Source organism: Stenella coeruleoalba (genome assembly GCF_951394435.1).
Source record: "Stenella coeruleoalba genome assembly, chromosome: 5".
NCBI lineage: Eukaryota > Metazoa > Chordata > Mammalia > Artiodactyla > Delphinidae > Stenella > Stenella coeruleoalba.
The window spans coordinates 92,255,889-92,487,545 of record NC_137150.1 but is presented as its reverse complement, the minus strand read 5'-3'; the positions used below and the strand labels follow the sequence as shown (position 1 = coordinate 92,487,545).

The window sequence follows — 231,657 nt, the reverse complement described above, 5'->3', positions numbered from 1 at the left end:
AGAAAAAAATCACCTCAACTCTTCAAATGCTCACATGCCCCACCTAGCTATATTGTCACATACTGATGAAGTAGTACAGATGGGGCAAAGGTTCCTGGCCTGAGCCTCTGGAATCCTGAGATCTGACCTCAACAGATTCTAAGCAGGAAAGCTGCCTACTGTGCTGTCACTGCTTTGAGCATACTGTCCTGACTGATGATGAATTCTTTTATACTGGAGACGCAAAATGCTTCTCATGTTTCAGGTAACAAGAAGTACGTTTTCCTCTGGCTGAACATTATTCATTTTATTCCTTGCAATAAGCAGTCCCCATTATGATGCTCTGAGGCATGATTAAACTGGTAAATATCATTGGAATACTATGTTTTCTTGGTTGTAACAAAAGCACTTGTGGTCCAGATGCAGCTGGAAAAGCTCTTCCTGTTAAGAACTAGGTCAGGTGGATCCAACCCCCCATTCCCCAAATCTTGACAGACAAATACTCTCTCTACTACATTATTTTGTGGAGCTTACATCTCAAGTTTATTTCCAATTCTGAGCTCTTACTTATGCTAAATTACTAGAAATGGTCTTGTCATCTCATATGCACTGTATCTGTCTCATGCAGATAGGGTGCACTGCCTTATTAATTTCCTCAAGGACAATGTATTTGAGAGTAGGAGGCTTTATTAATGTTTTAGGAATTTATGTTTCAATCAAGCCCCCCTCAACCAAAAAGAAAGTCATAAATTTATTTTTGCACATATCTGATAAGTGAAGTGGATAGTGATGAGTAAGTAGATAGAAATGAAGCTCTAATATCAAAGTGCCTTTGGTAGAATGGTGGCATTACTATTACTATGAATCACGAATCACTGTGTGAACTTGGAAAAGTTACTTCATATCTCTGGGCTTCAGTTTCTTCATGAGTAAAATGAAGATAACATTAACATCTCCCTCGCAGGATTTTTTTCGAGGGGGAATTATTCCACTAGTTCATATAAATTGCTTAGAATAACCTAATATATAGTAAGTGTTCAATAGCTGCCATTAACTAATTATTTATATTTAAAGGTATTCCACCATTTCAATTTATAATTGTATGGCTTAGTCTTTGTCCCTTCTTCTTTTCTCAGCATCCCTGTCTTCACTCCCCTGCCAAATTCTTATTTTTATTATTTTGTAATTCCTCATTTTATTTTTATTATGTTAGTTAATATAGAGTAGTTTCACCATCACTTTGTGGCCTTAGCTATATAAGACTAATAGCTTTTGAAGTTACTGCTCCAAGCGGCTTGTTAAGGCATTTTCCTACACTAGGACAAATTCCTCTCTAAAAGGAATTCTGGACCAACTGACTGTACTACATACAATCATACTTGTCATAAATGTGGGTAAGTATAATATACTTAATTTATAGAATGTATTTTGATCCTACTTAGCTGCTCACCTTTGAAGTTGGTACTCTGATGTGTCATCATACTTATCATACTTTGATTATAAGAGACTGACTTTTGCTCAAGGTCACTTGCTTGTGCAGAACAGGGGCTTTACCTAGGCTCTGATTGCTCCCCAAAGCCCACACTCCTTCTACTGTATCTAGCCAGTTATTTGTGTGATCTCATTTAATCATCACAAAAATCTCAAAAGGCTAGCACTATTGTTATCACTTTTTACAAGTAAGGAAACTGAGGCTTAGAGGGGTTGAGTTCACCAAGATCATGCCCCTGGGAATGTCAAAGCCCAAATCAGACAGTCTGCCTTTGCAGATCAACTTTTTAACAATTAAGCTGTATTAACTCCCACCCCAAAATAAAGGGGGTCAGATAGACAGAGGGTGGGTTGGGAGGGATCCAGGTTAAATATATAGTTAGGATGATTTTTTCGAGTAAGAGCTACTTAGAGCTGCTGTTAAAGGGGAAACAATTCCCTAAAGGAATTCTACAGGATCCCATGGGAATGCTAGCAATTCAGCCATACTTAGCTCATGGAATACTGAATTAAAAGGCATCTGCCTCATACCATTAGCCTTCTTGTAGGTTCATAAGATGCAAATGAAATGCTAATGTTAAAACCAAAAGGGAGAAACTACTTATTCTGAGAGGAAAAATATAAGAGCTCTACTCGAGAATACTGCGAATGTAATGTAAGGAGAACCGAGAGGACAAGACTGGCAGGCTTTCGATAAAAATCACAGCGGAAGATGGAACTTAATAGTTTGGAGCAGGAAAAGAGAAAGAATTCAAAGGCGTGTGTGGGCGCGCGCGCGCACTCCCGCTTGTTTTATTATTTCTCCTGCCACCAACTTCCCTCATCCCCATCTAGCTGGTGACTCAAGTCTTCTGATGAAAGCGCAGTATGTGACGATTACTAGTTGGCATTCTCTGCTGGAGACTAGTCTCACACAGGGGTGTCCCTGTGATGCACGGAAGGCTATTTAATGCCCCGGCGAAGTGGTTCTGGGACCAAGATTTTATTATGCTTCGTGGATGAGACTTGTGATCCCACATCCCTGATTTAGAGCCACTTAGGGCTCCGACAGCTCCACCCCGGTGTTCTAGAGGGAAAAATTCCTTCATGCTCTCTGCCTGATCTGAAAGCGACACAGCTTCCTGACGTTCCGCCTGGGAGGTGGTTCAATCTTTAGAAATTGCCAGAGAAGCCTGTCCATCTGCTGGGATGACTGGCTTTCTGGAACGGACAAGGAGAAGCTTGGCTTTTAATCTGAGTAATTTGAGGATTTCTGTTTGCAACTTAAAATCGCCGCTTCATTCAAAATAAGAGACACTTGCTCTGGCTTTTGTAGACATTGGGAAAATCCGTGTAACGAAGTATGATCTAGAAATTCCTGATTTAATTTCCCCCGGGAAAGAGTGAATATTTTCTATTTGCTAGTGGGCAGTCGACTCAAGTAATCTGCCTGCAAAACAAGGTGCGTGCGAGAAGGGCACGTGGCGAGAGTAGGGCGGGGGAATCAGCCTAGTGAGTTACCCCCCCCCCCCCCGCCCCGCCAACCAGTAGCTGTTCCTGTTAACTCCCAGGAGGCAAGTTCCCCGATTTGCCACCTCCTCTAGCCCCTTCCTCCCTCCTTCGCTATCATCCTTGGACCCGAAGTGCGAGTCCCCGGGGAGGTCCCGACCCCCACGTCCCTGCCCCACTACTCTCCTTATAGGAGAAGGAGGCTGAGATATCACGGCCGAAAAGTCCCTGAGGAGTGAGCCAGTGGATAGGCGCCTGGGGGCAAGAAAAGGGCAATTTGAACCGTGGCGAAGCTGCGTGGGCAGCGTGAAGTGAGAATCCCTAGGACGATGGCAAAGATAACGCCACAGGGAAGTGACAGTACTGGGGGCCCACCCAGGAGCGCGCAGCTCTTGGGCGGGCTCCCTATTGGCGGGCGTGCCCCCGGGGCGGAGCCACTAGAAAGCCCCGCCCACTTGGTCTCCGGGACTCGGTGAGCATGACAGCCCAGTGGAGTTCCTGAGGCGGACTTCGTCTCGGACTCGGTCCTGCAGCGCCTCTAGGCTGCAGATCCAGCTCCTACCACCTGCGCTAGGCTCCACGTCCCGCGAAGCTGGGAGGAGAGAGGAGAGAGGGAGGAGGCGAAGGGAGGAGGCAAGCGGCAGCTTACACACGCCTTCCAGTCCCTCCACTCAGAGCAGCCCAGAGACCGCTGCTGGCGCCGCTGCTATCGCTGCCACCGCCGCTACCACCTGAGGAGACCGCCTGGACCTGTCGCCCCACTGTTGCCCCTCCCGGCAATTCTTTCCTAGCACCAGGCTTTTTATGCGCACTGCCACTACCATTATTATTATTATTCCAAGAGAAGGAAAATAACAGACCAGCTAAAAAGAACCACGTATACCTTTCCGAATTACTCAAGTGTCTCCCGGGAAGAGAGGGTCGCCGGTCCCGGGAGGAGCAGCCGAAGGGGCCAAGGGCGGGTGTTGACGGGGAGACAGGAGGAGTTGGGGCACTGCGTGGTGGAAAGTTGCGAGCAGCGGACACCCGAAGGTGCAGCGCCACAGCCCAGGGGGCGGTGTGTCTGGGACAAGCCGCTGCCCGCTGCGTCCGGACCCGCGAGCGCGCGGGCAGCGCGGAGCCGGGGAGGACGCCCGCTCCTGCGGCGCGGACTCTGTCGGTGGTCCCCGAGGAGGAGGAGGAATATGGCATCGAAGGCGGCCTCCTCCTGCCGTCTGGTCTTCTGCCTCTTGATCTCCGCTGCTGTCCTTCGGCCAGGTAAGAGCAGGGGCCTCAGAGCAGCCCCAGGCCAACCTGGGCCGGGGGGGTTCTTTTCTAGGTGCCCGGCCCGGGCCTCGCACCCCCGGAGAGGTGCGCCGGGGCGCATGGGGGAGGTAAGGGGACGGCGGTGCGGGCACAGAGCTGGCCCTGTGTACCTTCACCTGTGCCGCATATTTGGGCTCGACCGGTTGGCTGAAGTTGGGGCAGCGACTGGGGGGACTTGATAAATCTCCAGGAAGTTTGGGTGCGGCCGGGGCCGGGGCTCCGCGGGGCCCACGGGCAAGATTCATCTGGCTCTCTCCCCTTCCCCCCTGCGGCTCCAGCCTGGGCGGCGAGCTCTCGCCCTCTGACCACCCCTCCAGTCTCTGGATATCAAAGTCCACGTCACTGCGCTCTGGGCAGTCTTCCTTTCGCTTAGCTCTTGGAGGCAATAGCTCGCACTTTTTCGTGATAAATCCCCTGGTAACTTCCCGTGGTGAGAGGCGAAGGGAGGGGGAGGGGTAGAGGAGGAAGGGAGGACTTTCAATCACTCCCTTTTAAAACCTCCTAAAGCTCCGACCTTGGTTTGGACGTCGTCTCCCCCATTGTCTGGGTGGGTGGTGAGAGTAGGGGTGATGGCGGGCAAAGAACGCAGCCTGGACTGGAATTCGCAGCCAGGTTTGTGAGCCCTTAGTGAGGGGGTTGTGGATTGTTCAGGACCTGTGACCTAACCTCAGTTCTCAGTTCTGTATTGAGCCTCATAAGAAAAAAAAAAAAAAAAAAGAAAAAGCAAAAGCCCCAACTACGAATATATCTCTCCTGGAAATCTCTTTCCTTGCCCTTAGGGACGTCCCCTGGCACTGTCATCCTGAGACCCGCCGGGTGGCTGAAGTGAGTTGACCCTAACAGGAAATTCTGTGTGCTCGCCGTCGCTTGACAGAGCAGCAGGTTAATTTTTCGCTAGAAATGAAGATTTGGGGGGAATTTTTTTTCTCCCTTTGAAGTTTTGATCTCTAGCCCCTCGTAGACAATTGCAAAAAAACCCTCCTACTTCTTGTTATTTCGGCTTCTGTTTGTACTCTTGCCCCTTTCTTTAGTTTTTATCAAAGAAAAACTCACTTCCTCTTCGCGTCTTTAATTTCTGCACATCCCTTCAGTTGTTGGCATGCTGAGGTCAAAGAAGGGGTTTGAAAGCCTCTGGAGCTCTCCCAGAAAAGAGAGGAGAGTGGGGCTCGGGGTTAGAGTCTGCAGATCCCTAGTGTTTGTGAACTGCCGCCGCGGTGTGTGTTAGTGGTGGTGTACGCGCGAGGTGCGTGCCCCCTCCCGTTCTGCTCTCATTTTTAAAGTTACATTTCGAGTCGAGGTAATGAGCTCACCTGCTGTTTTGAGGCTAGAGCAAGAGGCGTCTGTGACGGATCGCCGGCTCTGGGGCTGGGACTGTGAATCGAGAGTCGAACAGGATTTAAAAGCAGGTGGAGTGGGGTGAGAACCCCCCGGGAGGTGGGAAGGAGAGACCCCCTTGGCTTTGGTACTGTACGGATTTCACTTTTTCCTGATCCCAGTGGCTGGTGTGGGAAGGAGGGGCACTCTCTCTGGAGCCGAGGGGAGAGAGGAGGGAGGATGAGGGTTCTGTAGTTTGTTCAGTGCGAAGATCCACACGCCCACAGTCCCACAGCTGGTTTTCGGTTTAACCCCCTCGCCGCTTGGAGAGCGTAGTCTCACCTACACCACTACGCTCGGACTACAGGCACACGCCCAGTTTCCTTTTCCGTGCCGGAATTTATTTTCAGTTGGGCCACCTCAGAGGACAGGTTTTCCGCACATGTAACTGCTAAAAAGGGAGAGGTTCCTCTTTCTGATCTTCGCGGGGATTCTTTTGACGCAGCAAGCTCGCGCGTTTCTCGCCGGAACCCAGCTGCGCGCTTTCAGCTAGCGGGGCGGGCTCTCTCACCGCCGCCTACCCTCTGCTGATCTGCGGGTCAGGAGACTGAGACCCTCAGATCAGCGCTTTCCTTGAAATTACCCGACTGGCAAATGCGCCAGATTTTCGGTGCGGCGTCAGTGTGTTTTAAAAGAGAGAATTACGGCACTAAAAGCGCCACGTCCAGATTCAGGGTGCAAGTCCTGGACGGCAAGTGCCCCTCCTCCAGAGCCTTCTGCACCGCTGAGCCCGGGGGTGATGCAGCACCAATAGCTGGCTTAGGCAAAGGGACTGAATGAAGGGACTGGCCCGCCTGCAGCCCTTCATTTCCGGAGCGGTTTTGATAGTGTGTCCAGACCTAGAGAACAAAAACTAGAGTTTGTGAAACTGCCTCTGCAGGTCTGTCGGTCTGTAGTCGCTACGTAGCCATGGATATATTTTAGGCATGGCATGTTACCTGTTTTGAAGGCAGGAGGATAATTATCTATGAACCACGGAAACTGAATTCGGAGATGAAGGCAATGAAGTATGAGCTCAGCATCCGAGGGAGCAAGAATTTTATTATTCTCGTAGAAAGAGCGTCAGCCTGTGGTAACATTTTGTATTGCTTTAAAAAAAAGAAAAAAAAAAGGCTTTCCTTGATTATTTACAACAAGGAGATGGGCCCTGAACTGTTTCTTCTCTTGGGTCATCTGTGTGCACCCCCTCTGGAATGTTTCTTAATTGCTCACTGATAAAAAGTTCATTCCAAGACGTAAGCACACTTAAAGCTTTTTTTCCAGTGGGTTATCATGTTTGGAATGTATCCGTTTATCTCAGTAGGCCTTGGGAAGAGCATCAATTCAAATAATGTCCTTTCAGACTAACTGATGTGGGACTATTAAAATTTATAATTTCAAAACTGCAAACTGCTTAGTAGGCAGTAATACTGCTTTTTCTTTGATTTATTTAATCCAATAGCAATTTATGATTTAATGGGGCACTATTTTCAGTAGACTGCTTTCCTAGGTTTGTTTTGGGACCACTTACCTTCAGGCACTTGAGCAAGTCATTTCACCATTTTGGGTTTCAGTATTCTCATGTGTAAGGAAAAGGGTGGACTAAGGCTCTGCTCTCTGAGAGCTCTGCCAGCTCAACCGTTTGTTTCTAATGACCTAGGGTAAAAAGCCCATTTAGGCAAGTCAGAGTCATTTTCCAACTGTATTTTTCTAATGCTTTCAAACAGCCTGGACAGACACGATTCATATAAGTTGTATTACTAGAAAAATGTCAGTGGCTCCCAATTGCTAGCTTTCTGTCTTTTTTCCTACTTTTATAAACTCGTATCTTGTGATTACTCCTCCAAGCCTGAATAAGGCTATTAAAAAAATTTATACTGGAGAGAATTAGTCTCCCATTCTCCTGGGAAAAGAGACCCCAACAGTCAGAAAGGGCTTTAGGTCATAAAAAGAAATATATATATGCAACCCATCCCTTCTGGAAGACTGGCTCTATTTAAACTTCATATATAGTTCCTAGAATAAAATGTTAAGTGATGGTTGATGCTAATATGTTTATGTGACAAAGCCTTATATGTACACCCTAAAAAGGCTCCTAAACAAGGAAGTTGATTTGCTCCATGGTTGTAAGTACAATATAGAAGGAAATAGAAAATAATAATGCTTTCCCATTGTTTTCAAATCTATAGAAATCTAAAATATTTTCATGACTAGATTCCAAACTTTTTCTGACTTTTTAGAAAATTCAAACTAGCATATCTTTTAAAATAGAAATTTAGAAGAAAATGCTTGTCTACTGTGGACTTATTAAAAAGAAGAAAATCAATAAAAACCTACTTTAAGACTCCTAAGTGTCAACAAAAAATTCTTTATAATGGAGTCAGTACTCATGTGTTCAGTTTTTAGCTGTGCTGCTTAAGAATGTTGTAAACTTGGGGGAAGTTATTTTTATACTCCTTTTTATTTCCCATCTGTAAAATTATCTCCCTATGTAGTACATTGTTCTGATTTTGGTGAGATTACTAACTCCCTTGCTCAGCATTTTGAATTTTTCAAGTAAAACATGCTATATTAAGACTTTTTATTATATTCTTAATAGAATAACACTCTTTAATTTATTCCACTTAATTATCACTTTGACCATTTTATTAAAAGCAGGCAAAAATGTTTCTTTTCTTTTTTTTCTCCCTCAAGTTTTCATGGCACTAAATATAGGCCTTTGTAAAACTGAGCACTAAGTTGTCAGCATTACTTAGTGTAAGATGGCAGCTTTTTGTCATATAGTATTTTAAATGCTTTATAATCACCTTGTTTTATATTCCCAAACACACCTCTTTTTGTTCTGGCCATCTATTTCACATAAAACATCATCAAAGAGTTCTAGCTCTCTGACACATGCAACATGTTATCCCAAATACGCAGGAGAGCAGCATAGGTACAGATATGATAAAAGAGTGTGTATACATGGAAACTTAAATTTAGTTCTTCTCAAAGTGTTAATTTTATTCTTCACTGTTAGGTTTTCAAAAGGCCCATTTTATTTCTCACACATGAGTGTATGTGGCATATTAAGATGAGCTAACTCACTGGAATACTAAAGAAAAATTTCTTGGGAGTGCTGCATGATGAATTAATATTTATTTAGTTATTACTTTTGGATATCAGCTCCTTTTTATTTTCAATAAAATGTCCAGAAAAATGTCCATTTATATTTCTCATTGCTTTTTTTTATTAGGGCAGAAGTTTCCTTTCCCTGTGGAGAACAAAGCCAAGACTAAAATATATCTTCTATGTTTAAGAAGAGGATATTATAGGCTCTTTGATAAGGTTAAATCCTACAATTATTACAAGTATCCCTATACTGTACAAAATGTTATCGTATATTTGGAGTTACTGATATTTTCATCCAGCTAATTTCTCTGTTTAAATAATAAAATTTATGTTCTTTTCCCCCAACCTTATTAGACAGAATAACATATATATTTCAGCTAGGACTAGTTACAATTGTGCTATGATATTCAGTAATTGTTTTATGGTAACCTATTATCATAGCCCATTATTGTAGTATATGTTCCAAGAATGAAATTAGCTTTGACTGCTTCCTCTCTTATTTATCCAGTCAGTTTTCAATTATCCATTCCATTCAAGGGGCAATCAGAGTTGTGCAAAATCCAAAATAGTTTCTAATCAAAGGATTACATAATTCAACTTTGAGTTGAGGTACTTCAATGAACATGACTGTGTCTGATCTTCTAGCATTGCAATAAAATGAAACAAAATTGTGGGAGAATAGACTAATCAGAAATTAGACAGCTGTCCAGTTTCCCTGGCTTTCTTCCTTGCCTTTTTTCCCCTAAAGTTCTGTTCTCTATCACTCCATGATCCATACATCCTGGTATATCCAAGACACTCCTGGTTTATGCCTGGTTTATTCGATTATTAATGGTACCCTTTTTACTCTCAAAAGTGCAGTTTGGATGGCAAATTAGATGATCACAATAATTGTTAATGACTTGACTATGTGTCTGTCATAGAATACTTAACTATAAGACATTCCTCAACCTGACAAACTGAATATTTCTAACCTTTTTTATTTAAGTATCAGCAATAGTGAAGTATCAATAAGGGGTTATATGCCTCTTTAATGTCAAGTATAAGAGAGATATAAGGTTATGGCTGGAACCCCAGAATATTGTAGTACGTGTGGAACATTAAGGATTCCGTGGATTGGAGTGGAAACCGAATCGACCTGAGATGCCAAGAGAATAAGGATGTTTGAAATTCACCTGGGAGCTATACTTAGCCATGCAGTTATCTAGGGAAGGCCTGTTTCAATTTGATACTGAAATCCTTTCTTAGCCAACTGCACAATTCCCATTCTGTTCTTCTGTGAGGTTTCTCAGTAGCTCCACTATCAATTTAGATCTAAGAATAAATTACCAAAGATGTCTATAAAATTGAAGGAGGGTCTCAAGTCTCTTTGTACATGTGAACTACAGTTGTATCAGTTAGGTATGGTGACCTGACTTGGGACAGCCAACATTATAGCCAGAACAGTTGGTGCCAAGACTGACTATTCCTAATTGATCACCCACATGTTATTTGGTTCAAATATCTCTGAGTGTCCCAGATATTCAGAAAACTCCAAAAGCAAATGGAGGTAGGAATGGTGAGAGGGTATTTTCTAAGCACACGGGTAAAGGATGCCATAGATTTGTCCTTAATAAGACGGATTGAAGGGAGCGGGCATTGGACACTGTGGCTAAAACTCTTGTCAGCATATTCCCCAGTACTTTCCCTAATAGTAGGGAGGTTTCTGGCTATAAAATTTGCCTAGCTCCAAATCAAGCAAAAAACAGAAAAATAAGTCTTGCTACTCTTATTAAAATTTTGAACCACAGTGTATCAGTTAACTATGCCACATAATAAAGTACTCCAAAATAAAGTGGTTTAAAACAGCAACCATTTTATGTAGTTCATTATTTTGCAGTTTGGCAATTTAAGCTGGACAGTTGGGTGCTTTTCTGATTTTAGCTCCATGTCATTCTACTGTAGGCTGCTGTGTGAGTCAACCTATGAAGCTTTGCTTCTGGGATTTGGCTGGTTGTTGTTCAGGAAAAATTAATTCTTCTCCATGGTCTTTCATTTTCTAATAGGCTTCCCTAGGCTAGTTCTCTTGATGGAAGTCTACCTCTCAAGATAGTAGTGAGGGGTGTGGCAACAGCAGGGATCCTTACTGCAGATCCTCAGCCCCATATTCACAGTCTACACCCTCTTCTTTCAGATTATTGGGCAAGAAATATTATAGAGGCTCATATATTATAGAGCAGTGTCCAGTAAGAGTACTGTTTCCTACTGCTCAAACTTTATCTTCCTCAGGAATAAAATTATGGAAAGTGTATGTGTGTGTGTGTGTGTGTGTGTGTGTGTGTGTGTGTGTGTTTATGTGTGTGTGTGTGTGGAGGGAGAGAGAGAGAGAGAGAAATTGAAGGGTTAAAGGCATGCAATTCATGATCAGAAGCTAAAATGTGGTAGAAGAGGGGTCATTGGAAAAATGAGAAGGTGCCTTAGATGTCTATCTTGTTCAGTTCTCTTATTTGACAGCTGAGCTAGATGAAGATACAGGTAAAGAGATTACCTAAAATTCAGTAGAAGATTAACCGCCATTTTTAGAGACAACAATGTTCTTAGTTTGATGTATGTTTAGACCCATAGGTTCAAGGTTTTGGAGCTATGAAGAGCCTTAAAATTACTTAGCTACTTCCCTAAGGTCATATTGTTAACCAATCCAAAATTAAAACTCTTGTCAATTAACCATTCAACGTTTAATAATAGCATTCAATAAATATTTATTGTGCTCAATTTGTGCAAAGCATTGGGCTTGGTGCTGGGGATACTGCTATGAACTAGTTACTAAATAGCCAAGGTCCACTGTCTCTCCAAGAAATTATGTCCTCTCTGGGAAACAGACATCAGTCAACTAATTATATAATTATTTGCTAGAACTTTTGCTAAGTACGGCAAGGGCACATAAAGAGCATTTTACATCAGTGTGGCCAAATTTGGTCTGGAGTTTAGGAAAAACTCAGAAAAGTTCTTTCAGGAAGTGATATCTGAAGTACGAGATGAGAAATAATCAAACAAAAGATATGGGCTGAGAGAATGGAATGAGTGAAGACACTAAGGAGGAACATGGCTCTAACTCCTGGAGGTGACCAGGAATTCCTTGAAGTTGTTCAAATACTTGTTTTTTAATTTCCCTAATTTACTTACCAGTTACGGGGTTCAGAAGAGGATCTCTTTGATTTTATTCAAATGCTTATATACTAGCACATATTTGCATATAAACTTCCCACCCTTTAAACATATGTAGTGAGAACGTACTGTACCTTTCCTTTTTCACTTTGCACTACATGTTGGAGATTAAGAGAATATCTAATATCAGCACATATAGCTCTACATCATTTTTTAACATGGTGTATTGGAGTTTATTGTACACACCATAATTAACCATTTCCCCAGCTCTTGGAAATGTAGATTGTTTCTAATCTATTTGTTACAAACAATACGGCAGTGGACATCTTAATACTTGTTCTTGTCCGTATGAGCAATTATGTTGGCAGGAAAATGTCTTAGAAGTGAAATTGCTGAGTCAAAGAATATGTGTATTTTTTGGTTAGAAAGAAATTCTAAAATTACGGTTCAAAGAGTATATACTATATTGTATACTTGAAAGTTGCTGAGAAAGTAGATCTTAAAAGTTCTCATCACAAGAAATGATTGTAACTATGTGTGGTGATGAATGTTAACTAAACTTATTGTGGTGATCATTTTTGCAATATATACATCTATCAAATCATTATACTGTACACCTAAAACAAATATATGTCAAATATATCTCTATTTAAAAAAGAGTATCTTTAGTCCAAGCTAAAGTATATGGGGATGTACCTTCCCCATACTTCCTCCATAACTCTGTACTGTTACTATAACTTCTTAAAAACCAGGATATGTTGGTTCTTATTTATTTAAAGTTTATGGAAAAAATGAGAATTATAGGAGTAATAGGCACACACACTCATATGTAAGGCAAAAACTATAGACAGATTTGTGCCTAAATTTTTATACATGAGATGGAACCACAAATGCAGGAAAGAAGTGCATTTATTATGAATTATTATCATTGCTCTTTCCATATAAGATGGGTAACTTTTAGAACATAAACCATGTAATTGTAAGCCATATTTTCTTCCATTTTAGAAGATTCATACTCTGTGATATGAGATTAACTGAAGCAGTGGATTAACAGGCAACAAGATGTGAACCTTAAGAGCAGTTGATAATGTTTTTCATTACACAAATGGTTTCCAAATATTCGTGTTTGTTCATTGTAGATGCAATATACGTCTAACTAATGCCATTTTGTAAACCCAGTTTAATAGTTTGACTAAACAGACTTCAGTTATTTTTAAGTAAATCATATTTTGAACATTTCTTCCAACAAGTTTGTTTTAACAGACTTGTCAAAATTGTTTATGAGCTGATAAAAATACCATCTTCTGTAAATTTATTTTAAAAATCAGTGCTACTAAATGTTTCACCTTGTAATTTTTGGACCTATTGTGAAAAGGAGTAAAATATATTTTTATAGTTACTTTTATTTAAAAAAACATAAAATATGTACATGAAGAGTTTTCAACAAGCATATGCTGAAGATATATTTTTAAAACAAGGCAACAAACACTCATAATGGACTTAATATTAGTATGTACATACTGTAATTTTATGAAACTAAAGCAGTTTCTGCTTAGCATTTAGTTTTAAATGTCCAGACTTGTGGCATTTATACTTCATTCTGCAACCATTTTCTCTATGTGGTGATAGGTATGACACTTCCCAAGAGAAGTGTTTATGTTGGTCATAAGGCATAGGTTTTATATTTTTGCAGAAATGAGCATGGCTCTAAATATGAATAATGCTTTTGATATCAGATCTAAGAGTAAAATGCAATACATATTTGGATTTACCCTGTTGGATTAATCCCCTACTCAACCCAACCCCAGTATATGGTAATTTAGTTCTCAAATAGAAATTTTCCTTTAGAAATGATTTATTAGCATATGATAAAATTGCTTTTCTTATCATAGTAGAATGGCAAATAAGTATCTGTTTATTAAAACAAAACCTGCATCTGCTCAGCTTTTTTTCTCTTTGCTGATAAGAAGTATGTCTTCTTTCTAAAATAAATGATAAAACAGTAAAAAGAATAGAGTTTCCAGGTATAGTTTAGAGGTGATCATTTTTTTAGAATTGATCCTAAATGTTCAGCTAGAAAGGATTTGAACTACCTGAGTAGTGAGTTTTTGTGTACAGTGTGGCTATACCTCAGTGGTATTAAAAACTAATTGCTTAATTTTTATAGACTGTCAAGGCTTACAGATTTCACAGACTGTCAATACATAGCATATATTCCATTGCACAAGAGCTCAAGAGCTTGGGCTCTGTATCAGAGCATTAGTTTGATTACTGTCTCTTGTCTTTTTTTCTGTTTTGTAAAATGAGGATTACAGTACTATGAAGTTCATTGGATATGAATATTCAAAAAGATAATGAGTGTATGGCACATGTCTCAGTGCCTGGCACACAGTGGACTCTCAACCAATAATAATCATTATGAATCACATTTTTAAGTAATCACAATATTATAATAAATGCCAGTTTATTCATATCAGAAAAATATGTGAAATACCGCATTTTACTGGTTGGAAGATATATTTAGTTCCATTAAACTACATTTTTGAGTTTCCATAACAAAATTTGAATCCATATTCTTATTAGGATGTATCATAGTCCCAGTATCTGTCAAATAACTTTTTAGTTTTACCAACTCAAGGAAAACAAAAGAAAAACGCAAATTGAAAATTGCAGCCTTAAAATGTAATTTCCTGCAAACAAAAACCGTGAAAGAGAAAGAACACATTCTAAAATTATAAAGACATATGTAATTTACAATATTATTCTTAGAAATTGATATTGCATATGTGCTTCTAAAATTTGAAAGGTACTAGAGCTTAGAAAGAGAAAAAATTTACAATTATTATAATAGAATTGTTTTGAAGATAAAATTGTGATTTTAAATACAAGGCCTATTTTCTCAACCATAATTCAATAGAGGGAGCTCCACTACTTTTTTTTTGTGAGCACTGGAGGGTGCTTTATTAATTATGATTTTCTGGTGACCTCTAATTTAATGGTGAAATTATTAAAAATCTGTAATTTTAATATTAATGTTTTTTTGAAATTGAGTAATATCTTCCTCTTGTTAATGGAATTCAAAAATGCTTCTACAAATAATTGTTTTAAAACCCTAGTTCTTAGTTCCCTATACCCTTTGGATAATAAATCACTAGAAGAAATTAAAGTAGGTGTACTCTTGAGAAGCATACTTTAATATAGGAAAGCATCAAAGGAGAACAAAGTTTATTTCCAGTAAAATAATGAATATTTTGATAATACTTTTGTGGTATCTATTAAGTGAAAACAGTTATATATTAGAATAGGAGAAGAAAAATAGTATTTTTCTCACTCTGCCTAGATTTTTAATCAAGTGATTATAGATTTCTATGTGGAAATGGCCTATACTCATATCTTTCCCTCTTTTTTATTTTCCCCAATATCCCCTTGATTTAGATAACTCCAACTATACTTTCAATACTAAGTTGATATCCATCACCTGTGTGACCCTGACAATTCATTTACCCTTTATGAGGTTCACTTTTGTCAAGGAAGTATTGTCTCATATGATTTCTAAGATCTTTGCAGCTTAAAAATTCTAAGATTCAAAATTATACATTGATTTAGAATATTTTATATAGGTTCGAATCAATGGTAAGCAATAATTTTTACTGGAGGTCCAATTAAGGAAAAAAAGGTTTTAAATGACGATCCCCATTTACTCTTTATTCAAAATGGAAATTATTTTTTTGAGTTCTGCAGAAAATTGCATAATCTCACACATAGACCTCCTAATTTATTTCAAAAATGCCATCAGTTAAAGAAACAGCCCAGTTGTCTGGTACATGTAAGAATCTCCAAAACAGAGACAGATTTTAAACATTTCATATTAAAATTAGATATGTGCTCTTGTGGCGGTGCTGGTAGGGAAGCCTGGGATTGAGGCCTGTAGTTTATGCATTAAGGTTTTAAGCGTTCTTTCAAGTAAGTGCTGGTTTTATTTAGTTTTCTTTCTGTGATAGATTAGAGTTTGAGAATGTGGCTTCTGGAGCCAGACTGTGTGGTTCTGAGACCTGTATCTCCATCCTCCACCCTCCCAGCCGGGTGACACTGGACAAATTGCTTAACCCGTCTTCTGTCCTAATTTGTGCAGTAGGGACAAACTCATCCAATCGTATGACTGTCAAATAATACGCTCTCAATAAATTGTTAGTATTATTGAAATATTTAATTTCAGTTAATCTTTCCACCTTCCCGCAAATACAAATATAAACCCAGCTTACTCGGAGGAGTACATAAAGAAGAGAGGTCTCAGGTTGTTCAAAATCATAAAATTGATAGCTGTAGCTCCTCCCCACTCCACCTTTTTTTCCTACTCAAGAAGTGGAATATTAATGAGAGTGATGTCATATTATTTATTGGGCATAACCTTGAATCTATTCACTATATAAAATAAATAAATCATTCACAAATGCCTAGACTTTATCCATTAATTATTAGTATCATATTCATGATGACACAATTCTTATCATCTGATAATAAATCATCATTGCATTGTGATCCTGTGGTTGAAATCTAAACTTAGAGGTAAAATTAAGGCTAAAAAAGAGACACCTTGCAGATTGTAGTTCACAATGTCTGAGAACATATTGCTGTTTTAGGTCATTTCTGTAAGTTGGCCAGAGGTAACTTAGGAGTAAGAAAATGTGTGTGTGCTTATAACAGATTTATGTAGACTCTAGATTCTGAGTAAAATAGAGTAGTGATCATAAGAAGTTTTAAGGAAGTGAACAAAATAAACAGTCTAAAGTTTTCCCTAACTTCAGTCTAGCTCCCCTCCAATCTCTTCTCCCCTCTGCCATTAAAATGAGTAAGATATGAATAGAATCTTGTAACTGCTCTGCTTAAAATACTTCAATGGCTCCCTGTTGCAGTAAGGATAAACTGCAAACTTATTAGCATAGCATTTAAGGTCCTTCATGCATTTCTCAACACAGTCTTTCTTGGAAGTCCATGCTCCAGCCATACTTCTAAGTGTGCCATGGCCTTCTTGTTTCCTGTGTTGTTATTCATGTCACTGTCTTCTTCCAGAACTCTCTCTGCACCCTCCCCCATCACCCTCCCTTTGTCTGAAAAATAGCTAGCATCTCCATCCTTCAGAACACAGTTTAGATTCCATCTTCTCCAGAAATTCTTCGTTGATCGTCCTAAAGTGTCCGTTCGGCGTAGTTCCAGAGCTAATTTCACTTATTGCCTATTGCCTGTTTATTCATTTCTCTCTACTTTAGAATATTTTTGTGTTCTAGAGGCAGGGCCTATGTCTTAGTCTTTTTTCTGCTCAGTGTCTACTGATATACAGTATATCCCCAGTACATATATGATGATTGAATAAACACATTAGTCAAAATTAGAAATATCGATTATTAATAAAGCCTACGTATATTCACATATGAATTAGAAATATCTGTACTGAGACAATTTTTCAATTGCTTTTAAAAATTTAGTTAGAGAATGACTAATATCCTGAATTATGGTTCTTTAAAAAAATAAACAAAACAGTATTTGCCATATTCTACCCAAGCTATGCAATGAAGTATAAAAAGAAATGAAATAAAGTTAGACGAATTTTTCTTCCAGGTGTCAATCCAGATTAACATAAAATAAAAACCTTAATAACTGTCTTCTTTGAGTTTTCATAGACATTGAACATTAAATGTAAGATCATCCGGAGAAATACAAAAATTTATTTAAACTGATTTATTTAACTAAGTTTTTCTAGGATAATTCTAGGAACACATTCTCAGTGGCAGTAAACGACTGGTAATATTTTTATTTCTCCTGTTTTTAATTCTTAGATTAAACCTTTGGATCAGGGCATTTTCCTGAATATGGCAAAAATAGTATAGAAAAGATTTCATGAGAAGTTGATCAATCACACAGGCAATATTGAATATATTTGTACCACAGAAAATATGTGTGTATTGTGGACCATGCCTTGAATGCCGTTAGCAGTAAAATATCAGAGATAATTCAGAGAAAATCTGGTGTTACTTTTGCAGAAGGATTTTTTTATTGACGAATTAAAAGAATTCAGACACAAACCTAAATAAAAATTGAAAGATTTTGTTTTTACTGAAAAATAAACCTTGTGCTCTTGAAACTGACATCTTTTCTCTGGGCAAAATAATCTAAATCCTTATAATCTTTTTAATTAAAGTCTTTTTTTTAATAAGCCTTTATTTTATTTTATTTTTACTTTACTTTGGATCCTTCCCAGTTGTTCTGAATTTTAACTTCCCTATGGTTTTATTCCCCATAGAAAACATTGTTAGTAAAGTTTTACTTCTATGGTCTGATAGTCAAGTCCTGAATTCCCACAGAGAAATTCTAATATTTTTCTAATATGTTATAAAAGTTACTTGTCCAGATAAACCAATATAAATGCAACATGTTGTCACTGATAGCTCCCATGTATTGTATACCTGCTGTGCTCCATGCACAGTAGTACTTTACAAAAGAATGACCAATATATTTGTATAATCAATTTTAAATGTAAAAACTGTACTTTTTATTTTATTTTTTGAATTACAAAATACTCTCACTTTCAGCCTTTACAATATAAGACTTTGAATGCAGTATAGCATATGTATCAAAAAGTAATCAGAGCAAAGTTATTATCAAATAAAGCCAAGTAAATGAGACTTTCTCTTTCTTTAAATATATAAAACTGGTTGGGCCATACCAATGACCTGTTAAGAGTCTGGATTAATCAAGTAGTCTACATGAAAATTATTATTTTTTATCTCTTCTACTTGAAAAAATGTTACCCATTTCTATGACAAATATTGCATGGATTCTTGGGTTCTAATATAGATTTCACATTAATGTTATTGTGATCCAACAAAATAATCTTCCCACAGACATGTCAGACAATATAAAAATAATAGAGATTTCACTTTTCCATGGAAGCAGAATCGAAGGTTAATACAATGAAATAATTTTCCTCATCAACGAGTCTTATTTTATTCTGTGTGAATAGGTTTAAAAAGTTAAATTTTACTATAATGGGTGTAATTACAGGAAACGTTGAGTGTTCTGTATATGCTGTAGAGGACATGTGATACTTAAGTGGGCAGCTTGTACTACTGAGGAAGGTACAGGAGGGAATGAGTGGACCTCTCTACAGAGAGAAAAGAGAGACAAAACCTGAATGCTAGCATGAAAGAGAAATTGCTGTTTAAAAAGAGATAACCACAGATTGCTTACGTGGACCAGTAACATCATACTATAAAATAATTTTTATTTTCGGCTCTGCATGGAGTTGATAATACACTCTAATAATTCCAAATTTGAATCTCTCTTCTCAATAACTAAAAATCACTTGATTTTTTTATCTTGGAGAGGGGAGAACAATGGCTGGAAAGAAACTTCTTACAGAGAAATTTTGATGTAAATCTCTATTGAAATCCAGATACTTATTGACCAAATTTAGCAGTGCTTATCAAATTCTACAATAGCAGAATGTGAATTCATGGTTCTTTATCAAAGTTGAGTAATTCTGAACAGTCTAAGGCATATCATTTAATAGTGAAATTATATAAATATACAATACATCTGTCAGTTTCCAACTGAGCGTATTTGTGTATACTCAGATCTTTGGTGAGTGCTAAAGGCTTATCTGTACAGATTCAGTTCCCTGAACCAGTGAGAATCTAGTAAGACAGTGTTTTTGAAACTACTCCCCCCAAGAGATGGATGGAACATATACTATTAATATAGTATTGAATGATCTGCTCTAAATCTAGAGATCAGTGGGCCTGAGATAAGACTTGAGCATTGGGATTTTATTTCAAAGAGTGGGGCTGGGCTGGAATAAAGAGTTTACTTCCCAAGTGTGCAGAGGAAGTTAAAATTAGAGAAATGAGTATAACAGAGAGATGAGTGGGTGACTAGTCAAGTTCTGGACAGGTAAGTCTGATAGGTGAACAAATCTGAAGGAAGAAGAAATGGATTTTAGAAAATCAGAGTTAGGAAGCCAAAACTGAACCAGTGAAACGTGTTTGGTTAGAACAGGTGCCTCTACATCTGTTTGGAATCAACTACGCAATGGTTCATGCATGGGCCAACTGAATAGAAATATTCAAGGTCATAATAAACTGCAAATTTGGTTCTACTTACAGCTTCCCTCTCTTGGTTTATTCATAAAGAGAGAGCCCAAACAAATCCATTCTCATTGGCTAGGGACATTATTACCCATGCTTAGATTTTGCACGACTTTTTCCCTACATCCTACCTTCCTACCCCTTTTCCCTGTGACCTTTACCCCTAGACATCAGACCCCACTTCCTGAGAGCCTAAACTTGGCCTATCATCATATTAAAGTAAATATATATGTTTAGTTGCTTTCTTAGTGAGTTGTGGATTTTTTAAATTAAAATTATGTGGAAGGTGTTTATTATTTCCTATCGAGTTAGGCATATTTATGAGAAGCATACCTGTTGGGACACAAAGCCCAATTCAGGAACTACCAAATAACTGGTATCACTGTATGCCTTTTACAAGCACGGTCTACAATGTTTAAAATGCTATCCTCTGAGCTTAATCCTTTAACATGAAAACAAATATCAAAGGTAGTATGAAGATGTTATCTAATAAACATTATTTTCCCAGTAGTTTTAATCTCACTCTGGTTAATATCATATTAAGTGTTAATGATATTTCAAATTGATAAGTTTTGAGTTTCATCTTCTTTTTTCACCTCAGATCATTTTCTAGATAGAAATTTAGAGATTTCTCCATAAGAGAAATAGAATAGCTGAGGAGTAATTACATTTTCCACAGCAGTATTTAGTAGTCAGACAGGCTGAGCTTCCAAATGAGTTTGCTATAGGAATGGTAGGAGGAAATAAAAATAATAAACGATCCTCCCCACCTCCCGCAAAAAACCCTAAGAAACCGTCAAACAAAGCCCAGAAACGCTTCAAACATAAGATCATCCTTTACTTTTTTGTTGATTATTTACTTTGCCCTCTGGAAATATTGCACAACCTGTTAGCTTTTTCTCTTTAGATGTTTGCAGGATACGGAATGTACTACTAAGTTTAAAAAAAATAACATTGATTCTCACAGCAGAACCAGTGTGTACTTGTTAACCACATAAGTACACTGTTAAACATAGTTGCTTCACAAATAATAAAATAAAATGAAAAAGAAGAAAACAGGCCCCATGCAAACAGTTCATACACTCCACTAACTTTATTATTTAGTAATTAAACTAGAAAACATTTAATAGTGAGTGTTGGTTTATCATTGTTGAATCAATAACAGTAACCAGGATCATTGTGGCATTAATAACAGTGACCAGGAGCTTTCCTACTCTGTGGGGCTTGACTGCCGATGGTCAATGGCAGAGTGATGTAGAAGATTGGAGAGGGAATATGAGCCCCAGGTTTCGGTTCTGCCTTTGTCAGCAGCCCTGGGATTTTGCTTAGTCACTTCATATATTTGTTCTTTATTTCTTTGCTTGTTCAATGATGATATTAGGCCAGAACTGGGTGGATTTCCTTCCATGTGATTATGTGTTGTGTGATTTAATTCCATTGCCGAATAAAAAGGATCTTTGCATTGTATCTTTTGGTATTATTTGTTCTTCTTTTGTTCTCACCAGCATGCTCAATTAAGGGCTAGACATGTAACATTTTGCAGATTGAGATTCCCAGTCACAGTGGACCATAAATAAAATAATAAGTCATAGAAATAAAGAATACAGTACAGACAAGCATTAACAGTGTGTGAAATTATGATAGACAAGGAGGGATACAACTTCTCCCCTGTTCAACACTGAACATACTTCATGAGAATACACTATTATATTTCAATATTTTAAATAAAGATTTAGAGAAATTGGATTTGGTTCAGAGAAAAACAATAAACTTGATTAAACCTTATACAATACAGGTTCTGTGAGGAAGAGTTAACGTCTGGAGAAGGAAGGTGTAAACTGTGAATTAATAGCTGTTGTGAAAACACTGATCCATGATTTCCTGTCTTCACAGACAGCTGTCCCACACCAATAATCACAAAACAGGATTCAGCAGCTGAAAGAAAAAGCTAGTTCCTTGACTTTGAATTTGCTGCTTTTGAGAACGACTGAGAGACTGCTATCGCTGATAGTGTTAGAAAATGTTATAGCCAATTGTCTGTCTGGAATGTTTTATATGTATTCCATACTCAAGGCAGAGATGTTTCTGATATCTCTTTCAATGTAGACATCACTATGAAAGGATAATAAATTTGGTGATAAATACTTCATTTTTCTTATCTGTAAAGTGATAGAAACTGTAATTTAAGATCCCTTCTGGTTCAAATTGTCTATGATTTTTGAGTGTTGGGATGTTGGATCTACACCTTAGCTTAATATTTGATTGTAGAAATATCCTTCTAGGAAACTTAGTTTAAGAGACCAGACTTTTCTTTCTTTTTCTTTTAAAAGATAAAATGGGTAGATTTTGAACTTAATAATTATTGCAATAGATTCCAAATGAGTCTAGCCACACCCTGTGGATCTTTTAGCTCTTGGAGGCTCAAAATCCTGACACTTTACAATCAAGATATAAAGACTATAAATTGAATGGTTATATTAAGGATTTTGTGAAAGAAAAGAGAAAGAATGAATAACTGAAACAAGCTACTTAAGTGGGCAAGTTATGTAATGTCTCTAGGTCAGTTTACTTATCTGTAAAGTGAAAGGAATAATAATAATTATATCAGAGTTTTGTTGAAAGAACTAAATGAGATAATCTTTGTAAAGTAATTAGCAAATTGAATGGCAAGGAGTACAGGCTTCAGAAATGTTAGCTATTACTGTTAATACTGCCATTATTATCAACATCTTAAATAATGTTTTAATATACTGTACTTTCCATGAAAAAGTTTAAATTTGACACATATTCAAATATAATAGATAAGAGGAAAAAATTTTCATGTAAAGTGGAAAATTATCCCACTATAATTTTCTTTATCCTTTTTTATTAAAAATATAAGGATAGTAAGAAAAATGTGGTGACAGAACAATGTATATGATATGCTCATTTGCATGAAAGTGGAATATGTCTTTAAACAGACAAAAATTTAACATGCCTGTATACACATAGCAATTTTTTTCTGAAAAATATACAAGAACATTTAGTAATGACTGTCTCTGAAAGAGAGGGCTGGGGATATGAGATAGAAGGGAAGCCATTTTTTTTTAAGTGCATATTCTTTTATGTGATTTGAATATTTATAATTTGTGTATTATTTTTAAATAAACTACTAGCACAAAGATCATTATAACAATAGTGCTACTACCAAAACTGTAGAAGAGATACATCTACTCAAGTAGTAATGTATTTATTTTGAATTGAGAAATTAGAACATTTCATTGCATATAGTGCTATCCATGATTATAAAATTTTAGAATAACAGTTATACTCATTTTTGCATGTTTCTCGCTTCTCTTTCTCTTCTTTAGGCCCATGAAAGTTTTCTGATTTATTACAGTAAACCTACAAATATATTGGAATTAAAATGACCCTTCATTTTTATTCACATTTTACAAAATAGTAGTCCACATTTAAGTTTAAATCAATTTAAGACAAGATTGCAGTTTGCTTGTTGACTGGCATTTTGAAGTGATTTGCAAATACAAATGTAAACCTAAATGATGCCTACTAAAAGATTGTTCAGACATATAGTTAACGAATTCACACCTGTGTAGACAAGAAAGTAAGCATGAGAAGAACACATACAAGAAGAATTTAAATTTTGTATCAGTAATAATTTTCTGACACCAAAGTTGTTGAACCATGTTTTATGAAATGGATAACTTTAGAAGCTTGTGGCATCGTAGTCCTGGAGAAATGTTTCTCAGACTCTTATGATGCCAATAATTAGGCCATGACTAAATTCATTTGTGAAATGGTGCACATTTATACGCACTCTTAAAATTCAGAATATGAATAAACTTAGCTAATGCCTGATGTAAAGAAATTTGTTTAACATTGTTTAATCTGGTGTGTGACTTTACACTTGAAGAAGCAGTGCTTAGGAAACATTACTTTAATCACATTTATAAATAAAATATATTACATTAAATATATTATGCAAATGAAACATATTTTCCAAATTTAGGATTATTTGATTTCTGGTATCATCTAGAACTATATTTCTGCATTAAAAATAAAAATACAACAACAGAAGAGCAAAACAGCCTGCAAAGGAAGCCTACAGTTCATTTCTTTGAAGCTGCATATAAGATTTCTTCATAATTTGGAATTTATATCATCCAGTTTTTAATTTTAAGCTTACTTAAATTATTACTAATTTTAAATTTGGAGAAGTAGCCAATTATAATTGTATTTTTTTATTATTTTTTGCCTGGTATGCTGAATACTTAGCATCTCATAAATGGAAGCTAGAGGCCTCAGGGATTATCAAAGATATAACTTTACTACACAGAATAGAGAGAATTTGTATTGCCAAACTAATTTTATCAATGGTAGAAAATTTCGAAGCATAAATATCTGCAAGTAAAACATTTTTGTTATTCTAATTTAAGGACTACTTAGAGGAATGGAAGAATATTAAATCTTATCTCTTCATTGGAGGAATTTAGCAGGGCTAAATTCTGTGAGGTAGAGTTAACCCTCCTAGCAATCTTTGCAACAATAAAGGATGATTCTTTTCAAGTATAGATTAATACAAAACATGTTTATAACTCACTTGAATCAAAGAGACACCACTTGGCCACAATCTCCCTATAGCTGTTATCTCTGGCATTTTTCAGAAACATCACTCATAAAATGATTCTTTTCCATACTGGCAGTCTAATGGTGTTTTACTTTTAGATTGTATTCTGGTATTTAGAAATCCAAATTGGTCTGATTTCTAGGCCCTCCTTTGTATCTGACATTTATTTCACAGCTAGTCAAGAGCTAATTCAAAAGAGATTAGACTTTAAAACGCATGTAAACGTGTTTTAAAAGAAACAACTGAAAGAATAAGATACTAAAATTAAGACAGGTAGTAAAAGGTTCTTGTTTTTTTAATTGAAAAATATAATGAACACCTGCCTGTAGGTAATCAACAATTCCAGACTACTATAACTGCTCACTTGTCAAGTATTGAAGCCAGGCTGATTTAAGTAAAAGTGCTTTCAATTTATGAGCTGGGATGAATAGTATATGAAAGGCATTATGAATCCCCTCAAATTGCCATAGTAATCCCATAGCTACAGGAACAAACAAAAAGGCTTTGTGTGTTTTTAAAATATAGTTCTAGTCTATTTCCTCAAGAATGCCACATCAGTAGCCAGAGTCCTACAGCACTTTCACTGAGTATGGTAACAGCGTGTAAAACACCTAAAGCTGAAAGAATTAAAATTAATTCTTAGATCACTGAACCACTAAGAAAGTACAGAATAGTTTGGGGCAGTGGGTTGAGTGTATTTAGTTCCTCTTTTCCTTTTCCGTGTAGTCCAACACCTGACTCACTGCCTGTGTGCATCTGTCTGAGGTGACAGTACCTAAATTGGACATATGAGCAAGGAGGGAAACACAGGCATCTTGAGACATTTCCAGTTGGCTGCTGTAGACACCACAGGCCTGGCCAGCCAGCTACCACTCTCACTCCCAGATGCCTGGGCTTTTCCATCTTGAAGAGGCACATGGCCTCTCAATCAACGTTTCTTTGCTTCGTTGCTACCATTTACATTTACTAAGGCCTCAAAGGTTTCCATTAACTCCTTCAACCTAGGCTGACTTTGTAAAACAGACCTTTGCCCCAGAGGATTTTTACTAAGTTATCACTGTTTTTTAAGAAAATGCAAGATATGAAGCATATTCCACAAAGTACTCCAGAAAATTATTATTTTCCTTATTTCAGAGTTACATTGTGTACACTTAGAACTACGCAGCTCTATGGGTCTCATGAATTTATTGTCATGAGCAAACTTATTTAGTCTGGAAAATGATTTCTTTTTCATTTTAAGATTAACTACAGCGATACAGAAAGTGTGGCAGGTCAATAACTATATTTTGGAAAATTCTTTAATAATTCAGTAACTTACAGAGATTGCCTTTACTTTTTCTGAATCCATCATAGTGACCTTATAAGGTTTTGCTTTATGTTGTTATCCTTTCCATTAATACGGAAAGTAGGAGTAGTTTTATAATTGGTGAAACAAATGCAGGGTAGGTAATAATAACCAGGTTCATATAGAGTTTTTCATAAGGTTATAAACTGGAAGTGTGGTAAATAAAGCATTCATCTCATGCCACAGAATTGCACCTAAAGCTTATCATAAGTTAACAATCAGTATCTGTGATTTAAATTTTAATCAAGTGACCTTCCTGCCAACTTACTGACAAGGGATTTGTGCTATTGACATTTTTTAACAATTACTTTGGACTCTTTTATAGCTCTCCATTAAAAAGAAATATTTAGTGACCACAACAGAGTACGCTTTTACATTTTATGTTGAATCATATTCAATGGAACTTTTTCATAGTGATGTTCCACGTATTGTCACCTTCATCCTGTATAGTAAAATAGGTACCTAGAGCTTTTTGTCCTTGGAGAAAATACAGAAATGTAGAAATCCAAAACAACAAATAGACTCCTACTTCTCACATGTAGATGTTTTTTCTTACTTTCTTACTCTGTATACTCATGTTATATATTCTATCTGATTTCAAGTGACTTTTCCACATTGGATTTCTATTTTAGATTATTTACCCTGAAAATATGCTTTCTCTTATTAAGTCAAAAGTAATTAACTAAATATGACCCATGATTCTGGTACCTGTGTTGCTTAGGATCTTTTATGGCAGTGACAGTGGTCTACTTGATCTAGCTTAAAGCAAAAAAGGGAATTTACAATGAGGGTACAAAAAAAAAAAAACCTATAACAAAGGGAGATGATACAACTAGGACTTAGAACTTGGGAACTAAATAGAATCAAGGGCATGCACGCTGTCAGTTCTCGGTCTTCATTTCTCAGTTCTTGTTTATCTTTGTGTGCCTTCTCTCTTTCTACAGACTATCCTGTTTTGATTCTAATGCTGAAGGCTAGTCTATCTCCTGGATTTAGTTCTCCTCCACTCAATAAACTAACCATCATGGTTTGCCTAGTTTCAGTTCCAAATTAGCATGGAAAGGATTCTTTTTGGCTCAGCTTGGATCAGATACTGACTTTGGATCAGTCAACTAAGGTTGGAGGAGGGGAAGTTGACAGGTTTCTGTGCAGTTTCGTGAAAACTGGGCGTGTGGTAACAGAAGGGACTGGGCAGGCAAAATAATACTTGCTTACTACAACACTTTTAATTTAATTTAACGAACCTAATGTTTATTGGACATCCATTATGAGCATGCCATTGCATATAGCTATTGTGTTGAATAAAGATGAATAAGATACAGTTTCTGTATCAAAAGATGTAACAGGACAGAGCAGCTACACAAATCATTGGAGTACAATGCAGACAGAGAATGGAGAGAAATAGGAGGTCAAGGAGATAAGAGGTTTGATCCTCTTGAGAATATTTGGAAAAGAAGAGATCTAAATATGTATGTGGGTCAACAGAAAAGAAGGAGCAAGCCAAAGGGGCAGAACTAAACTGGGAAGCAAATGGGGATTGATTGAGCAAACTGTTAAAGTTGGAGGAGGAGAAGCCAAGAAATGGGAGAAGAGTGCTTAGGAACTTGGGCTTCTTCCTCAAAGGTGAAAACAAAATATGGATAAAGGCGTTAATACCAGTTGAATTTTAAAAGTAGATCTGTAGTGGACTTAATAAAGTTTTTGACATTCTACAGTGATATCTACTCCCTAGGAGTTAAAATATGATAGAACCATTGCTTTCTTCACTGCCTGGTCCTCTGTTTCTTTTGTTCTTTTCCCCTGTCCTGGATGCTCCTGTTGTCAGCAGTTATTGGCATAGCTAACCCCTCAGAAGAAATTCAGGAGAAGAGGTTGTTCCCTTACAGGTTATCATTCCTTCCCAAAGGTCATGGCCTCTGGATTCATTTCGTAACAGTTCTATAGTTCTCTTGTTATACACCAGCATGTGAAATAGTAATTTTTATAAAAAGGGAATGTATATCTTTAGGCATTAAATTGTTTGTTGACTTTCTATTTGTTGGCTTTCAGCAAGTTTTCAGATCATGGTGACAGGTTTCCTATTGCAGATGGATTGAATTAATTTTTTGAAGTAACATATTTTTGTGAGGCTATATCAAATGGTGTGCTAGAGTTAAAATGTATTACTTTGCCCAATTTCCCACTTTCTAGTAAAGCTTATAATTCAAACAAAAATACAATAAAAATGCCTCCTAAAATTGTACTTTGTGAAATGATGATGGCCATTATTCTGCCCCTTGAGGCTCATAAATTATCCTCTTGGTATCTGTTCCCTTATTTAACTGGCAATATAAGTTTAGAGTTTACAGATGCAATCCTTACTATTATTTTCAAGTTTTTATTTTTGTTCATTCTCTGTAAACACTAATTTGAAAAATAAAGGATAATTTTTGCAAATTTTGCACATGTATATATGAATTGAACCTATCCAAAGTGCTAGAGTTATTTTGTGACACAAAATTTAATGAATATATTGTTATGTTGAGTAACAAGAAGTGATAGCTAAAAGTTTAAATGGATGACTAAATTTAAAAAATAATTTTTGCCAGTTATGGAGAATAATAGGTAATAGATTTTATTTTTCAAGACCAATCTCTCCTCAAATAATCCTCCCCCCTACAACACCAACAAAAAAACCAACTAACTACCCATTCACAAATTCAAAGCTATTTATGTAATGATTGTCACAATAACTTTTTAAAGAACATTTTGTTTTTCAACTGCTATTGACTATATTTGAATAAGAATGTGTCCATTTTAATGAAGCTTTTAAAAAAGCTTAACTTCTGTTCTATAAATGAAATTATGTATTCGCTAGCACTAGAAATACCTAAAATGATAGTTTGGGATATCTTTTAAAATCTACTTTCTTTCAGAAAAAAGGTTTCTATTTTTAATGAATTCAATCAACAAACATTTGAGTGCCGGCCATGGGCTAGCCATTGTGCTAGATTGGGCAGTGGGGATACAGCAGCAAACACAATATGGTCCCATGGAGCTTTCATTTCATTGGAACTGTGGTTCTCAAACTTGGACATGCATCAGAGTGACCTGGTTAGCTTGCTAAAACATAGATTGTTGGGTCCAGTGCCTAGAGTTTCCAATTCAGCACTTCTGATGTGGGGTCCAGAATTTGCATTTCTAAGTTCCCTTATGTTGCTGATGCTGCTGGTCCTGGAACCACATTTTGAGAACAGCTGTGCCAGAGGAAGGGAATGTTGTCTATCTACCCAGTCTCCAATTAGCCTACCTTCTGCTGACCCACGCCCACTGCAGGACCCCCTTTGTAGTTATTTTCAGTAGTAAATATGCTTTCTGTAAGTGCAGTCTGGTGTTTGGATAGCCCACAGATTGTATAGTTGCTTATCAAATAATCAAGAAATTTACAAGGTCAGATAGATACAGTTTTCAAAGACAAAGCTACCTAGTTTATCCCAATAAAAATGTATCATCAGCATTATGGCTTGATTTCCAATTTAATCATCACTTTATTTTAACATAAAGCTTTTCTGTCTGATTTTTTGGTAAGCTTCCAGATTTCCATAGTCATTTAAAAGTGATGGCCAGCGGTTCATTTATTGCAATAATTAAGATGGATAGCAGCATGCCAGCTGGAATGACTACACTTGTGTTTGTTGTATAAATTATTTTCCTAGTATGAAAGCCTCTTTTATGGCTTTTGCTTTGGTCATACTTTTGTATCCTAAACCATTAAATATAGCATGTTTAGGAGAGATATTTATAAAGAAACTGGTAGTATTTACCAATTTTTAATCACCATTAATTCATGTCTGCATTTTTCTTAGCACTGAAGATTGCCTTTCACTTTGTTCCTTCTGCCAAGAGCAGCAAAAGAAAAGGGCCTCTAGCCCTCATAAGCCTTTTTTTTTGATTACCTTTACACTTCCTTTATTTTGTTCTGAGTCTCAGCCCTTTCCCTTGGGAATCTTAAGTGATTTGGGGCAGTTTACCCAAAGTACATAGAAGCACAGCCCCAAATGTGAATTTCTTATAAGGTATATTTGAAACTACCTTAAAATACAGATAGCAATAAACTTTTATATTTTAAAAATGCTACTTGAATTTGGTGGTCTTTTCCATTTCAAAAATAAATGCACCTCAGATTTTATAGGCATTATTCAGATAAAGTGTGGATACTGGTCGCCTTATTTCTGTATCCATTATAGTGCCTAATACATTTTAGTAAATATTTGCTAAACTGACTATTTTTGTTTTATACATTTTAACTTCAGAGGAAATTGCATGTCTGTTATTTTTCTGAGGCTTAGGATAGTCGCTGCTACATTTACAAGACTCATCTTCCCTTTTAAATTTTATAAATTTGAAAAGATAACTAATATATAACACTGTGTAAGAATATTAATTTAGTTATTATCCATGTGCCAATAACTAGTTAAAACAATTCAGAATATCTAACAAGAAATAATTAGCTATATTTTAAATATTCAGCTCAATAAACATAGTGTTGTACATATATACACATATTAGACCTAAGTAGAATTATTGTCTGCAACTCTTTAGATTTCCTTATCAAATTTCAATATAACGAAAAACAGTGAATGAAATAAGCAAAAGGCTATGCCTAGTCATTGTTATTAATGTTAATGTCTCTATCTCATAATTGTTTAAGGTTCTATCTATCATGATAGTTTTGTGTTTTTCGGTCCAGTCTTGCAGGTTGGAATTTTCTGACCACCAAAACTGTGAACACCTGCCCTCCCTGGAAAATCCAAAAGAGCTGGTCAGTTCACACAAAGACAACAAGGGTCACTCTGTTTGGAAAACTTTGGCTCTCTTTCAGCAGAGTTGCCATTGGCCTGAGAATACAGAGTATTTTTACCCGCTGGCTAAAATTAACTTGTTTAGTAGACAGCCTGCATCTCTTTGTATAAAAACTGTTCTTAAAAAGTAGCAAACATTGTTTTAAATTCCTTTACTGCATCCCTCACTACCATCGCCTACCTTCTGTCTCTGACTTATTAACAAACACCTTTATTCTTATATACAAATTTTATATGTTGTCACTACTTCTGTTTTCAAACAATTGAAGTTAAAAGCATAATAGCTGTCTCCCTGGAATTTATATCTTGTATTTGATGGAGCGCCATTGAGACATATAAACCCTGCTGAGTTCTATATACAGCTACTTGAGAAGCTTCTTAAGGAACTGTGATGCAGGAGCAACACAGTAGAGGAGCTAGACAGAATCTTCCAGAGATCATATTCAGAGAATTTTGTCATAAGAAATATGTTTTCCTTCCCAATAAATTCATGGTTTTATCAGTATGGTTGTTTGTTCATTCATTTATTCAGTAAGTTTTTATCAAGTGTTTATTATGTTATTAATAAGGAACTACACCTGTAAATACAGTAGTAGCCGAGATAGATATAGTCCCTGCTTTCATAGAACTTAAAGTGTGTCTAAAAAACTAATAATTTCAATTCTTTCACAGGGTACTATGTAGAAGAAATTATGTAAAGTTGCCATTCCCATACTATTATACTTTCAGTGACCCCTGCCTTTAATCATTATTAGATAATGATTCGATGCTCTGAAACAAAGTAAATGCACCAAGATCGGTGGTTTTCAACCCTGACTGCACCATAGGATCATCTTGGGAGTTTAAAAAAATACCAATAACTGAGTCTCACCACAGGCAATTAAGTAAAAAAACTTTGGAATTGATTCTAATGTGCAGCCATGATTGAGAACCACTGCTTGCGAGAGAAAAACAGAGAAGAGAAACAGCAACGACTATGTAATTTTGGGATAATGAATAATGACAAACACCAAGCAAAGAGAATAATAAAATTAATATTTCTGAAGTACTTAAATAATACTTCAAGTATATGGCTTATACAGAAAACAAGTGAAACAATTTACTCTTAGATAATCTAGTGTTTTCATTTATACTCAGTGGAAATTTCTGTCAAGAAATGTGCCAATTCTAGACACTTTGTCATAGTAATAGGAATTTCTTGTCCCCAAAATAAATGGTTTACTGTGCTATACCTTGCCAACAGGAGCTATATGATTACAATGAATATAGGCCAGGTTGGTCTATATTTAATATAATAACACCTACATGAATTTGAATTTGCTACTTGTAACTTTAAACTACTGGCTTTATTTTATCCTCACAGTCACCTTTGATGCTATAACAGGGCCATCTGAACAACCATCCATTTGCAGTTTCAGTCTCCAAGATCACCAATCTGGGTCACCCAGAATTAGCACAATGGGAAAGTCAGGTTGGACAGGCTGCGTTAGAAGTCACAAAGACAAGTTGTCTTACGTTGGAGGGAAGGAGGTAGTGTCTGCTGTGATGGCTTCCTTAAATCTGTCAGAGAATTAGAGTGGGTTTAAAGCAAATCAGGGCAGAGGAGTTAATGTCCATTTCTTCTTTGTGTGTGTATGTGTGTCTGTGTGTTGTTTATGGTGTGTATGTGTTTGTGTACCCCAATCTTATTTTTAACTCCGTGGAAATAGGCTTCATTTACTTGGTTGATGATCTTTGTTGGTTTACTTGCAAATCTAAATGCTAACTCATTTATTCTGTTACCTTTCTGAGGCATGCTGTGCTTCAATAGACTTAACAGCATGCTAGCAACTCAGAGATTGTGAAATCTAATCACATTTTGATGCATCCTTAAATGGCTTCATATCCACAGTTTAGACTCTTCATCTGTGAAAATATGTTTGATGATGCCATACTAATGATTGTGTGGCATTTTGAAAATACAAATTGTTTTGAAAAAATTATTTTTAATGATTTTCAAAATTCCCTTTGACATCAACTTATGAGAAGAAGTAATATTTCCCATTATAGATCTTTTGAAGAAATTTAATTTTTGGTTTATCCTTATAATTTTCTACATACTCGCGTGCAAAACGTCATAACCCATTAATGGAGTTGATAAACATCATATAATATTGAAAGATATTTCTGTTAGGCAAACTTTCAGTTATTCATGTTAATAGAAGAACATTAATGCAGATCTTACAAGATGACAGACTTTCAGAAAGCTCTCAGGAAGGATGAAGGGCCAGAAAACCTAGAGGCCCTGATCTCTATAAATTTGCTGTAGTGTCTTTGTCACCTGTGGATAATAATTGTGTTAGAAGCCATGTGATCAGGGAGAGCCCAGCTCAACTGTACAATTAAGAGGAGCTGGGAGTTGGGAGGAGGTGATGTCTAGCCTCCTAAAGCTCACTCTGGATGCCCCACATGGTAGAAGAAAGCGCATCTGTCAGGGTATAATAGCAGTAGAAGCAGTATCAAAGAAGTAATAGTAGTAGCAATAGTAGTAGTAGTAAAAGAGTAATAGTATTATTACTTAGTAATAATTATTAGTATAATTATAATAATAGTAGCGGTAGCAGTAGTAGTAGTAGTAGCAACAGCAGCAATAGTAAGTAATAGGAGTAATTAAAACAGTATCAATGGTATCAGGAGCAACAACTGACATTTATTAACTATGTGCCAAGCACTGTTCTAAGCTCTTCATGTATTTTAACTCATTTAATTCTCAAAATAGCCCTTAAAACATGAGCTATTCCCATTTTACAGGATATTATCTATGAGAACATTATTCATCAAAATCAGCAAAGGGACTAAGGGCAAATTGGTATGCAGTGTTCAAAGCTTAGAGATGCTGGTTATCATCTGAACAGAGCTGAACAGGGGCTTCTTAGCAATGCTGCCTTTAAAGCAACAGAAGTCCTCAGGTGACTACTGACATGGACAGCTTCTGATGCTAAAGAGCAGAATATATAGAAAGCTCCACAGTCCTATGTGCTTGGGGTCTCAGAACGTAGGAGTGAAATATAACTTAAAGTGAAGCAGCAGAATGTGTTTATCCTAAAGATGAAAAGTATAAGAAATGATTTAATCGCATATAAAAATTTATATTGTAAATTGGAAAAAGGGGAAGAAAATCTCTTAGTGGTTAGGGCATTTTATGACCTGAAGCAAATTGCTGAAGGAGGAAATGAAATCTTTTCCCTTGGAGATATTTAATGTCAGGACTAATAGCATAAGTATAGAATGACATGAATAAAACCTGGAGAAAGAAGGGATAAACTTCTAGAGTCCTTTTCAGACCTCTGATTTTATAAAGTAATTCTTAAATTTTGGGTATCTCAGAATAGTACTCATAAGGGGAGAAAGAGATCAATGTGTCCAAATAATTGACATCAGTTTTCTTCAGCATTTCCACTTTAACAACCTTGAAGAATGTGGTTAAAAAAAAAAAGGTCAAAAAGCATTAGAAACAATTATGCTTTATTCTCGTTGTTAACTGAAATGGTAGATGATGTTTAGATTGTATAGTTATAATTAATTTGTAATGTGGTACACAAAATTTAAACAAATATATCCCTCTCACAGTAACACTGTTAGAGGTAAAACAAAGTAGAGTGATTTTGTACTTAAAAGCAGTAAAATTAGTGATCCATAGACACTTCTTTTCATGAAAGTTATTAATCTTGTATTGCACTTTTGTGTTTGGGAAATGCTCAAATTTTAATTCAGAATCATATATTTTTTAATTGCCGTACTGTTTCTTTTACACATGAGATGATTTACAATCGAAGTGCTATGTTCTTCAGAAGAAAAATAACTTAGATATAGCACCACAAGTCAACATGAACAGAAAACAAATGATGGTTTTGTCTAGTTTAAGAAAAAATTTCCCTGGCCTACTAATTTTGGAAAATACTACAAGAACATGTGAATAAAAATATGAAATATAAGTTAATGTTGATCCACTGTTTGATATTTTATATTAAATACTCAATAAGAACCAAGGGGTGTATTAACTAGGATATTAATTAGAATTTCTCCAAGGAAACATTTTGAGGTAAATGATCATAAATCTCATGCATGTAAACTCCTTATCATATGATAAACGATAATGAAAAGTTTATCTAAATTTAACATTTTCAGAGGCCTAAGTTTTGCCTGGATTATATAAACTTGTGCATATAGTTAGGAAATACATTTTGCTATTCCAGCAGGTCTGGTTCTAAATCAATGTCCTACCACTAGCTAGCACTGTGACCTTGGGTAGATTAATACCACCTCCGAGTTTCTGTTTCTTCATCTGTAAGATGTGTATAATGATAGTATTTACCTTAGTGTTCTTGTGAAGATTAAATTAATTAGTGAATTAAATGCATGGTACAGTAACTGGTATTTAATATGTCCATGAAGATTATATTTTTAAATTATCATATGATTTAAAATATATCTGATAATAACACCATATATTTTAGGTTAAGTATTACAGGTTGGACATTTAGAGAAAAGGTATATTTGCTTAGTAGTTCTTTCTGGTGTTGAATTTCTGTATAAACTTGCTGTACAAACCAGGATGAAAAATAGTTTCTCCATCTCCACTATACATGTTTGCACATAATTTCAATCTTGTAGACGTGGGAATTTGTACTGTAGCCTAGAACATGTCTAGACTCTATAGTAAAATATACCTGACTTCTATTTCCTGCTCTGGAACCTAATGGCTAGGCACAGGATAAGTCACCTATTCCATCTCTGACCTTCTCATATGTAAAATGGAGGACTGATATAAGTTATTTGGAATTATTGATATAACCATGTCAAGAATCTCTATGTTTTATATACAGCAGGCTTAATACTGGATGAGTAATGTGTCCACAGCTCCTTTTTAGTGCAACATGTGTTTGATCATTGTAGGCTTCCTTTTAGTTACAATCTCTTTTTATTAAAGAAACACAAATGAAAAGTAATTAGAAATAGAATGTGGAATATTTTGAATGAAGTTTTGCACTCACTGAATGGAAGAAAATGGTTTAGAACATAGTTTTCTTTACTTAGGCCTAAAATGGACATGTGCTATGATGTCATTTATCAAACATAATTCAGTTCAGTTAGCAAATGCAATGCCCACTATATGTAAAACATCATGCCCGATGCTGATAGCGGGGAATACCTGTAAGTAGCTAGATAAAGCTCTGCTATTTAGTGATTTAAAATCCAGTGATGCACAAAAATGCAGAGTTTAAGATAAGCAGTGAAAGTGTTTGAAGAGATGCACTTTCAGAGTACTATGAATTTGGAAGAGAAATATAGATTTGTTCAAACTGGGATGAATTGGGTATCTTCTTTATGTAGCTGACCTACAAAGTGGGGGGAAGGCTGCTATGAAGTCTGAGTCTTTTGAAAACAGCTTGAGCAAAGAAACTCAAATTTGAGGAAGCTCAGAGCATGTTCAGGGAATATAGGGTGAGCGTGTGTGTGTGTGTGTGTGTGTGTGTATGTGTGTGTGTGTGTGTGTGTGTGTGTTTATTTGTAAGACATGGACTAAGAGTCAGAGTGTAATGGGAGATAAAGTTCAAAAACTAAAGTTGTAATTAAACTGAAGAAGGATTTGAATTCTAAGCTAAGGGTTGTGGAGCTTATTTTGTAAACACATTAAAAGCTTTTTTGACTGGGGGAATGAAAAGACCCAATTTGTATTTGAGAAAGGCAAGTCTGATGATAGCATTTAAGATATGTTTGCAGAGAGAGAGAGTTTGAAGAGGGAGAGCATTTAGGAAGCTATGATGCAGGTAAGAGCAAGAGACAAACTGGATCTGATCCACAGCAGTAAGAGCAGAACTGGTATAGCTGACTCAAGAGATATATTAGACAAAGCACAAGCAAGATCCATGCCAGCTTAGAAAGTTTTGGCTTCCCTGTAGAGTACTGTTTTGCATGCACTGTCAGGCTAGTAGCCTGAAAATGTTGCAGAGTCCTCTTTAGAGAGTATGTCGGAATAGTTGATGGATGCCCATTTACTCTGGGCAAGATGCCTACATTTGCTATTTCTCAGTAAACATGAATTACTTGCCTTCATCACTTTAGTCTCAGAGAGGTTTTAAGGACTGATTAGTTGAGATAAAGTTCTTTAGAAAGAAGAACTAGGGAACATATGGTTTTCCCGAAACAAATAAATCTTATAGGTGTCTCTAGGTCTATGCTTTCGAAGTACATTTTTAAAAGGCAGAAATTTTGTAAAGTGAAAGATTAGTAGAAATCTCCAAATAAGTGATCACCCAAGACCAGCTTTTGCAAGGAAGTGAACATTTCTGCCCACCAACGTATGACAGTTTATAGATAGTCCCTTCAGAAAACAGCCTGCCGATCAGCCCCACGGCCACATAAATGCCAACCATGGAAACATTTATTGGTTCTCTTCTGGAAACCACATGAATGAGCGAGTATGTTGAATCAAAGTGGCCATATATAAATTACTTTTACTTGAATGTCAAACCTTTTAGTTATTACTGATAGGGTTATGTGTTGTATTTTTTCCACCAAGATTTTTGTCTTTGCTCTCTTTCTTCTTAAATCATCCCTACAATTTTATGTCAAAAGATGTAGCTTCATTATACTTTTACCAATGGCTTTTCCTTGATGCCACCATAAATGAACATCAGAGAACATTCATTCCGTAGGTTTTACCGTTTTTCGGTAGGTTGTATAGTTAGAATATAGTGAAAATTACTCAGATTTGGGGGCCTAAAGTAAGTATATTTTATTTTGTTTTTAGTATATTTTCCTATTGATTTTTTTTTTTTTCTTTTTTTTTGTGGTACGCGGGCCTCTCACTGTTGTGGCCTCTCCCGTTGCGGAGCACAGGCTCCGGACGCGCAGGCTCAGCGGCCATGGCTCACGGGCCCAGCCGCTCTGCGGCATGTGGGATCTTCCCGGACCGGGGCACGAACCCGCGTCTCCTGCATCGGCAAGTGGACTCTCAACCACTGCGCCACCAGGAGAGCCCTCCTATTGATATCCTTTATTGCATCTCTGTGACAACCAGGCACTCTCATGCACTATCTTCCTGCCAACAGACAAGGCAGATGTGCTGGGTAACGCTATTTGGGGTAGTCTCCCAACAATCCTGCTTGTTTCCAAATTTGGCCCTTTCTATTAGCTTCTATGTGGCTCCTGATTCTTTGCTCCATCTGTCATTCTCAACTTGACCTTGCTCTCTCTCTTTCAAGCATGTAGTATAGACTTTTCTGACCAATGATTTCCATTGGAGAATAAATTCATTAGGACATCCCCTTAGGACATTTAGACAACTAAGAGGAGACTTCAACAATGTCTTAAGCTATCTTTTTCCAAACATAGCATTTAATCCCTCTTTTTTTCTTACACCCTATCCAGTTGGCATTGTTGCATACTCACTGGGTAAGTTACCAAACTTTTTAGTTCTTAATTTTTTCACTTATAAAATTGAGATAATAAGAATAACAACTTCAGGGGCAGAGTTGGAGAAAATAGAAAATACATATAAAGCACTTAGCACAGTTTCTGCTGCGCAGTTAAAAGTTCAACGATTGGTTATCATCATTCCTATTATTGATATAGTAACAATGTTATTTTTATGAAATTGCTCCTTATTGCCCCTTGTTCTGTGTTCCCAGTCTTGATAAGCGGCACCACCATTCAACCAATTTTTAGACCAGTATTCTGAATTATCTTTGACACCTCTCCATCTGTCATATGCCACAGTCAATCAACAAATTCTGTTGATTTTACTTCTAGATATCTGTCTCAATAAATTTTCTCCACTTCTATAAGAAAGAAATTTTTTATTCGTAGTTCATTTCTTCCTTGAGCTACAATAGCTTTCTAACTAATTTCCCCACATTCCTTTTGTAAACTCTACAGTCTATTCTCATATTACAGCTGGAGAGATTTTTAGAAAATCCAAATCTGATCGTGTCATCCCCTGCTTAAAATATTTCAGTGGCACCTTATAACCTCTTATAAAAGATCCAAAATCCTTGATATGAACTATGGGGAAAGTACAACACAATGGGCTAGTGACATTGATCTCCTCTGTCCCCAAGCTTCAGCTTTACTGAACTTCTTTTATTCTCCAACAGTTCCCCTGCCTTACTCCCACCCAAGGCCTTTACACACACCACTTCCTCTGCATCTAAAGCTCCTGCTTCTCCTGCTTAACGCTTACCCTTTAGTTCTAGGAACTTTTCCCCAAAGCTTTCCTGATGTTTCCCTCCCTCTCCACTCCACCCCCTGCTGATCTATTATTAAATCCTCTAGATTTTACACTACATTCATTGCATTGTGTTTACTCATTCCAGGCAAGGTGTTCTCCAGCTGATTCTTAAGCTCCTTGAGGACCATGACAATTCCATTTTTTCACTATTTTGGCCCAAGTACATAACATAGATGAATAGATATTTAGTGAATACTTGAAAGAAATGAACTATAGTGAGAAGATAATAGTCTTTTGCTAACCATTCAGACTTGGACTCAAATCCCAGCTTGACCACTTGCTGACTCTATTACCTTGAACAAATTGTTTAGTCTCAGGTTTTGTGGGGTTTTTTGTTTGTTTTAAATCAGGAAGTTGGGAGATAATTATACTCTCCTCATGACGATTAGGAAAGTTAAATAAGGTAACATATGTAAAGCACTTAATATAGTGTATTTTCTATAAATGTTACTTCTTTTTTTCCATTTATGTTTAGAGGTTTTTCTTTTTCTTTTCTTTTTGAAGTAGTAGCAGTAATTTTGATTAGTGTGAAGCATTCATGCCCTTTTATTGTATATTCTCCTAGGACATGCAGAGCAAAATTCGTTCCTTCTTTTTGTCAGTATTCTTTAAATGATTGATGATGAGCCATTTTTGTGTCTTTGGGAATGGAGGAATTATTATTCCCCCTTTTTTTCTTCAGGAGTGAGTATTATTTTCTTTGCTGTAAGTTGAGGACGTGATGCTATGGTTAGAACTACCAGAAGAAAAGGAATTGTCCTTTTGCTGATTAATTTGAGTGGTCTGATTATGTGGTGCATTGGTGCTGACTCACCCTGAGTGAATAAATGTATTTCATTTTCATTTCCTCCTATGATATATGGCTGGGCTCATTCTTCTTACAGAGGTCTTTAAATTCTTCAAGTATAAGCTTTAATGCAAATCTTGTGTGTTTTGAAAATGTCTCTTACTTGGTTTTTAAAGGTAAAACAGAATAAAGGGGTTGAAGAAGTGACTCCTTCAGTTTTAAGAACATTAAAATACAATCTTCACCAGCTGTCCATGGGTCACTGTGTGTGTTGGTTATCTTTAGAGCCAGAGTTTAAATGCTCAAAAAGCTTTGAAGCTAATTCTCCACTAAGAAACATCTGAGAGGTTGAGTATGACACCGTTTCTCCTTGATTCTGCAGTCAAGCAAATGTGCTTCATTAAATCAGTCTGCACTACGATGAGATTTAAAACAGTAATGACAGTTCAGATTCACTTCATAGAGTAAACTTTTCTAAAACCATGGATTGTGATGGTTGAGAACTGGATTGTTTTTCTTCTGACATATGTGTGTTTTTTGTTGTTTGGTTGGTTGGTTGGTTTGGTCTGGTTTTGCTACTAAGTTAATTTGATGTATTAAGGTTCATCTGCCTCAGAATTTGGAGGGTTTTAGCATTAAAAAGCTATAACCAAAATACAAACAAGGAGTGCAGTGTTATAAAAAGTGCATTTAGGACAAAAGCTAGCGTTTGATATTTTAGGTATTCGATTATATCTTTAGCTTCTTGAGTCTCCCAAATATTCACTCCAGAAAAAAAGTGCAACTTGTTACAAATGGAATTTTTCCTGAGTTCTGTTTTTTTATACCAAATCCTAAAACATTTCCATTCCTTTCTTATGTATCATCGTCTACCTGCTCATTAATACCATCTTCTTGCCTGCTTACAAATAAAATTCCTTATCAATTTCCATTTCTGTGTTTCCTTGAACAGTTGATACATTCTGCTTTATTTTAAGATCATTTCTCTTTCCCCCCAATTCCAGTGCATCTACAGGACCTCTGATTTTTATAGTCCTCTAAAAGAGGATGCTATAAGGTAGAAAATCATTATATACTTCTTATACATACAGAATAGTAAATTGTCCTCCTTTTTCTCAATAATGTAAAAGAATTAATTACGTTACAAAATCACATTTTGAATTGTCATTTACTTCCTTAGTGAGGCCAAAGAAACTTAACTTAGGGAAGAAATTTACTTCCTTAGTGAGGCCAAAGAAACTTAACTTAGGGAAGAAATCTGGAAAGTGTTTAAGTTCAGGAGGCAACTTGATTTCTGAGTCACATTCAGATTGGTACCACTTCTTTTCATTGCTGCATTTGAGAAAGTAGTGTCAAACAGTTAAGTTTGGACTATTAAAGACAAAACTAATAAAAATGAAAACAAAAAACAGGAGTCAGGGAAAATACTAATGGTTCTAGAGCACTAATGGAAAAATGAGGTAATAAGTCAAGAGAGCTATATTACATTCTCTTTGAGAAATGATACAAGTGGTGCCCCAAACCACGTCACAGTGAATGTAGTAACTCTGTGATGTTTTAAAGGTCATTTTGACAGGGAGAGTCCAGAGATAAAGAATGAAAATGAATATAAAGTGCCAAATTTTGTTAGGCCTTAAAGTAGATGGTAATAAAATTTCCTATAGGGAATGTCTTAAAATGTAGCATACTAGAAATTATGAGTGGTCCCAAAGGAGTCTTATTTTTCCAGTTGAAGTATCTGCTGCTGATCTGAGATTTAACAGTATGTGGTGGTCCACATAAACAGGTGGTTATGAAAAATTTAATTTCCCTGCAGAATGAATAAATAATAATGACATGCAAGTAAATGTAGTATCACATAGTTCACATTGTGATGGTCACATAGTGAAGGTAGAATTCAACTTTATTTCCCAAAATGAGCATTTGTTGCATGCCTACTGTGTGGCTGGCACAGCTATAGGTTTACTGTTTTAGCCATCTGAATATGTATATGGAAGGTGGATGGGGCTTACATATATAAGCACAAATACAAAATTTCTTTTGGAATTTTTGAAGAATCACAAATATTACTTCATACTTTAAAGTGAGAAAGATTAGCAAATATTAACTACTTTAAAAAATTCCCTAAAGTGTATGTGCTCCAATTTTACCATAGACAGTTGACTTACCTAACATTGTAGAGTCACTGTTAGATGTTCTCCTCTCTTACTCTCTTCTTCTTCATACACACACGCACGCACACACACACACACACACACACACACAATCTTCAAGTTGTCATTTTTATATTGGTTCTCAATAATAAAAGTTCAGAACAATTCCTTGACATGTAACTCAATTTAAGTCATGCTTGTGGACGCCTAAACTGATATGATGCATACATGTTGTTCTGGTGATAATGACTCAACATAAGTACAGGGGTTCTTGATGTGGATTCCACAGACAGGCTGCAGTATCTGCTCACTTGCATTCTTCTGAGGAGAATTTTCATTGCTTTTCTTGGTTTCTCAAAAAGGCATTTACCTCTGAAAGGATGAAAACCAGTATAATAGAGAGAAAGCCTAAAAAGCCAAGAGAAAGGGAGAGTTCACACATCTCTGTGGTAGCCTCTCCCAAATTCCAGACCTCTGAATTGTACTTTAGGAAGAACTGGATAGGAGTCGATTCAGGGTTGTGCTTGGTAAGAGTCCCTGAAGCTCCTTCATTCCACAAGTAGCACACAGCCTAGAAAATAGTTACAAGGAGCGAAGATACTCAGGACCCGAATGTGAAAAATGAGAAGCCCGCCCTTTTTTTGCTCGAGAAGGAGCAGCTTTCTCCTTTCCAACTTGCCATATATAGAACACTTGCAGCAGCTTAGACAAAACTTGCTTTTCTTAAAAAAAAAAAAAAGGTGCTCCAAAAGTGTTCAGTGCCTAGACATGTGATGCCCTTTATTATAGTCTCAGAGTTCTATATTGCAAAACATTGAGAAGACCATTTTAACTTAGCAAAATTCAAGGACAGTTTCCACACACTGCTCTCCACTATAAGAGAATCCAAATTTGGCTCTAAGAATGTTTGCTTTGAAGAAATATTGCAGCTAAACATCAGCCAAAATCAACTAACTAGAGACTGAACTTTCAGGGAGCTGAATGAATTGATTTGATAGATGAGAGTATTTGGAATTATATATTTGACTTTTAAAACTTATGTGTCCCATCAAATAATAATTTTAGTACTATCTTCCTTAGCTCATAGAGTATTTATTTCTTAATGCTGCTCCTGGGCCATTCAGTTCAGCGATCATGTTCCAGCAGGTACCAGGTACTTTCCCTAGATGTACTCACAGTGCAGCCAAAATGACAAACATATTCACAGCTAGCTATAATGCACTGGGATAGGGACTGTACTGGAGATATTGCTATGGGAACATAAATGAGTGAGCAATATATTTTGGTGGAGGTGTGGAAGGTGTCTGTGCAGAAGAGAGGAAGGAAAAAGGACAGAGATTTGTCATCTCTGTGGGAGTATGGAGTAAAAGATTCAGGGGTTTCATACACAATTTGGTTGCATTTTAAGCTAGGAAATGAATGATGAATTAGTAGTAACTTTAATCTGGAGCAATTTTTTCAGGATTGGCAACCTGTGAGCAAATGATTTAGTAAACCTTTGTTTATAATCCTCAGACTCAATTTAAAACATTTTTAGATAAGAGGTGTTCTGCTTATAGTATCTCCCTTAATAGTAGCAATAACCCTCTGAGGTGAGTTGTTAGCTTTATTTCAGAGAGGAAGAAATAGCTTCAGAGAGAGTGAGCAAATGGCTCTGTTTACACAGTTACGAATCACTGCTAACGTTCTAGCTGATTGAATTAAATGTAAGAGGAGAATCTATGATGAGGAAACAAATTATGGAATTGATAGAAAAAAAGAATAATATCTGTGCTATGTTTCTTTTTCAGGTCCGTAAAAATTAAGTCTCTGTGTTGAGTATAACATTGAAAATATCAGATCTCAATAATAAACTTTTATCATAAGAAGCCAATCAAATTGGTAACTTGAAGAATTACTTCTCACTATTTTTAAAATAGAAAAACAAATAGATCACTTTTAATAGTATCTGTTCTTTTCCTTAGCCTCCTCTATCCTAATGAAGGATCAAGAAGGAGATGGTTTCTGACAGAAAAGTGCCACCCTAAAACATGGATTAAGACTTGTCATCGATAGAAATCCTAGGTTCACAACTTTGCCCAATCCGTGGCAATTAATTAGAGCTCCAAAGAAGTGATCTAGTTGAAAAAATTCCTAGGAGATCTTTGTTCACTCTTGAGTCAAAACCTTCATGAAGTTAAAAACATTTTACTCCACTTCTACTTAGTTTTGAATAATTTTGGCCTCTCCAAGGTGACAGTACTTTAAGAAAACTAGTAATTCTGTGATTTTTTCAGTGGTACTTGTAATACACTCTGGCAGAAAATTTGTTGACTTTCCTCGTTTCATTTGAATCAATGCACTTTATGGACACCAATTAATGAATTAATGTTTCTAAAATTTTGCATTGCCTCTGAGATTTTTGTAGCATTGGGCAAAACATGTGCTCTTCCAGACCACAAGTTATAAATGGAGAAAATAGTGCCTTTTTTTCCAGTATCGTTGCACACTGCGGCAGTCACTTAATGTGTGCAACATGCTGGGTGTTATCATCATGATACAGTATTGGATTTCTTTGGTATATTATAGAGCAGCATATTGAACAATAATAAGATAGAACAGTTTTTCAAACAACCAGTGTTAGTCATTGATAATTATGAAATTTTGCCAGGTAAACTTTTTTTTTCTCTAGCCACTTCGTAAAGAGTCAGTGGGAAACAAAATGCTCAAGTGCGGAAAGCACTAATAGAAAGAGCAAGTGTAGTCATGACTCTAGGGAATGACATAGTTCAACAACTGAACATACTTTTCAGAAATTATTAGACTCATAACTAACAGTTTTACTAGTTTTGTTTGAAAATATGGTAGCCATCCTATTTTGGAACATAGGATATAAGTAAGTCATATAATTTTACTGTAATCTTCCAATGTAAGTTTGTACTGTTAGCAATGAAACAACTGGCCACTAGTGCATTTTTGATAAAGCTAGATAAAATGGAAATTTTGTACAAGACCTTCATTTCTGTATTATAGACAGTGAATCAGAAAGTCTTTAGAGTAACAACTTTATTGCAATAATGTGTTACAAACATTGTAATATCCTCAGTTCTTTAATATCCTTGGTTCTTTACTAAATCTACCCTCTCCCCACTATGCAATAAAAATATGTGATGTACTTTCTTCAGGGCCTATAAAAAAATAAATATTGCAACAAGTAGCTGTTAGCATTGTTTGTGGAGTCTCACTTGCGTACAGATTCTTTCAGGGGAGGACAAACAGGACTAAAGATTTAATAAAGACATTAAGCTGAATCAGTTATCCTAGGATTTCAATATGGAATTATTTTTGTAGGTGTGGGTGATAATCACATTTGCTGGGCATTTTTTTACATCTTTTCTTTCAGAAGAAAAAAAAACAGCAACATACAATCAGGTATTCTTAAGTTCTGTACTAATTCTAATGCTTTCCACGACTATGCTTGTTTCTCTAATGACTAAGATTTGTATTAGTTCTGTATTAGCCAAATTAGTTGGTAGTAGTATTTTCACACATTTAACTAGAAAATTATATACACACGTCATTTTATTCTATAAATTAATACTGTTCTAATTGTATAATATAAAGAAAAAGTCTCTTAGTATTTAAGTCTAAAGCAATCAACACGTTAATAAACCTTGATCTTATAGGTAAGAGTTCATGCACTTTTCATAGAGGAAAAATAGAGCTTATAAGGGTCTAATTATATATACAGTAACTTTGATTCATGGCAACTATTTTATCTTGAGTCAAATAAGCTACCCTTATTTGAATAGTTTGGGGGAAATACAACTAGTATTTTTCAAAGAAATACATTTTTACTAAAATTTCAGATTATTCATTTACTAACATTTTTGGTGCATATACCAGGTACACTACTACTCTGGATACACATGTTTTTTAGAAGTTAAGCATGCCAGCTCAGAAGCCACACATTCTTTACTAGAAAATTGTTTTGGTTTTCCACACTACAATTTCCTTATGTATGAGAAATAGTGTCTTATCTACTTCATAGGGTTATTGCAAGTATCAAATGCATAAATACATGTAAAAGGTATAGAATGGGGCATGAACCACAGTATGATCTCAATAAATGATATCTATTATTAGCTATTATTATCTCATTTAATCCTCACAAAAGCCTATTGAGTACTTATTCCCATTTTACAAGGAACCATCTAGTTAAGTATCAGAATTCACATTAACACTTAGAATTTTTTGAATCCAAAAATCATGTTATTTTTACTATGCTGAGGATGAGAGGGAATTTCAGAGCAGGACATGTTGGTACAGGAATGAGAATTTTTATATTATGCTGAAGAATTAACTTTGCTTATTTTAGAGTTATGGGTAAATAATATTAAATAATAATATTAAATAGTTGTAAGGCCAGTTTAGAGAATATCTTAAATGAGAGCCATTGTAATTTGGGATTTTTTTAAAGGCAGGTATTTAAAGGCACTGAGAACATTTGGAAACATCTATAGGTGACAGAAAAGACAAATTTCTTTGGAAAAGGACAAGATTAGCAAGAGAAGTGAGGATGACCTTACAGGAATCTTGATGTGAAGTCCCAGCCAGACTAAAGTGACATCAAAACAATGAAATCATGTTCAGAACACTATAGTTATTTCAAAGAAACAAATGCTTTGTGATAGACTGACCATGATAGGTGAAGAAGAGGAAAAAGCAGCTTACTTTCTAACCTGGGAGTCTGGCTTCATCCACTTAGGATGAACAAATCAAAACTGAGCACCTGCTACGTATCTTCCATGGTGTTAAGTACCATGAAGTAAAGTGGAAGAACTAGAACTTGAACTCGGGTGTTTCACATGGTCTTTACTCTTAATTTCACTGTACTGCCTCCAACCTGCGGGTGGCACCATGTTCAGCTATTTTGAGTCTCATTCTAGAGATAGGGAGAATGGGACTCAAAGATGCCTCAAGTTATTTTAACCATAAATAGAAGAATGAGTGCTAAAATTCAGAACCTTTGCAGTCTTGTTCTGTGCTTCATGATTATTAAATACTTCTATAATTTTTTCAGTGTAAGTGCTAATCTCTCTGGAAAGATTACTGTCTACTTGCGTAAAGGCTGTGCTGTATGTTTGGTGACACAATTATTCCATTTGCTTTGCCTTTTTTTTTTTTCCTGGTATATAATTATCTAGCTAGGCTTGAGGAATTTTCTCTTCTTCCAGAGGCGACCCTCTCAAGTTGTCAAAGGAGGAGTCTCCTTTAGAGGAATCTTGTTCTTTTAGGGCTTCTGCTGAACACTTTTTATTCTAGAGAACTGATCTTTGTTCTCCAGAAATGATTTAAAGAATAATTTATCATAAAAATTAAATAGATTACACTGTAAAAATCACAAATTATTCCTGTAAAACTATAGAGGAAAGCAAGCACAGAAAATTATAGTGTAAAGTTTTTAATTAGCTTCTGATTAGCTGTAAGCTTATGTTTTAAATGTACCATTCAGTACCTTATAATTAGGCGTAAATTAAACAGCCACTGGTAGGTACATGGTAAAAAGATTAATACTGCAACTAGTAGGCATTTTTGCTGTCATAGCTTTGATACTTTTTACTGTAACGTAGGGTGGATTCTGTAGAGTGGGAGTATCCATCACATGATTATTGGAGTGGCAAAATATTCTTTCAGAACGTGAGCAATAGACTTTACCTAGTTGCTACGTGGTTGCCGATTTGTTCATTTCTTAGAAAATGAGAAGTCTCTCTTTCAAAAATGAGATCCTTGGAAGATTTCACTTATTTATTTTCATAGGAGACCTATTCCTCCAGTAGAAGGGAATGTTGGCCTTAGGATCATAGCAAAACTAAACTCTACTTTGCTATTTTTGTAGGAGCTTTCTTGCTTATTTTAGGTTACACACTTGTTCCTCATTTTAGGGTTGGTGTCAAATCAAAATAATATTTCTATATCCGTTCTAATTTTGAAGGTTCTTGGCACCTAAGTTCTTTCAATATTATCTTAGAAGTCAAAAATACTTAAAAGTATTTTTTAAAAAGCAGCCCCTCAGTATTCTGACATGAAGAAGAAGGTTCAGTTTGCTTTCCAGTTATGCAGATTGTTACTGCTTAAGCAACTAGGATTCTTCTGAATTAGACTTTGGATCTCATTGGGCAAAATACCATAAAATTCTTAAGCCTACCCAGAATGCAGTAAGACTTAGATTCAATCCCCAGACATCTCTGCTGGGATGATGATGATGATTTCTATCCTTTTGGTTACTTTTAGGATTAACACAAAATGGAGGAAAGACTATAACAAAGTTATAGTTTGGCAAACAAAGTTTAAGAGTGTATAAGCATTGTCTGTTTTTGAAAAGGGTTTCCCTCAAGAATATAGCTGACCTTTGATATGTTAAAGGAGGTCTAACCAATGTAGAATTACTACTTGCTTCAAATGCAAAATGTAAATTTGCATATAAATGTATTCTTCCTGGATATTATAAACATGGCTAGAATTTACAACAAAAAAGAATCACTAGAAAGACTTTTGTAAACTTATTTTTTTTAATGTTTCCATTATTGATTTAAACAAATCACAATTTAGCAATATGGGTAGTTTTGTATTTATATACTATTGAGATATTTGTCTTACATTTGAACAATCATTCCTTCTGGAGAGACATGGAGATTCTGCTGCCTTCCTCAATGCCAGGCGGGATTGTCCTGTCTTAGAAGAAATCCTTAAGGAGTGGGAAAGGAAGGAGAAAAAAAGGAAATCATTCTCTTTCCTTCACCACTGCCCATACTTTCCAAAAGAACCATCTCTAGTTCTTAGTAGTTCCTTATACAGTATGGAAATGGAAAGAAAGCAAACACAGGAGGGATAGAATATGTGGAGAGAGGGGAGCCAGGGTAACTAGGAGAGCAGAATGGCTGGCCAAGGTAATCTTTCTCACTCTTTTACCAGAGGACTCCCATTGGTTATGCTTCTCCTTTTCCTGATAAACCTCCACTGCCCTTGTTGTTATTGTGTCTTTCTTTCATCTGTAATAAAGAGCTAGAGGAGAAGGGAGAGGAAAAGCTGGGAGGCAGAGAAAAAAAAAGAGGGTGTGCGGGGAGAAGGGCAAACTCAAATTTAGATTGCCTTAAAACTTCCATTGCTGCCACTTCTTGCCCTCTGTCCCTACTGTTTCATCATCGTAGGCTGAAGATTGCCTTTAAGTGGTGAAGGAAAGAAAGAGGAACCTGGAGATAAGAAAACTGGTCTCCCTCAGTATCCACCATTCTTCTTCTGTTTCCCTGCCTTGTCTGACACCTTACTTAGAGCAAAACCTCTTAAATCCTAAGCTTCTGGGAAGGAGGGTCCTTAAATGAGCTTCACAATGTTCTTTACTCCATGAAATTATTAGTTTGGGGTGTCTTTGAGGGTTTGGACAGAGAGAGTGCATAGAATTGACTAGATGCTTAGATATAGCCTGGACTTCAATTTGGTTCAGTGTAACCTAACTCACGTGTGCTTTTTAACTCTTTTCCTTGTCTTCTCTCCAGCTCTTTGTCAACCCTTATTTTGCTTCTGTGGGTTCTCCTGAAAATTTAACCACCATGTGTACAAAGTTCTTTCCTTTGGAAAATGTTTACAAATGATAAACAAAGGAAGTTTCCAGACAAAGAATTTTAAGATTAGAGACAAACTATAATATTTATTAAAATAAAATGATAGGCAAATCAAAAGCTGGATTGAGGTAAGATATATTTTATCCCCCTGCCTCATACACAAAAGAATTTTGAAAAAGAAAGGAAAATATTTTTAAATCCTTCATTTGTAATCTTGAGGCATCTGAACTAAATATTTGAATGCCTAGAAAGGCCATGGGTTGCTATGTGCTCTTGGGATCACTCTACTCATATCTTTTGTAAACTCCCCATGACTGTATAAATATTATCAGACAACCTTAGAATTAGATGCTTAACTTTTTTGACCAAAAGATTTCCAGGGCTAAAAGGCCCTTTTCACACAATGTTTCTCTTAAGGTTTAATGAACCTGGAAACAATAAACTCTAAAAAGAAAACCAGGGACATCAGAGAGTATTTTTCTATCGATTTTTCACCCTTATATTCTTGAGCCACTTTCTTTTCTTGATTTGAAAGGAAAAAATTTCTCTAAAGGTTCTTCTTTCCAAAATACTGTGATATTCATGTTTTCTGGCACTGGAAGAGATTGAGTACTCTACACATAATTTTTGGAATACTACATACAATGCATGTATTATAAATACTAGGAATGTATATACAAACACCATTTAAAATTTTCTGCTAATCTCATTAATGATGGAATTGGATATTGAGCAAATTACAAGGAGTAGATATTACAGTCCTGACTTTTAATAAATATTTCAGAATTGCTACTTTTAAAAGGTAATTCATAAAACACTGCATTTATATATCTCTTAATAATTCCACTATTTATCTCTCCTGTGGAGACATGGTAGTTGTTGTGTGGACCATTATACAAAGCAAAGGTAGATTAATACTATTAGTTTCTGAAACAGTTAACCAAAAGTATTTATTAAAACTAGAAAGTGTGTTTGTGAGGGCATGCAAGAAAACAAGCCAGTGCCAGAGTGCTCTGGAGTTGGCCTCCAGAAGGGAATTGGCATGACCAGACCCTTAAGAAAGGAAGAAATGAATCTTTAATCTTTATGACTTAGTGACTTACATTTCTCCATTTATCCTCAATATAACCTTCATACTGGACAAAAACGAAACATTCTCAATGAATTTATGTTGACATTTTTAGTTACAGAAAAAAATCAAACATAATATGATTGCATTCTAACCTTTGGTTGGAATCTGAATCTATGCTTCCATTTCATGCCCAACTTCAGATAATAAACATTAAACCAACATCTTGGGACTTCCCTGGCGGTCCAGTGGTTAAGACTCCTTGCTTCCAATGCAGGGAGCGCGAATTCTATCCCTGGTCAGGGAACTGAGGTGCCCCATGTGGCATAGCCAAAAAAAACCAACATCTTAAATTGTTTCACACTATAATCCTGTCTGCAAAAAGTCTATTTTGCTCTTTAAAACTTAATATTAGATGTCAACCATTCTTCCCACCATCCTTCCCTTGGTTGCCATGTCAGTAGATGAAAAGAAGAAAAGCATCTGCCTGAAGCAAATACACTGCAGTTCACTGTCAAACAGAGATTCCCAAGAAACCAAACAGAAAACGAATAAAAATGAGAGGCATGTTTTATTAAATGTCTTCTACACTTCCTTTATCTTTTAGACCTGTTTACCAAAGCCCATTGGATATCCTTCATTTCTTTAAAGCCACCAAAGATATGAGCTAGTCGTTATTTTTGTCACTGCACTGGACATTTGTCTCATACCATTAAATTATTAAGGATAATGGCCTAGCATTAAAAAATAGTAATGTTCCATATATGTAGGGGATCTCCATGAAAGTTCTCCAGTTGAAAAAAGGTTATAGTTGCTAAGCAGGTTGGTTACTTATTAAGCTAGCACTGTAAATAAAAAGAATATTTAAACAGCTGGTATCTCTGTGATCCTACCATTAATCGTCTCCAGAAAGACTGTGACAAGAAGTGATATTTGACAAGAATTTTAGAAAATGATAGTGAAAATTAATTGATTATGCAATTTACATTTAACTTTCAAAATTATGTTAAAATAATGTGCAATCTGTTCATTTAAATTCATTTTGGAATTAAAATTATTTTAACTTACAAAATTTATCTTTCAGAATGAGATACTATTTGTTTACTAATAATTTATAGTAAATTAGCAATCTGTTAAAATTCATATCTCTATAGCACTGTTTGGGAAATTACAATTTTTCAGATTTTTTAAAGAAACTATGCCTGAAATTTTGACAGAACCTAACTAGGTAATAAAAGAGAAAACAAATCAGTAATACATAAGTAAAAACATTGTATATAATCAATCAAAACTTTCAGTCTGTACAGTAGAGTAGTGAATGATTCATTAAAAATAAAAAACATACTGGGCTTCCCTGGTGACGCAGTGGTTGAGAGTCCGCCTGCCGATGCAGGGGACATGGGTTCGTGTCCCGGTCCGGGAAGATCCCACATGCCGCGGAGCGGCTAGGCCTGTGAGCCATGGCCGCTGAGCCTGTGCGTCCGGAGCCTGTGCTCCACAACGGGAGAGGCCACAACAGTGAGAGGCCCGCGTACCGCAAAAATAAATAAATAAATAAAAAATAAAAAAACATACTAATTGTTACATGTTTTCAGGGACTGTATAGTTTTAATAAAAGTTTAATTTCAGACTATTTTGGATTTATAGAAAAGTTGTGAAAATAGCACAGAGTTCCCATATACTTCATAGCCAGTTTCCCCTATTTTTTTTTTTTTTTTTTTTTGCAGTACGCGGGCCTCTCAGTGTTGTGGCCTCTCCCGTTGTGGAGCACAGACTCAGGACGCGCAGGCTCAGCGGCCATGGCTCACGGGCCCAGCCGCTCCGCGGCATGTGGGATCTTCCCGGACCGGGGCATGAACCCGTGTCCCCTGCATCGGCAGGCGGACTCTCAACCACTGTGCCACCAGGGAAGCCCCCAGGGAAGCCCCCAGTTTCCCCTATTCTTAACATCTTACCAATAGTATGGTACATTTGTCACAATTAAACCAATAATAATTATCAATTAAAATTCATACTTTATTCAGTATTTCTTAGTTTTTACCTAATATTATTAGAATACCACCCTCCATTCAGTCATCATGCCTCTTTAAGGTCTTCTAGACTATGACAGTTGCTCAGATCCCACCCTCTCCTTTGATTCATCTTGACAGTTTTGAAGAGTACTGGTCAGGTATTTAGTAGAATATTCCTTATTGGGATTTGTCTGATGTTTTTCTTATGATAATTTTGGGATTGGAGTATTAGGCTCTGAGGAGGGAAACCACAGAGGCAAAATGCAATTCTCATCCCATCATATCAGAGGTCCATACTATCAACGTGATTAACAACTGCTGTCATTAATCTTGAACACCTGGCTGAGTTGGTATTTGTCAGGTTTCTGCCCAGTAAAGTTACTCTTTTTCCCTCTTTCTATACCATTGCTTTTGGAACGAAGTCACTGTGCAGGCCTCACTTAAGGAGTGGGTATTTATGCTCTGCCTCCTTAAGGGTGAAGTATCTACCTAAATAACTTGGAATTATTCTGCATGGGATATTTATCTATTCTCCCTTATTTATTTATTTAATCATTTATATCAGTATGTGCTCATGGATATTTATTTTATGCTTTCAATTATATTCCTTTACTACTTTGCTTATTTTGTTGCTCTAACAGTTCCAGACATATCTTTTGAACTATTTATTTATATTTGGAGTTCTTAGCACAGTGCCAGAAACATAGTAGATACTCAATGAATGGTAATTTAATGCAAATCTAAATGTAGAAATATGCTCATGGGCTATTTCCTGATTAAGAAATAGAAAATGTACTTTATTAAGGTAAACTTAATCCTTAATTGCAGCTACCCACTTATACCCTTAGAAAGAAAAAAAAATGAGAGTAGACAGAGTATATAATTTAGATATTGCTGCAGTAATGTGGCATTATAAACAACCACCAAAACTTAGCCGCAGACAACAATAAAACATTTATATAGTTTGTGAGTCTGTGGGGTTCACCCTATCTGGGCTGAGTTTGGCTGATTTTGGCTGGGTTCTCTGTTACACGTATTTGTAGGTGTCAGAGGGTGGGAGAGTGGTCAAGGGGAATCAGCTGGCGCTAGTTATGCCTCAGGTAGCATAACTGGGGCAAATTAGCTCCAGTCCAAGATCGTCTCTCTTCATGAAGGAGGCCAGCCTGAGCATGTTCTGGGCAAGAGTGAGCAGAAATGTGTAAGTACTTTTCTGAAGACTCTGCTTGCATCACATTTGCTATCATTATGGTGGCCAAATCAAGACACAAGGTGACCCCAAATTTAAGAAGAGGGGAAAGAGGTTGTGCTTCCTTAGCAAGAGGAACTAAACAGTCACATGGCAAATGTGGCATATACAAGAAGGGGTAAAGAATAGGGCCATTAAAGCAATCAATCTACCATGCCTAACTATGTAAGGGAAAGTGTCTAAGCTCTCCCGGCTGTGTGTTGATTGTTTTTGAAATAAGTTTCCACCCTGTTTTTGTTACGAATTATGACAGTAAATGGAAGTGCAGCATTATCATGAACTGTCATATTTCAAAAGTTGTTCTTTCCAAACTGAGGACCAAATCATTTAAAAGTATAAGATAGTAATTTACTTTTCAATTCTGCACACATCTTGGATTATAATAAAATCTTACTGAACAAAAGCTTTTTAATAGGGGTGTATTTTCAATATGAATGAGAAGTTCATGCGGCAAAATTTGAAGTGTAATAATGAACAGGTCTGCAAAATGAAAGAATTAGCTAAGCCTATAAATCTCCTCCATATATATTGATGCTAGAATTAGACATATGAATAATCTATTCTTAGTGAATATTCAGGAAAGGATAAACTCATACTTCTAAAGAGGTCTCCATGGAAATGCTCTTTCAAATAGAGTTACTGACAACTGCAAAATATATAACTTGAATATTTGTTGTTTTAGGGTTTGTTTGAAATAAAATATGCCTTTAAGAATTCATGCATATCAAATCCTATTTTTTTCTGTAGGAAAATTGAAACAAACTGAAATAAGTATCTTTTTTCTCAGAACATGTGAAAATAATGTGTGAGATGTAATTAAACATAAACTTTTATGTTTACATCTTATATGCTAAAGACAATCCTAAAAGAAGCAGTTTCTATTACACTTCCCTTAGAAAGCTGCTTATGTTTGAGGTAGCCCTTTGTAGTGAAAAAGATAAAAGTTTCAGATCCAAGGAGATCTGCATTGAAATCTTGATTTTTTGTTTTGAAAAATTGGTTTAGCTGGGTTTTTTAACCTCTGTGAGCCTCAGTTTCCTTATTTGTAAAAAGGAAGTATAGTGTCTATCTCATGTTTTTCAATGAAAATTTAATGATATATAAAATGTCAAACAGTACAGTGCTTTACACATAAGATCATTAGTAATATTTGGATATCACTGGTATACACTCTTACATTTATTTAATACCTTACTTCCCAATACTACCTTTAAAAAAAGTTTTCAGTCACTTGCCAGGGTACATGCATTTACTTTTCTCAGGTTTAGGTTATCTGCCATGTACCAAACCTGGTTCAAAAGTAGGCATTGGAAAATGCATGCTAGAAAGAAAATCCTCCTGCAGAGTCTGAGCAAAACAAATCAATGGTATAAACCAGTATGTTACAAGGTTTTATATATACACTCTCATTCTAATCACATTCTCTGAAACTTAACAGGAACATGTGCATTAACCAGTTTAATGTAACCAATTTGCCCCACTAATACACACACACACACACATAAATTAAACTGGAGAACTTTGTTCAGAACACTTTGAGCTTTGAGAAATGGCCATATAGGAAAGTAAACAGGATTGTAAATATTAAACTTCAGTTTAAGTATCACTTTTTCCTCCATCCAGAGACAATGAAAACTCTTGCTTATAGCTATAATAATCAGGCTAGTATTTTAGATACATTTCTAAGAACTGTTCTTAGTTTGATTCTTCTGCTATTGCCAGATGCTTGTCATAGGATATCCTAGTTGATGCCAGGTCCTCAATGCCAGTGTCAGTGAAGGATACAGGTTCAGTCAATAAATAGATGTTCAATGTGCAGTTTTCAAATCAGAGCTTCCCCTGGTTCAATGAAACATTCTGATGTTCCAGCAAAGCAGTTTTTCACTGCAAGATCCTGAATGTTGTTTTGCATAGAATCCGTGAATAAGTTATGTCTAAGCTACCAAATTCCTCCTCTACCTTCTTTGGAGGGTGCTGAGGAGGTTTCTAAACAGAGCTTATTACTTCCATCACAGTAAGAAATATATGCACACTCTCAGACAAGCTGACACCCTGTAACTGGATTATAGACAGTGTCTTTAAGTTTCGTGATAGACATATGATGAGATGGTCAGAGTGAATCTACCAATTACTCTTTATCCCACTGCAGAAAAGTGCTCCTGGGGCTGTTGCTGGGAAGAAGACTGGGTGATTAATTAAGAGCGATAGAGGTGTTTCTTTGTACTCATATTTCCTTCCCCCATAGTCACTTACTTCATTGTCCCACCAACGGGGATATATGGAGGGTCTCAATAATTATCAATCAACTGATCTTAAAATATAAGACTAAGGTGCTGTTGATATTAAGAATTCCTTATGATTCATATCAACTTCAAAATCTATTTCCCTGTGAAATGACTTTCTCTTTTAAATTCTTTGGTATTTATGGGATTAATAATGTGTTGCATTAACACAGAGCCTTTCATCCAGGAACTTCAAAGCACTTTTTATTTGTCACATACTATGGTTAATTTTATATGACTATAAATTGCTTTCATGATTGATATTGAAGTGAGAAAACGTTAAGAAAAACAGTACGATTTTGGGAAAAATTTCAAATGCATAAGATTTTATCTTAACCAATTGTCTTAGTTTTCTATAGTTCATGGTAAATGAGACTGAAATGTGGAAAGTTAGCTTTGTTAATAACTTTATTTTATTTGTTTATTTTTTAAAATTTTATACTGGAGTATAGTTAACAATGTTGTGTTAGTTTCAAGTGTACAGCAAAGTGATTCAATTGTACATATACATGTATCTATTCTTTTTCAAATTCTTTTCCCATTTAGGATGTTACATGAAGGATCTATTTATTTTAAATTGGATTTTAATTTTAAATGGTTTGTCCTTATTTTGAAAATATAATATGGAGAATATTTTGTCTCAGATTTTGAGTTTCTTTCACGAAAAAATTTCATATCTTAATATATGTAAACATATTCTACGTTGGCCTTTTTATCCTCTTGGGCAATTACTAAAGTAATTCATAGACCTGTTCTTATTGGTAAATAGAGATAAATTAAATTTGTCAGGACACTAAAGTAGCATTAGGTAAATTAAGATCCATTGACCTATAAGATAACTAATTCTCTAGAAATGAAACTGTTTATTTCTTAACTCATATAAGTTTGTATTGGAATTTTGAGGGTGCTAATGAAATTACTGTTTAATGAGCTCTTATTTAGTAGTGTACAGTATGAAATTCTGCCCAATGATAATACATGTATGTAGAAATTGTGAACAAGTTTTCTACATGTGAATAGAATTCTAAGCCTAACTAAATATTTTAAACTCTTTATGTTTTGTGATTTAAAAGCAAGTCTCTGGAAAGAAATTACAGTGTGAAAATAAGTAAAATCCTAGTATGGTTTGCTGTGTTATAGTTTTTGCCTCTGCTACAAGGCAATGATACGACATTAGGCCAACCCCTTTCTTCAACTGTGAAATGAGGGCATGTATGTTGATCCCTCAAGCCATTTTAGGCCTCTATATGATTTAGTAAATTGTAACTCCTTCTAAAATATGGACTGTTTTTTCTCTGTTTTTAAGCCATGCTTATGGTTGTGTGCTATCGACAAAAAAAAATGATTAATTATCTTACTTCAGTTCTGTAGTCAGCAGAGCTGAAGCAACCAGTGGCAAGTCACACAAGGAAAAACACACCATCTAGAGCTGTTGATGGAAAAATAAATGCTATTCTTTCTCCTTCCAAAATTTAATATGAGTAAATTAAAAAGACAACACAAGCACTGCTAGACATTTCTAAGAATACACCGTATGACTATCACTATTTTCCTCCCATGGTTATTATATGATCTAGCATCAGCATGGTGCTGTTCATTTCTTCCATGTATAAAGCTTTAAGTAATTAATACAATGGTATTGGAGGTTATGACTCTTTCAGTAGCAAGTAGGAATCTATCTCAAACTACATTTATAAAAATGAAATTTACTGGGTCACATAACTTCAAAATAGTGGGATAGTACTGGCTTCAGGCCTAGAATCCAGAGCTTGTATGAGCCAACATACACATCTTACCATCTCTTGGCATGGTTTTCTTTTGTCTTGACTTCATTTGAACAACTTCTTGCCATGGTGTGTGTGGTTAGAATGGCCAGTATCACAATTCTTCCACTCAGCAACTTCAGTGTAAAAAGCTTCTCTTCCTTAATTGTCCCAGTAAAAGTTCTTCACCTGAGTTACCTTGGCCTGAGTCACCACCTAGAGGTCACATGCCATCTGAACCATGCATTTGGCTCAAGGGGATGGACTCTTCCTATTGTCCAAATTAAGTGTGTTCTCATACCTGGAACCTGCCAGGGGTGGAGGTGGGAACAATGTCAACCTGCCTGAATTGCATAGGCTAGGATCTGGGGAGGAGTGATGATGTAATAGCAATCAGGGTGCTGTTCTCAGAAGAGAGAATGACTGCTGGGCAGGCTCAAGCAATAGATAGCCACTCCAATAAGGAATCAGAAAGGAAGAAAAGTCAGAAAGTAAAGTACCACTCTTTCAACAACTATATTTTGAGTGTTGCTAAGTGTCCCATATACTTAGAACACAGAAATGGACAAAACAAACAAATATCCTTATTTACTCTGGTGGGAGAGACAGAATATGTGTTGACCTCTAGCAAAATATTGTGTTTCGGTCTGTTCCGGCTCCTATAACAGAATAACATAGGCTGGGTGGCTTAAAAACAATAGAAATATATTACTCATAGTTCTGGAGACTGGGAAGTCCTAGATCAAGGCACCAGCAGGTTTAGTGTCAGATGAGAGCCCACTTCCTGGTTTATAAATGGTCATTTTCTCAGGTCCTCACATGGTGGAAGGGACAAGGGAATTCTCTGGGGTTTCTTTTATAAGGACACTAATCTCATTCATGAGTGCTCTACCCTCATGACCTAATCACCTCCCAAAGGCCCCACCTCCTAATACCATCATATTGGGGTTAGGACTTCAACATGTAAATTCAGAACATAAACATTCAGTCCATAGTAACTGGTGCAGTATACTTCATGATATGGGAACTATTTGGATTCATGTTTGGTTCAAGACGGGGTTTGCATGATTAATTCACTTCTCACTTCCACCCACTGTAATTTTGAGGACAAATGCTAAGGATTTTGTTTTATTCTCCTTACAGTTGATTATTGCCTATAATAGAAACAAACCTCTGAAAACTTAACAACAGGATTTTTAAACCTGCAATATGTCATACATTATAGTAATCTTTGCTTAATTTCATTAGTAAAAAGATTCTTTTTCATATACCTTTTGGGGAGTTCATTAGCTGTCCTTTAGAAAGCTTTTCCCAATTTCTGGACTCCTGTTTCCATGATAATATATGACTTCATGGCAAAGATAAAATTAGTTTTTATTTTCCTATCCCTTCTACCCCTCAGCCTCCCCAGATATCTTGAGGCAAGGAAAATTTTTAAAGACTATTCCTTAGCATTCTTGATATTACCTGGAAGGATTCTTTTTTTTCTTTTCTTTTCAAGGATTCTTTTTTTTCTTTTCTAAAGGAATAAAAGCAAAATGATTTTTAAAAATCCTAGGTGTTTTGCAAAAGAAGTGCTAGCTGGTTCTTATGTGTTAAAATATTAGAACAATTCATCCACAACAGTTAATAAGAAAAAAAAGTTTAATGCATAAGGACATTTAAATTAATTCAACTCTACTACATGAACCTTTGGTATGTATCTGGTAGGAAACTCTAGTTAGCTATAATATTAAAGAAACTAGTGTCCTAATAGTAAACCATCTTCCTGGGATAATAGGCTCTTCCTGAATCTGATTTAACACTTTTTTTCCTCCAAAAGAGGAAAAAGGATGTAAGTTAGCGTGAAAAGTTTTCCTTTTAAAATCTACCCCAAAATTCATTACAATGTTATGAATTCCTTTTCAAATTACAAATGAATATAAAATGCTGTACTTAAACCATTGTGTATAAATTGGAAGCAGCCTATTTTTACAGCCATGCATATGAAGAGATTCCTAAGCTCTCAGAGCTGGAAAATTTATATTTTTATCAATTTTAAATTTAGGCCACATTTCAATTTTAAAAGAAAAGTTGTAGCCTAAACTCAAACCCTATTTGTGAATACATGATTCTGCACAACTCCTTATATAACACAAAGTCATCTTTAAGGCATGAATTTGGCGTCTGTTGCCCATTCCTAACATGTTTTCTAAATATTTACTCCGTCATATTCTTTTTTTTTTTTTTTTTTTTTTGCGGTATGCGGGCCTCTCATCATTGTGGCCTCTTCCGTTGTGGAGCACAGGCTCCGGACGTTCAGGCCCAAAGGCCATGGCTCACGGGCCCAGCCGCTCTGCAGCATGTGGAATCTTCCCGGACAGGAGCATGAACCCGTGTCCCCTGCATCGGCAGGCGGATTCTCAACCACTGCGCCACCAGGGAAGCCCCTGTCATATTCTTTAAAGAGAATGTGATCCTCCTTATGGTATTAAGCTTGATATTCCAGTTAATGGTCTTTTGCTCTTGGGCCTGATAGAGAATCCCTAATTTTTCGGAAACTATATACTAGTTTAGGATTAATTTATCATGCTTGCTTTTTACATAACTCTTACTTATTTTTGACGTAGTGTGTTTATTCAACATTATGACTCTTTGGCATTTTATTTTTTTATTTTTATATGTGATGGGCACACGTAATTTTAAAATGTTAATCAAATTTTGAATTTCTTAGAAAAACATGAAAAAAAATCTATAATTCAATAACATTTATTCAGTATATACTAGGGAGAATTTAATATATAAACGTTAAAAAATATTTCATTGTGGGGGCTTCCCTGGTGGCGCAGTGGTTGAGAGCCCGCCTGCCGATGCAAGGGACACGGGTTTGTGCTCCGGTCCGGGAAGATCCCACATGCCGCGGAGTGGCTGGGCCCGTGAGCCATGGCCGCTGGGCCTGCGCGTCTGGAGCCTGTTCTCCACAACGGGAGAGGCCACAACAGTGAGAGGACCGCGTACCAAAAAAAAAAAAAAAAATTTCATTGTGGAATAGATATCAAAATTATATGACGATAAATTTTAATTATTACATAAACATTTCATTAAATATAATAGGCATTATTATTTTCTTGAAATTCTCAGTACTTGGATGTTCCATCAATCCTTAACTATCTGGCAAGTGTAGATTAAAGAGAAAAATGTCAAATTGCTGTTCCTACAATGAACCATTCATGTTGTTAAAGATACTGTATAGAAAAATATATAGAAATAATGTTATACTACTGACCAAGGTATATGGGATTGGGATGTTATACGACAATTACAAAATAAGTGAAAGTGTTTGCTCTTCAGGCAAGGGTGAGATGAATGGAGGGTCCTAGACAGTGAGTAACCAAAGATTGAAAGCAGAAACTATGTCTCTGTGGTTGTTAGTACCTAGGGTAACAAGTAAGGGAATTAGGCTAAAAGGTAGAGGATTATACTAAGAGTCAGAAGTCAAAGAATTTTAGAATCATTAGCTCAGAGTAAATAGGTCTCAGAGATTTTATTTAATTATTTAAATTATAAACATGTACTGAATGCAAAGTCCTGTAATGGTGATGATGCAGACTGGAATGGAATCCCAGATCAGTCATTTAGATTATCTGAGAGCCTTATGCAATTGACATGTGCCTCAGTTTCATTATCGATAAAAATGGCAAAACAAAACACAGTTTACCCTTGGATAATGCAGTGGTTAATCTGCCTGTAATTTATAGTCTGCTCTCCATATCCGAGGTTCCTCAACATCCTTGGATTCAACCAACCACGGGCCATATAGTATGGTAGTATTTATTGCTGAAAAATATCTGTGTGTAAGTGGATCCATGCAGTTCAAACCCATGTTGTTCAAGGGTCAACTGTAAAATGAAACTAAACAAAAACACCTTATATGTTTGGGATCTTTTTGGGGTTTTTGTTTTTGTTATATATATAGAAAATCATGAAATTCACCTTCCACATGGTAAGCACTCAACAAATTATACTTACTATGATCTGGGTAAAGAAACAGTCTCTTTCTAAAATGAGTTTGTGATTCTGTTGGAAAGAAAGACATAAAATAAGTAACACAAATGGATAGGAATTGGGGATGTGAAGAATCTGGGTTCAGTGCGGAATCTGAGCTTGTTGTATTTTAAGATGGAAAGTTGGAGCAAGGGTTGATCTAGAATCTAAAAGGTCAGGTGCAGTAAGATCAGGATACAAGTATTCAGAGCACAGAATGAATCCAAATCCCAAGGCTGAGTGAGTAATTTCTGTGGTCTATTTTATATTTCCTGAAGGAGTCTTCCTGGCTGAAGGTCAAAGTAATAACTATAGTTGCTTCATGGAGAGCAGAATCCCTGTGGCTGCAAACCTTGCCATTTTGTTGTTGTTGTCATTGTTGTTATTGGCTATAACATAGGAGGAAAAGTGTGGTTAAAGGAATATTTTTACAGTTCAGTTCTGGTCTGTGAATATCATCAAAAATAAAATTTAAAGTGTTAATAAATAATTATTCTAATATTATAACTTTATTTTATCTTAAATCATAGGTCCTGTTTTTGTGCATGACAGTAATTCTCCTTCTTGATTTTGAATTTGTCTTAAAATAAAACTAGGCATGTGAAAGTCCCTAGCAGAATTTGTAGAACATTTCCACTCTCTTTTTGTCTGTATTCTTTACTTTTCCTTGCTCTGCTATATCATCATAAGAAAAATGCATATTAATTATTACTGTCTAAAAAGTAAATAAGAAATGTAAGGTTTCCAGGATTAAATGATGATGAAAGTAATATAAATAAAAGAAAAACTAGATTAAGTTTATATAGATAATATCATTTTTTTCTAACTCTTTTTTTTAAATGATGGAAAGAAATAAATGAATAAAAGTGAATTTCATTTTACTTTTTAACATTAACATTCAAGGATTTTTTGGAAAACTTAAAAATAAATTTTTATGTGACACTATTCTGTATTCTAGAAAAGAAAATTATTTTATTTCAGCATCTTTGCAGTTTTGTTTTCAAAACTGTGCATTATATTGAATAATTTCTGAATGTGCATGCTATTTCTCTTCTCTCACTTAATTACTTATTTAGTTCAGGGCATAAATCAATATTTTGAATGAAAGCCCTCAACCTATAGCACTGTTAATCATAAAGATGGTAGTTACTTCCCCTGTTTAGCTTTAAAAGTTCAAAATACCAAGTGAGACAAACTGTAATTTTCTTTTACCTTATGATTTATAACTATAAATAATTTATAAGTCATTTTTTTAATAATTGGTCATTGACACTGTAAACAATGTAAAATCATTCTAGAATCTTTAATCTTAATAGGAGAAATTTTTAAAATAAATTCTGTCAGAAAATACTGTCATGGTTGATTGAAGTGCTGTCCTTCAGTTTCATTTGTAAATTTTTTTTTTAAAAAACAGGTAAGAATGACAAAATTTAGAAGATGTACTTTTCCTCTGGTGGTGCCTTTGTGAAGATAATATCAAACGTTAATGCCTCAGAGTCAATTTTCATCAGTTTACTGAGTCAAAGTTTCAGTAAAACTTGAATAATTTTCTTTCACTAATGGTTATTTTAAATTCTTCCTACTTCCAACTTAATACAAATTAAGACAATTTCTTTGTTAGACTGCAGCACTTGACTTATTATCTTGCATCTAAAAGAATATGAAGTTATGGTCTCACATTGGGTAAACTTTCATTCTAAAGATGGTTTAGATACACAGTATTATTTCTTTCCTATGGGAAAAATATTAGTTGTATATCATTCATTCAAAATATGTAAAGGCCATTTAGTGTTTGCAAGGAACTCTACTTATCGATGCAGATTAAAGTGATCAAGGAGAAAACAAATTCAGAATGAGAGAAAACACCTTGGAGTAGTTTAGCTGTGGATGCACAAGGAATAGCACCTTAAATCAACTCCTAAGTCAACCTTGGGGCAGGAAAGTCAAGAGAACATGAAACAGGAAAGGGAAACTCCTTCTAAGAGGTAGCACTTTTGATAGGAAAAATAAATAAACCATTTGTTGAACAATTCTAAAACTAAAAAGCAAAATATTTATTGATTATCCTGCTGCCTATTCTGGAGTAGCACAGTCTTTTCATACCTATTTTATTTTGCTTAATTTTTTGTGGTTGTGATGGAAAGAGAGGAGGAGAGATGGTGCTGGGAGACAACCTCCTCAAGTTAGAACTTCTCAAGGTCAGGGACTGGAGTGTCTCATTTATGTCCTTGCTTTCAGTACTTTGTTCAGAGGCCATCAAATAAGAGACTTTCAACTAAAATAAAAGTTGGTGCAGTCTTTAAAGGATTGCCAAATTACTGACCTCTTATCTCCAACATGCCCTAGGGAAGACGTTAGCAAAGAGCACTGAGCCTACCACCTCCTGTCAGTAATCAAGATTCATTTATGTTAATAATCCCTTTTTTAAAAGCAAGTCAGGCAGGAAATTTAAGTGGATTCACACTTCTACATAAATTACCTCCATCAGATAAGCAAACAAATTGCTTTTCTGTTTATGCTATCTCAGATCTTCTGCCCCAGGATATTATTTCAGGCAGTAGAGGAGAGGTGTGAGTTTCTAATCTGCTTGGAGGAATAGAATGAGGGCATGGAAAAGAAACTTCCTCTTTTCAAAAATTTCACTTAGGGTCTTTGTATGAGTTAGAAAATCCTTTCAAGAGCATTTGTTCTACGCTGCTGAGGCCTGAGCTAATGTAAAATAATAAGACCTGAATTTATGACTTTGTTCTGTACATCAACCATAATCACTGGATTATGAATAGAAGCCCAAATATCACTTGACCATTTGCCAATGGCCCAATGTACTTTGTGACCAAACAAAGAAAATATAAGTTCTAAATCTGACTTTTCTTGTGGGCTCACCATTTTTTAGCCCAGAACCAGATAATTGGTTTTGTTTTTCATGTTTATACATATCGTTTAATTATGGTAACTAATAGTAGCTACAGTGGCCGAAGTTCACAGATCAGCCCCTATGGAAATGCATAGAATCAAGTTTCTGTTCCCATTTTTATAAAAAGATTGACTAGAAGAGAACATTGCCACCTTATTCATTATGTATAGCTCATTAGTTCCCCTGTCAACTTTCCTTTGCTTTTAATCAATTGAAAGAGAAAGCCTTCACAGATTTTCAGTAGGAAACATACGGAGTTGTAGCTCATCAGTTAATGTGTGAACTTATATATAAAGGTGCAGCTGACCTTGAATATGCATCCTTCCGGAGTTGCCTCTTATAAATCCTGTGATCAATAAATGACATAGTATTCCAGCCCCTTCACAACTCACCTTCAAATATCTGTTTTTCCTACACATTATCTAAGCTTCTGTAAAACTTCTTTCTTTTCCCTGTAACAGGCTCCAATCCTTATTATATTGTAAGTTTCATAAAAGAAGGGCTTAGCATTTCTTTTCAATTTTGAGGTATGACTATAAAATAATGAGTTAACAAGATTGGTATTTAAAGAAATCCAGCTCTACTTAAATATCTAAATGAATACTGCATATTTCTAAGGAGTCACCCTGAGTGGCAATACTTTTATTCCAAGGGTGTTGCCATTACATGAAGGTTATTGCTGTTGTTCTTTTGGGATGGCATTTAGAACCTATTCAGTATTTTCAAGCTTCGATACTTCATAGTCAAGCCTCAATTTTCATTATTTACTACAAGTGAAGATTTTTCATTATCCGCTTTTAAAAGTAACCAGGGGGATTTAATATACACCAATGTATGTTCTTCTTCTCTGTATATATTTGTGAAAGTACTGGGAAGAATAGAAGATTGAAAATGGGTCGATACTGGATTTGAGACTGAATGAGATTTTATATTGTTAATTAGGACTAGATTATGACCAGAACCAACCTATCTTTGGCCTTTATACCTCCTTTTGTCTCCTGGGTTTAAGGTACCAGGGTACACATAGGGCCATCCTAACTCTCAGAGATACCATGAGCTTAATGATATTTATTGGTTTCAAAGTGTGTTAAAACATTGAATGATGTGAGCCAAGTAACTTTTAAAATTTATTTTAAATTGAAACTTATTTCCACTGCAAGGGAATAATGAAAATATCTTTTCACTTTGCTCCTTAGGATAAATAAGAAAAATATCAAATGTTTGAAGGGGAAAAAATATTTTTTTTAAATAAAGAGATACTTTTGTGTAAATGAGTAAATTCCAAGTTCTCAGATGGAAGAAGCATTTAATATATCAAAACATTATTAAAAGAAGTAGAATACTTCTTTTTCATAAAAAGAGTTATTTCAACTCAAAGATTTTTTTCTTATTTCTCTTTTGAATGCACCCTTTCTAAGATATCAAGTATACTATTAAAATGTTAGTATGTATTATTTGGAAAATGAAATCAAAAGATTATTCATTTAATCATTAATTTTTGTATGAGGACAAACATAATTTCATGGGGTTTAAATCATGAACCTTAGAGATATTTTTTTCAAACTGCATCCCTACCTCCCCAGCTTTCTCTAGATTTGAAATGCCTCCTCCCTGTTTCCCCCATTTCTACTGTGATGAAAACTATTCTGTCGACTTGCAGTGTTTCTGGGTAAGGATATTGTGCAAATGAGCTTCCTAAAATCTGAAAAAATGTTGAGAACCATTAATTAAATCATGGCTATCTAAAACACATTGAATAATAGTAAGAGGTATACAATAAAATTCAATAATTCATTAATTAAAACCATAGCTGAGGTTTTTCAAAAATAATAAGCTTTTTAAACTAGAAAATATATGATATATCTAATTTAAAATGATTTCCCTTGAAACTATTATATATATATATATATATATATATATAGAGAGAGAGAGAGAGAGAGAGAGAGAGAGAGAGAGAGAGAGGCTTGGATCTTAAACACTGGACAAATGTAGAATGAAACATCTTTGTTATTAAAATAGGCTTAGACAAGTTTCAAACGGTTCTGCATATAAACTTGCTGACATACATAATTTCAAATCAGGCCAGTTATAGCTTTCATACTCTGAACTGAATTCAAAACTCCTACTTTCACAGTATTAGAAAGATAAATCAAATGTTTCTTTAATGCCTACTTTCATTCAATCTATACCCAGTTTTGGAGGACTGCTGTCATGATGCCAAAAACAGACTGAACTTTTAATAAAGTTCTCAATATGATAAAAAGAATCTGGGGTAATTGTATAGTACAGTCTAAGTTCTGAACTAATTTTATCCCTTTTAAATAAAATGAAACCACTACTCGTTTCTTAAAGGGCCTTTTAAGAAAATGATTGTAAGAACAGCATGATTTATTCATCACAGAGCAAGGAATGCTGCTTTTTATAATGCATTCAAAATAAAAGGTAGTTATATTTACTTTTACAATGTTATTGCAATTTATCTTAATTGAAGTATAGTTGACATACAACATTATATTAGTTTCAGGTGTAGAACATAGTGATTCAACATTTATATACATTATTAATTGATCACTACAAGTCTAGTAACCATCTGTCACCATACAAGTTATTGCAGTACTATTTACTGTATTCCCAATACTGTACATTACATCCTCGTGACTTATTTATTTTATAACTAGAAATTTGTTCCTCAATTCCTCATCACCTATTTCACCCAACTCCCCACCTCCCTCCCCTCTGGCGAACACCAGTTTGTTCTTTGTATCTGTGAGTCTGCTTATGTTTTGCTCATTTTTTGTTTTGTTTGTTAGATTCCACATATAAGTGAAATTATACAGTATTTGTCTTTCTCTGTCTGACATATATCACTCAGTGTAATATTTTCCAGGTCTATCCATGTTGTTGCAGATGGTAAGATTTCATTCTTTTTTATGGCTGAGTAATATTCCATTTTGTTTTCATATCTTGGGTATTGTAAATAATGCTGTAGTGAAACTAGTGGTGCAGATACCTTTTTGAATTAGTGGTTTTTTTCCTTTGGGAAAATATCCAGAAGTGGAATTGCTGGATCATATGGTAGTGTTATTTTTAATTTTTTGAGGAACCTCCATGCTGTTTTCCATAGTGGGTATACCAATATTCAATCCTACCAACAACACATATCCTAGCCAACACTTGATTTTTGTTTTTTTGGTAATAGCCATTCTGACAGGTGTGAGGTGATATCTCACTGTGGTATTGATTTGCATTTCCCTGCTGATTACTGATGTTGAGCATCTTTTCATGTGTCTGTTGGCTATTGTTATGTCTTCCTTAGAAAAATATCTATTCAGGTCTTCTGTCCATTTTTTATTTGGATTGTTTGTTTTTTTGATATTGAGCTGTGTGAGTTCTTATATATTTTGGACATTAACCCCTTATCAGATATATGATTTGAAACATCTTCTCCCATTCAGTAGGCTGCCTTTTTCATTTTGTTGATGATTTCCTTTGCTGTGCAAAAGCTTTTTAATTTGATGTGGTCCCATTTGTTTATTTTTGCTTTTGTTGCCCTTGCCTTAGGAGGCAGATCCAAAAAGATATTGGTAATGCCAGTGTCAAAGAGTACACTGTCTATGTCTTTTTGGAGGAGTTTTATGGTTTCAGGTCTTACATTTAAGTCTTTAATCCATTTTGAGTTTATTTTTACATATTTTACGAGTGAGAAAGTGGTCCAATTTCATTCTTTTGCATGTAGCTGTCCAATTTTCCCAATACCATTGATTGAAGAGACGCTTTCTTCCTGATGGTATATTCTTTGCTTCTTTGTCATAAATTAATTGAATACATAAGTGTAGGTTTACTTCTGGGCTCTCTATTCTGTTACATTGGTCTATGTGCCTGTTTTTATGCCAGTACCATACAGTTTTGGTTACTTAGCTTTGTAGTATACTTTGAAATCAGGGAGCATAATATATCCAGGTTTATTCTTCTTTCTTAAGATTGCTTTGGCTCTTAGGGATCTTGGAGTTTCATACAATTTTATGATTATTTGTTCTAGTTCTATGTAAAAATGTCATGAGTATTTTGATAGGGACTAAATTGAATCTGTAGATTTCTTTGGGTAGTATGGACATTTTAATGATATTAATTCTTCTGATTCATAAGCATGGTATATCTTTCCATTTATTTGTGTCAGCTTCAATTTTTTCCACAATGTCTTATATTTTTCAGAGTACAGGTCTTTCACCTCCTTGGTTAAATTTATTCATGGGTATTTTATTTTCTTATGCAATTGTTTTCTTAACTTCTCTGTCTGATAGTTCATTATTAATGTGGAGGAATGCAGCATATTCCTGTATATTGATTTTTTATCCTGCAACTTTACTGAATTCATTTATTAGCTCTAATAGGTTTTTGGTAAAGTCTTTAGGGTTTTCTAAATATAGCATAATGTCATCTGCAAATAGTGACAGTTTTGTTCTTTCTTTCCAATTTGGATGGCTTTTATCTCTTTATTTTTCTTTTTTCTTTCTTTTTTTCTTTCTTTTGTATGTGTGTCTGTGTGTGTGTGTGTGTGTTTGATTGCTGTGGCTAGGATTTCCAGTACTATCTTGATTAAAACTGGTAATAGTGGACATTCTTGTCTTGTTCCTCATCTTAGAGGGTTCATCATACATGGTCTTTATTATGTTGGTGTATGTCCAACATAATAAAGTGGTGTATGTCACACTTTGTTGAGTTTTTATCATAAATGGATGTTGAGTTTTCTCAACTGCTTTGTCTCCACTTATTGAGATGATCATATGATTTTTAATCCTTCATTTTGTTAATGTGGTATATCATGTGATTGATTTGCAAATATTGAACCATCCCTGGAATAAATCCCACTTGATAATGTTATATAATCCTTTTAATGTATTGTTGAATTTGATTGGCTAATATTTTGTTGAGGATTTTTACATGTATGTTCATCAGGGATATTGGACTGTAATTTTCTTTTTTTGTAGTGTCTTTATCTGGTTATGGTATCAAGGTAAATCTACCCTCATAGAATGTGTTTGGAAACATTCCTTCCTTTTCGATTTTTTGGGAATGGTTTGAGAAGGATAGGTATTATCTCTTCTTTAAATGTTTGGTAGAATTCACCTGTGAAGCCGTCTTGTTCTGGACTTTTGTTTGGTGGGAGTTTATTGATTACTGATTCAATTTCATTACTAGTGATTGGTCTGTTCAGATTTCAATTTCTTCCCTTAATAGTTATGTTAGATTGTTTATTTGGGATTTTTCTTTAAGTAAACAACAATATTGACCAAATATAATAAAGTAAATTCAAAAAGCCACAAAACACATCTTAAAATTTGTTCTGAAGATGAAAAAATAATTTAAAATGCAGTGACTATCTAAATCAGGTCCCTCCAGTGTGCAAGGTATTCATCTTCATAATTAGAACCAAAATGCTTGGTAATATTATTTTTGTTTACACATACTTTTAAAAAGTATTCGTCATGCTTTTTATCTTTCTGCTCTTTTATCTTTTTTTTTTTTTAAAGACAAGTAGTCAGGTAAGTAATCACTGATGCAGATCTTAACAAATAAGAACAATGACCTTTCCTTTGAGAATATTGAAAACTACCCTAGAAAGAAGTTTTTATATATATATATATATATATATATGTATGTATACATATATACATATATATAACTCAAACATTGCAAGTACATCTAGGAAACGGCTAACAGTTTATTTGATGTATGATATATGTAACAAATTATTTTTGCGACCGTCATTCATCTTAGTCTGTAAGACAGTAATAATATTTATAATGAACTTAAAGAGCAACAACAACAAAAATAATTGGAGAAATTAACACTGAAGATATATATAAATTAAGTCACTCATCACACAATTGCCACATATTCAAATACGATAAATGTTAAGTAATACATGAACAGGTAATTTTTTTTACCTTTAAAATTTGGAAGGATTAATGCTTATTCAGCTAAGTTATTGAATAAGATATTTTTCATCCTACAAAAAGTTAAAAAATAAAATTTGGAAGGATTAGCTAAGAGAGAAAGATGTAAAAGGGTTGCAATTTCAGTGCAGGAGTGAATTTCAGAATTTAAAGAGGTTGAATATATTTTTAAAGGTAAATCACAACCTGTCTTATTAAAAGGAAGACAAGTTTATGTTTATAATTTTAAAACATATAATCCTCTAAACTCTAGCATGTTTTCGACAAGTGTTCTGCTTTTGTTATCAGATAATGCTGGTGTTTGGCAGTGGAATGGGGTTCAGTCTTCCTTCATAGCATTGTTACCAATAAACACATGAATAGAATGAAAAGATGTACTTCTTTTTCTCTTTATAATGTTCTAAGGAGAAGACCAAAAACATGAGAAAGATGTTTGATTGTCCTGATTATTATTTTTCATATAGATTTCTAGATTTCTGCAATTGGATGTGTTTTACATGAACTCTTGATATATAGACACCACTACCACTAACAAAAAGGAGTTGTGATTGTGAAGTTCTAATGGTATAGGAGACACTTTATTTTTAGAGGAGAGGTTAGTTATTTAAAGGTCATCTGAAGCTGAACTGTATTTCAGTAACTTCCTGAAAGCATTTCAGTTCCAATTTAGAGACTTTCTTTTTCTGATCAATTCAAAATAATTATCATATATATAAAGTATAGTTTACATATTATTTCTTTCTGTTTACAGAACTTTGAACTTTAGGATTTTATAAACAGTAGAAATGTGGTAAATAAATAATAAAAAATAGAGAGAGAGGAAGTGAGACATACACAGAGAGAGACCTGCTCTTTCTGATCAATTTTAAGCAATCTTCATCTGTACATATATGCATAAAATACATATATATGCATAAAATATTAGGCAGTATAAGATTATTCACCACTGATACGATTAAATTCTTTTAAGCTAAAGGAAAAATGTCACTTGTACTTCTTTAGTTTCATTAAAATAAACAATTCCAGTAATCTTCTGAATCCCTTTTCAGCCAACAGCTCTGTGACATCTTGCCTCTACACGTGATACTGCCTTCTTAGCCAATTCCAACTCAGAGAGATGAGTAACCATGGCTCCATCCAATTTTCCACATGACATCTGTGGCAGCAGAGGCATTCACAAGACCTCTTTCCTGGAGAGCTCTCCCTTGGGTGGAGCTTGAATTTCTGTTAGAAAATCATTGACACAGGAATTCAAACAGGACTTTGCTTTAGGACTAGATGCTGCCAGGGCTCAGACGCTGACAAGGCCATGTTTCTTATCTCTGGGATTTTCTGCCCTTCCCCCATGAAGCTCGGTTCCTCCAGGCTGGCAGGGAACTCGCCTCTGGACTAGAGGGTGACAGACCCCCTTTGATGAGGAGCATCCACAAGCAGACTCTTGCTATTCATTGAGCTGCACAGCTGTGACAACTGGATCCTGCCCGGGTGTCAAAAATAGGGGGCAGGGCTTCAGTATAAGCAAAAGGGAAGACAGTTTAAATACAAATGAACTGCTTTATGCTCTGTGAATTTATCTTTCCCCAGTTGCCCTGATTTAAGATCCATGCTTTATTTTACTGAAACTTCATAGCTGTAAAGTGACCATCTCTTCCATAGGTGCATATGAAAAAAATAATAATCCTGTTTTCACACCTCAAAAGATATTTTTTCATATGTAAATGGCTTGGTGGATCTTTGGCTTTAATGTTTTCACAACTGTGTTCTCCCTTATTAAACACTGGGTTCAGCATAAAATAGGTTCTTACTGACTCATCTTCAATACTATTGTATGCTTTGTCTGACTGCAGGTTGTGTGGAATAATAATAATGACTCAGTGGATTTTTTTAACCTTTTTTGTGAACAGAAAGCCTGAGTATTTAATGAATAAACTGCTCACATCTTGAAGGAATACAGGCATGTTCACCAGGCGTTTTTAGAGTAACCTGAAAGAGAATCTGTAGCAGGTGACTATTTCCAGCTAAGCAAAGCTTAAAAAGCACATAAAGAGTTAATTCAACTCTAAAAATGAATATGATAATCAGGGCATAATTTATCTCTGAAGAAACATATTTATTGTGTCTGCTATTTGATTAGATGGTTTCAGTGTTCAATTAATCAGTTATGTCTCAATATCGTTCCTGAGAACTGCTTAATTAATCTGTTGCACTGCAACTCTATTCATTCTTCTAGCTATCCCTCGCCCCATTTCAAATGACAAAACCCAGGAACTGTGCCATGTAAAGACTTTATGTCAATGTCAGGTGAAGGTTGATAAGTGGCTGACTTTTTTTCTTTATTAGGTTAATCAAACCAATCAGTCTGATAAGATTTACATTTGCCAAAAATTTTAATTGGATGAAACTAATGAGAAATAGAGGAAGAAAATCACCAAAAGAATGATGGCATTGTTTGTATACCTCGATGGAAGTATACTCCTTTTATCAAAGGGATTGTTTTCTCATTTTTTTTCCAAACGATGAATTTAAAAATGCTGCTGGTTGAACCCAAACTAGTCTATTATGCTACACTACCACATCTGTAATTAACAAATAAAGCATGATAGGTCCTTGTGTCTTTGAAGAAGAAAGTGTTCCACATGTTTACTGCCTTCTGGGCACTAGTTATCGCTTCCCAAATGCTACTAATAGTTCCAATTACAGTACCATGAATATTTACAACAAATTTACTAGTTTGAAGGTGCTTCACGTACAACATAGAGTAGCCACTCCAAGTAGTGGTTGAGATACTCCACCAATTAAATCACAGGGTCACAGTATTTTCATCTCCTTATCTGTTTTCCATGCTTGGAATCTCTCTTCTCTTTCATTCTTTCCTTCCTGATATTGACTGAGACTCCATATTATCCCCTCAGTGTCATTCCTTTTTGCCCTGCAGAAGCAGAGGCATTTTGGTAGAAGTTCTACCAAAATTGGTATGCAGATTTCATATCATTCCTCTTCATCTTCTCAATGCCCAGGGCCAACTGTCATCTCCCAACACCACCTCACATAGACCCATTTAGCATTACAAAAAGGATTTAAAATACTTTGAATCAATCATGGTTATCCCACATAACTTCTAAAATAAAATAGTCATGAAAGTATAGGGTAGTGATTCTTTAATTGTGTGGGTGCCATAAGCCCCTTTGAGAAGATTAATAGTAATAATAATATTTGTATTATACTTCAGTACTTTTCATTTGTCAGGTACAATTTTAATTTTTATATAAAACGTGTATTATTTCATTTAATCTTATCTTCAAATCATTCCTATGTGCTATGATCTTACCCATTATACACATGAGAAAACTGAGGCACTGGAAGATTAAATGACTTGCTCAAGAGCACACACCTGCCCTATTGAAAGGGAGATAACATTATATTTATAATATTTTTAATGTAATTCTGAAAATTCTAGCAGGATCAGGACAAGTGTCTTGCTTTTATCAACTAATTCTATAATCAAATAATACGTTTCTTATTCATATTCATAGAGACTAATCACAGAATTATCCAAGAGATTATCTATTAGCTAGGTTTCATTTAGTGGCAACTAACAGTAAACAAACTATTTTAAGCTAAAAAGAGAATTTATTGGCTTGGAGTGCTAGGAAGTACAGGGTACAGATGACTTTAGGTCTGGCTGGATTCAGGTACTAAAACATGTCATAGGATATTGTCTCTCCCTATCTCTCTACATGCTTTCCTCTGTATTAACTTCATTTTTTAACATGGGAAGCTGAGTACCACAAAGGCTTGGAAGGTGGACCATGAGTCAGCTTGTATTTCTGTCCTGGCTCCTTCATTTATTAACTAGTAATTTCCAGTGATATCCCATTAGAAAGAGAAATTCTGAATACACTCTTCCTCATTGTTTACTGCTAGATAGCACCTGGAATGGTGCTGGCACACAGTAGGTGCTCATTAAAATTTGTTGAATGAATGACACCATGTAATAACAAACACTTGTTCAGTTACTGTAAGAGGTTAAGGCAGACCCCTGTTTTTTAAGATATTGAAGTTAAAATGTTATTCATAAGCTTTGTTAGCTGTACAGTGATATTTTACCCAAGTTTTGACTTCTGTGAGAAAACATGTATTAGAGATGATAAGTTCAAAGTATAGAAAAGGCAATGTAGATATGATACACATAAAAAACATGTAAGTGTAAATTGAATGACTTAAAAAGTTATAAATTGCCAATGGCAAAATGCAAATAGGTACTGGTAAGTTATTCACTAAATTGAGCCCTTACAAACAATTTCAGTGTTATAGTAGGTACAAAGCATCGTTACCTGCTGTTTTTCTATGCATTTTCAGCAAAAGCATATTCATAGTTTGTGTAATAAGTGTTTATCCAAGCTTGGATGAGACTTATAAAGCAACTAAACGGGTTTTCCCTGGACTCCTGTTTGTATTTTACATGTGGATATATAGTCAGCTCAAACTCATTCAAGTACAGAAAGGTGACATGCTTCTTCTTAAATGAGTACAGCAGAGTCCATAGGTAGATTTTTAGCTACATTATATTAAAAGTGTTTCTTTCTAAGTCAAACATATGAAAGCTTCTGCTTAATATAGACTTCAGGGAAAAACAATTCCAGTTAGGCATGTTTTCTCTCTAAATCTAAAGGTTTGTAAGTTTACAAATCTAAAGGTTTGTAAGTGTATTCACACAAATATTTACACAAATATTCACACAAATATGTAAAATTAACCATTTTTAAATGATCTGAGTATTGGAAACTAATGTGCCTTATTATATAGAGCATATAAAGTTTAAACCTTTCTTAATGATTTATGGGTGAACGTCATGAATATCAGTTACACACTGATGCACTCAGGTGTTTGGGATTATTTGCCTTTGTTTTAAATGACGTTACTATTATCATGACCCCCCATTAGAGTTATTTATTTATCTATACCCCATCTTATGCTAAAGGGCTTAATGTTCCTTACAAAATAATACATTTTTAAGGACTTAAATAATTTTAAGAAAACGAGGCAATCAAGACACAAATGAATTAAGTAAAACTATTAAAATGAGGCTGGGGATGATATTAGTACAAAGTGCGTGTTAGGAAGTGCTGTTTATTTGTTAGAGGAAGGCACAAGTGAGTAACAGCCAACAAAGACAGGGATATGTCACATGAACTGCAAGTTCTCATGTTCAGATGTGCAGAAGAATCAGAACTATTTCTGGTACTGAGAAAAACTTTCTGGTGTTTCCATGTGTTCCCATATGCTCTCTAATTCTACCTGGCATGTCTTACCACTCCTCACTGACTTACTCAAAACACTGCTCAGAAATCCGTGATGCATTCCTAGAATGGCATTGTTAGGTGCCCCTCCTTTGTAATACTGTCATTTGAGACATATCAGTATCATTGCACTTAAAACAGTGTATTATAATTATTTCTTTAATCATCTTTCTGCACCATGGTTTTGAAAGCTTCTTAATAGCAGTGGCTCTGTGTTATTCATTATATTTTATACAAAACCTAGCAGTGTCTGGAAAATTACAGATAATCAATAACTATATCTTGAATGAATGAAAGGGTACTGGTATTGTACTAAAGAACTTCCTAAACAATATACTCATTATAAAGATAAAAAGCTACTTTCTTAGAGCTATTTTTTTAATCTTCCTTATTGTACATGCAGTTCAGAAAAACAACAACAACTTTATAGCTGAACCAACACATCTGCAATTAGGGGACTCAACTCAGAGATAAATTTTAGAGGAATGGTTGGATTACGAATCATTATACAATCGTAAGAAGTTATTTCACCCAAATGCTTGATATACAGTAGTCCCTCAGTGGATGCCTGAAACCGCCAATATACAGCACCCTGTATATACTATGTTTTTTCCTATACATACATTCATATGATAGTTTAATGTATAAATTAGGCATAGTAAGAGATTAACAACAATAATAAAATAGAACAATTATAACCATTTACTGTAATAAAAGTTATGTGAATGTGGTCTCTCTCTCTCTCTCTGAAAATATCTTATTGTACAGATTGAATGCTTTTTCCATCTTAACTAAGGACGTATCCTGCACTGTGACTGCAACTTTTACAGGCTGAGGTGCTACAGCAAAACTAGCATGCATTTCTCTTTCATTCTTCACGATTTCACGGATAGAAGATTCCTTTTTATCATAGATCTTAGCAACCAGAGCATACAATTTTTTTCTTTCCTATCAATTCACCTTTTTGCTTAAAGGAAGCACTTATGGCTTCTCTTTGGCATATCTGAATTGCCAGCATTACTACTGTTATACTTTAGGGCTATTATTAGGTAAAATAAGGGTTACTTGAACACAAGCGCTGTGATAGCTCAGCAGTTGATCTGATAACTCAGATGAGTACTAAGGGACCAACTACTAAGTGACTAACAGGCTGGATGCACTGGACAACGAGATGATTCACGTCCCGCTTGGGATGGAGCCGACGGCACGAGATTTCATCATGCTACTCAGAACAGCCGGCAATTTTAAAAATGTATGAATTATTTCTGGAATTTTCCATTTAAGATTTTTGGACTGCAGTTGACCAAGAGTAACTGAACCAAGGAAGTCAAAACTGAAGATAAGGCGGGACTACTATGTATTAAGCAGTATTAAGTTCAAGGTTACTTTCCCTGGAAAGTACCTTGAAAGCAGTGGTCCTATGCTGCTCCTTTAAATGAGGAGCTGTGTGCTTCACCAGTTAGTGAAACTGGGTGTACCGTTGTCTTTTGTACAGAAACCCAGGCATATGTGGGCCAAGGCAGAATTCTACTTCAGCATGTAGAGAAATGTTAAATGTCATTAAGCATGCCAGAAATAAAGACTGCTCTAGTTGGTGTGGTTTTTTGTTTGTTTTTAAGGTTTTTTGTTTTTTTGTCTCTTTCTCTAATTAAGCTCTTGGCTATCACTTCTTACTGCTCTTTGAAACCTACCTACTCAAAAATTTCAGTTTCTAGCTTAAGATGAATTGATAAACTAGATATGTAGGCTTAATTTTTTTAATTTTTTAATCTTTTTTTGGCTGCGCCATGCGGCATCTTCCCTGACCAGGGGTTGACAGGGATTGAGCCCGTGCCCCCCTGCAGTGGAAGCGGTGAGTCTTAACCACTGGACCACCAGGGAATTCCCTAGGCTTATTTTTAACTTATCTAAATAAAATAAGATGAACCTCAAATAGGTACCTGAGGAATTTCCGCTAAGCATGTGGCAGCTTAGGTGGATACTAAACCTGCTTTTCTTTCAGATTCCCTATCTATATGAAGGGCACCAAAGGCTATTCAATTATCCAGACAACAAATGTGAAAAACATTTTCACGTTTGAGCTCTCTCTTACCTCTTCATATCCAGTTATTCCACAAGCTATGCCATTTAACTTCTGAAATAGCTCTGCTCCAGTTTGTCAACTCTCCCTTTATTGGGGGCTCATATCATCTTATAAGGATGACTGCAGGAACGTCCTGTCTGGTCTCTGTACCTTTCATCTTAGCCCCTCCATTCCAACCATCACATTCACCTTTTGGAGACTTTTCCCAAATGCAAATCCTTCTATACATATGCAACATCCTTAGGATAAAAGCCAAACTCCTTATTCACTTATTCATTCACACAAAATTTTGACACACTATGCACTGTACTGGGTGCTTTACATATAAAAGCTTTCCAGGATCGTATTTCTTCCTTGATTCATCTCCTAGCACCCTCTGGTCAGATCCTGTGAGTACGCTCACCATTCAGAACTATGAACTCTTCTAGCATGCAGAACGTTCTCTCACACTTCCAAGCTTCTGCACATCCTGGTGCTTCAGTGTGAAGTTCCTTTCTCTCTTAACCCTTCAAGACGCATCTCCTTCTCTGTGAAAACCTTCTTGGCACTCCTGCCCGTTACTGGACGGGGATAGAAACTTTCTCTTTGGTGCCCATATAGCCATGTTTTTCTAGTTAGCACTTAAGTGAACATTGTAATCTTGATGTTTGTAACTGTTTCCTTGCATTACTTTCCTAATAGACTGTAAAGACGGGTATTATCTTGTTCATCTTGGTATTCCCAGAGCTTTACAGGACATCTAACAAATAGTGAATGTTTGGTTAATGTCTACTGAAGAAATTACTGAATGGCCACCTCCCTGCTTCAGATGGGCAATACATTGATGGTGCTACTGTGATACAAGCCCTGTTGTATGTCTTGGTTATTTGTAAAATTATCTTCTACTTTCCCTTCCAGTTAGACAGTAAGGCCCTGTAGGGCAGTGAGTTCTTTCTCCTATGTACCTAGTAAAAGCCTTTGCACATAGTAAGTAAGTACTCAATCCATAATTGTTGAATTGAATTTTGAAAGCACTCCAACATATTTCTCTGTAGTCTGTTTGAACTTCCAAAATGATGACTTCATTGCTGTATGCTCATTAAAGGGGTATAAAGAAGGAATTGGAGAACTTCCTAGGGAAATCATTTCTTCTCTGAATTCCTGTTCTCTTCTGGCTTGCTACCACTCTGATTGACTAAGCATTAGGCTTGGGCAGAGAAGGGCCAGGAAACTGTGGGAGGAAAAGCTATATCATGCAGTAGAGACTCCATCAAAATAAAAAGAAAATTGGATTTTTTGATGGCAGAAACAGATTGAAGAAAATTGTTGGAAATATTAGTTCAAGGAGTATTGTGGGTGAGAGGAGGCAGAATCAGAAAACAGTGTGGGGGGAAGGAAGCAGTTAAAGTGAGGCAGTTTGACAGTCTGACTCTCTCTGGTATGACTAATTGAGAATTGATTGTGCATGCAGAAAGGGTATGTTTTATTAAGGGAAACGTTTTTCCCTTTTGTCTTTATGAAATCCGCTCCTCTGCAGATGTTATTCCCTTCCCATACTAAACCTTCATTAATTTATAATTCACTGCATTGCTTTAAAAGTGCTGTGCAGATTTCCTGTTTCTCTCACATACAGTGCTTCTAATAAAGTCAAGTAGGATATAGGTTGAAATGCCACTTGTCTTGAGAGCTGCATGCCAGACTTGCTGGTGCCAAAACATTTCACCAATCGTCTCTTAGATCATTGTAAATGTTTTGAAGTGCCATTTTGCAAGCTCCATGAAAGTAAATTTGAGCTCTGAAACAACTCTTACTATTGACTATAAATTGACTTTGGTTTCTGGAATCTGAAATGAAAGCTAAATGGAGTCTCTTAGTGCGGCTCTGTTAAGTTTAAGGACAGGTACGCTCACAGAGCAAGGAGCATCATTTCACTAAATGCAGACTCTGAGGGCAGAGGCAATAGGAGTGGAGAGAAGAAAATGAGTCCCCCTCCACCACCCTAACTGCTCTCTCTGCCAGTAAATCTGACAGAACTTGGGAAATCACTGGATAACGAAATGTAGAAGTCAAAATGGCTTTTCGATTTCTAGTTGCTCAACGTGCCGTTAGTGAAGATGGGAAATAAGAAGTAGGTTTAACACCATTTTTTAATTGAATCTTGCTGTATGGATACATAGAAAACAGGAAGATAACTTGACAATTTAGATAATTTTAAAAAATTTAAACATTTTGAATATGAAATGCCTAAGAGATACCTAGGTAGAGACTTTGGGTCTTTTTAGAGACTTCAAGTAAGTTTGGAGTGTGGTAGGGGGAGCTGTTTGTGGGGGTGTTGGAGTGGGTACATTAGGATGAAGTATCATCAGGGGTTAAAATCTCATACATCCCACAGGTTCAAGCTACGTCGGGATTAATGGAAATATGTGCCTGGACTAAATGGCCAATAGCTGTTCAGCTCTGGTTGGTCACTGCCAAACGAGAAAGCAGCCCCAGTGGGACCATACTTTGTATTTTTCCAAGAGAAACTAGAAAACTATTTTTTTGTCATGCATTCTCAAATGAATATCTGCAACTAGCTAAACATTGAAATTTTGTGATGGTCAAATAAAACACGTATTTGGGACAATTGAGCTACAAGTTTGAGACCTCTGGATTTGAGTCTTACTGGGGAAGTAAGACTCACAACGTGTTAAGAAATTCAAAAGAAGTATAAGCCATTACATAATTAGATGTTAAATTAAATAAAATGAGGCGTCAGTTGACAAATTTATAAGTGTAGAAGGGGAGAGCTCAATGTTGGCTGTGGTTAAACCAGAATTATGTGAAGGAGTGTGATGTTATCTGAAACTTAAAGAATGAGTGGCTATTTGTCACAGTAAGCAGGGGAGGCAAGCATTCCAAACAAAAGTAGTATGAAGCCTGGAGATGATAATTTGGGAAGACAGTGAATAGCTTATACTAAGTGAGAACAAAGAAAGGACTAAAACTGTTTCTTCTAACCCCTAGTCCATTGTTTTCTCCTCCATGCTCTGTTACCTCCTATCTTGACTTAGGATGAAATAGAGGTATTCATTAAGAAACTAAATATTTATTGAATACCTACTCTGTGCCAAGCACTAGTTCAGGCTCTAGATGACAGTTCCTGTTAATACATGCTCTCCCATATGTATGGACACTGGTCAAACCAACCTTACTACAAATTGATTACATGGACAGTCACACTAGATACACTTTAATTATTCTAGAAGAAAGTGGAATTATTTGAGAATTTCCATAATCCTGTTAAAATATAATCAAAAATAATATTTTGAATATGAGATTCTATAGTATGTCAAATATACTCGTGTCAAATATTTCTAGAAGCAAATGGGTATAAAACAATCTCATGTTCATCAAAAGTTTATAAAAAATTAGAAGTGGATAGTCAAACTAAAACAACAGTTTGGTCAGTTAATGAATAAATTCCATTCAGCAGCCATCAAAATGAATATTTATCATCAGGACAAATATTAAAATCAGTATAAGTAATATTTTTATACTTTGCTTCCTCACCTCTCATGCACTTTGAGAAGGTGCCACATAGATTTGCGGAGAGATAGGTAGAGAGCCTAAAAGAGAAAGAACAACTATTTTGGGGGGTGGGAGCAATACTGGTGTGTCCCCCCAAAAATCTTTCATTATATATAACATTTCATTTTATGAAAAAACAATATACATGTATAAATATAAAGATACTTGGCTTTCTAGCTTCAGCAAATACCTTTGTACTTTCTAAAATATAGATTGACATATATATTAATTTTATAGATTGACATATATATCAAAAGACCCATATTTAACAGTGTAAAATGTAATGTGTTTAAAGAGTAATTACATGGTTAATCAATGAATATGAGTAAGTACTGGGCGGGGGAAAGCTTTATTCAATTGTTCATTGCCCATAGCAAAATAAATTGCAGAACATAAAGCTAAAACAAAAGTCTATGTTGATGTTTCAAACTCAATATTACTCTTAAAACACGATCAAACAGTTGGAAACCATTCCAAAAGCATGAAAGTCTAGGTAGTTTAATATAAAATATGTACTTACAAAGCTTGTATTGCATAGTGACATTCAGCTCAAAAATGCTATATTGCTGGCCTAGCCTCTCTATCCGTTTCTCACAGTCTTCTTATCCTGGCACTCTTCCAAGACACACAGAATATTAGCTGTGCACTCTCTAAATTTAACTTGAAAATTGAGAGAGATCAGATCCATATGTACAAGAAAAATAAAGTGTCAGCATGGCCATCTTAAATCTGTATCTTGGATATTATTTTTAAAAGCTACTCCTTCATAGCTGACATACTACATGCAGTTTAACCTTATTTTGCTGCATACCTTTCAGAAAACCATATTTCAATCATGAAAAGGGATACAAATCAATATCGCTTAATAATTTTGATTAAAAACTATATACCCAAAAGGAACATCCCAGCATTTGAATTTCAGTAATATTTCACCTTCCTCAGTCCTGTTTCTACTGTGTCAGCACAACATTATCTCGGGCAGCAGCTATTAGGGTTGTTGTGTCTTTAATGGTGGCTCTCTTGTGTACCTTTTACTGCCTGCTCTGATGGAATTTTTATCTTCACAAATATATTTCCTAATTTGTCTATTTCTGTGTCCAGTAAGTCTATATGCTGAGAAGGTAAACGTGCAGCAACCTTTAAGTGACATAACTTTAAAAACAGATTTTTCTAACAATGAACAACTTGACACACTTTCTTAAGTCATTTTGATAAAAAAATTAAAATTTCTTGTTAAGTTTTTTGATTTGCTATTTACAAGAATTGGGAGTTTGGAGGGTTTTGAGAAAAAGAGGATTACTCAATGAGTACCACCTGCATCACAAGGCTAAACTAATTCTCTTGAAATTTTAAAATTTGCAATTACTCTAAAAAAATCCTTTGTTGACTACATTTTTCATAGTGAATGTGTTATAATATATAACTGTGGAATATTGAGGCCATGGATTCAGAGAAGAGATGAAGCTATTTAGGAATTGGGGAGATTTTGTTCTGTTACTGAAGTATTTTCCCTGAAGTCACTTAGTCAATAGAAGGAATAGCAGTTTCCCAAGGACTACAGATTACTTTATCTGGATGATTGGCAATTTATAAAATTTGCATCCTTCCTAAGGAAGGTTTTTTATAATGCACAGATATTTGTTCACCACAAGCAAGATTAAAATAAGCTAACAAAATGTGCAGTTTCTTTTGCCATAGTTAGTGCCTGTAAAATATCTGCTGCTCTCAAAGAGCCAATCTGTCAACCTCCATGTCAGTGCAAGGTAATGCATAGAACAGAGACAGACAGTTATGTCTCAGACAGTTAAGTATGTTTATTTTCTTGTCCAAGTGCATTATAGAGTGTTGGTAAATTCAGAAGTTTTCACCAAAATTTTCACTGAAAGCTTCTACTTAGAGCAATATTTGACTCATGAAATGCAACGTAATAGAACAATAATTGAAAATAATTAGTAAGTTTGCATTGTTTATATTATTCATAATCCCGGTTCCCAAACATAAAGTTTCTGTATACAGAGTTTTTAGTTAGTAAAAAAAAAAGTAGTGAGCATTTTAGAAAGGAAATTTTTCTAAATTTTTGTTACTTTTGGTTATTCAAGACAGGCAAATCTCAGTCTACAAAGAGATTTCAAGGGTCTTCAGGTGAGGTGCCTAGTTTTTTCTCTATATTTTCTCCTTCTTAACTGTAAGCACACTGGGACAAATAAATTTTATTGCATTGGATGCCCATGTAGAATAATGTAGTATATTTTCTGTTTTATAGGAAAATGTATTTTATCATCAAAAGAAAGAAAATAGTCTTATCAAGAAATAATCCTTCCCAGAATAGGTGACTACATTTGCTGATTAATGGGGTTTTAATATGAGGACTGACTGTGGTTGTCATTGGAAAAGTAGCTACAAAATAATATTGTGGTAGAAATAGCTAATAAGAGATGAAAGTATGTGACTAGTTTGGTGGAGGAAATATAATACATGCTACACTTTCTGAACATGTTTTTGAGATGTAATTTGAATTTAGATCTTAATTGTACAGTTCAGTGAGTTTTGACAATGCATTCAGCTAACCTAACCAAAATAGAACATCTCTGTTATCCCAGCTAATTCCCTCATGACCCTTTCCAGTCAATCTCCCCTACCCCTGCCCAGAGACAATCAGTTACAATTTCTATGTCATAGATTAGTTTTGTCTGTTCTTGAGTTTCTTATAAATGAAATTATATGATATATACTTAGAAATTTTGATAATGAAAAAAATGAGAAAAAAATAGTAACACCTAGTAGTTAGAAGAGGCAAGGAAGGTTTTGTCAAGATAGAAGAGACTTGTTTACATGGTTCATGGGCTCAGGGAAAGAACTTGTGCAGAGAAAGAGCTAGAGGATTCAAGAGAGAGGGCATAAGTAATGACGTGATTTTGAAAGAGTAAAAACATATCTTTTCTGAACTGGAGGTAACAAGATGTGTAAACATAAATTCATAATGATGTCAGTCAACACTGTTACATGACTTTTTCCAGCAGATTCTAAGCTGGAGTAGGTTCAGGGGAATCAGAAGACATAATTTAGCCAAGACTGATTATGGGCAAGATGGGTTCAGCAGATGATCAAAAGTGTAATGATAATTAGAGCGCAGTAAAAAATACATAGAGAAAAAAATTGGTAAAAAAAAAAAAGAAAATGAAGGGAATGCAGTTATTATGAGTAAGGCACTTACACCCGCTGGTTATTTGTGGTTTGTGGTTTGAAGAGCTTGTGACCACTTTTAGCATAATATCTGAAAGTAACTATCTCCAGTTTATACCTGATTTCTTTTTCTAGCTTTAAAGAGACAATGTGTTTATTTAAACACAACATGGTTGATAATCCTTTAGCAAATTTAGGAGATTTTTCATTTTGTTATTATAGGTAAGCATTAAAACGCATTTGTTAATGAAATCCTTCCTCCAAACATGGAATTTTTGTAGCTTTTAATCTTTCATAAAAAATCTGTGTCTCAGGTTAAACCGGACTACAGAATTAGACCAGTGCCTATTACCAAAGGGGTAAATAGGTTTTGACTTTAAACACCAGGAAAAATACCGCAAGAAGGACAGTTGTTGTCCTTCAAACCCCAACTCTACAATGGTTTCACTAACAATCAAAGCAATGCCACAACATTAATTTTGCATTCATCTTTTATTGAAAACAGTCAAATAGTCCCTAATATCTACTTTTTAAAAATTTCTTCCACCATTTATTTTTTGGTCCTTGATTTCTAACTCAAAGAATGTGACGATAACTGTTTCATTATCCCTGCTTTATTTATTTATTTAATTAAAAAAAATTTTTTGGCCACCCCACACGGCTTTTGGGATTTAGTCCCTGGACCAGAGATTGAATCCAGGCTGCCTGCAGTGGAAGCACAGAGTCCTAACCACCGAACTGCCAGGGAATTCCCCTATCCATGCTTTATGATTATACTTTCTTAACTCTTCAATATTTGGCAGGGAGCTCATGCCCTTGTAGGTCCAGATTCCCATAATTTCCAGTGCTATCTACACCTAATAAGTATCTTTCTGGTCATCTTGAATGTTCTCCAAGAAAGCATGGATGAGTAGGCCAGGGTGATGATGCTCTTAAGTGCAAATCACAGCCATTTCAGCAATCAGGGGCCAGAGATCAGGCAAAAGCATTCTTTAATGTTTCTTTAAAGCATCTTCACCTTTTTATTTAATGGTTATTCATTTTAATTTATTTTTTAAACATTTTTATTGGAGTATAATTGCTTTACAATGGTGTGTTAGTTTCTGCTTTATAACAAAGTGAATCAGCTATACATATACGTATATCCCCATATCTCCTCCCTCTTGCATCTCCTTCCCACCCTCCCTATCCCACCCCTCTAGGTGGTAACAAAACACGGTGCTGATCTCCCTGTGCTATGCGCTGCTTCCCACTAGCTATCTGTCTTACATTTGGTAGTGTATATATGTCCATGTTACTCTCTCACTTCGTCCCAGCTTACCCTTCCCCCCCGCCATGTCCTCAAGTCCATTCTCTACATCTGTATCATTATTCCTGTCCTGCCCCCAGGTTCTTCAGAACCTTTTTTTTTTTTTTGATTCCATATATATGTGTTAGAATACAGTATTTGTTTTTCTCTTTCTGACTTAAATCACTCTCTATGACAGACTCTAGGTCCATCCACCTCACTGCAAATAACTCAATTTCGTTTCTTTTTATGGCTGAGTAATATTCCATTGTATATATGTGCCACATCTTCTTTATCCATTCATCTGTCGATGGACACTTAGGTTGCTTCCATGTCCTGGCTATTGTAAAGCCGCAACGAACACTGTGGTACATCACTCTTTTTGAATTATGGTTTTCGCAGGGTATATACCCAGTAGTGGGATTGCTGGGTAGTATGGTAGTTCTATTTTTAGTTTTTTAAGGAACCTCCATCCTGTTCTCCATAGTGGCTATATCAATTTACATTCCCACCAACAGTGCAAGAGGGTTCCTTTTCTCCACACCCTCTCCAGCATTTATTGTTTGCAGATTTTTTGGTGATGGCCGTTCTGACTGGTGTGAGGTGATACCTCATTGTAGTTTTGATTTGCATTTCTCTAATGATTAATGATGTTGAGCATTCTTTCATGTGTTTGTTGGCAATCTGTATTTCTTCTTTGGAGAAATATCTATTTAGGTCTTCTGCCCATTTTTGGATTGGGTTGTTTGCTTTTTTGATATTGAGCTGCATGAGCTGCTTGTAAATTTTGGAGATTAGTCCTTTGTCAGTTGTTTCATTTGCAAATAGCTTCTCCCATTCTGACAGTTCTCTTTTCATCTTGTTTATGGTTTGGTTACTCATTTATTAAGGCTGCATATGTTCTGAAGATTCTGCTCCTGTATATGAAGGTTTAAGTCCTCTTCTTATATCCATTTGTTCTTTTTTTATTTAAAAAAATCCTTCTCTTCCCAGCTTCATTAGTTATCAAAGCCATTCTTTTTCTTTTCATGTGCCAGGATGTAGCTCAAAGGTTAACTTGTCCATCCAGCTTAATCAAGAGGTTACTGTACTCTGGTATCTCTGAGACATGCAGAATGGAAAGGTTATAAACTCTGAATGTTTAGAACATTGTTTCAGCACATATTAATTAGTGACAAATGAGCTGAATTGATTCTGTCTAGATCCAGGTCAAATGAGCAAGCAGGTATTTGACTTCTAGTCTCAGATGCTACCAACCTGGCTGTTGGATTTTTCCACCAGGAGACCCAGGGTCTAGTCTCAACTGTTTAAATGAGTTACACTTTTTTTTTTTGTATTTTTTTAACATCTTTATTAGAGTATAATTGCTTTACAACGGTGTGTTGGTTTCTGCTTTATAACAAAGTGAATCAGTTATACATACACATATGTCCCCATATCTCTTCCCTCTTGCATCTCCCTCCCTCCCAACCTCCCTATCCCACCCCTCTAGGTGGTCACAAAGCACTGAGCTGATCTCCCTGTGCTATGCGGCTGCTTCCCACTAGCTATCTATTTTACGTTTGGTAGTGTATATATGTCCATGCCACTCTCTCACTTTGTTCCAGCTTACCCTTCCCCCTCCCCATATCCTCAAGTCCATTCTCTAGTAGGTCTGCATCTTTATTCCCATCCTTCCCCTAGGTTTTTCTGACCATTTTCTTTTCTTTTTTCTTTTTTTTTTATATTCCATATATATGTGTTAGCATACGGTATTTGTTTTTCTCTTTCTGACTTACTTAACTCTGTATGACAGACTCTAGGTCCATCCACCTCACTACAAATAACTCAGTTTCATTCTTTTTATGGCTGAGTAATATTCTGCTGAATATATGACTTTTGATTTTATCAGTACCACATAGGGTGAGTAGGCTGTGCAGAAGTGATTTGCACTAAGCAAGCTCATCAGAAACTGATTTATGGAGCAAAATGGCATTTTATCAATTCACAGTGGAAAAGAAAGAGCATGGACTTTGGAACCATGTATAATGGGGTTTAATTCTCAACCTCACCATTTAACAGCTGTGTAACTTTGGATGTATAATTTAATCCCTCTGAATTTAATTTTCCTATTTGTAAAATGAATATAATACTTATTCAGGACTCTGCTGAGAATTACATAGTCTATACATGAAAAGTGTGTAGGAACTTCTCTGGAATGTATTATGGGCTAAATAAATATTACTTTATTTTTCTTCATTCCTGTTGAGCAAAGAAATGTTTATCTAATGAAAATTTGGTGCACTAGTAGGCAGATTCCTTCAGAAAGTCAATCTACAGATTAAACAGCTATTTTATAAACATAGAATTATACAGAGAGTGATATTTTCATCTAGTACAGGCTTAATGAATTGATCTTCTTCAACCTAGGAATATTTCTGGGTAGATAACTAATATTGGACTTTAGCCTTAAAAAACCTCTTCCGTAGAGAGTATGAGACATACAGAAAACATTTTACTATAAACCTCTCATTCTTCAATATTCCTTATTAGTTGCATACTTCCAATAGTATGGTCTTTCCTAGAAGATGACTTTCTTAGCTAATTTAACTCCTAATCTTTTATGATGCATTTTTGATTAGGAAAATACTTCAGGATCTTTAGTGAGGTTTGGAGATACCTTAAATTTATCAGGAGTGATTAGGTTGTCATTTCTATAGATTTATGTTCGTTCTTATCAGCTTAAATATCAGATGATTTTCAAACCCTGAGTTTGAAGTGAGAAAACTTATTTGGTGCCTGCAGTGTACCCAGTAAAAATTACACTTATGAACAATAAAAATGAGGGATCTCATTTTGCAAAATAGCACTGTGCTTCTTGTAATCTTATACATCTGTCCACCACTGCCTCAGACAACTTGTAAAACTTTTTTTAATCATTTTTTCATCTCTCACTTTAAATCTTTCAGTTTTGTTGAGGTCTGGAAGTAGGAATCAAGTTTTTGTGACTCTTTCCATGTGGTTGCCTATTGCCACATGAGAAAGTAGCAGTAATTTATACCCTCTCTCAAGAAGTTTGACTATGATAAAGATGTAGGCAAGAAAAGGACAATTAAAATAGAATGGGCTAATTTCATCATTGAGCCATGTATATGGTGTAATAGGAGAACAAATTTGTTTTAGGAAAAGGAAAGTGTCTGGTTCAAACTGAACATGTACCTGAAGTTTGTCCAAGGAATAGTAAGACAGCCTTTTACTAAACTCTTGACTTTACTGCTCTCTTTCTCTGACACTGCTACAGACTAGGATAACTATAAAATATGTAATAAAACTACCTTGCTAATTTCCACTTAATAAAAGCAAGTTAGTAAGAAGTTTCGTTGATCAACTGTTGGTTAGTTAGATAGTAATACTAAGAGATCTAATGACATAGCTTTGACTACTCTATACCCTTCCTAAGCAATATCATATAGTGAACTCTTTATTTTTTACAGACTGTATCTGTAAACTCGACCAGAAACCATTTCTTTGTTATTTTTTATAGAGTAATAGAAAATATGAATGTTTTTTGCATCCTGTCAGCATTGCAGGAAAATCAATCCATGAACAGGCATGTCCACTGGAAGAAGGCTGTGGTTCCATGTCTGTGGTGGGCAATGCATGTGACAGGTTGCTGATATAATTTACTCTGCCATCTCTATTCCTCTTCTGAAAAAGAATGTCTTACTAACAGGGCTGAACAGAGCCATAGACAGTGACCAAGAGCACATAAAATAATATTCAGTTCAGTTTTATTGTGAGTTCATACTTAGAATGTGAAGCTGGCATGTCTGAAAAGATTGGTATTTATCTAAATGAATGCTATATGTCCACTCCAACCTCTTATTTCAGATATTGCATTTTTCAGTTCTAAAATTTTATCTGGTTACTTTTTATTTCTTGGTGTCATTTCCTATTTGTTTACTGATTTTTTAAATTTTATTTTATTTTATTTTATTTAGTAAATGTCTTTGAGTGTACTTATAATAGCTGCTTTAAAGTCCTTGCCTGCTAATTTGAGCATCTGGGTCACACAATGGCCCGTTCTCTTTGACTGTCATTTCAGTACATGTGAATCACATTATCCTATTTTTTTTAACATCTTTATTGGAATATAATTGCTTTACAATGGTGTGTTAGTTTGTGCTTTATAACAAAGTGAATCAGTTATACATATACATACGTTCCCATATCTCTTCCCTCCCTATCCCACCCCTCTAGGTGGTCACAAAACACCAAGCTGATCTCCCTGTGCTATGCGGCTGCTTCCCACTAGCTATCTATTTTACGTTTGGTAGTGTATATATGTCCATGCCACTCTCTCACTTTGTCACAGCTTACCCTTCCCCTTCCCCATATCCTCAAGTCCATTCTCTAGTAGGTCTGTGTCTTTATTCCCGTCTTGCCCCTAGATTCTTCATGACCTTTTTTTTTTCTTATATTCCATATATATGTGTTAGCATACGGTATTTGTTTTTCTCTTTCTGACTTACTTCACTCTGTATGACAGACTCTAGGTCCATCCACTTCACTACAAATAACTCAATTTTGTTTCTTCTTATGGCTGAGTAATATTCCATTGTATATATGTGCCACATCTTCTTTATCCATTCATCTGTCAATGGACACTTAGGTTGCATGTCCGGGCTATTGTAAATAGAGCTGCAATGAACATTGTGGTACATGACTCTTTTTGAATTATGGTTTTCTCAGGGTATATACCCAGTAGTGGGATTGCTGGGTCGTATGGTAGTTCTATTTTTAGTTTCTTAAGGAACCTCCATACTGTTCTCCATAGTGGCTATATCAATTTACATTCCCACCAACAGTGCAAGAGGGTTCCCTTTTCTCCACACCCTCTCCAGCATTTATTGTTTCTAGATTTTTTGATGATGGCCATTCTGACCAATGTGAGATGATATCTCATTGTAGTTTTGATTTGCATTTCTCTAATGATTAATGATGTTGAGCATTCTTTCATGTGTTTGTTGGCAATCTGTATTTCTTCTTTGGAGGAATATCTATTTAGGTCTTCTGCCCATTTTTGGATTGGGTTGTTTTTTTTTAATATTGAGCTGCATGAGCTACTTGTAAATTTTGGAGATTAATCCTTTGTCAGTTGCTTCACTTGCAAATATTTTCTCCCATTCTGAGGGTTGTCTTTTCATCTTGTTTATGGTTTCCTTTGCTGTGCAAAAGCTTTTAAGTTTCATTAGGTCCCATTTGTTTAGTTTTGTTTTTATTTCCATTCTATTTCTTTATATGTGTGGTAATTCTGGATTGTGTACTGGACTTGTGAATAATATGTTGTGGAAACTCTGGGTTCTGTTATATTCTCCCAAAGAGTGATTTTTGTTTGATTGTTTGTTTGTTTGTTTTGTGAGGCAATGAATTCCAAGTTTTGTTCCAAGCTTGGGGAAGTAGCTGACATTTTTTTCAGATCTTTTAGCCTTAATTGGGTTTCTTAGAATCTTCACTGCTCATATGTAGTTCAGGACTCTGCTAGATATTAGGCAGGGTTTATCTACAGTATTTTTCCCCTGCCTCTCTCCAGCTCTTTCTTTTCCAAGATTTCCCCCCTCACTCTTCAGATGCTATTAGCTCCAAACTCTGGTTTTGTTAAGCCAGTGAGACTATGGGTCTTACTGTTATTTATATAACTTGAAGACACTGAAGAGAGACCAAAAGTAAGCAGAAAGCAGAGAGTAGTTGACAGTTGAACTTAGAAATAGAGAATGGCACTAGGTAAATTCAGATAAGTTTCCTGGTTTTATAGGATTTTGCCTGAAGACCAAATAAATAAGGTGTGTGCAGAAAATATATACCATTACTGTTCCAGCTGACAGTGTGATTTCCATCTCATATTGAAACATAAACTCATAAACTCTCTGGCTTACTTAACCTCACTGAGCCTAGGTTTTTACATCTATAAACACAGAAATAATAACTCTTAACCCCTAGGGACACTATGATATGTTGTATGTGTGTGGTTTTGTGTTATATATATGTATATTATACTATGTATAACATTATATATACATATATATATATATAGTATTTTAATGTGGCTGACACTTTAATGTGGTAAGTACTCAGCAAATTATAGATTTAATTTCTGCCTACAATTTTTACCCAAATTGAAAGTCATCCTTTTTTCAATTGTTCTCTAAAGTCTTATAAGGTGGGAACTAGGTAGCAAAATTCAAGGGTGCTTTTTACATAGTAGGTTCATAATAATATTTAATAAATAGATAAACTGAAAATTATTCTTAAAAAAACCTGGATTACTATGCAGTTTCCTGTCCTCTCCTTTGGATTAACATTCTATCTTCTGTGCACTCCATATTAAGAAGGTATATAATCTCTCCCACCTTAAAAGTTCTTCATATCTTTACCAGGATGAGAAAGAACTTACACAATTAATTTATAACTAAAAAGAACCATTATTCCAGGTTCTTCTTTGCCACAATAAATAATGAATGTATTCGTGTCAAAAATTAGCTAATCAACCATGTCAGTGGAAGTTAGAAAGCAAGTGCATAGGGGTTAAAATATAATTAAAATAATTCATATTTTGACAATTGAAAATTATTTGTACATATAAAGTTAAAGTTTTTATAAATAGGGTTAACTATAGTTGTCACTTTTTCAGAATTTTATAACACTCAGATTTGAATGAAAGAGAAAAGAGAAAAAAAGAGAAAGTGATAAACAGGATTTATTCAGAAGAGAACCTTCTATGGCATTTCTTGAAGATTTTGTATAATCTATCCAAACTCCTACATCATCCCAGAAATATACAGTGAGAATTATTATTCATAATGATGATTCTGATTCATACAATCTAACTCATCAAATATGTTCATTCTCCTCCATAGATTATACTTAATAAGCCAAGAATGGGATTAAATCACTTTCAAAAGATTTTAAAGAAGGATTGAAATTTTAAAAACATGTTTTTCCTCCCTAGTTTACTTTAAGTTCATGAGAAAATCTAATTAGTCAGAATGTCCCATTTTCCGAGCTTTGTACTGTTAGTGTATAAGGAATATTTCAAATCTCCAAGCTGCTCTGTGAAATGCTACATTTACCTTTACACTAATTTCCTGTCCTTCTTCTCAGTATCATCTCCCCAAAAAGAATGAGGCTGGGGAAAGGAGAAGGAAGAAAATAGGAGAAATAGGAGGCCCATTTATTCTTATACATGTAGGTTAATTTATTAGTTTATCTTCATTTAATTTGAGTATTGCTTGGAAGATTTTATTAGTGTGGAAGAGATTAAATTTGATAGCATGGGGAATAAGATTCTTTTTTGTTTGATGATTAAATCATTCTCTTTTGGAAGCCAGAATTTAAATTTACTCTGGCCAAACTGTTGAGAAAAGGAAAAAAGTTATATGAAAAAGAAACTTATGGGAAGAAACAGTGTCATTTTCTAAGAACATCTTGGCTGAAAAAGCTTGATTACTGTCTTGTTAAAAGGTTAGCAGATTTCTTTCTTATATGCTTACATTTTCTCACCAAAAAGCATTATGACTAAGGAATATATGTATATTACTCCTACCCACAGTTTCATGGCACATTCCATCTCCTACCCCATCCTCTCCCTCTGAAGTCCTGGAGAGGTATTTAGGTTAATAAAGCCACTAGCCAATGTGGGTTCCTGATAACAATGAGGAACAAGACAATTTTTCTTTAAAAAGCGAAAGTGGTTGTCTTCAAATGTCTATTATACTCAGTTATTCAAAAAGTTACATTCAAGGTTGAAACCATGCTTTTAAGGGTCAATGACTACTTAACTATCAAATCCATCGCAGTGGTTATGTACCTGTGATTCTATCAGTACCACAGGTAATGGTTAGAGTTTGTAGCATTCTGTTTCACTGTCAGAAGTTGGAAAAGTATCCTTTGAGGTTTTAGCGATTACCCAAAACATATGCTATTTTTCCAACAATGTCAAATAAATTATGTAGACCTTGTTACAAAATTTTGATGCTGTTCTGTTGCTTGCCCTCCCATGTTTTTGAATTAAAGATGTAATTAGACACTAAATAGAACTGTTGGAATGCAACCTGCATGTCAGCTTCTCTCTGTGGTGTTCGTGAAGCAGCTTCGTGTGTTTATGTATGTTCTCCAGTTTGTTCCATACTGCAATTCTTAGACCAGATTGAAGTATTATATGGAAAATTTTATAACAGTGTATTTTCTCTTGTTCTGTGAGAGGGTGTTCAGTTTAAGTTGTCCCAAAACATAAGATTAATACCTAAGAGACTTATAGCAACCATATGTACCTTCATTCATAATTGGTCTAATTTTATAGGTAGCTCTGCTTTCAATGACAAATGAAAAATATTCAGATTTAAGCCACTCCTTATTTTAAAAAAAGGGATAAAAGGAGCTTTATCATTTATATTCAAAAGTTAGTCACTTTCTCTTCATATCTGGGAGTAGGTGATACCGATCTGCTACCTTGACAATGAAGAACATTGATATCATTGGCAGTAGACATACTATAATTTTTAATTATAAACTATAATGTTTCACTTACCATTATAATATATTTATAAGAATTATTGTTTTTCAGTCTCCTTTGCCTTCCCAGTTTTTATTTGTGTCACATATAAAATGCTTTACAGGTTCCAGCCAGTGCATTGATTCAACTGGCCCATTGAAGATCATCCCCACAACAGCTCAATTAGAGCAAATAATATCTGATTATCTAACAACTGCCATGTTCTTGTAGATACAGCCAAACTCATCTACTTATCCCCCTGCTGTGGCTAAAAATCTGGCAGTGCACTTTCTAACCTATTTTCTCTTGATAGTGTTTGCTTACATTGTCAGTAGGCAGAGGGCATTTGTTTTGAAGCCTGGATTTTGAATTTAAACCATCAAGCAAAGTCTATTAACGCAGAAGGTTTTAAGTTTATAGTTTCCTCAATGAATACTTTTTTTTTTTTGCGGTACGCGGACCTCTCACTGCTGTGGCCTCTCCCGTTGCGGAACACAGGCTCTGGACACGCAGGCAGGCAGACTCTGAACCACTGCGCCACCAGGGAAGCCCAATGAATACATTTTAAAATGGTACAGATAACTATATAACATCTTTCATGTGAGGTTGGCCTGTATGCTAGAAAAATTTTAAATGAGATTTTTAAAAACACTCTGGTTGCTCTGAGGGGAAATCACTCAGGTAAATCTATAGAAATAAAACACTAAATTGCAGTATATGTTCTGTTCATCTGTTTCAGTAGTGTAGTTTCCTGAAACTAATTTGCTGGTTAAGTTAGCATTTCCCTTTAAAATAGTCTTTACTGAGTAGATAAGACATATCTATAACTTTTCATTAACTGGGGCATAAGTTTTAAATAAAGAAGACAATCACACACATAATTTGGCAGTAAAGTTTCTCAGCATCAAATATAACTATGTTATAAATTTTATGCTCAGTAAAAGATCAGATTATTTGAATAAGTCTAAGAGAAAACTCTTCTAAAATGTTGTCTCTGATTATTGGACTAACTCTGAAAACTTAACTCATATCTGTCATAGCTTCTCCCAGTTTCTCAGGAACTTCACACTCTATTTTTTTTTTGCGGTACGCGGGCCTCTCACTGTTGTGGCCTCTCCCGTTGCGGAGCACAGGCTCCGGACGCGCAGGCTCAGTGGCCATGGCTCACGGGCCCAGCCGCTCCGCGGCATGTGGGATCTTCCCAGACCCGGGCACGAACCCATGTCCCCTGCATCGGCAGGCGGTCTCTCAACCACCGCGCCACCAGGGAAGCCCTCACACTCTCTTTTGTCTATACTCTCTCCCAGTGAACTGGATCCTTGCCATCATTACCATGCTCAAAATTTTGCCATGTTAAAAAATGTATTTCTATATCTCCCGTTTTCTTCATTCTTCAAACCACCACCTTCTTTCTCTTTCTTCTTTTTTAACAACCAAACTCCCTTTTTAACAACGCATGCCTTTCTCCTCAGGGTCTAATTTTCCTTCAAGCTTCAGCCCTCTAGCAAAAAAGTGATTCCTTGTAAGATCAACAGTGGCCCATGTTGCTAAAGTGATGGGATTTTTGATTCTTTATTTTATATGGCTTCTCTGGTACACCACAAGCTAATCATGATTCCTTCCTCCAGACACTATTTTCTTGCCCTTCACCACACTACACAACACTCGTTCTTTCCTTTGCTCGCTCATTCTCATCTACCTAACCTTTAAATGGTGGAGTTCCATGAGCCTCTGATGGCATATTTCTATAGCAATTCTCTTCTCTTTCTCTAAATGTTCTCATTTATAATCATAGCATTCATTGTCATCTCTGTGCTCATGATCCTCAAATTTACACCTCTAAACCAAAACACTTCTCTGATGTCCATTCTATATTGAGCTGTATGCGTGAATTCTTCCTCTGAATATCTTACAGCACCTCCACTAAAATTCAGTCTGTCCCAACAAGTACTCTGTAATTCTTCCACAGATTTCTACCTTTTCTGTCTTTCCCATCTCAGCAAGTGGCATCACCATCTGCTTAGTTGCTTAGGCTAGAAACCTAAGAACTGTTGTTTACTATTCTCTTTGACTCTCCAAATTCAGAATATCTGCTAGCCCTTTCCATTTTAAATCCCCCGTCTAAAGTGCATTAAATGGCTATCCATTGCAACATGAGAAAAAAGTAATTTACTTGGTCTGCCAGGTTCAGCTAACCTTGCCTGCCTTACCTGGAGACCATCTTCCTTTCTCTCTGTGCTTCACTAACAGGCTTTTCCTAGGGTCCTTCAAACACATTTTCCCCTTTCTGATTCAAGCCTCACTTATTCCTCCCTCTATCTAAAACTCTCTCCATTGATTAATTAACTTTTGTTCATTCTTCAAAGCTCAGTTCCATTTTCTGTCACTTGAGGACATCTACTACATGCTTTGATATCACTATTTGCTTTAATTTCATAGCACAGTTATAATTAAATAGTTAGCTATTTTTGTATTCTTATTTGCTTTCTAACTTCCCCACTAGAATATAAACTTTATTAGAACAGAGAATATGATTACGTCCCTAACTTTTGGCATGATGCGTCACATGTACAGAGGGTATTTTTAAAATAATTATCAAGTTAATAAATACATAATGAGTGAAAATTTTCTTCTCTAATTAGATTTGAAAATGTAAGTGCTTTAAAAACTAAAACAATACAAAATAAATGTTTGATTATATAAGTCAAATAAAAATAAATGTTTAGAGCTTTATTAAGATTTTTTAAAGTTTTCTGTTATTCACAAAGAATTGAATTAAAACTTTTCTTGTTGTTTGTTCAGGTTGCAGATTTTTCCATTACTGTATTTTAAATTGTGGAATCAATATTTTACAAACATTTTCTTCTTTTATTGTAAACATGCTATACATATTTAACAAAGGTTTCTTTTCCAGGTTAATTGTATAATAACAAATAGATTTACAAATAGGTACAATCAGTGAAAAGTACTGAATACAAAAGACTGATTAATGAGTTTTGCAAAATTAAAGTGCTTTTGGAAGTATAGCAAAAAAAAATTACCCAATTTCATAATTATTTTTTACATTCATATTCCTTCCTTTTAAGGTCTTAAACAAAAACACATAAGTTCTGAAAAACTTTCACTAACTAGCTCACTGACAACATGTATCTAAATATTTTGAAGACATTTAGAAGTAAGATCCCAGACTTTTGCTTACCTCTGAGCACTTTTTCAGCTCTTCAGTTCTATGAACACCTGAGTATACTAGAGTAATACATCATATCTATTGTTTTGGAAGGTTATTGTCTTCATAATTATATTTCATAAGTAACAAAAGCTTGGCATTTTAAGTAACAATTGTTTTTCTAGTTATTTTATTGTTGATTCTAATTTAATTCCATAATGATCAGAGAAAATATTTTTATGATTTTAATCGTTTCATATTTGAGAGAGCTGTTTTATGGCCCAACATATGTCTATCTTGGGTACATACTATGTGTACTTGAAAAGATCGTGTACTTTGCATTTACTGGGTTATTTTATATAAATATCAACAGGTTAAAGGTGCTTGATCATGTTGTTTAGATTATCTACATTTGTACTGTGTTTTTGTGACTACTTGTTCTATCAGTTGCTGAGAGGATGTTAAAAATCTCCAACTATGATTGTAGAATTATTTATTTTCCCCTTTACTTCTATATGTTTTTGCTTTCATGTACTTCTGTTATTAGGTTCATATACATTTATGATGGCTGTATCTTTCTAATTCTTTTATCATTCTGCAAAGCTTCTTTTATGTTAGTAATACTCTTTGTTTGGGTCTATTTTATCTGATATAAAATAACCATGTTATATGTTTCTTATGTTTACTATTAGCATGGTCAATCTTTTTTTACATATATCTGTTTTGAAACTATTTCTTTGTACTTGAATTAAGTAGCCATTCTTTATGAATTTAGATAGTGTGAATCAGTCCCATAAAATGTAATTACACCTAATGTCTGTATCTGCAAAGTTTCGAACAGATCATATAATATGGAGATTACACTCAGTTGTGGCTAATCTACTCCTACCCCATACCAGGCACAATCTGGAATGTAGCATCTCTGTATTCCTTACTACCTATCCTAACAGTATGAAATACACATTTTGGCATAATCCATTAGCAAACAAAGATATCTGGGAAAAATAGTGGAAGTGAGAATAATTTAAAAGTTTATTCATTCATTGGCCTCCAATTTCTGGTCTAGCTAGTGTTATTTAAACCTCGTGTTGCTGGAGTTTGTGTGTGTGTGTGTGTGTGTGTGTGTGTGTGTGTGTGTGCATACTGTGAAGTTTTTGAAATAGTTCCTAAGAGGTGGTTTGAGAAGGGAGCAGAATTCAGAGCCATTGACTTAACAGAAAATCATAGAGCTCAGATCCAAATCCCTCCGAAGCGTGGCTTCAGCATGACCAGACATCTGAGGTTTTGGAAGGGGCATGCTAGGCTAACACGTAGCAAAAAAGGTTCTTGTTAGAATGAGAACTTTTCTCTGTACATAGAATAAAGCTTGACTTCAGATTTTTTAAACTTTTATGTGCTATTACTTTGAGCCTCTTGTGTTTATGAAATAAAATTTCAGGTACAATGTCTTTTCTGACAACAATTTATTCATGTTAGAAACTGCTTACTCAAGATACAAGCGCTGTCATTTGTTCCCCTAGTCTTACACAGTAATTCAACTGAATTGCTTGCTTGGGGATTCTTTCCTTTGCTTCCACTCTAGTGAAAAGAAGGCACCAGAGAGTGAAATCCTGTTCTCTGATTGATGAGATTTTGTTCAGCCTGTGACAGTGCATAACTTCTCTCACTGCCCTATCCGTTGACCCCCAGAGAGGCTGAAAGTAGCACAACCTTGGGAGATGAGAAGTTTTGATTTTTTTTTCGAACACTATTTATAAGAACAGAACCATCAGCAGTCATGATAGTGGAAAGCAGAATGTATTTTTTAGCCAGAAAGCTAAGAGAAAATTGGTGAGCTCAGGTTGTTTAATGGGACTAATAAAGCAAATGCCATCAGACTTGGCACTTATGTAAGACATATAAAAATATTTTGTTTTCTCAAACCAAAAACTGAGCACATAACTGTAGTCCATAATCCACCTTTTCAATGTTATTCAGTGACTGCAAGGGGAACCAGGGCCGACTTACATTATGCATAGCTTAGTGCTATTCATCTTCCCATACTGGGAAACAACGCAAATTTCATTTTTCACTGATGAAAGTGATGCCTTTACTTTCTAAAAGCCAGAACGTTCATAGCACAGGTTATATAAGTCACTAAGTTAAAATGTAATGTTTGGCATTAAAAGAAAGAAAAAGTGAGGGAAATGATGGTAAACTGTGGTGTGTAATTCTGCATCAGTAGTTTTTTCTTATCTTTTTCAAGAGCTAATTCTACAAGGAGTCCAGACTAAATACAGATTTGATTTTATTTTACTATTTTTCCCTTTTCAGTTGACTTAATGTAAAATGCTTTGGTCTTCCCTTGAGGTATGGTTGACACGCAATATTAATTAGTTTCAGGTGTACAGCATAGTAATTCAACATTTGTATACTTTGTGAAGGGGTCACCACAATAAGTCTAGTAACCATATGTCACCTTACAAAATTAACACAATATCATTGACTATATTTCCCATGCTGTACATTATATGCCCATGACTTATTTATTTTATAACTGGAAGTTTGTACTTCTTAATCCCCTTCACCTATTTTGCCTCCTCCACCCCTTTCCCCTCTGGCAATCACCAATCTGTTCTCTGTATCTATGAGTCTGTTTCTGTTTTGTTGTGTTTGTTTCTTTTGTTTTTTAGATTCCACATATTAGTGAAATCATACAGTATTTGTCTTTCTCTGACTTGTTTCGCCTAGCATAATACCCTCAAGGTCCTTCCATGTTGTCACAGATGGCAAGATTTCATTCTTCTTTATGGCTAGTATTCCATTGAATGTATACACCACATCTTTTTTATCCATTCATCTATACACAGACATTTAGGTTGCTTCCATATCTTGCCTACTGTAAATAATGCTGCAATGAACATATGGGGATGCTATATCTTTTCAAATTGTTTTTTTTGGTTTTCTTTGGAAAAATACCCAGAAATGGAATTGCTGGATCATATGGTAGTTCTATTTTTAATTGTTTGAGGAACCACTATACTGTTCTCCATAGTTACTGCACCAATTTACAATCCTACCAACAGTGTATAAGGGTTCCCTTTTCTCTACATTGTTGCCAACACTTGTTATATCTTGTTTTTTTGATAATAGCCATTCTGACAGGTGTGAGGTGATATCTCACTGTGGTTTTGATTTGCGTTTCCCTGGCAATGAGTGATGTTTTTCATGCACCTCTTGGTCATCTGTATGTCTTCTTTGGAAAAATGCCTATTCAGATCCTCTACTCATTTTTAATTGGATTATTTGGGTTTTTTTGTTGTTGTTATTGAGTTGTATGAATTCTATATATATTTTAGATATTATCCCCTTATCAGATTATGATTTGCAAACATCTTCTCCCATTGAATAGGCTCTCCTTTTCATTTTGTTGATGGTTTCCCTCACCATGCAGAAGTTTTTTGGTTTGATGTAGTCCCATTTGTTTATTTTTGTTTTTGTTTCCCTTGCCTTTTGGAGTTGGATCCCAAAAAACATTGCTAAGACTGACGTCAAAGAGCTTACCACCTTTGTTTTCTTCTAGGAGTTTTATGGTTTCAGGTCTTCATTTAAGTCTTTAATCCATTTTGAGTTAATTTTTGTATAAGGTATAAGATAGTGGTCCATTTTTATTTTTTGCATGAATCTTTCTAGTTTTCCCAACATCATTTATTGAAGAGACTGTCCTTTCCCCATTATATGTTCTTGCCTCCTTTGTTGTAAATTAATTGAATATATATGTGTGAGTTTATTTATGGGCTCTTTATTTTGTTCCATTAATCTATGTGTCTGTTTTTCTATTAATACTATACTGTTTTGATTACTATACTTTTGTATTTTACAGTTTTAAATCAGGGAGCATGATAACCTCCAGTGTTGTTCTTTCAGAAGATTCTTTTGGCTATGTGGCATTAAATACAGGTTTTAAATGGTGCCTTTACCAAAAGGAACCAAATAGGGGAATATTTCGTTTGTTAAATTTCTCTACATATTTCATAAAGTGAATTAAGACATAGACTTCCACAAATTTAGGAATGAGAGGTTTTCTTGATGGAAAAAAATAAAATAAAGCTATGTTTTCCCTTTGTTGTTTAGGTATTCTTAGTCTTTTCTTTATAAAATTGTAAAGGTGTTCTTTGAGCTGCTTGACCAATTCATTGAAGATAAATTGTATGTTTAAATTCAAAATGAGAATTAAATCTATTGGCCTCTTCACTATTTACTGCATCATGTCTGGTAATTAGAGAGTAAACAAGGCTATTCATTTAAGTTTACAGAACAATATAATCTGCTAGTTAATCAAAGCCTCATGTTTCATGATTTGTGACTAAAATCAGGGACCAAGTCTTTCTCTGTGAGTCAATAATTTTGTAAAACAGAGATAGGAGGTCTTTCAGGAAAAATTGTACCCAAGAACATCTAAGCAGTCATGGCTACCCGGGGAGTAGAAAAGTTAAACTGGTCTTTATGGAAACTACTGAATTTCCTTTTGTCACCATCCGAATTTCTCCTGCTACTCAATCTGAAGAGATTAGTGGAAAACTAAGTAGATTATAAATGAGTAAATAAATTTATTCATTACCTAGGTTTTCATTCTTCAGAAAGACTTCCTCGAGCCCCAGCTTAGGTAAAGTACCTCTTATGTATGACTTTTCTTGGAACATAGCATGCATCACATACATGTCTCTTTGTTTCTCTCCATTTGCTAGACAGTGAGCTAAATGAGGGTAGAAACTATGTCCAAGTCATCATTCATTTGTTCGTTCTTGTTCTATTCATTCATCCATAAAAATTTATAGAGCACCTACTGTGTGTTAGGCCTTACAATGAATTGTGGTAGAATGGGGAGCGTGAGGAGGAGACAGATGACAGACATCCATATAAGATGTTAGGGGGACTTTGTGTTTGATTAGGTGTGGGGAACTCAGGGTGGTAGAGAAATCTAGAGTGACACCCACCTGCCCAATTTGATTGCCTGTATAGATTGTTGAATTAGTGACCTAGTAGAAAATACAGGAGAAAAATTTCTTGCCTTTGGATGATAGAGTGAGGAGAGTAAGAAAATAATTGATTCCGTTTGGGCCATATTAAGTTTAATAAGATGTAAAACATTCAGGTGAAGAAGACTTGTGAGCAACTGCAAAGATGGGTCTGGATCACAGAAGCATGGTCAGGGCTGAATATACAAACCGAGAGATCCCGGCAACTGGATGCAGTTGAAATAACTTAAACAGCCAGGCAGGCAGAGAAAGAAGAATTACTCAGAGAGGATAGAAGAGTAGCAGGAGAGCAAGATACCATGGACGCCAAACAAAGAATATGTATTATAGGACACACGTGAACACAAGTTACATTGGGGTGAAAGGGGGTGAAATGAAGTACATGTGATAAATAATTTTTATCAGATTTATAGTTTGCTTTCCTCTGAACATCAGAGCTTAGGCTGTCTGGGGTTTTACAAAACCCAATTAAGTTACAAGTGCTTTTTAACAAGCTGAGGGTTCTTAAACAAGTCTCAATGTGTCTGTATATCTTTTTCCTTTATTTGTAAAATTTAGAAACTCAATAAAATGATCCTTCTGGAGCCAATATTTTACATTCAGTACTGGAAATAAGCAGGTAAGCATTCTTGACCAGAAGCTATTTCCCAGGGGATAAAAGTAGACAAATAGAGCCATCATATGTCAAGTTCATATCATATATCAGAAGATCAATGATGGAAGAAAATGTTGAAGTCATACAAATAGGAAAGTTCAAGAGCAACTTTTGCTGTGTTTGCTCTACTGGATGAATTACTTTCATTATATAACAATTGGGAGACCAAATCAAGAATCTCAATAATCAGGGCGTCGGCAATGTGTTCCCCCACAAGCTTAATCCAAATGACATCTTATATGATTGTCACACCCAGGTCTCAAGGAAAAAATTGTTAAATCTAAATGATTCCAGATGAACAAAGATCAGTGAGTCACATTATTATTACCAAGTCAATATTAATACATACCTCCATGCGGAAAAAAAGAAAGATCTATTTGTTGAGTTATACACAGTTAACTGAAGAATTTTTTACCAAAACTCAAGCTTTCTTAACCAAAGTCAATGTGGATGACTTTTAGGGTGTTATCAGTACCACAAAGACCCAAAGATACTAGTACCTAATAACATCAGGTTTCAGACAATAGAGAGAGGGGAGAAGAGGAATCATCAACATCCAAAGACATTTGTACCTGATGCTAATTACCCCCAGGTGCTCAGATTAATATTCTTTCAATATAAACATGTGGGATAAACAGCTGTCATGGAAATGTGCCACCAAAATGAAAACTTCACTCAACTAGAGTAACAGTTTGGAAGCTAGTGACCCAGTACATGCTCATACTTTAGGAAAGCAAATACTTTTCACTAAGCCCATAAACAAACTTACAATCAGGAAGGATTTCTTTGGAAAATAGTAGAAATCTCAAAAGCATGCTCAATATTTACCAAATGTCCCATAAACATTTGCTCAAAAATTAAAATGTATAACAATATTTTATTCATTATCCAATGTTTAATGATCAAATGTTGAGTTACAAAAATAAACTCTGCTTTACATATGAAGACAAAAATAAAAGTAGATATTCTTGCAAAATCAAATATTGCATCTCTAATGCAGTATGAAAAGAAGCCTGTGAATGGTCCATCCAAATTGCTGGCATCAATGCTGACACATTTTTTGACTGCTTCTGGTCAAAAACTGCCCTTGCGTTTTGCCTTGAGTACTTCACTGATTTATATTTGAAAGAAATCTTGCAATTACAAGATTGCAATTACAAGTCCTGAAAAGAATACTGGTAGATAGTCTAGGATTGTTTTGGAGATGCCAGACAGCAGGACTACAGTGTGCGTGTGTGCGTGTGTGCGTGTGTGTGTGTGTGTGTGTGTGTTTGAGAGAGAGAGAGAGAGGGAGGTAGGGAAGGAGAGGGAGAAGAAAGAGAAGAGAAGAGAGAGGTAGAGATAAAAGCATTGCCTGTAACAAAAAAAATATAGAAGAAATTCACGTGCTTCTATGCTTCCTGGAATGCAGAAGACCCATTAAATCAATATGGTTTAACCCAAAAAGTTGGATTTAAGTATTAGGTCTATAAGACGACTGACAGATGGAGTTATGTCAACTATTCACTATTTATTTACTCATTCAATAAATATGTAGTGCAGACCAACCATCTGGGTTATTGAATAATAATCATGGTATTAATGAAATTATGTATCTACCAACCTTGGTTTTAGGTTAAACAATATGAAATTACCTACCTGTGGTCATTTTTAACCTCAAAAAGGGCTAGTTCATATTCTGAACCTAGTATTTGATTTATCACTGAGTATTCTAATGGTAAATGTTAATTAACAACTTGTAAAGACAATTTAAGAAAAGCACAAATTTATATGAATCCAAATAATGACATGCAAATTTAAGCTTTGACTCTGTTAGACAGACTAGCGCAAACTATACCAATTTACTAAAAAGAATAATTCTTACAATCTGTGTCAAGCAAGGCCTTGTTCCTCTTGATGTTTTACCAGCTACCAAAATAGCAAGATCAGATTTCTTATTAGAAATTTACTGCTTACAATACTTTTTGCATTAAACAGTTGTTTCAATAACCTTTAACTAAAGCATTAAAAGAGTTAATCTATATGTAGCAACTTTGAACCTTTCTAAATTTAATGTTTTTAGATGAAAGCATTGATCTTCCTATGCATTAGAAAACAGCATCCTGCTGGGCAGTGTCGTTACAACGATAGCCCTACTAGGAGAGACACCAGTCCAATTTATTGAATGAAGATCGTAAAACTGTGATAGATACTTCTAAAGCTCAGCTTGATTCTTTAAAAATGCTTTCATGCATAGAGGCTGCTTACTGTACTCAAGTTATTTGAGATGTTGTGGCACTTACTGAATTTTCACATAAAGTGCAATTTTATGAGTAAGACTGTTATATCAGTTAATAATAGTCTGTTATTAAATGTTCCAAGTAGGCATTCAACAAACTTCAATTGTGTCTTTATATTATACTTAACTGTAACTCAGTAATTCTTCTTTAAGGGAGAGGCCAGTAGAAAGAGAGCAAATTGCATGACAAAGTCCATATTATGGGGAATTAGCATTTGTTTTTAATAAGGAGAGAATGTGTTCTACATCATTTTGAATTCTCATCTTATGCATCTTAGTGAGTATGTACCTGTTATAATTACAGTGGTTGTTTACTAGTAATTTACCACAAAACAGGATGCATATACAGACTGTTAAATTAATTTGCTAGATATGGGCATTTAGGAAGGTCAGCTTCTGATAGTTAACCAATCCAAAGGCATTCCTAAAAATATAGATGAAAAATACTTTAGGAAATAGCTTCATTTATCTTTCAACATTAATTTTCAGATTGGTTAGCATGAGGTCTAACTTTAAAATGGATGAATTATATTTTTAAAATAAACACCTGCATTAAAAATTAGGTTATTTTTAACAGTGAATTATTCTTATGCTATCTCTCTGAGCAGAGTACTAACGTATTTATTTAGTTAGTTGCTGTACTAGGCTCAGATTCAAAATAGGTTACCAATGAAGGAAGAGGATTTTTGCCTAGTTTTGCAAGAGTTTTATCTATAAGCCCTATAAAAAGGAAAGCGTTCATTTGGGGAAATCAGCTAAGATTCAAGAGCATACATTTTAGAGGTACAATAACTATTTTTTTTAAAATCTAACTATACAAAATTGTCTGGGGCCCACTGACATTTTTAATCAGAAGGTCTCCTCTCATTCTTTTCTTCCCCTTGCATCCATCTCCCAGATCCTCATGGAGATTTATGTGTGAGGGGAGATTCTAGGTAAATTATATCTTTTTATTACCCATTAGGGTCTAAACTTAAAGCCATATGTAACCTGTGTTCTTGGCTAGCTGGGCTGAACTTCTACCTAATGGAGTGTATATCTAAGTAAGGCCTAGACTAAAATCTAATTTTGAGGTCAACTCCTCTTCCCTTTTTTCTGGTTTATGTCATAGGCTTGTGAGAAGAAAATGAAGTGTTCCTGTCCCATGTTCCCCTATTAACTACACAGAAAGAATAAGAGAAAAATAACGCAAAGAGGACAAGTAATCCAAGAGCTATAACAGATCCCAAGAAAGGGAGGCCGGAAATAAAAGAGCTCTTAATAATAGTTTCTTTCACCAGAGATCATAATCTCCCACAATCATGCCTTTGCCATGACTAACTTTAGTACATATTGTTAAGAGTTATGAGGTCAGAGAGGGAGGTGGAGTTGAGTTTTTTATCCTAACCCCAGACTAAAGACTTTACAGGGTAGAGAGCAAGACTTGCTCCTGAGAACTGATGATGTTGTAGGGGAAGATTAAATTACTACTTTAAGAAGAGTTCCTAGGCTGAGCCAGCAAAATTTAAGGAGCTTGCAGAGAGTGCCACCAACCTGAATGCAAAGGTCAATCCAGGCAGAAATGGAGACCAGGAGAACTCCAGCAGAAAATGAATAAAGCTTTAGTTTAGGCACAGGCCCAGTAGCAATAATTGAACTAAGTGTGCGGCATAAATAAATGGGACTCCTACTATAAGTCTTTATAAAGATATGTAGAGAGGAATCTAAGGGAGGATAAACCCATTAAACAGCTTTGACACTGATGTGTGGAAAAAGAGTGAGTACATGAATTTCAACAGAAAGCAAATTTAAAAAACAGACAAACAAAAGGGAATTGAGTGGACATAATTGAATGAGTGGATCTGTGATTAAGATAGAGTAAAAAGCAGAGTAAAAAGCATGTTAATACTTGAAAACATGTTAAACCAACTCACTTCATCTCTCTGGACTTCAGTTTTCTTTTGCGCAAATTGAGGGGATTAGATTGAACCTGGTAATTTATAATGTTCCTCAAGGATCTAAAAATCTAAGATTCATGGCTCTAAATGAATTGAATAATGTATCTATTTATCTGCAACAAATTTATTTAAACTCAGATTTTTTTCTTGAAGATAACATTTTGCTAAGGGTATGTTAGATAATGAAAATACTTCATGAAGTTAGACTGAAGAGTATCAAAGGGAAAAATTGAGTTCTAAGAACAGAAAATCCTGATTTCTCAGGTGGTAGTAATGAAACTCCATCATTGGAGAGCCTATTGTTGGAGAGTATTATGTTCTAAATCAGTGCTTCTCAAATTTAATGTGCATAAAGATCTTGTGGGGATATTGTCAAAACTCTGATTCAGTAGATCTTTTTTTTTTTTTTTTTTTTTTTTTTTGCGGTACGCGGGCCCTCACTGTTGTGGCCTCTCCCGTTGCGGAGCACAGGCTCCGGACGCGCAGGCTCAGTGGCCACGGCTCACGGGCCCAGCCGCTCCGTGGCATGTGGGATTTTCTTGGACCAGGGCACGAACCCATGTCCCCTGCATCGGCAGGCGGACTCTCAACCACTGCGCCACCAGGGAAGCCCCTGATTCAGTAGATCTTGAAGGTGGGGATGATGCTGAGCTTCTTAGTCCTAGCAAACTCCCATGTGATATCAATAAGTAGCACATTTTTTTTCATATCCCAGTACATGTTATATTCTGATGGTTTGAGGTGAAAGAAGGCAAATCCATGTATACCATATTTATTCATACGTCATATTTTGGCAATTATTACAGTAATATTCATCTAGAACTAGCTCTGTATCTATCCTGACGCAAGAAGAAGAAATTGCTGCCAGGACTTAGCTAATGAAAAAAACTAGGAGTCAACTGTGTAGGTTCTTGTGTGAATAGTTAAGGCTGCTGGATTTTATCTCAGTTGTCTGATTCCCTCTTATGATTTAGTTCATTCTAGTGGAAGATAGTTTAGAAGAAGCAAGGAAAGGAAGGGAAAATCCTTAAACCAGACACACTAAAGAATTGATGGTTGACAGTGATGAAGGAGATTGAAGAATCAGAATCTAGAAAAACACAGCAATTCAGAAGGCATTTAGTTGATGGTCCAACACACTCAGACTACATGGTACCTCCCAGGGAATTCATTCTCTTAAATACAGGACAATAGTTTTGATCCTCATGTCATCTAAAATAGGATAGGTTATGCTCAGCCTGTTACCAAGTTTGACGGATAAATCAGTGGAGTGTTCAGTGCCTTTTAGAGAAATTGCCACCTAAAATGTCAAAGCCTGTTTTGTTAATATAATTTTATAATTAAATGGGTATATTTTAGTTATCTTGAAAATTTTCTCATCCAGAACATTTTATTCTCCAGGGAAAGATATATAAAAGAGGTGTCACTGTAATTAGAAATGAAATAATTTGTTGTCTTCTTGAGGTGTTAATTTTTTCCGCTGAACAAACAGCATATTCATTCAGAACTATGGGAACAAAAAGGGGAAAGGAAAGAAAGATACAAGAAAAAACAAACAAGGAAGAGGAGAGGCTTCGAGATAGAATATATGTGCTCTAAAAAGTCACTTTTTCCAAATCTAAATTCTAACCTGACTTCAGTGAAGTTTAGCAATTATAAGCATTCTCCCTAATATTTCTTAAGAGCATTCTATGAAAAGTAGAATAATTATTGTTTTGATTTATGTTCTTGGTTATGCAAATTAAGAATTTAATTTGACATTTTTGACATTTTATTCTATGCAAATAAACTTCAAATTAGGCATAAATATTAGGTGTATATTTTAGATTACTGTTCTCAGCAGGGTAATATGGGGGAAGCACTATGTTGAGTCAGGGACTATGAACTGAGGAAAATCAGCATCAACTGGCTGGATGGCCTTGGGTAAATCATTTCCTGTCTCTTGGTCTCTAATTCTTCAACTGAGAAATGAGTGGTGTGGATGCGTGTGGGAGGTCAGTGTCACTCATGATACCTAAGTTACGAGAATCTATAGGCGTATGACCATGATAATGCCAATAAAATAGAAATGATAATGATAAAAATAATAAACTAATTACACTTATGGAGCACATTCTGAAGTACCAGGCTGTGGTAAGCAGGATAATGACCTGACCCCAACCAAACATGTCCACCTTCTGTTCCCTGGAAACCATGAATATATTTCTTTACATAGCAGAAGGGACACTGCTGATGTAATTAATGTTAAGAACACTTAGATGAGGAGGAGATTATCCTGGATTGTCCAGGTATCCCAACCTAATTACATGAGTTCTTAAAAGCAGAAAAGCTTTGCTGCTGCAGTGAGAAAAACATGCAATGTTGCTGGCTTTGAGGATGGAGGAATGGGGCTATAAGACAAGGAATGTATTGCACACATCTTCTACAAGGCAACAGAAGGCAAGAAAATGGATGCTCCCACAGAGCTTCCAGAAAGGAACATAACCCTGCTGACACCTTGATATTAGCCCAGTGAGACCCAGGTCAGACTTCTGACCTCCAGAAACTGTAAGATAATAAATTCTTATTTTTTTAGCCACTATGTTTGTGATAATTTGTTGCAGCAGCAATAAAAAAAAATTCTGATGTATCAGGCTCTCTGCTACAGTAATTTAAATTAATTCATTCTGGCCTCACAACCCTAAGAAATAAAGGCTATCATTATCCTCAGTTTATACATGAGGAAATTGAGGTTTAAGGTGTTTGAATATCTTCTCAAGCTTAAAGCTTATAAATGATGAAGCCAGCATTTGACCCCAGGACTGTTTTGTTCAACTAAAGATGATGTATTTAAAATGCCTTTATATATAAAACCAAGTAATAGTTTCCTGTTTTATTTCTCCTACTGTAGAATGAAACCAGTTTTTCTTTACCAGTTGCCTGCTGGAAAAATGGGCCAGTGAGGATACCTCTGTGAGGATTTGGGGTACTTTGGAAAAAAATCACTGTGTTCATTGTGTAAAATTAGTTTCATTTCTCTTTCTAAAGTCATTAACTTTACTTTTCTTGTAATCAGAATGATTTTGATAGTATTTTATAAGGGAAGAATAAAGCATATCATCACTAGTCTGACGTATTCTAGAATGTAGCAAAGGATTTTTTATTTGATGATGGAGCTTCCTTCCTCCCTCCTGCCTCCCTCCCCCTCCCTCCCTCCCTCCCTCCCTTCCTTCCTTCCTTCCTTCCTTCCTTCCTGCCTTCCTTCCTTCATTCCTTCCTTTTTCCTTTCTTCTTTCCTTCTTTCTTTTTTCCTTTTCACCCTAAGCAGCTAAACTCATTTATCTGAGAAAAAGGAAAAAAGGTTAGGTCTCTATTTAAAAAAATATGTTCAATGTCAGTTTGCCAGGAAGCAACACTTTCTCTTCACTTTTATGATGCCCCCCCCATCTATTTATCTTCTCTTTTATTCTTATTGCTACTCCCAGATGCCTCTCTTCTCTTTGATGGATTAATGCTTCTTTCCCCCTTCTTTCAAAAGTTTTCCAAACTCCCTCCTTACTCATTCAAGTTGGGAGAGATTATTTTGCCTGGGGGCTTTGAACATTCTATATGTTCTTCACCGAAATACCACTTCTTCTGTGTCTGAGTGACATCTGATGTGATGAGCTCAAACTCCTGAGAGGTATGAGGTCTCTTTGGCACTGCACCACTGCATTCCACGTCAGGAAGCTGGAGAACCAAAGGTATCTTAGCCCTTTGGTTTCTTCTTCTTTGGTTCTGCAAGCCCTTGAGGCCACTTAGGGGTTGGCAGTATCTCAGACTCTCTGTAAGAAGAATCCTTTGATATGAACTGCAGTACAAGAAGGACATTTTGGTGTGAAGAGGGGGAGAATGAAACTTGTTTTGTTTTACAAAGGAAAAGAAAAACATGATGATGGGTGTAGACAGAAAGAGAATCTGTGAAAGATAGAGTCCTGGTTAAAAAAAAAAAAAAAAAAAAATGACAGACTCAAACTTTGGCAACGGAAGAGTGAGGTGCCAAACTTGTAAAAAAGAAAAAAGCAACATGAATAAGAATTTGTTTTTGTAGAACCTGAGGTTGTAGTCAAAGTATGCAAGCAGGGTGGGATACATTTTACACAGTGTAGCAAGAGCTTAGAATCAGTTTATGTCTAAAATTAGCAAACAAGATCAAAGTGCCATTGACTACCTTTGACAGCAAATAAATGATTAGCTGAGAATGGGTTGATGATTCTACCTAAAGATAAAGAAACTGTTAAGGGCATGGAAAATCATAGATTTACAGAGTACGTTTTATGAGCAATGCATATAAACTTTTTACAAATGAGAACTAAACTATTTCTGCTTTCTTGCTCTTGCTTTTTGTTAACTTTCAACAACTGACTATTCTCAAAGCCTAAATACTTCCATTCGTGGTAGGTTTAAAATGCTTATTAGAAATGGCAATATCTTTTTTTTTAATTTAATTTTATTTATTTTTTTATACAGCATGTTCTTATTAGTCATCAGTATTATACACATCAGTGTATACATGTCAATCCCAATCGCCCAATTCATCCCACCACCATCCCCACCCCCGCGCGGCTTTCCCCCTTTGGTGTCTGTACGTTTGTTCTCTACATCTGTGTCTCTATTTCTGCCCTGCAAACCGGTTCATCTGTACCATTTTTCTACGCTCCACATATATGCGTTAATATACGATATTTGTTTTTCTCTTTCTGACTTACTTTACTCCGTATGACAGTCTCTAGATCCATCCATGTCTCCACAAATGACCCAATTTCGTTCCTTTTTATGGCTGAATAATATCCCATTGTATATATGTACCACTTCTTCTTTATCTATTCGTCTGTCGATGGGCATATAGGTTGCTTCCATGACCTGGCTATTGTAAATAGTGCTGCAATGAACATTGGGGTGCATGTGTCTTTTTGAATTATGGTTTTCTCTGGGTATATGCCCAGTAGTGGGATTGCTGGATCATATGGTAATTCTATTTTTAGTTTCTTAAGGAACCTCCATACTGTTCTCCATAGTGGCTGTATCAATTTACATTCCCACCAACAATGCTAAAGGGTTCCCTTTTCTCCACACCCTCTCCGGCATTTGTTGTTTGTAGATTTTCTGATGATGCCCATTCTGACTGGTGTGAGGTGATACCTCATTGTAGTTTTGATTTGCATTTCTCTAATAATTAGTGATGTTGAGCAGCTTTTCATGTGTTTCTTGGCCATCTGTATGTCTTCTTTGGAGAAATGTCTGTTTAGGTCTTCTGCCCATTTTTGGATTGGGTTGTTTGTTTTTTTAATATTGAGCTTCATGAGCTGTTAATATATTTTGGAGATTAATCCTTTGTCCATTGATTTGTTTGCAAATATTTTCTCCCATTCTGAGGGTTGTCTTTTCATCTTGTTTATGGTTTCCTTTGCTGTGCAAAAGCTTTGAAGTTTCATTAGGTTCCATTTGTTTATTTTTGTTTTTTATTTCCATTACTCTAGGAGGTGGATCAAAAAAGATCTTGCCATGATTTATGTCAAAGAGTGTTCTTCCTATGTTTTCCTCTAAGAGTTTTATAGTGTCTGGTCTTACATTTAGGTCTCTAATCCATTTTGAGTTTACTTTTGTGTATGGTGTTAGGGAGTATTCTAATTTCACTCTTTTACATGTAGCTCTCCAGTTTTCCCAGCACCACTTATTGAAGAGGCTGTGTTTTTTCCATTGTATATTCTTGCCTCCTTTATCAAAAGTAAGGTGACCATATGTGCATCGGTTTATCTTTGGGCTTTCTATCTTGTTCCATTGATCTATGTTTCTGTTTTTGTGCCAGTACCATATTGTCTTGATTACTGTAGCTTTATAGTATAGTCTGAAGTCAGGGAGTCTGATTCTTCCAGCTCCGTTTTTTTCCCTCAAGACTGCTTTGACTCTTCAGGCTCTTTTGTGTCTCCATACAGATTTTAAGATTTTTTGTTCTAGTTCTGTAAAAAATGAGAAATGGCAATATCTTTCTTTAAAATATGTGGATTTTGAAATTACCCAATTATTTTTTCTATCAGAAAAACTTGGGACTTCCCTGGTGGCGCAGTGGTTAAGAATCCGCCTGCCAGTGCAGGGGACACGGGTTCAATCCCTGGTCCGGGAAGACCCCACATGCCGCGGAGCAACTAAGCCCGTGCGCCACAACTACTGAGCCTGCGCTCTAGAGTCCGCAAGCCATAACTACTGAGCCTACGCACCACAACTACTGAAGCCCATGCATCTAGAGCTCGTGCTCTGCAGCAAGAGAAGCCACCACAATGAGAAGCCTACTCACCACAACGAAGAGTAGCCCCCTGCTCAGGGCAGCTAGAGAAAGCCTGCATGCAGCAATGAAGACCCAATGCAACCAAAAAGTTAATTAATTAACTAATTAATTAATTTTTAAAACAAAAAAGAAAAACTTATGGGACCTGTGAAAAGAGAAATATGATCAGAAAAGTTTTTCTACATGTGAAACATTGCACATCGTGACAACAAATTGCAACAATACATTGCATTTTTTAACATTAAATAATGTTTGTCACATAGAGGGATACATCTAGATTTTGCAAATCAGGTGAATGATTTCTTAGCAAATTCTTTTAGTTTGGAGAGAGGCGTGACGCTGCTCGTATATCTTCATTACCTAACAACATTTCGTATTATTGTTTTAATGTCATTCAATATGGATTGATAGCCTTTAAGAAAAAGTCAATTCTGTTCCAAGAATTTACAAAGAGCTTTGCTTCTTATTTTGTGTGTGCAAAGAAAGCAGGAAATATGGGCTAAGGATGGAGGGAAAGGAGATGAAAAATTAATGTTTTACACAGTATCATCCAAACAGAGTTTTTAGTAAAGCTTTCTGTCCTCCTCAGTCACTGAAGAGGAAATATATATTTTCTACCTCCCTGATTGTCTTCAGTTTTGTTAGACTTTGCAGACATCATTCTGCATGCCCCCTCTCATTCTCCATTTTCTACAAGGTCTTTTGACATTCTTGGTGTTAAGAACATTAACAGAACAGGGTGATTGAGGTAGATAAGACAATCTTAGGTAAAGTTGTGGGGTAATTTATTATTACTACAAGAGGTTGTTTCTGAAGAGATTACTTTTCACCGTACTCAGTGAGGTTAGATATTCTGGTTGTCCAATTATTTTAAAATGTGTGTGTGTATGAAAGAAAATATTTTAAAACATTCTTTATTTAAACATTTCATGACAAATTAGATCTGAATGACTGTATCGTCAACATGATAAAGTATATCTAAAAGTAATAAGTGGCATTATACTTATGAGATTCTAGAATCACTGTAATTAAATCAGGTCAAAACCAGTTACTCTTGTAATCAGTCTTCTATTTTTTAAAAAATTTTTACTGGAGTATAGTTGCTTTACAATGTTGTGTTAGTTTCTACTGTACAGCAAATTGAATCAGCTCTATGTATACATATATTCCCTCTTTTTTGGATTTCCTTCCCATTTAGGTCACCGCAGAGCATTGAGTAGAGCTCCCTGTGCTTTACAGTAGGTTCTCATTAGTTATCTATTTTATACGTGTATCAATAGTGTATATATGTCATCTCCAAATTCATTCCACCCCTCCTTCCCCCTTGGTATTCATACGTTTGTTCTCTGTGTCTCTATTTCTGCTTTGCAAATAAGATCATCTATACCATTTTTTTTAGATTCTACATATATGTGTTAATATACGATATTTGTTTTTCTCTTTCTGACTTACTTCACTCTGTATGGCAGTCTCTAGGTCCATCCACATCTCTACAAATGTCCCAATTTCGTTCCTTTTTATGGCTGAGTAATATTCCATTGTATATATGTACCACATCTTCTTAATCCATTCATCTGTCAATGGACATTTAGATTGTCTCCATGACCTGTCTATTGTAAATAATGCTGCAGTGAACATTGGGGTGCATGTGTTTTTTGAATTATGGTTTCCTCTGGGTATGTACCTACTAGTGGGATTGCTGGGTCATATGGCATGTAATCTAAATTAAAGAACATTGACTTTTGGAGTTGACCAACTTTGTTCTAATTCTGTATCTGCCACTTACTAGATTGTTGAGCTAGCAAATCTCATTATTTTTCTGAACTTCAATTTTCTCATCTGCAGATAAAAATGGAAATAATAGTTCTCAGAATTCTTGTGAAAACTAAATGAGGTAATATATATAATTAGCTCATATATGCTTCATAAATAGTAGCTATTTAAAAATATATATGTAATTTATTATATGAATTTATTTTGTTGCTTTTAACAGTGCTGCATGGACCATCATTGTACAAACATTTTACAAGCTTGTCATATTTTTTTCCTTAAGATAAATTCTCTGTTTGTGGAATTGCTTGGTTAAGGAAATGTGCTCATTTTGGTGTTTTGAAAATGCTATATTTAAAAATGCCTTTCAGAAAAGATCTGAGAATGCTATTTCCCTATACCAAGTCCAATTCTGTATATATTTTTCATTTCTGTCTATCTTATAAGTGAAAAATAGTGTTTTGTTTTAATTTATGTTCTTTGTTTTATGTTGAATGACTTTGGATTTATTTTTTTGTAAATTTCCTAGTCTTACCCTTGTCTTTCCCTTATTAATTTGTAAGAGCTTCTTACATATTAAAATATTTAATTCTTTGCTCTGTAAATTGAAAATAAAGTTTCTGGCTTGTTTGCCATGTGGTTTTGTAAAAAAAAAAATGTCCGTGTGTGTGTTTATTGCAGAAGTGTAAGGAAGAGACAAGAGGGAGCAGTGAAGAAGTGCAGTAAAGACTAGCCCTCAAATATGAAATGAATAGGCCTTTTACATCTCCTCTTTCACCTATTACCTCCTTCTAACTATTCTTAGTAGCTAAAGAAGAAAAGTCTTCTACTCTATTTTTGAATTGAGTCAATGAAGAAAAGAAAGTTTTATGGTATCCTTTAAGGAAAAAATTCAAATAAAGTGTACTTCCCACCTAAACCCAGAAAACCATGAGAATGTTTTCTTTTTATTTATCTTTAAGTAACACTGATTCATTCTCACTAGGAAAGGGGGACTTTTAAAAGGTCACAGAATGTATTGAAGATAAGAAGTGATTTCTCTCTAGACACTAAATAGAAAGAGGAGGTAGAGAAAGAGGAAGAGCATTCCCCAGCCATCCTAAATGATAAGGAACTTCCTTTAAGTTCTCTTTGTCTTTGTGTTTGAACCTATATGTAATATATCAGGATTGGATACCACTACAATTTATAATAACATGAAAAGTATAATGCAGGTATCTTTTTTCAGAGATAATGACTTTTGGGGTGTTGTGCTCTAGTAAGTCTCCTTTCTTTTTAAAGTGAAAACACCAAAGTTTGTTAAATAAAATTCCTTTAAAAATGAATGTTCTTGGATGCTCTCCTGATGGCTACATTTCTCATAGCATGATAAATACCCATCAAGGTTTTGCAGTGACATTTCCAGTTTCAAATATTCTTTCCTCCTGTCACCAAAAATGCACTCATTCTTGGCAGACTGTGTCTCAGTTTTTCATTTGGAAGATGTGGTCACTGAACTCATATGTTGCCAAACAGGATTTCCTTGGCTCTTATTGTTTGAAAGTGAAAATTGGGCTATCCTTTGTGAAGCACCCACCATGTGTGGAGTGATTGATGTCTTACATTCATTATCTACTTAATGCTGGAAGACAGGTACAGTTATTCCCATTTTACAGTTTGTGAAGTAGAGAGGCATAGAGGATAAACAATATATTCAAGACTATACATCTAGGAAGTCATGGTGCTAGGGTTCAAACCAGAACATTTGAATAGCAAACCTCTGGGCTTTTCCCCCATGCTCTGCAATATTCTGCTTCACTATTCTGTACTTTCTGGCCAGGCAAACTAAATGTGAAACATCAGCATTACTGAGAAGTTTTCTAAATATTAAATGTGTGAATAGTGTGCTCTGGTCTTAGGTCTCCATACTAAATAGAGAAGAATCACAATGTAGTTTGTCTTAAGTTTGGTAACCTTTTTACCAGCATGTTATGTTTGTCAGCCTGCTCTGTGTGTGTGTGTGTGTGTGTGTGTGTGTGTGTGTGTGTGTGTGTGTGGTGCCTTAACTATCTATCTGTTTATTAGTATAATATATAGTATGTGTTTATCTGTGTTGCTGTCATCTGGCCAATGTGACATTAGATGGTAACTTTGTTCCATTTGTGAAGATGTGGTTCATCACAAACTGCTCTAAAATAAAGTGAAACAATTTCTTCAATATGTTATATAAACACTAATATTTTTGGAGTTTTTAAAATTTTATTGATATATATTCAAAATAATGTATATGTTTAGCAATAGGAAGGGCACAACCTAAGGGCACCTTTTTTAAAAGCAAATGAATGGCAATAAATTACAATAGTATATTGTCACAAAATTATTTCTGAGTTCATGAAAGTGGTTAAAATGTACCAGCTGAATAGAAATGATGTTTAAATCACTGTAAAAATCCAAGCAAAGTAGAATTTTCACAGCTATTTAGAGTGGAGATCTCATATCTTTAATATCTAAGAGCTAGAAAATAATTAAAAATGTGCTTGTATTTCATACCTTCTAAGAGTAAAAGACCTTAGGTAAGAGGAAACCAAAAATTGATAAGTGAATTACCAGTTAAGACAAAAGATCAGACTAGAATGTTAATTATAGATAAAAAAAGAATGTAGAAGTTATGCAGTTTTTTCTTCATACTATAATGTTACCAGTTTAGTCAATAGGCCCAGTGATAAGATATGTTTTATTAATTCTTTCGCAGATTCCCAGCCAAAAAAACTCATATAACATTAACATGGTTTTGATTTCCAACCATGCATAGAAAAGCCCTTTAATCCTATCTTTCTAGAGAAAAGAAATATTTTTTGCCTTAAATATGTATTCTATAAATTAGTTCATGTCTATCCGTCTACACACCAATTAATTTCTATTCATTGGTTAAAATCTGCTGGGAGTGGTTTTTTGATGTAATTAGCCTATCATGTTTAAACACATGATTTTTTTTTCACAATGCACCTTTATATATATATATATACACACAGCAGGTTCTTATTAGTTATCTATTTTATACATATTAGTGTATATATGTCATTCCCAATTCATCCCACCACAACCTCCGCCCCCACTTTCCCCCCTTGGTGTCCATATGTTTCTTCTCTACATCTGTAAACACATGATTAAATAGGGTAAACTTTGGCAGGGATGGCAGGCAGAAGCAAACACATATCCTCAGGATCCTCTGGTGGGAAGCTGCTGTGATTTCTAGAGAGAACAGCTTACCCAAATCATCTCAGTTCAAATATGGCTACATTCTTCACTGCTGCATCTCCACTTAAATCTAGGAATCCCCAGGAGAGCTGCTTTTTAAAATAGGAATTTTAGAATTGCTGTACTGATGAATACTGGTTCTTTAAATTAATATGGTATCTCCTGTTTTTTATTTCAAATTACGTTACCTAACAACCACTTTGTCTTCAGAGCCTCTTTGAAGAAGGTCAGGGTGCTGTGGATTGGCTTCACTCACACAGTCTACTCAGGGTCCTCATTATAGGTTTTGTTTAGGACACATATCGACCAATTAAAAGCCTCCAATTTATTTCTTAGATGTTATACTTGATTTATCAGCACAGTTTCCACATTAATTGATAGTAGAATTTCTTCCCTAGAATTCTACTCCCAAAGCTAAATATGTGAATCATAATAAATTTGTCATGAGAATAAATCTGCAAATATTCAAAGCCAATTTCTCCTAACTAAGGGGAAAAGTGTACTTCATTTTTTGTTGTCGTTAAGTATAAACATGGTGCAAAGTTGTTAGGTAATAAAAACCTAAAAATCTGGCTTTTCTACAGTGAGATATATAGACTACTTTTATTTCATTATGCATTTTTTTGTTGAGATGAAATACTATAATCTTAAAAGCCCTTGCTCCATTTTTCTTCTATTCCAGTGTGGTCATTTGACAAACAAGAGAATGAACTAGCTTGTATTAGGCAACTGTTTTCTTCCTACTCTCAGCCCCTAAGAAGAATTACATATTAAGTCAAAGCTGTCATTCACTTGAACACCAAAATGTTTGGTATTAATTGTGTTGGTTAGTTGAAAGTGAAGAATTTAGGGGGAATAGTAGTAAGTTTTTTCACACACCATCACTTAGAAGTGACCAATTTAGCCCTGCTGCCAGAAAGGTAATTGAAATACCTATGCTGATTTAACCACAAACTAATTATAGTTAATATTAGGATAGGAGAAAATTATGAAACACAAAAATTGCTAAGCTTCCTTAATATTAATATGCAAAGAATGATTTAATTTTCCCCAGCTCTTCTCCTTCCTTTCCTCCTTCCTCCCTCCTTTCCTTCTTTCTTTTTTCCTTCCTTCCCTCTCTCCTTCCTTTTTTTTTTTTCTTTTCTTTTTAGGATTTTGTGTTTTCAAGATACAGGGTTTGTATGTTGGGGGAGTAGTCAGATAACATTTTTAAAAAATCAGTATCTCTTTTAAAATGTTTTCTCTTCAACTTTTGAAACTATGGAGAAAATACTGATGAAATATTTACAGTTTAATAGCAGGAAAGGCAGTTGTTCTATTACATGCTTCAGTGCATGTCATAGTACATACACTTGAAAATATATTATCTTCATCATATCACTTGTGCCAAACTTCCAAAAACTCAGTATCTTAAAAATACCAAGGTCATTTAGAACAAATGCATGGTGTCGTGTTAATAGAGAGGACATTGATTGAGAGTCAGAAGGATTGTTTCCTTAAGTCAGTTCTGCCTTTAGCACTAAAAATTCTCTGGTCTTCAACCTCCTTAGTTATATGATGAGTAACCTGCAGTAAGTAATCTCCAAGGTTATTTCTCATTCCAATATGCAGTGTCTTTAAATCACTAGACAATTCATTGTAAAGTGTAATAACAGAAATATTTTGTAGAGCCAGAGGCTTCTTATCCGCCAACCTCAACCATTCAGAGCCCAGCCAAGAATCTGTGGGAAACACATAGGTTCTGAGCAGCCAAAATAAATGCTGTTGTCCATGATCTAAACCTTATTTTTTAGGAAACTCCTTGGGACCCTCACTCAGAGGTTGTTTACTCTTTAAATAGAATCTCTTTTTAAGTCTGATTATCTTGTTTTCAAAGGCCTGGCACTTTGGTGGCAAATTGGAAAGGGACTAGGAGGCAATCACAGAATGGAGCAATGTATGAGAAAGTGCTTTGTAGGCTCTCAAGTACCGTGCAAATGTGAGCTGTTATCATTAGCAAGAGTGACAACTGACAGGAATAGTGAGAGAAAAGATAAATAATTTCAGACAAACATAGTGATGTCCAAATCCTGTTGGGCTATGCTCTTTAGTATACTGGCAAATAGGTTTAGTCATTTCAGTAGTTCCCAAGATCCTCTCTGAATTATAGCACAGTATATGCTTGTAGAAATAACTGAATTATCACAAGAAAGTTCATTTATATTCTGAATGATACTTGGTTTAAGAGATGATGTTCTTGGAAAGTGCATTTTTAAGCACTGTATAAATGTTAGGTATTATCATATAATTTGATTTGAAGTCAAGACAATATGCAATGTTGTACAAATGTTATCCATCTAAAAGAATTAAAAATTTAAAAGCTATTTGGTCGATAAGATGTTAGATTTCAATTACCTAGAAAATTATATCTAAATAATACTGAATCTATGAAGTACTACTCTAATTTTGAAAGGCAATTAATTTTTTTATTATCCATAATGGAAGTAATTAAGATAAAATAATATTAATTCATTTTGCTCCATATTTAAACAAAATTATTCTGTGCTTGGTTCAGAATTTTCTGAAACACTTTCTAACCTCATGAGCTTATTATGATAGCACTGTCAGAGAGATACAAAACATGGTATATGTCAATACTTAAAACATATTACGTGCTGAGGCAATGTAATAAAAGTTTTTAATAATTCTTAAGTGATAGTGGTAACCAATCTAAAGCAAACTCAAGCTACATCTAAAAACACCCATCAATTCATACAGAGTTAGAAATCAAAACCAAACTTTGTTCAGTGTCAAGTTTCCAAAATATTCATTGGAAACTCCAACAGCAAATTAAGTTATACAGCAAAAATAAGAAATCTGACATGTTCTCTTTTTTCTTTAAGATTTTGCCAGTCCAGACACAAAAGTAATATGGCTTCAAATCCCAGCTGAAAATTAACTGCATGCTTTTCCCATATAGGGGAATGTTAATCCTAGAATATTTAAGCCTTGTTTTATATCATATTATACATGAATAAATGGAGGCCCAGGAAAGCAAGTTCTCAATGATTTTGAGGTAAGTATGAGACAAGAACTCACGTTCCTAGACTCCTACACCAGAGTTCTTTCAGCTATGAGTTGCAGAACTGATATTTTATACTGAATTTTTAATAAAGTTTTCTTATCATCTACATAACATCAATGGCAGACATTTTAAGAATGAAAAACTGGATGGACTTGACAGTCCATGATCCTGGGGTCTTGAGGCCATAATTTTGGAAATCATTTCCTAAAGTCAGGGCATTTAAGGAGAGCACACAAAAGCAACTGAATCGTGAATAAGAGAAAGGACATTAGCCAGGCAGGTGCAGGTTAGTTGGATGGATTGACTTCCCGGCAGACCAGAGCACAGATTGCTCAATTACCCTTTTGTACAGCAGGGAAAGAAAGACAACAGCAGAGGCTGCTAACTCCCAGCTACCAGCGACTTTGGAAAGAGCTCTTTGAAAGACAGATAAGTAATATTTTCCACCCTTTCCCTTTGTGGGAGGGACATTGTACATCAAGTCAAGACTGAAATTTACTGTTAACTAAAGTTAGCAGGAATAGCCTTTGGTAACCATCTTTGGTCACACTATCACTTGAATTGGAATGTTTAAACAATAATAGTACGATGCTTTGTACTTTATTTCAGAGCTTTATGAGGTCCTTGATCCACTCATCTGTGCTTGCAGAAACACTTCTGGAGTCCCAAATGAATTCAGAAACTGCTCTAAAAGAGAAAAATTAGTGGTGTCTAAAAAGCACAATAGTGTAGGTCTTTTTCTTTTACGTTCCATTTTTGTGCTTTTTTCATCAAAGTGCTAACTGGTAAGCACAAAGTCTTTAAAAAGCAGCAAGATTTCTTTAGGACTATTTAAGTTCCAGCACCTTGGGCTTTTTTCTTTCTGTATTTTGCAGTGATAACCAAAAAGGGCTTGCATGTATTAAAACCAAAATGCATGTTACATTAATAATTTGCGTTTAGAAATCCAGGCACCTAACACCACCAGAGTTAATATTTGCTTTGGACTGTTCTGCTTATTTAGTCTCAAGTTGTTTCCAAAGAGCTAACACTAAAAGGCTGCTTTCCTATTTGCCTAGTGAGTGTGTGATTTCACACACAGTGCATGATGTGCTTCTACAGAGACGAAGTATTAGCTTTTCTTCCCGTGAACAGTGTACTCAGCTAGGTTGGGAAATGTGAACTTTGTAGTCTCATGATGTGTCACACTTACTGAAGCTCACGTAGACTCCACTTTGGAAATGTCTCCTCTTCACTGTGCTTTCTCTTCTTCATTCCCTGGCCCTATTTTGCTATGATTACATGACCTTCTAACATTTTAACTTTCTAACAAGGTTATTCTCCCCTAGTCCCTTATCCAGTTGGTCATCCTCCACACTACTGCTAAAGATAATTTTCAACAGCAGAAATCTGACCAGTTCACTGCCATCCTTAAAATACACCAAAAACCTTTTATTGCTTCCACATTCCTTACAGGATAAAAACCCAAATTCTTAAAGCGGTTATTTAAGGGCTTTCCAAGTACCACTCCCAAAGCTACCTTCCCAGCTATGTTTCCTTCCATTGCTTCTCACATGCCCTAAGTCTCAGCCACACTGGCTGAACGAGATCATGCCTCTTGCTCCTAGCCTTTCATCTGCGTGGACTTTCCTTCATTCTCCTTTTCACTTGAAATCCCTGTCTGTGAAGGTCATTATGAATGTCCTTTTGGAGTAAAGCCTTCTTCAGTCTATCCATTAATCTCTCCTCTGCTCCTACAACATTTGGCACATAATCTCTTTAATTCCACTAAATAAAAGACAGAGATATAATAGCTAACATTTTTTGAGTTTTACTGAGATACTATTGCCAGATAAAAATTGTATATATTCAAAGTGTGCAGTGTGATGCTTTGATATACATATGCATTGTGATGACCACGTTCAAGCTAATCAGCGTATCCACCACTTCACATAGTTTCCCTTTGTGTGTTGGTGGCGGGGGGGATGATGAGAACTTTGAGATCTACTCTGAGCAAATTTCAGGTGTACAGTACATTACTATTAATTATAATCACCTGTACATTAGGTTGCCAGAACTTACTCATCTTATAACTGAAAGTTTGTACCCTTTGACCAATATCTCCCCATCTCCCCTTCCCCAAGCCCTGACAACCACATTCTACTCTCCATTTCTATGTGTTGGGCTTTAAAAATATATATATATATATATATATATATATATATATATATATATATATATTCCACATATAAATGAGATTATGCAGTACTTGTCTCTCTGCACCTGTCATTTCACTCAGTGTAATGTCTAGGTTCATCCATGTTGTCACAAATGGCAGAATTTCCTTATTTTCTTCTTTTTTAAGGTTGAATAACATTCCATTGTGTGTGTGTGTGTGTGTGTGTGTGTGTGTGTGTTCATGTGCCTATATCACGTTTTCTTTGTTGTTGGACCTTTAAGTTGTTTGCATATCTTGGCTACTGCGAATAATGCTGCAGTGACCATGAGAGTGTAATATAACTTAGATATAGTGATTTTGTTTCCTTGGATATATACACAGAAATGGGATTGCTGGATCATATGGTAGTTCTAGTTTTATCTGTACTGTACCATGATGGCTGTACCAATTTACATTCCCCTCAACAGTGTAGAAGGAAGGACTACCTTTTCTCCACATCCTCACCAACACTTAGCTTTTGACTGTTTTAGTAAGAGCCATCCTAACAGGCGTGAGGTGATACCTTGTGTGGGGTTTTTTTGGTTTTTATTTTTTGCGGTACGCGGGCCTCTCACTGCCGTGGCCTCTCCCGTTGCGGAGCACAGGCTCCAGACGTGCAGGCTCAGCAGCCATGGCTCACGGGCCTAGTCGCTCCGCGGCACGTGGGATCTTCCCAGACCAGGGCACGAACCAGTGTCCCCTGCATCGGCAGGCGGACTCTCAACTACTGCGCCACCAGGGAAACCCTATCTTGTGGTTTTGATTTGTATTTCCCTAACGATTAATGACGTTGAGCATCTTTTCATAATAGCTAACATTTATTGAGCATTTGTTGTATGAAAAGTATTCTTTTAAGCAGCTTATACATATTAATGTATTTAATATTCACAATAGCCCTTTGAGGTTGATACTGTTGTTATCTTCCATTTAATGGTTGGGAAACATGAGCACGTAAAGGTCAAGTAACTCTGGAGGTCACTTACCTTATTAGTAGCAGAGCTGGAATCATACCCATGCAGTCTCGTCTGTTGCCTCTTCTAGATTTTAATCTCCTTTGAGTAGATAACTTATTTATGTTTGTGTGCCAAACAGGAATATAGTATCTGACATACTGTAGCCAACCGATTGCTTTATGGCACAATGTATTTAAATTATTATGAAATAGAATCTTTTGGGTTAAGGGAAATTTTATTTTCAAAAGCTTATAGAAAAAACTCTTAGAAAAATTAAGGAAAATACAGCACAGATCAGTAATTAAAAGCTTATACTGAGATACATCCTATGGCTCTTGGAGTTTAGCATATATCTTTTACAGTTTCTCAGTTATATCAACAATATCGGATAAATGTTTAACCCATATTTACTATCGACTATTCTTCAGGCACGTGCAATTTTACATTTTCAGTAGATTGCACTGGCTTTCCCATGTACATCATTATAAATTTTCTTAGCTATAAAGGTTTTAGAATACATAGCACACTTCCAGGTGACTGTTAAGTAAGATGTTGGGTTGGAAATTTACTTTGTAGTATAGCTTCCAGTTTTTAAAATTAGAGGTTTAAGAATCAATGGATTTCTGAATAACACACTCTAAAATCATACTGATTACCTGGAAAGTATTTAATATATACAGAAAGATTGAACATGCACCAATAATCATATTTGTATGTTGAGGCTGCTGGAAATTCAAAAATGATAAAGAAGAAAACGTTTTAAAGTTGATTCCAGAGACTTCTTTATCATCTATTGTATATACACAGAGTGATAGAATTGTGGCTGAAGAATGCACACGTACAGCATGTTTTGGCAGAACTCTTAAGGGGGAATTAACTTGAAACTTGCCATTAGATTTTCAGACAGGGACACCGTCTAAGCATCTCAATCTTTTCTATTCAGTTTGTTTGTTTTTTAAGTAATTTCTTCCTGTGGGGGGAAGCTTTAGGAGTTTTTTCAGTTATAGAACTTAAATGAGATTCATAAACAAAAGGCATAATACAATCTGAAGCCTTGCTAACCCTCTTACAGCTCATCTCTGTAACCTGGAATTCTTTTAATGTGTAGGAATGGTGAACTTTTTTTAACCTTAATGACACTATTGTCTTTAAAAGCTGTTAAAAATAGCAGAGCCAAAGAGGTAATATTATAATATGCAGTTTAGGGAAATTTTGAGTGTCATTATCTTCCTGAGCAGTAACCATGAACAAATTGTCAAAGACATTGTCTCTTTTAAATGGAAAGATGAACCAATGTATTAGCACCTCAGTAGGATTGGGAATATGTGGGAAACATAATCATAAAACAGCAATTGCTGGGCTGCAGCACGGCCACCCAGGACACCGTTCAGCAGAGGTCTTGGAATTGTCAGCACCTGCAGAGATCTGCCTGGGGAGATTACCTTTGCTGGTAAATGCAAAGATTTGCCCTTGAAGATTTTATGTTCTTCCTTCCATCTTAACCAAGAGAATTTAGATTAGATTGTCTAAATAGAGAATGCATTCCATAGGCTGAAGAAACTATGTGTATCAGTTTTTTTAATTAATAGAATATTTTTTATCTGTTTTAGGTTTATAAGAAAGTTGAATGGAAAGTAGAGAGTTCCCATATACTCCTTCAACACTCGCCATCCCTGTTTCCCTATTATTAACATCTTGCATAAGTGTTGCACATTTGTTACAATTGAGGAGTCAATATTGCTACATTATTAAGTAAAATCTATAAGTTATACAGGTTTTTCTCTTTGTGTTATATATTTTATGGGTTTTGACAAATGTATAATGATTTGTATCCACCATTATAGTATCAGAATAATTTCACTACCCAAAACATTCTCTGTGCTCTGCCTATCTGTCCCATCCTTCCTCCCATCAAACTCCTGGCAACCCCTCTTTTGACTGTCTCCAGAGCTTTGCCTTTTCTATATTATCCTATAGTTGGAGTCATACAGATTGATACAGAATATTAATCAGATTGGCTTCTTTCACTTAGCAGTGTGCATTTAAGTTTCCTTTATCTTTTCATGGCTTGATAGCTCATTTCTTGTTATTGCTGAATATTCCATTGTATGGCTGTACCACAGTTGGTTTATCCATTCACATACTGAAGGACATCTTGGTTGCTTCCAAATTTTGACAATTATGAATAAAGCTACTATAAACACTCATGTTCAGGTTTTCTTGCGAACTTACATTTTCAACTCACCTAAAAATTGTAATTGTGAAAAGTATTTTTGATGGAGAGGAAAGGTATAGGTTTTGAAGTTAGAAGGAATTGATTTGAATCTTAACCTTCATTTTATTCATCCAATAAATTTTTCTTGGTAGTCTACTGTATTATCTCTACAGTGCTGGGTGTTTGAAATGCATAAAGTGCTACTCTGCCTGTCAACTGTGTGCCTTGTCTATATTAAAGAGCCTTGTTATACCTCTGATTCCTTATCTGAAAGATGCCTACCTCCTCAGCTATTGCAGTTTTCTACTGTGTTTTGAGAATCAGATGAGCTATCGTGGACAGGACTTTGTATATTTCCTGGCAATAAATGCTCATTTGCTACATGACATCCCACTGAGAAAGAGGTGATCAAACTTAATAGTTTATTTTCTTTCTAGTCCTCCTGATCTATAGGTTTTTTAATGTTAAATATGGAAATTTTATTTAATACTAAATATGGAAAACATTTTAATACTTTTCAAACAATATTCCTAACTTAACCACAATTTAAAATGAAATAAGAACATGTCATCATTTTGATGAGTATTGGACTTGAGTTGAGAATTAATTTTGAGCTCTGGCTCCACTACGTATTGGCTTGGTGTTGTTAGTTTAGTCTCTTGGCTTTGCAGGGCAAACAGTGTCCTATCAGTCAAAGGAAGCATCATAATATCTGTTCACCACACACATTTATTTGCTCATCATACAGGGCTTTTGTGAGACTCAAATGCAAAAATGTACAATGTACATAAAAGAGTATTGCAAACTATAAGCACCATAAAATGTCCATTATTATTACTATTATTGTTCTAGTGTATTTTTACTTTTAATTTGGCTAACCCCTTACTAAATCAAGCTGTAGGGTTTTTATTTTTTTCACTACATCTCTATTGCGATCTGAATTTTCTGGAATCCAATAGTCTACTGATGCTGGGGGGTCAATATAGTTATATTCTAATTTCAGTCATGTGTTAGGATCTTCTGAGAAGCAGATATTATACCAGAATGGATTAACATGCCAGGATTGTATTAGGGGAAACATCAATGTGAGAAAACAATGGAGGAGGAGCTAGTGGGCTGGAAGAAATGTCAGATGGCATTATAAATCTTTTCAAAGGAAAAGAGGGACTTCCCTGGCGGTCCAATGTTTAAGACTCTGCTCTTCTACTGCAGAGAGCGCGTGTTCGATCCCTGGTCGAGGAACTAAGATCCTGCATATTGCATGGTGCACCCCCCCAAAAAAATGGTCAAAGGAAAAGAGAAAGGGATGGAAGGTTGGATGGACACGTCCTAGACTGTCCTGCAGCCTAAAGAAGGTTTGGCAGGGAGTCCTTGAGCCATAGCCAGCCCTCAGGGAAGAACCTTGTCTGCCTTAGTATCCCTGCTGTGCTCAGTCCTGAGCTGGGAACAACTCCTGGAAAGTGTGGCCTCAAAACAAACTTGGTGATGGATTAGAGTGCAGCAGTTGGGGTCCTTGGTACATTCCCAGCATTTGGGGGGTCTGTGAGGTACATTTTAATGTCCATCACGCTTCACAAACATTTTTTCGCTTGAATAATAAAGAGAAAGCATTTATTTAGTTGATGCTTATATAAGAATATGAAGATGTGAAACAGGCAGGTGAGATATGATGCAAACCTTAACAAGCACAGAAAACCAACTGAATGCAGAAGAGCCATTTTCCTGCTGTAAGAACTTGTTCTCCATTTCTAGATGTTTTTTGTTGTTGTTGTTGCTTTTTGGTTTTTATTTTTTGCCACTTTGTCCATGATGGCTTCAGAAATCCTGCAGATTATTAAACCATTTCCTAAATCAGAGCAAAGATATGGCACATTTTAAAGTTACGATGGGCCTCTGAGGGTGTAAGACAAAGTGTTCAGCAAGTTAAAATCTTTGGGAGTAAGGGAGAGTTTCAAAGCTAGAGGCATATTCAGGTCCAGATCTTAAAAGATCTTTAAAAGCATTCCTCCATTCTGACATCCTTAGAAATGATAAAACTACCTTTCAATACAGCTTCCTATATTTCTTATTCCTACTCACTGCCTTCCTAAATTATCTTGTTCTCCTTCCCACTTTTCCTCCCACTCATCAATTAAAAATAGTGACTGCCAGGGAAAGTGGCATCTATGAAAAGTTAATATTAATAGATGACAGTATTGTCTAAGTTCATGCATTTCAGAGCAACACCATTGAGTTCCCACTGTGGACAAGCTACAATGGGTACCGGTTTCTATGCTTACCTGGTCCTTGAGGCAACACAAAATCTCTTAAGGCTGGAAGATTATTTCATTTTCATATAAGAGGTTATTCTGTTTCCTGTTATGCAACTGTTTGTTTTACTTTTAAATTTTTTAAGGAAAAGTTTATCTTTCCTGTGTTCTTAATCTCTTTCAAAAATTATATTGGATGAATGTTCCTATTTCTCCTTCCCCCTCAGAACTAGAAAACTAGATTTCATAGTAAGCTGAGTTTAGTTCTTAAAAAAGGGAAAATGCCATAGAAAGCCATCATTTTCTTCCTATGACCTTAACTTATATTACAACCCCTGTGGGGAGTTGTCAATTGAAAGCCTGGAATTTCACAAATCTAAGTCTTGGAAATCAGCCAGCAGTCTGCACCAAATATGTGGGAAAACCTACTAAATAGCTTTTTAACCTTTATTACTTACTATGTTTTATTGTACAAATCTATATCCTCAGGAGACATAGGCAATGCTAATTGGGATTCATGTGAAGAAAAGAGCAAAAAGCTATTTCAACCCATGTAAACATTTTTTGGTACCTAGTTAAATACTTAATGGGGAATATTCCAGAAGCAGGCATACTGGACAAGATCACTCAACCAATTCAGAAGCAAGAGTTTACTACTCTGCTCATTGAGGAGCCCTGACAATTTATTTGCTATCCCCGGTAATTCACTACCTCAATTATAAGATAAAATTCGTTAATGCTGTTGATAACTTTAAATGCTAAAGCAATACAATTTAGCACAAGCTGTTAGTAACAGAAGCTCTCTGTGAAAACAATGATGATCTTATTGGCTAAAAATCTTTGTGATATATTTTTTCTAAGGCATTTTGAGGAATATCAAAGCTATTAGGAATTTGTTGTTTGGGGGTTGGGGAGTGTTTTCAAGGACAGTTTTGATTATCTCAAATCAAGAGGTCTTTTCGTTGTCATGGCATTCAATTATTTGCAGAAAACAAATTTAATAATGTCACAATAACTATGAACTCTTTCTGAAGACAGGCTCTAGCTAAATTCCAAAAAGTTTCCATTAGTTCAGATGATGCAGTTAAAAGTCATTTGTGAAGCGTTGTGCCTGCTTTCCTGTTGATAGTGTTTTCATGAATACAGTACAGCTATTGTCTTTGCTAAAATAATTAAATCATATTCACAATTTCAGTACAACTTCTGTGGCAAAATGCAGAGGAAAATGTAATTTTTCACCATTCAAATAGAACTGATACTCTTAATTAAACGTGGAGCATAAATGTATTCATCTTTCCTTTGCAGTATTTTAACCTGGGGGAGTATTCAAACATGGGTTCCTTCTACCTACCTCTTTGGTTAAGCTGGTTCCGAATGATCCAGGTTCCTCAGGATCTGGTTAGAGACAATGCAAGAACTAATCAAGAAATTGAATTGGGGGAGAGAAACAAAAGGAAAATAATATTTTACTGGTTCTTTTCATTGTATCAATTGTCTGACTGGACTCTCCTTAAAGACACAGCATCAAGTCCTAGGTAATTAGGAGAGAAGCATGATAGTAGAAAATAGTCAACTTTGTGCACTTCAAGTTACATAAATTATTAATACATAAATGTTTTTAATTTTTACAATGAGTAAACTGTAGAATATAAAGGAAAATATGTTTAAACATTCTCTTGTTTAGTCTCCTTCACTATGAAAATCTATTTTAAAATAAAATGTAGAATACTGTTCTTTTCATATACAAATTTGAAATTTCTGGTTCAGTGTAGTCTCCCTGCCCCACCCCCTGCCACCCACACACAGAGCATGAAGTGTTTTTATTTGAGTTTATCCCTAAGAAAAGACCAGTGTCTTGGCTTGTTGACAGAGACCCCATAGCCCAGTCAAAAACTCCTCACTGAGGAATGAGGACTTGGTGACACAGAGCTCCCCTGTGGGACAAATTTTTGGAAATCCCAGTCTCATCCTCAGAACAAAGAATGTGAGGAGAGTTGCCGAAGAAACCCTAAATCCTGATGCTTTTAGTGACATTTCAAATGTAAATCTAGATCAGTGCACTATTTTGCATTTATGTTATATTCCATTAAAAATATTTTTAAAGCAAAAATAGCTTTTTGGCAGGGAACAATGTTAAGGTATTGATTTTTAATCACCACAGTGCCACCCCTCCCCACCATCCTGGATTCCCTAGAATTTCAAAGAATAGTATATGGTTTTCTGGAATGTTAAATGCAGACTAAAGAATATGGGCCGTGAGAATATGATCTGATAGAGTTCCTTTCAGTGTACTGCAGTGGGACTTTATTTTATGCATTATTATTGAGCACCTGCAACCTTCATGGTGCTGCAGTGAATTTCAAAATGAGCGAAATGTAGGCTTTTCCTTCAAATAGGTTGCAACATAGTGGATAAATTAAACTGATAATTTCCCTCTTTTTGGAAAGAAATTAAACTTTAAAATACATGAATAAATATAAATGTCTAGAATTTAAGCTCCATGAGAGCGGGGTTTTTTCCTTTTATCAATTTGGATAGCATACCCTAGAACAGCACTAGGCACAAAGTGGGCACTCAGTAGCCAATGAATGAATGATAAAAAATTATAAACACTGAAATATATATAGAAAAAAGGAAACAATGTATTTGGCTCTCATTTCTCTTCAGGGGGTTTGTGTAGAGCATTGTGTGGATACACACTCTAGTTTATATTTTTGCATTAATAAACATTTAGGTCCCTCCAGTTTTTTAGTATTCAAATTAATGCCGTTATCTTTATATACAGTCCTGCACTTGTGCAGAAACTAATTGTAGGAGAGAGTCTCAGTGGTAGAATTACTGGATCAAAGGGTATTAGCATTTTAAAATTTGATAGATACCATCAAATTGTACTTCCACAACTTCTCTTCAATTTAGAATGAAACTTAAACATTTTATGTTTTAATTCAAGGTTACCTTTGACAACCTGATGAAAGCTTTGAATTCTCTTTCTTTAAAAACACATGTTTCAGTGTACAACAATATGGGAGTTTTTAAAATAACTTAGAGGGCTCATAGATGCCCTAATGTCCATTCATGGATCCTAAGTTAAGAAATTCTAACAAGCACAGTAAAATCTGTACATTTGCTGATGTAAAATTCACGAGGCATTTCTCAAAAAATAAGGGTCTACAAATTAAATCATTTCTGTTACTTTTAAATCATCTCTAAATAAAGTTTTTGCTTATAATTTAAAAGTGACCCCAAATGGAATCCAATGCTAGTGTTGATGATGAAAGTAAAGAAAAAGTAAAAAGGTGTTACAGTTTATTGCATTTTATTAGGAAAATTTTATGTGCATTTATGAATTTGGGAAAACTGCCAGTCTTAGGACATGTTCCTTATGAAGATAAAAGATCTAATCTGTAGAAATTTCTATAATAAAAAATGGAAAACTACCAATGGCATTTTTCACAGAACTAGAACAAAAAAAATCATAATTTGTATGGAAACACAAAAGACCCCGAATAGCCGCAGAAATCTTGAGGAAAAAAAACGGAGCTGGAGGAATCAGGCTCCCAGAGTTCAGACTATACTACAAAGCTACAGTAATCAAGACAGTCTGGTACTGGCACAAAAACAGAAATATAGACCAATGGAACAGGATAGAAAGCCCAGAGATAAACCAATGCACATATGGTCACCTTATTTTTGATAAAGGAGGCAAGAATATACAATGGAAAAAACACAGCCTCTTCAATAAGTGGTGCTGGGAAAACTGGACAGCTACATGTAAAAGAATGAAATTAGAACACTCCCTAACACCATAGACAAAAATAAACTTAAAATGGATTAGAGACCTAAATGTAAGGCCAGACACTAAAAAACTCTTAGTAGAAAACATAGGCAGAACACTCTTACATAAATCACAGCAAGATCCTTTTTGACCCACCTCCTAGAGAAATGGAAATAAATACAAAAATAAACAAATGGGACCTAATGAAAGTTAAAAGCTTTTGCACAGCAAAGGAAACCATTAATAAGATGAAAAGACAACCCTCAGAATGGGAGAAAATATTTGCAAACAAAGCAACTGACAAAGGATTAGTCTCCAAAATATACAAGCAGCTCATGCAGCTCAATATCAAAAAAACAAACCACCCAATCCAAAAATGGGCAGAAGACCTAAATAGGCATTTCTCCAAAGAAGATATACACATTACCAACAAACACATGAAAGAATGCTCAACATCATTAATCATTAGAGAAATGCAAATCAAAACTACAATGAGGTATCACCTTACACCAGTCAGAATGGGCATCATCAGAAAATCTACAAACAATAAATGCTGGAGAGGGTGTGGAGAAAAGGGAACCCTCTTGCACTGTTGGTGGGAATATAAATTGATACAGCCACTACGGAGAACAGTATGGAGGTTCCTTAAGAAACTAAAAATAGAACTACCATATGACCCAGCAATCCTACTACTGGGCATATACCCTGAGAAAACCATAATTCAAAAAGAGTCATGTACCACAATGTTCATTGCAGCTCTATTTACAATAGCCTGGACATGCAACCTAAGTGTCTATATTGACAGATGAATGGATAAAGAAGATGTGGCACATATATACAATGGAATATTACTCAGCCATAAAAAGAAATGAAATTGAGTTACTTGTAGTGAAGTGGATAGACCTAGAGTCTGTCATACAGAGTAAAGTAAGTCAGAAAGAGGAAAACAAATACCATATGCTAACACATATATATGGAATCTAAAAAACGGTTCTAAAGAACCTAGGGGCAGGACAGGAATAAAGATGCAGACATAGAGAATGGATTTGACATGGGGAAGGGGAAGGGGAAGGGGAAGCTGGGACGAAGTGAGAGAGTGGCATGGACATATATACATTACCAAATGTAAAATAGGTAGCTAGTGAGAAGCAGCCACATGACACAGGGAGATCAGCTCAGTGCTTTGTGACCACCTGGAGGTGTGAGCTAGGGAGGGTGGGAGGGGGATGCAAGAGGGAGGAGATATGGGGATATATGTATATGTATAGCTAATTCACTTTGTTAAAAAGCAGAAACTAACACACCATTATAAAGCAATTATACCCCAATAAAGATGTTAAAAAAAAAAATGGAGTTTGCCATAAGAGAGAAAACCAAGTATCACTCAGTGCCTCTGCCTGGTCGGTCCCTGGCTATGACAGACTGGTGAAGTAGTTCTCATCTTCCCATTTATAGAAATTCAGTGTTCAGATCAGATGAAATTTCCTCCAAGAATCCTAAACCAATACCCTCAAGCTTTTTGCTGTGATTCCCTTCTCTGCTTTGCCATACCACTTTCTCTACCTAATAAGCAGCTCATACAAATTCCATCATGTTCCTTCAGGAGTAGGCCTCAGTATCTTATTTATATATTTCCCCCACAAAGAACATCTAGCACTCTGCCTATAATAGGTGTTCAGTAAATACTTGATACATGTTTGAATGTATGAATAGATGATTTTTGAGATAGGCCTTGAAGGATATGTAGGAATTGAGCCAGAGCAGATGGTCCCAAGGAACAATGATAAAAAATGAGGCAGAGATGGGGTAAAGCCTAAACTAATTGAGAAGAATTGTAACTTATCCAGCCTCATAGATCATTCTGTGCTTAGAGTATAATGCGGCATGTGGTAAATTGAGAAGATAATTTTCAGCACAGCAAATACTGGTACTGTATTTTTTAAATTGTATTGTTTTTATAGATCTCCCTTCTATGGCATAATATGGATTATTACATTGACCTGTACATCACTAAAAAGATAAATATTTTGAGCACTTCCAAGTGACATGCCGAACTTGGAAGTAATATAAAGAACACATATATTAAAACATATTCCTGAGTACTAGCAATAATAATTTGGTAAGATGTTTTTTTCCCATCGAAATGTTATTCCACAGTGGAATAACACTTATCTAAAAGGTATAATATAATGCATTTATAAAATTATAGGAACTGTTGAGAGAAAGAGAAAAGAAGAATTACTCTTTTTCTTATATGTAGGCATTACCCAATTATACCTACATTATAATATATAACACTTGTGAAAGGCAAGGTAGAAAGTAAAGTTTGAACAAATGTATTCCTACCTCTGATTAAGCAAAAACCCAACTTGACCCCCAAGTACCCAAGTTTATAAAGAGAAAATGAAAAAGGGGATAGAGGGGCTTTCCTGGTGGCGCAGTGGTTGAGAGTCTGCCTGCCGATGCAGGGGACACGGGTTTGTGCCCCAGTCTGGGAAGGTCCCACATGCCGTGGAGCGGCTGGGCCCGTGAGCCATGGCCGCTGAGCCTGCGCGTCTGGAGCCTGTGCTCCGCAACGAGAGAGGCCACAACAGTGAGAGGCCCGCGTACCACAAAAAAAAAAAGGGGGGGGGGAGGGGGAATAGAATAACTGTTTTCAGTATTTCTCAAAATGACATTCGATTCCCTCAGATGTCTTCTCCCACCTGCCATGCAGTCCAAGTTACTTGGGAACTATAGGCCCTTGTACCACACACATGCACACAGACACACACAAACAAATTTTACTTGTTATATATTACACAACCTTGACAAAAATTTTAAACTCTTGTTTCATATAATAAATTTATGGGAGGAATTATGAGATAAGATAACTTTGTGTCATTGAATCATAAAATCAGGTTTGGAAGACTCTTTAAAGGCATCAGCTTTATTCTCTATCAGTAGAACTATGATATTTTATCATATCAAATAAAATATATATGATATGTACACTTTAGAAAGCATATATAGTAGGTATAATTTGTGCTTGATTGTAGTATATGAAGTAGATTTGCTAAAACAGTATATTTTTTGTAATTTCTTGGATTGGATTGGATCCCAATATTTCAAAGTTAGAAATCAATCCTCCTATTATAGTTTAATATAATGTGTTTCTGTGAGGAAAACAAATTTGATAGTAACCAATGTTACTATGTGCCATTGCTTCCTCCATCCCTTCATTCATATTCAGTGATTATTTAGTCTTACACTAAGATTCTGTTTTACAACAATGATCCCTTTATTGGAAACCACAGTTTTATCAAATGAGTGAAGGTCTAAATCAGTAGTTCTCAACTAGATGGGATTTCAGGGGGCAGTTTTGCCTCCCAGGGGATATTTGTCATGTCTGAGGATTTTCTTGTTGTCATAATGAGGAGAAGGTGCTACTGGCATCCAATGGGCAGAGACAGGGATGTTGCTAAACGTACATAGGACAGCGCCCCACAATCAAGATTTATTCAGCCCAAAATGTCAATAATAATGAGAGTGAGAAACACTACATGTTTTAATTAGAGTTGTACATATCTTAATTCATTAATAGAGCAAATAAGGACACTAGCATGTTTATCTGTCAAAATCAGTCAAATAAATATGAACGTAATTTCTAAGGATAACTCTCATTTTTACCCACTTCCTCCCCAACAATTCATTTGCACAAATATATCTCTAAAATTTCTGTAGAACTGGAATTTAGTTTTTATGTTGTAAGCTCTGAGCCAATTTATAATGTGATTAACCCTTCTATGGCACCTAACAGGGATACAGAGCTAAAAAGAGAAAAAGCTTTCAAGGATGATGATGCTTTTAAAGTATCAGTGCAATAAAAAATAATTAACCATGCTAAATTACAGCATGTAAAGTAGACCCTGATGAATTCTGGTCCTATATTATTCTATATTATTTGCTGTACTTCTGCTTGAAACGTGGTAGCAGATTCTGATGTTTAAGTGACCTCAACTCAAATGTCTAGTTGTCAGCAATGCAAAGAGAATGATTACTCTGACCTTGATAGTCCTTAAGAATTACTTTATACAGAAAAAGGAATTCTCATCAATATTGCCAAAATTATTACGGTTTTATTATTTTACTTAGAAATATAAAGTGTTCACCTAACTTCAAAAGGTTGCCAGTCTGTTTCAGTGCCTCTTTAAATTATTTGCTATATAAAATGCATAACTATAATTATCTTGTACTTTATGATCACTTGCCTGAGAATTCTACGTGTGAGAATTATTTGGTCAAGAGATTATTCTTATGCTGTGTTTATCTCATTTTATTCCCACTGAATTCTCCTATATAGCCTTTCTAGGTTCTATTGTTCTTTACCTTTAGCTAATAACTCTTCATAAGAATCATTAAATTATTACACACTGCTTCTCAAATATAACACGTATTTTTTTAAACATCTTTATTGGAGTATAGTTGCTTTACAATGTTGTGTTAGTTTCTGATGTGTAACAAAGTGAATCAGCTATATGTATACATATATCCCCATGTGCCCTCCCTCTTGCATCTCCCTCCCCCACTCCCTATCCCCCCCCTCTAGGTGATCACAAAGCACCTAGCTGATATCTCTGTGCTATGCGGCTGCTTCCCACTAGCTATCTATTTTACAGGGGACAGGGAAGGGGAAGCTGGGACAAAGTGAGAGAGTAGCATTGACATATATACACTACCAAACATATTTATGTTTTACTTTACGTCAGGACATTTTGATAGAAACAGTGATAATAATTCATAACACTATGTTAAAATTTTAAAACATTTAATACAAAAGGTGATTTAGCCCAGGTTAAAGTATCTTATGACATACAATATACAAGTAGACATAACACGTATAGCACAGAAATTCACACCCTTGTGCACACACACATTTCCTTCTATATTTTATATTTTGCCTCTTTGAGGAAGGACAGCATAGGCATTCTGTATTTGCAATTGTATCCAATAATCTCTATGCTACAAAACCATGAATAAATTAACCAACTGATATTACAGGGCGAGAATTGCAGGGGAATTCTAGTAGGCTAAATTTAATTCAGACTTGGCAATTCAAAGATAAAAATCTCTTGCTTCTATGAAAAGTATAAACAGAATTATTTGTGTTGACAGGTGCTTTGGGTCTCCCTGGCACTTCATCTCAAAGACTGAGACGTCTCTAGAAATCAGGATGCTAATTCATCACCAAATCACAGTAGTCTTTGTAGCTACTGTATCCCTAGGGGGTTAGAGATATTAGCCCTCCCACATGTGTAAGCCTTGGTTTTTCTATCAGATGAACCTAGAGCCCTTATAGTCTTACCTGAAGAGGAAAGTTGATGATTATAACAAACTTGAAAATTATTTCTAAAATCATCATGACTGTGGCTCCTAATGCCACAAGTGATAATGCAAATGATTATCATGTATTCTGCCTTAAGTCTGTAGACCAGGGCTTCTATCTGTAACTATTGCCTTTTTACCTACTGCCCTCATTCTTGTCAGATCTCTTATTTCCCTTGCATTTGCTGTGCTCTGAAGAGTCCTGTCCTGGATAATTTTGGATATCGAGCAGTCACTACAAGACTCAATCCATGAATTTTCAAATACTTTTAAAAACAACTCTTTGCTTTGTGCTCATCACAAGTAAGGAAAAAGTCACTTCTTAGTGTCATTTGCAGATCACATAGCACAAACAATCCTTAATTTCTCTTGAAAGGGAAGGGAGAAATGTCCTCTCCTGTAGTTTAATCCATAAACTCGTAAGAATGTTGGCTTTGTGTTTGTTTCTCTTCAAGTAAGAGAGGGCCATCCAAGCCCAAATCCATGTTCCTTACACATCGAAGACAGTGTATGACAGACTTTGCAGTATTTGGTAGGAAAAAGAATTCTCAAAGTTCCAGTGTGGTCAACTCCTCCCTGGTTTTTAAAGATGCTAATTTGATAACCAAAATGGAAAGGATGGCACAAGATTCAAATGAAAAATCATCTTATTAGATGCCCAGTAAATGCCAGACATTGTCCCTGGGATACAATGATTAAAAATATATGGTTCTAAATTTTTAGAAATGCACAGCCTTCTGAGACTGACCCAGGAAGAAATAGAAAATATAAACAGACCAATCACAAGCACTGAAATGAAACTGTGATTAAAAATCTTCCAACAAACAAAAGCCCAGGACCAGATGGCTTCACAGGCGAATTCTATCAAACATTTAGAGAAGAGCTAACACCTATCCTTCTCAAACTCTTCCAAAATATAGCAGAGGGAGGAACACTCCCAAACTCATTCTACGAGGCCACCATCACCCTGATACCAAAACCAGACAAAGATGTCACAGGAAAGAAAACTACAGGCCAATATCACTGATGAACATAGATGCAAAAATCCTCAACAAAATACTAGCAGACAGACTCCAACAGCACATTAAAAGGATCATACACCATGATCAAGTGGGGTTTATCCCAGGGATGCAAGGATTCTTCAATATACGCAAATCAATCAATGTGATACACCATATTAACAAGTTGAAGGAGAAAAACCATACAATCATCTCAATCGATGCAGAGAAAACTTTTGACAAAATTCAACACCCATTTATGATAAAAACCCTGCAGAAAGTAAACATAGAGGGAACTTACCTCAACATAATAAAGGCCATATATGACAAGCCCACAGCCAACATCATCCTCAATGGTGAAAAACTGAAAGCATTTCCACTAAGATCAGGAACAAGACAAGGTTGCCCACTCTCACCACTATTATTCAGCATAGTTTTGGAAGTTTTAGCCACAGCAATCAGAGAAGAAAAAGAAATAAAAGGATTCCAAATCAGAAAAGAAGAAGTAAAGCTGTCACTGTTTGCAGATGACATGATACTATACATAGAGAATCCTAAAGATGCTACCAAAAAACTACTAGAGCTAATTAATGAATTTGGTAAAGTAGCAGGATACAAAATTAATGCACAGCAATCTCTTGCATTCCTATACTCTAATGATGAAAAATCTGAAAGTAAAATTAAGAAAACACTCCGATTTAACACTGCACCAAAAAGAATAAAATATCTAGGAATAAACCTACCTAAGGAAACAGAAGACCTGTATGCAGAAAATTATAAGACACTGATGAGAGAAATTAAAGATGATACAAAAAGATGGAGAGATATACCATGTTCTTGGATTAGAAGAATCAACGTTGTGAAAATGACTCTACTACCCAAAGCAATCTACAGATTCAATGCAATCCCTATCAAACTACAACCAGCATTTTTCACAGAACTAGAGCAAAAAATTTCACAATTTGTATGGAAACACAAAAGACCCCAAATAGCCAAAGCAATCTTGAGAAAGAAAAACGGAGCTGGAGGAATCAGGCTCTCTGACTTCAGACTATACTACAAAGCTACAGTAATCAAGACAGTCTGGTACTGGCACAAAAACAGAAATATAGATTAATGGAACAGAATAGAAATCCCAGAGATAAGCCCATGCACATATGGTCACCTTATCTTTGATAAAGGAGGCAAGAATATACAGTGGAGAAAAGACAGCCACTTCAATAAGTGGTGCTGGGAAAACTGGACAGCTACATGTAAATGTATGAAATTAGAACACTCCTGAACACCATACACAAAAAATAAACTAAAACTGGATTAGAGACCTAAATGTAACCAGACAGTATAAAACTCTTAGAGGAAAACATAAGAAGAACACTCTTTGACATAAATCACAGCAATATCTTTTTTGATTCACCTCCTAGAGTAATGGAAATAAAAACAAAAATAAACAAATGGGACCTAATGAAGCTTCAAAGCTTTTGCACAGCAAAGGAAACCATAAACAAGATGAAAAGACAACCCTCAGAATGGGAGAAAATATTTGCCAATGAAGCAACTGACAAAGGATTAATCTCCAAAATTTACAAGCATCTCAATATCAAAAAAAACAAACAACCCACCCCAAAATTGGCCTAAATAGACATTTCTCCAAAGAAGATATACAGATTGCCAACAAACACATGAAAGAATGCTCAACATCATTAGAGAAATGCAAATCAAAACTACAATGAGATATCATCTCACACCAGTCAGAACGGTCATCATCAAAAAATCTACAAACAGTAAATGCTGGAGAGGGTGTGGAGAAAAGGGAACCCTCTTGCACTGTTGGTGGGAATGTAAATTGATAGAGCCACTATGGAGAACAGTATGGAGGTTCCTTAAGAAACTACAAATAGAACTACCATACGACCCAGCAATCCCACTACTGGGCATATACCCAGAGAAAACCATAATTCAAAGAGTCATGTACCAAAATGTTCATTGCGGCTCTATTTACAATAGCCCGGACATGGAAGCAACCTAAGTGTCCATCGACAGATGAATGGATAAAGAAGATGTGGCACATATATACAATGGAATATTACTCAGCCATAAAATGAAACGAAATTGAGTTATTTGTAGTGAGGTGGATGGACCTAGAGTCTGTCATACAGAGTGAAGTAAGTCAGAAAGAGGAAAACAAATACCATATGCTAACACATATATATGGAATCTAAGAAAAAAAATGGTCATGAAGAACCTAGAGGCAAGACAGGAATAAAGACACAGACCTACTAGAGAATGGACTTGAGGATATGGGGAGGGGGAAGGGTAAGTTGTGACAAAGTGAGAGAGTGGCATGGACTTATATACACTACTAAACGTAAAATAGATAGCTAGTGGGAAGCAGCCGCATAGCACAGGGAGATCAGCTCGGTGCTTTGTGACCACCTAGAGGGGTGGGATAGGGAGGGTGGGGGGGAGATGCAAGAGGGAAGAGATATGGGAACATATGTATAACTTGAAATTAACACACCATTGTAAAGCAATTATACTCCAATAAAAATGTTAAAATATATATATATATATATGGTCCTCTTCCTGCTGTGATTGTGCTTTCATCATGCTAATACATTATGTACTTGAAAGTCATACAGCTTTAAAATCAATTATAAAAATTATAAAATTTTTAAATTTTTAAATCAATTGTAAAATATAAAATTATAAAATTTGGTGTATATTAAAGTTCTTTAGAGAAGAGGAAAGAAAAATGGTCTGTAAGAAAGAGCAAAGCATTACATTTTTTGGAAAAGGAATTTTTTATTTCCCTGTGCCTAGCGAAGGATTCACCTCATTGGTACCTAAGCTGTGTAAACTGTTTTCACTCCTTGAACCATGGAGTTCATGGGAGCAGTGTCAGTTGTCAAAAGAAGGTATGTTTTTATAATTATAGTAGATAATTAGAGGTGCATGTCTTACCATAATTTAAGAAGAGATTCACATTATCTTAGAGTCATTACATATTCAAGTGTCTTGCTATATATTGATGAAAAAAACAAAATATTAAATCACAAAATGGTTTCCATGGTTTGACAAACCTGCATGAACAGATCCTAAAATACATGATACAAGTTCCATATTTAATATCCAAAGTATTGTAGAAAACAAGTACTATATTGTGAAATAAAACAATTTCTTAACTGTCATCACTTTGCCTGTCTGCCACCACATATCTAAATCCTCACAAGTTTTATTTTAACAAGGCTGAAGAGACCTTATAGTCTTATGCTCTTCAATGATTTATAGTAAAAAGGAATTTAAAGTATGGTGGATACTAAACAATTAAACATTATTGATGGAAAATTGTAATTTTTTTAACATCTTTATTGGAGTATAATTACTTTACAATGGTGTGTCAGTTTCTGCTTTATAACGAAGTGAATCAGTTATACATATACACATATCCCATATCTCTTCCTTCTTGCGTCTCCCTCCCTCCCACCCAGTAATTTTTCATTATAAAACAGAATGTAATAAAAATTTTAGTAAAATTTTGTCTCTAATAGCAAGTTAAAAACACATTCTCATGGCTTATACTTTGTATTCTTTATTTTAACAATGTTAAAAATTCTGGAAAGTAGTTGTGCAGTATATTTACATGAAATTTGTGTTCTTTGTAATGCTTTTGTTCACTGGAGCAAAATTGCTTTAGAGGAAAGTAGATTCCTCAATTGACAGAATTTTAAAATAGGAATTTTATTACCTTTTCTTTCTTTACTAAGATTAATGATTTTTATCCCTATATGAAATTTTTATATGTTGTGGTTGATGGGTAACAGAGAGAGATAGTATCCACCGTATCTTGTTTCTTCAGAAAGTCAAGATGGTCTTATTCATGTGTTGTAAATTGCCTTAGCTTTGCACTTTAGCACCACCTGGTGGACAAAATATCATTTCTTTTTCTTTTCAGTTTAAAATAAAGTTAGCCGCTTAACACTCTGTATCCAACTGTGACATATCTTAACAGGTATTTAATTGTAAATGTATCTAACTTTGGAGATAGTTGTAAACAAAATAAGGTAAAAAGATCTGATATATTTCCTAAGTACTATACAATTGTCAAGTTAAATGCCTGTTGCTTTAAACTTCATAAATATATACAGATTTGAATAGTATGTTACATACATATGCAAAAATGTGGGTATTGTTGATAATTTAATTATTGATCATCACATTCTTTTCAATAAAGAATTAAATAAGACCAGGAAGTTTTCTTTACCTTAGTAGCAAACTATTGCTTAAGTTGGATTGTCTACCCAAAAAGCAGTGTAATCACTTCATGAAGAAATTTCATACTACAAATACTTTTCTTTTTTTTTGGCTGCCACGCAGTTTGCAGGTTCTTTTTTTCTTTTTCTTTTGCAGTACGCGGGCCTCTCACTGTTGTGGCCTCTCCTGTTGCGGAGCACAGGCTCCAGAGCGCAGGCTCAGTGGCCATAGCTCACTGACCTAGCCACTCCATGGCATGTGCGATCTTCCCGGACCGGGGCACAAACCCGTGTCCCCTGCATCGGCAGGCAGACTCTCAACCACTGCGCCACCAGGGGAGCCCCAGTTTGCAGGTTCTTAGTTCCCCGACCAGGGATTGAACCTGCGCCCTCAGTAGTGAAAGCGTGGAGTCCTAACCACTGGAGTGCCAGGGAATTCCTTACAAATTCTTTTCCTGTTAATATTTTATGTATAATTAAAATGAAAACTAGTATTTTAACCATTAATACTGTAAAGCAGGCCATTTTCATGCTCATTTTGCCACTTATATTTAAGATTCAGTTGTGGTCTTATATGTATTAGTTCTCAGTTTTTAATAGTTTTTAAATTTTTCTGAATTTAAGCTTAAGCTAACAATATTTTCAAATGAAAAAAACAAACATATTTAAAGCTAGTTTTGAGAATTTTAAGCATGCTAATCTCTTTGTATAGTCCCACATTTCTATGAAATATAGTGAAGTTTTTTCTTATGAAATATAGTGAAGATGAAAATAAACCCTCAGATTCCACACTGTTCCTTTGGCATATACTACTTATCTATTCCTCGGTAAACTGAGAGGTTTATAGATTTGAATTATGTGACATTTGAAGCCTTAGTAGCTAAATAAGAGCTGTTGATATTTATAGGGAATATGTTCTAACTACATACTTTGTTTTATGTCATTTAAGATAAAATTATAATACATAACCTTCACTAAGAAATGCATCTTGGGGCTTCCCTGGTGGCGCAGTGGTTGAGAGTCCGCCTGCCGATGCAGGGGACACGAGTTCGTGCCCCGGTCCGGGGAGATCCCACATGCCGCAGAGCAGCTGGGCCCATGAGCCATGGCCGCTGAGCCTGCGCGTCCGGAGACCGTGCTCTGCAACGGAAGAGGCCTTTCAACAGTGAGAGGCACGCGTACCGCAAAAAAAAAAAAAAAAAGAAATGCATCTTGAACTGAAATTATTTACTTTATTTCAAGAAAACATTTAAACTCTTCTCTCTCCTGTGTTCCTTTTTTTCTAAAGGTCTTGGATGGTATACTGTAAACTCAGCATATGGAGATACCATTGTCATGCCTTGCCGACTCAGTGTACCTCAGAATCTCATGTTTGGCAAATGGAAATATGTAAGTGTGACCTACCTTGGACTTGGTTAATTGCCTCTAGTTTTTGAAAGAAAATTCCTTCTGTGAGTAGATGTGAATTTCAAGTTAACGTAATGACAATATTCAACTGTGGATATAAATGTAAAAAGGTGAAATTAATGTGTCGAATATTTCAAAAGAATAATCCCTAAGTCTTACATAACAAATGCTATTTTAAAATAAAGCCAATAAACAGGTAATTCTTAGCTCAAATTAGTCTGAAAGATTCACCCTGAAGTGTTTGAGGCAGAAGAAAAGGCAGAGTTCCAGGGTAAAATCAGTGGAGTATAGGACAGAGCTTAGTGGAAGATGGCAGCCTTTCTCTACACACTCATGTTTTGTTTGGTGTAGTTACTGCAAAGGCAAGATGCACCAGAAGCCAGAGCATTCAAATGTTCACTGAAAATTAGTCATCAGTATTAGAAGCCTGTTACTTGATCTTAGAACTCAGTCGAAGTGGTAGGTCCTTTTAAAATTTAACATTGCTGATTTTACTCATTTTTTGCAGGTAGCAAAATCATATTTTCTCAGGTATCAAGGTACCGATGGGTCTGGAAATGAAGGGTAGATATCCTGGTAGGTGATGTGGAAAGGCTAGGTAACTTTGATAAAATATCTCAATTTCATTACCAAGACCAACAAAAGGTGTCTGTGTGGCACAATTTCCCAGTGCTAGATCACATGAGACTCACAATGGTTTGCAAGCTTAAAAAGAGGACATATGTTTCATTGAACACAACTGGCAAATTTTCCCTAGGTCCATGAAATGTTAAAAGGTATTTGAATAGGAAAAGGATTTGATGGTCCAATATTTTTTTTGACTTTGGGCATAGATTTTTATTATGTATTATTCTTACACACGTAAAAAAAAGCAGAATTAATTGGTTGATATATTCCTGAAAGCATCTTACACTTCTGAATTACTTCAAATCCAATCACACTTCTATATTACTTTAGTTCTTGTGATGGTCCAATAATTTTTGAAAAGTTTTTTTACTGCACTACTTCTCAGAGCCTTTCCTATATTAAGATACATGATGAATTGTCTGAGTTCATTCATTTCTTAAGTTTATTGAACCACACAACTTTTCCTCTCAGATATCTGCAAGAACAAACGTTGTGCAGAATAGAAATGTACGTAAGTTGCACCCCAGGGGTAGTATAACACAATCTTTTAAAATCTGGTTGTGAAGTCAGACTGACATGTTCTACCATGTGTTGGCTGTGGGATTCTGGATGAGTGAATTAATCCCCATTTTCTCATAGAAAAAAAATGAAATAATAATAATCTTCCTTATAGTGTTGTGAAGGTTACATGAAGTAACTCATATCAGAATACTTACCTAGTACTTGGCACATGGTAATTGCACGAAAAGTGTAAGTTGTTATGAGTGTGGGGCTACTAAGCTCTAAACACACTGTGTGAAGGTCAAGTGAAGGCAAAAGAAGGAGGTGAGGCAGCATAGCACTTCCCTGATCCCTCCTCCTGTTATCCAGCTCACACTGGGTAATTTCTGACTATTTCTGGCTCCCTATAAAAATGGAAATATGAAGTTAAGGCCTATGTGGACAAAGTCTATTAGCTTCCCTAAAATTCCAAGGGTCTGGGAGACTACCACCTCATTCACCATTGAGTCAAACTTAATGCAAAAATAAATGGAATACAGTGGTGAAAACTTCTGTGATTATAGACATTACTGATGCCCAGGAAATAATTTTCACCTAAATGTAACTGGCACAATGGCAATGAAAACAAATAATAATGACAATTTTCTAATTGTTAATGAAACAAAAACCTTCAGTAATAAACTGATGAGATACATTTGAAGTACCATATGCTCTAAAAGCAGTCCTGATTCGCAGACATACTATACAACCTCTAATTTAATGTAACCTGAAAGACAAAGAGCAGATTTGGAAAGAGTGAAAGGGAGCAAACACAGAGGAAAGATGGATTAGTTTCTCTCTTACTGCACCGTAATCTCCCTGTGAATGGAGATCATAGCTCCCTGTGCACCCCGCCCTACCTCACTCCCACCACCTCTTCACCAGCATCTGCCTCTGTGCCTTGTACAGAAGAGGCATCTAATGGCTGTCGAGAATGATATAGTGTAGTTATAATGGAGCCAGGCTGTGGAGCTCCAGTCTTGGCCCTGCTGAGATACACTGGCTGGGGCAATGGACCAGTTATTTAACCAATCTCTGTCTCCATTGTCTAAAAATGAAGACAATATTATGTGTAATTTACAGGGTTGTTATGAATATTAAATCCATTAATGCATGGAAAGCCCAAAGAAAGTACACTGGCATACAGTTAAGTGCTCGAAATTTAATAACTATTATTTCTTGCATAAGTGAACAAATATATTATAGACGTTTAAGATACTGGTCTAACATATTTTTCTTAATGAAGGAATGATTTAATACAAGGATTTGCATTGTAAACCTGTGGCAAAATTAAAAGATTTAAGGAGAATATTACTGACGTATTCAGATATCCAACCAGCTAAACCTTTTGGACTCCAAGATTAGCTTAGTAATTGTCTTAGTCAGCTTGGGCTGTTATAACAAAATACCACAGACTGGATAGTTTAAACAACAGTCTTTTATTTCTCACAGTTCTGGAGGCTGGGCAGTCCAAAATCAGGGTGCCAGCTGATTCACCTCTTGCGGAGGGCCCTCTTCCTGATTTGCTGACAGCTGCCACTTGCTATGTGCTCACAAAACCTCTTCTTCGTGTTCTCATTGAGAGAGAGAGCTCTCACGTTTCTTCCTCTTCTTATAAGGGCACTAATCCCATCATGAGGGTACCATCCCCATGACCTCATCTAAACTTCAACACCTCTCAGGGGCCCACCTCCACTAATCCCACATTGGGGGTTAGGGCTTAGGCATATAAATTTAGTCCATAACATTAGTAAATATTAATAATTTTTTAAATGTTACTCCTTATAGCACCTTGAAATTTGTCATGCATTTTAGAATGTTTTATCATATTTTATTTTCTCAAAGGCCTTGTGAGGTAAGTAGAAGAGGGATTGGCCCTTATTTTAGATTATTGTTAGTATGTAAGAGAATGTTTGTGGGAGCAGAGAAAGAAATGAATTATGTCTCAGTGCTCTTGGCATAATTGTATATGCCAGATTTTATATGAAAACACTTCGAGCTAAGTTTTAAGATTCAGATAGCAAAACTATGGGTTTTAGTGATTAATCTAATTCTGTTGCTTAATGGACATGATCATTTCACAAGGGCAAATACTGTTCCTCTATGAAGACTCATTAAGCTATGTTAGGTGTAAAGGTCAGCTATGCCAGTTCTGGCTGAAACTGAAAAGTGTGGACACATAAAGTATGTGGATTAAAGTAATGAACATGCTAAAGATAATTGCCCAGGATTTCTAAATGAGTGTTTGCAACTCAAGTGTATGCTTGCTCTGATAGTTAGCTGAAAATCCTTTTGTAACATAATACTTATATGTTTGTTTTCATCTATATTTTTTCTTTTACATTAGACATAAGGCCAACCCTTGTCATTTTCAAAACAGTTACTAATTCTGTCCTCCAGATGCAAGAAAAGCTTGGATTCCTAAAGTTCTGTCCTTTCACTTTTGTATATTTAAATTGATACCTGTAAAAGAACTTAACAGCTTCTCTTCTTATGAAGAGTAATTTTCTGTAACCAAAGATTTATATGAGGCACTTATCTAAATTTATTCTTCTTGGACCAAACTACAAATTTTGGTGGAATAATACGGCCAAGAAAATTTTGTTGTTCTGGCTGTAATCCTGAAACATCTAAATATGCCTGTTTTTAAAAAATGTATTGTTATTTCAATTTTTAGGAAAAGCCTGATGGCTCCCCAGTATTTATTGCCTTCAGGTCCTCTACAAAGAAAAGTGTGCAGTACGACGATGTACCAGAATACAAAGACAGACTGAACCTCTCAGAAAACTACACTCTCTCTATCAGTAACGCAAAGATCAGTGATGAAAAGAGATTTGTGTGCATGCTCGTAACTGAGGACAACGTGTTTGAGGCACCTACAGTAGTCAAGGTGTTCAGTAAGTAGTCTGCAGTGTAACTGCTAAGTGGGATTGATGGCTGGTACTAGAAAATGTTCTTTAGAAAGAAGACTGAACTCTCTGTAGTGTCTCCACAGTAGGCATCTATGTAAGAGGACTTCTAGAGATCTTCATTCTGCTCGTGCATGCTGTCAGTGAGGAAAACAAAAAACCTGAAATGCAAATAGGAGCTTTACAATGAGGAAATAAAAGAATATTCTGTTGTTTTGTTGGGTAAAATTTCCTGTGACATGAAGTACTGCTAAATGAAAACTGACATGTGATCCTTTACTTTCACTGGCGTACAAATCAATGTTCTGTGGTAAATATTGAGACATAGATATATAATACATGCACATATTCGTGCATATCATGCTTACATATATATGCATTTGGCTAAACCATATAAAAGTTGCCATTTGATATGTAAAAACAATAAAATACAAACAGGAGACCTAAGTTTTCTGTATATGTATATACATGTGTGTGTACACACACACATTTTGACCTTTAATGCTTAATGCTTGTTGATTTACTTCTTGAGACTGTTCAAGCGGTTTAGAAAATTGCCCTAAAATAAAGAAGTTCACCCCACTCTAAATGTGTACATGGAATCCACCAAGGGGAAAAAGTAGAGGAGGGTTGGAACAAGAAAAGGTTGTAGAAGAAACTTGGAATAATTACTGGAGGTTACTTTGCCTCATGATGATATATAGTTAATGTGCGTGTACAACTAGCTATGCAAATGAATGACTTGAGAAGTTCTAATTAAAACTTTTTATCTTTTAATATTCTAATAAAATATCCCACCTTCATTACATCTTAATATCTTAGAAATTACAGGGAGAAAAATAGGTCTCGAAAGTTTCAGAATGCCAGTCTTTTTTAATTAGGGAAGAAGGTCTCACTTTTCAGTTTTTTCCTCTGCTTTCTGATAACTTGACAGCACCTAGAAATTATTAAAATAAACAGGGAAGAAAGAAACCCAGAGGGCCTTGCTACTACAGCAATTAACCATGGATTTTTCCTGTTTCTCTCGTAATAGCCTATACAACTAAGTAGGACTGTCCCTTAAGCATTTATATGGACTTCAGTGCTCCTATGGACTCATGACAAGGATTCAAAGAGTGCTTATACTATCAAGGAGACCTTTGTTCTCCCGAAGAACCTTGTAAAAGCATGATACACGTTTCAGTTTATTACCTTTCAGCTTAGAAGGTACTTTCCAGAAACCATCCACTCAACTCAATCATTTTATGGATCAAACGAAGTACCAAGCGTTTCCCAGTTATGCCCCCTTCCATTAAACACCCCGGATAATCTCCATCCTGTATTTGCCAAAGTCCCATGTATTTTTTCTTTCTTGTCTTTTATTTCACTTTGATGTTATTAGGAAGATGGATGGTGTGCTGCTAAAAACACTATTTCTAAAGAGAGCAACCAAAATCTTTTTATTAGGCCATGACATCGTAAATATAAGTACACAAGAATGTACTGCAGTAGGTACAGAGATTAAGTCACAGCATTTTAAAGTTATGTGTATTGATTTGTCATTGACATGTTTCTTTGTTATTATGTTAAAATTACCAAATATCAAGACAGTCTACAAGAAAGTTGAGAAAATTCAGGTTGTTCCATTTCGAAGAAACATTTGTGACAATTTTCAGAATATAATTTTTTTAATGCCATAAAAGTTCATTTGGCCTAATTTGATAAAATTTGTAAGCTGTTTTGGAATACAGAGAATTTCTATGGCTATAAAAACAAACTTACACCCTGCATACCATCAGCTCCCCCTACCCGCTTCTCTTTTGAATGTTTTTGAAAACAAAGTGATTCTCAGAAACAGAATTTGCATTCCAGGCTCTGGGCCAGAGAGAATTTAAATAGACAAGTTACACACTTTTGAAAATGGGGTTTTATACTAGAAACTGTGGGACCCTCCAAGTCCAATTAAATAAACAGCACAGCTCATGATAAAGAAAGAGTTTGCAAGAGCATATAAGGGCTTTGCTTTTTTAAAAATGATGAATTTACACTGGATCATTATTTGTGAAGCAAATAGCAGCTGTGACATGGAGGCTTTCATTCTACCCATGTATATATTGCAATCACTTAAGAGTTACTAGGCTCATCAATCAGTCCTCTGTTTCCTTCTGTCGAGTCACCTAGCACCTAGCAACGTGCACTGTGTACCACACAATGAGTGTGGTTAACGTGAGCTAATCCCAGATCAGTTTGCTGCGGTGTCCTCCTGATGAGCACAAACTGTTTTTATTCAAACTAGAGGCCATGACTGATGACTTTATTACTTCTGATGTAAGTTTGTTTATTCAGTTTTAAGCTATATCTCAGATGCAAGAAGTCATGCCCATAAAGCAGACCAGATCCAAGTAAGTCCCATGCTTTGTCACCACTAATGAGGCATTTTTGTTTGGTTGGTTGGTTAGTAGTTGAATGGCATCAAAATCAAACTGTTTGCATTTAATGCACATTTGAAGTTAATAAAACCATCCCTTAGCAAGAGTAGATCTTAGAGGTTGAATGCTTGCCCAGAGAGCCAAATGGCTGTCGGTGGTACAATGGAAAAATCACTGAACTGGTCATCAGGAGATCTGGCTTTGTTAGATGTGCTGCTAATTTCTGACCTTGGGCAAGTGACTTCACCAGTCAGGGCAGGGGCTTTGATTCTCTCATCATCAATAAATAAGTACTTTGGATTAGGCGGTAGTTTTCCCACTCTGTTCCTAGGATCCTCTTGACGTGCTAATGAATAGGGCTGAGGTGGGTGAGGAGCTGCTTCTACTTGATTAGCTATAATTCGTCCACTCAATATTTTGAAGTTTTATCATGATATTTTGTTCAGGGGGAAAAAAGGGAGAAGGGCTTGAGTACTAAAAAGCATTTGAAAACCACAATCCAGCCTAATCTTCTGCACTGGTGTGTGTGGTATTAAAAGGAAGATTGCTCCCGCGACTTCCACCTGGACCAACCAGCTCTTCTAGTGATGGTTGACATCACAGTTATTTGAGCTTTCATTGGGACACTGTTCTCAATGTTTTATCAAAACTGAGCATCCCTCCTCCCACCCCCTCTGTGAAAATTATTCAACTTTCAACTGCAAGTCATTTTTATTTTTTCAGAATGAAGGAAGCAGAAAATACCTTTTTAACAAATGAGATCTACACTGTATATTTCATTTTGATTCTTTAAATATAAAAAAATACCTTTTCCCATCTCATAAGGAAAATAAACTATGATTTCATGCTCACAGTGATTTACTTAAAGTACATCAAGTGTTGATTGCTGACAAAGTACTGAGAGAAGCACCCTTGACTCAATGTAACCAGTGCACCTGCCTTTTCTTGCTCCCCTCCCATATCCAATTGAGCCACATCCTCTGTGTGAGGTTATTGAGAATAACACTCATGCATTTGGGTGATATAGAGCAGTTTTGCATTCATCACTCCATCCTCAACTGGCTGTGAAACTCTTGACAAAATTATTTTACTAATGCAAATAAATTTGTAGTATGACTTTCCCTTTCAATTCTATACTTAGTTATGAATCCTTGAATCGTATTAAGACATAATTCACATAAAGTTTTTTTAAAACACTTTGGAATCAATATGCAATTTGGCTAAAATAGTACACATCCTCTTTTATGGTCTTCTAACTAATACTCATGGATTGTTACAAGCTAATATAAGAGAAAGTTACATACAAAATATGAATTTAATATAGAGGGTTTGAAACAAAAGTTTGAGAAAATAACTCAGAGAAATGCAATAGGTATTGCCATTACTTTCTCAGTACCCACTGTGACTCTCTCTTCTAAATGGAAAAGTGAATAACAGTACAAAGAGGACTAAATTTTTAGCATACTTTCATCAGGTTTTCCTGGGTTTGCTGCAGTTTTATTTTATTGAAATAAGAATAAATTTTAGAAAGTGTTTATGGAAAGAAAGCACACATGGCCATGTGGAAAAGACTAACAATTGTAACACATCAGTATTTATGGTTATATGGGGTTTATAAGTCAAAGTAGAGGAATATATTTGACATTAGAGGAAGTATGTTCCAACTGAAATGGTATCTGATTTTGGTGAGCTAGAAATTAGTACAACTTAACAAAACTGCCCATCCTCGTATTCTATTAAGAGCCTAATTTTTTGGAGAATTTTTTCAAATCTCTCTATATATTCCAGGCATAGATAGTACTGAGGAAACAAAAAACTATTTGCTCTTTTTTTCTTGTTAATCTTGACACTTGATCAACCACAAAAATTAATTTAATATCTTACCTCTCTTGAGCTTTCAGAGAGGTGTCACTGAATAACTGATTTTAGTTCCCAGAGAACTTACATTTACTCAAGCTCCAAGATTTTTGTTCTGTTTAAATATTTTGGATGTAGCCCTCTCTCAAAGGTATTAGACATTTGCCATAAAACATTGAATTCTGAACATAATTTAAGGTTTTTTCAATAACTCAGAGTTGTAATTATGAACATTAATGATGTTACATTAAGATAATGGTAAAACCAAGACTTACTGATGTGTATTGGAGAAGGCTTTAATCCCCTACCACATGTTTCCCAGGAACTGCTATTTATGTCGTTTTGATTTTTATAATTTATTTTTTCTAATTGAAAAACATTTTTTAAATTGAAGTATACTTGATTTACAATATTATATTAGTTTCAGGTGTACAACATAGTGATTCAATATTCAATATTTTTATATTTCCCTGTGCTTCACAATATATACCTGTTACTTATTAATTTTATACATGGTGATTTTTACCTCTTAGCTCCCTGCACATATCTTGTCCCTACCCCTTTTCCTTTCCCCACTGGTAACCACTAGTTTGTTCTATATATCAGTGAATGTGTTTCTGTTTTGTTATATTCATTCGTTTTCTTTTTTATATTCCACATATTAGTGATAACATACAGTATTTGTCTTTTTCTGTCAGACTTATTTCACTAAACATAAATACCCTCCAGGTCCATTCATGTTATTGCAAATGGCAAAATTTCAGTATTTTATATGGCTGACTAGTATTCCATTAGGGGTGTGTGTGTGTGTGTGTGTGTGTGTGTGTGTGTGTGTATACACACATGTAACAACTTCTTTATGTGTAATGGACACTTAGGTTTCTCCCGTATCTTGTGTATTGTAAATAATGCTGCTAAAAACACAGGGGTACATGAATCTTTATGAATTAGAGTTTTTCTTTTCTTTGAATATATGCCAGGAGTGAAATTGCTGGACCAGTTTTTTATATTTTGTCAGTTTTTTCTATTTTTGGTCACATTCCTAACAATCAGGTAGCCAGGTGCCACTTCTTGTTTGTGTTAATATAATCGTCTGTTATGCTTTTCTATTTTTCTATGTTTCTTTTTTCCATTTTTTTTATCTTTCTTATATTTTCTTTCCAATCTGTGCATTTAGAATATAGATAATCGCTCTTCAGAAAATTGTATCAAGAGAATTATACTTCTAGAATTAATAGTAAATAGGCCTCTTATAATTAAAGTGTAAGCTCAACAGATAGGCAGATTCACTATTATTATTAATTATTCTAATTTCTAATATAAAACAATTGCAAAGGGAAAATTAACTCAGGATGTTAACCTGAAGAAGCCTACATTATTTTTGCATACAATCTTGGTGATACCCATCTTGCTATTCCAAAGACTTTTTGTCTTCATCCTTGTTTTCTATAATGGTCTGGGTAGGTAACATGTCTGATAACTGAATTCCAAATTGAGTAATAATTATACAAAAGCAATTTAGTTTAGTTTGGTAGTCAAAATTAAAAGTATAGAGATGGTAGACAATAAGACTATAGAAGAGAGAATAGCTGGTTGTTTTTGTCTATTTATTTGAAAATAGAATAGTTCTCCATGAGACTCACAAAAATCAATGACAATGAGACAATATCCATTTTCTATAGACTAATTGTTAGAGCTAATTAAAAAGTTTAAAAATCCATCAATGATAGATAACTGATAGCTAAGAAAAAATAAGTTTAAATAATACCTTCTTGCTGCAATTTGTAATCAATTTTTCCCGAAGCCTCTATCAGAATTTATGCTTACAGAACTTCCTATATTTAAAACGCTTCTGTCCATTATCTCAGGTTCCAAATGTGAAAGATTTTCTCACATTTATAGTTTCATAATATAACTTCATTTAAAAGATAAGGTGTGAGATACACAGGAAACTTGGGCTTCTACATCCCTTAGCCACTTTGCATTTCCCATGATTTTAGAGCAGTGATTCTTAAACTCCACTGTGCCCAAGAATCCCCAATGGAACTTGTTTAAAAAGTAGGTTTATAGGATTTTCCCCAGATATGCTGATTTAGTTGGCCAGGTAGAGCCCAGAAATCTGCATTTTAAATAAGCACCCCTGTGATTCAGATTCATGTGGACTCAGGTTTTCATCTAAGGAGATGGAAATTATTAAGTAGAAAGTGCACATGGTAACCAATTGCAGATAACATATCCTCTTTAGTATATTAACCTCTGTTTACAATCTAAACCGTACTCACTGTTTATAAAGCATCCAGAAAACATTACCAGTATTTTATTCACAGGAATAATAAGCACTTAAAATAATATTTAATATAATAAAGCAAATATTTGGAAGGGGTAAACTAACCAGATTTCTTAATTATAGATTATATGAGAAATCTATTTTTTATTTTGTTGCTTATATTTCTACTTTGAGTAAATGAATTATTTTTCTATAAACCAAACTACAAAAGTTCATTTTCTTCTCCCACATGCACTTAAAATCTTTCTCTACTTAACTTTAGAGCAACCATCTAAACCCGAAATTGTAAGCAAAGCCCCATTTCTTGAAACAGAGCAGCTTAAAAAGGTAAGAACTTGTTTTTGATTAATTGTCTTTCCTTAGCCTAGTGTTGAATGCCTTCTCCTGGCCTCAGATGCCAGGACAAATAAGATAGACTTTGCTCAGTGGAGCTGACAGCTGACAGTGTTCCAGGTGCCAGGCAGAAAATCTGCACAAGGTAAAGAGGAGACACAGAGGAAGGCGTGGTCATTTCTGAAGGGAGGAGAGGGAGATGAGAGTTAAAAAAGGCATAAGTCTTTCTTGTTTGAACGAAATGGATGTTTAATGAAGTAATGACACATGAGTAGATTTTCTCCAGACCAAAGGTAAAAAGGGCTTTCCAACAATATGAAATAATACCATGTTAAAGAAAATGGCATGTTTGGGAAACACATTATTTGCGTTGCTGGAATTTTGGGCGCTTAGCCAGTGGGCAAGAGAGTGCAATAAGAGATAAATCTCGAGAGTTAAAGAGAAGCTGGATTATGACAAGGCTTCTGTCATGTATAGTGCTTGGTCTCTATCTTATTGACAAATTAAACTATTGAAAAGTTGAAGTTAAGGGATAAGATCAGATTTAAACAATCACAGTAGCAGAGGTTTGAAGGAAGTCTGTATTGAAGGAGGGACAAAACTGGAGTTCCATATATGAACACATCACTTGATTCATAATCTCATTTTCACTAACTAAAATAGCCAAATTTTCCTTGGCTGGGGGAAAAAACAAGTTCAGAATTCTTTGAATCAGAATGAATTTGACTGCATAATACAACACTAAATATTAAGAACACATGTGAAATAAAGTGGTGGGGATTATAGATCGTGGTAAGTATATGTCATCTGAAATAAATGTAGCATGAAGCTGGAGAGGCAGCCTCATTTTAACACCATTAATGATTCTTGAATACACAGATCTATGAACCATGGTAATAGCCAATGTTAATATAGTTATGTTATTTAGTTAATGTTAAAACTGAATACTGTCAAAATGAATTGGGTAATGCTTTTAAATGAATGTGATTTCATGAATGGTGGCAGCATCTATTGCACATTTTAAAATGGGCAAGACCATAATTTTAAGCACAAAACATTGTTTTTATACAAGTGTGTATTCATTCAGCCCTTAGTCAAGGCTTGGAAAATGAATGGGTCAGGAAATCGTTGGAGTAACTCTGCATCCCTTGAGGAGTCTGGGGCTTTCAAATGGACAACCACTGATGGAACCAAGGTTGTAATATTTCCTCTTTATTTTGCAGTTGGGTGAGTGCGTTTCAAAAGACAGTTATCCGGATGGCAACATCACGTGGTACAGGAATGGAAAAGTTCTGCAACCCCTTGAAGGAGGTGGGTAAGAAGTGGGCAATAAATTCAGATGACCTGTTTTGCCTTTCTCTTGTCTAAGCATTCCTTAGACTATCCTGAGTCTAAATGCATTGCCCTCTTTTGATCTATGACTCTATACTTTGTTACTTTAAGTATCCATTAAATCAGAAGGGATTTTTAAAACATCATTTTAGGCCTTGTGCAGAAGAATCAAGAGCAGAGAAAATTATTTCTCTATATGGCATGTTCTAAAAGTTAATTAAAGTGAGTGGGAGATAGAATTCCAGGATTCTATTTCTGTCCATGTCTCTGATTCATGTTTTTGAAAAGACATCTACCTCACTACATGTCAATTTTCCCTCCTGTTAAATACAGTAAGAAGGACAAAACCACTTCTCAAAGTTGCTGTGACAGTTAATTAAGGACTGTGATTTTCCGATGAAAGATCCTACCATTAGTGTTCTTTATTTTCTTCAGCGGTGGTCATAATTTTTAAAAAGCAAATGGACCCAGTGACTCAGCTCTATATCATGACTTCATCCCTGGAGTACAAGACAACCAAGGCTGACATTCAAATGCCATTCACCTGCTCTGTGACATATTATGGACCATCTGGCCAGAAAACAGTTTACTCTGAACAAGCAGTCTTTGATATTTACTGTAAGTAACTCAATATAAAATTATGCAATTTTTATGTATTAGAAAAAATATCCCAATGCTATTTTAAGTCCCAATCCAAAAGCTCTTTGGAATCTACTTCCAAACCCCCATCCCCATTGCATGGTACCCAAATAATCTCTTCCTCTTTGCAAGACCTATAGAATAAATGCTGACACATCTATGATATCTTTCACTCTCTACTTTGTTATTTATAATCATCTCTTCTGTATTCCACTAGACACTAAGTTCCTTAAACACAAGATCTCTAACTTAGTCTGATTTCTTCTGGTAGTCCTCAGCCCTGACGCACAGCCTTGGATTTTGGAGGAGTTCAGAATGCCATCTGATGGTTTTCTGAATGAATGACAGATGAATAGAAGCTTATGACTGATTGGTTTTTTAAATATGGAATTTCCATTTTAATAAAGAAATTTATTTTACTAATGAGATCAGTTGCATAAAAGTTAAATAGGATTTTGAATTCCAACATGTTTTGGTTAACAATGGATTTGAATATTAGACTACAAAGGAACTTTCTTGATCATCTGCTCTAAGTCCATTATTTTAGCTAGCAGTAAAGTGAGACCTAGAGACTTGCCCTAACTTAGCTGTGGCAAGTGGATTAGAATCCTTTTCTCCAATACTGTGCTCTTTCCTGTAAGACAGGAGCCAAGATAATATGATTAAGAGCAAAGATGCTGGCAATCCAGTCCCAGTGCTGTTAGTTTGTATTTCTAGAAAAGAAGCTTAACTACTCTAGGTCTCAGTTTTCCTATTTTGAAATAGGAAAAATATTAATGTAATACTTAACTCATGGTGTTATTATGGAGATTAAGTAAAATCAAAAATCTAAAATAGCACAATATATAGCACATTAAATGCTCATTATTAAATACTATCATCATTATTACTATATAATCATTATTACTTCATAAGCATAGGCTAGAGATATATCTTGGGGAAAGATGCAAGAAAACTTTATTATTACTTATTAGTGAGTCAGAAATTCTCATAATACTGCCTTATGTTGTAGAATAACCTAGTACTTCTACGTCTATTTGAGAGAAAGGGTAGAAATGCCCACTGAACCTTCAAAGAGTTTTATCTCAGCTACATTTTTATTTTGGCTCCATGAAGTGCAGAACCTTATAGAAGAACAGAACTGAAGTTCCACATGCCCTAACCGTAATGGGTTGTTTTGCCTTAAACTTTGTAAATAAATTTCAACTTGATTTAAAAGCAAGGATTGAAAGGATTTCATCATGTACAGCTTATCTAAAATCAAACTATTATTTCTGTATGTGGAAGCAGAACTCTGTTCAAAGATATTCAGTTGGAAATAAACTATCTTGGTGTAAGTACAGGAGTACAAGATAGGAAAGAACAGCAAGATGAGTGAAAAGGATTGGGAAATTGGCTTAAGAAAGAACAGAAATGTATGTGAGTGTCAGGCATGGGCAGATAGATGGGCAGAAAAGTCCTTGGATGAGGAAGAAGGAAATGATTTTACTGTGGCTGGCTGTGTGGGGAGCACTGGGCACAGCTTTTGAGAAAGCACAATGTATGCAGTGCTGGGCTTCATGGCAAAGACCCAAAAGTGTTTAATATATAGTGCTGACATTCAAGGGGTTTACTATTCCAATAGGTAAGTAAGACATGTACATCAGAAGGAAATTGTCAATGCAAAGTTGCAAGTGGTAAGTGCTACAGGGACTTAGTGGACAGTCCTGAAAGCTCAGGTGCCCAAGGACAGTGATTCTAAAACTTCAGGATATGCATCAGAATCACGTGGAGGACTTGTTAGTAAACAAGTTACAGGACCTGGCTTTATATCTCCTCATCCAGTAGTTGTGGAGAGAGGCCCAATACTGTGCATTTCTAACAAGTTCCTTGGTGATGCTAATGCTAATCATCTGAGGACCACAGCTGGAGAGCCACTGCTCTAGAGTGACTTTAGAGAAGTGAAGGAGGAGCTAAATGGAAAGTACAGAAGAGTACATTCAAGAAAAAGAAATTTGATCAGTTCATCTTGAGGAAGCCTGAGAAAGACGCGCTGGTCCACTCCTTTACCCTATCCAGTCAGTAATTTTTATAGAATCCAGTCAGAAGTTTTATAGAATCTAGCTCTTTCATCTTTGTATGTGTCTGATTCTGCCTTCTGACACTGCCTAAGATTATGCCACTATTCCTCATTGCTGGTATTTTTGTAACAACTTCTAAAATAGTATTCCTGTCTGTTCACGCCAAACTGCCCTGCAAGCTCCTGCCAGAAATATCTTTCTAAAACACAAATGTGAACATGTCACTACTGTGGTTAAAACTCTTCAGCGACTCCCCAGATCTCTCAGGTTAATCTTTAAACTCCCAATTTCAAAATGCCTTGAGTCCCCTATAGCCATGGTCCTGACATGTCTCAACCTTCATCATTTAACTACTTTCTGTAGTCTGTTCTATTTTCAGGATTCCTCCTGTAGAATACTATGTACATTCCTATCCATATGCTGTCACTATCTTACCTTTGTTATCCAGCAAACACCTCCTTATTCTTCAAAACCCAGCTCCAGGGTCAATTCCTACAGGAAGCTTCCCAGTCTGGCGGATCTGTAAGCTACCAGTGATTACTATGCTTATGCATCTTAGGCAGTTTTTGTGTTGTTATAGTCTTAATTGATAAGTTTGGTGTCATCATAAATAAACTGAAAGTTCACTGAGGGCAGGGAATTGCTGTTTTTGACTTTGTAACTCTTGCACTTAGTGCCTGCACAAAACAAATATTACCCAAATGAGTGAATAAATGAGTGGACAGAGGATAAATGGGGAGAAGGGAGAAAGAAAAATTGAGTAGATTCTTTTGATCATTACGTAGGGGTATTTATGGAGTAGTGAGATACAAGAGTCTTACCTGAACTAAGTTCAAGGCAATTGTGGATACCAGTTTAAGACATTTTTATTTCAATTTTTACATATTGGGAATGCATGAAGAATTTTAAATATCATTGTAATATTCAAAGCACTACTTCAAAAACTTATTTAGAGGAAAAAATATATATATAAAGATGTAGAAAAGAGAAAGGCTCACAGGGAAGGACCAAATGAAGTTTGGAGGCAATGTTTCAGGTGTAGATTAGTTAGAGCCTGTGCTAGAGAAGTGTGGGAATAGAAGAGGAGACTCAGATGCAAAATATAAGGATTAATCATTAAGAATGGGTGATTGAGTGGATAAGAGAGGGCAAAGGAGAAAGCCAGAGTAACTGGCAGACTGATGATTCACTAATAGAGTCAAACTGAAAGTCAAAGGGAGAGCAAGAGATCTTTAATTTTGTTGGACGCAACAAAAATAGTGGGCAACCAGAAGGCTACTGTTAAAACTCAAATGTGTTACATTAACCTCTGATCTCAGTGTAGTTCTTCAACTCTCTAGTACAGAGCAGAGCCTATTGCAAAGGGGACACAGAGAAGGGGGGTTTTAAAATAAAGCATGAAGTCAGACCGATTATGATTCCTAGCTGTTCTGTCATCAGCTTTGGTCAGAGATGTGCTGCAGTGATGTGCTACAGACCAAGCTAGTCAGAGAAGGGCCATGAAAATGAGTGAGGGAGGCCTAGAAATGGAAGGCCAGTGGAGGACAAACTTTATTTACTTTCTGACTTAACTGAGAACTGCTGGTCAGGGAACTACCTCAGGCAAATTCAGAAAAATGAACAAGTATATTAAACCAATCTTTGATTAGTCTCAGAACATTCTGGGCAAATATTCAGAGATGCCCAAGCATGGGAAAAAGTCAGAGAAGCAATCCATAACAATCCTTCTAGGTTGTTTTTCCTGCACTTTAATCTTAGAAAGGTAAGTAAATGACTGCAAGAGATAGAAAAAAGCCTCAAAATCTACCACTTATTCGTCTCACTTTATTAGCTAATAGCAAAATAAGTCTTCATAGATAATTTCTGGTGCTGCCGGTTTGGAAATATAGACACGTGCCTCAGTAGTTATTAAGCCTTGTGGAAGAGGTTCTCTAAAATAAACCTTTGCATTATATGATTTCAAAATTCATTGTTCATTGTATCATCAGCTACATAACAAGTGGATACATTAGAAAGTGGGTCATTTATAACTGCCAACACCACCTCCTTTTCTTTCCTATTAGCTGGATATGGTCCACTGTGTATTCAGCTTTTAATTTCTTTAGCATTCTACTGTTGAGCAGTAGCTTCAACTAAAGAATACGCTTTAGCCCTATTTTCACCATAAAAATGACCGAAATGGAAGGAAAGTTGCATCTTGGCTCCAATGAACAGAAAAAAATTACAATACATTCACAGTTCTGTTGATTGTGTTAAGGGTCTCCCTCAGTTCATGGATTTATCTTTTTGAAAGCAGATCTACTCTCCGGCATGCCAAAAATCTTGCTGGTATTGTTTGGCTCATGTCCCTTTTTATTTAATATAAGGTATTATTGTGTAATAAGTGTGGGGGAGGGGCTAATAGTTTTAGCTCCTTTGCTAGCTGTTCCAGTCTTTCCAAACTGTAAGATACATATAATATAGTTATGTGTCCTTATAATGAGATTATACAGTGAGATTGTTCCTACTGGTCTTTTACACATAAAATAATTATGGTCATTCCTACCTCAGGTAAAGACATTTTGCTGAGAAGAAATTGATTTTTATGTAACAGGGTCTCTTTGTAGTTTGCTCTAACCAAGATTAGTACTTGTCAAGTAGCTATTAACTTCAATCCTTCTATAAAAAGATACATTTAAGCAATTACCATTACTAGCTTCTTGAGAAAATTGTGTATAATTTAGTCATTTTCATTGTGTGTACTGAGTAATTTGGTACTTGATGAAATGGTTAACTTGTGTCTGTGACTCTTGCAGATCCTACAGAGCAGGTGACAATACAAGTGCTTCCATCAAAAAATGCCATCAAAGAAGGGGACAACATCACTCTTAAATGCTTGGGAAATGGTAACCCTCCTCCTGAGGAGTTTTTGTTTTACTTACCAGTAAGTGCTTCAGAATTATTACTTGAGTGAGACCACCATCATTCTGTCCTGTTGTTTGGCAGCTGGCTGACATTAAGAATTGTATATTCTTGGGCAGCGTGAGTGAGGAAAGGATGTTATTCTTGGAGTCAAGGGACACCTGTGGAATGTCCTTTAAAAGTTTTTTTGGCATCTGCCAGTGCTCTTGCCTTTTTTTAATTCACTGTTAAGGGAAATCAGGGGCAAAGAGGAAAAAATCTGATCATAGGAAACTGTAATGGTAGAAACTCAAGGTCTCATTATCCAAATAAACTATAAGAATCTGCTCTTCAGAAGCAAACAAATATAAAATGAAGAATGATGACAGCAAATGGTCTGATGTGGATTCTAAAGCTATACACAGTGCATTCATGAACACATCCCTGAATTTCTGATATAGGGACACTTCTATTGCACATTATATCTAGCTTGATAGAATAAAGCAATGGGCTGTATCTTGCCATTGTATGTGGTCTTAAACAGCCATTTTCTCAACTTTTATCAGTATCACAGCTGAAAGAAATGATGTCTAGAGGATAATTTGGATGTGTTCTAGATGCTATGGAGCCAGACTAGGAGAGAGCTCTGTCTGAGGACACTTGCTGGCTCTCCCACAGCCTTCCCAAGTTGGCGTTTGACATAACCTTCCACTGGGAGAAGCCATATACAACTCTGTACTGCATTTACTGCAGGAATCTGTTCACAAATGTCACCCACTGCATTGCTCAGTAATGTTTAAGAGTATCATCCACTATATTACTCAGAAGACAAGTATAAGTAATTTCCTTTCTACTTAAATGTTGACAGAAAATTCTGTTTATCTTAATAAACTGACATATTGTTTTTGTCTAAAGCACAAATGAAAAATTGAAACTAATTATGTTTCTACCTTGATTTTTTAGGGATGACAGAGCCAAAATTGTGTCTTAGTTTTAACAACAATTATCTTTTTTGTTACTATATCCTCCTAATTCATCTATATATTTTTTAAATTCTTAGTTATTAATTCTTTTCTTTGTCTTTTCTCTTTTTAAAATTTCTTTTCCCCCTCTCTTTCTTTCTTCCTCCCTCCCCTTCTTCCTTCCTCCCTCCCTCCCTCCCTCCCTTCCTTCCTTCCTAATTTGGATTATATGTTATGTTTTCTTTTAAGCTGCCTCAAATCTTTTTGTCAGATTAAGCAAGGGATAAATGTAAAAATAAAATATTAGACATTTTTTTAAAATCTGCCTTAACAAACACAAGCCATGCTGTCAATAAAATAGATGTCATCAATACAATGTAAATTAGCTTCTCAATTTCCTTAGAACCAAATTACAATTATTTTTCCAGGATTCAGATAATACAAACTCTACTCTCATTTGTCCAATTGAAGAAATACATTCCTTTTTTTTTCTTATCTGAGAAAATGTCATTTTAATCAAGAAATATAACTGTTCTTATTGTAGCTACCAAGTGTAATCATCTGACATTTTGCCTCTATCAAAAGGGACAGCCCGAAGGAATACGAAGTTCAAATACTTACACATTGGCAGATGTGAGGCGCAATGCAACAGGAGACTATAAATGCTCCCTGATAGACAAAAAAAGCATGATTGCTTCAACAGCCATCACAGTTCACTGTAAGTCACCGTATTCTTCATTACCAGCTTCACTTTAAAGGCCTCTCATAGTCTAACTTTGCTATCTCTTCAAATAAATTGCAGCTATATTTTTCTTAAATAATGTGGTTTCAATAGACTTACTAAAGAGCATCAGTGTGAACCCAACTTTGGTCCAGATTTGCCCTACAGTATTGAAATCTTGAATGGATCTAATAATTGCAACTTTTGGCAGTGATAAACCTCCACCTTCTTTCTAAATGTCTTCAGTTTGTGGTATTAATAAAATATTCACATGCATCTTAAAGAAATAAATTATTTTATATCTTAAGAAAATATTTGGATATTCTCGAAGTTTACAAGGTTTGCATTTGGTCAAGAAAAGTGTAGGTTAAGTATCTTTTTTAAATTACAGAGTACTCTTAACACCCAAGCCCAAGCAACAGAAATTTTCTAGAAACAGAACCACTTCAAAATCACCCAGAACTTTTAACCCACTTTTATACTTCAGATACTCCAAAAGTTATATTTACTCCAGTAGATAGAAAAAAATAAATATGCATAGAAAACAGGTACTTCACTTGAGTTCTTCATTTTGTAATTCCTGACAGTCTGTATTATTGATGTACCCTATGCATTGTAGAAATGGGAAACTAATTTGAACTGCTCCCTGGTGACACTAGAATACACAGAGTGCTTTGGGCAAATGTCAGTCTTGCTTGGAAATATAAGCCAAATTTTCTAATAAGTCCTTTGCACCCAACAGCACCTCTAGACATGATCCATTACAGTAAGGTTTCTCTAGACATGATCCACTACAATCCCATTGAATATGAGTGTTTCTTTGTTTCAAAATTGAAAGAGATATTAGAAACTGTTCTGAGGAAATGTTTCTAAATCTATTACTCTACCCATAACGCTTGGAAAACACGTAGGATAGGAGCTAGAAGTTTGAAGGAGGTACATCGGGGAATAGAGTAACCAGATGGTTGCTTTTGAGTGTCTGATGTTGGGAGTACACCCTGGGGAGCCCTGTGGTTACAGTGGACTGTTAAGAAATATTCACAGCTAAGCTACTTCTCTGTTTGCTCCATTTTCATGTTGAACATATCTGAGTGTGTCTGCCATCAGGGGCTAGTTAGAGAGAAAACAGTGACCTGTCAGGATAACAACTGTGCTACTTTTTCTCCGAGGACATTTATCCAGTTTGTTCCATAGGGGAAAAGAAGTGAAGTGAGGGAATATAACCAGCAGATAAAATTGCCTGTGGAATAACTTTCTGATATCATTGTTCCTGAAATCTTTGGGCCAATAACCAATAATCTCCAGTACTTAGTGATGGTACAATCTGCTTATGTTTTTTTTTTTTTTTTTTTTTTGAGGTACGCGGGCCTCTCACTGTTGTGGCCTCTCCCGTTACGGAGCGCAGGCTCCGGACGCGCAGGCTCAGCGGCCGTGGCTCACGGGCCCAGCCGCTCCGCGGCACGTGGGATCTTCCCCGACTGGGGCACGAACCCGCACACCCTGCATCGGCAGGCGGACTCTCAACCACTGCGCCAGCAGGGAAGCTCCCTGATTATGTTTAAGAGATGCTAGCTACTCAGGACGCTAAAGAAAGAGAACTCTCATTTATATCACCTGTATATCAGGCAGAGAAGGATAGATGGCAGAAGGTTTAGGCAAAAGGCTGTGCTGCAGCTACATAATACCTCAATGATTAGGTGCGATTAAAAAGAAAGTAAACAAAAGCATGTAACAGTTTAATTGAATTTCAGTGCATTTAATTGGATTTAAATACATTTTGGTTTTGGAAGGTAGGCTTTAACACTGGGCTGTAAGGCCTGTGTTGGTCTGAAAAGCTAAAATACCATACGCTAACATATATATATGGAAGCTTAAAAAAAAAAAAATGGTACTGATGAACCTAGTGGCAGGGCAGGAATAAAGACGTAGACATAGAAAATGGACTTGAGGACAAGGAATGTGGGAGGGGTAGGACATGGGAAGCTGGGGCGAAGTGAGAGTAGCATCAACATATATACACTACCAAGTGTAAAATAGATAGCTAGTGGGAAGCAGCAGCATAGCACAGGGAGATCAGCTCGGTGTTTTGCGATGACCTAGAGGGGTGGGATAGGGAGAGTGGGAGGGAGACGCAAGAGGGAGGGGATATGGGAATATATGTATTTATATGGCTGATTCACGTTGTTGTACAGCAGAAACTAGCACAGTATCGTGAAGCAATTATACTCCAATAAAATCTATTAAAAAGAAAAAACTAAAATAGCATTGCAAGTAAATCAAGATTTTACTCTAAATTACATGAAATGAAAACATAAAAATCTTATTTTTGCCCATTTATTCTAAATTGTTTGCTTTCAAAAAAGATTTGTTTCCTTTCCATAGATGACTAAAGGGAGCAGATAGAGAAGTACCAACCAGTACTTGCACATATTAGCAGAACAGACCTCTCATCAGGCTTTTAGCCCACAGATCTATAGTTGCTGATGAAGCATTTACTAGTCCTCTGCCAATTCACGCACATATAGATTCTTCATCTAAGCTTTCAAAGTCCATCATCATCCTTTAAAATCACTTCTTTTATCTTCTCACTGGCAAGTTAACTGTCCAGCTAAGAAAAGCGTTAACTTGCCCTGAATTGAATTTTCATCTAAATATAATTCAACCAAATATTCTGAGGAAACTCCACTTTTCTATGTGATAATGCCTATTTTAATATTAATGAGAAACATGCTTCTTCCCTTCATTCATTCAACAATAGTTTTTGAGGGCCAATGTGGCAGACACTGTAGATACACAGTGACAACTCAAGTCATGGTCCCTATCCCAAAGATGCTTACAGCCTAGCAGGCGAAACAAGTGTTAAAAATAATGCTGTAAACGTCAATAAATTACAATTATAACATGTAAAACCAAGGAGAAGCACAGGATGCAATAGCAAATCCCACTGCCATAGGATAAAGTCCCAACTCTTAGCATGGCAAGCACAGTCCTTAGTCTGGCCTTAATTACTTGTGTAGGTTTACCTTCCATGTGTTATAACCATTCATACCAGTTTACTCACCACTGTGAAATCTGCCAAGCTCTCTCACTTCTTTGCCTTTGCTTATGTGGCAGAAGTTTTCCCAACATCTCTGCTTATCAAAGCCCTTCTCAACCATCAGGGGCCACAAACAGATACTGCCTCCATGCAATGCCTTTATTACTGCTTTGAAAGCCAAGTTGGTTCTGTTCTCCACACTCCCATAAGTCTTCGCTTGTACCTCTGTCTGTAGCCCTTACTCTAGTTTTTCAGCAAATATTTCTTGAGCTCCTAATCTATAGCACGTTTGCCACTAGGTGCTGATTTCATGCTGCCGTGTAGTGTCATCACAGAGTTGAGTGCATATTACCTCTACCTCAAATTGTAAATTGTAAGCTCATTATTCATCTCAGTATCTCCTGTCAGTGCTTGGAACATAGTAGTTGTACAATAAATGTTCTATTGAACTGGATTTTCCTCATACAGATCATACTATGACAGTAAGATTTTTATAGAAATTACTTTCCATCTGAAAGATTTTACTTCCTTAGATGTATTTATACTCTGTTTTTAAAAAATGGTATCTGCTGACAGTGTACCTAATAATAAATCTTATTTAATATTTCAACTGCATGAGAAACGGGATAGCATTTTTGAAAAATATCTAACCATTATAGTCAATTCTCTCTGAAGAAACACGTAGACACCTAATGGTTTTTTAGTTTATCACCTGCTGTCTAAATATACTTGATTTTCCCATGGTGTGCCTTATCAGCTCTTTTTATAATATTTACTTAGTCATCATCTTTCTTTATTTTCTTCCAGAAGTGATTTAAGAATTTTTTTCTAAAGGTGATAGGCCCCAGGTGAACACTTACATGCAGTCAAAACATCAATCATGTTAACTGCAAATAAATGCATAATCAATTAGATTGACCATTCACTTGTCCAAACTGATCTCAAAGCTGGCTTGAAAAGCTAGACTGATTATGCTACAGTTCAGTTATTTCAGTCACATAAATCACTTCTGAATTTCAAGTGCAGTTAGAAGGATTTTTTTTTCTTTCATCTATTTTTTTCTCAAAAAATATTTTGACTCTCTTTCTGGAGTTGCATTTCAAGCATATTTTCTGCTTCACAGATTTGGATTTGTCCTTAAACCCAAGTGGGGAAGTGACCAAGCAGATTGGCGATGCTCTGCCTGTGTCATGCACAATATCTGCTAGTAGGAACGCAACTGTGGTATGGATGAAAGTAAGTAATATTCCTTGGTAATATTCCACTGTTTGAACTGATTTCTTTTTAGGTTTCTCTTATATATTTATACAATGAGTTTATACACCCACACTCATACTCTGTTTCTCTCTATATAATACAAATCATACCACAATAAACTTTTTTAGAGGTACTCAGCATCACTATGGCATCCATAATTGATTCTCTGAAACTTAGTTTGGGGCATTAATTTAATTATGTGTATCTACTGAGTAATTATACACATACACACATGCACATGGTTACACACACATATACAGTTATATACTTTAGGGATTAACAACTTCCAATGTGTTTTAATCCACAACATTATAAACAGTGTGTTTACAACAACCATGTGAAATATGTAGGAAAATGATTATTTCCCCACATTATTCAAAAGAAGTTGATGCAGGAGAAATCAGAGAGCCACAGGTGACAGAGTGGAGACGAGCTCAGGCCTTACCCAGCATAAATACTGCACTCTAGTCACATAACCTTCTGCCTTTCTGCTGAAACTGACCTTAAGTGTCTGAATGTGGGTTCCATGAATTAGTAGCTCCTTGAAGGCAGAGATCTCTTTTCACCCCTGGGCCATAGTAGAACACCTGGAACATACTAGGAGCTTTGTCTGTATTTCCTAAGTACTTATATTCTTGTAATTGTCTGAAATGTAGGCCATTACCTGGGGACCCAAACATTGCTATTATCTTTTTAGAGTGAGAAAGTAGAATTGGTAATTGGTGATTTGAGACAAGGTTATCACCAAAGGGAAAGGTTGTAACTATGTTCCCTCCACTCGAATCCTTGGCTAGTGTATCTGAACACCCAGTCCATTTATTACTAGAACATGGCATATAACAGAAGCACTTAACCAGTGATGTGTTGACAAAACACATACAAACCACTTAAAATAGGGGCTGGCAAGAATTATCTTTGTAAAAAAATTGTGGGAAATTTATTGCTAGAGTTTCTTCTTGATGAAAATGTTAATTATTTTCTATTGCTTTCTTATCTCTTTTCATGCTGGATCCTCTGTTACTTGTTATCTTACTCTTAAAGCTCAGTTTCTTATTTCACTTTCTTTTAAACACAACCTCATCACAACTTCTTATTTACTCAGATAGTTAAAATGCATATTTAACATGAGGTATTTGTAGTAGTTAATGGTCAAAGGGCTAGACAAGTTCTAGGCATATGAACACTCATAGTGTGTCTTAATACAGGACTGGAGGAACTAAGTTTACTTGGCTAAACCAGTTTCCACATCAGCTGCAGTCACTGCTGTTGATTAAATACCTCATGTCAGTAGTGCCGATCAATATTGCCTGGCCATTGGTTAGTTGATGGAAATGGAAAAAAATTCGTAGTGAACAAATACCACATAATCTTAAGATTGTGTTTAGTTGTCTTCTTAGGAGCATTTCAATTTCTGGTAAATAGCATTATTTTCTGTCTATAAAATGATTTTCAAAATTAAATGTTGCATTTCCTTTGTTCATAGGAATTAGGATAGTAATCTGTTATTAAAGGTTTCTTTAAAAATCATTTTTGTCATAATTGCCATGGGTGTGTAATGGATCCCCTGTCTTGAAAACTGTCTCCTATAAAATGACTTTCAGGTATTTATATCCATCATTGATTATGTAGCACAAGTCTCTGATATCTGTCAATTCAAATTCATCTACATTTACTATAAGGAGTAGCTACTATCAACTGAGAATTCTCCTGAATGTAAACACATTATATTATGCATATAATTAAGTCCTCATAACAATTCAATATGGTAAGATTACTACCCCATTTTACAAATAAGGAAACCAAGAAGTTTATGAACTTGTTCCAAATTATAAATTCAGTAAATGGAAGAGTCTGACGTAAAACTCTGATATGTCTAACTCTAAAAGTACAGAGGAAAAAGGAAATCTATTTTTGAAAGAATTTGAAGTTAAAAAAAGAAGCTTTCATTTTCTTTAGACCCAGAAGTATAATTTTGGGCTTCATTATTATGTAATAAATACATGGAGAGTTATAATTGTGCCATGTAACATAATTAACTTTTTATTTAATCAGGATAACATCAGGCTTCGATCTAGCCCATCATTTTCTAGTCTCCATTATCAAGATGCTGGAAACTATGTCTGTGAGACTGCTCTGCAAGAGGTTGAAGGACTAAAGAAAAGAGAGTCATTGACTCTGATTGTAGAAGGTAATAAAATACATGAGCACCAATTTAAATTTTTCTTTGAGAATTTAATATCTCTTTCTTTTATGATCTCAGTTCAACATCTTATTTTAAGTGTAATGACATTTTAGGAAAACCTCAAATCAAAATGACAAAGAAAACTGATCCCAGTGGACTGTCTAAAACAATAATCTGCCATGTGGAAGGTTTTCCGAAGCCAGCTATACAGTGGACGATTACTGGCAGTGGAAGCGTCATAAACCAAGCAAGTATTTGTCTTCTTGTTATGTGTTGAACTTGGTCCGATGTGGGGTTTTATTTAGGTACCTAAACTGTAGGCTAGCTTGTTATCAACATGAAATTTGCAGTATATTTTCAGAAGCTTTTGCTAACTTCTTAATTTTCCCAAAGGAAGACCATAACTCAAAGAGAAATTTAAAATCATAGGGCCATGGAGAATGGAAGAATCATTTTGTTGTGGTCAATATCTGTTTTTAAAAGGAAATATATTAAGTGTTGTTCCATGATCATTAATTCCTGAAACTTGGGTGATTAAAGCAGTAAGGTATATGCTTTCTGCGTCATGAACTTCCACATCTGAGTATAAGTGGCCTCACTTATACTTTGCTTACTTATGCACATTAAGTGTTATTTCTTCTTGAAACTGGGCCCTGGGTTGTGGTGAAGAACATAGTATACTGTGAACATATGGTCTGATTTGCGTGTGCCAGGGCCAGAGTAAGGCTAGCTAAATATATAGTGTCTAGGTTGGTTCCTGCTGAACAAAAATATTCATAAAGTATTCATAAAATAAACAGTAATATTTGTACCTTTGTCACACCATTTTAGTTGGTAGTAGTAAAGGACTAAGAACTTATGAACACTACCATTAATTTTCTTTGACACACACACACACACACAAAGATGAGAATATTGTCTATCACTAACAGTTCAGAGCTGTAATTCCATTAAATTGCCAGTCAGCTTGAGTTACTGATATACTTGTTAATTCCATTTTCTCTAAGACAGTCTTCATGTCCGTCTTCACAGTGCAGCCACCTAAAGACTCTTCAGGAATACCCAGATGTGCCATTTGATTGTTTGAATCTTCTGTGCTGCCTTCTTCCCAGCTTCAGACCCAGTTGAAGTCTGAGAAGGCATGCATAAACCAGAGTTTCAATATAAAGTTAAAATGTCCATTCTTTCTCTGTCTGGGGAAGTTGGGCTGCTGGTCCAGCTTATGCAATGTAGTTTTGCAGAGCAAGGTGAATTTTGGCTCTTTCACCTATGGGTGATGGATATAAATTTGCATAGCTCAAGTATGGAAGGTCCCCAAAGGAGTGGACACAAGCAAATGCCTCCTGATTTGGTTAAGTGCGATGCGGACACACAAGCAAGAGAACATGCCTGAGGAGGACAAAAAGGCTCTTGATTTCAGAAAAAAGACCTGAATCGCTGACAATGTACACATCTATTTTTTGGCATAAAAAAATGACTGTTTCTTTTCTATTCTTTTTTCTTTCTAGTTCAATTTAGTAATAATTACAGCAAAAATAACTTTTGGTACTGGGTAATGCAAACAAAGAAAATAGAAAAATAAGCATCTGGTAAATATTTGATGAATAAAAAGATACAAAGGTTTAAAAGGCCATCCTAGAAATAAGCAAATGTATTGTAGAGATAAACATAATAAAAACAAAGACTCAGTGAGAGTTATGTGAAAAATACTAGTGGGAAATGGAAAAGAAGCAGGTGAACTTACTATGAGGATAAAAATAATAATGCCATTCTTCATTGTCAAGAAGGACTGATTCTGGCCCACTAGGTGATATGTTATTTTTCTTGTCCTAGGTTTGTGCTGACACATCCATAACTTTTTATTTGTTCCCTCCTCAATCACATGGTGAATCTATGATTTTACAACTACTGTTACTTGTGCCCCACCCCTACCCCAGGGGCTCCATGATGTCTCTAAGCATGAAGCTCTCTCCTGTCCTCAAGGCCTTTAAGATGTAGTTGAGGAGAAAGCACATTGAGAACAATACAGGATGTGGTGTGTATAATATGCCTCAGAAAAGAATACAAGTACATGCTTGCTTTAGTGGAGTTGGACTTAGGAGTCATGTCCTGGGGAAGAGATTAAAGTGAATTTTCTCTTATGTTTGAAGGAATTAAATGGCAGTGATGATCCTCATTAATACCTCACAAAAACCAAATGAACTTACCAGTCACTGAAAAAATAATCTATCCTCTGTATTTAGCTCAAGAAAATTGAGGAAAAAAATAGTCTTTTTTCCATGAGAAAATCATACATACATATGCACTTAGATATCATGGCTTAAGATAAAGGGATTCACCCCTGTAGTGAAGAACAATGACATAGTTTACAAATAGAATTAAATTCATGTTTATTAGGAGAAAATTGGTGATGAGTTAATCTCTAATTATTTTGAGACAGGTACTATCATTGTCAAAATAATGACTAACCTGAGCATCTATTGAAAAAGAAGAGTTTAATTGATTTAATTATTAGAATTAATAATAGAAGCATAAACAGAAATCCAGGTATGGATTCACTACTCTTTTTCCTCCATGCTGTGGTTATAAACCTAAACTGGTCTTATCTATGACCTTACATGTACCCTTGAACACCAGATAACACGACAGAACACCACACCTATCCCATTTCATTCAATATTACTCTTTCTCATGTTTTTAATTCATTTCCATTTCTAAATCCATTTTCCTTTTCTTTTTCCAGACAGAGGAATCTCCTTATATCAATGGCAGGTATTATAGTAAAATTATCATTTCCCCTGAAGAGAATGTTACATTAACTTGCACAGCAGAAAACCAGCTGGAGAGAACAGTAAACTCCTTGAATGTCTCTGCTAGTGAGTATTTCATTTCTGGCATTAAAAATGTAAGAAAATTTGAAGTTATTCTTCATTAGTTTAAAATCTTCAATTCCATCTTCCTGTGCTGCATTATGGTAAGTTTTATTTATTTATTTTGCATTTGGTATCATCATCATAAGGTTCTTCTTTTTTCTTTTTTCCTGGTATCCATTCTTGTACAATCCTTGTCTTGACAGTTAAATCATTTCATGTTTTATGGGTCAGAGACTTTACCTTGTACAGGAATATTTCCAAGATCAACAGAGGATAAGGACTAAGTTGCTCTTACTTAATCCATGTTTTGTGTTCAGAGTACAGATAATTCAAAGATTATCTGAAAACATTTCTGTAACAATTTTAATTTTGGTAATTTTTTAATTCCCCTTAATCTCTTATTTTGCATTTCAATTCTTTGTAGTATTTATCCTATTCTTATTTTGCACAGGGATGCCACATGCTTAAAGTCGTTCAGCAAGTTGGTAGTAAAACTGATACCAGAATTCCTGAAATCTAGTTTCAAAAATTGATGCTTTTGAATATCATATTTGAATCATAGGTTACAAAAACAAACAAATGAGATTATCTCAGAGAAAGTGACAAAAAAAATCTGTCATTGTTGAAATCAAGTAATGGAAACATACCAGTAGCAGCTTCTTTATTTAATTTGAAATTATCTCTCATCTTCAATTCTGTAATTCTTTTTTTTGTCATGTCAGTCTTAAATCAGGGCTGGCTTACAATGAGGCTCAGTTCTGGACAAGATGCTAACTGACCCTCCAAACCTTCATTCTTCAGTCAGTTGGAATCCTGTATGTGACATTAGCAGGATAAAGATATACTAGATAGGAATTAGCTGGAGCTAGGAGAAAATAATTATCTAAAGATAATGGTCCTTAACAGAATATGACTGGAATTTAAAAGCCTTTTGGATTGACAGGAGAAAAGAACCAAACGAACATAACTCTAAAATAGGAGTACTGACTTCTCTGAATTCAATTCAGTGAGTATTGATTTGTCCTACCTAAAAAGAGGACTTATCCTTTCTTCCTGAACACAAGTCTCTCTTTTTATTCTAACCCATCGAATAGTGGTTTTCTAGACCTTGCAGTGGTTTGATCAACATCTAATACCGTCATTTTCAAGTTCACTGAGCACCGAGAAATTCCAATATAGTATGTATGAGGAGGGGTCTAGGAATCTGCATTTTAACAAACATCACTGGAAGTTCTGATGCAAGCCCATGTGCATAGAAGAATATTTATTTAGTCTAATATTAGATGATAATCCACCACAGTGACAATCCTTAACATGGGCCAGGAGCACAGCACTATCAGAGTCACTTGGAGGGCTTTTACAAGCATCAGCATACATTGCCCCTTCACCTCTGAGACGTCCCCAGTTTTGTTTTGATGTGGTTTTTTTTTTTTTTTTTTTTGCGGTACGCGGGCCTCTCACTGTTGTGGCCTCTCCCGTTGCGGAGCACAGACTCCGGACGCGCAGGCTCAGCGGCCATGGCTCACGGGCCCAGCCGCTCCGCGGCATGTGGGATCCTCCCAGACCGGGGCACGAACCCGCGTCCCCTGCATCGGCAGGCAGACTCTCAACCACTGCGCCACCAGGGAAGCCCACGTCCCCGGTTTTAACCTCCACCCCTACCACTCTGAGAATGTCTCTAGTGGCAAATCCCTGACACTAGAGGATGAAAATGAATTCTCCTCCATTGAGGTCAGAAAATTGGAAAAAAGTTGAGAAACACTACATTGAAGATTTCATACACTGCAACTTGTTTCTCTTAAAAAAGAAGTCCTATTAAAAGGTAGTAGATAGTGGGGAAATTAATATGGATTTCAGATCAATACTATAGCTTGTCAGTTGTGAAGTTATCTGTGGTAGATTAATACCTTTGCAGTTTTAACTACTCTCCTTTCTTTAAAACAAGATGAATTTCTTGGTAGGGAAGTTCACACTCTATTAAGTGTAAATTTTTTTCTACCCTTAGCTGTAGAATAGATATTTTATCTTTGAGTATTTTTACATCATACTATAATGGTAAAGGTGACTTTCATATATCAACAAATTTTGTTTTTAATTTCATATTAACATTTTTCATTTCAGTAAGTATTCCAGAACACGATGAGGCAGACGAGATAAGTGGTAGGTACTATGCTGCCGACTCTTCTTCCTTGACTATCCGCTCAAGATTTATGAAGTGTCATTGTATAAGTAATTTTCTTAGCTGTCACAATTTTGACTTGAATTAAAATAGCAAATGAGACAAGAGAGTAAGAGTGCTAAAATTTTAATCCTTTAAAAGCACAAGTTTGCATGTTACTCTTAGTAGTGAGCCTCAGTCATTTTTAATAAGAAATAATAACTAGATTGACGTATTTTCACAAATGCTTGGCATTGTCTGTAATTGCATGGGCTTTTCTTTTTTGTTGTAGATGAAAACAAAGAAAAGGTGAATGACCAGGCAAAACTAATTGTGGGAATCGTTGTTGGTCTCCTCCTCGCTGCCCTAGTTGCTGGTGTCGTCTATTGGCTGTACATGAAGAAATCAAAGTAAGTTGTAGAAAAAAGATCTTCATTGTTCATTGACTTTCACTGGGAGAAAATACAGTGTGTTCATTATGCTCATTTCAGCTGGGCATGTAATTTCTATAATAGGAAAGACATATCCCCCTAATCAGGCTGATCATGTTTTGTCTTCAGCTCACTGTGACTATATTACCAAGACTGGGGACATGGCCTGGAGTGATTTCACCTGTGTCCCCTTATTTTTCTCAGTCAGTGGTCTGAATTCAATTATCTGATTTTTTTTCAATGCTTAGGTAGATTTTTAAAAGGCACTTAGTGCCTAGAAGTCAGCCATTCTAAACAGTTTGGCTGAGGTTGCTGGAGATTAAGTAAAAGCGGTGAGTACATCCTGCAAGGACAGCTGGGTGTCTTTGCAGTGACAGGTCTGGCCAGCAGTGCAAGTGTTGGTGAGGTAGAGCCATCGTGTTGTCACTACTTCTCTATTCTACTTAGGTCACTTTGTTCCATAGAAGAATCTAATTCAGGGAAAAAGTCATCATTATGTTGTCTTGAGTTTTAAAACAATGATCAGACAAAGTACCAAGATTACTTTAAAAATGATTTAGAGGATGTTTAAAGATTATTAGAGTCATGAAATAATACATATGGTATCAACCTCACAAATCATCTAACAGTGGTTTATAATGAAAATCCGGTTGACCAATGAAGATTCTTAACATACACACATGCCTAGTATTCCTCATTGCCCCAGCTCTGACCCTAGGTTCAGATGCAACTGGTCAGAGATGCAACTCTAGCATTGCAGTTTTTAAAAGTTCCATTGGTGATTATGTGGTGTACCCCTGGTTTCAAACATGGGTTTCAAACTCCTGTATCTAATAAATGAGGAAATCGAATTTTGCAAGGGGATATGTATAGCTAGTGGCAACTTTAGACTTTATTTTATATTTTCTTGATGTCTTGATATAACCCCTTTCAACAACTCGGGTAAGTTAACTTAAAAGAAAATCAAAAGAAAAAACAGACTCAATCAGATCCATGATCTCACCCTGTAAAGATACAAATGTCAGTCAAGTAATATTTGAATGAAGCTGCCATCAAATGGAGGCAGTGGCTCAGAATTTTTAAAGTCACGTGATGTGAGCATGTACTGAGTTATATTTTGTTCTCACAAACCATCTCTGAAGTAGGTACTCTTATTATACATATTTTACATTGGAAAAAACTAAGGCAAAGAATGGTTAAATGACTTGCTTGAGATTACACAGTTGTAAGGGATAATTATATTCGATTTAAGGCAGCTGATATTTTAGAATCTTTGTGCTTAATTACTAGTTCTTATTTTCTCTTGTTATGCCTTACTTTTTCTCTTTTTCAGTCACATAAGGCAGAAACACATTGCTGTTGTGTGTTGTAATTGATATACATGTCCACTCACACTAGGGCACAGTCAGTTCTAATCTTGGCACTTCAGTCCTCAATCTTGAACAGTCTGCATTATCACTTGATAACAAATGTGGGTTTTTTTCTCAGCGAAAATTTTACCTACAAACACTTCATGTTGCTTTGTGCCCATGATTTCCATGGAAAATTTAGAAGATTGCCTGTACTACGTAAAAGAAAGGAAGTGCAAACAGTTGCCCAGAGGTGGTATCTATCTTACAGAAATTCTCCTTCTGTGTGTGTTCCCTGACTATCAAAATCTTATCCTACCTTTATAATCCACAGTGAGGTGCTCACAAATCTAACAGCTTGGCCTCTAGGGTATTTTGGTTTTATTTATTTAGGGTTTCTGATGCACTCCAAAGTAATTTTATTTCTTAAAAGAATGAAAATAAAATTTCTCTGTGTCCTGGAATTGAGCTGAAAAATAAACAGCAGTCCTCTACATTATGTTCAAATGAATGTTAAGTTCTTGGAGCTCCCCCAGCATCCTTAATCATCCTATTCTGATTGCCAATGTCTCATTATACCCTGTTTGTCGTCCTATGAATAGAAAAAAATTGGGTGTGTGTTTTTTTGGTTATGGCATTTGTCATTACCATACGGTAACCCAAAATTAAAATCATGGGTAAAAACATACTGGACATTTAGCTTCATAGTGTCTTTAGGTTAAGGGTTAAGACTTCATGCATTTCCTTTAAAGTACTTCATTAAATTAAGTCCTTATTTTACCATCTGACATGAACATTTGTCTAAATAACTGTTATTTAATTGAAAAGTGCACCAACTTTTCTAGTGTCAGTATTATTGGTAATCAAAATAATAAATTTCAATTCTTACCCCAAGCATCAAAATGTTTTTATTAAGAATTTGCAGAACTTTTCAGATTTTCTAAGTGCTTCACATTTCTAACTAGTTATTCTTTCTACTGCCCTCTGAGATAAGCAAGCACTTTTGCTATATGAGTTATTGTTAACACCTGTGTCCAGAGTAAGTGCTTCAGGGTAAGAATTGCTAAGTCTATTTTTGGGTCTACTATACTCTCTTTTTTTCCTTCTAGATAACTTCACCTTTACAAATCAATATGAGAGTTTCATTTCTGTCTTAGCTTAATTCATCACCATTTTACGTGGATATGAGAGATTTTTAATAAAGATATGGTCCATACTTTTTCCACAGATACCTAAAGAAATATACCCTTGTGTCTACCATCCTGCAAAATAATACCATCAACAATCTTAGTGAGTCACCCATTATTGCAAACAGCTTTGAGCCACAATTATATTAGTTCTTTGCATTGGCAATTTAAAAAGCCAGTGGAGAGAGAAATGAGGGAAACAATCTTTTATACCCAAGTAGAATTTAAGAATACATTTGTTAACATACCTAGTGGCTACTCAAATAACATGCACTCCCCATTCCATTAATATGAGATACATATTTTTATATCTATTTTAAATATGGAAAGGATATGCTTAGCAGTTGTGCTTGACACTGTGATATGTTATATTCATTGCAGAATAAGGGCTCATGATTCCTCAGCTGTTTTGATTCATATAACTTCTCACTGGAATTTTTTTTTTTAATTTGAGATATTTTGATAGTGAGAATGGATGACTCCAATCATTTCCTGTGTATGTAGGGTATTAACTGACAGTTCCAGGCAAAAGGTATTAATTGACTAAACCCAGTTCATATCTAGTTGTTTAACAGATAGGAAACATTAAAGACCTAGAGATAATTCAATGACTTTTTAAATTATTTACTCCCTTTTTCTCCATCCTGTTCTCTGAACATTGTTTTTATATCTGCAGGAAGTTGAATGTTACTATTTGAGTTCGAAATTCTCTCCTGCATATCTTATATTACAAGAATTAATGAAAAATTAAGAGTCAAAGATAAAGGAAAAATGTAAGGTAGCATGATGTAGCCACAAACTTATTCAGAACTGTATTAAAACCATAATTTCCAGGTTGGTTGCATTTAAGAGACCCTTGACCACCACCATCCTTCTTATCACTAAACTGGAAGTAAGCATTAACCAGACATTTGTAATCTCAAAATACACATTGTGTGAATACTGGAAGTTTACCAAGAGATTTATCTTTTGCAACTGTGGAACTCATGACTATTTTCATGAAGTTTTTGTACAATATGTAGGCAATACGGAAGTCTAAAAATCACAAATATCTTTTGTCAGTTTTGCCTTTTATAATGCTTTACTATTCTACTGTCTTAGGAAAAAAAAAAAAAGACAGTTCTAAATTGGCAAAAGATTAAAGAAGACTGCCTATAACCCCCAAACTTCAAGAAATACTGTTAAATTAAGGCTTTCTAAAACGCTTATTAGTATCTCTTAATATATGGAACAGGATCTTGCAAGAAAGTTGATTTTAACTGAATTCTATTTCCAATCAATACTCTGTCTAAAATCAAATATATGTTCCCATGAGGGAACTTATTCAGACTCCCTGCTGAATAAGTTGAAAATATAGTGCTGAAGGACCATTTGTAGCACATTTTGAGTGACTTTCCTCATTTATTACTATGTAAGCATCTTCTTCTCTTTTTGTACTTTTACTCAAATCCTCAAATTTTAATGAGGTAAATTTAATAAGGTAACCATATTTCATAGTATCTAAGGCTCAGTGAGTGTAATCTGCCTACGATAACACATGCAATATCTTATTCCATATCCCATATAAACTTACAAATATATTTTGCTGCCTCACCAGGACTTCTTTGGAATTAAAACTTCATCTCTGACTTTGATTGCCTGCTAGCATTTAATATAGTGCTAGGGGTGGAAGGGTGTGCTCTCAAGTGCAGGGCTGATGTGGCCTCTCACCTTGTATTAGACGTCAAGCTAATCCAAGTTTTCGTTTCTTTTTCCTTCCCTACCCATAGCTTGGCAGGCAGCCAAAAGAAGGAAGAAAAGAAAATGCCCCATTATTCTATCAAAGCATAAACAACAGGGGAGACTAGACGGGAAATAAGATAATGTGGAAATGCTGGAGTCCCCCTTTAGTCAATCACAAGGTCATTGGCCACCCAAAGGGCAGAACCATTCATGGCCCTGCCCTCTCCTACTACACGTGAACTGAAACATTTCCAGAGGAAAGAGAGAGCATCAAAACATAATGTTTTCAATTTTTATCTCTTCTAGCATTTCACTTTATTTTTTTTAATTTCATGTGTTTGGTGTAATTATTGTTTCAAAGGTGAAGGGAAATCCTGTTCCTCAAGCATCTGCCTCTGCCTAGGCTGTGTTAGCACATTACCCACCTAAAGGAAACACTTTGAACGATGATGCTGAATACATGCCAGTGGCATCCTGCTTTCATGCATATTCAGTACTGTTACATTTATTTTGATCTACTGATACTTTACATAATGGTGGTTCCCATATTTACTATTGCCCAAGTGAAAGCCATTCTCTATTTTTCACTGAAGACATTAGGAAATCTATTTTAATGGAGAGTTTCTTTGGAGAGTCTTAGAAATGCTAAGGATATCAAATTGAAACTTGTAATAAGTCCAACTATTTATTCTTCTTTGTTTCCTTCTTCAAACCCAGAAATTGCTGACAACTGTCTTTCTAAGATGCAGTGGTTAGAGCCCTCCTCTCCTCCTCTAGCTCTTTATTAAGCTTGGCCCAGGAGGAAACTTACTTTGCTGAGAGCTGTGACCAGGGAAGAAAGAAAAATAACTATTCTCATGGGTATGACCCTAATTACCTGCACAGGTATCAATGGCTGGTTTGCTGAAAGTGGCAATTCCACACCTCCAGGGTCCCAGTCTTAAATACCCATAGTCCTGGTGCCCTTCTGTGCTGTGTCTCAGGCATGCTATAAATGAGAAATCCCAGAAAATGCCCCTCTAAATGAGGAAGTGATAATAATTCCTCATGTTGCCTCTGAGTTTTCAAATTTGTTATACATATGCCTACACTTGGGAAACCTAAAGTCTTATGAACTCTTTCATGTGTGAATTATTTTACAGGGGTATTGTTTTTATTTTCCAAATATACATTTCTGTTATAACACTTTATGTATCTTTTCAAATGACACTGCATTCCAGGATTGTGATGTACTGGTTATGTGTGCAACTCCTATCCTCCTTCACTTTTCCTATCTCCTTCATCCCCCTCTAACCTATTTGTTAGCTGAGATATAATTGACGTATAACAATGTATAAATCTAAGGTGTACCACATGTTGATTTGATACATTTATATACTGCAATATGATCTCTACTGTAGCATTAATAACACCTCCATCCAGTCTCTTAGCAACTCTGAAGCATTAAAATAAAGGCACACTGGGCTTCCCTGGTGGTGCAGTGGTTGAGAGTCCGCCTGCCGATGCAGGGGACACGCGTTTGTGCCCCGGTCCAGGAAGATCCCACATGCCGCGGAGTGGCTGGGCCCGTGAGCCATGGCCGCTGAGCCTGCGCGTCAGGAGCCTGTGCTCCACAACGGGAGAGACCACAACAGTGAGAGGCCCGCGTACCAAAAAAATTAAATAAATAAAGGCACACTTAGAAGACACCACTAGATTAGTTCCCTACTTCCTTTCAAGGAGATCTAGAAACAAGTTTATGGTACTGGGGAAAATCTCACAAAAATGTTTAAGAATCTTCTAAAAAGTTATTTAAAAGCAACTTGAACCTTTAATAGCCCTGCACTTACAGAAATAACACAGAATGGGAGTTGAGAGCGAGGACTGAACTCCCTTTGGCCACTCAGTAGCTATGTGGCCTGGGCAGCTGTCCATTACTCACCATCAGTTTTGTGAGTCCCTGTCACCTGCTGGGGGCTTTCACATACACTATACATTTATCCTCACACCAGCCCTGTGAGTAGATCGTATTGTCCCCTATTTACAGAAGGGCAAGCATCTTAAGAGGAGGGACTTGTCCAGGGACTTGCAGCTAAGTCTTGACACATGAGGATGAGAACCCAGACTCACTGACCCCAAGGTCAAGACTCTTCTCTCTGCCTCACTAATTAGAGAGTCTTCCAATATTAATTTATTGTGATTCTATTATTTAAATTTTATCTCATTTTAAAGTTATAAAAAAAGCTGACTGATTGAGAACATTTAAGACAAATAATTGTAACAATTTTTATTTTAACCCAAGTGCTCGTCTTTATTAATGCCTTAAACTCATCCCTCAAATCAGTTGACTGAAAAAAAAATGTTGACTGAAAATATTGCTAAAGGGAATGGTTTAAATAAATTTTTGTTCTCTTCCAGTAGTAGATGGAAATCTAACCTGCTTTCAAATCTCTGAAATTTCCCCAAATTAAAAAGGACACTTCCATAAAATTATATTATTTTTACCACATCAATCTCAAAACTGAGCCCAAAAGTAATCAGAATAATTTTTAGAGGCTTTTCCCTGCAAGAGAGAGTGGACTCTCAGTAACAAAAATGGAGAAATTCATTAAAAATTCCAAGTAAATCTTATATACATAGACTCAGTGAATACCCCTTCCCCCAGCAGCAACACTATTTTTATTTCTATTTAGTACATTTCACAGTGGTTAACACTTAGCTTATTTGTATAACTTGGAACAGGACTGGGAAGCCAGACTGCTGGAGCTTGAATCCTGGTTTTGCTACTTGCTAGCTCTATGACCACAAGCAAGTTTATTAGTCTCAATGTAAAACAGAGATATCCTAAGGCTAAAATAATTTAATACCTATGCAGCACTTAGAACAGTGCCTGGCACATTAAGGCATTATAAGAGTGTTAGCAGTTATGATTTTGGAGAGTGAAATTAAGAAAAGAAGGGAGATTGTTTTTACTTTTGTAACTTTAAAATAAGAAAATTATCAGTTTGAAGTTATTCAGCTCTTATTCTACAAATATGTTTCATGTTGCTCTTAACAAACGCTTTTTTGTAATGCCAGACTGAGAGCAGTGATTCTTAGCCTGATTTTACCTGAAAGGTATGCTGAAAGATATTATGATTTGCCCTGAATACCACAGAATTCCTTCGAGGGAATTCTAATTACTCCTTTCCTCTGAATACCTCCTTCTTTTATTTGACAGAATTTGGTAAAATCACAGAAACGACTTTTCATCCCTAGACAAATACTAAATCCACCTAGAAAGTAAGTAGTATTGGAAATGGGAAAGGTATCCAGATTCTCATTGTACTTTTTGCCTGGTTCTTTCACTCCCTGGCCATAAGGATCATGCTTTAGCTTTTCGCTGTATAATGTTGTTATATTAAGGTAAAACTCGCTTACATTAAATATGCAATTAAATCTGTTTTGATAAATTTATGTACCTTTGTAACCATTACTCCAGTCATGATATAGAGCATCCCATCACCTCAGAAAGTTCCCTTGGAATTCCTTCCTGTCCAGCCCTGCCATCCTTTTTCCCTTAGGCAACCACTATGCTGATTGTTATCACCAGAGATTATGTTTTCTTAATCTGGAACCTAATATAAATGGAACTATACAGAATGTACTCGTATCTGGCTTCTTTCCTTTAACACAGCGTTTCTGAGATATCAATACATGTATTAATGATTTAATTGTTTAGAATTGCTGAGTAGTGGTCCGTTGTTAGAATATATCACATTATTTTAATCCATTCTCTTATCTATGGACACTTGGATAGTTTCAAGCCAGTATGGGCTGTCATGAATAATACGGCTAAAACCAACTTTCTATATAAGCATTTTTCGTGGGCATATGTTTTCATTCTCTTGGGCAAATACCTAGAAATGGAACTGCTAGGCTGTAGGGTAGATACTTGTTCATGAGAAATTGCCAAACAGCTTTCTCAAAGTAGTTGTCCTATTTGCAGCCCCACCAGCAATATATAAAGTTTCAGTTCTTTTACATCTTTGCATAAATTTGGTGGTGTTGTTCTGTTTAATTTTAGCCATTCTAGGAGGTGTGAAATGATATCTAATTTTGGGTTTAACTTGCATTTTCCTGAGACCTAATGATTTTAAGCTCCATGTACTTATTGGTGAGCTTCTTTTGTACAGCGACTATTCAAATCTTTTGCCTATGATTTTATTGTTATTTGTCTTATGTAATTGCTCTGTAAGGGTTCTTTACATATTCTATATCAAAAACCTTTGTTATATATTGTAAATATGTTGCCGAAGTCTGTGGTTTGATTATTCTTTTCTTAATGCTGTCTTTTGATGAGCAGTTTTTAATTTTGATGAATAACAACTTATCAATTTTTTCCTATTATATTTACTGCTTTCCGTGTCCACTCTACAAAATCTTTGCTTATTCCAAAGTGGAAAAGATATTTCTCTATGTCTTTTTCTAGAAATTTTATAGTTTTACATTTGAGTATATATCTGCTATTTTGTGTGTGGTGCAAGATAAAGTTAGTTTATTTGCTTGTTTTATGCTATATATATATATATATATATATATATATAGCATATACATATCAAGTCATTCTAGCACCATTGGTTAAAAAACTTCCTTTTGGCCTTGGCATATTTGTCATCCTCATCTTCATCCTCATCATCATAATAGTCCTTCAACTTTGATGTTCTGCTTGTGTTAGTAATTTTATATCTTTGTGTTTCCATATAAACTTGAGCAACTTGTTACTTTCTACCTCCCCCCCACCCCAATTTTTAAAGCTTTGTGAGACTATGGTTGCTTTGAATTTCTAGATAAGTTTGGATATACTTAACATCTTAAAAATATTTAGTCTTCCAAACCATGACCATCCTATATCTCTCCATTTACTTAAATATTTTCCTTTTTTTCTTAGCAATATTTTATAAATTTTAATGTAGACAGTTGATATGTCTTACAAAGTTCATTCTTATGTTTTATGTACTTTGCAGCTATTATAAATGCAATTATTCTGTGAGTTTTATTTTCCATTTTAATATTAGTATATAGAAATATAATTAATTTTTGCTGTTGAAATGCATACAACCATCTTCCTAAATTCACTTGTTCTGTTAGTTGTTCTGTGAATTCCTTAAGATTTCTATGAAAACAATCATTTTATCTGCAAATAGAAATAATGTTACTTCTTTTCTTCCATTTCATATGCTTTTTATTTATTTTTTTGCCCTCATAGAGACTTTCAATACAATGTTGAATAGAAATGTGGAGAGCAGACATCTTTACATATTCTCAATCTTAGAGATTGAATTGTTCAGTATTTGCCATTATGTATGATATTAGCTGTACGTTTTTCATATTTCCCTACTCAGAGTTAGTTAAGGGTAGTGTCCTCCAGACTGCCATGTCTGCCCAAGACTTCTGACTCCAGCTGCAAGGAGTTAGGGTCCAAATACATAGTTAGAGAGAAGAGTTCACATAAGACTACCCTCATTTCTGCTATCAACTCAAGCTCAGGTTTGATAATTTGCTAGAATACTCACAGAACTCATGGTTATATTCATGACAAGTAAAGGATACATTAAAATTGACTAAGAGAAGAGAAGTGCAGGACAGAGTCTGGGAGGATTCTAAATGTGAAGTTTCCTTTGTCCTCAGGGACCTGTTACTCTACTGGCCTCAATGAGTGGCAAAAGCATGGAGTATTGCTGATCTGAGAAGCTCACCTGAACTTTGGTGTCCAAAGTTTTTGTTGAGACTTCATTACATGGGCATGATTGATTGATTAATTATCCATGTGGTTGAACTCAATCTCTAGCCTCTCCCTTCCCCAGCTGTCAGGCTGATATCAAATGGCCCAAAGCCCCCATCCTAAACTGTATGATTGTTCTTTCAGGTGTGGCCAGTCTCCACCCCAAGATGATTGGGTGTTGATGGCCCTGCCCTGAGACATCTCCTCAGCATAAACTATCAGGTGTGATCCAAGAAGCCCCCCACAAATAAGAAAGCCACTCCTATCACTCAGAAAATTCTAACTATTTAGAGATTATCTCCCAGGAACTGAGCACGAAGGCCAGACCTCTCTTTGGGCAAGGCCAAATTCCTTCCAACACAATGTCCTTTAACAGGTTGAAGAAATTTTTTAATATTCTTAGATTACTAAGAGTTTCTATCACAAATCATTGTTGAATTTTCTCAAATGCCATTTCTATATCTACATCTATATTATATTCTATCTACATTATTTCTAAAAATAATCATATTGTTTTCTCATATTTTTTATTCTGATACAATGGTAAGTTACATTGATTGATGATTGAATGTTAAGCCAATCTTGCATTCCTGGAAAAAATCCCACTCTATTATGATGTATCATAATTTATATATATATTGATGGATACTATTTGCCAATGTTTCATTAAGGATTTTTTTGTCTACATCCATGAGGAATATTGTTCTGTAATTTTCTTAATTTATGTTTTGTTCCTTTATCATATATCATATTATCATGTATCGTCTTTTTAGGGAGCTTTCAATTTTCTTGATGATTTCAAATAACTAACTTTTTGCTTTGTTTTTGTTTCTATTGCTTATTTTCAATTTAATTTTTTTTTGCTCTTGTCATTACTATTTTCTTTCTTCTAGTTATTTAGAGTTTGACTTGCTCTTCTTTCTCTAATTTCATGAAGTAAATGAAAAATTTAGATCACTGATGTTAGCATTTCTTTTTTTATAACTTAAGCTTTTAAAATTTTAATCTCCCTCTCAGCAATGGGTTAGCTGCATTCCACAAATTTCAGTATGTTATATTTTCATATTTACTCAGTTCAAAATATTTTTATATTCCTCTTGTGGTTTCTACTTTGGAGCCATGTAACTAGAACTCTATTAACTTCAAAACATTTCTCATCTAATTCCATTTTGTTCAGACAGCCTAGTCTGTATGCTTTTAGTCTTTTGAATGCATTGAGGTTTTTCTTGTTTTTGTTTTTTTTGGCCTAGCATGCAGGCATGCAGTATTTCCAGGTGGATGCTACTCAACACTTGAAAATACTTGTATGGTGGCTGATGGGTAGAGTGTTCTATAGTATATTATGTTAAAGTAGATAATAGTTTGTTTAAATCCTCTTATTCTTATAGATTTTTTTCAAATTATGTGAAATCACTTCACATATAATGCATTGATAAGAAGGTTACAAGCATACATTTCCAGTACTAGAGCTAGCCCAGTACTAGTTATTTCATTATGATCATGCTTACTGAATTTTAGTCCATTTACCCTATCAGCTACTGAGAAAGATCTGTTATATTCTCTAATATTGTATATTTGGCTATTTCTCCCTTTAGTTCTGTCACTTTTTGCTTTAGGCTTTCATTAGGAACATACACTAACAATTGCTGTGACCTGCTTATGTATTGAACCTGTTATAATTATTAAATGTCTCTCATTATGGTTGTAATACTCCTTGTGTTGAATTTTACATTGCTAGATATTAATATAGCCATACTGTTTTCATATGCTTACAGTGTACATGTGTATCTTTTTCTACCCTTTTATTTTCAGTTATCTCTTTATATTTAAAGTGCATCTCATGTACAGAGAGACTGATCAAACTATGACTCCCAGGCTGCTGCTTAATTTCATAAATAAAGTTTTACCGTAGCACAGCCATGCCCATTTCTTTACATGTTACCTGTGTTGTTTTATGCTGCAAAGCCAGAAGAGTTGAAACAAATCCATGTGGCCTGCAAGACTAAGATATTTACTATCCGGACCTTTCAGAAAAAATCGTAACCCCTGTATACAGCATGCAGTTGAGTCTTGATTGTTTATTATAGTCTGACAATTTTTACTTTATAATTGGAGGATTTAGCCACGCCACATTTTACTTAATTATTGATATATTTACATTTAAGACCACCAGCTCCCTATTTGTTTTCTAGTTGTCCTCTGTTTCTCTTTTCCTGCCTTCTTTTGAGACACTCCAATAAGTTTTAGTATTACATTTTAATTTATCTACTGGCCTTTTAACTATATGTCTTTGTATTCTTTTATTGTGGTTGCTCTAGGAATTTCAATAAGAACTCAGTTTATAACAGTCAACTTATGTAATAGTCTAAAACCCCAAAACATTATAACTTCATTTATCCTCCTCCATATAATTGTAGTGTGAGGTTTATAATGTATGCAGTTGTAATGGATATGACAACAAGAGCAAAAAAGATGGAAGAGGTTAAATGAAAATACAATTTTTCAAAGGTCATATATAATGCTATATATATAGCATTAAATAGTTGGTTGTCTTTGTGAAAAAATTTTAATAGTATTTTATATTTTAGCACATATACAATCTATATTCATTCTTTCTTATATATCTGAGTTTCCATCTAGTATCATTTTCCTTCAACCAAAGAACTTTCTTTAATACTTCTTTTAGCACAGGTCTGCTAGTGATAATTTTTCCCAGTTTTCTTTTATTCAATTTAACATGTCTTTATTTTGCTTTTGGTTAAAATATATTTTTACTAGATATAAAATTCTAGTTTGAGGGTTTTTTTTCCAGCATTTTAAAGATGTTGAATTAACTTTGTTATGCATTGTTTTCTTGATGAGACATCAGCTGCTTTTCATGTCATTGTTCCCCTGAACAAATTTTCTATGGCTACTTTCAAATCATTGTCTTTATATTTGCTTTCAGTTACTTTCAGTATGATGTAATTAGATGTGTTTTTCTTTTTATCATTCCTCCTTGGGAGCTGCTGACCATTTTGGATGCAAGTTAATGGACTTCAACAAATCTAGGAATATTTTTCATTGTTTCTTCAAATATATTTTATGCCGCAATTCTCTTTTGCTTCTCCTACTGGGACTCCAATTACACATTTGTTAGATTGCTCACTATTGTCCCACAGGTCACTGAGGATCTGCTTCTTTTATTTCTATTATTTTTCTCTCAATTTTTTAGAATATATAATTTATATTTTTTGTCCTTACATTCACTGAGTCTTTATTCTGCACCTCCAATCTGGTGATAAGATAATTTAGTGAATTGTTAATTTCCAATATTGTGGTTTTAAGTTGTAGAATTACTTTCGTTTACATTTTCAGTACTGAGATTTCTATCTGTTCTCTCATTGTTACCACACTTTTCTTTAAGTCATTGAACATGTTATGTAATACTGATTTAAAGTTCTTAACTGTTATTTCCAGTCTCTATTATCCAAGGACATTCTCTGGACTTTGTGTTACATTATTTTACTCTTCGTTTTTATGTGTGGTAACTTCTTATTCATAACTATTCTTTGTTTGGTGATACGTTGTAGAGATCCTAGGTTCTACTGTATAGGCTAAAGGATATGGATTGTTTTTCCTGGCAGAGAATTAGATTACTGGCTGATTTCCTTGATCATGTCACAGTTACTGTTACATTTTATATTTCACATCTGTCTTAGGGTGAATGCTGAATCTTGACACATAGTCTTTACTAAGTTTTTCTGGGATTTCAATAGAAAGATTGACATGATTGCCAATAACTCCTGGCTTGGTGAGGTTCAACTACAAACTCTGTCTCCTCTGTATGGGTAACAGCTAAAATCTATGTCAGGTTTTTAAGCTTTCCAGGTGTTGCTTTCTTCTAGGCTACATGAAATTTCTTCCACACATGCAGTTTAGAGATCATTTGTGTAGTTTACACACAAATCTGGGCTCCTCACCACTCTTTGGCTCTCTCCTTTTTTGAGGTTTTATTACCCTTGATTTCAAGGTTTAGTTCTAGTTAGCCTATGCCTCTGCAAATGGGAGAGGCCCTCAGAGGAAAACTTATGCAAAAGTAGAGCTCACCCAGTATAGGGGTCAACTTTCCTTCAGTTTCTAATTTCTTCTTGTTACTCTCAAGTATAGCCATATAGCTTATTCTGTATTTTCCTGAGAGTTTATAATGTTATAAATGTAAGGATTGACAAAATAGAAGTGGGTTGCTTTTTTAATCATTACTATTACAAGAGCTTCTTATAGTCCATGCTTTTTTTATTTTATTTATTTAATTGTTTGTTTGTTTATAATTTTTGAATTTTGTTTTATTTATTTTTATACAGCAGGTTCTTATTAGTCATCAATTTTATACACATCAGTGTATACATGACAATCCCAATCACCCAATTCATCACACCCCCACCCCCACCCCCACGCCACTTTCCCCCCTTGGTGTCCATAGGTTTGTTCTCTACATCTGTGTCTCAATTTCTGACCTGCAAACTGGTTCATCTGTACCATTTCTCTAGGTTCCACATATATGAGTTAATATACGATATTTGTTTTTCTCTTTCTGACTTACTTCACTCTGTATGACAGTCTCTAGATCCATCCACGTCTCAACAAATGACCCAATTTCGTTCCTTTTATGGCTGAGTAATATTCCATTGTATATATGTACCACATCTTCTTTATCCATTCATCTGTAGGTGGGCATTTAGGTTGCTTCTATGACCTGGCTACTGTAAATACTGCTGCAATGAATATTTGGGGTGCATGTGTCTTTTTGAATTATGGTTTTCTCTGGGTATATGCCCAGTAGTGGCATTACTGGGTCATATGGTGATTCTATTTCTAGTTTATTAAGGAACATCCATACTGTTCTCCTTAGTGACTGTATCAATTTACATTCCCACCAACAGTGCAAGAGGGTTCCCTTTTCTCCACACTCTCTCCAGCATTTGTTGTTTGTAGATTTTCTGATGATGTCCATTCTAACTGGTGTGAGGTGATACCTCATTGTAGTTTTGATTTGCAATTCTCTAATAATTAGTGACATTGAGCAGCTTTTCATGTGCTTCTAGGCCACCTGTATGTCTTCTTTGGAAAAATATCTATTTAGGTCTTTTGCCCGTTTTTGGATTGGGTTGTTTGTTTTTTTAATATTGAGTTGCATGAGCTATATATATATTTTGGAGATTAATCCTTTGTCTGATGATTCATTTGCAAATATGTTCTCCCATTCTGAGGGTTGTCTTTTCTTCTTGTTTATGGTTTCCTTTGCTGTGCAAAAGCTTTGAAGATTCATTACGTCGATTTGTTTATTTTTGTTTTTATTTCCATTACATTAGGAGGTGGATCAAAAAAGATCTTGCCATGATTTATGTCAAAGAGTGTTCTTCCTGTGTTTTCCTCTAAGAGTTTTATAGTGTCTGGTCTTACATTTAGGTCTCTAATCCATTTTGAGTTTCTTTTTATGTCCGGTGTTAGGGAGTGTTCTAATTTCATTCTCTTACATGTAACTGTCCAGTTTTCCCAGCACCACTTATTGAAGAGACTGTCTTTTCTCCATTGTATATCCATGCCTCCGTTGTCATAGATTAGTTGGCCATAGGTGTGTGGGTTTATCTGTGGGCTTCCTATCTTGTTCCACTGATCTATGTTTCTGTTTTTGTGCCAGTACCAAATTGTCTTCATTACTGTAGCTTTGTAATATAGTCTGAAGTCAGGGAGTCTGATTTCTCCAGCTCCATTTTTTTCGCTCAAGACTGCTTTGGCTATTCAGGGTCTTTTGTGTTTCCATACAAATTTTAAGATTATTTGTTCTAGTTCCATAAAAAATGCCATTGGTAATTTGATAGGGATTGCATTGAATCTGTAGATTGCTTTGGGTAGTATAGTCACTTTCACAATATTGATTCTTCCAATCCAAGAATATGGTATATCTCTCCGTCTGTTGGTATCATCTTTAATTTCTTTCATCAGTGTCTTATAGTTTTCTGCATACAGGTCTTTGTCTCCCTGGGTAGGTTTATTCTTAGATATTTTATTCTTTTAGTTGCAGTGGTAAATGGGAGTTTTTCCTTAATTTCTCTTTCAGATTTTTCATCATTAGTGTATAGGAATGCAAGACATTTCTTTGCATTAATTTTGTATCCTGCAACTTTACCAATTTCATTGATTGGCTCTAGTAGTTTTCTGGTGGCATCTTTAGGATTCTCTGTGTATATTATCATGTCATCTGTGAACACTGACAGTTTTACTTCTTCTTTTCCAATTTCTATTCATTTTATTTCTTTTTCTTCTCTGATTGCTGTGGCTAGGACTTCCAAAACTGTGTTGAATAATAGTGGTGAGAGTGGACATCCTTGTCTTGTCCCTGATCTTAGAGGAAATGCTTTCAATTTTTCACCATTGAGAGAGACGTTTCCTGTGGGTTTGTCATACATGGCCTTTATTATGTTGAGGTAGGTTCCCTCTATGCCCACTTTCTGGAGACTGTTTATCACAAATGGGTGTTGAATTTTGTCAAATGCTTTTCCTGCATCTATTGAGGTGATCATATGGTTTTTATTCTTCAGTCTGTGAATATGGTGTATCACATTGATTGATTTGCATATATTGAAGAATCCTTGCATCCCTGGGATAAATCCCACTTGATCATGGTGTATGATCCTTTTAATGTGTTGTTGGATTCTGTTTGCTAGTATTTTGTTGAGAATTTTTCCATCTATATTCATCAGTGATATTGGTCTGTAATTTTCTTTTTTTGTAGTACCTTCGTCTGGTTTTGGTATCAGGGTGATGGTGGCCTCATAGAATGAGTTTGAGAATTTTCCTTCCTCTGCAATTTTTTGGAAGAGTTTGAGAACGAGGGGTGTTAGCTCTTCACTAAATGTTTGATAGAATTCACCTGTGAAGCCATCTGGTCCTGGACTTCTGTTTGTTGGAAGATTTTTAATCACAGTGTCAATTTCATTACTTGTGATTGGTCTGTTCATATTTTCTATTTCCTCCTGGTTCAGTCTGGAAGGTTACACCTTTCTAAGAATTTGTGCATTTCTTCCAGGTTGTCTATTTTATTGGCATAGAGTTGCTTGTAGTAGTCTCTTTGGATGCTTTGTATTTCTGCAGTGTCTGTTGTAATTTCTCCTTTTTCATTTCTAATTTTATTGATTTAAGTCCTCTTCCTCTTTTTCTTGATGCATCTGGCTAATCACTTTTGTTTATCCTCTCAAAGAAGCAGCTTTTAGTTTTATTGATCTTTCCTATTGCTTTCTTTGTTTCTATTTCATTTATTTCTGCTCTGATCTTTATGATTTCTTTCCTTCTGCTAACTTTGGGTTTTGTTTGTTCTTCTTTCTCTACTTCCTTTAGGTGTAAGATTAGATATTTTATTTGAGATTTTTCTTGTTTCTTGAGGTACGCTTTTATAGCTATAAACTTCCTCTTAGAACTGCTTTTGCTGCATTCCATAGGATTTGGATCATTGTGTTTTCATTGTCTTTTGTCTCTAGGTATATTTTGAGTTTCTCTTTGATTTCTTCAGTGGTCTCTTTGTTATTTAGTAATGTATTGTTTAGCCTCCATGTGTTTGTGTTTTTTATGTTGTTTTCTCTGTAATTCATTTCTAATCTCATAGCATTGTGGTCAGAAAATATGCTTGATATGATTTTAATTTTCTTAAATTTACTGAGGCTTGATTTGTGACCCAAGATGTGATCTATCCTGGAGAATGTTCTGTGTGCACTTGCGAAGGAAATGTAATCTGCTGTTTTTGGATGGAATGTCCTATAAATATCAATTAAATCTATCTGGTCTATTGTGTCACTTAAACCTTCTGTTTCCTTATTTATTTTCATTTTGGATGATCTGTTCATTGGTGTAAGTGAGGTGTTAAAGTCCCCCACTATTATTGTGTTACTGTCAATTTCCTCTTTTATAGCTCTTAGCAGTTGCCTTATGTATTGAGGTGCTCCTATGTTGGGTGCATATATATTTATAATTGTTATATCTTTTTGTTGGATTGATCCCTTGATCATTATGTAGTGTCCTTCCTTGTCTCTTGTAACATTCTTTATTTTAAAGTCTATTTTATCTGATATGAGTATTGCTACTCCAGCTTTCTTTTGATTTCCATTTGCATGGAATATCTTTTTCCATCCCCTCACTTTCAGTCTGTATGTGTCCCTAGGTCTGAAGTGGGTCTCTTGTAGACAGCATATATATGGGTCTTGTTTTTGTATCCATGCAGCAAGCCTGTGTCTTTTGCTTGGAGCATTTAATCCATTCATGTTTAAGGTAATTATCAATATGTATGTTCCTATGACCATTTTCTTAATTGTTTTGGGTTTGTTTTTGTTGGTCCTTTTCTTCTCTAGTGTTTCCCACTTAGAGAAGTTCCTTTAGCATTTGTTATAGAGCTGTTTTGGTGGTACTGAGTTCTCTTAGCTTTTGCTTGTCTGTAAAGCTTTTGGTTTCTCCATCGAATCTGAATGAGATCCTTGCCGGGTAGAGTAATCATGGTTGTAGGTTCTTCCCTTTCATCACTTTAAGTATATCATGCCACTCCCTTCTGGCTTGTAGAGTTTCTGCTGAGAAATCAGCTGTTAACCTTATGGGAGTTCCCCTGTATGTTATTTGTTGTTTTTCCCTTGCTGCTTTCAAGAATTTCTTTTGTCTTTAATTTCTGCCAATTTGATTACTATGTGTCTTGGTGTGTTTCTCCTTGGGTTTATCCTGTATGGGACTCTCTGTGCTTCCTGGACTTGGGTCGCTATTTCCTTTCCCATGTTAGGGAAGTTTTCGACTATAATCTCTTCAAATATTTTCTCGGGTCCTTTCTCTCTCTCTTCTCCTTCTGGGACCCCTATAATGCGAATGTTTTTGCGTTTAATGTTGTGTCAGAGGTCACTTAGGCTGTCTTTATTTCTTTTCATTCTGTTTTCTTTATCCTGTTCCACAGTAGTGAATTCTACCATTCTGTCTTCCAGGTCACTTATCTGTTCTTCTGCCTCAGTTATTCTGCTATTGAGTCCTTCTAGTGTAGTTTTCATTTCATTTATTGTATTGTTCATCTCTGTTTGTTTGTTCTTTCATTATTCTAGGTCTTCGTTAAGCATTTCTTGCATCTTCCTGATCTTTGCCTCCATTCTTTTTCCAAGGTCCTGGATCATCTTCACTATCATTATTCTGAATTCTTTTTCTGGAAGGTTGCCTATCTCCATTTCATTTAATTGTTTTTCTGGGGTTTTATCTTGTTCCTTCATCTGGTAAATAGCTCTCTGCCTTTTCATCTTGTCTGTCTTTCTGAGAATGTCATTTTTGTTCCACAGGCTGCAGGATTGTAGTTCTTGCTTCTGCTGTCTGCCCTCTGGTGGATGAGGCTATCTAAGAGGCTTGTGCAAGTTTCCTGATGGGAGGGACTGGTCCATGATTTATTTTTAAGTTGTGAAAATATTATGTCCTCAAATTTATTATAACTTCCTTCTTCCCATACTGGTCAAAGTAGGTTGAAAAAAACCACAATTGCAAAATTGATTTATTACATTGCTAAATTTATTTTATTTTATTTTATTTTTATACTTATACAACATTGACTCTTTTATCTGTCTCTCTCTCTACTGGCTCCCTGCAAGTTGGAATTTTTACTTTGGAGGAAAGAACATTATTTAATGAAGTGAGTTTGAAAGAATAAAAGAGAAAGAGAGGGAGTGAAAAGAAAAGTAGAGAGAAAAGGAATGAAGGAAAAGTCAGGGAGTTGAGAGGATGCAAGGAGAATAAAAGAAAAAGGTTTCGAGAGTCATGTAGTTTTCCTTGATTGCCACAATATCTTACTGATTTATAGAAATTATAGTTATTAGTATATATTAGCATATGTAGCAAGGTGCTATTAGAATAATCAACGTACATGTTTATGCATATAATTTTGTTCAGTTTTACCTGAAAACATTGGAGTAAGACGTCACTCAAGTTCTGTCATTTCAATGTAGTATTTTCTCTATTTTACCTATCTGTAAAAAAGCAGCTGGGTCAGTATTGACTTCATGTTGCTGAACACTAATATCATCAGGAGCAGTAAAAGGGATTAGATATAAACTGTAATAAAGTCAGTTAGTTCAATGCAGGAAAAAAATATCTTTTGGATGCCTACTATAATCAGACAGTAAGATATAATAAAACATCGTCCTTATTATCAAGGAGCTTACACTCAACTCAGGGAGACTAAAGAGATTGGCCACATTTGAAGTGTCATGGGACAGATGGCTGGAGGTCTGGGTAGAGACTCACTGAATGGAAGAGCTGGATCTCTCTGTGTTTAAGATCTGAAGAAAGCAAAACATGCCAGAGTCTCAATCAGAAACTTGAGAGGTCCATGACTTAGGAGTAGGGACAAACCAGAGGTAGACTGAGTCTTACTAAAACTGCAACTGAGCTTCAGACCCTATCTCCTCACCTATCTGCAGTAAAGGGGGGACCTTATGTGATGGAAAATAGCATCATATGTAGTCTCTTCTGTTATTTTATATATGGTGTCATGCAAAAAAAAAAGGACTAGATATGCAAAGAGTCAAGAAAATATAATTAATAATCAAGAGGAAAAATAGACAAGCAGATCTATGCATTATTTGGGTATTGTAGTTAACAGGCAAGGATATTAAAATAACTATAAATAAGATATCGAAAGGGGAAGAAAAGATGGCCAAAGGAGATGAATGGAATAGAAAATAGAAATGTACTTTAAAATATTTAAAAATCAAATTGACATTTTAGACTTGAAAAAGATACTATTAAAAAATAAGTTTTTGGGGACTTCACATAATATTAAAAAATAGGTCTTTGGGGACTTCCCTGGTGGCACAGTGGTTAGGAATCTGCCTGCCAATGCATGAGAGCCAGGTTGGAGCCCTGGTCTGGGAGCATCCCACATGCCACGGAGCAACTGGGCCCATGCGCCACAGCTTCTGAGCCTGCGTTCTAGAGCCCACGAGCCACAACTACTGAGCCCCCGTGTGCCACAGCTGCTGGGGCCCACATGCCTAGAGCCCGTGCACTGCAGCAAAGAGTGGCCCCTGCTTTCCACAGCTAGAGAAAGCCCGTGCACAGCAACGAAGACCCAATGCAGCCATAAATAAATATATAAATAAAAGACTTGACCTTTTAAAAAAAAAATAGGTCTTTGGTGGATAAATTTAAAAGCAGACTGGCCACAGCAGAACATAAGAGAAGTAAACTGGAATACAGATCAATAGAAAACATCCAAGTTGAAGCACAGAGAGGAAAAAGAATAGATAAGATACACAAGAAAATGAGAGACATGTGGGACACACACAAAAGGTCTAATTTATGTATAAGTGAAATCCCAGAAAGAATAAAGAGCAAGAATGTCTGTCACCAGTAAAATAGATAAATAAGCCCAATAACATATACAGCAATGAAAATAAACAACCTACAACTACATGCAACATTATATATGAATGTCACAAACATAAAGTTGAGTTTAAATAAAAGGCAGACAAATGAATACATGTGGTATGATTCCATTTATAACAAATTATAAAACCAGGTAAAACCATTCTGTGAGATATGAGGATTATAGTAACCTTTGGAGAAGTAGAAGTGACTGGAAGGGAGTATAATTGGGGATTTCTTCATCTGCAACTATTTTATTTCTTGAACTAGGTACTAGTTACATTCATGCACCCAGTTTTTTCATTGAACTGTACTCTTATGATAGGTACATTATCTTGTGTGGATATTATTGAGGTTACTAAGATTTTATTCGTTACTAGTTAAGTAACTTATTAGCAAAAGAGACTAGACCTCAAAAGATCTGTGGTATGTATATATGTGTGTATATATATATATATGTATATATGTATATATATATATGTATAATGTGATATATATAATGTAGATGGCATATATACCTTTATTTTATACATGTAAATTCATATATATATATATACTGTCACATATTATAGGACTCAATCATGTTGGCAAGGTTTGAGGTTGCTCTCCTGCTTATGAATCAATTTAGAAGGCTGTAGTTTAAGCTAAATTAAGAATTTTAAAATCACAAATTAAATTAAATTTAGGCTAAATATAATGAATGTCTCAGTATGAATGAGCCATATGTCTTTATCTCACTTGGACATAAATCATACACAGTTACACACTATTAACACTATGACACTCTTAACACTATCACACTATTAAGTTGTGATTCTTAGCAAATGAGTTAAGGAGTTCTATTTAAAGCATAGAAATACTTTTAGGGAAAAATGGAGTTTTCTACCCTAGCTTCCTTAACCAAGAGACACGTCTGGTACTATATAATTTTTATATAAAAGTAGAAATATTACTAGGAATTATATAGCAGTAATAATTTGAAGTACCATATCACTGTGATTCCCCTGATGTGCTTATAACAAGGAGAGAGTTAGGGAATAAAGGAGGAATGGAAGGAAGGAAGAGAGAGGGGAGGGAGGGAGGAAGGAGGTAAGGAAATAGTACACCCTTGGAAATACAGTTATGATTTCTCTCAAATGGTCACAAAACCAAGGAATTTAGCTGTGTGTTTAAGAAAACCTGATTTCAGCTCTTAAAAGAGAGAATCTAGTAGTCGTGTGTAACCCTGGAAGCCACTAGGGCAGTGGTTCTCAAACTACATGCAGCCGGACCACTAGGAGGTCTTGTTTGTCATAGATTGCAGGCCCCATACCCAGAGTTTCTTTTACACGCTTCTATGGTGGGGCCTCAGAATTTTCACTTCTGTCACGTTCCCAGGGGGTGCTGATACTGCTGGTCTGGGGCCACAGTTTGAGAACCACCACACTGGAGCTGCCTTATCTTCTGCTAGGATACAGGACATTGGTTCAACATGGATGCATAATAGGGAATGCAGAAACTGAAAGCCCCTAATGAAACTTCTTCAGAAAATTTTTGCAGGATGTATTTTCCCAGAATGAAAATTTTGACTATCAAATGATAATAATTACTTCCCGGAAAGTAGAAAGAAAATCAACCCAGCCAAAAACATGATGCAACTAAGTATGTATAGTCTGTGTTCAAAATAACTGACTTCTTTTTCTCTTAGCATACATTTAATGCAACAGTACAACCAAGGTAATTTCAGTGGAATGTGTTCTGTTACCAGTCAAGGCTCACAGATGTGGAATTGTTTGTCCTAGGGGCTTACCTGTATTAGATGTATAACATTTGCTTTTCAAAGATACATTAATGTGAACCCTAAAATTAAAAATAAGAAAGGTTAAATATGTGTGTGTCAATGTGATAATGTTTAATTCTCTCATAGGACTGCATCAAAACATGTAAACAAGGATCTTGGTAATCTGGAAGAAAACAAAAAGTTAGAAGAAAACAATCACAAAACAGAAGCCTAAGAGAGAAACTGTTCCACTTGTTGTCCAGGTGGGTAGGCTGTTTGAGGTTTACAGAAATAATTCCCAGGAAAGTATGAAACATCCTAGAGATGAAAGGGAAAGCCTTGACATTAAGATACCTTATAATTACAGCTTTCAAACAGGAAGAGAGTTTTTCAAAAGGAAACTTTGGTTACTCAGAAAGTATTCTCAGAAGTATGGAATCTCAACGGATTCCCCATCCTCTGAATAAAAATCATTATCCTCAGAATAATTGAAATCAATTTTGAGATTTTAACATTCAATGAGCATTTTTTATTCTAATGCCAAAAATTTTGCTGAGTACAAAAATCTTAATTTTATAAATTGATATTTTGATTAGATGAGAAGAAATTCTCATACTTTATTTTTAAAAGCAATTATGAGAATAATTTTAAAATATAAAAATTTTAATCCAAGGATTTAATATACTTAAGAGTGTCAGCATATTTATACAGCCATCTCTCAAATCATTCTAATGAACAGACTAACAAATTTGTGTGTGTGTACACACACACACTTTTCCAAATAGTGTATATATTATATATGTGTATGGATCTATATGTGCATATATATGTATGTGTGTATTACGTATATATCAATATAATATATATGCATGCATATACATTGCATACATCAATATATAATAGCTATATGAGTGTGATTTTTAAGATAATCTCCAAAAGAGGTATGTTTCCATGGTATTGCCACTTTCAATTTGAACTTTTTATTTTTATTTATGTTCTCTTGAGCCAGTCAAACAGAGAAGCCATTTGGACAAATTATTTTTTGTGTCCTTGAGAATAGTGTTACTATAGTTTACTCAAATATATAAAAATCCCCAACAGCCATAGTAAAACTTTGGTTCATTATAAATAAACCACAAGTTATGATTCGAGTAGGTCACCTAAATTAATCCCATAGAGGAGATAAGGAGCAAGGGAAAGAATTGCAATTAGAAGAATGCACACAGGAAAGAAAAATAAGAATGATTGAAATAAGACATTTTTATAATCTGGAAACCAGAATCTCAAAATGATTGGGTGAAAGGAGTGAGATCTGAATTCCTTCCCTTATCCTGCCTTCCACTGGAGACCAAGTACACAGCATTCCCACCTGATTCTTATTTCTGATTCGTTCCTCAATCCTCTGTAAATGTAGAGTTTGCCGTCTTTTTTCTTCAAAATCAGATAGAGTAAATTCTCAAAGGAAAATTGAGCTTGAGGACAAAACCCACAAAATGGAGTGTGATTTGAAGGGATAAGTGAGTTTGTTAACCTGAAGAGAAACAGAATGAAATATTTTCCTGAAAAACCTCATAATTTTCATAAGAATTAAGCAGTTTTCACAAAAATACTTTCAACAATTCAAAAAGATTATTAGTTGAAGAGCTGCAGCAATACCTGGGATTACAGTTAGGTTCCGGGACAGTGGAGCTTTATAAAAAGCTCTTATGAAAAAAAAAAAAAAGCTCTTATGAAGTATCACTTTCAGTACAAAGCATATGTTGATTGTGAAAAGTGATTGCTATGGTAACTTATCTGAATTGTGGTTTTTTTCATCATTTCAGAGAAAAGAAAACTATATAGACCAATTGAAGCATGAACGTGGATTGTATTTAAGACATATACAGAGACATTGACAGCAATTCATGGTTCAAGTGTTAAGCAGTTCATTCTACCAAGCTGTCACAGGATTTTAGAGAATTATCTCAAATAAAACAATGAAATGAAATTACAAACAATAACAACAAGTTTTGGCAGCCATGATAATAGGTCATATGTTGTGTTGGTTTGATTTTCTTTTCTGTAAATGTCTGCACTGAGAATTCCTTTTTGGTTTGCCTTTTATGTAAATTTTTTACGTAGCTATTTTTATACACTGTAAGCTTTGTTCTGGGAGTTGCTGTTAATCTGGTGTATAATGTGACGCTTTTATTTCAATTGTTTATATGGATAATCTGAGCAGGTACATTTCTGATTCTGATTGCTATCAGTAATGCCCCCAGACTCTCTCACAAGCACCTAAATCCCAAAGGTGGCAGCTTGTGACGATTGGGGACACACGTTGCCCTAATCAAAAACTGATTTTTATCACTAGGGAAGAGGAGGCAAAGAGTGAGGTTGATAAGCACCAGATGAACTACTTCTGTGTACATGCCACCAGCTGACTCTCAAGGAAATCACACGCATGTATGGACACACACATAATAATGGTGCTCCCAAACTGACAATTTTGCCTATTCTGAAAAAAACATCACGTAGAATTTGGGTAGCATTTACCTTTAGAGACACCTGCTAGTAAATTATTTTCTGTCAAAATAAGAAAACAAATCAATGAATGAGAGACAGTTTGAAAATATCATGGATAACATTCCCATTTTCATAGGTCACTATGTAAATCACTGTAATTGAAAATTGGAATTAAATCCTTTGGGTTATCCACTGCCTTAAAATTATACCTATTTCCTTTAAAAAAAAAGGTTATCAGTCAGAATTGGAGATTTTTAACAGTGATCATTATCAAAGCTGTGTTATTTTCCACAGAATATAGAATATATATTTTTTTCGTGTGTTTTTGTTAACTACGCTACAGATATTGAATGCACCTTGAGATCATTTAGTGTTTTTAACTGGTACATAATTTATCAAGCAGTACATCAAAAAGTATAATAATAAAATGTCTATATACCTTTAATTACATTCAAATTTGTAACTTTATAAACATGTTTTATGCTGGAGGAAATTTATAGGGTGGTAGTGTAAATGGAAACTTTTTGAAGTAGGCTGGATATGGGCCAATAGCTACTTGGGACTAGACTTTTAAACTTTGCTCTTTCAAGCAGAAGCCTGGTTTCTGGGAGAACACGGCATGGCCATTTTTGTCACGGATTTACATAACTTTATTGAAGAAAAATGAACATCAGATTTCCAGGTATAGAACTGTGTTCTTTTGGAGGAAAGGAAGACTCGTGTTTGTTTTTTAGATTGATGGAATAAAAAATTAGGAAGGCAATGAAAAATAAATTGAAGATTAAAGTCAGATGAAGATTAGGAATAAATACTTTGCCACTTCTGCATTATTTAGAAACACACGTTGTTGTACATTTGTAAACCATTTGCTGTCTGAGCAATAGTGACTCAGTTTAATAAAAGCTTCCTATAGTGTATTGGTATGAATTAAATACATAAAATATCCTATTAGACTCGATGCTGTATAAAATATTATGGGAAAAAAGAAAATATGTTATTTTGCCTCTAAACTTTGATTTATTGAAGTTTTATTTGGCAGGAAAAAATTGAATCTTGGTCAATATTTAAACCAAAGTGAAAGGGGAAAAACCAAAGTTATTGTTTTGCATGGCTACGCCATTCTGTTATCTCTGTAAATACTGTGATTTTTTTTCCTTTATCTTTAGAATTTTGTTAAAAAAATTCTAAAATTTTTAAACACCTGCTTTCCACAATAAACCATGAACACTAAAATGAACTTATTTCCATATAAATATTTTTTCTTTTTATCTTTTGGTGTGAGAGATCAAAGGTTCAAAGTTTAATTCCTAAGAGACATTTGCATAAAGAAGCAATGCAACAATAGAAAGAGAGGTTTTTACTGCAATTATTTCTTGGCGTCTATGGTTAACTAAGTCCAAAAACAGCTGTCAGAACCTAGAGAGCAGAACATGGGAAACTCTGAGCTTTGGACTGAAAGCAGAAAGTTTGCCTGGGGAAAAAAGAGACAACATCGTTACCAGTGAATCAATGCCTGGATAAAACGGAAAGCTTATGTGTGCAACTGCAGCCATAAGCACAGCAAGGCTGGGAAGGAATATAATGCACAGTCCTCAACCTTTGAGGTTTCGTCTTTCCAAACGTAACTCTCTGGCAACAGGAGACAGGTTTTGCCAGTTCAAGGTTCACTCCCTATCTGTGATTACAGGACTTGTATGTGGAAATGGATTAACATACCCGTCTATGCCTAAAAGATAATAAAACTGAAATATGTCTTCACATATCTCTCACAGCTGTCTGCCTCTTGTCTAAACTAGGATGTTCATGCATAGAAAGTAGTTGTCTTTATTAAAGAGTGGAAAACTCATTGTGACTCCCCATCTCCCTGGAGAAGTAATTCAGCAAAATAAAATTGTCCATGCCCTCCTATGATGTCAGGTAAGCCTCTTCAACTAGTCCCCGATTTCACAAGGGGTGATTTCTATAATGCGTGTATCTCCCTTTTCAGCCATAGAGTCACACTTATTGTGGGCCTCCCACGTGGCTGTCCTGGGAACTGACTTAAGAGGACCCTTGCCTGTTCAGCGTACCATCTGGAGTTACCTAGGCATGAACCTAGAAATGCTTCCCCCTCCAAGTAAGGTAGAGCCAGCTATGTGCGTCAGAGAAAGTAATTAATATTTATTGAGCTCATTCTGTGTGCTTGGGCCATCTATACGTTATCTTTTTTAATCCTGAACTGTTATAAATAGTATTAAATATCCTCCGTTTCACAGCAGAAAATTGAGGTTTAGAGAGATTCCATAACTCCCAAGTACGTTTAGCTTCTAAGAAGATAAGTCAGGTATCAAACCGATCTGATTCTAAAGGCCATGCTCACCCCAGTCTACTATAATTCCCACACTTCTTTAATAAAGAAATCTTCCTTTTTAGAATATGTAAAATTGAAAAACATTAATTAATACATGAACTGGTTATACCATCTATAAAGGATTATTCCAAGATATTCAAATCACTTAATAGGCAAATATTATAATATTTTAACTGTATTTGGAGTATTAGACATTATATATATGATTAAAACACTTCTGTATTTAAAAATGTGATGTGACATATATATATCAATCACATCACACTTAAATACCTCCCCCCATATGTATATATATATATATATATATATAAATCTCACACACACACACACTATATATATATATATATATATATATACCACATTACATATTAAACACACATACTGCTCTCAGATACTAGTTACCTATTGTGAGACCTGGACTATATTGGTGTTTTATTTACACTGCTTCATTTGAATCCACCCACCATACAGGAGGTGCTGTCCCTATCTTACACATGAAGACAATGTAAATAAGTTTGTCTCCAATCACAGACACCAGGAGTGGCTGACCTAGGACCCGTGCTCAAGATGACCAAGTTTAAGTTCTATTCACTACATTGTTTATCATCCCTGTTGTATTGAATATACATCTAATCTATGCTTGGGGAGAGTGCCAAAAGATAGATTTGCATTGAATAACCTACTTGTTCCCCCTAGTAACTAATGTCATTCATATTCAGAGTAATATGATAAGAAATATGTGAAAACTGCTTTGAAAACAATAAATTATTATATAAATGTTAGTTTTTTATTACATGTCTAAGGAATTAAGTGTACTATTTTAAAAAATGCAGTAGATTTGGTTTTACAAGTATACTTTAACAATAAAAATTACTTCAGTTAAACGTAGAATGTATATTTCTTATCCAAGCTTCTGAATAAAAAGTATTTTTAAAACACTAGAAACATGAAGTCAGAATACTGGAGTTCATTTTTTCCCCCTCTTTACCTGTTCCAATCCAATTTCTTTTTCTTCAGCAAATATCCATCTCTCAGTTTTTCTTATAAATGCTCCTCAAATGCACAAATATTCATTGGAAAATGAACACACAAGCATAAGACTGCAAAGGCAGATGGCATTCTCAAGTTACCTGTCTTGTCTCTTTTTATTAGCTAGCTCAGGAAAAGGTTTTACCTTGTGATGGCCAAGCAGCTGAGTGAATTCAAAGATATTCAATTACATTTATAGGTGTTTACACGCACACATGCATACACACGCACACACACACACACACACACACACACACACACACACATTATGGGCTACTTTACCCCATAAACCTGTAAGGGAGGATATAGGATTTGCTCATCAGAAAAGGAATTGTTTGAAGAGCTACAAAATATTTGTCAAATAGGAAGCAGCTACGGGGTAAAAATATTCATGGTACTTTGATGGGAGGCATTCATAATTGTAACAAAAGGTATAATAGCACATGTTAGACTCAATAGTTGCAATGAAATTTGTATGAGTAAACCTAATTGCATAAACTCTATACTACCAAGAAATAAATGAGGTCCTCAACATCTAGAGGCTCAACATAAATTATTATATTCTTTAAGAAAATGTGTATTATCAGAGAGCACAGGCTATGGTCTCCAGAAGGTATAGCATTTGACAAAACATGCCTTCAGAAGCTGACAGCAGCTCAATGTGGACTATTTGTGAGATAAATAATCAAAATGTCATCTCAACTTTTTCTATAATATTTTCTTTCTGATTATGTTTTCCCAGCTAGGCCAGCATAAATTGAGCTTCAATTAGAAGTTTAAATTGATGGCTCGATTCATATACCGAGATGTTCACTTCCACAGAAATAATAGTTGAAATTTGGGCAACCCTGAATAGTTCTTTGAATTCTCATCGGTGAAAAAAACATGTTATTAGTGAAATGAGATGTATTTACTGCTGGAAAATTGATTCATGGGACTCTCCCTGGGATGGCTTATTAAGGAAATGGAATGGTTCTGATAAGAAAAGTTTTATGTTTAAGCATCAGAGTCGTTCCTTACATGCTAAACTGTTAGTAAAAACCCAATTTACCCACAAATTCTGGGCTTCTACATTGTTGGCAGTAACAACTAAGTTCCTTTTTCTTACCTTGATTAGAATGGCCACCAAAAGCTTTAAGATAGTGTTTGCATTGACAGACAAATAGACATTACCTATTGTTGAGTCTGATTCCAAAAGGAAAGATGATTTTTTCAAACATTTTCAGGTTCATTTACAGGAATAATCGTCTGTGACTTTTCTTAATTTAGAGATCTTTGTTCTTCATATATAATAGTTGCATATTAAGCTACTTGAAAGATGATGGGTTTTTGTCACACTGGCAACACCACAAAAACAACAAATAGACCTTCCTCCATATTCCTAACAGATAATCTGTTTTCAGAGAAATGCAATTTAAAAGTTGCGTGTAGTGATTACTCTTTCATTTTTTAAGTTTAATTTTTCTTGAATATAATAAAATAAAGTCATTAAAATATGAAATACGTACTTTATAGCTATCACCAAGGACTCACTATATTTTTTGTTGTCCTGATGACAATAGCAATATATGAAATTTGTGTTCAATTCAAAGGGTTGTACAGATTTAAAAATAGTAATGCTGTAGTATTTATGGTGTTTCTGCAACATCAGTGAAGTGAAATTTACATTGATCCCCTCAGCATCGTTGCCCCGTGACTCTTGCATTGCACCAAAGAGAAACTGGCAGTAGACACTTCTTGTTGGGTCGGCTCCATTATTCCCCACTCTTACTAGTGGAAGTAGGATATGTATGTGTATAGGCTGGGGTGGAAATCAACTTCTCAGTTTCTTCTTTAAAATGGTTTTTCTGGACATTTGATCCAATGGGGAAACCATGTGGTTGGGAGCAAAGTCAAATGGGCTTTACCAAAATAATTTATATTCCAATTTAGACATGGAAGAGAAGAACAGAGCAGCAGACGTTTGGAAACTTTGATGAGCACAGGGAGCGTTCAGTTATGATTTGGTTTCCCGATCAGCTCGAGTTTCCAGATTTAAAGCACTTGTATTTATAATTGCAGTTAACTGATCTTTTGCTAAAAGATGACTTTGTGTGATGAAGCATATCACAACAGTTTGTACAGCCTTTGATCTTGTCCTTGGTTCATATTTTCTTCTTAGAAGAAGCAACTACAGCTATACGATAGGATAAGTCCTTTCCTTCCATTCCCCTCTTTGTATGTTTCAGAAGACGTTTCCTAAAATTAAATGCTTTTGCAAAAAGCATCCTGTTTCTGTTTCTTTTATGGTCCATCTGTTGCATTAGTAGCTAATATGCATTATATGCATTATATATTATTTATATGTGCATATTATATTATAATATGCATTATCCTGATTATTTACCCTTCCCTGTCTTCATACACTTTGCATGTGACTTTGTAGCTCTTCCCAGAAAAGGGTCAGAGCATATTTTCCCACCCCTTGACACTAGACTCAGCCCTATGGTTTGCTTTGGCCCATAAGATTGTGTAGAAGTGACCAGTGACCATTTTCTAGCTCTGAGTCTAGATCTCAAGTGGCCTACCATGTTTCTTCTTGCCCTCTTGTCATCACCATAAGAAGGATGAGCCAAGGCAAGCCTGTTAATGCCAGGAGGAGGTTGAGGACCCATGGAGCAGATCTGCACCAGGTAAGGTGCCTCAGACAAGCCCAGGCCAGGGCAGAGCTCCTACCCAGCCCACAGTCACATGAGCAAGCCCAGCCAAGATCACCTGAGCATAGCCCATATCAGCTGTGACCCACAGACACAGGCGTTACAGTAATAAATGAGGGTTGTTTTAAGCCACTGAGCTTTGAGATTGTTGTTATGTGACAGTAACGAAATGGTACACCTCTTCAGAGGCAACTCTGAGTTCCTGGATGGCTTATTAGGTCAGGATAATATCAAGAAAATTCCTTCCTCAAAAAATCAGAGACATTTTATTAAAACCCCAATGGTTAGATTTTTGTGCTTCTGAAATGCTTCCCTCTTCTCTGACCTTTCTGGGACCAACATTCACCCCTCCCCCAGGACCTTGAATCCCTCTGTATGGTATTAAATACTCTTTGGCATCAACACATAAGAATTATTTGTAGTAATGCCAGGTAGCTATTTAGAGATCTTAAGCGTATAAATTTTAAGCCTGTATACAAGTTTCTGGGCAGACTGGGCACATTATGTGTTCTGTCTGTCTCTGGCCCACATTTGTCCCTTTTCATTGTTCCAAAGTTCAGCACTCAAGGCAGGTTCATATAATTGCTCTCTCTATATGCTCACATAATTACATGCCAATACATTTCCCCAAATTAGAAATTATATTCAGGCTAGATATTCCGCTGACACCACATTTCTCACCAAATGTCAGAGTCTCTTAAAAAATATTCTTAGCTCAAAAGGCCTAATTAAGTTTTCATTAATTCACGTCATTGGTCATTTGGACAATCATACTGATCAGTAAGCACTCAGGTATCCAGGCAGTAAATCGGAATATGAATCTAAAAGATCACAGGCAACGTCCTGAAAGATATCCGAAAAGTTTTCTCACTGCTTTCATTAACCTTTTCCTTGTGTTTTCACATTTCAGGCACAAGTTCTGAAGACATAAAACTGCTCAGCAGGAAGGTTCAATGTAAGGAGAGGAAAATATGGATAGGACTATATAAATAACAAATAATTGGGAGGGTGTTATTAAACAGACCTACATATACATATGTACATATGTACGTACCCTCACCAAATCCTTCGCAGATCCAGCAGACCTGACTATCCACCACATCCTAGATGAAGTTATGGTGGCGATGGTGTGAAGGGAGAGATGGTTACTTTGCTTTTTGTGTTCCCCAAATGGCACAGGGCATTCTTGAGGGACAGATGTACTTATTAGCTTAATGGAAAAATTATAGTCTTTAAAAACAAGCAGACCTTGAATGGACTCCTAAATGAATGTAGGATCTGTGGATCTGTAACTTATTAGCAGTAAGGCCTGGAGCACAACATCAAACCCCTGAGCCTCAGTTGCCTCCTTTGTAAAATGTCAGGAATACTAATTACATTGGAGCCTGTTGTCCTTTAAAGAATAAAATGCACATGTTAAGAAGAAAATGACTCCACGTGGACTATTGAGTGCAAATTGGAGATTTCTGCAGGGCAGGGAAGCCCAGTTCAACAAAGTATAGGTTACAAAGATGGAGGCAGTAAGCAAAGAAATAGATATGTTTGTTAAATATGAAAACAACGAGCAGTATCTTTTCCCACACTGGGAAAACAAAGTCTCTGAGAACTGCTGACTTGCTGGTGGTATCTGGTCCAATAGATTAGCTCTTGGGCAAACGCTGGCCTACCTGTTTGTAGTTACTCTTGGAAATGGTCTCCACACATACAGAACTGTCCTCATTCTAGCTTCAAGTCAGGTCTGTGCCGCTGTCAGCAGGCTCGATGGCAATGTCAAGGTTTGACATAGTCAAAAGGACCGCAGCACCTGCTGTATAGGAGATATTGGATGTATGTGTGTTCTTCTTACTTTGGCCTTGTCTACTGCAGTTTACAGCCACATGGACTTAGGTGACCCAGTATAGCTAAGATTGATGGAGTGAAGTTTGGGGTGACATCAAGTCTTCCGATTCAATCAGGTTAGTTACTTGCTTCCTTTGTTTCTTAGTCTATTGCAACTGTGACCCACTATGCTATGTTGGAGGGGAAAAAATTAAATAATCAGAAGACACAGGTTTAAATATCCTCCAAGGCCAGAGACCTTGAAGCCTACCTCCCTAAGCCTTTTCCCACCTCCTTTCCCATACTGCAGGTCCAGAGTCGAAGCTACAGATACAAAGCAAGGGTGTGGTGAGAATGGGGAAAAAAGCATTCACACTGCACTTCTGTGGTCAAGCTTTAGTTAGAGCAAAATGGAAAATGAAAGCCTTACTTCACAATGAAGATTGAATTGAGACTGTGTTTTGTGATTTCAAGTAATTACAAAACTGTCCATTATCTCTCAGTGAACCAAAAAGCCATGAGTCCTGCCCAAGTTTCCAACCAGGGGTAAGGAACTCAAAAAGAAAACTTTTCTGCTGAGGTGTCTTGTTCTTTAGACCGGAAGTCATTGAATGGATGCTACAGCAACCAAACAATTGCTAATCTTGCCCCATTATTGCTTGTATACCTAGGCTTAACAAAGGAAAAATGGTCATCTGCACTGTGCAGTCCAAAAGTGGCAGCAGTTAGGCTGCCGAAAGAAACTAGGCAATTGATAAGAACCACATTAGTGGTCATTTCTTTCTTATTCTTTCTTCCTCTTTCTCCTCTTTCGCAAGCCTACGCATACACCAATAACACGATGCCACAAATGACCTGATCACCACTGCAACTAAAGAGATGAGCTTTCTAGCGCACACAATTACAAATTCGAATTTGTAAACAAATCCACCTTTTGTTGTGTCCAGATAGGTAACTTGTAAACAGCCTTACAGAAGCCTCCCAATTACTGCCAGTGATAGTGGATTTAAAGGATTAGAGGTCATTGATTCTAAATTAGTGCATGGTCTGATTAGAAAACCCATTGCAATGCAATTCATCCTTTAAAGGAACTTTTCCCAAATTAAGATAACACGTGGTTAGAGTATCATTTCCTTGAACTTCCTCTGCATCTCAGGCAGCTAATAATTAACATGCAAGGACAATCATTCCAAGTGCAACATTTAATACCACTGACACGTCCCTCCCTTAGAAGCTAGCAATTTTAATTCCTTTATTACTAATTTAATTAATGCAAACTACTGTATGTGGCTGTGGAGGAACAGAGGCAAATCAATGTTAGCCCATTGATTCATTTAAATTTAAATTGCTGAAGATGATATGCTCTTTAGCCTGTGATGTCAAGCAAAGGAAAAAATATTCCCTGTACAAAATAATAGATTTGTTCCTGTATGAAGAGTCCAAGGAAATATTTCAAATTCAAAATGACAGTGTGCATTTGGGATGATATATATTCTCCATGGATTTAAGGGAGGAAAAATAAAATTCATAACACACATGAACAACAGTAAAGTAACTCCAGAGGTAACTTAGTTAACCAAGAACTCATGTGCTAAATGAAAGGGTCATCTGGGCTGCAGACAACACCATAGAGAAATATAACCAAGATAATTTTATAAACCTCATTTATGTTTCATTTTCCATGCTGTTACCTTTTTTGCATTTCACTGATCATCATTTTAGGCAGAAGTTTTTCTTCTTCACCTTGAAGAATACATGACATTCTGTAGAAATAGCTCCATCTGTATTTTGATTTTAAAGAGTAACGTACACATACAAATATGCACACATACACAATTTATTCATGTAATATGCAAATAAAGAATTTGAAGATCAGAAAAGTAATTTTTTAAGAGTCTAAATTGATAGTAGGAAAAAACACATTTTAATTTTGACTTTGTTGACTTACTTGTGGTAGTCCACATCTAAAATGTTTTTCTTAAGACTTCTCTTCCTTAAGACTAGAATCAAAATGGATAAGGGTGTGATCCTTATTTTATTTTCTAATGACTTCCAAGCACCTATACTAATGTCTAGTTCATGACAGATGTTCAATAAATACGAGCAAGAAAGAAGGAAGGGAAGACGGGGAGAAGGTAGGGAGAGAGGGAGACTGCCCCTGGACCCACAGGAAGTAAGTAACTGAAGAAGAGAATTTAAACCCAGGCAGTCTCCCAGCTAGCTACTCTAATTCTGTCTCCACATCTCATAATGTTTAAGCAAATATGTTATTTTTAACTACTATATTTAGCAATCCTAAGGCCTGCATTTTTCTTTGTCACATTTTAACACCTCTGTAATCAAGATACAAGTTATGCCCAATGAACGCCTTATTTTGCCTGGCACCAATCATGACATAGTTGTCATTTTATAAGAAAATCTGAAAATTTCAGCCTCAAAACTTGCAAAATTAAATTTCAGTACATTGGAGGAAAATCAGAAACACTCTTTTAACCCGTAGGATATAAACAATTGCAGGAGGAGGTGGGAAGGACATGAAAAAAATGGGTTAAGTTCCAAATGGAACTCAAAAGTAGACTACCTCTATATCATGGCAAAACTGACTTAAGAGCCCAACACCAGTGGACTTTGATTATATCTTGGGTCTTGGTGGCACAAAGGAAAATATGTGGAAGAACAGAGACCTTGCTGACTGAATTGAAAAGCAATGTGAAAAAGTCATGAATGGTAAGAAATTTTAGGAATTCTTAGCCAGCATAGTTTGCTAATATTGTTGATTTTATGTATGATAAAAGTGATATATGATTCAAAATAAATGTCTAAATAATACCATAGGGATTCCTTCAATACGTAGCAAATAAAAATTCTAAATGATAAAACGCGGTATTTTATTTTAATTGACGGCATTTTTCTTGGTACATGAAATAACTGTGAGTCTTGCAATTGATGGCATTTTGAATCAATGAAATATAGTATGTGCTAAATAAGTAAGCCAAGGACAAATCACAAAGAGTGATTTGCATTAGCTAGAGAGGTATAAGCAATACTTTCTTCAATGAATTTTCTATTCTACAGCCAAGAAAGCGATGATGTTGAACTTTTGAACCCTTCTTTGTAAGTGTTTGGTGTCCTTGGGCAAGTTATTTAGCCTTTCATAAGCCTCAGGTTCTTCATTTGTAAAACAATGAAAATAATGCCTCTCATAAAAGATTGTGGTGAGAAATAAATGAGCACAAGAAGCCCAGTGTCTGGTCCCTAGAAAGCATTCACAAGTGACTGCCATTATTTTTATTTGTTTGTGTCTTCTCACTTCTCAGTCAGACATTCAAGGTCTTCAGAAAGCAGCTCAATGCCTATTTCCCACAGGAACTGCTTGCTGCTCCTTTGTTCCTGTGGTTTGATCCCTGCTTTTAATGCTTTCCTCTCAGCCCTCCCTCCTCCTGTCAAACTTCAAAGTTCTGCTTACCATTCCAAGTTCAGTTCATTTTTCACTCTGTACTCCCTGTAAGCAGGTGGTTAAATGTGGATGCTTGAGTAGATTTAGTTGCAATTATCTAGGCAAACATCTCTTATAGGTTGTAATACGTAGTTCCCTTTGCATCACATCAGGACGCACGCACCTGGTAGTCTCACTTTAAAAAAAAAATTGTGGTAAATACACATAACATAAAATGTACCAGCACAACCATTTTTAAGTGTACAGTTCAGTAGTATTTATTCATTCACATTGTTATGCAACCATCAACACTATCCATCCCTACAACTTTTTTCATCTTGTGAAACTGAAACTTTAAAACTATTGAAAAATAACTCCCCACTCTCCCTTCCCCCAGCCCCTGGCTACCACCATTATACTTTCTGTCTTTATGATTTCGACTATCCTAAGTACAAGAGGAATCATACAATATTTGTCTTTTTGTGACTGGATTATTTCACTTAGCATTATATCCTCAAGTTTTATCCATCTTGTAGCAGAATTCCTTCCTTTTTAAGCATGAATAGTATTCCATTGTGTGTATATACTGCAATTTGCTCATCCATTCATCCTTCAGTGGACACTTAAGTTGCTTCCACATTTTAGCTATTGTGAATAATGCTGCTATGAACATGGGTGTACAGATATCTCTTCAAGACCCTGATTTCAATTTTGGGGGGGTTTATATCCAGAAGTGGGATTGCTGCACCATATGGTAATTTTATTGTTAAATTTTTGAGGAACTGCCACACTGTTTTCCACAACAGTTGTATCATTTTACATGCCAACCAGTAGTGCACAATGGTAGTAACTTTTCCACATCATCACCAACACTTAAGTGTTAGTCTCACTTTAATGATGATTAGAGTTGGGGAGGCAGGGTACTTCTTATGAAGTTCCCTATTAACCTTTAGCAAATGGTTGAATATCCATTAATGATCTTTTCCCAGTTCCATTGATAACCTAGAGGTTGCAAATAATGATTTTCTAATTCTTTCAGCATATATTAGAAAAGATTCTTCTATTAAAGAACTTCACACATTAATTACTTAGTTACCCTAAAATAAAGCGTGTACAGGAAAGGAAGAACAGATGTCAGTTTTTAGAGAAATGACATTGGGTCTTATGAACTCCAAATGGTAACCAAGGAATATTTTTTTCTTAAGACTATTAATGAGCTAATGGGTTTTTATATATTGTGTGTGTTTCAATCTATGGTTGGCGTTATTATTATTATTATTTTTGATGCTCACATTATCTTATTTCAGACCATTGGGGAGAGAGTCCTTTCCGTTTGGTTTCTGTTTTCTCTCGATATGAGTACATTGGTCTAGATAAGTTCCTTATTTCCTGTTTCAATAAGATGTCTCAGGTTCATCTTCCCACTATCTGCCCCAGGTCTGGCTATAAACAGTTGTTTCACCAAGAGTCCTAGAATACTTTAGTGGAAAATTATTTACAAACCACACAACTTCTCATTGCTACTAGGCCTTTTCTCTGGACAGAGTCAGGAAATGTAGGGGTTTTTTTAAGAGAAAAAAAATGTTTCAAATTTAAGACTGTAGGTTTATATTTAACTTGTTTTACTTTACATGTGTATGCATTCTCCGTTTTCTCATGATGAAAACCCCTCCCTTAACTACCTTAATGTAAGTACCTAGTTTTATCTTAAACACACCTTTTGTAGTTTTAAAATAACGATGTATTTACTACTAAAAGTAATCACTTGAAGTTATTTTTTTAACCTGAAGTAAATTTCATTTCTGTGTGGTTACATAATCAACAATTGAGTTCACTTGTTTTTAATAAGAAATTAAAGTATTTGACGTTTTGTCATTCTGATATGTAAGATAGATATTTTAACTTACTGTTAATGTGACATCCCTCATTTTGAGCAACATTAAGTATCTTTTGTATTTCTTTTTATGTGAAACAGTCACAGAACACTTTTTTTTTTTTTTGAGAAGGCTGTTCCTTTATTGGCTGTCAGGCTACTCGAGGGGGAAGAAGCACGGGAAGTGGGTGGTCCTGATGCCGGGCCCACTGTACTTCACGGGCCTGTAGGTGGTGGAGAACTGGCTCAGGTAGGTGCCCATCATCTCAGGCTTGATTTCCACCTGGTTGAAGCTCTTGCGGTTGTAGACGCCCCTCCCATGCTTCGCACCATCTCAGGCAGGACGATTATGACCCTCAGGTGCAGCTCTACCACGTCCGGCTTCTCGTGGGCGGCGCCTCGGTCTTGGTCTTGCGCAGCCGCTTTAGCCGGGAGTAGGCGTCCTCCGCAGGCGTCCTCCGCAGGCTGGTGCCGCCGCCCCGCAGCCCCACCGCCCCGCAGCCCCGCCGCCCCGCCGCCCCGCCGCCCCGCCGCCCCGCGGCCCGAGCTGCTGGTAGGACTTGGCCAAGCAGGTGGTCGAGGTTCACGCCAAGGTAGGTGAACTTGCGGAAGGTCTGCTTCTTCTGCTCATTTTATTCTTGGGTTGTTGGGTTTTTCTTCTAAATTATAGATACCCTTTATATTTTAGGGATATTGTATTAGCCAAGAGTCTCGAGAAGCAAAACCAATAGGAGAGAGAGACTCTGCCTTAGTTTAAGGAATTGGTTCACATGATTGTGGGGACTTGCAAGTTTGAAATCTGTAGAGCAGGCTGGATATTCCAGGCAGCGCCGTTGTTACATTGTTCAGTCCAAAATCTGCAGTCTGGAAGTCTGCTGGCTGGAAACTTAGGCAAGGTTTTTATGCTGCGGTCTTGAGGCCAAATTGCCACTCTGAGAAACCTGTCTTTGCTTTTAAGGCCTTCAGCTGATTAGTCTCCACGCACAATATGGAAACTGACCTGCTTTACTCATCTACTGATTTCAGTGTTCATCACATCTAAAAATACCTTCACAGCAACGTCAAGACTGGCGTTTGATAAACAGTTGGACACCATAGCCTAGACAAGTTGACACGTAAAATTAATCGTCACAGATACTAAGGATGTTTTCCTCAAGTGGTCAACTCTCTTTTAACATTATCTAAGCTCAAATCTTATGCATAAAAAGTATTCAAATATTTGTTGAGTTAAATTGACAGCATGTTACAGATATTAGCCATTTTTATGGAACCTAAGATGCCCACTGAGAATTATTAAACTTAATTGGAGTCTTCTGTGCACTTCAGTTGGAATATTAATTTATGTGAAGGTTATGAATAAATAACTTTGCATTAATTTTTTAATCATAGGACTGCAGTTAAGTGAAAACTTTTTACATATCACAGAAACATTGGGTTTCTTTAAGAAATATCTGCCACAAGATATTTCCACAAAAGGAAACAACCTCTTAATTCTCAAATCTGCAGATGTGTGGTTCTTCTATGGTGAATGAAAACATTTGAAAACCTGATATATAAGTCCCACAAAATAGTCCATTTATGTGAATTTTGTCTCCCTGGAGCCACACTCAAGCCCCTTTTTCTCCTAGGAAATGTTTTTTTTCTACTCTGTCATACAAGTGGTCCCCACTAGCATCTTAAATTCCCTGCCTCCTGGCCACCGTGATGTTCCGATCAAGACAGAAGGATCAGGGTCCTTTCCTGAGACTTCTTAACTTGGGAAGAGAGAGAACCAATTCCTCTCTAGTATGGGTGATGTAATCGTCTGAATCCATGCCCCTCAATGTGTTTTCAAGAAGCTGGTCACCTGTGTAAAAGTGAATATGTTAAACAAAAACTAGGTTCGCCTCTTGGTGGGTGTTGAGCTGAAAGACAAAACCAAGCCAAAGGTCAGGAGAAGGAAGGATTTATCATTACCTGCAGCGAGTAGGGAGAACACCAGGGGTCTTTCCCAAAGCAGTGTCTCCCTGAACTGCAAAATTGGGGAAGTTCTAAGCTGAGGGAACGTGCATACTCATGAAGGGGCTTGAGCAGAGAAGAATTCACCATAACATTGGGGCAACGGTTGCCAGAGTCCAGGCTTTAGTTGATTGAAGTCAGGAGAGTCAACATCATCATTCCATCCTCCAGCTGGGTGGGGGGCTTAGTTCCTGCAGACCTCAGACTTGTATCAGATTGTTATGTAGATCCCTTACAGAGGAACTAGGACTCTTTTTTATTGCTGAACTATTGTTTCTTGACTGCTTTTACTTCTTTCGTTCCTGCATTCCCTTACTTCCCTTAAGAACATTAGTTACTGAGACCTGTTCTAGGGCAAGCATAATGGCCAGGCTTAGATCACAAAACAGTTTAGGCCAAAATGGCTAAACTGTGGGGCTTGTGTCGAGAAAGTCATGCCTGGTTGTCTTTCTCCAGGATCCCTCACCCTATCTGCTTACAGATAATGCCCATCTGCAGAAGAAACAGAGCCACTAGGTGGAGCACCTTGGCTGTATTCCAAGCCCTGATTCCACCTGTTCCCAAGCTACCCAGGCTTCTACCTGTACTTTCTTGATAGAATAAGCTGGTATGGGTTCAGTTTCTGTCACAACCCAGAGTCCTAACATACACAGATGCCCAGAAGTTTTGCACATTGTTTTTAGGGTATTCATGGGCTTCCTGAAGAAGCCCATCTTTGAACCTTTATCCATGATCCTCAAATATGAACCTCTGTTCAAAGCTATTCTTCAGTTCTGTGAACATTGGTATTTACCCAGGAAAACACTAATTATCAAACTCACCTGGTAGCTTTCATGCACTTAATTAATCACATTCAACTCTCAACCACACTTCAGTCAAGTAGACATCTTCATCCTTGTTTTATACCTAAAGACACTGAGGCTGGAAAGGTTAAATAACATTTTCTAAAGTGGTACAGCTAAACTAAACGTAGTGTTTTGTCTCAAATCTGGAGTTTTTCTCCTATACTAAAGTTGCTTTTAAGCATTATTGACTTTGATTGTTTTAAATTGTTTTAAGTTACAACTTTGAAATTTGTCTTGAAAATATATATATATATAACTGAATTGGAACAGGAAAGTAAGCACTCTTGGCAATATAAAAATGTTAATAATGGAAAGATGTATAAAATATGATTTTAAAAGAAAGTTTTAGATTGCTTATCTCCATATTCACCTCACCTCAATTTTTAAATAAATAAGCTGTGATGAATAACTCTAGCCTTCTAGAGCATGCTGAAATCACAAAGTCCTTAGGAGAAGAGAGCCATAGTAATAAAAGTGTCATTATAAATAATTAGAAATGTCTGTCACACATCCACCTTCAAAGGTTTGTAGGAAACAGCTGGCATGTAACCAACCTGGATTAATCTTGCACTTCAGTTTAGTTTCTATGAGAATCTAGTTATCCCGGGGGAGAGTGAAACTCTCAGAAGAAAACCTTGTGAACAAAGCCCACGACTATGTGGGAGGCCTTGGGTTTTCTCCTAAACGCAAACACATGAATCCGCCCTTGCAAGTTTGAATTTCAGAAATGAGACGACGGGGCATTATGCTCCCCATTATCTCGGGGTGGAACAGCCTGCTCTTCCGAAGGAGGGACGGATCCACCATAGAGATAAACAAGCCCCCGCCTGTCCTCTGCACACCTCCCCTGCCATTCCCAGCCCTTCTCTGGTCAAACAAGAGATTTTCCTTTTGATCAGGCAATATCCACAAAAGACAAATCAGAAATTTTAAGAAGGACTGAGTAAAGACACCAGGAGGACTGTGGCTTAGCTGTGGTTTTATTGTAGCTGCTGTCCTAGATTTTGTCCTCTCTGCGAAGCAATCCCACAGCATCTACCTTCCCTTGGTTTACAAAAGGCTTCTGTGCTCCTTTGTGACTGGAATACATAGTCTCAGTGTTCTCAGCAGAGTTTTGAGGTTGTTCAGCGTCTCTGTGATTTACAAGGCCTCCTGGGTGCCCTGGATCTGGTTAACTCCCAATTCCCTTACTCCAGGAATGAATATTTTCTGTGCTAACAGATAGAATACTTGCCAACTCAAAATGAGCTCTCCTTGAGTAGAGGGCACTGTGGTGTGACATCTTCCAGCTAACCTTGACTCCCCGGCTTCTCTCAGGCTTCTAAGCAGTTAGTGGAGGGAGCACCCAGGCAGGAGGCCCATCTTCTCCTTCCTTTGTCATCCCTCACTGAACCTAATCAGGTGCTTTGAGCCCAGTGGGAGCCCAGGAAATGTTCTTGTCTGTCAGGCTGCCTGTGGTCTCACAGAAGGTGGAACCATAATGTCACTTCTTCCAAGGAAGGCACCATCCTTCCCAAGCCATCACCAAGCACTGAAGCTTTGGGATTGAAGCACTGAGGCATTGCTGCAGCTACTTGCTCACAGATTGCTTCTCTCAAGTTGTGACAGGGCTGAGTTGACATGGGCAAGAGGTTCAGAGGAAGTTTTTAACAAGGGGGATTAAGAAGGTAGATTGAACAAATCTGTATAAAAATGGAAGACCCATTAAAAAGTTGAGTATCAACTACCTGCTAGGCATTTTCCTTTCATGCATTCACTTAAGCATCAACCATTCTTTACCAGAATGCATTCTCCCCATTTCACAATTGACAGAAGTGAGGCTTAACTAATACAGGTCCCATACAGGGAGATAATAAGGATTGTATCATACTGTAAAGCCCTTGCCTCCAAGATTACTCTGCCTCTTTGCAGAAGGGCTAGTACAGGAGTCACATTAGTATTCACTTCGAATCTCATGGCCAACTTCTAGGTGCCAAATAGAGTGGGGAAGGATTCTGGAAGGAGATTAAAAAGTCATGCAACAGCTTAATTCTAGAGAATGGCTAGAAATTTCCTGGGAGAATAGTTGCAAAACAAACTTAGGAATATAATTGGCTTTCAAGATAAACGTATAAACTGGGGCATTGTAGGTGGGCACTTATAATGAATGGCCGTTCAGTGCTTTGTAAGCATGCAAAGTTGCTGGAAATGGGGTAGTTAAGGATGTGATCACTCTTGTATCTATCCGGGACCAAATTCTGAATAGTTTGGCCACATTGGTTCACACACTGTATTTGCGATTTTCGCTCCTCCAGAGAAATGATCAGCTGACTATGGGCAATAAACCATCACTATCTGCTGACAGCATGTTTCCGGGGGCACTTGTGTGGCAGTCAACAGCAGCTGCTGCTCAGAAAGAGATAACAGGTTTCCATCAATCACTCAGTGTTGGAAAGAATATCGGGTGTACAACCCACTTATTCCCGTGCTGCATCCTCATGTCTGGAGTGGAGACTCTCACAGGAAATGTTTAGGAGGAAATCTCAGAAGACGTTGACATTTATCAATCACCACCTACTTCCTAGGTATTCTACATTAATTCCTTACAACAATCCTGAGGTAAATGTTACTGCTCCATTTACCGAGGAAGAAGTGGAGATTCAGGGAAGTTGAGTAAATAAGCCAAACTCTCGGTTGTTAGTAAGTGGTTTCAAACCCAGGCTGATGTGATTCCAAGATCAGCTCTTTACATTATATCACAACTGACTCATTATGCATAATTGTTAATACCTAGATTATGTGTTGCCTCAGAGCCAGACAGTAGCAGCAGCAGTAATAACAGCAGTAGCAATTTTTATGAGATTACCATGTGCAAGGCATTTTATAAAGTTTGGCTCATTTAATAATCAAAACATCCAAATGAGTTAAATATTTTTTTATTATGATTTGATAAGTGAACTTTGTCATTCCTCCCCTTTGAGTCTGAAGGGGTGTGTGTGTGTGTGTGTGTGTGTTGGAAGGGGGAGGGATAGAGATGACTGCTTAGGCTAGTGTTCACAGCAGTGGAATGGATCTGATGAACTCTAGGCGCCATCACTGAAAACTAAACAACAGGAGGCTATCTTTTTAATCAAAATTTGGGGTGTCGGTGAATCTATGGAGCTTTTCCAACTAGGCATGTCTTGCTTGTCACGTAGGATGTTGATGGTCAGTTGGGTTTATGCATATCATGGTCTTGCTCTTTTTTCCCCTACATTCTGGGCTACATGCATTAACCTAAGATTCTTTCTGACTACTACAGATTATTTCTTCTGGTGTTATCTAAGTCCTACATATACACTTTAGAATACATACATTTCTGAGCACCATTTTCTAAATAAACAGCACTCACTAAGCACATCCATGCAAGCATTTGTATTGATAAGTGTATATTACAAAACCTAGGGAATTATGTGAAGCCATTATCTAGTTTTGGAGAAGATAGAGTTTCCCATCAATGGAGATTCTCCCTCCTTGGTTCCTATCCCAGCCCTACCTGTCCCTCATAGTGGCAGTGGTAGAGCCCACGTATAGTTCGGGTCATGGTCTTCTTTCCCTTCCAGGTGTGTAACACTAAGTATTGCTCACTTGTTTTTCTCAGCTAATGTAGCATTAGATTAGCTCTCACTTATGTCAGTTGTTACCAGTTTAAAACTGCTCCATAGGTTGTGTACTAAACCTACCCATATCTGCCACTTGTGCCCTAATTCTAGCAGCTGCCTTCTGCTCAGAGATGGGAACTTTCCTGAAGGGAAAGAGCCAGTACCCCTCTGAGACTCGTCCACAAAATCAATTTTTACTTCCATTCTCAACTTGCCCTGAAAACACAGATGCTGTGCTTAAAAGACTAATTGATCATTTTATTTCAGTTGCACAGAAATGATGTTGAAATAATGAACAGACCTTGGGCCATTAGAGCTCAATAGTTGGCAAAAGGCAATCTGCTTATCAATTAAAATCAGCAACTCAAATTCCTGTTGTTTCCGATTGTCAAAGTAATAAAGAAAAATGTACCCCCAAATGGTACAGTATTGAATACCAAATTCATTCTTGTGAAACCCTGTCTATGTTTATAATGTTAGCATTGTCAATTACAGTAGGAATCTACTGGCTGTAATAGCTAATAATTTATATGTATTTTCCTTCACCACAGCCCATAAGTTAAATGTGATATTCTTTATATGCAATAGATCCAGTTTCCCTTTCCACCACTTACTTTACATGAAATCATTTGCTATTATTATCATTTGTGTAATTTAATAACTTTCTCTCTATACCATTCTTTATATTTTACAAATAAAATGGCATTTGGGTCATTAACGGTGAAAGAGGACCAGGAAATCCAAACTAAGAAAAAAGCTAAGAAAACAGGACCTTCATGACTAAATTATCACATCTCTTCTACATTTAATTACAGTTTCCAGTCAACATTCACTCCATTCCAGTTATGTGCCTTGTACTGTGTTTAGCATTATAGTTGAATCACAGAAAATTAAGACAAGGAACTGGCCTTCAAGGAAAACAGATAAAAAACAGCATAATATAAGGCCAACCAGGATCAGTAATAGGGTACTTGCAGGGTGTTGCTGGAATGCAAAGGAAGAAGGGATTCTTTTTGACTAAAGGATACTGACAAGATTCATGGAGAAAGTAAGAGAGTCTGGTTAAGAAATGAACAGAACTTTAATACACAGAGAAGAGGAGTTCAGAGCCCCCCCAGCTAAGGGAAGAACATCAGAAAATGCACCTGGGTATAGAAATGCAGTTGTATCAGGGACTGGGTTGGGGGTTGGTAGGTCATTGGACCAGGAGGCTGGGTAGATGAATTAGGAAGTGAATCTGGAGGGTAAGGTTTGGCAGATGGTCTTTGATGCTGTGGTAGATTGCAAAAGCAGTCACAAATTCTTCTCATCCCATTATGCATTCTTCCCTTTTTAAAAAAGAGACTATTTGTTAGAGAATTCTGAATTTACAGAAAAACTGTGCAGAAAGAACAGATTCCCCATATACTCCCTTTCTCCCACCCGCCTCTCTCTCCCTCTCTATCTTGCATGCACACACACTCCTATTATTAACATCTTGCATTAGTGTGGTATGTTACAATTGATGAACCAATATCAACACATTATTACCTGAAGTCCATAGTTCACATTAGGGTTCATTCTGTTGTACATTCTGTGGGTTTTGATAAATCCATAATACTGTGTGTTCACCATTTCAGTATCACACAGAATGGTTTCACTGCCCTAAAAATCCCGTGTTCCACTCATTCATCCCTCCTTCCTCACAGACCCCTGTTATCTATCCATTGATCTTTTACTGTCTCTGTAGTTTTACCTTCTCAAGAACGTCATATATTGAAATCACACATTGGATAGCCTTTTCAGACTGGCTACTTAGCTATATGCATGTAAGTTTGTTCCATGTACTTTCATGGTTTGATAGCTCTTTTTTTTTTTTTAATCACAGGGTCACTGGATCAAGTATGGGGTCTGAGAGAGTAGCTTAATCCTAAATCCCACACTGCCTGGCATGTCCTTCCTCTGGGTATTCACATCGGCACTCTGCTTCAATTAAGTAGCCACTCAAATATCACCTATCATGGACTTTCTTTGACTATAAATTCTAAAATGTCCCCCACTCCCCACAGGCACACCCCTTATCCCACACCCTGTTCTATTTTTCTTTGCACTTAGCACTTCTGGTATATATATTTTTGTATAATTTGTTGTCTCTGTCAGATTGTCCCCAGAAGAGTGCAATACCCATTAAAAAGGCATGGTTCTCTGGTGTGTCCTCAGGGCCCAGTACAATACTTGGCTTTAGGTACTCAAGAAATATTTTTGAATTATTGAGTAAATGAAAGAATAATAACTTAATGAATAAATGTGTTGAGTCCAAGCATGGCAGGGCATGGAGCACTGTCCTTCCTCAGGAGAGGTTCAGGTCCTGGGACTCTTGCAAGCCTACATGTAGGCAGCATCTCTGCAGCGTCTATGACAAACTAAGGCAAACAGAATCTGGCTGTTAGGACAGGTGACAAGTAATGGTAATCAAAATTCTCACTGATTTTATTGATTCTATTTATAGTAAGTCACATCATGTGAAAAGGTGTTGGTGGAAGAGTACACCTCACAATGATAAAATACAGTACTATCAATTTCATGGTAAGTCTCTTGGTTAATTATTTACTGGAGGTTGGAGTTGGAGAGAGAATTCAGATTGAAATCAGGTACCGAACTGGCTGAGATTGCCATTGTCCTATACAATATCCATTCTCCCCCTTCTCCTTGGTGACAGATCCCTGAGTTTTACCTTGAGTTCATTGCCTCTCAGAACTAAAGACTATATTCCCCAGATTTCCCAGCCACCCTTAGAGTGAGATGTGGTCATATGCTAAGTCCCGACCAATGACACGTAGATGGAAGTTTTGTGTGGGACTTCAGAGAACATTGCTTAAAAAGAGCTGACTTGTTTGGGAAACACTCTGCAATTCTCTGCATAACCCTCAACAGGGAGGTGATGGCTGGAAACCCTGGAAACCACCTGTCCTCTTGGAACATAAACTGATACTGAGGGTGGCAGCCATGTGCTAGGCGGTGAGGAAGAAAGACTGAAGCCTGGTCCCTGATGATTCCATAGGGTCACCACAGCGGCTCTGGTCTGCCCACCTCCACATAGAGGCAAAAGGAAAAGAACTTCGGTCTCGTTCTGTTGTTGTTGGTATATGCGGCCAAACCTGATCCTAACTAATACATCTGGCTTCAAGAGTTATAATAGATAATCAATGGAAAAAAACCTGGATTTATATTCAGAAAATATGAGTTCCTGTTGCAGATTTCCCTGACGACTAAGTTGTCACTTACAACTGGGAAAGTAATTTAATCTGAGAACGTGTTCCTTCACTTTCAAATTTGGGAAGATAATGGATACTTGTAAAATTGTTGTGAGAATTAAGTGTAAAATTGTATATGAAAGTGGATTATATAGAGTATTAACAGTAATTATAATCAATAAGGGGTCTTTGCAGAAAGAAAAGTGGTCCTTGCTTCTACTGGCCTATTTAAACATTCCTAAGCAGGAATCAGGGTCTTATTGTACAATATAAGTAACAATTTGGAACCACCTACTATGTGCAAATCAGTATTGGATATTCTGATGAAAAAGAATAAATTATAATACCAGCCACAAATCACCTCCAATCTAAATAGAAAATTTTCAGAATCAGTTATAACCCAGTCGTGAATTACTGCTGCCCCCTCCCATATAGACTAAAATGATGCAAGTGACAAAAATTAATTTTGGTTTCTATCCACCACAAATCTATGGCTAGCTTTTATCATTTCTTGGGATAATTGAAGAGACAGAGAATCTGCTGATTATTTTCTGACAGTTCTCACACAGGAAAGCTTTCAAACCACATTTTAGAGTGAATTTGGCAAAATTCCACATTTCATCCTCCGGCTTCTCTATAGCATGGACAAAATATTTTGTTGAGAATACTTAGAAAAAGGAAAGTGAAGATTAAAAAGAGAAAAAGGAGGCAATACAGATGGCAGAGTAGAATGAGCTGTTTTTGCAAGAAATAAAATAAGTGGGCAGGGCACAAATAGTGTCAAAACCTTAGAACTGTACCTCTGCATTTGTGGGGTAGAAAAATGAGAGGTGGGTTGAGATGTTATTAACACAGTGTGGTAATCATTAGTGACGACTGCAATTATTTCTGGCTTCCCACCTTCTGGGTGTATAGAATAACATGCTTTTTGGCTCCTTTGTTGGATGGGCCATGACTTATAAGAAATAGATCCCATCTTAGCCTATGCATTCAATTATTGCTGCGAGATCATCCCCCCCCCACCCGCCACCTGCCCCCCAGAGCTCTCTTTCCCTCTGTCACTGTGACCAGCAATGTTTGAGATGGTGTTTGCTTCATCAGACTAGGTTCTGGAGTGTGGTGGAAAGGCACAATAGGTAAATAGAAAGAGCAAGACATATATTTAGATTTTTTTTTTCTGTCACCAAGATTTTGGATTTCTTTGTTACTACAACTTAATCTAGCCTTTCCAGTCTAGCCTATACAATATTAGAGAGTTTGCCATAATATGCCATGGAGAGGCCCTAGGTAGAGGTAGGGCTAGGAAATATAGAATTAGTGAAGGAGGCAGGAAAAATATATAACTGGTTGTCAGGGGGGATTTACTCCACCAGTTATCTGAAGCTAAGTGAGTTAAAAATATGAAAGAAAAAATGACAGAAAAATAATCAGCTATTTACTGACTTCTCAGAGGAATGGAGTATGGGGAGATTGTATTCTTTGCTGAGCAAATGGTGAGGCTGGGAATGCTGTTCAATTGCTCTGTACCTAGGGGAAGAAGTAAGGGAAGGATTATAGCAAGACCTGAAGATAGGAGTGGTGGGGAAAAACCGAAGCGAAGAGAGCTGCGAACGTTGGGTTCTGGAATGGTGAGAGGGAAATGACGTGACTTTAGATGCATTAGAACTTTGGAGATAGAACTCAGATGTCTAAGGGAATTATATTGAGTATTTTTGTGTGGCATGCAAATACAACGCTCTCCTCCTTTTTTCTACAAAATCTTTATTGAATCCCCCAAAGCAAATTTGATTTCACAAAGCCTTAGAAACTACTATAGGTTTTACTGAAATGTTAATTCCCGCTTCAAGGTAGGTGTAGGATAAGACTGTTAAGTTCCCATGGGGCCCAGACACAATTGGTAAACAAATATTTTATCCCTATTTCAAGCATTTACATTACTCTGTGCTTCTAGAATCACACTGAGACTTTTTTAAGACTGCAAGAAAATGAGACTTATATAAATGTAAAAGTTGTCAAAGATATAGGACAAGAATTTATAGCTACCATTTTTATAACTTTCAAATACATTTTGGGGGAAACTTAGGTTGTCTTCCATTTTAATTAATTGCTGTTTTTAAAAAAGTGCAGCAGTGATTTTGTTCTCAGTAAAAACTTGCATAAACACTGATGGTTTTTAAACCAGTGGCAGCTTAACGGTAGGAAGGAGACCAAGGCGAGGGAACTGTCAGCTTCCAGCATGTCTCCCATCCAATCAGTGTCTTTGCTTTTATATATTTTAAATATTAGAATTCCAAATAAGAATTCCTAGTTTTTAAAGAAAATGTTTAAAAGCTTGGTTGTTTAGTGAAGGTTTAAATACTTAGTGTGTGTATTCTCTTTACTAAATAAAACATAGTCAGTAACATCCAACCTAACCCCAAATTTCAAATACTTGTCTGCCTGGTCTCTTCTGAAAAATCTCCCTGATAGGTTCTTTCCATATATCCCCCTCCCTCCCCCAATTAACTCTACCTACTTTACTTGTCATAAAGCTCCCTTTATTGTACCTTCAAGACAACTACAAATCTGCTCTGCTGACCTTATGTGTTAGAACATCTGTGGCACTTATCTTGACTTCTGCATCCTTCTCTATTTTCTATTAATGATTTTCATTTCACATTTTGATTTTAGACTTTTATTTTTAGCTTGGTATTCTCCCATGTGGCTCTGACTCCTTCAGCCTTGAGAGTTGCCTGTGAATTTGTCAAATCCCAGCACTACCACTTCAGCTGTCCCATCTTTGATTAAAGAAATAAAACAAAATCAAAATATCTTTAGAGCAGAAGTTAATTACCAGTCAGTTAATACGCGTGTTTTATGGCTCAAATTAGAGCTCTAGGGAGGGTGGGAGGGAGAGGCAAGAGGGAGGAGATATGGGGATATATGTATATGTATAGCTGATTCAATTTGTTATAAAGCAGAAACTAATACACCCTTGTAAAGCAATTATACTCCAATAAAGATTTAAAAAAAAAATACAGGTTTAAAAAAAAAAAGAAGGGATTCTGCTGTATTTCAAACATAAACAACTCACGTGCCAGGACAACTCCGCCAGGGGAAATCACAATAAAGGGACAAATCTTCCAGGTCTTTTAAGAGAGCATCAGTAAAGCAGGTGCCATTTTATTCTTCAGTCAACCTGTCACAGGGAGCTTTCTCATGAAACCAAAAATGTGGGTTGAGGGAGAGAAATCAATGCATTAGGTTGAAGTGTGCTGTATCAATCACCTGCTTATGCAAATTTCTTGGGCCATTAGAAGCTACTCAAGCCCAGTCTCATATATACCCTTTCCAGTGGCTAGTGGAGTGCTGCTGCACATGCCCAGATACGGCTTAGGGGAGTGGATGACGCTCAGTGTAAGAGGGGTAGTTCAAGTTCCTGGTTACTGGCTCTATGGTGACTGACTTCTTCAGTCTCTACTAGGACCCACAACAATCCAGAGCTATGTCTCAAATGGAGAGTAGTTGCTGAAGGGAGAATTTTATTGCTCAGAACTCTGAAACACTCATGGAGGTTTGTGGCAGGCTCCCTTTAACATTCAACTAGCCCATGGGAAATTTAAGCACCATTAGATCAGCTGGGTGTGAAGGCTCAGGTGATAGAGCTCTTGTAATGCAACCTCAGACAGCTGCGGAGCCTTCTCTAGGTTATATTTAAAGGTGTACAGGTTACTTGGTAAATGGTTAGAGCAGCACATCCAAATATGATTTATGTTGCATCCAAAAATCAAAGAGGCTCACTAAATGTTTAACTTTTTCTCTGTGGTTCGTAGGACAAAGTGCAGCAATTGTCATTCCTTTAAGGCTGTAACATGCCTGAAAAACAGACATCCAGAAATTTCCCTGAACTGGCATGTCCTTGAATTTTCTTGGGGTTTATTGCCCATTACCTTGCATGCATTTTTCTTCCTGATATTATGTGAATTATCCTCATCAGGTCCAGTAGATATGATGTCTTTAATGTAGTGGACAGGTAATGTTCTGTGGAAATGTGAGATGATGAAAATCCCTATGGACCTAGATATGCTAGAGAATTAGAAAGGTAACATAGAGATGAACTAAGATTGTAAAAAATACTGTCGGCTCTGCCAAGTGAAAGAAAATTGACTCTGATAGACTTGGTTTATTATTATTCAAAAAAATCTTCTGCCTTCTCAATAGCTTCATACCAATTACTAGAGGCTTTGTTGATTTTCTTCAGTCAAGGCATATCTGATTAGTCAGTTCTGATTAAGGTTACCACCTGATCTGTTAACATATTGCGATGTCATTCTTCAACGCCCATCTAACTTTTTCAGTGATGAAACGGAAGTTAAATGAAGATGGGAAACAGATAACATCTATATGAGTTTCCTAGGGCTGCTGTAACAAAGTACCATAAACTGCATGTCTAAAAACAACAGCAAATTTATTGTCTCACAGTCTTCATGGCTAGGAGTCCAAAATCAAGTTGTTGGAGGACAATGCTTCCTCAGATATCTGCAGAGGAGAATCTTTTTTGCCTCTTCCTGGCTTCTGGTGGTGCCCATCAATCCTTGGCATTCCTTAGCTTGCAGCTACATCATGTCAATCCCTGACCCCTTCATCACATGGAATCATCCCTCTGTGAGTGTCTGTGTCTTAACATGGCATTCTCTTCTCTGTCTCTCTTCTCTTCTTATAAAGACACCAGTCATATTGGATTAAGGACCCACCGTACACCAGTCTGATCTCATCTTAATTTAACTGATTACCTCTGCAGCAACCCTATTCCCAAATAAGGTCACATTCTGAGATACTGAGGGCCGGGATGCCAACATAACTTTTGGAGGGGAACACAATTTAACCCATAACAGCACCCCAGTATCTTCTCAAGACTTGACGTTGGTACTCATTTCTGAAATTTCTCCAAAGAGTCAGTCTTGTGTTTTATGGGTAAGGATTACTTCAGAGGTTTCAAATATGCCCTTTCTATTTTAGTAGCCTTCACTCCATTGGTCAGGGAGCCAATAGTGGGATTGCATGTAGTTGCAGTTTATGTATATACCAACAGTGCATTCAGAAACAAGGAAAATAACCTCAGAGTGTATCTGCAAACTCACTAAGCCTATTCTGATATGGACTTAGAATGAAATTCCATTTATCTCCTGATCCCGTGCCCTCAGCCTGTCTTGTCTCATGCTGGTGTTCAGACTCCCAGAGCCAGTGCCCTTTCCTAGTTGACTGTAACTCTAGTAAAGAGGTGCAGCACCTTTGGAGGGAGGCTGAAGAAACCTCATATTACATCCTTGTGATAAGTATGTGTCAAAAGGGACACATTATCTCTTGAGTCAAAGGCCTTAGATAGGCCAGTCTAGATAAAACAGGTCTGGGAAGTGGGTGAGAGGCAGTGACACTTCATTATAATGATAGTGATTCAAGTTAGGTGTACACAGGTCAGACCTATAGTTTGATAGGTTTTTTGGTGGTGGTTGTAAGGAACAGCACCAAAAACGGAGGAGAGCTTAAACAAGCTTTATTTGGGAACGCTCCCGGGCGAGGTTCACTGGTCTGAGAGAAAGGGGCCAGAGAAGTCGTGCCCGGGTGCGGGCGTGAACAAAATGTATAGGGGTGGACACGGGAGGCACTTGCTGTGTGAAGCAGACCCCTTTTTTGGTAATCTTTCAGGTGTTGTGGCAATGTCAGGTGTCGGTTGCATGAGCCTCAGAGCCGTTGGTTCTGCCCCTCGAGGAGAGGGAAGACCAGGGCCGAGTGGAAAGTCCCGGGTCTGTTTCCTGAGCAGGTGGAAAGTCCCGGGCTGATGCCACTCGTGGGTTCGGCTGCATCAACCACCCTGGTGGGGGTTCCGTCTGACTCCCTGGGCCCTTCCCCGGACCTGCTGGCCTTACATCCTGACT

At 35.9% G+C, this 231,657-nt stretch overlaps 1 protein-coding gene across 4 annotated transcripts; it reads left to right on the top strand.

Annotated features, from left to right (window-relative positions):
* Positions 1-3,482: 3,482 nt before the first annotated feature.
* ALCAM (activated leukocyte cell adhesion molecule) lies at positions 3,483-205,217 on the top strand. 4 transcript variants are annotated; one of them, XM_079923417.1, is made up of 16 exons: positions 3,483-4,215; positions 145,556-145,656; positions 149,519-149,738; positions 156,565-156,629; positions 157,859-157,946; positions 158,403-158,585; positions 163,462-163,589; positions 165,094-165,226; positions 169,390-169,502; positions 171,576-171,711; positions 171,819-171,952; positions 174,449-174,581; positions 176,700-176,738; positions 177,029-177,146; positions 200,487-200,602; positions 202,163-205,217. In XM_079923417.1, exons 1-15 carry the CDS (start codon positions 4,143-4,145, stop codon positions 200,572-200,574), a joined length of 1,752 nt encoding a protein of 583 aa, XP_079779543.1. In that variant the 5' UTR covers positions 3,483-4,142; the 3' UTR covers positions 200,575-200,602; positions 202,163-205,217. The 4 variants fall into 4 exon arrangements, with proteins under 4 accessions (XP_079779543.1, XP_079779542.1, XP_079779544.1 ...); XM_079923416.1 differs by having other exon boundaries at positions 171,819-171,956; positions 174,453-174,581; XM_079923418.1 differs by lacking the exon at positions 176,700-176,738.
* The last annotated feature ends 26,440 nt before the right edge of the window (positions 205,218-231,657 follow it).

Coding starts and splice junctions, on each gene's coding strand:
- ALCAM (XM_079923417.1), top strand. CDS start 4,143: ATGGCATCGAAGGCGGCCTCCTCCTGCCGTCTGGTCTTCTGCCTCTTG. Junction 149,739..156,564: donor TACAGTAGTCAAGGTGTTCA/GTAAGTAGTCTG, acceptor ACTTAACTTTAG/AGCAACCATCTAAACCCGAA. Junction 174,582..176,699: donor CTCCTTGAATGTCTCTGCTA/GTGAGTATTTCA, acceptor TTTTCATTTCAG/TAAGTATTCCAGAACACGAT.